Consider the following 288,358-nt stretch of genomic DNA (forward strand, 5'->3'; position numbering starts at 1 on the left):
TTCCAATTTTGTAACCGATAACTACAATAATATATGCCCTTTAGTAGGCACTTTTGTCCAAGGTGACCACAATCATGTGTGCATACATTTACACAGGGGTTGTCCAGGGAATCAAACACACTACCTGTCATTGAAAGCGCCTACCAACTGAGCTACAAAGGATGACAAAAGCATTGGCTTTAGAATGTTACCATTTTCTTTGACCAATGCATAGCCTAGGGGAGAGTGTGGTAAATGTAGCAATTTTTTTACATTCCGCATCACTGAACAGTACTCTAGTATTATTTCTAACAAAGGCATCTATATATGTTTCAGGATGTTGTGTATCCCTAGAAATAATCAGAATTCATGTAAACATAACAGTTTTGAAAACAGCTTGTCCAAAAAACACTTGTCTCTTGGCACAACTTACCCCGGTTATGGGCTAAATTGAGTCACAGGACATGGTATATTAAGTCACATACAAATTTCTGTTATGAATGAAATATTATATTATATTTCATTTGCACACACTGTATATAGACTTTTTCTATTGTATTATTGACTGTATGTTTGTCTATTCCATGTGTAACTCTTTGTTGTTGTTTGTGTCGTACTGCTTTGCTTTATCTTGGCCAGGTCGCAGTTGTAAATGAGAACTTGTTCTCATCTAGCCTACCTGGTTAAATAAAGGTGAAATAAAAAAATGTAATAAAAAATTACCACTACCTTTTTAAAACCATGTCTATCTGTATTTACCCAACACAGTTCACTTACCCTTACCTTATTCCCATTGGCTCAATTTACCTACCAGTGTTTTTTACCTAACTTGCTTACCACTTTTTCCATGTGGTTTCTTCCTTCACAGACTCCATTAAATTATTACCTCTTCCTAAATATTTGGTCAAATGATACCTTTTGTGTAGGCTATGGTTTCCTATAAAAAAGGGTCGCTCAATTTACCCCTTTGGCTCAACTTTCCCCACTCCTCCCAACTCCAGTTTGTAGGTGCACTGTGCAAGAGTGAGCTACAAGTTGGCAGCCCACAGAGCTAAAGCCTACGCATCAGATCATGGAGCTAACGTAAGCTTTCAGGTCTCAGGCAATGTTATTCATCATACAGTATATAGTTCACCAAACTAACTCCTCCAGGTCTAGTTATTTAGAAAAACATTAGACAACTTCAATCTCCAATAAGTCTGTGTAAGCCTGTGTAGGCCTAACCCTATTTGTCAGTAGCTAGGTTTCCATCCATTTGGCGATGGACATCATGTGAATATTCTTGAATCCACATTAAATAAAATAGTCACATTTTCCCACCAGTGGTAGGCCTATGTTTCCATCAAATGGACTTATTGCAGTTAAAAATCAGTGCATGATACGCACTGTCAAACAGAAGCGAAGCATCGATCATCAGAATAAGACCCTCAATATTTATTGGAAAGCAGCATTAAGCTCATCACCGTGCACTTTCACCACCCTGTGAAGTTCTTCAACATAACTTATTCAATCTGTAGCTTAATAACTGCATAGTTCCCCGAGTCATAGTGGGAGGACCACACACCATCTCATCGCATGACTCCAAATTTACTTCGATATGGTTATTATATCAATATTTGAGCATAAAGGCATTTCCAACGCCATTTCCCAGATAACAAATTTTACCTACACAAAATTATCCCACCATGTTGAAGTTGAACAAACAAATTAGAGTAATATGGGGTGAGACGCCCCCCCACCCCCACCCACAAGATGGTGTCATAATTATATAATCCAATGAAGTTACATCCATTATTTTATTTTTAATATACATGCAGGGAAGCCTTAAGACAAATCATCCACTTGTCTAGAGAGAAACATTTAGATTGTTTTTGGGTAAAGTAGTAATATGTTAGGTTAGTATGTTGGGGCAAGATTTTCACGGGGGCATCTCACTCCTTTATGGTTGATCATTTGTTTCTATCTGTAATTCAGGTACTGGCTATCCCAGTTAGCGAACTATAAACCTCACTAGCAGAAAGTCTGAGGTGAAATAAATGTTAGTTAGCATAAGCTAATGTCTGCTAGCATAGCTAGCTAACCCCCAGTTAGCAGGGTTAGAATTAGCGTTAGGGGTCAGAGTTAAAATAGGGGCTAGGGTTAGGATTAGAATAAAAGTTAGGGTCAGAATAGTGGTTAGGATTAGAATATGAGTTAGGTTAGGGTCAGAATAGGAGTTATGGTTAGATTAGGGGGCAGTTCTCCACTGTTCCTAAGACAATTTCTTTAATTTTCAGATGAGAGTCCTATGGCGAGGAGGGGATTTTTGTATTATGCTAATTCAATTTCCATGTGGTGCGGACACCAACCTTAATTGTCTACTTCCTCTCATTTGGCTGAACTAATGCCTTTGAGCGTGGACATAAAATCTATCACGTATCCAGAATCAGATAGCTGTGTGCATTTCCATAGGGGTGGATCACAGGTGAGTGTGCTCTTTGCCATTTGTCTTCCACATAGATAGGATCCAGTGGGCAGGGTTGACTGAACAGTAATGCAAACACACACAGTCATACAGCTAGCTGTACATCTGTATTTAAACTTTGCTGCTGATGGGAGCATTGTTGCAAACTACCTAGTTCTTACACTGCAACATATTGTGTCTGCAAACATAATTCAGGAATCTATGAGGTGTCTCCACAGCTGCACAGAATATCAAACTTCATTAGAGCCGTATAAATTAAAGAAGCATTGGGTTTTTGAAACGTTTACATGTATTTTAGGATCTCTTCTCTTCTCTTCTGATAACTAGGTGCTCTTATCCCACCCAACCTGTTGGTCATTGAGAAAGTTACAGATGCAAAAATATAATTCCCCCCAAAAACACAATACATTATTTACCATTAATTTCTGTTGGGCACAAAATAATCTGAAACAGAACCAAAACAAACAGCAAATGCATCCAACCAGTTGGTAGAGTCACAAGCTTGATGTAATCATTGCATGCAAGGAATATGGGACCAAATACAAAACTTTTGACTACTTTAATACACATATAAGTGAATTTGTTCCAATACTTTTGGTCTCCTAAAATTGGGGGACTATGTACAAACAGTGGTGTAATTTCTAAACGGTTCACCCAATATGGATGAAAATACCCTGAAATTGAAGGTGACAGACTGCACTTTCACCTCATAGTCATTGTATCATGCTGGAGAACAGAGCCAAAACAACAAATGTGTCACTGTCCCAATATTTTTGGGGCTCACTTTTTATGGGCATTGTCAAAACATTGATCTCAGGTTGTCCATCTTTTAGTGCATTTATTCTAACTGAAGCACTGTTTCATAACAACGTGACCTCAATTGGTGATTGCCAGAAAAATGTGATGTACCTGGGGATGATTTAAAAAAACAAACATTTCAAATATATTTTAGAAATTCAAAAGGCTAATTTAAGTATCAAACCCAAGGGTTGTTCTTTAAAATCCAAGAAATTATCATGTAGTAATTATATGTACTATTCTATTCTACACTGAATAAAAATATAAACACAACATGCAACAATTTCTAAGATTTTACTGAGTTACAGTTCATATAAGGAAATCAGTCAATTTAAATAAATTCATTAGGCCCTAATTTACGCATTTCACATGACTGGGAATACAGATATACATCTGTTGGTCACAGATACCTTAATAAAAAGGTAGGGATGTGGATCAGAAAACCAGTCTGTAGCTGGTGTGGCCACCATTTGCATCACGCAACGCAACACATCTCTTTTGCATAGAGTTGATCAGGCTGTTGACTGAGGCCTGTGGAATGTTGTCACACTCCTCTTCAATGGCTATGCAAAGTTGCTGGATATTGGCGGGAACTGGAACACGCTGTCGTACATGTCGACCCAGATCATCCCAAATATGCTCAATGGGTGACATGTCTGGTGAGTATGCAGGCCATGGAAGAAATGGGAAATGTTCAGCTTCCAGGAAATGTTCACAGATCCTTGCGACATGGGGCTGTGTATTATCATGCTGAAACATGAGGTGATGGTGGCGGATGAAAGGCAATGGGCCTGAAGATCTCGTCACGGTATCGCTGTGCATTCAAATTGCCATCGATAAAATGCAATTGTCGTCATTGTCCGTAGCTTATGTCTGCCCATACCATAACCCCACCGCCACCATGGGGCACTCTGTTCACAACATTGACATCAGCAAACCGCTCGCCCACATGACGCCATAAAGGCTGTCTGCCTTCTGCCCGGTACAGTTGAAACCGGGATTCATCCGTGAAAAGCACACTTCTGCAGCATGCCAGTGGCCATTGAAGATGAGCATTTGCCCACTGAAGTCGGTTACTACGCCGAACTGCAGTCAGATCAAGACCCTGGTAAGGACGAGGAGCACACAGATGAGTTTCCCTGGTTGGTTCCTGACAGTTTGTGCATCAGCTGTCCGGGTGGCTGGTCTCAGACGATCCCGCAGGTGAAGAAGCCAGATGTGGAGGTCCTGGATTGGCGTGGTTAAAAGTGGTCTGCGGTTGTGAGGCCGGTAGGACGTACTGCCAAATTCTCTAAAGCGACGTTGGAGGTGGCTTATGGTAGAGAAATTAGCATTAAATTATCTGGCAACAGCTCTGGTGGACATTCCTGCAGTCAGCATGCCAATTGCACATTTCCTCAAAACTTGAAACATCTGTGGCATTGTGTTGTGATAAAACTGCATATTTTAGTGGCCTTTATTGTCCCCAGCACAAGGTGCACCTGTTTAATGATCATGCTGTTTAATCAGCTTCTTGATATCCCACACCTTTCAGGTGGATGTTTTATCTTGGCAACGGCAAAATACTCACTAATAGGTATGTAAACAAATTTGTGCACAACATTTTAGAGAAATAAGCTTTTTGTGCATATGGAACATTTCTGGTATCTTTTATTTCAGCTGATGAAACATGGGACCAACAGTTCACATGTTGTGTTCATATTTTTGTTCAGTTTAGTTTGTTTAGTTTCAAGGGGCTTGTCCCATGACTGGAGATACAACATTAGTGGTGTGCAATTCAGCTATTTGTTCACCCGCCCATTTCTAATAACCCAAACCCATCCGCCGACTACATGTGATAAAGTGAAAATCTGAGGCCCCCACCCAACCCTAACCCGCTAATATAGAAAATTAGCTGTAGTTTTTACACTCAAAGACAGCGGAACAATTTTTTGACAGAGGGTGCACAAATTGTTTTCTTGCCTGATTTTGGTAGGCTATTTGTTAGTCAACCTGTCTACAATTAGATACATGCTACTTCTCTTTTGTTGCCCTAAAATACTAAATCGATAGAATGACTGCTTCAATCTAGTTGACATCGGTAAAGTCATCTCTGCTTGGAGCAAAAACGTTTAAGGACCAGGATAAAGTGCAAGAAAAAAAAACTGTTAAGAATTTCTGTCCAAAATTTCCTAATGACATCAGTTTGACCAGGTTGAAAGAAAATCAAAAGCTGTGAAAACAACCCAACATGTATCTGATAAGATTTCAGTTCGGCTTGGATGCGTAGCCTATTTTATGTGGTTGTGGTTCTATCTAACTCTGCATTCGCATTCTCTCAAGATGCTGAAATAAATAAATCAGATAGGTCTATTTGAAGTCCCCAAATATAGTCCCCATAGCGCCTCACAATCATCACATCAGTGGCGACCCATCATTCAGGGCAGACGGGGCAGAGCCCCACCTGCTTTGAACCCCACATTTTTAGCAAAAAATATATAGATTTTTGGGGGGGGGGCTTGCCTGTTTTGTATGTTATTTTGGCATTAATATGCGTTAATAAATATAAATATAATTGAGTTAATAAAGGCGCATACAAACATTGTCTCTTTTTTGTTTCTTGAGTAAGGCAGCTCCAAAATGTTGGCTGTTTCAGCCTAGCTCAGTGCTTTCTGTGGTGGTGGAGCAAGCCAGCAGAAAATGTTGTGCTGCTACCATGTTGTGCTGATACTATGTTGTTGTTATGTTGTGTTGCTACCATGCTGTGTTGTCATGTGTTGCAGCCATGCTATGTTGTTGTCTAAGGTCTCTCTTCTCTTGTTGTGATGTGTGTTTTGTCCTATATTTTTATTTAATGTGTTTTATTTGAATCCCAGCCCCCGCCCCCACAGGAGGCCTTTTGCCTTTTGGTAGGCCGTCATTGTAAATAAGAATTTGTTCTTAACTGACTTGCCTAGTTAAATAAAGGTTAAGTATTCTGCCACTCATGGGGCTGCCATAGAGTTACATTAGAAGTGTCAGGGAAATATGGATACTGATATGTATAAGTGTATGTTGTGTAGTAAGCTGTTAGTAGCCCATGTGCCTCATGCTAATAATTTGGTCCCTTTTCCCAACTTAATTTCACTTACTGTCCTGACTTGGTGGTGCACATATAGCCTGTTTCAGAGAAATGTAATCATCAAATATTGTAAGAGCTTTCATTGTGTGCTTATATGCCCCCATTATTTATCCTACGGTTCTGACTTGGTGTACAGGGAGAATACTGTAAGAACGGCCCATGTTCTGAATTCTGTCGCTGTACATTTCAAAAGGGCTGAACAAATAGTTATATTGGCAACGTCCGTCATAGCTCGCTCATTAATATTTTAATCGAAATTACGGATTGCCTCTTTTCCGCTCATCGTTCCCTTATGCCATAGTTTGTACATCTTAATTGTCAGTAGAAACCACATTTGTTTAAACAGTCCTGGTCCTGAGGACTCAAATGTGTGAACATTTTGTTTTTGCCTTAACACTAGACAGCTGATTCATTGATCAACTCATCATCAAACTTCAAGTGGTATTATGTATTCATTTGTGATGCTATCCTTGATATGATCCTGCTGTTGTCACATACTACTCATGCACATGTGTGGACATGCATCCATCTATCCAATGTTATCATGATTTGTTTTAAGAGATATTATACTTTAGTAGTCAACAATGACCTGGTGATGTAAAGTCTAATAATTACATTATCGTCCATATTCCTACAGATACCTTGCAACTGGAGATTCCTTCAAAACAATTGTCTACAGTTACTGTGTAGTGCACTGCACGGTCGGGTGACCAGGGCCATCTGGGACTGCCTCATGGGGGAATTCAGGCGTGTGTGAAGGCTACCTCTGTCCTGCATAACTTCACGAGGATGGACATGAGGACCAGGAGGGGATTGGCATCTCGCCATCGTTTGCCAAAGGAGAGGTCTGCTGCTCTGCAGGATGTTGCCAGGATGGGGGCCAACAATGCAGCACTGGAGGAAATCTGTGTGCGGGAGATCTTCACCTCCTTCTTCTTCGAAGAGGGTGCTGTTCCCTTGCAACAATATAGACTACACTATGCAAAACCAAAGGCTCCTTTAAGAGCCATCCACATTGCAGTAATAGTATTCTTCCATTTACTTAGCTATGTCAACTGCAGCTATTCAATTCCCAGTTTCTCTCCCTTTGATTTCTACTTCTATTTCTGTACAGCATGATCAGAGGTGAGAGGTCACTTGGTCGTGTCAACAGGAAGTATTATTAAAGAGATACTTTACATTGAAATACAGATACAGATGTAGTTGTCCCAGAGTTACTTATCCAAGGTCAGTTTTGCATTTCACCTCCTGATGATTATGAGGACTGAGAGTGTTATAAAACAAACACAAGCATGTTATCTCTCTCTCCATCTGTCTCTTGTCTGCAGGTATGTATTTATGTATTCACCGAAATCAACTGTAAATTTCGGTGTTCCTCAAGGTTCCGTTTTAGGACCACTATTGTTTTTACTATATATTTTACCTCTTGGGGCTGTCATTCGAAAAAATAATGTTAACTTTCACTGCTATGCGGATGACACGCAGCTGTACATTTCAATGAAATATGGTGAATCCCCAAAATTGCCCTCGCTAGAAGCCTGTGTTTCAGACATAAGGAAGTGGATGGCTGCAAACGTTCTACTTTTAAACTCGGACAAAACAGAGATGCTTGTTCTAGGTCCCAAGAAACAAAGAGATCGTCTGTTGAATCTGACAATTAATATTAATGGTTGTACAGTCGTCTCAAATAAAACTGTGAAGGACCTCGGCGTTACTCTGGACCCTGATCTCTCTTTTGACGAACATATCAAGACTGTTTCAAGGACAGCTTTTTTCCATCTACGGTACATTGCAAAAATCAGAAACTTTTTGTCCAAAAATGTTACTTCTAGGTTAGACTACTGCAATGCTCTACTTTCCGGCTACCCAGATAAAGCACTAAATACACAGGACTACCTGGCATGATGACTCCTTGCTGTCCCCAGTCCACCTGGCCGTGCTGCTGCTCCAGTTTCAACTGTTCTGCCTGCGGCTATGGAATCCTGACCTGTTCAACAGACGTGCTACCTGTCCCAGACCTATTATTTGACCATGCTGGTCATTTATGAACATTTGAACATCTTGGCCATGTTCTGTTATAATCTCCACCCGGCACAGCCAGAAGAGGACTGGCCACCCCTCATAGCCTGGTTCCTCTCTAGGTTTCTTCCTAGGTTCCGGCCTTTCTAGGGAGTTTTTCCTAGCCAACGTGCTTCAACACCTGTATTGCTTGCTGTTTGGGGTTTTAGGCTGGGTGTCTGTACAGCACTTTGAGATATCAGCTGATGTATGAAGGGCTATATAAATACATTTGATTTGATTCATGTAAGAGAGCATGCCAACCCCCAGTCCCATCATCACCACCTTACCTACAATTAAGATAACATACGGACCAACTGGGGCCCCAATGCTGGTTAGGAGACACTGCTCGAGATATTATGTTATTGTGATGACCTGAGAGAATATGAAGTTTAGTAGCACTGTAATTCATTAATCATATGCTGTTCTTACATATTTCCCTTTCTGTCTTTTACACTCTTTCTCACACCTCTCGCCCCACCTCCTCTTTCTTCCTGTTTTTACAATGCACACCAGATGTGCATTGAAGTACAGATTGAAATTGTACTTATAATATACCCAGACTCACATCAAGGATCTCCAATCCAAAATTAAATCTAGAATCGGCTTCCTATTTCACAACAAAGCCTCCTTCACTCATGCTGCCAAACATACTCTCGTAAAACTGACTATCCTACCGATCCTTGACTTCGGCGATGTCATTTACAAAATAGCCCCCAACACTCTACTCAGCAAACTGGATGTCATCTATCACAGTGCCATCCATTTTGTCACCAAAGCCCCATATACTACCCACCACTGCTACCTGTATGCTCTCGTTGGCTGGCCCTCACTACATATCCGTCGCAAAACCCACTGGCTCCAGGTCATCTATAAGTCTTTGCTAGGTAAAGCCCTGCCTTATCTCAGCTCACTGGTGGTTGTGGTTCTATCTAACGCCGCATTCGCATTCTCTCAAGATGCTGAAATAAATAAATCAGACAGGCCTATTTGAAGTCCCCATCTTGTGACTGTCAAATTTGTATTGCGCCTCACAATCATCACACTAGTGGCGACCCGTCATTCAGGGCAGATGGGGCAGAGCCCCAACTGTTAAGAGCCCCACATTTTTAGCAAAACAAATATATGCGTCTATCACAGTGCCATCCATTTTGTCACCAAAGCCCCATATATGACCCACCACTGTGACCTGTGTGCTCTCGTTGGCTGGCCCTCACTACGTATCCGTCACCAAACCCACTGGTTCCAGGTCATCTATAAGTCTTTGCTAGGTAAAGCACCGCCTTATCTCAGCTCGCTGGTCACCATAGCAACACCCACCCGTAGCACGCGCTCCAGCAAGTATATTGCACTGGTCATCCCCAAAGCCAACACTTCCTTTGCCCACCTTTCCTTCCAGTTATCTGCTGCCAATGACTGGAACGAATTTCAAAAATCACTGAAGCTGGAGGTTTAAATCTCCTTTTCTAACTTTAAGCATCAGCTGTAAGAGCAGCTTACCTATCACTGTACCTGTACACAGCCAATCTGTAAATAGCACACCCAACTACCTCATCCCCATATTATTACTTACCCTCTTGCTCTTTTGCGCCCCAGTATCTCTACTTGCACATCCTCATCTGCACATCTATCACTCCAGTATTAATGCTAAATTGTAATTATTTCACCCCTATGGCTTATTTATTGTCTACCTCCCTACTCTTCTAGATTTGCACACACTGTACATAGATTTTTCTATTTTTCTATTGTGTTATTGACTGTCCATTTGTTCATGTGTAACTCTGTTGTTTTTGTCACACTGCTTTGCTTTATCTTGGCCAGGTCGCTTTATCTTGGCCAGTTGTAAATGAGAACTTGTTCTCAACTGGCCTACCTGGTTAAATAAAGGTAAAATACAAATAATTATACAATTATTATATTTATAATGCATGTTTTTTGTATTCATAACACTTGGATAATTAACTTATTTCGATAAAGCGTTTCACATTCTCTGCTGGAATTGGTTCACATTATCTACTGGTTGAAATTAAGTCTCTCATTTGATGAAATACTACACCTATCCCGTGTCCTCAGATCAGCGCAGATGAAGGAAATTAGATATTGAGATGAACCTGTTTTAGAGTATTTAGTTGATGCATAGGGAGTACAATGTACTGTTTTTAAAATTATGTTTCTGTATATATGAATTACAAATCATCCTTTAACTAGTTAAATAATGTGTTCTAGTCTATTGCATAGTTACAATGTGTAGCCATTGATGTCCCAGGAGCAAGATTGGTAAACACTGTTGAAGTGTATAATTGTAATACATATATGTAGACACAGCATCATTCAAATCCTGGAGTTTGATACTCCTGGTATTGGATATGACTGACATTTATACTTGAATCTATATACGTGATAAGTGAACAAGCTACAATGTGGGGAACTCATGCTTGGTAATAACTACATGTATATACGACGTGCATATTGACATGTTAGAGTCGTGTGTAACAGTCATTTTCTGAAATTTCTTGGGGATTAATGATTAACTGGTGGAAGAAATTGAAACCCCTGTTCTGAACTAATATTTTTACCAAACGTTATAGGGTACATACACAGATCGGCTACATGGCCAGCTACATATCCCAAGGGCATGCAGGTATTTTTATACTCCACTACACAATAAGCAAGAAAATAGTTAGCTACCGCTAGCTACGTTACTTCAGCTGTATTGCATGGCAGTAAAGGCAGTAAACGCTTTAGCTAGCTAGATTCTTTACATCCACAGCCTGTTTCACAAGACGACAGCCTGGTTTGCTGGTTTTCTCTGGAGTCCCTAAAACATTAACTAACACGAATTACAATGTCATAATTTACTCATGTCACAACGCCCATACAGCTAATTAGCTGGCTAATGTTAGGTAGTCAGTTAGCTGCCTAAATAGCGATTTTCGTAAATGAACTGTATGACAAAAAAAACATAATCGTTTATATCTACATTAACTAACACATTCATCTAAAATGTATTCATTTTTATTTAATTTTTTTGCATGATTCGGTGTTTCACCGCGCGGTGTCGCCAATAGAGTACACGAGCCGTTCAACTCCGACATTGTCCTGTTTGCCTCCGTGGACTTTTTCTACCCGTTCCCAAACGCATTTTGCGAGTGGCCTGTAGGCTATTTGCCGCTGTACATTTGGGCCCTAAAGTTTAGGCTTATGCACTACTGCCAGGTAGCCTAAAATAATGAAAGAAAAACCTCAATGTAGCCTATATAAATTGCACAAGAATGATACATTTATGGATTTTTAATGCATTTTTTTCTCTTTATTCACCCGCCCTTCATCCACACAATATTTAATGTACATTTCACACCCACTCTGACTTGCCCAGTATTACCAGGATTGGCAAAGTAGGGAGATTGTTGCTCTACTGCTCCAGTAGATCTGCTTAAAATACCTGACAGCTGTTCCTATGCGTAGCTTATTGCAGTTCATGTTTTCACATATTTCTTTGAAAGGTGTTGTTTTTCAGTCCCAATTCATCCAAATACATCCCATTTTACAGTAGAAAAACAATTAAATGTCAGTTAATTTGAGAACTAATGATGTACTATTAAAAAAACTACTGAGTTGAACAAACAACAATGCAAAGTTCTGTGTATGTCTCAGCTGTTTTGAGTTTAATCATTTTAGAGATAGGGATTATGTTCTTATTTAATCAGTGAAGGGCAGGCACTTGTTAGGCCGCTTTTGGGGGGAAAGATACATATTACACCATGCTATATGGACTAACATTTGGTCTGTCTGTCTCTCTCTTTTTCTCCCTCTTTTAGTCTCATTGTGCTCCTAGTTGTCACTCCTTGTCTCATCTCCATTCTCTTTGGGATTGTAATCATGGCAAAGAATAGTCAATGTAGGTAATCAGTACTCTCCTTTTAACTTTCCTACCTCTCTATCCTATCCAATCAAATATGCAAAAATATGGATGTAGTCGGATTAAAATAAGAAGAAAAAAAAGAAAGAGGAATAGTGGCTGAAGAGCTTTGATACTTGCACAGGTGAATTGATAACATTTTTTCAAAGTTCAGGATTACACCGCATTATTCATTGAGTGTCTGCCATCCCATGGATGCTGAAAAACAGCCGAGATAGAAGCCAGAGATTCTAAGCAACTACTGGGGATGTACAGGAATATAAGGAATATGGGATATCAACACTTCTCGTGATTGACACGGTATGCTGGTGCTACAGTGTTTCTCTCTATTGGACCACCACTGTCATTTACTTGAGACCTGAGAGGAAAACAGTCTGTTATATCTAGATACTATAACTCTTTGTTGTATGTTTTTCCACTTCAAATTGATACCCAACTTGCAGTGAATTTCCAGTATATTTCTGCCCTGAAACCATGATTTACAGACCTATCTCCAAACATTCTTTGTTACAGTAACACTGCAATAATGCTGACAAAGGAATCTACCCAGTTGTGGCATACGCTTTTGAATGATAAAAAAACAACAACTGTGGTGCCTCCTGAGACAAGTTTCCTAATGGAGAGATTGTCAAACTCACCTGTCGATGTCAAACAGGTTAAATACTGTCCCAAGTAAAAATATTCCTTATCCAGGGTTGGCCTCCTGTCATAGAGGATGATGGACTGAGACCGTATGCAAAGTGCAAAACTGAGCTGAGTATTCAAGATGGCTGCATACTCTGGGGATCCAGAGTGGTCATCCTGCCCCCTGGCCGTTCACAAGTCATGGACGAGGTTCACGAGGCTCACCCGGGTGCATCCCAGATAAAAAGTTTAGCCAGATCTTATATCTGAAGGGCTAACATGGATCAAGACTTAGAAAACAAAGTAAAAACTTGTTCTGAATGTCAAATCAACCAGAAGATGGCTCTGCCCGCGCCACTGCATTCGTAGGAGTGGCTTGACCCTTTTATGGTTCCCATGTTCCTTGTCATGGTGGATGTGCACTCCAAGTGGCTGGAGGCTCACATTATTTTTTATTTATTTTACCTTCATTTAACTAGGCAAGTCAGTTAAGAACAAATTCTTATTTACAATGATGGCCTACCCCGGCCAAACCCGGACGATGCTGGGACAATTGTGTGCCGCCCTATGGGACTCCCAATCACGTCCGGATGTGATGCAGCCTGGATTATGAGCAACATCACAGTGACAACAACCATCAAGGAGCTGCGCCAGGTGTTTGCAACCCGCGATCTGCCTGACTCTCTAGTGTCAGACAATGTGACAACCTTCACCTACTAAAGTTTACTGAGGTTTCCTTGAGAACATGATATGTGTACCTCTCGGGCTGCTGCGCTGCGATGTGGACGTGAATAACTAAATATTACCAAGCCGCCACTACAAATAACACGAGGTGTTTTTGAATATGGGGTGTTATTTATATGTATAGCAAGATACATATGGTGTTTAGCAAGTAACGACAAGATAATCGTTGAAAATGCACATGGTGTAATGAGGGAGGGGGGAGGTCAACCGTGCCCGAAATTGATTTAGGCTTATCCAAAATGAGGTATCAGCTTGATTGTGGAGGTCTGCACACTGTAAAATGTATAGTAATTTAGACTAAGAATGTATTGAGACACCAGTCTGTCATTACTACAAGTGATGAGAATAGTTGAGAATAATGCTAGAAATATAAGAAGAATATACTGTATGTCAATGTAAATGTACATTCTGCCAGTATCGGTGTGTGCTAAATTGAGGGTTTTAAATTAAAGTGATAGAACCAACATGAAGCACTAAGGACTGTCAATAAAATGTGGGTTGGATAATTTATCATCAATAGTTCTAATAAAAGATTTGGGAAGGCGAGGCTTCTAGAGACAGAGCTATGCCCCTACATTTTGAGGAGAGCCACTAGATTGTAGCTTGGGCTAACCTTGCCACAATCTCATTCTTATCAAGGTTGGTGTGAAACTGTTATAACACCTGTTCTCTCTCTTCCCTGTGAAAGTCAATATGCATGTGCCATAGACCAAATTCGGGAGATCTCTAGAGACATAGAGAAAATTGGCAATGCTAAAAGAATTGTGTAAATTGGCTCTGCAAAACAGAGAGGCTCTTGACAATCTTTTGGCAGGTCAAGGGGACACTTGTGCAATCATTGGTGATGAGTGTTGTACTTTTGTCCCATGACTGATCTCACCTAATACATTGCCACTGTTGCTAAGAATAATTCCCCGCAACCAGAGTGGACGCCTGGGCTGCAGCGTATTTTTTCTTCTTAGTTTGTCTAAATTGTGTTATTTAATATGATGTGTATGTGTGTGTACTTTGTATAAATTCTTTGGGAAATCTACAAACTTTAGTTCTCAAAAAATAGATTTGTCCCCGGACGTAGGACCTCCCACCCGTGAATACTATGGTAATTTAGAATACAACTATAATAAACTAGCTAGCTAGCTGTTGTTTACAAACGCACTGGAAGTTATTTTGGGTTCCAGAGTTCACGCTCCTCTTCAAAATGCCATTAAAAAGGTATTTATAAACTATGTGGTTCCAGCCCTGAATGCTGATTGGCTGACAGCCGTGGTATACAAGACCGTATACCATGGGTATGACAAAACATTGCTCTAATTACTTTGGTAACCCGTTTATAATAGCAATAAGACACCTCAGGGTTTGGGGTGTATGGCCAATATACCATGGCTAATGGCTGTATCCATGGAGATCCGTCGTGTCTAAGAACAGCCCTTAGCCATATACCACACCCCCTCTTGCCTTATTGTTTAAATAAGCATAGTGCAGAGGAGACTGGTGGGAGGAGCTATAGGAGGACATATTCATTGTAATGGCTGGAATGGAATCAATGGAATGGTACCAAACACATCAAACACATGGAAACAACATGTTTGACTCCGTTCTATTAACTTAATTCCAGCCATTACAATGAGCCTGTCTGCCTGTAGCTCCTCCAACCAGCCTACTCTGGCACAATTATAATTACATGCACATGTCCATGATCAAAACCATTCCGTTTTTTTTCTCCCTCAAGTTGGCTTCTGAGGGAAAACTCTGAAGTTGGGTAGACCTACAGTACAGTCGTGGCCAAAAGTTTTGAGAATGACAGAAATATTAATTTCCACAAAGTTTGCTGCTTCAGTGTCTTTAGATATTTTTGTCAGATGTTACTATGGAATACTGAAGTATAATTACAAGCATTTCATAAGTGTCAAAGGCTTTTGTTGACAATTACATGAAGTTGATGCAAAGAGTCAATATTTGCAGTGTTGACCCTTCTTTTTTAAGACCTCTGCAATCCACCCTGGCATGCTGTCAATCAACTTCTGGGCCACATCCTGACTGATGGCAGCCCATTCTTGCATAATCAATGCTTGGAGTTTGTCAGAATTTGTAGGTTTTGTTTGTCCAACCGCCTCTTGAGGAATGACCACAAGTTCTCAATGGGATTAAGGTCTGGGGAGTTTCCTGGCCATGGACCCAATATATTGATGTTTTGTTCCCCGTGCCACTTAGTTATCACTTTTGCCTTATGGCAAGGTGCTCCATCATGCTGGAAAAGACATTGTTCGTCACCAGACTGTTCCTGGATGGTTGGGAGAAGTTGCTCTCTGAGGATGTGTTGGTACCATTCTTTATTCATGGCTGTGTTCTTAGGCAAAATTGTGAGTGAGCCCACTCCCTTGGCTGAGAAGCAACCCCACACATAAATGGTCTCAGGATGCTTTACTGTTGGCATGACACAGGACTGATGGTAGTGCTCACCTTGTCTTCTCCGGACAAGCTTTTTTTCTGGATGCCCCAAACAATCGGAAAGGGGATTCTTCAGAGAAAATGACATTACACCAGTCCTCAGCAGTCCAATCCCTGTACCTTTTGCAGAATATCACTCTGTCCCTGATGTTTTTCCTGGAGATGAGTGGCTTCTTTGCTGCCCTTCTTGACACCAGGCCACTCTCCAAAAGTCTTCGCCTCACTGTGCGTGCAGATGCACTCACACCTGCCTGCTGCCATTCCTGAGCAAGCTCTGTACTGGTGGTGCCCCGATCCTGCAGCTGAATCAACTTTAGGCGCCCTGAAGCCTTCTTCACAATAACAGAACCGCTCTTCTTGAAGTTCTGGATGATCCGATAAATGGTTGATTTAGGTGCAATCTTACTGGCAGCAATATCATTGCATGTGAAGCCCTTTTTGCGCAAAGCAATGATGACGGCACGTGTTTCCTTGCAGGTTACCATGTTTGACAGAGGAAGAACAATGATTCCAAGCACCACCCTCCTTTTGAAGCTTCCAGTCTGTTATTCGAACTCAATCAGCATGACAGAGTGATCTCCAGCCTTGTCCTCGTCAACACTCACACCTGTTTTAACGAGAGAATCACTGACATAATGTCAGCTAGTCCTTTTGTGGCAGGTTTGAAATGCAGTGGAAATGTTTTGGGGGGATTCAGTTCATTTGCATGGCAAAGAGGGACTTTGCAATTAATTGCAATTCATCTGATCACTATTCATAACATTCTGGAGTATATGCAAATTGCCATCATACAAACTGAGGCAGCAGACTTGGTGAAAATTAATATTTGTGTCATTTTCAAAACTTTTGGCTACAACTGTATATCAAGTCGGCGCTCTGATATAATTTATGTGCCTCAAGTCTGAGCATATCAGACTTTTTTTATTTTATTTTTTATTTATTTTTATTTCACCTTTATTTAACCAGGTAGGCTAGTTGAGAACAAGTTCTCATTTGCAACTGCGACCTGGCCAAGATAAAGCAGAGCAGTGTGAACAGACAACCAAGAGTTGCAAATGGAGTAAACAATTAACTTCTTCTCTTTGATTACAGACAGAGAGAGAGGCATTTGGACATTACAGGTTGTCTGCAATATTGCACCCCGACCACTTAGGTGCAAATAGTGCCGATCGCCTTCAATGACAACGGAATAATGTCTAACTTCAGAAATGTAAGTGCAACCAAAATACACATAATTATTTAATCGAATGTATTATCGTCTACATTCTGCTGCTCAGAACAAACCATAGTCTACGTTCTGCTGCTCAGAACAAACCATAGTCTACATTCTGCTGCACAGAATAAACCAAAATAAAGCCAGTCCTGCTGGTCAATGGTCATAGATAGGTTGAAAAAATATTTTTTTTGCCTTATGAGCTTTATGCAAGTGCCTTATCCTATCATAACCCAAGATCTAGGGCTGCATTTTATGTTTTTGTTGACAAGAGTGTGTAAACAATGTAGGCTATGAAATATGTCAATACTTGAATCTATAGCTCTGTCTATGAAACTAAGTTTGGTTACATTTCCCTAGCCCTATCTTTCATTGTATTTTAAGAACTTTAGTATTCAATTTGTTCATTCCATGTTTTATTACATTCAATTCATTTACCAATCAAAAGCCATGTAATTATAGGTCTGTAAACTATGAATGATTAGAACAGCAGGCTGGATTAGTATTGCCAGTTTAACTCTATACTATAAACCTGATAGTGCACATGCAGTAGGTTATCAGGTGATTGTGAGCCATATGCCTAGGTCCTAGTCCCAAAGATGTTAATTATTGCCTAGAGATGTCGCTCTATATTTTACAATGCTGCATGTTGCTGATAGCAAACAGTAACATACTATAGCGACCTGTAGCCAGGCACACACCTTATCTGCTGCCTGTTTAATGAAGCCACTGTTTTTTTTGTCTTCCCCCTTCTAGATTCTCTTGCTCTCTCTGCTGGCCATGGCATATGCACTTATCTGCAGTGGACAGCACTGTCCACTCTGTCCGCAAGGGACGTTTAATGTAACTTTTCATAGTACAACAAATTTTATGGGGGGTTGAGATATATCGCTGCTAAGCTTTATTGGCCTACTAATGATGGTTTTATGTTTCAATCATCAGCTAACTATGTTCTTCACAGTCCCTCTCAGTGTTTATGGTTACTGATGATATCAAATGTCCTCTCATTTAGGGCGATTTGCTATCAGAAACTGCAGCCAGCTGGATGTGGGGTGGACAGGACGTACCTGTATTCTATGCAGTGACTGTTCAGGTAAAACACATAACAACAACAAAAATCTATTACATATTGTAATAAGATTATTATTTTGCTCATGTTTAACTTGATGGAGAAAATTCACTGGTATTCTGACTGGCATGCCCAGCAGATGTGACTTGAAGAAAATCTCAAATGGATATATCCGACATAGTAATGAAGAGTTGGATAATGCACATTAGTTGACATTTCATTAGTCCATTCATTCTTTGTTTGCTACAACTCAGGAGCTGGTTCATACTAGTACCTCACTTTCTTATGTGCTTGCAGTCTGGTCAATCTGTTGTTGAGTGTTTCTATATGTCTGCTTGACCCATGGCAGGGGATGGCAAGATGACTGTTATTTCCTGCTCAACTTTCTCAGACACAGTGTGTGGCTACAAGGATGGCTACAACATTACCTCAATGGGTGAATGCCAGAAATAAGTGTTTACAGTTGATTCAGTCAATATCGCATTGGGTAATTATGCAATTGTATTTGAAAATAATATATTTTGAAATGTCTTTCCTGTCTAAAGCCACGAGGACATGGAAATGTAATCTACAGTTTAATATTGTACAAGACTTTACAGTTCTATTTTGTTTTCAGTTGTCTGAAGTTGCCATGGTTACTGAGTAAACGAGACCGGATGTCAACGTGTGTCTGAGACTGTACATGCTATGACTAGAAAACAGCATGTAAAGTACACATTCCATTCTTGTCTCGACTCGTTCTGTATTTTGCAGAATTTTGGTTGGGTGCCCACGAATTGCATTCGTTGCCCACATGTACAACTGAGAGACTTCAAGCGATGTCTGAAATCTGACCCATTATAGTGTTGATCAAAACATGACCAATATACGTCTCTTTTTTTCTCAGATTCAACTCATTCTCCAGTGGAGTCTGTGGAGTCCATGATATGAATAGCAATGTAAGACTGAATGCCTCTTGTCAAGTTTAGTTGTTAATTGTTCATGTTAAATTGTGACTTGAAATTTGGCTGTATGGCATATTTGTGGGAAAGTGTGCCCCTTTTTGTCCAATGAGCTAATTTCTGGGATATAGGGAACACATTAGAATAGGAAACACATTTTAAGGTACTATGCCCGTATTAGTCCCATATAGAGCCTGTTTCTTATGCATCTAGCTCTTTATTAACTATTAATATATAATTATTATGGTTAACAATGAGGTTATTAAAGATTGTCCAGTAATGCACACTTTCAACACCTTGTAGAGTCCATGCCATGACGGATTGAGGCTGTTCTGAGGGTGAACGTGGGGGGGGGGGGGGGGGGGGGGGGGGGGGTGCCAATCAATATTAGGAAGGTGTCCTTAATGTTTTGTATACTCAGTGTATGTGTACCTTACAATAAAGTTTTTCCAAAAATATTTAGCTAACTCGCTATCTTTCTGTCTGTATGTCTTTCTATAGTATCATTGTGCCCCTTGTGGTCCTTGTTTTCATTATCTCCATCTTGTCCATGGCCTTGCTTTGCTTGCGCCAAAAGATTTCCAAAAAAGTAAAGAGCTCGTTCAACCAGATTGAAAGTATACTTTATGTAGTTGGACTATTTTATCTTATCAGACAAGTAGTGCGGCACTTATAGGTGCTCAGGTGAGGCACCCCCAGTCCAGACCTCAACAGGCAACAATCTTTACATTGAAGTTGAATCAGTGCACGGAATACCACAATTCTGTTGTTTTATTTGGCACATCTCACTCAAAAGAAATGAATTAAAAGCAATACTGCATGTTTCCTCTCTCAGGAGTACACCAACAGCTGCCACTGAGTGTGTGATGTCACATGAATGAGGCTGGAAGTTGGAGCCAGGGTTCCGAGCAGCTTTGGAAAAAACAGAGGGAATGGTGCCCTCATAGGGAAATTAGTGTTGAGCGTAATACAAAAGCAGGCTCTCTAAGGATCTCTAACCCAACATTACAGTAGTGAGCTGAAGCTGTCAGAAATGTGAATTAAGTTTTAAGTATTAGAATGTAAATACTTAGATTCAACAGTATTGATGGTATTAAATTAAAACTAGGTAGGTGAGCGTCCTAGGTTACATAATTTAAATATATATATATATATATATTGTATACTTGTGTGACAATAGCTTAAGCAGGTATTTGTCTATGACATTTTGTATTGCAACTGTTATATTGTTCCAATTATAGGCCTATTTGAAAAATAGTCTTTGTTATACTATATTGACCTAATAGGGATAGCCTTCTAAGACAGAAGCTTAAGCATCAATTTTTACTGAAACTGTGTATTTGTCTATATGACACTTTGTATAGCAAGAGTTCAAATGATAAACCTATAGGAATTGTAGTCATTGTTTTACTATAGCCTACTGCATCATCAAACATAGAAGACAGATTTTTTAAAACTTAAGTTATTATTTATAATCATATAATATACTATTCATTTGTCTCGTTGGAAGCCTGTTTGTTTATTTCTCTGTTTGTATGAAAACTGTGCAAAACTGTGCAAATAAATAACGTTTTTTTAAAGTTCTTACCACTAGGTGGTGGTAAGAACCTTGACATGATTCCTTTTTACATAATAAATCAAATCGTATTTGTGACATGCGCCCAATACAACAGGTGTAGTAGACCTTACAGTGAAATGCTTACTTACAAGCCCTTAACCAACAATGCAGTTTTAAGAAAAACAAGTGTTAAGTAAAAAATAGAAAATCAAAGTAACAAATAAATAAAGAGCAGCAGTAAAATAACAATAGTGAGGCTATATACTACAGGGGGTTCTTGTACAGAGACAATGTGATGGGGGTACCGGTTAGTCGAGGTAATTGAGGTAATATGTACATGTAGGTAGAGTTAAAGTGACTATGCATAGATAATAAACACAGAGTAGCAGCAGTGTAAAAATGGGGGGTGGGGACAATGTAAATAGTCTGGGTAGCCATTTGATTAGCTGTTCAGGAGTCTTATGGCTTGGGGGTAGAAGCTGTTAAATTAAGAAACCTTTTGGACCTAGAACTTGGAGATAAAAAATAACTCTTGGATAAAGACTTTATGGAAGGGCTAATCAACGATGGGATAACGCTAAGCGTTCTATGGAAAATAATGAACGACGTAGAAGGTGTGTTCCACGACGTGCTAGCAGAGTGGAACTCACCTTCCACGGAGTTGCATTATTTTCAAGAGGACGCATAGAGCCCCGAGTTGATTATCCCTTTTATACCATGGCTATAATTTAACACATTTTCTGCTAGAAATGTGTTTAACAGCTACAGCTACTGAAGTAGCTAGCAAGTTTAATAGATAGCTACATTAGTTGCCTTGGTAACCAAACAAACAGATTTGCAGATTTACTCGTTTAGATAACCCAACCCATCAGCCAGCTTGCTATTGTTGAATTCGATGTTCATAATGACAATAATGTTTTCAATTCGACTTTTGCTTTCAAAATCATCTCAATAGTACATGTAAGAATCAACTATAGACATTGAATTCTACCTTACTGATATACCGTACGTTATTTAAGCAATAATGCACGAGTGGGTGTGGTATATGGTCAATATACCACGGGCTAAAGCTGTTCTTATGCACGACGCAACGTCAAATACAAAAGAAACTGCAAAAGCCTACACTTGTCTTAAATACTACCATAAATACACAGAACCATCGCAGACCCATTGTAAATGAGAGGTCTATCGCTGTATAAAAAATCAAATATGTCCCAGTGCAAGAGCAACATACATAGCTCCGCCCACTGGGGCGTGGCTTACGAAGCCCACTATGCTATGTTAAAGCAATAAGGCCAGAGGAGGTGTGGTATATGGCCAATATACCACGGCTAAGGGCTGTTCTTATGTACACAATGAGGAGTGCCTGGACACAGCCCTTAGCCGTGGTATATTAGCCATATATCACAAACCCCTGAGGAGCCTTATTGCTATTATAAACTGGTTACCAACGTAATTTATAATAGCAATAAGGCATCTCTGGGTTTGTTGTATATGGCCAATATACCACAACTAAGGGCTGTATCCATCTCTGTGTTGCGTTGTGCGAAAGAACAGCTCTTCTTAGCCATGGAATATTGGCCATATACGACACCCCCTCGTGCCTTATTGCTTAAATAACGCACAGTATATCAGCAAGGTAGACAGCATTCCACAGTTGTGTCAAGTTGTCTGGATCCAATTCTTCCCACAGTTGTGTCAAGTTGTCTGGATGTCCTTTGGGTCGTGGACCATTCTTGATACACACGGGAAACTGTTGAGTGTGAAAAAACCACACAGCTGAGTGTGAAAAAACCACACAGCGTTGCAGTTCTTGACACACTCAAACCAGTGCACCTGGCATCTACTATCCTGTCTCCTCCCCTTCATCTACATTGATTGAAGTGGATTAACACGTGACATCAATAAGGGATCATAGCTTTCCCCTCGATTCACCTGGACAGTCTATATCATGGAAAGAGCATGTGTTGCTAATTTTTTGTACACTCAGTGTATACTACTACTACTATTATCAAGGTCAATTCCAATTCCATTCCATTGAAAAGCAATGCAGAATCAGTTGGACCCTGCCTATCATAACTCAATATCTATAAGGCTGTTTTAGTTAATCTTAGACTGTATATTAATCTGTTTATGATCACCGACCACTATTGCACTGGCAGAATATGGCTCACACATAGGTAGCCTAGTGGTTAAGAGCATTGGGCCAATAACTGAATGGTCGTTGGTTTGAATCCCTGAGCTGGCAAGGTTGAAAAATCTGACGTTCTGCCGTAATCAAGGCAGTTAACCCCCAACAACTGCTCGCTGGGTGCAGATTATGTCACTTTGTGTGCTTGTGTGATGCAGGGTGCAATGTCAAATTGTATTTCACACGCTTCGTAAACAACAGGGGTAGACTAACAGTGAAATCCTTAGTTACAGGTCCTTTTCCAGCAATGCAGAGGTAAAGATAAAAATAATGGAAATAATGACATGAGGAATAAATACAATGAATAACAACAATAAATAACATGGCTATATATAGGGAGTACCAGTACCGAGTCGATGTACAGGGGTACAGGGGTACAAGGAGGAAGCTACAGTGCCTTGCGAAAGTATTCGGCCCCCTTGAACTTTGCGACCTTTTGCCACATTTCAGGCTTCAAACATAAAGATATAAAACTGTATTTTTTTGTGAAGAATCAACAACAAGTGGGACACAATCATGAAGTGGAACGACATTTATTGGATATTTCAAACTTTTTTAACAAATTAAAAACTGAAAAATTGGGCGTGCAAAATTATTCAGCCCCCTTAAGTTAATACTTTGTAGCGCCACCTTTTGCTGTGATTACAGCTGTAAGTCGCTTGGGGTATGTCTCTATTAGTTTTGCACATCGAGAGACTGACATTTTTTCCCATTCCTCCTTGCAAAACAGCTCGAGCTCAGTGAGGTTGGATGGAGAGCATTTGTGAACAGCAGTTTTATGTTCTTTCCACAGATTCTCAATTGGATTCAGGTCTGGACTTTGACTTGGCCATTCTAACACCTGGATATGTTTATTTTTGAACCATTCCATTGTAGATTTTGCTTTATGTTTTGGATCATTGTCTTGTTGGAAGACAAATCTCCGTCCCAGTCTCAGGTCTTTTGCAGACTCCATCAGGTTTTCTTCCAGAATGGTCCTGTATTTGGCTCCATCCATCTTCCCATCAATTTGAACCATCTTCCCTGTCCCTGCTGAAGAAAAGCAGGCCCAAACCATAATGCTGCCACCACCATGTTTGACAGTGGGGATGGTGTGTTCAGGGTGATGTGCTGTGTTGCTTTTACGCCAAACATAACGTTTTGCATTGTTGCCAAAAAGTTCAATTTTGGTTTCATCTGACCAGAGCACCTTCTTCCACATGTTTGGTGTGTCTCCCAGGTGGCTTGTGGCAAACTTTAAACAACACTTTTTATGGATATCTTTAAGAAATGGCTTTCTTCTTGCCACTCTTCCATTAAGGCCAGATTTGTGCAATATACGACTGATTGTTGTTCTATGGACAGAGTCTCCCACCTCAGCTGTAGATCTCTGCAGTTCATCCCGAGTGATCATGGGCCTCTTGGCTGCATCTCTGATCAGTCTTCTCCTTGTATGAGCTGAAAGTTTAGAGGGACGGCCAGGTCTTGGTAGATTTGCAGTGGTCTGATACTCCTTCCATTTCAATATTATCGCTTGCACAGTGCTCCTTGGGATGTTTAAAGCTTGGGAAATCTTTTTGTATCCAAATCCGGCTTTAAACTTCTTCACAACAGTATCTCGGACCTGCCTGGTGTGTTCCTTGTTCTTCATGATGCTCTCTGCGCTTTTAACGGACCTCTGAGACTATCACAGTGCAGGTGCATTTATACGGAGACTTGATTACACACAGGTGGATTGTATTTATCATCATTAGTCATTTAGGTCAACATTGGATCATTCAGAGATCCTCACTGAACTTCTGGAGAGAGTTTGCTGCACTGAAAGTGAAGGGGCTGAATAATTTTGCACGCCCAATTTTTCAGTTTTTGATGTGTTAAAAAAGTTTGAAATATCCAATAAATGTCGTTCCACTTCATGATTGTGTCCCACTTGTTGTTGATTCTTCACAAAAAAATACAGTTTTATATCTTTATGTTTGAAGCCTGAAATGTGGCAAAAGGTCGCAAAGTTCAAGGGGGCCGAATACTTTCGCAAGGCACTGTATGTACTGTACATATAGGTAGGGATAAAGTGACCAGGCAACAGGATAGACAGTAGCAGCGGTGTGCAGTGCATCCAGAAAGTTTTCAGACCCCTTGACCTTTTCCACATATTGGTACGTTACAGCCTTTTTTTTTTTATTGATGAAATAAAAAATGTCCTCATCAATAATAATGACAAATCGAAAACAGAAATAGAAATGTTAGCAAATTTGTTAAAAATAAAAAACAGAAATACCGTATTTACATAAATATTCAGACCCTTTCTTATGAGTCTCGAAATTGAGCTCAGGTGCATCCTGTTTCCATTGATCATGCTTGAGATGTTTCTACAACTTGATTCAATTGATTGGACATGATTTGGAAAGGCACACAACTGTCTATATAAGGTCCCACAGTTGACAGTGCATGTCAGAGCAAAAACCAAGTCATGAGGTTGAAGGAATTGTCTGTAGAGCTCCGAGACAGGATTGTGTCGAGGCACAGATCTGGGGAAGGGTACCAAAAAATGTTTGCAGCATTGAAGGTACTCAATAACACAGTGGCCTCCATCATTATTAAATGGAAGAAGTTTGGAAGCACTAAGACTCTTCCTAGAGCTGGCTGCTCGGCCAATCGGGGGAGAAGGGCCTTGGTCAGAGAGGTCACCAAGAATCGATGGTCACTCATATAGATCTCCAGAGATCCTCTGTGGAGATGGGAGAACCTTCCAGAAGGACAACCATCTCTGCAGCACTCCACCAATCAGCCAACTTGGATTTTCCAAAAGGCACCTAAAGCACACAGACCATGAGACGCAAGATTCTCTGGTCTGATGAAATTGAATGAATTGAACCAAGATTGAACTGTTTGGCCCGAATGCCAGGCGTCGCATCTGGAGGAAACCTGGCACTATCCCTACGGTGAAGTATGGTGGTGGCAGCATCATGCTGTGGGGATGTTTTTCAGCGGCAGGGACTGGGAGACTAGTCAGGATCAAGGCAAAGATGAATGGAGCAAAGTACAGAGAGGTCCTTCTTGAAAACCTACTCCAGAGTGCTCAGGACCTCAGACTGAGGCGAAGACTCACAATTCCCACAGGAAAATGACCCTAAGCAAACAGCCAACACAATGCAGGAGTGGCTTCGGGACAAGTCTCTGAATGTCCTTGAATGGCCCAGCCAGAGCCCGGACTTGAATGCGATCTAAGATCTCTGGAGACCTGAAAATAGCTGTGCAGCAACGCTCCCCATCCAACCTGACCGAGCTTGAGAGGATCTGCAGAGAAGAATGGGAGAAGCTCCCCAAATACAAGTGTGCCAAGAAGACTCGAGGTTGTAATCGCTGCCAAATGTGCTTCAACAAAACACTTTTTAAATGTCTTTTTATTTCACCTTTATTTAACCAGGTAGGCTAGTTGAGAACAAGTTCTCATTTACAACTGTGACTTGGCCAAGATAAAGCCAAGCAGTGCTACACAAACAACAACACAGAGTTACACATGGAATAAACAAACATACAGTCAATAATACAATAGAAAAGTCTATATACAGTGTGTGCAAATTAGGTAGGATATGGGAGGTAAGGCAATAAATAGGCCATAGTGGCTAAATAATTACAATATAGCAATTAAACACTGGAGTGATAGATGTGCAGAAGATGAGTGTGCAAGTAGAGATACTGAGTTGCAAAGGAGCAAAATAAATAAAATAAATAACAGTGTGGGGATGAAGTAGTTCGATGGGCTATTTACAGATGGCCTATGTACAGGAGCAGTAAAGCTAGTGAGGGAGATATGAGTCTCCAGCTTCAGTGATTTTTGCAGTTCGTTCCAATCATTGGCAGTAGAGAACTGGAAGGAAAAGTGGCTGAAGGGGGAATTGGCTTTGGGGGTGACCAGTGAAATATACCTGCCGGAGTGCACGCTACGGGTGGGTGCTGTTATGGTGACCAGTGAGCTGTGATAAGGCGGGGCTTCACCTAGCAAAGACTTATAGATGACCTGGAGCCAGTGGGTTTGGCGACAAATATGAAGCGAGGTCCAGCCAACGAGAGCATACAGGCTGCAGTGGTGGGTAGTATATGGGACTTTGGTGACAAAACGGATGGCACTGTGATAGACTGCATCCAAGTTGCTGAGTAGAGTGTTGGAGGCTATTTTGTAAATGACACCGCCGAAGTCAAGGATCGGTAGGATAGTTAGTTTTACGAGGGTATGTTTGGCAGCATGAGTGAAGGATGTTTTGTTGCGAAATAGAAAGCCAATTCTAGATTTAATTTTGGATTGGAGATGCTTAATGTGAGTCTGGAAGGAGAGTTTACAGTCTAACCAGACACCTAGTGTAGGTATTTGTAGTTGTCCACATATTCTAAGTCAGAACCGTCCAGAGTAGTGATGCTGGATGGACAGGCGGGCCGGTGTGGGCAGCGATCGGTTGAAGAGCATGCATTTAGTTTTACTTGCATTTAAGAGCAGTTGGAGGCCACGGAAGGAGAGTTGTATGGCATTGACGCTCGTCTGGAGGTTAGTTAACACAGTATCCAAAGAAGGGCCAGAAGTATACAGAATGGTGTCATCTGCGTAGAGGTGCATCAGAGAATCACCAGCAGCAAGAGCGACATCATTGATCAAATCAAATCAAAGTTTATTTGTCGCATGCGCCAAATACAACAGGTGTAGTAGACCTTACAGTTGAATGCTTATTTACAAGCTCTAACCAATAGTGTGGAGAAAAAAGGGATGTGTGTGTGTGTGTGTGTGTTGGTAAGTAAAGAAATAAAACAACAGTAAAAAGACATTTGAAAATAAAAGTAGCGAGGCTATGTACAGACACCGGTTAGTCAGGCTGATTGAGGTAGTATGTAGGTATGGTTAAAGTGACTATGCATATATGATGAACAGAGAGTAGCAGTAGCGTAAAAAGAGGGGTTGGCGGGTGGAGGGACACAATGCAGATAGCCCGGTTAGCCAATGTGTGGGAGCACTGGTTGGTCGGGCCAATTGAGGTAGTATGTACATGAATGTATAGTTAAAGTGACTATGCATATTAGATAAACAGAGAGTAGCAGCAGCATAAAAGAGGGGTTGGGGGGGTATGTCAACCAGGGTATGGGTAGCCAGGTGGAAAGCTTGGCCAGCCGTAGAAAAATGCTTATTGAAATTCTCAATTATCGCAGATTTATCGGTGGTGACAGTGTTTCCTAGCCTCAGTGCAGTGGGCAGCTGGGAGGATTCTCCATTATTCTCCATGGACTTTACAGTGTCCCAGAACTTTTTGGAGTTTGTGCTACTGAGTAAAGGGTCTGAATACTTAAGTAAATGTTATATTTCAGTTATTTTTTTATTTTATTCATTTGCAAAAATGTCTCAAATTGTGTCTCAAATTTTGTCTCTACACACATTGTACAAGGGTTAATAACAGTAATGTGAATTTAATGTCAAACCAGGTAGCTAGTATACAACGCCCCCCTCAGGCAGAACATTTTATATTGTGAACTGTCTGGAACTCGTTTGCCTGCTTGCTACTCAAATATATTTTTATTATTAAGTCAAATTCAAAATTAACTGCAATAGTCTACGCATGTCTCAAACACATTAGCATTGTAAAATGCAGTGGTGGAAATAGTACCCAATTGTCATACTTGAGTAAAAGTAATATAAAAGGACTCAAGTAGAGGTGAAAGTCACCCAGTAAAATACTACTTGACTAAATGTCTAAAAGTATTTGGTTTTAAATATTCTTAAGTATCCAAAGTAAATGTAATTGCTAAAATATACTTAACTATCAAAAGTAAAAGTATGAATCATTTCACATCCATAAATTAAGCAAACCAGATGGCAGATGATTTTTATTTAGGGATAGTCAGGGGGCACACTCCAACACTCAGTCATAATTGACAAAATAAGCATGTGTTTTTAGTGAGTCTGCCATGGGATGACCAGGGATGTTCTCTTGATAAGTGCATCAATTGAACCAATTTCCTGTCCTAAGCATTCAAAATATTAGGAGTACTTTTGGGTGTCATGGAAAATGTATCGAGTCAAAAGTACATCATCTTTAGGAATGTAGTGAAGTAAAAGTAAAATAGTCAAAAATATAAATAGTAAAGTAAAGTACAGATAGACCCCCCCCCCCAAAAAAAAAAACGCAAAACGATTTAAGTAGTTATTTTAAATGTTTGTACTTTAATAGTTTTCACCACTGTTAAAATGTGAGGCCTATCTCCATATTAAAAATAAAATGTGTCCCAATGAATGAACAACATGCCTGGGGCGTGGTTTACTGAGCGCACTTTGCAATAATACTTTGAGGAGCGCACGAGAAAAAAAGACGAATCATTGTGAGTGTAATTAGCCAAAGTCACTTACATTAGCTATATGAAACGTATTGGTTTAGCAGCAAGACATTTAAACAAATCATGTTAATTATGTTCGTTTAAAAATGTAGTTAAAATCTCAGACTAACGTTAGCAGACGACAACCAACGCCTCTCTTTCTATTGTGCACCTGTGGGACTGTCGGAGGAGCTGTTGTTGGCAACATCAGAAACGTAAGGCCGAAGAAACGTTTCAAGAGGTTTGTTATGAGCTTGTGTTGATATATCCAGTTATTATAATACAATGTACATTTTGACTTTTTAATAAAAGTAGTCTAAATGTGTGTTAAGCTATGCTAGTTTAGGCAGTGGTGTGCACATGGTGAATTTGCTGTAGCCAAGGGTAAAATGCTTGCCAATTTCACAGGTGTTGCCAATTTTGCACCATTATTACTTATGGAGGTTGCAGGGAGGTGATGGGAGTTGGCCAACCCATTTGAGGGTATTCCCTATGTGGAGGACTGGAGACACAATAAGCTTATGGCTTACTTGATGATTGTGGTAACAATGCATATTGGACCACTCCTTCCTGCTGATGCCACTTTTGCAAGTGCATGACCAGATGTTTTATTAGGTTATACTCTATTGAGTCTATACAAAAGTTGAAATGTTTTCAAAACTCAAAGGGGTGCAGTGTCAAAATGAGTCCACTACCCACACCCCATCTGTTGTGTAGAGGGGGGTTGAGGAATATACTTAGATCTGTACAACAGATGGCATGTGAGACATGGACTCATCTAGACCACTTACATTTTCAAAACATTTAAAAAACAGATTTTGGAGTGTTAGTTTAATACTCAGCACAGCCATTTTGTGGACTTGGGCTTCTCAGAGTAGGTTACCTGTTGGCCTGACAGCCAGGCTATATTCTATTCAAACCCCTGCTGAGTATTACAAGCTGGGTATTCATTGGCTGTCCCTGGAGAATTGAGGAGTCTACTTTGGTATTCACCTCAGTGCCAGCAGTCAGCCAGCACACAATGCCGACTGTCCATCTTTGTACCTTGATCGCACCATGTGGCCATTTGAATGCATCTCTATGTTCATTTAATGGCATTATTTATACAGTTCTCTCTGTCTTCTTGGAAATGGCACAGCTGAGTCTTAGAAAACACTGTCAGACCATGTCGCCTTATCACCCTTCTCTCTCTGCAAATAGACAGGGTAGACCACAGAGGAAGCAGCCAGGTAGTAATGTCCCAGTGACGGTGACTCAGTGGAATGCATTGATGATGGTAACCATCATTTCGTGATCCCTTTTCTCATTGTTGACTAGGGGACTTTCCTGTATAAATTGAAGAGAAAATAGGCTACACACAGATCTCACTGGTTCAGGTGCTGGGCAGAATTGTATTTATATATATGTATGTATGTGTGTGTGTGTGTGTGTGTGTGTGTGTGTGTGTGTGTGTGTGTGTGTGTGTGTGTGTATTTATTTCTTTAGCAAAATGAGTAATGTCCTCAACTCTGACATGCTCGTGAAGCCTGTTTATTAATAGAGACACAGAAGTTTACATTATGATTCAGTTGTCCATTTCTGACTCACCAATTTATAGTGTAGTTATAGATTTATAGTGTAGTTATAGATTTATAGTGTAGTTATAGATTTATAGTGTAGTTATAGATTTACAGTGTAGTTATAGATTTACAGTGTAGCCTGTGGTTTTGCATTTAGTGTTATAGTGTAAATTCATTGTTTATACATTCTGTCTGTATATTATGTTTATTGTGGCAGATCCATTTTACCAGGTCAAATTCCTGTTCAATTCAAATGTACTTGGTGGATAAAGGTTATTCTGATTATACATTGCTACAATAAGTCATAGAGAAACTGCCCAAGTGAAACGTTTGTGTATTGTTTTTATTTTTTTGACGTAAAATAAAAAATAAACTTTTCAGACGAAGCGCGTGCTCACCTCCAGGTGTGAGGCAATGGTTAGTAGTGGTTAGAATGTGTGGACTGTATTGAGAGCCAGGGTTTTCTCTCCCTGCTACAGCACCACGAAGGCCCCTGGGGACGTCTCGGTGTCTCCAGGTCCCCTTTCAAACAACGCAGAGAAACCTGAGCTTCTGGTTCTGTTTGTTTCTCCTCTCCCTCTCTCTCTCCTCCTTTCTCTTCAACTCATTCCTCCAGCTTTCTTTCTGTCCTTTGTTGTAACTACCACCTCTCCTTCTTTACCACACTCATGAAGGGGGATCAAGTTATGACATAGAATCACATAATTTAGATCAGTTTTGAGTTTTTCACCAGGTTGTTAAAATGCTTTTAACTGTAGAGCAGGGAGTTGTATAGGCTATTTCCTAGAAATTCTGCTGAAGACACACAGACAATGTACCTGGCAGGAGAAATGCAATCCAAGGTCATTGGTGCAGGGAATCACATGACCTGCTTCCTCCGCTCTCATGATACTTTTCCCTGCTTCCTCCGCCCCTTAAACTCTTACACATTAGAGACATTGCACACACAGTGTCAGGTATCGCAAGGTTTCACCAGTGGAGTATGACACATCGGAAGTTCTGAAATTACATGCTGAACCCAAACTGAAGTGCTTTAAAATAATAGATGAGACAATTTTACATCGAAGATACCAGGAAAAACTAGACTATTAAAAAAGGTGAGTTTCATGTCTGCAGGTGTGTCACAGTTAACTCAAATGTTTTGGGGAGAAATTAAGTTACCACTCCCTTTGTGCCATTGTTTGTAACTGTGTGTCTGTTTTATATCGATCGCATATCTCAAATAATAATGATCTGTTCTCGTACTATTCACCGTAACTCCCACTGTTAGTGTAGTAAGGCTAGTCCAACAGTATCCATGTCATGGATGTGAATGTTTTTCTACCATATGTAGGCTATTGTCTAAACACACAGGGTTGACACCTGATCAGTACCTTAAGCTGAGAGGTGCCAAGTCAGCCATGAAGGAGAGATCTGTGTTTCAGAGTCCAGGTATTTTTCTGCCATTGAAATCCTTTTTTTTTTTTTGGTTTGCCTAAGTCTGAACAATGTTTCTCTCTCTCTATCGATCTACACACAGTGCCTTCGGAACATATTAAGGCCCCTTGACTTTTTCCACATTTTGTTACGTTACAGCCTTATTCTAAAATTGATTAAAAAAAACACCCAATACCCATGATTGACTAAGTGAAAATGGGATGTTAGAAATATTTGCAAATGTGTTATATAAAAAATAAATACCTTATTTACATAGGTATTCAGACACTAAGTTGAGCTCATTCTAAAAACCAGTTTTTGCCTTGTCATTATGGGGTATTGTGTGTTTTGCTGGGTGGCCAGCTCTATGAAGAGTCTTGGTGGTTCCAAACTTCTTCCATTTAAGAATGATGGAGGCCACTGTATTCTTGGGGACCTTCAATGCTGCAGACATTTTTTTGGTACCCTTCCCCAGATCTGTGCCTCGACACAATCCTGTCTCGGACCTCTTATGGACAGTCCCGGCGACCTCATGGCTTGGGTTTTGCTCTGACATGCACTGTCAACTGTAGGACCTTGATATAGACAGTTGTGTGCCTTTCCAAATCATGTCCAATTGATTGAATTCAGCACAGTTGGACTCAAATCAAGTTGTAGAAACATCTCAAGGATGATCAATGGAAACAGGATGCACCTGAAGTCAAATTCGAGTCTCATAGCAAAGGGTCTGAATATTTACGTAAATAAGGTATTTCAGTTTTATTTTTAAGACATTTTCAAACTTTGTCATCATGGGGTATTGTGTGTATATTGAGAAACATTTATTTAATCTATTTTAGAATAAAGCTGTAATGTAACAAAATATGGAAAAAGTCAAGGGATCTGAATACTTTCCAAATGTACAGTATGTATAAAAAATAATAGACCCACATATATTTTAACACACAATCACCTAAATAAAAGCTAGACAGTAGGAGAATAAAACAATACATTCAGCAGTATTGGTTTTGGTACTAAACCAGGAAAAAACAAAGGTTCTCTCACTGTCAAATGCGTTTATTTTCAGCGAACTTTAACATGTGTAAATATTTGTATGAACATAAGATTCAACAACTGAGACAAACTGAACAAGTTCCACAGACGTGACTAAAATAAATTGAATACTGTGTCCCTGAACAAAGGGGGGGGTCAAAATTAAAAGTAACAGTCAGTATCTGGTATGGCTACCAGCTGCATTAAGTACTGCAGTGCATCTCCTCCTCATGGACTGCACCAGATTTGCCCGTTCTTGCTGTGAGATGTTACCCCACTCTTTCACCAAGGTACCTGCAAGTTCCTGGACAATTCTGGGGGGAATGGCCCTAGCCCTCACCCTCCGATCCAACAGGTCCCAGACATGCTCAATGGGATTGAGACATTCCTGTCTTGCAGGAAATCACACACAGAACGAGACGTATGGCTGGTGGCATTGTCATGCTGGAGGGTCATGTGAGGATGAGCCTGCAGGAAGGGTACCACATGAGGGAGGAGGATGTCTTCCCTGTAATGCACAGCGTTGAGATTGCCTGCAATGACAAAAAGCTTAGTCCGATGATGCTGTGACACACCGCCCCAGACCATGACAAACCCTCCACCTCCATATCGATCCCGCTCCAGAGTACAGGCCTCGGTGTAACGCTCATTCCTTCGACGATAAACGCAAATCCGACCATCACCTCTGGTGAGACAAAAGCGCGACTCGTCAGTGAAGAGCACTTTTTGCCAGTCCTTTCTGGTCCAGCGACGGTGGGTTTGTGCCCATAGGCGACGTTGTTGCCGGGTAGGACCTGCCTTACAACAGGCCTACAAGCCTTCAGTCCAGCTTCTCTCAACTTATTGCGGACAGTCTGAGCACTGCTGGAGGGATTGTGCGTTCCTGGTGTAACTCGGGCAGTTGTTGTTGCCATCCTGTACCTGTCCCGTAGGTGTGATGTTCGTATGTACCGATCCTGTGCGGGTGTTGTTACACATGGTCTGCCACGGAGGATGATCAGCTGTCCGTCCTGTCTCCCTGTAGCGCTGTCTTAGGTGTCTCACAGTATGGACATTGCAATTTATTGCCCTGGCCACATCTGCAGTCCTCGTGCCCTCCTTGCAGCATGCCTAAGGCACATTCACGCAGATGAGCAGGGACCCTGGGCATCTTTCTTTTGGTGTTTTTCAGAGTCAGTAGAACGGCCTCTTTAGTGTCCTAAGTTTTCATAACTGTGACCTTAATTGCCTACAGTCTGTAAGCTGTTAGTGTCTTAACAACCATTCCACAGGTGCTTGTTCATTAATTGTGTATGGTTCATTGAACAAGCATGGGAAACTGTGTTTATGAATTATTTTTGAAAGACAGGGTCCTGAAAAAGTGACGTTTCTTTTTTTTTGTTGAGTTTATTTGAGCAAAAGAAAATGCATTGAATTGCAGGAAATGTTCTTTAAAACTGCAACATTTTCTCTCGACTCCTTGCTCCGGCCAAGTGCAACGCCACGCCCATGGGCATTAGTGAATTCCTTTGAAACTGCTAAAACAAATTATCTCCGCTGCATGGCAAAATATGTAGAATTGCAGGAAATTAGTTTTAAAATGTCAAGTTCATCTCTCATTCTGCCACGCCCACCACCTAAGCCCCTTTTTGATCCAGGAAAAAACCCTGGTCTCTGACTCACCTGCTAGTTTATCTACAATGATTTTGTGTTTAATGACTCTTTGTTCAGTTTGTTTTGGAGCCAGACTTTAACTTGTTTTTACACCTCATGGTACTTTGTTTAATTACATATTAGACAAACTGATTTACATTATCTGCAAATCAGTTTGCATAGAGTAACAGACTGGTTTGTCTCAGGTGTTACCTGTGTAGTATGTTTGATATGACGTAAAAGAGCACTTTAAATTAGGCTATATCCTCTGCCCTAGATCTGTCAGTTGGTGCAGTCAATGTTATCCTGACATTTTAACATGGCTGTTATTATTGTCCCTGGAATTTACTTGGCTGCAAAGTAAAAATAAATAAATACATATTTTACATGTAAAGTTTTTTAAATCTTCGTGTTTTTTAAAAACATATTCCCTAAATGTATTCAGGGAAGGTGGAGAATAGCAACTTATAAACCACCGTCTCTGCATTGAGCTGTTCAGGACTGATTGTACCTTCATGTCACTCAAGGCGCTGATGATGAAATGGCTATATTGCGCTATAGACTGATCCTGTGTTGTGTTCCTTATCTGGGTTTGTTGTGGATGCAGCATTTCTAGGGAAAATGCGATGAAAGCGAGGGTTCAAAGGCCTTTGTGCTTTGAATTGACATTTTAGTAATTAAGCAGACGCAGCTTACATGAGTTAGTGCATTCGTCTTATGATAGCTAGGTGAGACAACATATTGCAATCGTAGCAAGTATGTTTTCCCTCAACAAAGTAGTTAACAGTGAGATCAGTGCTAGTTGGAAAGTGCATATTTGTATTTTTTGGGGTGGGGGGTACAGACGCTTGACATAGAGGCCTAGTTGACTGAAATACGATAACGATTGCTCAGGAAAAGGCGCATCCACAAGATCTGTCAATGTCACTTAAGGGTTCAAAAGTTATTTTGGACATCCTGTCCCCAGTTTGCAGTCAAAATCAACTATGGTGAAGTAAAGTGTAGCCTATAGATTTAATTTTACTACCAGATATCAATAGACTAGCTTACCATGCATGCAGACACTTTGTTCAGGTATGGTGAGAGGGTAGATCTGGTGTTGTGGGGACAGATTGACCAAACTGCTGTCGCAGCTTGTTGAAAGAACACAAATGCCATGTGAGAAGGAAGCCTTATCTCTGTTAGGATACCTGTTCCTCTATGTATCACAATCACCATAACACCTACTGCTGCTGCTACAGCTATGCTGCTAGCTACACTGTCACTGCTTCTGTTAGCTTACAAGAAGATGTAGCCTAGATGAATGTCCAACGGCAATTTGTCTTCTGCTTTATCCCAACCCCTCAGGACATACAATATGCACTGGTTTGGGCTGAGGGCAGCAACAATGCAGTGCTCCTAGAGCAATTATAGGGGGGTTAAGCGACTTGCTCAAGGTCACAACGGAGATGGCTTAGCTTGCACATATAATTGATATAAGTACAATGGACATTTAATAGAAAAGCATCCACCTAAAGGCCTCAGTGATGAAATGCATAATACATGTGTTTTTTTTTCAACTTCCATTCTCCTCCAGGAGTGGCTGAATATTTCCTGCTACTCTAGTTCTTCAAGCCTTGCATCTTGGTTTCTACTGTGAGTTAGTTTTTTTACTCCGCTTAGCTTGGAGGAAAGGCTGAGGACGTTTTCGGAGGAATTCCGTTGGAATGTCCCCTGCCTGTCTGGCTTCCTGAGCTGTCCTGATGCACATAAATATGTTGCGTTGCCTCTGAGACACACACTACCTCAGGGTTTCAACCAATATCCACTTAAGCTAAGGTTTAAGCGTTGGCTGATTTTTCTTAGTGTTTTCTCATGAAATATGACATATGCAAGGCCAAGTTTAAAACTATCCCTGTGGCCATGTTAAATACTGTCTTTATGAGAAGTTAATGTGATGTCTCTCTCTTTGTGAACTTGGCTGCCATCTCAGTGGCTTAGATGATTCCTTTCCTGGATCCCATGGTTTGTGGACAGGAAGTGTTGGAGATTCTTTTGGATTTGGTCATTCGTCATGGTCACTGTCTAGTAGTGCTGGTTGTTTGCATGTGTATGGTTGTGTGTGCTGTGTCAATACAAAACCAGCTGCTCTGGTAACGTTCAGTTCAAAGTTCTCTGTGTCTTTGTCGGGTAACAATAATGTAATACCTGCAAAGCACACCTTAATGAAAGGGGCAGAAGAAAGGGCATTGTCCATACACTCTTATGGCTGCGTTAGAGTTAGCCTATTGGCATTTAATTAATCTGAAAAGCACTGTACAAATACACATCATGCAGTGTACCAAAGGTGGTTCCATTTATAACGTGTGTCACGTGCTTTTGATGTTTCTACCTTCCAGGCAAATGACTATTTTACTGGCTTACCAGCTGCGTTACCAGACTGCTTTTTAATGTGTACGTGTCTGTCGGGAGCACAGCAACTATAGTAACTAACTGTTGCCTGTGTGTGTATGTCCTATATGTTATACTATGGCCTTCTATAATTGTTGCTTATAAAGATCAGGCAGAGGTAAGTGGCAGTCGGGGTGCTGATTTATCTTCTCAGAACCTCCTGTCTGTCTCAGCCAGATGATGATGATATGCTCTGATTCACACAATGACAGCATTGTTGCTGATGTCTATTGTGTACCAGTCCCGCAGTCAAGTAGCACATGCAGTGTCTGAACTTGCTCGCTTGATCATGATGGCAGAGTTTGTTTTTTTCTTGTTCCTGTAATCATGCAACAATCCTGTGTGTGGGTTTTTTTCTGGATCAAAAAGGAGCTTAGGTGGTGGGCGCAGTAGGGGGTGGGTGCAGTAGGTGGTGGGCGCAGTAGGGGGTGTGGCAAGGGGTGCGGTTGGCGTGGCTGAATTTTAGCGGCCCCGTCATGGCGGTGTGGAGCAATTTTTGCATTTCTAAGCCAATTTCCTGCAATTCTAGCCTACTACATATAAATTGCATGAAAAACTTTGGGCCCTACTTATAGGCTACCTGGTATGGTCATGTCCTCAGGAAAAACTCCTGGCCCTATACATGACACCCAACACAAAAATACAGAACTTTATGCAAGTTTGTTAACCATACACAAGTTTGTTAACCATACACAAGTTTGTTAACCATACACAAGTTTGTTAACCATACACAAGTTGATATGAAAGTTCTTAACACATGTTTTTCCAATACCCTTCAATTAAAGTGTCTGCCTGTGTTGTCTATGTTAATTAATAAGCAGTGAGGTAATGGTGCACACCATGGACAAACGGCTGGGTGATGTCACAGTAAAATGTTTGCTCACCGCAGAATGGTGTCATCCAACAGCATGTTGTTGAACCCAGGCTCTCCTGGCTGTCTGTATGATACTACACTGTATTAGTGAATTCCTATACGATGGGTATTGGAGGATTTTTTAATTTTTGAAAATGTATTTTATTTTTTTACATATATTAAATGTAGAACTGAAATTGTCTACATTTTTATTCTATCATTAACTACTAGTGTGTGTGTGATTCTAGGCAGAGATGGAAGGCGGAAGTTCGTTCAGCCGAAGGTCGTGGGCGTCGCAGTCTTTACGCGTCACTGCCAGGGAACTCTCATTGGTCAGCACACGAGGCAAGACCAACGCCATCGCAGAGCGCTTCTCCAAGTGAGTGACACGCAACTCCACTAAAGACACTTCTGTCTGAATGAACAGTAGATACTTATCTTCCAAATGCATCTTACCAAACTCACATCTGTCTGTAGGGATTACAGAATCCTCCATCTCAAATTAAATGTTATTTGTCACATGCGGCGAGTACAACAGGTGTAGCCCTTACAGTGAAATGCTTACTTACAAGCCCTTAGCCTTAACCAACAATGCAGTTTTAGGAAAAATACCCCCCAAAGACATTTTTAAAGTCCCCAACTGTGAAATAACACATGGAATCATGTACTGACCAAAAAAGTGTTAAACAAATCAAAATATGTATTTTATATTTTTGATTCCTCAAAGTAGCCACTCTTTGCCTTGATGACAGCTTTGCACACTCTTGGCATTCTCTCAACCAGTTTCATGAGGTAGTCACCTGGAATGCTTTTTCAACAGTCTTGAAGGAGTTCCCACATATGCTGAGCACTTGTTGGCTGCTTTTCCTTCACTCTGCGGTCCAACTCACCCCAAACCATCTCAATTGGGTTGAGGTTGGGAGATTGTGGAGGCCAGGTCATCTGATGCAGCACTCCATCACTCTCCTTCTTGGTCAAATAGCCTTTACACAGCCTGGAGGTGTGTTTTGGGTCATTGTCCTGTTGAAAAACAAATTATAGTCCCACTAAGCGCAAACCAGATGGGATGGTGTATCACTGTTGAATGCTGTGGTAGCCATGCTGGTTAAGTGTGCCTTGAATTCTAAATAAAAAAACGGACAGTGTCACCAGCAAAGCACCCGCACACCAGAACACCACCACCTTCATGCTTCACGGTGGGAACCACACATGCGGAGATCATCCATTCACCTACTCTGCGTCTCACAAAGACACGGCGGTTGGAACCAAAAATCTAATTTGGATTAATCGGACCAAAGGACAGATTTCCACTTCCACCGGTCTAATGTCCATTGCTCGTGTTTCTTGGCCCAAGCAAGTCTCCTCTTATTGGTGTCCTTTTAGTAGTGGTTTCTTTGCAGCAATTCGACCATGAAGGCCTGATTCACACAGTCTCCCCAGAACAGTTGATGTTGAGATGTGTATGTTACTTGAACTCTGAAGCATTTATTTGGGCTGCAATCTGAGGCTGGTAACTCTAATGAACTTATCCTCTGCAGTAGAGGTAACTCTGGTTCTTCCTGACCTGTGGTGGTCCTCATGAGAGCCAGTTTCATCATAGCGCTTGATGGTTTTTGCGACTGCACTTGAAGAAACGTTTCAGATTGACTGACCTTGATGTCTTAAAGTACTGATGGATTGTTGTTTCTCTTTGCTTATTTGAGCTGTTCTTGCCATAATATTGACTTGAGCTGTATTCGAATACCAATACTAACATACTCTATACTACATATTTAATGAGTATATACTATTAGTTTATTTTAGTATACTGTAAATGAATGGGATCCTATCAGTTAAGCGTACTAGCTCTTCACCTGTCTACCTGAAGTTGTTGCTGTGCAACCTCTTGCTAGCTAGTTAGCGTGACAAATGACTAGTTAGACATTTTATGACTTTGGGTGTGTTCTTAAATTCAATCTGGAGTGCCAGAGTGCACTCATAAATTCAGAGCGTTGTCAGATTGTCCGTTTTGTAAATTCAGAGTGTTTCGCTATCGGAGTGCACACTGGTTGAGCATTCTGACCTTACAACAGCAGTCAAGGACCCAAGCTAACGTTGGCTAGCTTGCTAGCTACTTCCAGACACAAATGAGACTACTCTGATCATGTACTTGCCCTAGCAGAGCTGGTTAGGCAGTTTTCATGTTATCCAGAGCATTGGTGACTGTAACTGTGCTGCTGGCAAATTTAATTATGCTTTTTTGCCGACGTTTACTGACACCGGCCATATTCAACGGGTGTTGAGCACTTGAAAATTCATTATTCTGCGCTCTGGTACACTCAGACCAGGGTGCTCTGAAATCGGAGTAGATAGCCAGAGCGAATTTAAGAAAGCACCTGAATGAGAACGCACAACGACTATACGATTTAGCTAAGATTGATGGAAATAATCAAGTCAATAAACGTTGGGTAGTTAGTTATATACTGGCAAGTCTGACGTGTAAGTAGCCAATTAAGTTATGGAGCTAACACCTGTACATACTGCTGTAATAATATGCTATGTGGTTTGTAAGGACAGCGTAGCTAACAAATTGTCAGGCAACATAACGTGTAAGGTAACTTATTTGAAAAGTAATTTCTTTATTACATTGATCAACATTTTCTTAACATTTGTCATAATTAGTTAAAACAATGAATTTGTATCTGCTCTCATTGTGCAATGTGAAGCCACACCCATTTCCTGAAGAATTGTATTATGGGCCCTAAAGTACGGAAAGTGTCCTGTGTGTATACTTCATATTTTGCCAAATTTAGTACGACATCTGGGACATTTTGGCATACTAACTATATCCATACCATGACCAATAAGCATACTATATACTCAATTAACATCACAAATAGTACGGTTAGTGCGGTTAGCATGAGTATTCCAACACAGCTTTGCTCTTTTACCAAATAGGGCTATCTTCTGTATACCAACCCTACCTTGTCTCAAACGCATTAGAAGGAAAGAAATTCCACAAATTACATTTTAACAAGGCACACCTGTTAATTGAAATCAAATCAAAGTTTATTTGTCACATGCCCTGAGTACAACAGGTATTGTAGACCTTACAGTAAAATGCTTACTTACAGGTTCTAACCAATAGTGCAGAAAAGGTATTAGGTGAACAATTGGTAGGTAAAGAAATAAAACAACAGTAAAAAGACAGGCTTTATTCAGTAGCGAGGCCACATACAGACACCGGTTAGTCAGGCTGATTTTGAGGTAGTATGTACATGTAGATATGGTTAAAGTGACTATGCATATATGATGAACAGAGAGTTGCAGTAGCGTAAAAGAGGGATTGGTGGGTGGGACATAATGCAGATAGCCCGGTTAGCCAATGTGCGGGAGCACTGGTTGGTCGGCACAATTGAGGTAGTATGTACATGAATGTATAGTTTAAGTGACTATGCATATATGATAAACAGAGATTAGCAGCAGCATTCCAGGTGAAGCTGATTGAGAGAATACTAAGAGTGCAAAGCTGTCATCAAGGCAAAGGGTGGCTACTTTGAAGAATCTTCTTTGGTTACTACATGATTCCATATGTGTTATTTCATAGTTTTGATGTCTTTACTATTTGTCTACAATGTAGAAAAAAAGAACAAATAAAGAAAAACCCATGAATGAGTAGGTGTGTCCAAATTTTGGACGGTACTGAAAGTTTCCAAGAGCACAGTGGTCTCCATCATTGGGAAATGGAAAAAATGTGGAACTACCCAGACTCTGCCTAGAGCTGGCCATCTGAACAAACTGAACAACTGTGCAAGAAGGACCTTGGTCAGGGAGATGACCAAGAACCCAATGACCACTCTGACAGAACTAAACAACTTCTTTGCTCGCTTTGAGGACAATACAGTGCCACTGACACGGCCCTCTACCAAAACCTGCGGGCCGCTACCAAATCATTTAAACGTGTCAACCCTCGCAAGGCTGCAGGCCCAGACGGCATCCCCAGCCGCGTCCTAAGAGCATGCGCAGACCAGCTGGCTGGTGTGTTTACGGACATATTCAATCAATTCTTATCCCAGTCTGCTGTCCCCACATGCTTCAAGAGGGCCACCATTGTTCCTGTTCTCAAGAAAGCTAAGGTAACTGAGCTACATGACTACCGCCCCGTAGCACTCACTTCCGTCAACAGGAAGTGCTTTGAGAGACTAGTCAAGGACCATATCACCTCCACCCTACCTGACACCCTAGACCCACTCGAATTTGCTTACCGCCCCAATAGGTCCACAGGCAACGCAATCACACTGCACACTGCCCTAACCCATCTGGAAGAGAGGAATACCTATGTGAGAATGTTACCTACCCTCCAAACTCATCATCAAGCTCGAGACCCTGGGTCTCGACCCCGCCCTGTGCAACTGGGGCCTGGACTTCCTGACGGGCCGCCCCCAAGTGGTGAGGGTAGGTAACAACATCTCCACCCCGCTGATCCTCAGTACTAGGGTGCCACAAGGGTGCGTTCTCATCCCTCTCCTGTACTCCCTGTTCACCCACGACTTCGTGGCCATGCACGCCTCTAACTCAATCATCAAGTTTGCAGATGACACTACAGTGGTAGGCTTGATTACCAACAACGACGAGACGGCCTACAGGGAGGAGGGCAGGGCCCTCGGAGTGTGGTGTCAGGACTCAACTCAACTCACACTCAACGTCAACAAAACAGAGGAGATGATCATGGACTTCAGGAAACAGCAGAGGGAGCACCCCCCTATCCACATCAATGGGACAGTAGTAGAGGGTAGAAAGTTTTAAGTTCTTCGGCGTACACATCACGGAAAAACTGAAATGGTCCAACCACACAGACACCGAGCCACTGCCTGTTCACCCCGCTATCATCCAGAAGGCGAGGTCAGTACAGGTGCATCAAAGCAGGGACCGAGAGACTGAAAAACAGCTTATCTCAAGGCCATCATGTGACTGTTAAACAGCCATCACTAACATTGAGTGGCTGCTGCCAACATACTGACTCAACTCCAGCCACTTTAATAATGGAAAAGTTGATGTAATAAATGTATCACTAGCCACTTTAAACAATGCCACTTAATATAATGTTTACATACCCTACATTACTCATCTCATATGTATATACTGTACTCTATATCATCTACTGCATCTTGCCTATGCCGTTCTATATCATCACTCATTCATATATCTTTATGTACATATTCTTTATCCCTCTACACTTGTGTGTATAAGGTAGTAGTTGTGAAATTGTTAGGTTAGATTACTCGTTGAATATTACTGCATTGTCAGAACTAGAAGCACAAGCATTTCGCTACACTCGCATTAACATCTGCTAACCATGTGTATGTGACAAATAACATTTGTCTTGAGATGGGAGAACCTGCCAGAATGACGACAATCTCTGTAGCACTTCACCAATCTTGGCTTTATGGGAGAGTGGCCAGACGAAACTGTTCCTCAGAAAAAGGCACATGACATTACTCCTGGAGTTTGCAAAAAGGCACGTGAAAGACTGAGCATAAGTCAAGAGATTTTTTTTACATTTTATTTTACCTTTGATTTAACCAGGTAGGCTAGTTGAGAACAAGTTCTCATTTACAACTGCTACCTGGCCAAGATAAAGCAAAGCAGTGCAATACAAACAACAACACAGAGTTACACATGGGATAAACAAACATACAGTCAATAACACAATAAAAATCTATATACAGAGTGTGTAAATGAGGTAAGATTAGGGATGTAAGGCAATAAATAGTAATTACAATTTAGCAATTAAACACAGGAGTGATGAATGTGCAAGTAGAGATACTGGGGTGCAAAGGAGCAAAAAAATAACAATATGGGGATGAGGTTTTGTGGTCTGAGACAAACATTTTACTATTTGGCCTGAAAGCAAAGCGCTATGTCTGGAGAAACTAGGCACAGCTCATCACCCATCTCACACCATCCCTGAAAAGCATCCCCAATAGCATGATGCTGCCACCACCATGCTATGAGGGATGCTTTTCAGAGCCAGGTACTGGGAGACTGGTAAGGCTAGAGGAAACAATGAATGGAGCCAAATACAGGCAAATCCTCGATGAGAACCTGCTTCAGAGTGCAAATTAGACTGGGATGAAGATTTACGTTCCAACAGGACATTAACCCAAGCATACAGCCAAAGCAACGCTGGAATGGGTTCAGAACAAGAATGTGAAAGTCCTTGAGTGGCCCAGCCGAAGCTTGAGAAAATCTGCAGGGAAGACTGGGAGAAAATCCAGATGAGCAAAGCTGATACAGACATACCCAAGACAACTCAAAGATATAATTGTCGCCAAAGGTGCTTCTCCAAAGTATTGACTCAGGGTGTGAATACTTATGTAAATACAATTTCTGTATTTCATTTTCAATAAATTGGCAAAGCTGTCTAAAAACCTGTTTTCACTTTTGTCATTATGGGGTGTTGTGATGTCATTATGGGGTGTTGTGATGTCATTACGGGGTGTTGTGATGTCATTACGGGGTGTTGTGATGTCATTATGGGGTGTTGTGATGTCATTACGGGGTGTTGTGATGTCATTATAGGGTATTGTGTGTAGATGGGTGAGAATCTATTTTAATCCTTTTTGAATTTGGGCTGTAACAAGTTGTGGAATGAGTCGAGGGGTATGAATACTTTCTGAAGGTGCTGTATATAAGGGACATAGGCTAATTACAATTGGCCCAGAACAGAGCAGCACGTCTGGCCCTTAAATGTACACGGGGCTAATATCAACAACATGCATATCAATCTCTCCTGGCTCAAAGTAGAGGAGTGATTGACTGCATCAATACTGGTCTTTGTGAGAGGTGTTGATCTGTAAAAAGTACAGAACTGTCTGTTCAATTGGTTAACACACAACTCAAACATTCATACATACCCCTCGACATATCACCAGAGGACTCTTCAGTCCCTAAGTCCAGAACAGAGGCTAGGAAATGCATACTGAACTAAATAGAGCCATGACTACATGGAACTCTCTTCCACTTCAGGTTACTCAAGTTAGTAGTAAAATCTGATAAAAATGTAAAAAAAGATTAAACAACACCTCACGGTACAATGCGGACTGTGAAGAGAAACACACACACACACGCGCACACTCTTACTTACACACACATTCTATAACACACACTCTACACCCACACATTATTGTTTGTAATGTAAATTTGGATAACACACAATGTTTAGAGTAGCTGCTTCCTTGGCAACAGCTAATGGGGATCCTAATAAAATATTTACACGCCCTTTTCTTCTGTTGCTATGCAAAGTAGATGTTACCTCACCACAATCTTGATATTCCAGTTCGTCGCCATTCATCGTATTGGCAGCAGACTGAAAGTACAACTGTATGAGTTAAGAAAAGGAGAAACTTAATGAAGGGTTATGTCATTGGGAGGTGAATATAGCTCAGTCTAGACGGCCACTAGACTGTTAGTCCCTAACCCTTCAGTGTGCAGATCCAGAAAAAAATGGATTTGTGTCAGAAAAATGTTAGAAGCCTCAATAAACCCTTTTTATATTTCTTGCTCACTTACCTTGTCTCTTCAGACCTGCAAAACCTCTGAGGATATTATTGATTCAACACCAATGCAAACTTCCATTCCCAGTATAATGCCAATGTTGGAAAGGCTTTGGTCCACTTTGTGTGCACCTCTTCTCTTGATCAGCAGAGGTCAATGTTGATTCTCTCTCCCACAGGTACCAGAGAGCTGCTGAGGAGTCTAATGCAGAGAAGAAGAAAGCAGTGAGTATCTCCATTCAGATCCCCAACAGGAGGTCCACTCATGGAATTACAGGATGTGACGTCATTACATCAGACACACAGTCACCAGTTCAGTGATACACTTGTGGAGCTGTCCTCTTGGTCAATAACCTGTTTCTTTGACTCTGTCACCAGTGAACTATATGCTCAAGTGTGTATGCCAGAGTGGTTTTGTGCTCTCTTCTCTGCTTAGGCTACTTATGCTTGACAGTGAGTAAATAGGATAAAGCACTTTAGCATTCACATTGTAAAATGTCTGCCTCCTTTTTAGTGGGCCTTTTCAAAAATACCTCCCACACACACACAGTATTATCCTCATCCCGGCTGAGGATAGGAACACACACGGAGTCCAAGCCTAGCTCTGCCTGGTCACTTATTGTGATGGGCTGGCAGTCATGACCCTAATCCTGACTCAGTCTACTAATCGCAAAATAATTCCCTCTTGGGATAGTTGTCTGTATCTGTTGGGCAGTGCTGGAGAAGTGGACAAGGGAACAGGGAATAAGTGATCAGCCAATGTCATGCAGGAGTGCAAGGTAACTACCATTTTCCAATGGCTGATGAGGAATGTATTCTGATCATTGGTTACCTAGATGCCAGTTAATGTGGACCTAGATTGTAACACAGGAGTTGCCCTGCGTGACACAACATTGTGGAGAGGCTCAAGTAGTTGAAGACAAACATTGTTTAAACACAAGGTCCTTTCTTAGTCATTCAGAGCCACGCACACACTGCTCTTACTGTGTGGTGCATGCTGTTCCTTCCTGTCTGTGCTGAGTTAAACAGGTCCAGTCAGCACAATTGTTTGTGTGTGTGTGTGTGCGCACTGAGAGGCATGCAGGCAACACTGGTGTCAAGGGTGGGCTGTAAATTTTGCATGGAAGGAGGAAGAGAGGTCTCTGCTTTCTGAGATACCTGAAAGGCAGTCCTCTGTGTTGCGGTATGGAGCATAGGGGTCAGGAGTTGTAACTTTTCAGACATTGTTCTGTCTTTGCGTTTTTCCAGGTAAAACAGCAGCGATGTCATAATGAAGGATTACCTGTACATTTGGAACTGACAGATTACATGGGGCTAAAACAATTTAACATGAGCCTATGAGATGGCATGGTGGTCCACAAATAAACTGTAAGGAGCCTCCTGTAGTCTTCCTAATATTATGTTGACTATGTGGAATCTCAACCCCCCCCCCATTCAACTTATTATTTATTCTTAATGACATCTATTATGTTTTCTAACTGCAAAATACATGCAGAAGTTAATGATCGTTTTACAGGGGAATGGATGTTCCACTCCCTAAGAGCTATCATGGTCGATTACTGCACTCTCAATATGTGGTCCTCCCTGCTGCTGAGTCAGTCAGATTGAGTCACAGTTTGGGTTCTGACCTGGAGGTAAGTGTGTGTGTTCAGTAGCAGTAATGGCGGAAATTAGCCGCTTATAGCAGGAACCTGACTGTCACTGACCGAGATGGCTACATAGGTTAAACAGAACAACATAATGTGTTGTAGTTTACACTGTCTTCTTGAGGACAAAGGTGAAGAGTTTGGTTTTGTACAACAACACTGTCAGGAATTTGAATGTCATGATGTGATTTGGCATCACAGATCTCAACACTGCCAGCATGAGGTTCTGCAATATGACATCAGTGCATGGGTATGGCTCTGACATCACCCAATGTGGTATAGATTTGCTATTTTTAAAAATACTTTAGAACCGGAACCAGCAAGCTAGCTAGTAGTCAGATAGCCACTGCTAGCGGTCATCACCGTTAACTCGGACATCTGCCAGCCTCAGCCTCAGTAACATCAGAAGCTTCCTCCCTAAGTTTGTTTTATTCACTACTTTAGCACACTCCGCCAACCCGGATGTCCTAGCCGTGTCTGAACCCTGGCTTAGGAAGGCCACCAAAAATCCTGAAATTTCCATCCCTAACTAACATTTTCCGACAAGATAGAACTGCCAAAGGGGGCGGAGTTGCAATCTACTGCAGAGAGATCCTGCAGACTTCTGTCATACTATCCAGGTCTGTGCCCAAACAATTCGAGCTTCTATTTTTAAAAATCCACCTTTCCAGAAACAAATCTCTCACCTTTGCCGCTTGTTATAGACCCCCTTCAGCCCCCAGCTGTGCCCTGGACGCCATATGTGAATTGATCGCCCCCCATATATCTTCAGAGTTCCTATTGTTAGGTGACCTAAACTGAGATATGCTTAACACCCCGGCCGTCCTACAATCTAAGCTAGATGCCCTCAATCTCACACAAATTATCAAGGAACCTACCATGTACAACCCTAAATCCGTAACCATGTGCACCCTCTTAGATATCATCCTGACCAATTTGCCCTCTAAATACACCTCTGCTGTCTTCAACCAGGATCTCAGCGATCACTGCCTCATTGCCTGCGTGCGTAATGGGTCCGCAGTCAAACGACCACCCTTCATCACTGTAAAATGCTCCCTAAAACACTTCAGCGAGCAGGCCTTTCTAATCGACCAGGCCCTGGTATCCTGGAAGGATATTGACCTCATCCTGTCAGTAGAGGATGCCTGGTTGCTCTTTAAAAGTGCTTTCCTCTCCATCTTAAATAAGCATGCCCCATCCAATTAATGTAGAAATAAGAACAGATATAGATAGCCCTTGGTTCCCCCAGACTTGACTGCCCTTGGCCAGCACAAAAACATCCTGTGGCGTTCTGCATTAGCATTGAATAGTCCCCGCGATATGCAACTTTTCAGGCAAGTAAGGAACCAATATACTCAGTCAGTTAGGAAAGCTAAGGCTAGCTTTTTCAAACAGAAATTTTCTTCCTGTATCACTAATTCCAAAAAGTTTTGGGACACTGTTAAGTCCATGGAGAATAAGAGCACCTCCAACCAGCTGCCCACTTCACTGAGGCTAGGAAACACTGTCACCACCGATAAATCTACCCCGGCCAACATCTCAGCACACCCTGCAGCAACAGCTCACAATTTTGCCTAAGAACACAGCCATGAATAAAGAATAGTACCAACACATCCTCCAAGAGCAACTTCTCCCAACCACCCAGGAACAGTTTGGTGACGAACAATGCCTTTTCCAGCATGATGGAACACCTTGCCATAAGGCAAAAGTGATAACTAAGTGGCTCGGGGAACAAAACAACAATATATTGGGTCCATGGCCAGGAAACTCCCCAGACCTTAATCCCATTGAGAACTTGTGGTCAATCCTCAAGAGGCAGGTGGACAAACAAAACCCACATATTCTGACAAACTCCAAGTATTGATTATGCAAGATCAATCAGGATGTGGCCCAGAGGTTAACTGACAGCATGCTAGAGCGGATTGCAGAGGTCTTGAAAAAGAAGGGTCTACATTGCAAATTTGGACTCTTTGCATCTTCATGTAATTGTCAGTACAAGCCTTTGACACTTATGAAATGCTTGTAATTATACTTCAGTATTCCATAGTAACATCTGACAAAAATATTTAAAGACACTGAGTCAGCAGACTTTGTGAAAATTAATATTTGTGTCATTCTCAACTTTTGGCCACGACTGTAAATCTGGCCCTTCTTTCGACACTGTGCTAACAAACCTCCAAATGAGCTTCAATGCCATACATCACTCCATCCATGGCCTCCAACTGCTCTTAAATGCTAGTAAAACTAAATGCATGCTCTTCAACTGATCGCTGCCTGCACCTGCCCGCCCGACTAGCATCACTACTCTGGACGGTTCTGACCTAGAATATGTGGACAACTACAAATACCTTGGTTGTCAACCAGACTGTAAACGCTCCTTCCAGACTCACATCAAGCATCTCCAATCCAAAATTAAATCTAGAATTGGCTTCCTATTTTGCAACAAAGCCTCCTTTAGTCATGCTGCCAAACATGCCCTCGTTAAACTGACTATCCTACCAATCCTTGACTTGGCGAAGTCATTTACAAAATAGACTGTTGGCTGGCCCTCACTACATATCCGTCACCAAACCCACTGGCTCCAGGTCATCGATAAGTCTTTGTTAGATAAAGCCACGCCTTATCTCAGCTCACTGGTCACCATAGCAACACCCACCCTTAGCACGCGCTCCAGCAGGTAAATTGCTGCCAATGACTGAATTACATAAATCTCTGAAGCTGGAGTCTTATTTCTCCCTCTCTAACTTTGAGCTACAGCTGTCAGAGCAGCTTACCTATCATTGTACCTGTATGCAGCCAATCTTTAAATGGCACACCCAACTACCTCATCCCCATATTATTACTTACCCCCTTGGGTTGTGCCGTGGCGGAGATCTTTGTGGGCTATATTCGGCCTTGTCTCAGGATGGTAAGTTGGTGGTTGAAGATATCCCTCTAGTGGTGTGGGGGCTGTGCTTTGGCAAAGTGGGTGGGGTTATATCCTTCCTGTTTGGCCCTGTCCGGGGGTGTCATCGGATGGGGTCACAGTGTCTCCTGACCCCTCCTGTCTCAGCCTCCAGTATTTATGCTGCAGTAGTTTGTGTCGGGGGGCTGCTCCAGTTTCAACTGTTCTGCCTGTGATTATTATTATTTGACCATGCTGGTCATTTATGAACATTTGAACATCTTGGCCATGTTCTGTTATAATCTCTACCCGGCACAGCCAGAAGAGGACTGGCCACCCCACATAGCCTGGATCCTCCCTAGGTTTCTTCCTAGGTTTTGGCCTTTCTAGGGAGTTTTTCCTAGCCACCGTGCTTCTACACCTGCATTGCTTGCTGTTTGGGGTTTTAGGCTGGGTTTCTGTACAGCACTTTGATATATCAGCTGATGTACGAAGGGCTATATAAATACATTTGATTTGCTCTTTTGCACCCCAGTATCTCTACTTGCACATCATCATCTGCACATCTATCACTCCAGTATTAATGCTAAATTGTAATTATTTCGCATCTACGGCTTGTTTATTGCTTACCTCCCTACTCTTCTAGATTTGCACACACTGTACATAGATTTTTCTATTTTTCTTTTCTATTGTGTTATTGACTGTACAATTATGTGTAACTCTGTTTTTTTGTCGCACTGCTTTGCTTTATCTTAACCAGGTCGCAGTTGTAAATGAGAACTTGTTCTCAACTGGCCTACCTGTTTAAATAAAGGTGAAGTAAAGTTTAAAAAATAAATATTTATTTCTCACAAAAATGGAATCCTTCAGCTGTGTTTGAGCTGGATTTACACAAAAAATAACAACATATATTTAACATCTTTATTTGGGGATCAACATCAATAAGGGAAGTGAAAACTAAAGTTTAAAAAAAAGACTCAGTCAGTGAAGAGTTAAACCTTTTCCCAAATGTATCATTTTCTGGTTTCCTGGGGTATTACCCCCGCCGCACCGCAGTCTCTCTCTCCTGGTCTTGATGGGGGGTGGGCTAGTTCTTACATGCAGAGTTTTTCTAACTGCTAACATCTGGGAGAGCTTGATCACTCTCACTTAGCACAGACCAGAGAGAAGGACTGCAGACTGATTCCAGCTACAGGACTCTCTCCCCCTGCCTGCCACCTAGCCTCCCCACTACGCCTCGTTTCGTCTCGCTCTCACAGGTTTCACCACTTCTCTTTTAAAAAAACAGGAACAAACTTTTCATTGTCTGCTGCTCCTTTTCTTTTGTACTTATTGTACTCCAGTTGCTCTCACAAAGATAATTATTGGGATTCTCTGACCTTCTTTCCCTTCGTTCAGTCCTCCCTTAAGCTCTGCTCTTTTTTCATGTGTTTCCATCTAGTTTCTGTCACATCCTTTGTTGGTGGAACATGGCTTGATGTATTTTGCAGGTTAGGTTTGTTGGAATTGCATGGTTGTGGTGTGTGTGTGGTCAATGCGATGACATTGGGAAGTCGTGTAAGCTTTTTATATCTCTCTCAAGTTTGTGTGGACCTCCAATGCTATATGGTTGACCACCTCATTATCACGTTGAAGGGAAAAGTCAGGTTTGTTCTTTGTTAGGGAGTTGTGGATGTTGATGGTTACCTACTGCTTGGGGCTTGTGTTATGGATGTCCTTTTACCACTTAGAATACATATTGTTTCTCTTCTTCGTGGGTGTGAACCGTGCGATATAGATGGTTGTATTGAGTTAAGCTCTATTTACCATAGCCCAGTGCGGTTCCATGACAGGAACATAGAGTTCCCCATGTAAACTTAACTTTATTAGTTCATTAGTTGACTCTATTCTGCTTTCAAAGGGCCATATGTTTTACATACCTTTTCAGAACTTCCCCATATTACACAGACTGTTTCCAAGCGGGTGTTCATTTCCATATTTTCTAGTGAAAATCAAACTCATGGACGTCACACAGTGGAGTATTGTTGTCCTCTAATAGTTCAGCTTGCTACTCGGCGTCAGTTATGGTTTGGGAGCTTCATGGATGGTTGAGCCTATATGCTTAGCAGAGCAGAGAACCCTCTGTACTTTCAGGAAAAGGTGAGGTAGGGTGCCACAGAATGGAATGCGGTTGGGAAAGAGGTCTCCATGTTTAGTGCTGCTCTCTCTCCATCTTGAGCCAAGACTTTGTTTGCCTCTCTAGAGTTGATTGTACAGCAGCTGATGATTGCCAGCTCTGACTTCAGCTACTGTGACAACATTTCTCTTTCCTGGACCAACTCTGGGAACAGCTGCTTATCTAATTTGACTTTTCTTCCACGTCAGTAACTACTGCTGTTCACAAAGTATTTTCCTACTGTGGCCTCAGGAACAAAGTTATGAGCTTCTGATTTTTCCTCTGTTTTTTCCTGTTCATTTGGTTGCAGTCTCGGTGCTTGGAATTGGATTACATAATACAGGATGTAGGAAGTAAATGGTGATGACTATTTGGTTGGTAATGGTTTCATTCTAGCTTGTTTAGTAATTTGATCCCACACAGTTGAAAAATGAGACTGACTATTTGTATTATTAACTGTTATAAATTGGTACCGTGTTTCTCATGCAAGACTACTCCTACACACGAGTACCTCTTTCAGGACATTGCTTTAGTCAGTAACTTCAAGACATTCTTCCTGTTGACCATTCACTAATCTGCTCTCCTCTTCTTCCTGTCAGTCGGTGGAGAGCCTGCCTCCCACCCTGCGTTCAGGGAACCTGAGTGTTCTGAAGAAGCGCTGGGAGCAGCCAGGTCCTCGCCAAGACAGACCCGCCCCGCTACCCAACGGGCCACCCCGTGCCCGCCTCTCCCCCTCTGCCGTACCAAAACCAACCCCCCTGACCGAGCACCTTCCCCCAGCCAAGTCTCCGGAATCCTTGAACACTCAGGGTGGCCAAAGCACAGCCTTCAGCCGCTTCCAGTATCCTGCACCTGCAGCTATAGCCGAGGAGGGACAGAGAGGGATGGAGAAGAAAGCGCAGCGGCCAAGCGAGCGAGAGGAGGAGAAAGAGCTGATGCAGGTGGAAGACGAGGTGGTGCCACCCAGCCCCTGCACACCCATCGAGAAACCCAGCGTGCCTCTCAACAGCCTGAAGATGATGTTTGAGAAGGGAGAGGGCACCAAGGGAAAGGTAAGACTGATAAGGCACACATACACAGTGGGTATGTATCCCTCTACACCGTATCTTTCCCTCTTTCCTCTGATGATACTTCTCTCTCTCACTCTGTCTCTTGGCATCTTCCTCAACATGTAGCTGCTCCGCAGAGTTGTGGGGTCAGGTCAGTCATCTGTGTGTGTGTGTGTGATTGGTTAGCCCCCTGTATCCAGCTGGGATGCAGCTGAACTCTTGATCTGTTGTTGCACAGCCAGAGATTTGAATGCTTCCTTTGAACCAGAGTCATGCTAGCAGTCACATTCCTTGGTACCTGATGCAATCGTGCTTTTCAAAAAGCTCTGTCTCTTGACTTCATAAGGCACCCCAAAGACCACTGTCTGTCTCAGTGCACATCACTAAGCACAGACAGAACACCCATTCACTGAGACTTCAGCACGCACACACACTTAGAGGAAACTTGCTAAAACTAGTTTACCTAATAACACAAGAGGCTCTCAAATGTGCATACACACACTGACTTGACGGAGACACCCCCAGTTGAGAAGTGAAATACTTTGTGCTAGACACACTGAGGGAGGGTCTCCTGTGGCTCCTCAGATATTAGCATAGATAAGTCACTCATTAGTGGCCATGTTAATGAACCGGCCCTCTCAGGCCCATTACTGCCTAACTAACTCAACCCTTCAGTCCCTCTCTTCTGTCCCCACATTAAGTTTCCTTAAGTCAATTATTCACACTGCCCATATGCCCTGTCCCTTATCTCTTCCTAAACAACCCCCTCTTTAGTGCACAAACACACACGTACGTACACCATAATTGCCCAGGGTCAAGAAGGTACCCACATTCCTTGTCTCTCTCTTCAAAGACCCACCATTTTTGGAATTCTCCTTCCTTCCTTTCACTCTCTGTGTCCTGTCATTCTCCTTCAGTTAGGTATTCACCCCCCATGGCCCCCAACCCACCTCTCTCAGCATCACACAAGATTACACTCCACTTCTGTACACTGCTGATCCACCTATTTTTAAGTATCCTGTTTCCTCTCAAATGTTCTTGTCTAATAAAAGTTGAGTAAAACTTTGGGGTGTGACTCTGAGACAATAGTATTTTGTATACATCATATTATTGTGAGACAATAGTGTATTGTATTCCTGGTGGTCTCTGCTTACCCTGGCTTAGCCAACAGTGTTGATGGGAGGTGGGAGAGCAAGGCTGTGGAGTCCAACTCGGACCGGAGTAAGTTGCCACCACGCGTTGGTGTTTATCTCTTTTAAGTGTGTTCATGATGACCAGTGATGACTAGTCTAAGACCTAGGCCTACATGTTGGAATTTCCCCCAGTGTCTCCTTAGGGAGACTGGTCTGAGAACAGTGGTTGTGTTGTAGTCTTTGTTCTCTCAGCCAGTCAGACGAGGCGTGCCACAATGGCCATGGTTCAGGACTTGTACTGAATTTACTGCCAGAGCTTTTAAAGAGGGGAGTGACGGTAGGAGGGCCTCGACTCGTCTTTGTCTGAGAGCTGTGCTCGGTGTGTTTCCTTAATACACATACGCACAAAATGTATTGCTACCCCAGTGCATTTCAGCTGACTACACCCGGCTGACCAGAGCTGAGGTGGGGTTGAGCATGGGGGGAGGCGAAGCTCATCCCCAGGTGTACACACATGGACTCACACTCAAATCAAATCAAATCAAATTTTATTTGTCACATACACATGGTTAGCAGATGTTAATGCGAGTGTAGCGAAATGCTTGTGCTTCTAGTTCCGACAATGCAGTAATAATCAACAAGTAATCTAACTAACAATTCCAAAACTACTGTCTTATACACAGTGTAAGGGGATAAAGAATATGTACATAAGGATATATGAATGAGTGATGGTACAGAGCAGCATAGGCAGGATACAGTAGATGGTATCGAGTACAGTATATACATGAGGTGAGTATGTAAACAAAGTGGCATAGTTAAAGTGGCTAGTGATACATGTATTACATAAGGATGCAGTCGATGATATAGAGTACAGTATATACGTATGCATATGAGATGAATAATGTAGGGTAAGTAACATTATATAAGGTAGCATTGTTTAAAGTGGCTAGTGATATATTTACATCATTTCCCATCAATTCCCATTATTAAAGTGGCTGGAGTTGAGTCAGTGTCAGTGTCAGTGTGTTGGAAGCAGCCACTCAATGTTAGTGGTGGCTGTTTAACAGTCTGATGGCCTTGAGATAGAAGCTGTTTTTCAGTCTCTCGGTCCCAGCTTTGATGCACCTGTACTGACCTCGCCTTCTGGATGATAGCGGGGTGAACAGGCAGTGGCTCGGGTGGTTGATGTCCTTGATGATCTTTATGGCCTTCCTGTAACATTGGGTGGTGTAGGTGTCCTGGAGGGCAGGTAGTTTGCCCCCGGTGATGCGTTGTGCAGACCTCACTACCCTCTGGAGAGCCTTACGGTTGTGGGCGGAGCAGTTGCCGTACCAGGCGGTGATACAGCCCGCCAGGATGCTCTCGATTGTGCATCTGTAGAAGTTTGTGAGTGCTTTTGGTGACAAGCCGAATTTCTTCAGCCTCCTGAGGTTGAAGAGGCGCTGCTGCGCCTTCTTCACGATGCTGTCTGTGTGAGTGGACCAATTCAGTTTGTCTGTGATGTGTATGCCGAGGAACTTAAAACTTGCTACCCTCTCCACTACTGTTCCATCGATGTGGATAGGGGGGTGTTCCCTCTGCTGTTTCCTGAAGTCCACAATCATCTCCTTAGTTTTGTTGACGTTGAGTGTGAGGTTATTTTCCTGACACCACACTCCGAGGGCCCTCACCTCCTCCCTGTAGGCCGTCTCGTCGTTGTTGGTAATCAAGCCTACCACTGTTGTGTCGTCCGCAAACTTGATGATTGAGTTGGAGGCGTGCGTGGCCACGCAGTCGTGGGTGAACAGGGAGTACAGGAGAGGGCTCAGAACGCACCCTTGTGGGGCCCCGGTGTTGAGGATCAGCGGGGTGGAGATATTGTTGCCTACCCTCACCACCTGGGGGCGGCCCGTCAGGAAGTCCAGTACCCAGTTGCACAGGGCGGGGTCGAGACCCAGGGTCTCGAGCTTGATGACGAGCTTGGAGGGTACTATGGTGTTGAATGCCGAGCTGTAGTCGATGAACAGCATTCTCACATAGGTATTCCTCTTGTCCAGATGGGTTAGGGCAGTGTGCAGTGTGGTTGAGATTGCATCGTCTGTGGACCTATTTGGGCGGTAAGCAAATTGGAGTGGGTCTAGGGTGTCGGGTAGGGTGGAGGTGATATGGTCCTTGACTAGTCTCTCAAAGCACTTCATGATGACGGAAGTGAGTGCTTCGGGGCGGTAGTCGTTTAGCTCAGTTACCTTAGCTTTCTTGGGAACAGGAACAATGGTGGCCCTCTTGAAGCATGTGGGAACAGCAGACTGGTATAGGGATTGATTGAATATGTTCGTAAACACACCGGCCAGCTGGTCTGCGCATGCTCTGAGGGCGCGGCTGGGGATGCCGTCTGGGCCTGCAGCCTTGCGAGGGTTAACACGTTTAAATGTCTTACTCACCTCGGCTGCAGTGAAGGAGAGTCCGCATGTTTTCGTTGCAGGCCGTGTCAGTGGCACTGTATTGTCCTCAAAGCGGGCAAAAAAGTTATTTAGTCTCCCTGGGAGCAGGACATCCTGGTCCGTGACTGGGCTGGATTTCTTCTTGTAGTCCGTGATTGACTGTAGACCCTGCCACATGCCTCTTGTGTCTGAGCCGTTGAATTGAGATTCGACTTTGTCTCTGTACTGACGCTTAGCTTGTTTGATAGCCTTGCGGAGGGAATAGCTGCACTGTTTGTATTCGGTCATGTTACCAGTCACCTTGCCCTGATTAAAAGCAGTGGTTCGCGCTTTCAGTTTCACGCGAATGCTGCCATCAATCCACGGTTTCTGGTTAGGGAATGTTTTAATCGTTGCTATGGGAACGACATCTTCAACGCACGTTCTAATGAACTCGCACACCGAATCAGCGTATTCGTCAATATTGTTATCTGACGCAATACGAAACATGTCCCAGTCCACGTGATGGAAGCAGTCTTTGAGTGTGGAGTCAGCTTGGTCGGACCAACGTTGGACAGACCTCAGCGTGGGAGCCTCTTGTTTTAGTTTCTGTCTGTAGGCAGGGATCAACAAAATGGAGTCGTGGTCAGCTTTTCCGAAAGGAGGGCGGGGCACTCCATCTCACACACACACATTAGTGCCCGCCCCAGCTGTAGCTCAGCGCCTGCTCTGGGCTGATGCCATCTACAGCAGTGACGATGTCATGGGAGTGTTATGCACACACTCCTTACCCCCCAATCACTGGAGGCCTACAAACTCACACTCCTCTCTCTCACTCACTCACTCTCTCACTCTCACTCACTCTCTCACTCTCACTCACTCTCTCACTCTCACTCACTCTCACACTCCTTCTCTCTCTCACTCTCTCACTCTCTCACTCTCTCACTCACTCACTCACTCACTCACTCACTCACTCACTCACTCACTCACTCACTCTCTCACTCACACCTTCCCTCTCTCCCCTTGTTTCTAGTTATTTTTTACTCTCTGTATTCACACTTTCTCTTTGTCTCTACTGTTTTTCGATCAGCCCTGGGGTGTAAGGAATCCGCATGCTTCCCATCCGGAACAGTCTGTGCATAATATTATGATGACATTTTGTGACGTTTTGGTCTTCGGTAAGGTTTTTTTTCGAACGGTTCGTGAAAAAAGAAAAGTAGCCGACGTCTACGCCCCTTCTTCAGTGATTGGTCAACAGCAGGGATTTTTCAATTAAGGGTTTATCGTTATTCAACGAGAGACGACTTGTTTTAATGCACATTTTTTCAGAGTTCGGCTTGGTACCAGCCACCTTATGAGCTAGGATGTTGTATATCAGTCCATCTAAATAGCTGTAATGGAGCCTGGACATAAAAGGTTGAGATGGAACAAATCATGCTGGGCTCTGATTCACTGCCTGTCTGGGCCCTAAATAAAACCCTATATTGCTTGCCACCGGCATTCGTCTTATCTCTATTACCATAGTATTCAAAACATAGGTACCGAAGTTATTACTTTTTTTTGCATAGTTTTGTACAGTACCAGTTAGATGTTTGGACATACCTACTCATTCAAGTTTTTTTTATTTTTAAATTTGTACTATTTTCTACCTTGTAGAATAATAATGAAGACATCAAAACTATGAAATAACACACATGGAATCATGTGGTAACCAAAAAAGTTTTAAACTAATCAAAATATATTTTATATGTGAGATTTTTCAAAGTTGCCACCCTTTGCCTTGATGACAGCTTTGCACACTCTTGGCATTCTCTCAACCAGTGTATCGCTGCAGAATGCTGTGGTAGCCATGCTGTTTAAGTGTGCCTTAAATTCTAAATAAATAACAGACCATGTCACCAGTAAAGTACAATCACACCTCCTCTTCCATGCTTCACGGTGGGAACCACACATGCAGAGGTCATCTATTCACCTACTCTGCATCTTACAAAGACACGGCGGTTGGAACCAAAAATCGCATTTGGATTCATCAGACCAAAGGACAGATTTCCACTGGTCTAATGTCCATTGCTTGAGTTGCTTGGCCCAAGCAAGACTCTTCTTATTGGTGTCCTTTAGTAGTGGTTTCTTTGCAGCAATTCCACCATGAAGGCCTAATTCACGCAATCTCCTCTGAACAGTTTGTTGATGTGTCTGTTACTTGAACTCTGTGAAGCATTAATTTGGGCTGCAATCTGAGGTGCACTCAATTGCTGATTTCTTAGGCTGGTAACTCCAATGAACTTATCCTCTGCAGCAGAGGTAACTCTGGAACTTCCTTTCCTGTGGCGGTCCTCATGAGAGCCAGTTTCATTATCAGTGCGAACCACCGCATTTAACCATGGCAAGGTGACTGGGGATCTGGTCAAATATAAACAGTGTAGTTATTCCCTCCGTAAGGCAATCAAACAGGCAAAATGTCAGCCAATTCAACGGCTCAGACACAAGACGTATGTGGCAGGGTCTACAGTCAATCACAGATTACAAAGGGAAAACCAGCCACATCGCGGACACCGTCTTGCTCCCAGACAATCTAAGCACCTTCTTCGGCCCGTTTTGAGGATAACACAGTGTCATCGACGCGGCCCGCTACCAAGGACTGGGAGCTCTCCTTCTCCGTGGTCGACGTAAGACATTTTAAACGTGTTAACCCTCGCAAGGCTGCCGGCCCAGACGGCATCCCTAGCCGCGTCCTCAGAGCATGCGGAGACCAGCTGGCTGGAGTGTTTACAGACATATTCAATCTGTCCCTATCCCAGTCTGCTGTCCCCAAATACTTTAAGATGGCCACCATTGTTCCCGTACCCAAGAAAGCAAAGGTAACTGGACTAAATGACTATCGCCCAATAGCACTCCCTGTCATAATTGTATTTATTTAATCTATATTTAACCAGGTAGGCTAGTTAAGAACAAGTTCTCATTTACAACCGCGACCTGGCCAAGATAAAGCAAAGCAGTGCCACACAAACAACAACAGAGTTACACATGGAATAAACAAACATACAGTCAATAATACAATAAAAAAAGTCTAGATACAGTGTGTGCAAATGAGGTAGGATAAGGGAGGTAAGACAATGAATAGGCCATAGTGGCTAAATAATTACAATATAGCAATTAAACACTGGAGTGATAAATGTGCAGAAGATGAGTGTGCAAGTAGAGATACTGGAGTGCAAAGGAGCAAAATAAAAATAACAGTTTGGGGATGAGGTAGTTGGATGGGCTATTTACAGATGGACTATGTACAGGTGCAGTGATCTGGCAGCAGAGAACTGTAAGGAAAGGTGGCTAAAGGAGGAATTGGCTTTGGGGGTGACCAGTGAAATGTACCTGCTGGAGCGCGTGCACGGGTGGATGCTGCTATGGTGACCAGTGAGCTGAGATAAGGCGGGGCTTTACCTAGCAAAGACCTATAGATCAAATGTTATTTGTCACATACACATGGTTAGCAGATGTTAATGCGAGTGTAGCGAAATGCTTGTGCTTCTAGTTCCGACAATGCAGTAATAACCAACGAGTAATCTAACCTAACAATTCCAAAACTACTACCTTATACACACAAGTGTAAAGGGATAAAGAATATGTACATAAATATATATGAATGAGTGATGGTACAGAACAGCATAGGCAAGATGCAGTAGATGGTATCGAGTGCAGTATATACATATGAGATGACTGTACCCTAATGTAGGATATGTAAACATATGTAAACAACAGCATAATTTAAAGTGGCTAGTGATACATGTATTACATAAAGATGCAGTAGATGATATAGAGTACAGTATATACATATACATATGAGATGAGTAATGTAGGGTATGTAAACATTATCTTAAGTAGCATTGTTTAAAGTGGCTAGTGATATATACTGCTCAAAAAAATAAAGGGAACACTTAAACAGCACAATGTAACTCCAAGTCAATCACACTTCTGTGAAATCAAACTGTCCACTTAGGAAGCAACATTGATTGACAATAAATTGCACATGCTGTTGTGCAAATGGAATAGACAACAGGTGGAAATTATAGGCAATTAGCAAGACACCCCCAATAAAGGAGTGGTTCTGCAGGTGGTGACCACAGACCACTTCTCAGTTCCTATGCTTCCTGGCTGATGTTTTGGTCACTTTTGAATGCTGGCGGTGCTTTCACTCTAGTGGTTTGCTGTGTCTGTCAGCGTAGTGTCCAGAGCATGGAGGTGCTACCAGGAGACAGGCCAGTACATCAGGAGAAGTGGAGGAGGCCGTAGGAGGGCAACAACCCAGAAGCAAGACCGCTACCTCCGCCTTTGTGCAAGGAGGAGCAGGAGGAGCACTGCCAGAGCCCTGCAAAATGACCTCCAGCAGGCCACAAATGTGCATGTGTCTGCTCAAACGGTCAGAAACAGACTCCATGAGGGTGGTATGAGGGCCCGACGTCCACAGGTGGGGGTTGTGCTTACAGCCCAACACCATGCAGGACGTTTGGCATTTGCCAGAGAACACCAAGATTGGCAAATTCGCCACTGGCGCCCTGTGCTCTTCACAGATGAAAGCAGGTTCACACTGTGCACATGTGACAGAGTCTGAAGACGCCGTGGAGAACGTTCTGCTGCCCGCAACATCCTCCAGCATGACCGGTTTGGCGTTGGGTCAGTCATGGTGTGGGGTGGCATTTATTTGGGGGGCCGCACAGCTCCACCTCCATGTGCTCGCCAGAGGTAGCCTGACTGCCATTAGGTACCGAGATGAGATCCTCAGACCCCTTGTGAGACCATATGCTGGTGCGGTTGGCCCTGGGTTCCTCCTAATGCAAGACCATGCTAGACCTCATGTGGCTGGAGTGTCAGCAGTTCCTGCAAGAGGAAGGCATTGATGCTATGGACTGGCCTGCCCGTTCCCCAGACTTGAATCTAATTGAGCACATCTGGGACATCATGGCTCGCTCCATCCACCAACAGATGCCACGTTGCACCACAGACTGTCCAGGAGTTGGCGGATGCTTTAGTCCAGGTCTGGGAGGAGATCCTTCAGGAGACCATCCGCCACCTCATCAGGAGCATGCCCAGGCATTGTAGGGAGGTCATACAGGCACGTGGAAGCCACACACACTACTGAGCCTCATTTTGACTTGTTTTAAGGACAAGTTGGATCAGCCTGTAGTGTGGTTTTCCACTTTAATTTTGAGTGTGACTCCAAATCCAGACCTCCATGAGTTGATAAATTTGATTTCCATTGATCATTTTTGTGTAATTTTGTTGTCAGCACATTCAACTATGTAAAGAAAAAAGTATTTAATAAGAATATTTCATTCATTCAGATCTAGGATGTGTTATTTTAGTGTTCCCTTAATTTTTTTGAGCAGTGTATTTTTTACATCAATTCCCATCTATTTCCATTATTAAAGTGGCTGGAGTTGAGTCAGTATGTTGGCAGCAGCCACTCAATGTTAGTGGTGGCTGTTTAACAGTCTGATGGCCTTGAGATAGAAGCTGTTTATCAGTCTCCCGGTCCCTGCTTTGATGCACCTGTACTGACCTTGCCTTCTTATAGATGACCTGGAGCCAGTGGGTTTGGCGACAAATATGAAGCGAGGTCCAGCCAACGAGAGCATACAGGCTGCAGTGGTGGGTAGTATATGGGACTTTGGTGACAAAACGGATGGCACTGTGATAGACTGCGTCCAATTTGCTGAGTAGAGTGTTGGAGGCTATTTTGTAAATGACATCGCCGAAGTCGAGGATCGGTAGGATAGTCAGTTTTACGAGGGTATGTTTGACAGCATGAGTGAAGGATGCTTTGTTCCGAAATAGAAAGCCAATTCTAGATTTAATTTTGGAGATGCATAATGTGAGTTTGAAGTGCTTTGAGAGAATAGTCGAGGATCATATGACCTCCACCTTACCTGCCACCCTAGACCCACTTCAGTTTGTATACCGCTTCAACAGGTCTACAGTTCTGCACGCAATCGCCATCACACTGCCCTATCCCATCTCTATCCCAAGAGGAATACCTATGTGAGAATGCTATTCATTGACTACAGCTCAGCATTCAACACCATAGTACCCTCCAAGCTCATCATTAAGCTTGAGTCCCTGGGTCTCAACCCCGCCCTGTGCAATTGAGTCCTGGACTTTCTGACGGGCCGCCCCGCAGGTGGTGAAGGTAGGAAAAAACATCTCCACTTTGCTGATCCTCAACACTGGGGCCCCATAGAGGTGCATGCTCAGCCTCCTCCTCTACTCCCTCTTCCCCCATTACTGTGTGGCCATGCACTCTTCCAACTCAATAATCATGTTTGCAGACGACAACAGTAGTGGGCTTGATTACCAACAATGACGAGACAGCCTACCGGGAGGAGGTGAGGGCCCTTGGAGTGTGGTGTCAGGAAAACAACCTCTCACTCAACGTCAACAAAACAAAGGAGATGATTGTGGACTTCAGGAAACAGCAGAGGGGGCACCTCCCCTATCCACATTAACGGGACAGTAGTGGAGAAGGTGAAACGTTTTTAAAGTTCCTTGGCGTACACATCACAGACAAACTGAAATGGTCCACCCACACAGAGAGTGGTGAAGGTGCAACAGCACCCTCACTAACATTTACAGATGCACAATTGAGAGCATCCTGTCGTGCTGTATCACCGCCTGATATGGCAACTGCACCGCCCTCAAACGCAGGGCTCTCCAGAGTGTGGTGCGGTCTGCACAACGCATCACCGGGGGCAAACTACCTGCCTCCAGGACACCTACAGCACCCGACGTTACAGGAATGCCAAAAAGATCATCAAGGACAACAACCACCCGAGCCACTGCCTGTTCACCCCACTACCATCCAGAAGACGAGATCAGTACAGGTGCATCAAAGCTGGGACCGAGAGACTGATAAACAGCCAACACTAACACAGAGGCTGCTGCCTACATCGACTCCAATCATTAGGCACTTTAATAAATGGATTACTTTAAAAAATGGATCACTTTAAAAAATACATAGGGCATAGGCCTACCCACTTGGGAGCCAGACCCAGCCAATCAGAGTTTTCCCCCACATAAAGGGTTTATTACCGACAGAAATATGTCTGTTTCATCAGCTGTCCGGGTGGCTGGTCTCAGATGATCCTTCAGGGGAAGAAGTCTGATGTGGAGGTCCTGTGCTGGCGTGGTAACACGTGGTCTGCAGTTGTGAGGCCGGTTGGACGTACTGCCGATTTCTCTAAAACGACGTTGGAGGTGGCTGATGGTAGAGAAATTAACATTCAATTCTCTGGCAACAGCTCTGGTGGACAGTCCTGCAGTCAGCATGCCAATTGCACAACTTGAGACATCTGTGGCATTGTGTTGTGTGGCAAAACTGTACATTATAGGGTGGCATTTTATTGTCCCATGCACAAGGTGCACCTGTGTAATTTATTTGACCTTTATTTAGCTAGGCAAGTCAGTTAAGAAGAAATTCTTATTTTCAATGACGGCCTGTTCAGGGGCAGAACGACAGATTTGTACCTTGTCAGCTCGGGGATTTGAACTTGCAACCTTTCGGTTACTGTCCAACACTCTAACCACTAGGCTACCTGTCGGTAGCCTGTCAGGTGAATGGATTATCTTGGCAAAGGAGAAATGCCCATTAACAGGGATGTAATCAAATTTGTGCAAAAAATTGGGGAGAAATATGTTTTTGTGCATATTTCAGCTCACGAAACATGGGACCAACACCTTACATGTTGCGTTTATATACAAAAACAAATTATGTACATTTCTCAGATTTGGTGTGGTTTAAGCATTTTTGTGGACTTAGAACATCCAATTTGATTGTTTTTCTAAAAGAAACTAGGAAAAAAGGCAAACTGGAAAAACAAAACCTTTACTTTTGAAGATAATGTTGGCTATTTCATTTTAATGTTTTAATAAAATACATAATTTGAAGAAAAAACATTTGTGGCAATTCATTTCTTGCAGTAAAATTGTAAATAATACTTTAATCTCAAGAGAAGACAGGTTAAATGTTAAAGGTTTCATGCTCTCTTAGAAAAAATGGTCCTAATCATATAGGCCTAGACCTAAACAATATCCAAAACAACTAACAATACACTGAATTCATACATTTTCAGTCATTTTAAATTGTAAAGTCATGTCTTTCTATACAATACCTTTTTGTGTGCAAATCTGTCAAGGCAAAGGGTGAAGAATCTGAAATATATATTGATTTGTTTAACACTTTTGATTCCATATGTGTTATTTCATAGTTTTGATGTCTTCATTATTATTCTAAAATGTAGAAAATATTCCAAATAAAGACCTTTTGAATAAGTAGGTGTGTCCAAACGTTTGACTGGAACTCTGTCATGGTAAAGTAGTGTCTCATAATGTGTTGTGTTAAGTACTGTTTTATTGTGTGTAGCAGCCGCTAATGGGGATCCAGAGTAAATACAAAAGGAAACATTTCAATTAGTCTACACCTGTTGTTTACTAAGCATGTGACACATGCCATTAGATTTGAATACCATAACAAATGTTTCCAATCTAGGAGGTAAACTCACTAAGGTATTCAATCATTTCACTGTGTATTTCAGATGGAGTCAAGGCCACCGAAATAGAGCTCCTTCTGCGAAAAACATCCCTCTGTGTTTTAAAGTGTATAGCCTACTGGTGTAGAGGCTGGGGGTGTGTGCATGCGTGTTAATGGGTAGAGTGGCTGTGTCATGGGGGAGTTGGTGGGGGGGGACAGACAGTCCTATCTGACTCTGGCTCTTGAGCTTATTAGGGGATTAACTCTGTGTACACATGTCCGCACCCATACAGTATGTGTACATACAGTAGTGTGTGTGGTTAGTGGTGGTGTAGGGGTCACGTCTCGCTTGACTTTCTGGTAAGTCATTATGTGGTTCATTGCCGTTTCCATCTGTTGTGTGGTGCTAGAAGTGTTTCACATCTATGAAGTGGTTTGTCTTGTCATATTTGTTTATTTTCCAATTTTAAATACATATTATGCATAATGGTTCTTTGTTAATAACCATAAAGAATTGGGTTTAGCTGTAGAATTCATTACATCTGCTGTCCAAAATTTGCCGAATGCAGTAAATTCACCATCTTGTTCAAATTTGAAATGTTTCAGCAACTTGAGACAATTGAGCTTCTTATGAAATATGATATCAGCATAGATATTTGGTGATTGTTTTGGTGTTTAACAGTAAAGTGTTCCTTACTGTTATCAGTCTCTCTTGGGCAAATTAGATTAATCACTGACGTGAACACTTGGTTTTTGGTTAGGTCTAGAGCTAAAATACTGGCTCCCGTGTGGCCCAGCGGTCTAAGGCACTGCATCGCAGTGCAAGAGGCGTCACTGCAGTCCCTGGTTCGATTCCAGGATGCATCACATCCGGCCATGATTGGGAGTCCCATAGGGCGGTGCACAATTGGTCCAGCATTGGCAGGGACAGGACGTCATTGTAAATAAGAATTTGTTCTTAACTGACTTAAAGGTGAAATAAATAAATAAATAAAATAGAGCAAGGTGTGGGGGGGGAATAGAACATGCTCCAAATGGGTGTGTGTTTTGTTGTGTACCTGTGTTTAATAGTTTGTTTAAGCAACCATCAGTGGCTCATTGTAATGTAAAGGATATGCAGGAACTGGCTTTGATGTCAATGGGCCAAACCATTGTGAGAGAGGTGGGAATTGTGGGGGTGGTCAAGAGTGACTAATGACGGAGCTTAATGTTGTATGATTGTTGATTTGGGTAGCAACGCAGAGGCCAACAAACTAAGGCTTAGAGATAGATGGAAGTAGAGAAAGCAGGAGGAGTCTGTGGTTGCTGAGTTGAAGGTGAGGACAGTGTACAAGTCCTGTCTGAGGTTGTGTAATAAGCTGAACCCTGACCGTTGACCCCTGTGTTATCATCCAGGTGAGGACAGGACTACACAGCAGCTCCTCCGAGGACATGGACCAGAGACTAGGAGGTAATGCATGAGCACACACATATACACACACACTGCACAAGACCCATACAGTATAATCAAATTCACAGCTGGTATCACCAGCACTAGGCATTAACTGACAAAGGATCCCATGCAGAGAGGTGCCAGTGCACTCATTCTATCCATGAATGTTACAGATGAGGATGCAGGGTTTGCATTGACAGATTTTTGTTTTGTTATCCACCGGTGCAACATTTGACATTTGAGTCATTTAGCAGACACTCGTATCCAGAGCGACTGACATTTAGTGCATTCATCTTAAGATAGCTAGGTGGGACAACCACATGTCATAGTAAGTACATTTCCCCTCAATAAAGGCATTATCAGCTAAGTTGGTGCTAGTAGGAATAAGACAATTGCAGGTTTATTTATTTGTACTTTTTTAGAAGGGCTGTGGTTGAACTGTGTGGCAGAACAGTGTGTCAATTCATAGTGAGGGCACTGTGCTCCATCTAAAAAGACCAGCTTTATTTACTTAATTCCTAAACTTTTGGCAGCTTTTATATCCCCTTTGCCCAGGTTTTTGTCATAGTAGCTAACGTAGGATCGTGCTTTCCCATTTTTTGTTTGTTTTTGGTCTCAAATATGGTCTCAAATATACATTCTGATAACATTGTATCAGAACTAGTTGGTGGATCAGGAGAAAGAAACTTCATTATGCTCATCTGTGTGTGTGTGTCTGTGTGTCTGTTTCCCCGTAGTGTTGTCCCCTGACAGAGTGGTTGAGACCACCTCCCTGAAGGAAAGAATGGCCAAGTACCAGTCAGCCGCTACCAAAAAGGGCCCACTAGCACACACTGTGAGTTTGTGTGTGTGTTTGTTTATTATAGATGCTATCCTACATTTTTTACACACTCCCCTCCTCTCACATTTAGTCTTCTCTATTTAAGAGAGACTAGAGACACCGTTGACTCAGTCACCAGACCTAAATGTCCTTTTTAGAAAGTGGTCCTCTGCTCTTGTTAAATGGTCACATTATATTTTAGTTATTTAGCAGACGCTCTTATCCAGAGCATTTTTCTTAAAATAGCTAGGTGGGACAACCACATATCACAGTCATAGTAAGTACAAAGTAGCTATCAGCAAAGTCGGTAAGAAAAAATAAAACATTCAAGGCTAATGTAAGGATAGTGTAAATGGGAAAAGTTGCTAAACTAATGTCAAAGAAAGACAGATCATACTTCACATATTTTGTAAAGATGGCCTTGGTTTGTCATTTCATGTCTCTCTTGTCACTGTGTTCTTCTACTGATCAACCTCCATTCATCTGCAGACCAGTCAGTCAGAGCGAGAGTATGACAGCCTGAAGGAGAATGTGCCCCCTAGTGGTGTGGCTGTGGTAAGTACCTACATGTGTGCATGTGGTGCGTGTGAGAAAGTTGGTTTTGAGGTGGGTACGTGAGAGCGAGCGACTGAGTGAACATAGTGAATCTTTGAGATAAACTGTGTTTGTGAGTGAAGATTAGTTAATTGGATAGGGGAGCAGCGTTTAAGCAGATACACACTGTAAACCAATCAAAGCTGATGTGCTGTGAGTAAATTAACATACAAGACTGAACATAGTCTCCTGAAATACCTGCTCTTAAACATGAATACACAGTGACAGTAAACTATTTTTTTGTACTATTTTAAATGGATGAACAAGCTATACTGTTTTTTGGATTTCTATAACAAGGTTCTCTCTTTTTTTCCACTCAGAGCCAGGCTTTAGAGTCCTACAGCAGAAAAGTTGCTGTAGCAGAGACCAATGGTGAGTAAGCTTTAATTTCCCTCCCTCCCTATCTCGCATGATGTCAACCCCACAGCTCTTGGCTGGGGGCGCCGGGGACAGCGGGGCAACGGCTGCTCTTGCCTCTGATTGGTCCTCTGTATTCTAGGTTAAAGGGCAGAGAGGGGTGGAGTTCCGACTGGGTCGTTACTCTGAGTTACTGCTCTGTGTCTAGTGAAAAGCCTGGCTCCTTTAAATATATATATATATATTGCTCTGCCCAGCTGTGACACTGACCTCTGGAGTCAAGATGTAGTCCCTGTAGTCTGAGCGGTATGTTATGTGTTTGGTCTGTTTCAGGGGATGGCATGGACATATCTAGTTTTAAGGGTAGCACCTCATCTTCATCCTCAGTCCACAGTGACTTGCCCAAGGCAGCCTGGGTGAGTTCTCTCCATAGCCTCCATCACAATGACACGTACAACTGTAGTAACATGTATTAAATCCATATAAAATCTGACAGTAAGAGTTTTTTCATTTTTAAATGTATTTATCCCATTACTGTTACTGACAACCACAATTCAGTGTATGAAAGGCAAATCCTTAATGTGTGTGTAGAAGTTCTGCCTTTCCGCGAGGGAGACGTGCATTACGTGCCTAAAGACAGTGTACCCGCTGGAGAGGCTGGTGGCCAACACCCAGATCTTCCACACCACCTGCTTCCGCTGTCTCCACTGCAACACCAAGCTCAGGTACTAGTAGGGATGCTCACTCACTACGGGTCACTTCAAATAACGTTATATTGTCATTTTGTCCTTTTTCATTCAAATGTCACATTCCAAAACATTTAGAAACCATTGGGGGAAAAGAAAAAAGAACATGTTAAAAATGTTGTCTATCGTGCATGATAATTCTATCTTTTCAATATGCCATTTTAATTGGATTTATCCTAAGCTGAATCTATTGGAAAAACATTAGCTTTGAAATGTACATTTGTTTCAGTGACTGGTGTCTTGTCTGCATCTAGCTAATGTATGTTTTTGTGGGGTTTTTTTTGCTGTTCAGCCTGGGGAGCTATGCCTCTCTACACGGTAAGGTCTACTGCAAGCCCCACTTCAGCCAGCTGTTCAAGGCCAAAGGCAACTACGACGAGGGCTTTGGCCACCGCCCCCACAAGGACCTGTGGACGCCCCGTGCCGAGGAAGAGGAGGAAGAAGGAGTAGACCGGGTAGTGGAGATGAGGTCTACGGAGCGGGCAGAAAGAGCTGTGGTGGTATCCCATCCAGCCGAGACACCACTCTCCCCAGCCAAGCAGTCCAGCCCCACGGTGGAGGAGTCTCCCCTGACCAAGGTGACAGACCTGACTGCCTCTCATGAGACACACAGCCACATTTCTTCCACTGAGAAACTCTCCACTGCCGAGAAAGTCCCAGAGGCCCGCAGGCTTAGGGTTGCCTGGCCCCCTCCTGCTGACAGTGATGCTGGAGCCTCTCCTGCTCTGGAGGGTGGTGGTGTGGGCCGGCCCTGGAGGGCCAAGTGGCCCCCGGAGGGTGAGGTGTCATCGTCCACCCTGAGCCCCGACAGGGCCGAGCTGAAGAGCCTCAGGAGGAGCTCGTCTCTGAAGGAGCGCAGTCGGCCCTTCTCGGTGGCCCCCAGCCTCACCAACACCAATGCCCTGGGGCCACGGGAGCCCCGCCAGCCCCTCAAATCCCTGATGGAGAGGAGGGGGTCGCTGGAGGACAGCTGCTCCACGCTTAAGGAACCAGAACCCCAACTCCAGACGGGGAGAGAGGAGGAGAAAGAGGGGAGCAAGCCCACACCGCCCAGCGGCAGTGCGGTGAACGGAGAAATCAGCTGCGAGGAGGTGGAGAGTCTCCTGGCAACGCAGGACAAGAAAGAAGAGCCGATGAAGAAAGGAAAAGAAGCAGCAATGGAAGATGAAGAGGAAAGGGCTTCTTTAAAATGCAAAAGTGCCTCTCCAGACATCCTAGCATCTCCGCCCCCGCAGCCCAAACACAACCGCAGTTCCCAGGACGTGGGCTTCTGGGAGGGGGAGGAGGGAGGCGAGGGGGAGGAGGGAGGCGAAGGGGAGGGGGAACAGCTCACCATAGAGGAGATGATCAAGAGGAACCGCTATTATGAGGAAGATGAGGAGGAAGAGGAAGATGACGTCTGAATAGACACTCAGCTCTGAATCAGACTGGATTTAGACTGGACACACACCATGGACACACACCAACATATTATGTCCCTAGTACTCCCTGTCCACTTTATTAAACCCAGGAAGTTCTTAAGTGCAGGGACACAACAATTGTGATTTTTCTCTGTTTGGGTGTAATTTGTGATCATTTTGAGTGTTTGTTTCGTTCACAGTAGAAAAGTTACACTTACACTACATTGAACCAAATAGCCTGATTATTTTAGTGATTTCTGAGGGAGCCTGATAGAAGGGACTGGTAGATTGTAGACAGTTGGATTAAAAACATTTAGTACCGTTTTCCATGTTTTGTATTTTTACGCTGGAAAGGCTGGTCTGTGTCTTTTTTAAACTGGGAGTGAATACAGTTATGATCTTTATGATACACAGCCCTGATTGGCGGATAGGATACACAGCCCTGATTGGCGGATAGGATCGTCTAGACCAGGGTTTCCTAAACTCGGTCCTGGTCCTCCCCCTGGGTGCACGTTTTGGTTTTTGTCCTAGCACTACACAGCTGATTCAAATAACCAACTCCTCATCAAGCTTTGATTATTTAAATCAGCTGTGTAGTGTTAGGGCAGAAAACAAAATATGCAACCAGGGTGGGCTCCAGTACTGAGTTTGGGAAAACCTGGCCTAGACCCTAGAGCAGGGGTATTCAACTCTTACCTTACGAGGTCCGGAGCTTGCTGGTTTTCTGGTCTATCTGATCATTAATTGTACCCGGTCTAAATCAGTCCCTGATTAGAGGGGAACAATGAAAAACTCAGTGGAACTAGCTTGGAGGTCCAGAGATGAGTTTGAGGGCTCTAGAGCCTACCCCTTCAGAGTAGGACAATACATATTATGCAAATAAAAGATGACTGGTCATTGGTCAGAATAATCAGATTGTGATGTAATGCTGTGGGCCAAAAACTACATCCCCTTTTTTTCAAAAGCTGTTACACTAAAAGGGCATTATCAACATTTTCACAATTTCAGTGTTATTTCGACCCCGTAGTGTGGAAATATCAATAAAATAGGGAAATCACGTTTGACTGCACAGCCCCTTTAAGTGGGCTAGTACAAAGCACTGCCAGATGGATTCCAGGATCAGAGCTGCTTTAAATAATCACAAGCAGTCGCTTCATGGGTTTGATAGTACTTGATTTTGTAATATACCTTAAGAATCAAAAAAGGCTTGTGACAGAATGTGGTAATTTGATCCGGGATGACTAAACCAACAATGTACTATCTGTGATGTATGTTTGGGCCCTTTCCCTTCCTGGGTGTATATTTTTAGTTGTCCTTTGACACAGTGCCTGTTTTAAATTGTATAAAAAGCATCCTATTTTATAATGAATTTAGAAAACTGGATAAATACAGATTATTATATTTACCCTCAATGTTTTATACTTAATTTTTTTGGGTCCTCCATAAAGTAATCTTGGAATTGTACGTCTTGAGATGTGTTTGAAATAAATAATAAATGGTCTATCATTGATACATCTGTTGTCTTGTTTCAGTACATGAACTAAGGCCGGGATTCAATACGATCGCCCTTGTAGCCAGCTTTGAAAGGCAATGTTTCCGCGTTTGCTGACATCACATTCATGGTGAATGCTGTAAATGTCAGCCCAATTGTAAATTACCTTTAAATGTCAGATCTGCGTTTATAGCGTGCTTAACTCAGTACAGTGTTATGATACTGATACTGTTCAAAGACCATCGACTGGCATTTTCTTCAAGAAATCTGCCTCCAGAAATAAAAGTTTCTCCCAAGTGGGTGTGACACCTACTCCTATTGCCTGCTGCACTGCTGCTTGGGTTCCACCTGGCGATCTGTTCACCATCTGCCCTGGCCCTGGCCAGCACACACACACTGTTGCGGCGAGTGACTCTGAACTTACAATGGCTAGCCCCAAGTCGTTATATACACTGCTCAAAAAAATAAAGGGAACACTTAAACAACACAAACTCCAAGTCAATCACACTTCTGTGAAATCAAACTGTCCACTTAGGAAGCAACACTGATTGACAATAAATTTCACATGCTGTTGTGCAAATGGAATAGACAACAGGTGGAAATTATAGGCATTTAGCAAGACACCCCCAATAAAGGAGTGGTTCTGCAGGTGGGGACCACAGACCACTTCTCAGTTCCTTTGCTTCCTGGCTGATGTTTTGGTCACTTTTGAATGCTGGTGGTGCTTTCACTCTAGTGGTAGCATGAGACGGAGTCTACAACCCACACAAGTGGCTCAGGTAGTGCAGCTCATCCAGGATGGCACATCAATGCGAGATGTGGCAAGAAGGTTTGCTGTGTCTGTCAGCGTAGTGTCCAGAGCATGGAGGCGCTACCAGGAGACAGGTCAGTACATCAGGAGACGTGGAGGAGGCCGTAGGAGGGCAACAACCCAGCAGCAGGACCGCTACCTCTGCCTTTGTGCAAGGAGGAGCAGGAGGAGCACTGCCAGAGCCCTGCAAAATTACCTCCAGCAGGCCACAAATGTGCATGTGTCTGCTCAAACGGTCAGAAACAGACTCCATGAGGGCCCGACGTCCACAGGTGGGGGTTGTGCTTACAGCCCAACACCATGCAGGACGTTTGGCATTTGCCAGAGAACACCAAGATTGTCAAATTCGCCACTGGCGCCATGTGCTCTTCACATATGAAAGCAGGTTCACACTGTGCACATGTGACAAACGTGCCCGTCTGGAGACGCCGTGGAGAACGTTCTGCTGCCTGCAACATCCTCCAGCATGACCGGTTTGTCGGTGGGTCAGTCATGGTGTGGGGTGGCATTTCTTTGGGGGGCCGTACAGCCCTCCATGTGCTCGCCAGAGGTAGCTTGACTGCGAATAGGTACCGAGATGAGATCCTCAGACCCCTTGTGAGACCATATGCTGGTGTGGTTGGCCCTGGGTTCCTCCTAATGCAAGACAATGCTAGACCTCATGTGGCTGGAGTGTGTCAGCAGTTCCTGCAAGAGGAAGGCATTGATGCTAAGGACTGGCCCGCCCGTTCCCCAGACCTGAATCCAATTGAGCACATCTGGGACATCATGTCTCGCTCCATCCACCAACGCCACTTTGCACCACAGACTGTCCAGGAGTTGGCGGATGCTTTAGTCCAGGTCTGGGAGGAGATCCCTCAGGAGACCATCCGCCACCTCATCAGGAGCATGCCCAGGCGTTGTAGGGAGGTCATACAGGCACGTGGAGGCCACACACACTACTGAGCCTCATTTTGACTTGTTTTAAGGACATTACATCAAAGCTGGATCAGCCTGTAGTCTGGTTTTCCACTTTAATTTTGAGTGTGACTCCAAATCCAGACCTCCATGGGTTGATACATTTGATTTCCATTGATCATTTTTGTGTGATTTTGTTGTCAGCACATTCAACTATGTAAAGAAAAAAGTATTTAATAAGAATATTTCATTCATTCAGATCTAGGATGTGTTATTTTAGTGTTCCCTTTATTTTTTTGAGCAGTGTATATTATTTTTTGGTGTTGTGCATTTTGCTATTTGCCTCATGACTCCTGCATGCTTTGTTGACTACGAACTTTCTTTGCCCAACCGTGGGACAGACTATGTTTGTTCCCACATTCGGGACTCTGACTCTCTTGGTTACACAGACTTTTGGCCTCACATCCCATTCTAACCACCTCTTGCCGGCTTTGTATTCATGTTACCTGATGAAATTGCTGTACAATATAATCTTGTTGCCATCTGATGCACATTCAGATGTCATAAGTCAGCACTGCAGAGCTCTCCCTGTCCTCTCCCTTGCCTTGACTGTATTACTGTTGATAATATCTGTAAAGGTGCATGTATACCCTGGCCCATCTACTGTTGCTAGCCCCAATTCTGACTTGTGCTCTGATATCTGCTTCACTGATTTCTGCTCTCGTAAAAGCCTAGGTTTTCTGCACGTCAACACTAGAAGCTTATTACCTAAAATTGATCAATTGAAAGTGTGGGTTCACAGCTCCAATCCACATGTGTTGTTCATTACTGAGATGTGGTTAAGGAAGAGTGTTTTGAATACTGATGTTAACCTTTCTGGTTATAACCTTTTTCGGCAAGACAGATCTTCCAAAGTGGCAATCTTTACCAAGGATCACCTTCAGTGCTCAGTTGTCTCCACCAAGTCTGTCTCCAAACAATTTGATTTGCTGGTTTTAAGTATTCAACTTTCGAATAGCTCTTTGTTGACTGTTGTTGGGTGCTATTGTCCTCTGATCAGCCCCGGCCTGTACCCTAACTGCCCTAAGCTCTCTCCTGTCCACTTACACAAAGTCTGAATTTGTCCTGCTAGGCGACCTAAACTGGGACATCTAACATTTAACCACCTGACCAAGTCCTAAAGCAATGGGACTCCATAAATCTTTCTCAGATTACCAATCCCCCAAGCTATGGCTCCAAACACCCAGAAAAGGCTACTCTTCTTGATGTTATCCTTACAAATAATCCTGATAAGTATCAGTCTGGTATTTTCTGTAATGACCTTAGTGATCACTGTTTGACAGCCTGTGTTCATAATGGCTGCTCAGTGAAACGACCTGTCCTGATTTGTCATAGACGCTTGCTAAAAAACTTTAATGAACAAGCCTTCCTTCATGAACTAGCCTCTGTAAAATGGTATTGAATCAGCTTGATCCCCTCTATCGAAGACGCTTGGACCTTCTTTTTTGAAGGTCCAACCTTAAATGTCCTCAAAGATATCACCATTGCCCTTGATTCTAAGCAATATCGTGCTGTCATTTTTATTGACTTGGCCAATGCTTTTGATACGGTAGACCATTCCATTCTTGTGGGCCGGCTAAGGAGTATTGGTGTCTCTGAGGGGTCTTTGGCCTGGTTTGCTAACTACCTCTCTCAAAGAGTGCAGTGTATAAGGTCAGAAAATCTGCTGTCTCAGCCAATGCCTGTCATCAAGGGAGTACCCCAAGGCTCAATCCTGGGCCCCACGCTCTTTTCAATTTACATCAACAACATTTCAGGGTGACAGGGTAGCCTAGTGGTTAGAGCGTTGGACTAGTAACCGAAAGGTTGCAAGTTCATATCCCCGAGCTGACAAGGTACAAATCTGTCGTTCTGCCCCTGAACAGGCAGTTAACCCACTGGCCCTAGGCCGTCATTGAAAATAAGAATTTGTTCTTAACTGACTTGCCTAGTTAAGTAAAAAATAAAAATAAAAAAATAAATAGCTCAGGCAGTAGGAAGCTCTCTCATCCATTTATATGCAGATACAGTCTTACAGTGCCTTGCGAAAGTATTCGTCCCCCTTGAACTTTGTGACCTTTTGCCACATTTCAGGCATCAAACTTAAAGATATAAAACTGTATTTTTTTGTGAAGAATCAACAACAAGTGGGACACAATCATGAAGTGGAACGACATTTATTGGATATTTCAAACTTTTTTAACAAATCAAAAACTGAAAAATTGGGCGTGCAAAATTATTCAGCCCCTTTACTTTCAGTGCAGCAAACTCTCTCCAGAAGTTCAGTGAGGATCTCTGAATGATCCAATGTTGACCTAAATGACTAATGATGATAAATACAATCCACCTGTGTGTAATCAAGTCTCCGTATAAATGCACCTGCACTGTGATAGTCTCAGAGGTCCGTCAAAAGCGCAGAGAGCATCATGAAGAACAAGGAACACACCAGGCAGGTCCGAGATACTGTTGTGAAGAAGTTTAAAGCCGGATTTGGATACAAAAAGATTTCCCAAGCTTTAAACATCCCAAGGAGCACTGTGCAAGCGATAATATTGAAATGGAAGGAGTATCAGACCACTGCAAATCTACCAAGACCTGGCCGTCCCTCTAAACTTTCAGCTCATACAAGGAGAAGACTGATCAGAGATGCAGCCAAGAGGCCCATGATCACTCTGGATGAACTGCAGAGATCTACAGCTGAGGTGGGAGACTCTGTCCATAGGACAACAATCAGTCGTATATTGCACAAATCTGGCCTTTATGGAAGAGTGGCAAGAAGAAAGCCATTTCTTAAAGATATCCATAAAAAGTGTTGTTTAAAGTTTGCCACAAGCCACCTGGGAGACACACCAAACATGTGGAAAAAGGTGCTCTGGTCAGATGAAACCAAAATTGAACTTTTTGGCAACAATGCAAAACGTTAAGTTTGGCGTAAAAGCAACACAGCTCATCACCTTGAACACACCATCCCCACTGTCAAACATGGTGGTGGCAGCATCATGGTTTGGGCCTGCTTTTCTTCAGCAGGGACAGGGAAGATGGTTAAAATTGATGGGAAGATGGATGGAGCCAAATACAGGACCATTCTGGAAGAAAACCTGATGGAGTCTGCAAAAGACCTGAGACTGGGACGGAGATTTGTCTTCCAACAAGACAATGATCCAAAACATAAAGCAAAATCTACAATGGAATGGTTCAAAAAGAAACATATCCAGGTGTTAGAATGGCCAAGTCAAAGTCCAGACCTGAATCCAATCGAGAATCTGTGGAAAGAACTGAAAACTGCTGTTCACAAATGCTCTCCATCCAACCTCACTGAGCTCGAGCTGTTTTGCAAGGAGGAATGGGAAAAAAATGCAGTCTCTCGATGTGCAAAACTGATAGAGACATACCCCAAGCGACTTACAGCTGTAATCGCAGCAAAAGGTGGCGCTACAAAGTATTAACTTAGGGGGGCTGAATAATTTTGCACACCCAATTTTTCAGTTTTTGTTTGTTAAAAACGTTTGAAATATCCAATAAATGTCGTTCCACTTCATGATTGTGTCCCACTTGTTGTTGATTCTTCACAAAAAAAGACAATTTTATATATTTATGTTTGAAGCCTGAAATGTGGCAAAAGGTCGCAAAGTTCAAGGGGCCGAATACTTTCGCAAGGCACTGTATACTCAGCTCTCCCCTCCCTGGATTTTGTGTTAAATGCTCTACAACAAAGCCCTTAACCTTGTTCTGAACACCTCCAAAACAAAGGTCATGTGGTTTGGTAAAAAGAATGACCACAGGTATGACTACTTATCAAATCAAATCAAATGTATTTATATAGCCCTTCGTACATCAGCTGATATCTCAAAGTGCTGTACAGAAACCCAGCCTAAAACCCCAAACAGCAAGCAATGCAGGTGTAGATGCACGGTGGCTAGGAAAAACTCCCTAGAAAGGCCAAAACCTAGGAAGAAACCTAGAGAGGAACCAGGCTATGTGGGGTGGCCAGTCCTCTTCTGGCTGTGCCGGGTGGAGATTATAACAGAACATGGTCAAGATGTTCAAATGTTCATAAATGACCAGCATGGTCGAATAATAATAAGGCAGAACAGTTGAAACTGGAGCAGCAGCACAGTCAGGTGGACTGGGGACATCAAGGACTACCTCTGAGGGTTTAGAGCTTGAGGTGGTCACCTCATACAAGTACTTGGGAGTATGGCTAGACAGTACACTGTCCTTCTCTCAGCACATATCAAAGCTGCAGGTTAAGGTTCAATCTAGACTTGGTTTCCTCTATCGTAATCGCTCGTCTTTCACCCCAGCTGCCAAACTAACCCTGATTCAGATGATCATCCTACCCATGCTAGATTACGGAGACATAATTTATAGATCAGCAGGTAACGGTGCTCTCGAGCGGCTAGATGTTCTTTACCATTCGGCCATCAGATTTGCCACCAATCCTCCTTATAGGACACATCACTGCATTCTATACTCCTCTGTAAACTGGTCATCTCTGTATACCCGTCGCAAGACCCACTGGTTGATGCTTATTTATAAAACCCTCTTAGGCCTCACTCCCCCCTATCTGAGATATCTACTGCAGACCTCATCCTCCACATACAACACCCGTTCTGCCAGTCACATTCTGTTAAAGGTCCCCAAAGCACACACATCCCTGGGTCGCTCGTCTTTTCATTTCGCTGCAGCTAGCGACTGGAACGAGCTGAAACAAACACTCAAACTGGACAGTTTTATCTCAATCTCTTCATTCAAATATTCAATCATGGACACTCTTACTGACAGTTGTGGCTGCTTTGCCTGATGTATTATTGTCTCTACCTTCTTGCCCTTGCCCAATAATGTTTTTACCATGTTGTCATGTGTTGCTGCCTTGCTGTTGTCTTAGGTCTCTCTTTATGTAGTGTTCTCTCTTGTTATGATGTGTGTTTTGTTATTTATTTTTTGAAACCCAGCCCCCGTCCCCGCAGGAGATCTTTTTCCTTTTGGTAGGCCGTCGTTGTAAATAAGAATTTGTTCTTAATGAACTGACTTGACTAGTTAAATAAAATAATATAGCTCCCTCTGCTGGCTATAAGTCTCATCCAAATGAGAGAAAAAACACAAAGCAGGCCATCCTTTATAAATAGATACTCATCTTTATTTATAAACATTGCATACAAGTGCACAATTTAGAGGTGACACATACATTCATATCAATGATTAAATGAACCTAATATGAAATCAAATGACACTCTGTCAGGAACAGTTTATTGCATGATCTTCAGTTTTTTTAATCATAAAATACAATCAATCAGCACATTGCTTGAGTACAGTTCTGATATTACAGAAGATTAATCAAAACAAATTAAAATGGTCTAGAAAGGCAGATCTTGATTAAGTATTTCATTTAACTTGTCATTCCACAATATAAATGAACCCAAAAGAGAAGGAACATAGACATGCCCAAACAAAAAGCTTCTCAAATGCCTGTAGTATGCATCATAATTCAGTACATCTACAATAAAGTGCTTGTGATAAAATGATATGGTATTATCATAGTCTTAGAAAAAAATGACATATCACAACATCCTAGTTATTGTTATTTGGATTTTGGCATACCTGAGAGTTGTATTTCTTGTCTGTGGGTTACATTTTTTTCAGCATTTTGAATGCATTCCTTTAATAATCTCAAAATATAGTTGAACTAATAAGACTTGAGTGATTGTTGCTAAAGACTGGGATTGGTCCAGCATCTCTTTAAACTGGTTCTAGCATTTTCTATTGACATGATAAAAGTAAGCACTTTGAGGCACCCATACAGTATAGTCTTGACATATCAGCTTTGAATAATATTAATCTTCATGCTATCTAGTAGCATGAGTTTCCTCTACTGATAGGAGTCAACCCAGAGTAAACTAAACTGAGGTGGGACTTCCCAGACAACATGCTGGATCCAGGAGTGATGTGAAGAAAAGGGATACTGCACTGTGACGACAACAAATTCCCATATTGGTCTAGCATCATACCGTCATCCTCCCTTTTGGGGGCCCTAAATGAGATTTTGTTGGCCAATTCTGCCCATTTTGGGCAGATAATTTTTTTTGCAGTTTAAAGCTAATTTCCTGTAATTCTTCACATTTTGCCATGTTAATGATATCTGAGTGAAAGTGACTAACAAAAGCAATGGGCCCCTGGGCATGCATCCTGCGTGACCTGTCAGTATTCTACCATGATTACTAGTTTAGATAGCTGGCAAGAATAATTTACCAATCTAAAATAGTTAGCTGACATGGTTAATTGAGTGACTGTCAGTGACTGACATACCAAGAGAAAAATTGCTAATGCACAACCACATAATTTTTTTTTGGGGGGGGGGGGCTAGTGGCTTGGAGCCATACAGCTGGCCCTGTCCTCCAAGTTTGTGGTGTGTGTGTCTGTCTGTGTTGGAGCCACTTCTCTCTGGTCATGTCCCTACTCTCTTCACTCCACCTTCCATCCTCCCCCTCTCCTCTCACCCGCTTAGAGGGTGCAGGTCCACCCTGACCTTTTCCCCGGTGCTCATCATGCCGATGGTAGGATAGAACCCCCCTGCTGGCACTGCCACCTCCTTGCGGCCCACCACCTTCCCATTCCGTGTGAAGAACACCTAGCACAACACAAGGGGGCGACAGTGAGCTACTATTCACACTAGGGTTGGGGTTGATTCCATTTAAATGAATTTAGGATATGAACAAAAGTGACAAATTAGTTAGGGTTTTATATGTGATGTGTTCTGATTGGATATAGGAGTGGTAAAACAGTAGGCACTGAATTTTAAGAATAATTTAACATAACCCCTCTCCTGCCTCTCACAGAGCTGACGCTCTGGCCCTGTTTGAAGGTTTGCTGATGTAGACAAAAGTCTCTCACCACGACCTTCCTCCCCTCCAGTTCCTCCCCATCCTCCTCCTCGTCTTCATCGTTCATATAGAGGTCATTCTGGACACGCTGCTGCTTAGGCCGCAACTCTGAGTCCCCGTCGTCACGGTCATCTGAGGGAGCCACACTGAAATGCTCAGAAAGACAGACACATGGCGAGACAGACAGATTGATAGACAGGGAGGACGAGGATAAAGTTAACTAAGTTTACCATTCAAAATACCTCCTCACATTTGCTGCTTTATAACATGTTTTATAATCTAATGACATTGTTTGTCTCATGGTTGTCTGTCTCAGATGGCAGCAGCCTAATGGTGCACTCACCTCCACTGTCCAGGATGTAGTCCCGTGGGAACATGATGCCACAGCCCATGACGTCCTCCTCAAAACAGCGAGGGCCAAAGGCGTCCCCCACCCCACTACCCTGGAAGAGCTTCCCATCATCTGAGAGAGAGGGAAGGAGAAAAGAGAGTGCGTGTGTGTATATGAGAGCATGTATGCAAGTTTGAATCATTCTGTATTTCAAATCCATGCAAATTCAATCAGTTCAAGGTAAACAGAAAATTCCTATTTCAATGAATCTCCTAAATTAACTGAATTGAAAATGAGCCCAACCCAGAACTTCCAAATGAGTGAGATGACTGCTGTGTTCCCGAGCTAGAACATTAACTTAAAACTCAATTTGTCCTCATCTCAACCTCCCTCGGCAGTGGAATAGTCAACTAGAGGTCAGGGGGAATGCGAGAGGAAAGAGCTACTTTCTCATCTTTAGGGTGGATTTTAGGAAGAAAGAAACAATGACATGGAACAGATGAAACATGAAGAGATCACTAGGTGGGGCTTCACCTAATCACCACTTTGGCAGATAAGCAGCGATAAACACACAGGCTTATGATAACAGTAACACACTGATAATGGTGTCCCACCATTCATGGGGACTTGGACAACTCTGCTTATCTCGCAATCTCTTGCTGAGCCCTACATGGCACCCTATTCCCTACATAGTGCACTACTTTTGACTAGAGCCCTATGGGCAGGAAGGGTGCCACAGGAGTCAGTCTGACCAATAATTAGAATCATGCATGTCAAGCAGGTACAGAGATATAAACATTCAAGCAACAAAACAAACCATCTTACAGAAACTCTTGCAGACAGACAGACAGGACACTCACCTGCATGATAGGCTATGGAGCCCCTGCTCCAGCCTCTGTTTTTGGGATAATCCTGTGAAATTAAGTGATAATATGTCAATGAGGTCTCATTTGACTCATACGAGGTGTGTGTGTATCTAATGACACCTTCCTGATACTGATTAATAGTGTGTGTGCGCACATACAGTGGGTAGAACAAGTATTTGATACACTGCCGATTTTGAAGGTTTTCCTACTTACAAAGCATGTAGAGGTCTGTCATTTTTATCATAGGTACACTTAAACTGTGAGAGACGGAATCTAAAACAAAAATCCAGAAAATCACATTGTATGATTTTTAAGTAATTAATTTGCATTTTATTGCATGACATAAGTATTTGATCACCTACCAACCAGTAAGAATTCCGGCTCTCACAGACTGTTAGTTTTTCTTTAAGAAGCCCTCCTGTTCTCCACTCATTACCTGTATTAACTGCACCTGTTTGAACTCGTTACCTGTATAAAATAAACCTGTCCACATACTCAATCAAACAGACTCCAACCTCTCCACAATGGCCAAGACCAGAGAGCTGTGTAAGGACATCAGGGTTAAATTGTAGACCTGCACAAGGCTGGGATGGGCTACAGGACAATAGGCAAGCAGCTTGGTGAGAAGGCAACAACTGTTGGCGCAATTATTAGAAAATGGAAGAAGTTCAAGATGACTGTCAATCACCCTCGGTCTGGGGCTCCATGCAAGATCTCACCTCGTGGGGCATCAATGATCATGAGGAAGGTGAGGGATCAGCCCATAACTACACGGCAGGACCTGGTCAATGACCTGAAGAGAGAAAACCATTAGTAACACACTACGGCGTCATGGATTTAAATCCTGCAGCTCACGCAAGGTCCCCCTGCTCAAGCCAGCCCATGTCCAGGCCCGTCTGAAGTTTGCCAATGACCATCTGGATAATCCAGAGGAGGAATGGGAGAAGATCATGTGGTCTGATGAGACAAAAATAGAGGTTTTGGTCTAAACTCCACTCGCTGTGTTTGGAGGAAGAACAAGGATGAGTACAACCCCAAGAACACCATCCCAACCGTGAAGCATGGAGGTGGAAACATCATTCTTTGGGGATGCTTTTCTGCAAAGGGGACAGGACGACTGCACCATATTGTGGGGAGGATGGATGGGGCCATGTATCGCGAGATCTTGGCCAACAACCTCCTTCCCTCAGTAAGAGCATTGAAGATGGGTCGTGGCTGGGTCTTCCAGCATGACAACGACCCAAATCACACAGCCAGGGCAACTAAGGAGTGGCTCCGTAAGAAGCATCTCAAGGTCCTGGAGTGGCCTAACCAGTCTCCAGACCTGAACCCAACAGAAAATATTTGGAGAGAGCTGAAAGTCCGTATTGCCCAGCGACAGCCCCGAAACATGAAGGATCTGGAGAAGGTCTGTGTGGAGGAGTGGGCCAAAATCTCTGCTGCAGTGTGTGCAAACCTGGTCAAGAACTACAGGAAACATATCATCTCTGTAATTGCAAACAAAGGTTTCTGTACCAAATACCAAAATGCTGCTTTTCTGATGTATCAAATACTTATGTCATGCAATAAAATGCAAATAAATTACTTAAAAATCATACAATGTGATTTTCTGGATTTTTGTTTTAGATCCTGTCTCTCACAGTTGAAGTGTACCTATGATTAAAAAAATTTACAGACCTCTACATGCTTTAAGTATGAAAACCTGAAAAATCAATAGTGTATCAAATACTTGTTATCCCCACTGTATAAACTCTAAAAACTATAAAAAATAAAAGTTCCCTTTTCGGGACCCTGTCTTTCAAAGATAATTCGTAAAATTCCAAATAACTTCCCAGATCTTCATTGTAAAGGGTTTAAACACTGTTTCCCATGCTTGTTCAATGAACCATAAACAATTAATGAACATGCACCTGTGGAACGGTCATTAAGACACTAACAGCTTACAAACGGTAGGCAATTAAGGTCACAGTTATGAAAACTTAGGACACAAAAGAGGCCTTTCTACTGACTTTGAAAAACACCAAAAGAAAGATGCCCAGGGTCCCTGCTCATCTGCGTGAACATGCCTTAGGCATGCTGCAAGGAGGCATGAGGACTGCAGATGTGGGCAGGGCAATAAATTGCAATGTCCTTACTGTGAGACGCCTAAGACTGCGCTACAGGGAGACAGGACGGACAGCTGATCGTCCTCGCAGTATCAGACCACATGTAACAACTCCTGCACAGGATCGGTACATCCGAACATCACACCTGCAGGACAGGTACAGGATGGAAACAACAACTGCCCGAGTTACACCAGGAACGCACAATCCCTCCATCAGTGCTCAGACTGTCCGCAATAAGCTGAGAGAAGCTGGACTGAAGGCTTGTAGGCCTGTTGTAAGGCAGGTCCTTACCAGACATCACCGGCAACAACGTCACCTACGGGCACAAACCCACCATCGCTGGACCAGACAGGATTGGCAAAAAGTGCTCTTCACTGACGAGTCGCGCTTTTGTCTCACCAGGGGTGATGGTCGTATTCGTGTTTATCGGCAAAGGAATGAGCGTTACACCAAGGCCTGTACTCTGGAGCGGGATCGATTTGCAGGTGGAAGGTCCGTCATGGTCTGGGGCGGTGTGTCACAGCATCATCGGACTGAGCTAGTTGTCATTGCAGGCAATCTCAACGCTGTGCGTTACAGGGAAGACATCCTCCTCCCTCATGTGGTACCCTTCCGGCAGGCTCATCCTGACATGACCCTACAGCATGACAATGCCACCAGCCATACGGCTCGTTCTGTGTGATTTCCTGCGGGTCAGGAATGTCAGTGTTCTGCCATGTCCAGCGAAGAGCTCGGATCTTAATCCCATTGAGCACGTCTGGGACATGTTGGATCGGAGGGTGAGGGCTAGGGCCATTCCCCCCCAGAAATGTCTGGGAACTTGCAGGTGCCTTGGTGGAAGAGCGGGGTAACATCTCACAGCAAGAACTGGCAAATCTGGTGCAGTCCATGAGGAAGAGATGCACTGCAGTACTTAATGCAGCTGGTGCACCAGATACTGACTGTTACTTTTGATTTTGACTCCCCCCCCCTTAGTCTAGGGACACATGTCTGTGGAACTTGTTCAGTTTATCTCAGCTGTTGAATCTTATTATGTTCATACAAATATTTACACATGTTAAGTTTGCTGAACATAAACGCAGTTGACAGTGAGAGGACGTTTCTATTTTTGCTGAGTTTGTTTCATTGATTTAGTTTCCTGCCAATGTGCCATTGAGCCCCCAGGTGATCCAACAGAAACCCCAACAAAGGCCCAGTGTTGTAGCTGATAAGATCTGAAGATGAGTCACATTTAATGGGGGTGCACCCTGTCCATCAGCCCATACAATGGAAGTCCTCATGAAGGAACAATAAGAGCATTTATTTTCTAGTTTTTCAGCCAGCCTCCTCTACTCCATCTCTGCAATACATTTTGACACATAATGGTGATTAAAAGGATCTGGATTTGCAGCCATAAAACACTATGATGAGTCACTGCTACTCTGAAGACACCATTTGTTATAGGCTTTACCCACAGCAACCGCTATCCATTAATGAAACAGCTTTCCCAAAACACTCAGATGCTAATCTTTAACACACCGTGGGTAACATCAGCTGGGGATGGCATCACCGGAGCTAATAGCCCTAGCTTCTTTGCTGGTATAGAAGCTAGGGTGGCTGTAGCGCCAACAGGTCACGACTAATGCTAACTGGTTTAGAGAATAATGAAAAGAGAGCTGCCTTTGTGCCAATGGAAGCCCCTATGACCACAGTGGCAAGGGCTTTATTGGTACAGATATGAAGAGATAGAGACGCAGGGAGGAGAGGACAGTGGATAAAGAGAGGGTCAGATAGTGGGAGAGGTATGGAGATGGACAGGTGAGGCAATGGAGAGATGGGAAGATGAGATTAAATGTGAGTATGTTTAAGGGATGAAAAAGTGAAGATGAAGATCATGATAGATGAGAAAGAGATGGAGAGGTAGGAGACCGAGAGATAGAGTCAAAGTTGTCACTGATCTGCTTTCACAAGTGGTTTTTCAACGGGGATGACGTCCGCCTTTGATTTTTCCTGTGACAGGTAATGGTTCACATCAACACATTAATGACAGGATGGCTCATTGGGCATGCTAGGAGGTGAAGGGGAGCAGTGGAAGTCTGAAACCTCAGGAATGGCAGACTGCTGGATTTATGATGCCCCACCAGAACCGCCGACTGCTTCAGAAAACAATTCCCGGAAAACAAATCAGTGAAATCACAGAGCTCTATTCTCTCGCCCTCATCCAGCCTTTAGTGCCAAGCAACACACACAGACAAGAGTGCAAAGGTTTAGGAGGTAGGGAGAGTGACTGTGTGTGATATGACATTAGGCAACCCCAGCGATTAAGAAGGGTGTGGACTTGATCAAAGGTAGATGAATTGGGCAAACGTAACTAACTGACATCAGGATGGTTTCGCTTCAACGCCCAATGGAGGACTTTCATTCATTGTCTGGGTACAACACATCCCCACAACAGCCATGGGACCACAGTGGTTAGCTATCAGGAGGTACAGGCCAAAGATAGAAGACACCAACACCTATTAAAACCTCAATAATAGGGCTTACCCAGGAAAAACTTCCAAAAGCACAATTCATGGTAAACAGGAGTTGGAGCACTAAAAAAAAGGTATCCTGACGTTTCTCCTCTGAATAAGTCATTTTGGAGAGTTTTTTCCTGCCATTTGTTGTTGAGCAAACCTACTCCCCTTTGTTTTCTGAAACCGGGAGGCCTACCTGAACTGTGACTTACTTGAAACTCTCCATGATGTCACAAGAGTGGGAGCTCCAGATGCAGTCAAAAAGATCAAGAAGGATCCAGCAGTATCGAGGGGCTCTTATTTCCAGGTTCTCTTATCTGATCAAATAACTGACATATCTGAAGGAGCAGCTCTTTGATTTATATTAAACAGGATGTGCAGATTCCATGTTGATTAAATCTCTGCTGTCATAATGAGTTCAGGTGTCTCTGTATTGAGCAAACAGTCATTAGACAAGCCCTCCCACAATATGGAGATAATCACCATCATGAATTATACAGAGAGAGACACCGTTGGAAGGGGTCCAAATGAATTACTTTAGGATATCAACTTGATCTTTCTAACCCAGAGAATACAAGCACTTGCTGCATACCTTTCTTTTTATGTAGTTTCTTTCTGTGTATGGTGCTACTCAGTGGTAAGCAACTCATCAGACAAAAATGCCCAGCTACCTAGCGGCTAAATAGCCATGCTTGGAAAACTGCCACACTGTGAAAGTTGTCATTCACTTGGAAATAGTGAAATAAACAATGCTTGCCATGAATAACAGAAGAAAAATAGCAGCGATAAGTGGATAATTTGAGATATAGATAGATAGAGCAAACCTCTATCTCTATCTCTCTAAGTGGCTGTAATCTTGTGAGGTGGAGACCGGGTTCGATACAGCACATTTTCCATACTCCACTTCAGTCAGAGTTGCTATCATGTTAGCACGATTGGCTAGCATGTAAATGGAACAGCCTGTGTTTTCTACGGAAAACCAAATGAGGGGTTCGCTTTTCCCCTCTCCATCATTCATCACTCTGAATGGGGTGGAAATAGTGAGAGATGTGGAGGAGAAGTAGTTGAAGGAGGATAGGATAGTCATGGCTGAGCTAGCGAGATAAGTGACAGCAACATTTGACCAAAGACACTGACTGGTTAAACAACTGCCTCAGTTTCTTTTTCATTTTACCTCCTTTGTACCCCAAAATTAAGGTTTGATTGGCATCTAGACTAATTCCACCTTTTTAGATGGTGCCCATCTTTCCCAATCATTTGGAATTGAGGCCTGCATATACAGTTGAAGTTGGAAGTTTACATACACCTCAGCCAAATACATTTAGTCAGCTTTTCACAATTCCTGACATTTAATCCTAGTAACAATTCCCTGTCTTAGGTCAGTTAGGATCACCACTTTATTTGAAGAATGTGAAATGTCAGAATAATAGTACAGAGAATGATTTATTTAAGCTTTTATTACTTTCATCACATTCCCAGTGGGTCAGAAGTTTACATACACTCAATTAGTATTTGGTAGCATTGCTTTTAAATTGTTTAACTTGGGTCAAACGTTTTGGGTAGCCTTCCACAAGCTTCCCACAATAAGTTGAGAGAGCTGGTGTAACTGAGTCAGGTTTGTAGGCCTCCTTGCTTGCACACGCTTTATCTGTTTTTCCCACACGTTTTTTATTGGATTGAGGTCAGGGCTTTGTGATGGCCACCCCAATACCTTGACTTTGTTGTCCTTAAGCCATTTTGCCACAACTTTGGAAGTATGCTTGGGGTCATTGTCCATTTGGAAGACCCATTTGCGACCAAGCTTTAACTTTGTGACTGATGTCTTGAGATGTTGCTTCAATATAGCCACAAAACTTTCCTGCCTCATGAAGCCATCTATTTTGTGAAGTGCACCAGTCCCTCCTGCAGCAAAGCACCCTCACAGCCCTGTGCTTCACGGTTGGGTTTGGTGTTCTTCGGCTTCAAAGCCTCTCCCTTTTTCCTCCAAACATAAACATGGTCATTACGGCCAAACAGTTCTATTTTTGTTTCATCAGATCAGAGGACATTTCCCTAAAAAAGTATGATCTTTGTCCCCATGTGCAGTTGCAAACCGTAGTCTGGCTTTTTTATGGCGGTTTTGGAGCAGTGGCTTCTTCCTTGCTGAGCGGTCTTTCAGGTTATGTTAGTATAGGACTTGTTTTACTATGGTTATAGATACTTTGTACCTGTTTCCTCCAGCATCGTCACAAGGTCCTTTGCTGTTGTTCTGGGATTGATTTGCACTTTTCGCACCAAAGTACGTTCATCTCTAGGAGACAGAACGCATCTCCTTCCTGAGTGGAATGACGGCTGCGTGGTCCCATGGTGTTTATACTTGTGTACTATTGTTTGTACAGATGAACGTGATACCTTCAGGCTTTTGGAAATTGCTCCCAAGCATGAACCAGACTTGTGGAGGTCTACAATTTATTTTCTGAAGTCTTGGCTGATTTCTATTGATTTTCCCATGATGTCAAGCCAAGAGGCACTGAGTTTGAAGGTAGGCCTTGAAATACATCCACAGGTACACCTCCAATTGACTCAAATTATGTCAATTAGCCCATCAGAAGCTTCTAAAGCCATGACATCATTTTGTGGAATTTTCCAAGTTGTTCAAAGGCACAGTCAACTTAGTGTATGTAAACTTCTGAAACACAGGAATTGTGATACAGTGAATTATAAGTGAAATAATCTGTCTGTAAACAATTGTTGGAGAAATTACTTGTCATGCAAAGTATATGTCCTAACCGACTTGCCAAAACTATAGTTAGTTAACAAGAAATTTGTGGAGTGGTTGAAAAACGAGTTTTAATGACTCCAACCTAAGTGTATGTAAACTTCAGACCTCAACTGTATATTGAATGCACATTTAGAATTTGTACAACAGATGGTGTGTCGGTGTTATACGTTGGGGCAAAAAAGTATTTAGTCAGCCACCAATTGTGCAAGTTCTCCCACTTAAAAAGATGAGAGGCCTGTAATTTTCATCATAGGTACACTTCAACTATGACAGACAAAATGAGAAAAAAAATCCAGATATTCACATTGTAGGATTTGTAATGAATTTATTTGCAAATTATGGTGGAAAATAAGTATTTGGTCACCTACAAACAAGCAAGATTTCTGGCTCTCACAGACCTGTAACTTCTTTAAGAGGCTCCACTGTCCTCCACTCGTTACCTGTATTAATGGCACCTGTTTGAACTTGTTATCAGTATAAAAGACACCTGTCCACAACCTCAAACAGTCACACTCCAAACTCCACTATGGCCAAGACCAAAGAGCTGTCAAAGGACACCAGAAACAAAATTGTAGACATGCACCAGGCTGGGAAGACTGAATCTGCAATAGGTAAGCAGCTTGGTTTGAAGAAATCAACTGTGGGAGCAATAATTAGGAAATGGAAGACATACAATACTGATAATCTCCCTCAATCTGGGGCTCCACGCAAGATCTCACCCCGTGGGGTCAAAATGATCACAAGAACGGTGAGCAAAAATCCCAGAACCACACGGGGGGACCTAGTGAATGACCTGCAGAGAGCTGGGACTAAAGTAACAAAGCCTACCATCAGAAACACACTACGCCGCCAGGGACTCAAATCCTGCAATGCCAGACGTGTCCCCCTGCTTAAGCCAGTACATGTCCAGGCCCGTCTGAAGTTTGCTAGAGAGCATTTGGATGATCCAGAAGAAGATTGGGAGAATGGCATATGGTCAGATGAAACCAAAATATAACTTTTTGGTAAAAACTCAACTCGTCGTGTTTGGAGGACAAAGAATGCCGAGTTGCATCCAAGGAACACCATACCTACTGAGAAGCATGGGAAGCAAACATCATGCTTTGGGGCTGTTTTTCTGCAAAGGGACCAGGACGACTGATCCGTGTAAAGGAAAGAATGAATGGGGCCATGTATCGTGAGATTTTGAGTGAAAACCTCCTTCCATCAGCAAGGGCATTGAAGATTAAACGTGGCTGGGTCTTTCAGCATGACAATGATCCCAAACACACCGCCCGGGCAACGAAGGAGTGGCTTCATTTCAAGGTCCTGGAGTGGCCTAGCCAGTCTCCAGATCTCAACCCCAACGAAAATCTTTAGAGGGAGTTGAAAGTCCGTGTTGCCCAGCAACAGCCCCAAAACATCACTGCTCTAAAGGAGATCTGCATGGAGGAATGGGCCAAAATACCAGCAACAGTGTGTGAAAACCTTGTGAAGACTTACAAAAAAATGAATGAAAACATTTGATGTGACAGAGTGAATTAAGAACCGTAGAATGTTATGGAAGTATAGCATGTTTCAGATGGACTCATTCTAGGCTGGATAATGAGAATGTAGAGTGATGATGACAATCATAATAGTGACATTGATGTTCATTGTGCTGGAGACAATGACAATATTGACAATAGCAATGAATGATGATAATGATCAAGTTGATGATGATAATGTAGGAGGACATGGCATGTGATGTAGCGGTTAGTGCCGCTGTCTTTGGAGCACACATGTACTGTATGGGGTCGGAGAAGGTGGCTGACATTTTAAGTGTCCCCAACCGATTGTGTTTTTTGTTTGTATATTTGCGTTGTTTGTAACTTATTTTTTACTTATTTTGTACATAATGTTGCAGCTACCGTCTCTTATGACCGAAAATAACTTCTGGACATCAGGACTGCAATTACTCACCACGGATTGGCAGAATCATTTTTCCCCCTTTTAACAAGTCTTACGAGCCCCATGCGGATGATATACTGCTTTCTCGGGAACAGGCCCACATCCCCGGGATTTGTGTGAAGAGGAGGCGGAGAAAAAGGGGCCAGAGGGCGGTCTGCCTTCTGAGAATTCGTAGGCAATCGAATAAACCTCCACTTCCTTCCATTCTGCTCGCAAACGTGCGATCTTTGGAGAAAGAAATCGATGACCTACGCGGAAGATTAAACTACCAATGGGACATTCAAAACTGTAATATTTTATGCTTCACGGAGTCGTGGCTGAACGACGACACTATCAACATACAGCTGGCTGGTTATACACTGTACTGGCAGGATAGAACAGCAGCGTCTGGTAAGACAAGGGGCGGCGGACTATGTACTTTTGTAAATAACAGCTGGTGCACGATATCCAAGGAAGTCTCATGAAAAGCTGTAGACCACATTATCTACCTAGAGAGTTATCTGTACTTTTCGTAGCTGTTTTACATACCACCACAGTCAGAGGCTGGCACTAAGACAGCATTGAATGAGCTGTATTCTGATCAACCAGAGGAGGCGCTCTTAGTAGCCGGGGACTTTAATGCAGGGAAACTTAAATCTGTTTAACCAAATTTCTATCAGCATGTTAAAATGTGCAGCCTGAGGGGGTGAGAAACTCTGGATCACCATTACTCACACACAGAGACGCATACACAGCTCTCCCTTGCCCTCCATTTGGCAAGTCTGACCATAATTCCATCCTCCTGATTCCGGCTTACAAGCAAAAATTAAAGCAGGAAGCAACATTGACTAGATCAATTAAAAAAAGTGGTCAGATGAAGCAGATGCTAAGCTACAGGACTGTTTTGCTAGCAGACTGGAATATGTTCCAGGATTCCTCCGATGTCATTGAGGAGTACACCACATCAGAAACAACCTTCGTCAATAACTGCATCGAGGACGTCGTCCCCACAGTGACTGTACGTACATACTAGAGGTCGACCGATTAATCGGCATGGCAGATTAATTAGGGACGATTTCAAGTTTTCATAACAACCGGTAATCTGCATTTTTGGATGCCAATTATGGCCGATTACATTGCAATCCACGAGGAGACTGCATGGCAGGCTGACCACCTGTGTTACGCGAGTGCAGCAAGGAGCCAAGGTAAGTTGCTAGCTAGCATAAAACTTATCTTAAAACTTATCTTATCAATCTTAACATAATCACTAGTTAACTACACATGGTTGATGATATTACTAGTTTAACTAGCTTGTCCTGCGTTGCATATAATCAATGGAGTTTCTGTTAATTTATCATCGAATCACAGCCTACTTCGCCAAACAGGTGCTGATTTAACAAAAGCGCATTTGTGAAAAAAGCACAATCGTAGCACCAATGTACCTAACCATAAACACAATGCCTTTCTTAAAATCAATATTCAATATTCAAATCAACATTTTTTTAAACCTGCATATTTAGTTAAAAGAAATTCATTTTAGCAGGCAATATTAACTAGGGAAATTGTGTCACTTCTCTTGCGCTCAGTGTAAGCAGAGTCAGGGTATATGCAGCAGTTTGGGCCGCCTGGCTGGTTGCGAACTGTGTGAAGACCATTTCTTCCTAACAAAGACCGTAATTAATTTGCCAGAATTTAACAAAATGATGACATAACATTGAAGGTTGTGCAATGTAACATATTTAGACTTAGGGTTGGCACCCGTTTGATAAAATACGGCATGGTTCCGTTTTGTTTTCGAAATGATAGTTTCTGGATTTGACCATATTAATGACCTAAGGCGCGTATTTCTGTGTGTTTATTATATTATAATTAAGTCTATGATTTGATATTTGATAGCGCAGTCTGACTTGAGCGGTGGTAGGAAGCAGCAGGCTCGTAAGCATTCATTCAAACAGCACTTTCCCACGTTTGCCAGCAGGACTTCGCAATGCTTGAAGCACAGCGTAGTTTATGACTTCAAGCCTATAGTGCCTATAAGAACATCCAATAGTCAAAGGTATATGAAATACAAATGGTAAAGAGAGAAACAGTCCTATAAATTCCTATAATAACTACAACCTAGCACTTCTTACCTGGGAATATTGAAGACTCATGTTAAAAGGAAACACCAGCTTTCATATGTTCTCATGTTCTGAGCAAGGAACTTAAACATTAGCTTTCTTACATGGCACATATTGCACTTTTACTTTCTTCTCCAACACTTTGTTTTTGCATTATTTAAACCAAATTGGACATGTTTCATTACTTATTTGAGACTAAAATAAAATCTACGTATTAAGTAATTGTAATTGTCATTACTACACAAATATATATATATATATATATATATATATATATACACATACATACATACACACACACACACATATGTAAAAATCGTCCCATTAATCGGTATCTGCTTTTTTGGTCCTCCAATAATTGGTATCGGTGTTGAAAAATCATAATCGGTCAACCTCTAGTACATACCCCAACCAGAAGCCATGGATTACAGGCAACATGCGCACTGAGCTAAAGTCTAGAGCTACCGCTTTCAAGGAGTAGGACTCGAACCCGGAAGCATATAAGAAATGCCGCTATGCCCTCCGACGAACCATCAAACAGGCAAAGCGTCAATACAGGACTAAGATCGAATCATACTACACCAGCTCAGACGCTCATTGGATTTGGCAGGGCCTGAAAACCATTGCAGACTACAAAGTTAAGCACAGCCGAGAGCTGTCCAGTAACACGAGCCTACCATACGAGCTAAACTACTTCTATGCTCGCTTCGAAGCAAATAACACTGAAAGATGCATGAGAGCACCAGCTGTTCTGGACAACTGTGTGATCACAGCCTGGGACTAAACATCTCCCTCTGCAACTGGATCCTGGACTTCCTGACAGGCCGAACCCAGGTGGTAAGGGTAGGTAACAACACATCCGCCACGCTGATCCTCAACACAGGGGTACCTCAGGGGTACGTGCTCAGTCACCTCCTGTACTCCCTGTTCACTCATGACTGCACGGCCAGGCACGACTCCAACACCATCATTAAGTTTGCCGACCACAAGACAGCCTATAGGGAGGAGGTCAGAGACCTGGCCGTGTGGTGCCAGGACAACAACCTCTCCCTCAACGTGATCAAGACAAAGGAGATGATTGAGGACTACAGGAAAAAGAGGACCGAGCACGCCCCCATTCTCATCGACGGGGCTGCAGTGGAGCAGATTGAGAGCTTCAAGTTCCTTGGTGTCCACATCACCAACAAACTAACATCGTCCAAGCACACCAAGACAGTCATGAAGAGGGCACGACAAAACCTATTCCCCCTCAAAGGACTGAAAAGATTTGGCATGGGTCCTCAGATCCTCAAAAGGTTCTACAGCTGCACCATCGAGAGCATCACTGCCTGGTATGGCAACTGCTCAGCTTCCGACCGCAAGGCACTACAGAGGGTAGTGCGAATGGCCCAGTACATCACTTCCTTCCTTCCAGCTTCCTGCCATTCAGGACCTCTATACCAGGCGATGTCAGAGGAAGGCCCTAAAAATTGTCAAAGACTCCAGACACCCTAGTCATAGACTGTTCTCTCTGCTACCGCACGGCCAGCGGTACCGAAGCGCCAAGTCTAGGTCCAAGAGGCTTCAAAACAGCTTCTACCCCCAAGCCATAAGACTCCTGAACATCTAATCAAATGGCTACCCAGACTATTTTAATTTCCCCCCCCCCACACACTTTTACACTGCTGCTACTCTCTGTTATCATCTATGCATAGTCACTTTAATAACTCTACCTACATATTTAATAACTCTACCTCTACATATTACCTCAACTAACCGGTGCCCCCGCCCATTGACTCTGTACCGGTATCCCCCGTATATAGTCTCGCTATTGTTATTTAACTGCTGCTCTTTAATTACTTGTAACTTTAATTCTTATCCGTATTTTTTTAAACTGCATTGTTGGTTAGTAATTAAGCATTTCACTGCAAGGTCTAAACCTGATGTATTCGGCGCATGTGACTAATACAATTTGATGTCAGTGCTAGAGTTGGCTCCAATCTTGCCCCTGCATGCCCTGCTAGCACAGCATTTCTGCTGCTTACTTTCCTATATGATAAGGACACGTACCCTGCGTGCCAGTCCCAGGGCGATGTAGCACTTCTCTCCTGCATCAGTGATCTCCAGCTCATAGTAGTGGCAGCGTGTGTTGAGGGGTAGACGGGCCTGGGCCAAACCCACATCCACGATGCTTTTCCCTTTACCCATGTACTCCAACACCTGAGGGGCAGAAGGGCGGTATCACACAACACAATAAGGCAACTATCTATAAATAAATAAATATAAATTAAACTAATTGAAAACCCAATCTTGCACTTTCAGTACAATTTAACAGCATTAAGGATACAGGGCCAGGGACGTAGAGAAGAAGCACATTCTTCTCAGCACACAACTACCCTCAGGACAAGAACAACAGACCATTTATGATATGATTATGTCATATATTGACGATAACAACACACTGTTGGCTCAGCACAACAAAAGAAAACACGTACATTTTGGCCTGCAGTCTATTCTCATTTAACCTGAGGAAGAAAGAAAAAATAACAAGGCATAGAACTGTGCTAATTACCTTCAACTAATGAAGGCAAACCCTCAAAACTGTTTTCAGTGTGAATGTATTCAGGGGTTGGGCGGTATCCAGATTTTCATACCGTTCCTGTTCTATAATGGGTTATACATATTACCGGCAGTGCACACAAGGGCGCTATTTATTTCCAACGCTTTTTGTTGTTGGCGATATTTTAAAAATGCTTACAAAGGCTAACAAATTACTAGTTAATTCCCATAGTGGATGCTAGCTAACAAGTGCAATCAAACAAACTAATTGCAAGGACAGACAACCCAGCTCCTATCTTAAAAGGCTACTCACAGTTGTGCTGCACACACAAAACTAATTTAGGCAACAGGGATCCTGAAATCAGGATTGATTGTCTCTGCTGTAACCAAGAAGCTTGATCATGCAAGCTAGCAACTTAGCTAGCAAGTTAGGGACAGTAAGACATTTACTGTAAGGGGGTTAGGGGGTGGCCTAAAAAAGGGGAGGGTTGTCTAACTTTGTTTTGTTGCATAGGGGAGGGTAGAGTTCCCCCCCCCCCCCCTGGTTTGCACTCACTCTTTTGTAGGTTTTACTATATAATTTCTTCCATAGTAGCCAAATGTTCTTACCTGTTTGCATGGCCTCTTCTATATTAAGATGCTTTGGTACTTCCCTTATGCACTATGCTTTTCCACATGCTAACTTTGACTATACCACAGGTCAATATAGTCTACCAATCTAACTGTCTATCCTGCCCTCTATCCACCATTCACAGTGACAATATTGGTAGGTGGATGTCAAGATCTGCAATAGGCTAACTACCAATCACACCACACATAAAAGCATTCAAAGCTGCATAAAAGTTCAACATAATATAAAAACGAACAAATAGAAATAGCTGACAGGCAGTGGTGAGGCCAGGTGTATCATTGCGCATGAAAGAACTCAAAAAGCTCCTCTATTGATCTCGTTTAGGGACAATACAATTATCCTTTCTAGACTCGTCTATAACAAACACCACAATGCAATGAATAATTGAATTATTGTTTTCAAGTGAGTACAAAATTCTCCTCTAGGCTGCAGTGAAAATGTCATTTGAATAACGGCACAAAATGTTTTCATTCCATTTGGATCAGTTGTGGTTCTACTCTCCACAGTTTATAAGGTCTAGAAAGTCACAGTAGCAGGTCAGACTGGCTGTATTCTCACTTCTGATAGTGAGATGCCTGTTGCATATTTTCATTCTCCCAAATCGTCCTATAATAATGTGGCCACATGCTCCAGGCAGGCCAGTTATTTAGGAAAGCTTAACAACAACACAGAGTTGCACATGGGATAAACAATCGTCCAGTCAATAACACAATAGAAAATATGTATACAGTGTGTGCAAATGAAGTAAGGAGGTAAGGCAATAAATAAGCCATAGTGGTGAAGTAATTACAATTTAACAATCAACACTGGAGTGATAGATGTGCAGATGAGGATGTGCAAGTAGAAATACCATTGTGCAAAAGAGCAGAAAAAAAACAAAAAACAAATATGGGGATGAGGTAGGTAATTGGGTGGATGGGCTATTTACAGATGGGTTGTGTACAGGTGCAGCGATCGGTAAGCTGCTCTGACAGCCGATGCTTGAAGTTAGTGAGGGAGATATGAGTCTCCAACTTCAGTGATTTTTGCAATTCGTTCCAGTCATTGGCAGCAGAGAAGGAAAGGCAACCAAAGGAGGTGTTGGCTTTGGGGATGACCAGTGAAATATACCTGCTAGAGCACGTGCTACGGGTGGGTGTTGCTATGGTGACCAGTGAGCTGAGATAAGGCGGAGCTTTATCTAGCAAAGACTTATAGATGACCTGGAGCCAGTGGGTTTGGCTATGAATATGTAGCGAGGACCAGGTTGCAATGGTGTATAGTATATGGGGCTTTGGTGACAAAGTGATAACTGTGATAGACTGCATTCCATTTGCTGAGTAGTATGTTGGAGGCTATTTTGTAAATGACATCGCCGAAGTCAATGATCGGTAGGAGAGTCAGTTTTACGAGGGTATGTTTGGCAGCATGAGTAAAGGAGGCTTTGTTGCGAAATAGGAAGCCGATTCTAGATTTAATTTGGGATTGGAGATGCTTAATTTGAGTCTAGAAGGAGAGTTTACAGTCTAGCCAGACACCTAGGTATTTATAGTTGTCCACATATTCTAAGTCAGAAACGTCCAGAGTAGTGATGCTAGTCGGGCAGGCAGGTGTGGGCAGCGATCGGTTTAAGAGCATGCATTTAGTTTTACTACCGTTTAAGAGCAGTCGGAGGCCACGGAAGGAGTATTGTATGGCATTGAAGCTCGTTTGGAGGTTTGTTAACACAGTGTCGAAAGAAGGGCCAGAGGTATACAGAATGGTGCCGTGACTATCCCAGTGCACATAGAACCTAACACTTTAATATAGCCTAAATATTAATAATGAAACTTTATTATGTGTCATAAACACAACCAGTCACAATGTTGTAATCTGATTAGGCTACTTCAAGTCTCCTGTAGGCATGCGCACATTCATCCAAAATATAATTCCAGTATCCTCAAAATGGCATGACATTAACCAGGTTCCATCCAACATTTTTATGGGGGTAAAGTAAGTTGGATAAAAAACGTCACGACAAGCCTAATGGAAACAGCAAATTTGTTGGTAAACTTTCCAAATGTCGACAAATCAAAATACGCTGGACAAGGTGGGATCTTTTTGTGTCTGTAAAATAAATTGTGTGAAAAATGTGGTGGAAATGCTTTTATGCACAAATATTAATATAATAACCATCATATCGAAGTAAACTTGGAGTCACGTGATAATATGTTGTGTGGTCCTCCCACTACAACTGTTAATTAGGCTACAGATGAAATGAATGACGATGAACTGCATAGGGTGGTAAAAGTGCCAGGAGATGAGTTTGATGCTCCTTTCAATAAGTAAATAGTCTTATTCTGGTTATATGATGATAGATGCTTGGCTGCCGTTTGACAAATACAAATAATTTTACCCCTTTGTCCATAATAATCTCATCATGTAGGCTATACATTTTCTGTAGCCTATGTGGCCAATGCAGGCACACATAATAAAGCCATGAATAGTGGTAGAATTAATCTCACCATTTGAAGCTCACCATCTCTGTTATTAACATGAAAAAGCGACCAAAAACATTTCATTTTGTGATGGAAGGATTTGTATGGAAAGCCATGTTGAAGCCAGAATTAGATGATGTTGTCACCCTCATAATTAGCGAAAATAGTTTTACCACAACAGAATAGCACAACACCCTTTAATTGAAGCTGAGGGAAAAAAACAAGTGGCCACGTCTCTCACAAAAACGGATTAAAAAATCTTATCACCGATATTTATTATGGAGCAGGAGAACTTATAAATTGCCTACAATAATTACAAGGACTTTTCAAGCATCAAATTGAGGAAATGTCTAATTTTCAAGGTAGGCCTATTCGAGTACTTTAATTTCTGAGTTCAAGTAGGCTACCTCAAGGCCTTTGTGTTGTTTAAAATTGCAGGTGTAACATGGAAACCCAAATGTATTTGTCGTCATTTCATTAGTAGATCATATGGTGAAGAAGCCCACTAGGCTGTAATTTGTTGTCATAATCTACAGAATAATTCATAGGAATAGCGTTGGGTGTTGCATAATAGTCTATCCTACACGATTGCGCACAGTAGACTCTGTGTCCAATCCGAGGCATAAAAACGGGAACTCATTACCTTGACGCTTTCTCAGTTAGACCTAACGAGACTCTGCTGTAAATCAAGCAGACAACAACAGATGATCAACATCAATTCGCTAGGGACATTATAAAAAACGTGGTTCCAAGCATAACTCGCTTGCGTAACAAATGAAACACAAACATTATGGACATTCCTCGCGAACAACTTTTTCCCAGCACTTTGGCAGTTGTTGCATCGCATGCGGTATAACGGTATAGCTGTTTGTCACATGGCTGTCATTCAGAAAAGTCCTTTCTGTATCAGATGATGTGTGAAAATATCATGGCGTAATTAAACAGCTCAACACCAAATGCACATCCAACAAGTATTATGCATAATTATTGAAGAACCAAGGTAAGGTGCCTCTCAGTTTGAAGCATTCGATTTTGCAAGTTAAGAAGCATTCGATTTTTCAATCACATACATTTCGGGGGATTTGTGTGCGCATGAAAACTGTTTTCACCCCGTAACATAAGGGAGACACGAAATGTTACGTTACACTGCATTTCTGAGTTCTTTATACAGAAAACGGTCCGACAGCTAGATCCAGGACTCTTACAGTGTTCAAGTTAAATGTCTAATTTAACTGATTAATGCTTAATATATCATATAACGAAAACTTACACTGACATAAATGCAGGGACAGAAAAGTAATATTTTATGTCACACGATTTTGGACAAATCCATCAAGATACCAACCATGAGGGTTTAAACATAGATTTAAAATCAATTCGTGTATTTTATTGAATAACTATGTTCCCCCCTGATATCTTAACGTAATTATATATATTTTTAAATGGCAGATTATTATCAACAGCTGTAACAAGTTGTCCAGCGTAGGAAATCCTCACTGGTACCCTAGTTTATAGAAAGACCAATATGCATCTTCCTTTCGACCAAAACCCACCACTGGAGTGCGCAGCAAAATAGCTCTATTTTCATGTCATTAGACCATAGCACCGGTTACAATCCAAGCATTTACATTTGTTCGATGACATAAAAATAAAGCTCTTTGGCCATGCACACCAGTGGTGGGTTTTGCATCGAAACAAGGATGCATATGCAGAAAAGAACCCCATATCAACTGAAAAATATGGTGGTGGATCTTTGATGTTATGGGGCTATTTTGCTTCCACTGGTCCTGGGGCTCTTGTTAAGGTCAACGGCATCATGAATTTTAGCCAGTAACAGGACATTTTAGCCAAAAACCTATTTTGCCTCTGCCAGGAGGCTGAAACTTGGCAGTAACAAGTACATCCTCCAGCAAGAAAATAACCCCAAGCACACATCAAAATCCACAAAGAAGGTTCATTGACCATAAAATCAACATTTTGCAAGGCCATCTCAGTCCCCAGACTTGAACTCCAATTGAAAACCTGTGGTTTGAATTGATGAGGGCAGTCCATAAGTGCAGAGACGGTTATCAAGTAACTGGAAAAATTCTGTATGGATGAATGGTCTAAGATCCCTTGTTCTCCAATCTCAGAAAACATTTTAGAAAAAGGCTCAGTGCCATTATCCTCGCAAGGCGAGCTATTGAAAGGTGTTGAAAACAGGGATGCCAATCATTTTGACCCCCATCTTTTTGAGAAAAAAATATGACTTGTGCAACAAAATCTATTTATCTGAGCAATTGTATTAATATAAAATAACAATTTCCCCAAAACATTGGAGCATACAATAGAGATCAAAACAGTATTTTTAATCTTTATCAAGGTTGTCAATAATTTTGGAAGTTACTTTTTTGGGGAGGATGGTATTGAAAATCATTGTGTGGGTATTTCAAAGTACCCCTGTATACGGTATATACGGTACACCACCCAAGCCAAGAATGTACCATTTGTACCATGGACAAATTTAGGTTACAACAGATCTCTCTGTGGTGCTTGTGAAACTATAGAATCAGGCAGACATGTACAGACACACACACACCCTCAGATAGGAATATTATACCAGTGGAGGTCGATGGGGCCATGGGCTCTTGAAGGCTTTTAGAGGCCAGGTCATGAGAGCGACAGACATGAGAATCGATTTGACTGTCTATTCAATTGAACAATTCCACTTGACTCCTCCTGTAGTGCTTTTTATACCCATTTATCATTGAGCCAATCCAACTGAAACAGGCCTAAGGCTACTGTGGCTCGCCAGGTAAAACTCTCTCAAACATAACAAAATCTCTCTGATTGCAACCAGACTGGTGGGCCAGGAACAATCTGGCATGACTTGATCAGAATCTGTAGAGCTGACAGGAGCACACGTTCCTGTACCATGTTCCTGTACACATGTTCCTGTACACATGTTCCTGTACACATGTTCCTGTATACATGTTCCTGTACACATGTTCCTGTGCACATGTTCCTGTACTCTCCTCTAATTATAGAGTAGAGTACTATAATTGTCAATTGAGGAAAGTGTTCTCAGGTTGGAGCTAATGTGACAAATGAAATGGTCGACAAGCAAATGTGGTGGCCAATTAGGATGTCCATAATGAACAATAACAGCTTACCAGTCCAGATGAGAAAACAGAGAAGCTAAGAGGTCAAAGGGGACTGAGGTACTCCTCTCTGCCATCTCATTGATAGAGTATAAATCAAGCAAAAAAAACATTGATGGCCCGGTCATATCAATACAACTCAATGAGGTAGTCTATCTGATTCATGACCTCATTCCTCTCATAGCTTCGTTTCCCTGGTCGTTTGCTAACTACATTCAGCATTAATAACTGATCATTAATCCAACGTGACCTTGATTTGACTCTAGACATGCTTCATCTGCCAGAGAACCATGGTTCCCATCTTAAACAAATACAAAAACAGCCGTGACATGTTCTGCTTGTCTGTTGTGAAAGGATTAACGTACATGGTGTACGTGTCAGACTGCACTGTGTGTGACCCTTTCCCTCTGCCTTGATTAGCAAAGAGAATAGACAAGTACTGTAAATTATCGTTATTATTACTTTACCACAATCTGTCAATGCCACTATATTCCTTTTCCTTTCTGTAGAGCAATTACCGGCTTACCAACCAACTCTATCAACCTTTCTATTTTGTCTTCCTATTCCTCCCTCCTTGACCTTGTCCTTCTGAACTTTGAAGAAAAAAGAAAAATATAATATTGATGGATGTGAACTTGATCGTGATATTTCTTCCATGTAAATGTATTTCCTATATATCATGTCTGTGTTAGTGTTGCTTTCCGTCCCTCTCCTCACCCCAACCTGAGCTTGAACCAGGGACTCTCTGAACACATCGACACCCTCAAAGCATCGTTACCTATCGCTCCACAAAAGCCGCAGCCATTGTAGCGCAAGGGAAACAACTACTTCAAGGTCTTAGAGCAAGTGATATCACCGATTGAAACGCTACTAGCGCACACCGCTAACTAGCTAGCCATTTCACACAGGCTACTTCTTTGACGAACAAGTAGGGCTCATAGGTCTAATGACACCTTCCTAATGCAGAGTAATGGACTGTTTGTGTCTGTGGTCACGTTTAAAGGTGCTGGCCCTCCCTGTAGCAGTCAGAAGGATCCGGTGGGTGTGATGACAGATCGCTAAATCTCACTCTCTCTGATCCTCAAGGTGTGTGTGTGTGTGTGAGTGTAGAGGAATGTTGGCAAGGTAAAGCACTTATTTTGTTGAACCGCTCGCTGCCTCAGCAACAGGTACAGTGAGAAGGCCGTGTTAATTTATCGATCTGTGTCGTTTTGTCAGCAGAGGCAGCAGGGCTGACCTTGGTGAACTTTATGACATCGGACTCACCGCTAATAGCTGGTCTAACATTTAAGTATAATTTAAATAGTTATTCCAATGCATATTTAAATTGCACCAACCACATATATAATAAAATGAAGAAGACTATGACCCTGATGAACCATCTGTCTTGCAGGGCACGTGCACATGCATCTGACTTTCATCTGGTAGACAATTGATAGATTACATTTCTTGAGGGAAAACAACATTCCTGTTTAAACAACGACCAAAGATAACAGCAGTTTACAATCCTTTAGATGCCCCTGAGGTCATAGGCATCATGTCAGGTAGAATCATCTCTAGCGTTATAGATTGACTAAAAGATGCTGCAAGAGTTAATGGGAAAATTGTGCAAGGCCCAGTTCAAAATTGTGACATACATGTGTTAGACAAAGTTTCAAACAGAGTCTGAGTTTACCTATGGCAATGCAGAGTGGAATCTCATTTTGCTCATCTTCCATGTTCTCATAAATATGTGAGTTCCCATAAATACTGTCTTTTAGCACGTCGTCTTGACAGATCACTCCGGTCCGTATTGAACAACCAGTCATTACCAGAGCAAATAAGGTCATTTTGAGGGCAGATGTGGGGTTGGAGGTAGGGCTGAGTCGGTGACCGTATTACTGCCACACCAGTAGTCATGACCGCAGTTAAATTAAACGTGACTGTTGAGTCACGGTTATCTCCTCTTATGCACTCTGGACATGCGTTGGCAGTATCCAACTCGCTAATGATCATCAGGTTGCTCATGGCTTGCTACTCAGGGCTCTACTGTCCCTCTAACCACACTGACATCAATGCAAATGCAATCTAAAATCACAACAAACATTTATCATCAAAACAGTCTCAAGACTTTCAATCTCACCTCACTGTAATAAATCAATTGAAGAAGGGTTGAAACTGAGTGGAAAACATGGTCGTTCTGGATGTTGTTTCAAAGCCAAACACAAGCAAATGGACAGTGCTTTGAAGGTGACGATTAATTCAAAACCCTTCACTGTCCGGACACAACTCGCCCAAGGTTCCGTTCACCCGGTCTCCAGCTGCTGACCCGGGACCTCAAACATCGCTTCACCACAGCTCCCATCCTGATTCATCCTGACCCATCTTGTCAGTTCGTGGTGGAGGCCGATGCTTCAGATGTCAGAGTGGGGGCTGTCTGGTCCCAGCGTTCTGCCCTTGACCTCAAGCTACATCCCTGCGCCTTCTCCAATCGCCTCAATGCCACGGAAAGGAACTACGACGTGGGGGAATCGTGGCTGGCTGGAGGGGGCAGAACATCCGTTCATCGTGTGGACTGACCACAAGTACCTGGAGTATCTCCCCACCGCCAAGCACCTCAACTCCAGGCAAGCCAAATGGGCCCTGCTGTTCAAACGGTTCAACTTCTCCCTCTCATACCAGCCGGGATCTAAGAGTGTCAAGCCGGATGCACTGTCCCACTGCTATAGCCCCACGATTACTACCCCGGAACCCGAGACCATCCTTCCCACTTCATGGCAACGGCACTCAGCTGTGGAATCGGGAAGCAGGTCCGTGAGGCGCAGCGTTCCCAGCCGATGCAAGCCGAAGAACACCATCCCAACCGCGAAGCACGGGGGTGGCAGCATCATGCTGTGGGGGTGCTTTGCTGCGGGAGGGAAAATTATGTGGCTTTATCGAAGCAACATCTCAAGACATCAGTCAGGAAATTAAAGCTTGGTCGCAAATGGGTCTTCCAAATTGACCATTTTTTATTTAAAAAAATATTTAACCTTTATTTAACCAGGTAAGCTAGTTGAGAACAAGTTCTTATTTGCAACTGCGACCTGGCCAAGATAAAGCATAGCAGTTCGACACATACAACAACACAGAGTTATACATGGAATGAACAAAACATACAATCAGTAATACAGTAGAAAAAAAGTCTATATACAGTTAGTGCAAATTAGGTCAAATAAGGGAGAACCGCTAACCTCATCCTGTGCTAACCTCAACTGGTTACCCAGAGATGGTAAGCCTCAGCCCAATGGGTATCCTTCCTACACCATGGGCAAGTCAAGGCCGTGTCCACAACCATTTCTAGCAACCATCTAGCCTACCTTTTCTGGATGCCACACAGCAGCAATGTTATGTGGGAGACTGTTTCATCATCTGAGCAAAACATAACCATGCAGTTCTGTGTCGACACCTTCTTCATTCCTTGGGTATGTCACCACCTCTTAATACAATAATTGTTTTAAAACGCCCCAGGCAGGTTTTAGCCCTGACCCCAGTACTATGCTACGCTGGAACCAACACGTACACACACATATACGCAATACATATAACACATAGGCTTGATGCAAAATAGGCATCCATCCAGCCACATACCCACAGGCAAGCACTGCGCACACACACACACACACACACACACACACACACACACACACACACACACACTTTCCACATATTCCGTATGAGGAGTTCCCACCCTGGCATGAACATGGCTAGAATATTTTCCGAATAATCTAAATCATGTTCTCCACTATATTTCACGAGGTGTGACACATCAGGACATGACATTCCGCTTTAAGATCAGATGCCAGAATATATTTTTTCCTTTCCTGGCTTTGGAGTTAGCCTACCAAAAATGTAATTGGGTGCTGTCTCCACATTGTGTAAGTGGTGTGGTTGGGATTACCCCTTGTCAGGGTCAATGTGGAGTGGACACAGAGTTTGGACAGCGGTTGGACGGACGGACAGTGGTTTTGTAATTCAAAGTAAAGGAGGTATGCAGGTTCTCCTTGCCTGCCCCAGGGTCATTCAGCTGCACTCTCTAACCCTGCACTTGTCATGTTTTGTGTTTTTCGTGGACCCCAGGAAGAGTTGCTGCTGCTTCTGCAAAAGCTAATGGGGATCCTAATAAACAGTCACTATGAACCTGCTGGCCTCTGTGAATTTTACCTATAAGATAGGTAATTTGACCTATTTTTCCTACAGTGCCTTCAGAAAGTATTCAAACCCCTCGACTTTTTCCACATTTTGTTGTGTTACTGCCGGAATTTTAAATGGATTCAATTTAGATTTTGTCATCACATAACACCTCAATGTCAAAGTGGAGTTGTTTTTCATATTTTCTTACATATTAATTAAAAATTAAAATCTGAAATGTCTTGGGTTAATAAGAATTCAACCCCTTTGTTATGGCGAGCCTAAATAAGTTCCGGAATAAAAATGTGCTTAACAAGTCACATAATAAGTTGCATGGACTCACTCTGTGCAATAATAGTGTTTAACATGATTTTTGAATAACGACATCATCTCTGTACCCCACACATACAGATAATGGTAAGGTCCCTCAGTCGAGCAGTGAATATCAAACACAGATTCAACCACAAAGCCAGGGAGGTTTTCCAATGCCTCGAAAAGAAATGCACCTATTGGCAGACATTGAATATCCCTTTCAGCATGGTGAAGTTATTAATTACACTTTGGATAGTGTATCAATACACTCAGTCACTACAAAGATACAGGCATCCATCCTAACACAGTTGCAGAAGAGGAAGGAAATCGCTCAGGGATATCACCATGAGGCCAATGGTGACTTTAAAACAGAGTTTAATGGCTGTGATAAGAGAAAACTGAGGACAGATCAACAACATTGTAGTTACTCCACAATACTAACCTTATTGATGGATTAAAAAGAAGAAAGCCTGTACAGTATACAAATATTCCAAAATATGCATCCTGTTTGCAATAAGGCACTCAAGTAATACTGCAAAAAATGTGGATAAACTATTTATCCTGAATACAAAGTGTTATGTTTGTGGCAAATCCAATAGAACATTGCTTAAAAATATGGAGAGTGGTACTCAGTATAGTGGTGGCAGCATCATGTTATGGGTATGCTTGTAATTGTTAAGGAATGGGGAGTTTTTCCACAATAAAAAACAAAATTGGAATGGAGCTAAGCACAGGCAAAATCCGAGAGAAAAACCTGGTTCAGTCTGTTTTCCAACAGATATTGCGAGATGAATTCACCTTTCAGCAGGACAATAACCTAAAACACAAGACCAAATCTACATTGGAGTTGCTTACCAAGAAGTCAGTGAACGTTCCTGAGTGGCCAGTTTTGACTTAAATCAACTTGAAAATCTATGGCAAGACTTGAAAATGGTTGTCAGCAGGGTTGGAAATTAACACCCGCCAAATGCGGGTACATTTAGTCATTGGTGGGTAAGAATGTATATTTCTCTAGCCACGTTGGCAGGTGGTCACACAGAGCATTTGGGAACCGTAAAAAAAAAAATCCAAAGCCAATATGTAGCGTTTGGTCAAATTGACAAGGCTACTAAAGTGTGACTTTGTCCTCATGTTTCTTGGCAAGTTACATCGTTTTGTTCACGTGCTATGTTGTTTGGCATGTGGACCAAAAAGTTAATTTCCCACTCTGATAGCTCTAAGACTTAAAGGTGCTGCATGGTCAATTCGACGTCTGCATTGGCCGTGCAGCATTTACGGTGAAGTCAGGTCAGTCATTCTTATTGCGCTTCCGGGAACAGTGCAGAGCTGTTATGAAGGAAGTTGTCAACCAATCATGCCAATGTGGGGCTATACGGAGCCCTCCGCATTGTTACAAAATTTGGGAGGCTTACGGCGATGCAGTACCGAGCTGAAATTTGGCCTCTGCATGCCTCCGGAGGCTCCGCAATTGCAGCACACCCTCCATACGGAGCCTCAGACCACATTTTCGAATCAAGCATAAATGAACACTTAGCCAGTAAGACTCATAGCTGTAAGATGCTTCTACAAAGTATTGACTTAGAAATTAAGTACAGAAATATCTAATTTACATAAATATTAATTCCCCTAATACATTTACAAAAACATCACTTTTTTACTTTGTCATTATGGGGTATTGTGTGTAGAACTAAAACAGAGATGGTAAGCCTCAGCCCAATGGTTATCCTTCCTACACCATGGGCAAGTCAGGGCTGTGCCCACAATCATGTCTAGCCACCATCTAGCCAACCTTTGCAGGATGCCACACAGCAGCAATGTTATGTGGGAGACGGTTTCATCATCTGAGCAAAATACAACTATGCAGTTCTGTCAACATAGCCATGCAGTTCTGTCAAAACATAACCATGCAGTTCTGTCAAAACATAACCATGCAGTTCTGTCAAAACATAACCATGCAGTTCTGTCAACATAGCCATGCAGTTCTGTCAAAACATAACCATGCAGTTCTGTCAAAACATAACCATGCAGTTCTGTCAACATAGCCATGCAGTTCTGTCAAAACATAACCATGCAGTTCTGTCAACATAGCCATGCAGTACTGTCAAAACATAACCATGCAGTTCTGTCAAAACATAACCATGCAGTTCTGTCAAAACATAACCATGCAGTTCTGTCAAAACATAACCATGCAGTTCTGTCAAAACATAACCATGCAGTTCTGTCAAAACATAACCATGCAGTTCTGTCAAAACATAACCATGCACTTCTGTAAAAACATAACCATGCACTTCTGTAAAAACATAACCATGCACTTCTGTCAAAACATAACCATGCAGTTCTGTAAAAACATAACCATGCACTTCTGTCAAAACATAACCATGCAGTTCTGTCAAAACATAACCATGCAGTTCTGTCAAAACATAACCATTCAGTTCTGTCAAAACATAGCCATGCAGTTCTGTCAAAACATAGCCATGCAGTTCTGTCAAAACATAACCATGCAGTTTTGTGTCAACACCTTCATTCCTTGGGTATGTCACCACCTCTTAATACAATAATTGTTTTAAAACGCTCCAGGCAGGTTTTAGTCCTAATGCCAGGACTATGCTACGCTGGAACCAACACGTACACACACAATACACATAGGCTTGATGCACAATAGTCATCCATCCAGCCACAGATCCACATTCACACAGGCAAGCACTGCAGACAGACACACAGACTTTCCACATATCCCGCATGAGGAGTTCCCACCCTGGCATAAATATGGCTAGAATATTTTCAGAATAATCTAATCATGTTCTCCACTATATTTCACGAGGTGTGACATCAGGACACGACATCCTGCTTTAAGATCAGATGCCAGAATCTATTTTTCCTTTCCTGGCTTTGGATTTAGCCTACCAAAAAAAGTAATGGGCTGCTGTCTCCACATTTGGGAAGCGTGTGAGTGGTGTGGCTGGGATTGCCACTTGCCAGGGTCAATGTGGAGTGGACACAAGGTTTCGGACAGCAGTTGAATGGACAGACAGTGTTTTTTGGCAGTTTTTTTATTTATTTATATATATATTTTATCTTTATTTAAGTCAGCAAGTCAGTTAAGAACAAATTCTTATGTTCAATGACGGCCTAGGAACAGTGGGTTAACTGCCTGTTCAGGGGCAGAACGGCAGATTCCGGTTACTAGTCCAATGCTCTAACCACTAGGCTACCCTGTTGTGGTGACGCGGTATGGGGTTGTAATTAAAAAGTGAAGGAGGTATGCAGGTTTACCTTGCCTGCCCCAGGGCCATTCAGCTGCACTCCCTAACCCTGCACAACTCTTCTACCCCCCCATGCTAACGCAGGTATGGTGTGTCTCCCCACTGAGTCAGACACCAGCCCAACAGCCTGCCTCATGACGGATACAGCCAGACAGACAACCCCCCCATCATAAATCTACATCAGAACGACAGAAAGAGAGACAGGGTGAGAGACCAAGACAGGAAAAAGAGAGCGGGACAGAGGGAGAGACAGACAGTCAGACAGGGAGATGGACACAGTGGGAGACAGACAGACAATCAAACAGACAGAAAAGACACACGGCTGCTGAGAGAGGTAGCCTAACAATTGGTGTGTCTGAGTGAGACATGGAAAATTACCCCAAGCAAAGTCAATATCCTGCCCGCATGGCATCCTTCCTTCTTATACCAACAACATCCAACCACAATTGATATTCACGCCATTAATCATTGGCGCTTTTACAGTATTTCTGATACAGTCATACATCTACTTCATTCATACCCTCCTATGCACTCAAGTACTGTACAGAGGCTGGCTACATTCTCCAACTGATACAGGAGTGTCTGCCCTTACTATGTGACTCCTGCCATGTCTGTCTCATAGTCTACATTTCCTGCCCCATTTATTTTACCATCATTCTCACTCAGTGTGAATCGTAGCAATAAAAACAACAGCAAATCCCTATTGTTTGTCAAAAGTTAATCTCCAGATCTTTAGTCTATTAATATCTTGTGTAGAGCGAGGGCAGCTGTTCTAGCCCTGCGTTGTACCAACACACTGAATCTGCAGGGAATGGCCAATTGCCCCCCCTGTACTTACTGTACTGTATCCTTGCATGCCCTGCTCTATTGGCCGCTACACCACTACACTTCTTTAAGTGTGTCTGTGCATTTCAACACCCATCTAAAGACACACAAACAGAGCTGGGCACCACCTGTCCTACAATGGGTCTCAGATGTACTGTTCCAGGAGAAACGTCCGACACAGCAGGAAAAGAGTAAGGGAGCGAGAGTGAACGAGAGAGAGAAAAGGCTAGGGAAAGCTAATATGAAGAAACCAACCAACTGAAATACGTCAAAAAAATCGAATCAAATTTATTGGTCACATACACATGGTTAGCAGATGTTACTGCGAGTGTAACGAAATGATGTGCTTCTAGTTCTGACAGTGCAACAATATCAAACAATTCCACAACAAATACCTAATACACACAAATCTAAGTAAATTAATGGAATAAAAATATTTAAATATATGGATGAGCAATGTCAGAACGCATAGGGTAAGATGCAATAGATAGTATAGAATACAGTATATACATATGAGATGAGCAATGCAAGATACAGTATGTAAACATTATTATAGAGACTAGTGTTCCATTTATACGTTTCACCAAATTAGAGTGGGTTACCTTAAACAAGTGATTTTCTTAACCACATTCTTTTAAAGGACTTTTTTTACATTCTTATTTTGGTCACTGAACTTAATGTTAATTTTCAGACATTTTCAAATATTAAAATGTGGAGTCCACGCTGATTTTGTAGTGACCTATCACTTTACATGAGCTAAGGGAAAATACCTACGGGCAGGCACTCTGCTTTTTCTCAACAAAAAAAAGTAACCATCCCAAAAGAATCATCCCAATTATATGACAAAGTTCTAATGAGGAAATGCTGTGGTTTTACACTGCTTAAAAAAAACTTACATCTCTAACTGTCAACCTAACCAAATATGGTTTCGTATGACGATACACTACATGCTCGTTGAACATCTCATTCCAAAATCCCGTTCTGTGAGCTTGTGTGGCCTACCACTTCGCGTCTGAGCCGTTGTTGCTCCTAGTTGTTTCCACTTCACAATAACAGCACTTACAGTTGACCGGGGCAGCTCTACCATGGCAGAAATATGACAAACTGACTTGTTGGACGGTGCCACGTTGAAAGTCACTGAGCTCTTCAGTACGGGCCATTCTACTGACAATGTTTGTCTATGGAGATTGCATGGCGGTGTGCTCGATTTTATACCAGTCAGCAACGGGGGTGGCTGAAATAGCCTAATTCACTAATTTAAAGGGATGTCCACATAGTGTATGTAGTAATTGCTCCAATAGAAATCCCCGATCACGCTTGTAGGCGATGTGATGGCGACGTTGGCTAGCTAAGCTCATGCACAGAAACGTGTCACCGAGTCTAACGGTCGTCTCGCGCCGAACTGGGCATGTGCAGGTCGTCAAATCAAAGGCTCTCCTTCGATATAACGTTGTTTTTGATGAAAATGAAAACGTGTCAGTTTGTCACGATCAAGATGTTGGCGTAATAACATGTACAGCTACTTAAGACATTGGGGCGAATCTAGGTTGTGGCTGGTCTGCCGAATCTGCATCGCAAGCATTCCAGGAAGTCTCGCGATGTTGGGCCACTGGGTTTAGAAACCTAACTGCAAAACGTCTAGCCCTGCTGTTGCCAGGCAACCAAAATGAAAGGTTTATTTATTTATATTGTTTTATTTAACCTTTATTTAACTAGGGAAGTCAGTTAAGAACAAATTCCTTGTTCAGGGGCAGAACGACAGATTTTTACCTTGTCAGCTCGGGGATTCGATCTAACAACCTTCAGTTACTGGCCCAACACTCTAACCACTAGGCTACCTGCCTTCACAGGTTAACAACACTAAACACCATGAATCACTGATTAGTGATATCAATAAGAAAACTATTATGAAACAATGTGAATGATTAGGTCACACCTTGACAACCCATGACATTTCTCTTGGATCTGAAGTACATGGTAGGGGGTTCAGTCAACAAAGGAAGACTCCATGCTCTCATATCAAAATTCCTTCTGAAGCAGCAAGCATTCCAGGCCTCCCCCTCAGTTTTCCACCTTAAACAGACTTTGGTAATCTATAGGTGTGTAGAGATAATCCCAGGTGTAGCTAAAGTATGAAGGCTGTTTTCACAGAGCAAGAGTAACTGCTGCCTTCAGCAAGCATGCCATTGCCAAACACAGGCAGGTATCCACTCAGCAGTTACCAACAGACACCAACATTCAAAACACACACAGACTGAAACACAGATACAAACATATAAGGACTATTTCCGATATCCACACTGGCATACTACTTGAATGAAGCAATATATTGGGCATGCATTCTAAGTGGTATGCTAGTATGGACATTGGAACTTAACCATACCCTCTCTCTTCATACAAAGGATGTTATTCATATTCATATTCTTCACTTGAAGAAGACTATGTGAATAACATTAATTATGTATGAAGTAGCCTAAAAGACAACAGGCAAAGCCAGGACCTTACTGAGCCGGTGAACCTGACGTCATGGAGACGCCCCCACTCGTCCTCGTGGCTGTCCACTATCATCAGTCCGTCTTCCTTCTCCATCCCCCACTCCACTTGCAGGTCCAGCTGCACCTCCTCCCCCAGGGAGTGCATCCCCACGGCCGGGTAGAGCGCCTCTGGAGACGCTGGGACCACCACCGTGCCCACCTAAACGCAAACACAATGTTACTAATATGTCATACGGGTGACAGAGATTGAGTCTGGACCAGCAAGAGCTGGAGCAAGCAAGAGCTAGATTGTATGTAGTAGGCATATGTGTGTGAAAGAGACTAAAATCTTAGCTTACTTCTTTTCCATTTTTGGTGAAGAAGACCGTCGTTTGTCTGTCCTCGAATGCCTCTAGGTAGATCCCACAGCCAATACGATCGCCACAATTACACTTGGGACCAAACTGCTGTCCAATAGTGTTCCCATTGTACAGCCTGTGGATTGCCAGAGGTGAGAAGTGAGGGTGCTGGCTGAGCCACAGCTCGGGCAGCTATATACAGTCAGGTCCATAATTATTGGCACACTTGATACAAAATTAGCAAAACAGACTGTCTGAAATAAATAATACAAATACTGAGCTATGTTGCATGCGCCAGAAATATTGAAAATGATATTATTTTATACTAACACAATTGCTCAGAGAGAGATTTTGTTTAACAAGTAATAAATAATTATTGGAAACCCTCTTTTCAGTACTCAAGCACCTTACACTGTAACGGTTTTCTTGATGCGAAGGAGAGTCGGACCAAAATGCGGCGTGTAGATTGCGATCCATGTTTATTAAACAAACGTAAAACACGAATCAAAATACAAACACTACAAAATAATAAACGTAATGAAAACCGAAACAGCCTAAACTGGTGCAAACTAACACTAAGGACAATCACCCACAACAAACTCAAAGAATATGGCTGCCTAAATATGGTTCCCAATCAGAGACAACGATAAACACCTGCCTCTGATTGAGAACCACTTCAGACAGCCATAGACTTAACTAGAACACCCCACTAGCTACAATCCCCATACATACACACCACATACAAAAACCCATGCCACACCCTGGCCTGACCAAATAAATAAAGATAAACACAAAATACTTTGACCAGGGTGTGACAGAACCCCCCCCCTAAGGTGCGGACTCCCGAACGCACCTCAAAACAATAGGGAGGGTCCGGGTGGGCGTCTGTCCATGGTGGCGGCTCCGGCGCGGGACGTGGACCCCACTCAATCAATGTCTTAGCCCCTTCTCCTCGCGTCCCTGGATAGTCCACCCTCGCCGCCGACCATGGCCTAGTAGTCCTCACCCAGAAACCCACTGGACTGAGGAGCAGATTGGGACTGAGGGGCAGCTCGGGACTGAGGCAGCTCGGGACTGAGGGGAAGCTCAGGAGTGAGAGGAAGCTCAGGAGTGAGAGGAAGCTCAGGCAGGTTGATGAATCTACCAGATCCTGGCTGGCTGGTGGTTTCGGCAGATCCTGGCTGACTGGCAGATCCTGGTCGACTGGCAGATCTGGAAGATCCTGGTCGACTGGCAGATCTGGAAGATCCTGGTCGACTGGCAGATCTGGAAGAGTCTGGTCGACTGGCAGATCTGGAAGAGTCTGGTCGACTGGCAGATCTGGAAGAGTCTGGTCGACTGGCAGATCTGGAAGAGTCTGGTCGACTGGCAGATCTGGAAGAGTCTGGTCGACTGGCAGATCTGGAAGAGTCTGGTCGACTGGCAGCTCTGGCTGCTCCATGCTGACTGGCTGCTCCATGCTGACTGACAGCTCTGGCTGCTCCATGCTGACTGGCAGCTCTGGCTGCTCCATGCTGACTGGCTGCTCCATGCTGACTGGCAGCTCTGGCTGCTCCATGCTGACTGGCTGCTCTGGCTGCTCCATGCTGACTGGCTGCTCCATGCTGACTGGCTGCTCCATGCTGACTGGCGGCCCTGGCTGCTCCATGCTGACTGGCGGCCCTGGCTGCTCCATGCTGACTGGCGGCCCTGGCTGCTCCATGCTAACTGGCGGCTCTGGCGGCTCCTTGCAGACTGGCAGCTCTGGCGGCTCCTTACAGACTGGCAGCTCTGGCGGCTCCTTACAGACTGGCAGCTCTGGCGGCTCCTTGCAGACTGGCAGCTCTGGCGGCTCCTTGCAGACTGGCAGCTTTGGCGGCATCCTGCAGACTGGCAGCTTTGGCGGCATCCTGCAGACAGGCAGCTCTGGCGGCTCCTTGCAGACTGGCAGCTCCTTGCAGACTGGCAGCTCCTTGCAGACTGGCAGCTCTATGCTAACTGGCAGCTCTATGCTAACTGGCAGTTCTGAACAGGCGGGAGACTCCGGCAGCGCTGTAGAGAAGGAAGGCTCTAACAGCGCTAAACAGGCGGGAGACTCCGACAGCGCTGGAGAGGAGGAGGGCTCCGACAGCGCTGGACAGGCGAGGCGCACTGTAGGCCTGATGCGTGGTGCTGGCACTGGTGGTACTGGGCCAAGGACACGCACAGGAAGCCTGGTGCGGGGAGCTGCTACCGGAGGGCTGGGGTGTGGAGGTGGTACTGGAAAAACCGGACCGTGCAGGCGCACTGGAGCTCTTGAGCACCGAGCCTGCCCAACCTTACCTGGTTGAATGCTCACGGTCGCCCTGCCAGTGCGGAGAGGTGGAATAGCCCGCACTGGGCTATGTAGGCGAACCGGAGACACCGAGCGCAAGGCTGGTGCCATGTAAGCCGGCCCAAGGAGACGCACTGGGGACCAGCTGCGTAGAGCCGGCTTCATGGCATTAGGCTCGACGCTCAATCTAGCCCGGCAGACACGCGGAGCTGGAATATACCGCACCGGGCTATGCACCCGCACTGGAGACACCGTGCGCACCACTGCATAACACGGTGCCTGTCCGGTCTCTCTAGCCCCCCGGTAAGCACAGGGAGTTTGCGCAGGTCTCCTACCTGGCTTAGCCATACTCCCTGTTAGCCCCCCCCCAAGAAATTTTTGGGGCTGCCTCTCGGGCTTCCTTGCCAGCCGTGTTCCCTCATATCGCCGGCTCCTCTCTCCGGCTGCCTCAGCTCTCCTAAGTGCCTCCACCTGTTCCCATGGGAGGCGATCTCTTCCAGCCAGTATCTCCTCCCAAGTGTAACAGCCCTTGCCATCCAAAACGTCCTCCCATGTCCATTCCTCTTTACGCTGCTGTTGCTGCCTGTTGACACGCTGCTTGGTCCGTTGGTGGTGGGTGATTCTGTAACGGTTTTCTTGATGCGAAGGAGAGTCGGACCAAAATGCGGCGTGTAGATTGCGATCCATGTTTATTAAACAAACGTAAAACACGAATCAAAATACAAACACTACAAAATAATAAACGTAATGAAAACCGAAACAGCCTAAACTGGTGCAAACTAACACTAAGGACAATCACCCACAACAAACTCAAAGAATATGGCTGCCTAAATATGGTTCCCAATCAGAGACAACGATAAACACCTGCCTCTGATTGAGAACCACTTCAGACAGCCATAGACTTAACTAGAACACCCCACTAGCTACAATCCCCATACATACACACCACATACAAAAACCCATGCCACACCCTGGCCTGACCAAATAAATAAAGATAAACACAAAATACTTTGACCAGGGTGTGACATACACTTTGTATTTATGAAGGATCCCCATTAGTTGCTGCCTTGGCAGTAGCTACTCTTCCTGCCATCCAGCAACATTAAGAAAGGTATATACAGTTTAAAATATTACATGACATTACATTTCATAACACTTTACCCAATACATTTAGTGTGTTCCCTTAGGCCACTACTCTACTATCACATATTTACAATACAACATCCATCTGTACGTGTTTGTAGAGTGCGCGTCTTATCATGTGTATGTGCGTCTCTTCACAGTCCCCGGTGTTCCATAAGGTGTATTTTTATATCAGTTAGCTGATGGCTCTATGTAGTACTGTGCACCTCCTATAGTCTTATGTTGACTTGGGGATTCTGAAGAGACCTTTGGTGGCATGTCTTGTGTTGTATGCATGGGTATCCACGCTGTATTCTAGTAGTTTAAACAGACATTTCGATGCATTCAGCATGTTAACACTTCTTACAAAAACAAGTACTAATGAAGTCAATCTCCTCCACTTTGAGCCATGAGAGACTTACATGCATATTATTAATGTTAGCTCCCCATTTACATTTAAGGGGCAGTTGTGCTGCTTTGTTCTGAGACAATTGTAATTTTCAGAGGTCCCTCTTTGTGGCACCTGACCACACAACTGGACAGTAGTCAAAAGTGGTTTGTCCTTTAAAATTTGCAACGTACTGCAGCACAGCTTGCATGGTGCCACATAATTCTATGGCACGTTATCCTCTGACACCGCCTGGTATAGAGGTCCTGGATGGCAGGAAGCAAGGCCACAGTGATGTACTGGGCCGATTGCACTACCCTCTGTAGTGCCTGGAAGTCGGAGGCTGAGCAGTTGCCATACCAGGCAGTGATGCAACTCTCGATGGTGCAGCTGTAAAACATTTTGAGGATCTGAGGACCCATGCCAAATCTTTTCAGTCTCCTGAGGGGGAATAGGTTTTGTCGTGCCCTCTTCACGACTGTCTTGGTGTGCTTGGACCATGTTAGTTTGTTGGTGATGTGGACACCAAGGAACTTGAAGCTCTCAACCTGCTCACTGCAGCCCCGTTGATGAGAATGGGGGCGTGCTCGGTCCTCTTTTTCCTGTAGTCCACAATCATCTTCTTTGTCTTCATCACATTGAGGGAGAGTTTGTTGCCCTGGCACCACATGGCCAGGTCTCTGACCTCCTCCCTATAGGCTGTCTCGTCGTTGTCGGTGATCAGGCTTACCACTGTTGTGTCATCGGCAAACTTAATGATGGTGTTGGCGTCGTGCCTGGCCGTGCAGTCATGAGTGAACTGAGCACACACCCATGAGGGGCCCCTGTGTTGAGGATCAGCGAGGCGGATGTGTAGTTACCTACCCTTACTACCTGGGGGTAGCCCGTCAGGAAGTCCAGGATCCAGTTGCAGAGGGAGGTGTTTAGTCCCAGGTTCTAGGGTTTCTGGGATAATAGGTGTTGATGTGAGCCATGACCAGCCTTTCAAAGTACTTCATGGCTACAGACATAAGTGCTACGGGTTGGTAGTCATTTAGGCAGGTTACCTTAGTGTTCTTGGGCACCGGCACTATGGTGGTCTGCTTAATACATGTTGGTATTACAGACTCGGACAGGGAGAGGTTGAAAATGTCAGTTTAGACACTTGCGTAAAGGCACTTGGTCCCAGTGATGTACTGGGCAGTACTCACAACCCTCTGTAGCACCTTACGGTCAGATGCCAAGCAGTTGCCAAACCAGGCGGTGATGCAACCGGCCAGGATGCTCTCGATTGTGCAGCTGTAGAATTTTGAGGATCTGGGGACCCATGGGTCTAGGATTTCTTTTTTTCCCCCCTCTGGTTTCACATGTGACATGCTGGTAGAAATTAGGTACAACGGATTTAAGTTTGCCTGCATTGAAGTCCCCGGCCACTAGGAGCGCAGCTTCTGGATAAGCATTTTCTTGTTTGCTTGTAAAGCTTGTTGAGTGTGGTCTTAGTGCCAGAATTGGTAGTAAATAAACAGCTACAAATAATATAGATGAGAACTCTCTTGGTAGATAGCAGAGTTGGTTAGGTGCACGTAAAACAGCAGCCATCCCCTCCGGCGCCATTAAAGTGGAGTCATATGCATACATAGCCACACTGGCTTTACTCAAGGCCAGTGGCATGTCATTGGTAAAGATTACTTTTTTCAAAGGGCCGAGACAGCTGCCCTGGGGAATTCCTGATTCTACCTGGATTATGTTGGAGAGGCTTCCATTAAATAACACCCTCTGTGTTTTGTTAGACTGTTAACTCCTTATCCACAATATAGCAGGGGGTGTAAAGCCAGAACACATACGTTTTTCCCATCAGCAGACTATGTCAAAAGCTGCACTGAAGTCCAACAAAACAGCTCCCACAATCTTTTTATTGTCAATTTCAATTTCTCTATGCATCAGTCATTTTTTTACCTTTATTTAACTAGGCAAGTCAGTTAAGAACAAATTCTTATTTTCAATGACGGCCTAGGAACAGTGGGTTAACTAGCTGTTCAGGGGCAGAATGACAGATTTGTACCTTGTCAGCTCGGGGATTTGAACGTGCAACCTTCCGGTTACTAGTCCAACGCTCTAACCACTAACTAGGCTACCCTGCCGCCCCAAGTCCTGTGCTTGTTGAATGTCCTTCCCTATAAGCGTGCTGAAAGTCTGTTGTCAATTTGTTTATTGTAAAATAACATTGTATCTGGTCAAATAAAACAAACTATTTTTGTTTGTCAGGCCGATTGGTTGGCTATTTGAGTTTCCTTCCAGGCCTGAGGACACACACTTCCTAGCAGGCTTAGATTGAAGAGATGGCACATAGGAGTGGCAATATCGTCCGCTATTATCCTCAGTCATTTTCCATCAAAGTTGTCAGACACCGGTGGCTTGTCATTGTTGATAGACAAAAAAAAGTAACTTCTTCCACACTCACTTTACGGAATTCAAAATGTACCTTTACCTTTTTCATGTAAATTTACCTTTTTCATAGTGTAGTTTCTTCTTATTTTTATTCAGTTTAGTCTATTTGCAGTACGTTTGCTAATTGGTTATGTAGCCAGACTTATTTACCATTCCTTTTGCTTCATCCCTCTCAACAATACAATGTTTAATGACACGGAGGCCTTTTTCTAAAATGTTTTATGGAGATTGGAGAACACATTGGGAGGGATCTTAGATTCTGTATAAAGGAATGGTCTTTCTAGATCCTTGATATGCTTCGTCTGCGCTTATGGATTGCCCTTTTCAATTTAAACCACAGGTTTTCAATGGGGTTCAAGTCCGGAGATAGATGGCCATTGCAAAATGTTGATTTTGTGGTCAATTAACCATTTCTTTGTGGATTTTCATGTGTGCTTGGTGTTATTGCCTTGCTGGAAGATCCACGGCATTGGCACTTGGATTGGAACCGGTGCTATGGTCAGATGACATGAAAATAGAGCTCTTTGGCCAGACACACCAGTAGTGGGTTTGGTGTTGAAAAACAGAAGCATATGGAGAAAAGTACCTCATACCAACAGTACCTCATACCTCAAGTGGAAAATGGCGCCGACAGAGATGGTTGCCTTGTTTCGAGTCCTTAGGAAACTATGCAGTATTTAGTTTTAATGTATTATTTCTTACATTGTTACCCCAGGAAATCTTAAGTCTTATTACATACAGCCAGGAAGAACCATTGGATATAAGAGCGACGTCAATTTACCAACATTACGACCAGGAATACAACTTTCCTGAAGCGGGTCCTCTGTTTGGCCCACCACCCAGGACAATGGATCTAATCCCAGAAGCTGACCCAAAACAACGACGCAGCAGGAGGGGCAGACGGTGCGGCCTCCTGGTCAGGCTGCATAGATGTGCACATCGCCCACTGCTCCAGAGTATACTACGCGCCACTGTCCAGTCTCTTGACAACAAGGTAGATGAAATTCGAGCAAGGGTTGCCTTCCAGAGAGACATCAGAGATTGTAACATTCTCTGTTTCATAGAAACATGTCTCTCTCGCGGGATATGTTGTTGGAATCCGTTCAGCCACCAGGCTTCTCCATAAACACCTCTGGGAAGAGGAAGGACGGGGGTGTATGCTTCATGATTAACGACTCATGGTGTAATCATAACAACATACAGGAACTCAAATCCTTCTGCTCACCCGTCCTAGAATTCCTTACAATCAAATTCCGGTCATAAGACAATTCTCGTCAGTTATCGTCACAGCCGTGCACATTCCCCCTCAAGCAGACACCATTACGGCCCTCAAAGAATTTCACTGGACTATATGCAAACTGGAAATCATACATCCGGAGGCTGCATTTATTGGAGCTGGGGATTTTAACAAAGCAAATTTAAGAACAAGGCTACCTAAAATCTATCAGCATATTGATTGTAGTACTCGCGGGGGTAATACGCTCAATCACTGCTACTCTAACTTCCGCGATGCATACAAAGCCCTCCCCCGCACTCCCTTCGGCAAATCCCACCACAACGCCATCTTGCTCCTACCGTCTTATTAGGCAGAAACTCAAACAGGATGTACCAGTGACTAGAACCATTCAACGCTGGTGTGGCCAATCGGAATCCACGCTTCAGGATTGTTTTGATCATGCGTACTGGGATATGTTCCGGTCAGCCCCAACAGGTCCACATACGATGCAAACGCCATCACACTGCCCTATCACATCTGGACAAGAGGAATACCTATGTAAGAATGCTGTTCATTGACTACAGCTCAGCATTCAACACCATAGTGCCCTCCAAGCTCATCATCATTTGAAGGGCACCCCCAAGTAGTGAATGTAGGAAACAACATCTCCACTTTGCTGACCCTCAACACTGGGGCCCCACAAGGGTGCGTGCTCAGCCCCCTCCTGTACTCCCTGTTCACCCACGACTGAGTGGCCATGCACGCCTCCAACTCAATCAGTTTGTAGACGACACAACAGTAGTTGGCTTGATTACCAACAATGACGGGGCAGCCTACAGGGAGGAGGTGAAGGCACTCGGAGTGTGGTGTCAAGAAATCAACCTCTCACTCAACGTCAACAAAACAAAGGAGATGATCGTGGACTTCAGGAAACAGCAGAGGGAGAATCCCCCTATCCACATCGAGGGGACAGCAGTAGAGGTGAAAAGTTCCTTGGCGTAAACATCACACAAACTGAAAAGTCCACCCACACAGACAGTGTGGTGAAGGCGCAAAAACCCTGACAAACTTCTACAGATGCACAATCGAGAGCATCCTGTCGGGCTGTATCACCGCCTGGTACAGTAACTGCTCCGCCCATAACCGTAAGGCTCTCCAGAGGGTAGTGAGGTCTGCACAACGCATCATCGGGGGCAAACTACCTGCCCTCCAGGACACCTACACCACCCGATGTCACAGGAAGGCCAAAAAGATCATCAAGGACAACAACCACCCGAGCCACTGCCTGTTCACCCCGCTATCATCCAGAAGCCGAGGTCAGTACAGGTGCATCAAAGCAGGGACCAAGAGACTGAAAAACAGCTTCTATCTCAAGGCCATCAGACTGTTAAACAGCCATCACTAACATTGAGTGGCTGCTGTCAACATACGGACTCAACTCCAGCCACTTTAATAATGGAAAAATTGATGTAATAAATGTATCACTAGCCACTTTAAACAATGCCACTTCATATGTTTACAAATCCTACATTACTCATCTCATATGTATATACTGTACTCTATACCATCTACTGCATCTTTCCTATTCCGTTCAATACCATCACTCATTCATATATATTTTTTTAATGTACATATTCTTATACATTCCTTTACACTTGTGTGTATAAGGTAGTTGTTGTGAAATTGTTAGGTTAGATTACTCGTTGGATATTACTGCATTGTCGGAACTAGAAGCACAAGCATTTCGCAACACTCGCATTAACATCTGCTAACCATGTGTACGCGACAAATCAAATTTGATGATTTGATTTGGGCCATTGAGGGTTCTCTTCCCCCTCGCTTCTATCCTAAAAAATCTCCACTACCAAAGGAATCATAGCTGTAATCCAGATCTGCATCAAGAAAAGATGCACTCGAGTGAGGAGGTGGGGTAGCCTGTCGTTGGTTGTCTCTGACGCCACTGCTCGTTTGTCTACGGCCTTGCCGGGGATTCCCTCCCCAGCTACACCTCGTTCTGTTTATAGTCATTGGAGTGTCAATCGAACTCCTTTATCTTCCTCGCTCTGATGTCCTACTCCAGGTCAGTCTTGAATTTCAGAAGTGTGCTTTCCATACTTGTGAGTTTCTCTGGGTCAGTTATTGAGGCGTGCAGGTGTAATCTCACCGCTTGTATCTTCTCACATATTCCATCCATGAATAATGAGAACCATGAACACAAATGAGCATTTGTTCGTTATTTAGCACACACCGGTCACAAAGTCTCATTGTCTCTGCAGATTGTGGGTGCCTTCTGGATTCTAAGGCATCATGGAATCAGTTTCTTGTGAGTGGAGATGCAGATGAATCCCTCTGTCATATAGGTGTTTCAGTCTCTTTTGTAGTGAATCCGTTGTTTTAACTGGATCAACATGATTGTCAAACAAAGTGTCATAATGTGGGCATAATCTTCCGTTGTGAATTCAAATGTCTTATGGAGGTTAAAATCCTCTTCGTTTCGATTTGTCATCTCAGATTGACACACAAATGGAAGTGCGTAATGGAGTCTTGCAGCTTGGAGTGTGAAAAGGAAATACCATCTACAGAAAAGTTTGTGGTCATACGCACTTCCTAAAAAACTTCAGTGCTGGGCTAATACAGAATACTTGTAAAGAACAGAACCGGCAACTGTAAAAAATAAAAATAAAAAAAAAGATTACATTGGAAACAGTTGGAATACCCGCCGATATGACCATTACGCGCAGTGGCGGTAGATAAAATGACAGTGACGTATTTCAAAAACGACTTGTGTACCTCTAATAATTTGATATCAATGAGATGGGTACATGTAGTAGCTACAGAATAACTAATATATATATATATATATATATATATATATATATCACACACACACAGATTTTCTATTGGGTTCAGGTCTGGAGACTGGCTAGGCCACTCCAGGACCTTGAGATGCTTCTTACGGAGCCACTCCTTAGTTGCCCTGGCTGTGTGTTTCGGGTCGTTGTCATGCTGGAAGACCCAGCCACGACCCATCTTCAATGCTCTTACTAAGGGAAGGAGGTTGTTGGCCAAGATCTCGCGATACATGGCCCCATCCATCCTCCCCTCAATACGGTGCAGTCGTCATGTCCCCTTTGCAGAAAAGCATCCCATAAGAATGATGTTTCCACCTCCATGCTTCACGGTTGGGATGATGTTCTTGGGGTTATACTCATCCTTCTTCTTCTTCCTCCAAACACGGCAAGTGGAGTTTAAACCAAAAAGCTCTATTTTTTGTCTCATCAGACCACATGACCTTCTCCCATTCATCCTCTGGATTATCCAGATGGTCATTGGCAAACTTCAGACGGGCCTGGACATGCGCTGGCTTGAGCAGGGGGACCTTGCGTGCGCTGCAGGATTTTAACCCATGATGGCGTAGTGTGTTACTAATGGTTTCCTTTGAGACTGTGGTCCCAGGGATTTGAACTTGCAACCTTTTGGTTACTAGCCCAACACTCTAACCACTAGGCTACTTATTCCACAACTAAGTCAAATGTCAGATCTGACTTCCCCTTTCCCTCCTGAGTAACCAGTAAACATTTGCCTGCTTCAACTTTCTTTGTCACGTCCTCCGCATTCATTTAGCTGTCGACATTACTGTGTTTGGAATTTGTTATAACCAATTTATTGAGGTGATTATTAGGGATGCACGATATATCGGTGAAGATATCGGAATCTGACGATATTAGCTAAAAATGCCAACATCGCCAATGGCCCAATGTCTAGTTTAACGCCAATGTGCAAAACCGATGTCAAAGCTGACGTGCATACCTATATGACGTGCATACTAACATGACGTAATGACGCCACGTAAAATGTAGTGCTACACATGCAACACAGTATTCCTAACCTAGACCACAATGTCTGCTGCGTGGATCGAGCAGTCATTTGAAAGAATATTTCAGCGAGACAACTCAAAAAGGTGAAATCCAATAATGCCAAGATAATAGAATTCATTGCCCCTTCTCTGTCGTGTGTGATGTTGGCTTTCAATGAATGGTCGAGCACCAGTACACACTAAGTTACCAAGTCCTTACTCACACATGCTTTTTCAGTTCTGCCCACAAATTTTCTATAGGATTGAGGTCAGGGGTTTGTGATGGCCACTCCAATACATTGACTTTGTTGTCCTTAAGCCATTTTGCCACAACTTTGGAAGTATGCTTGGGGTCAGTGTCCATTCGGAAGACCCATTTGCGACCAAGCTTGAACTTGACTGATGTCTTGAGATGTTTCTTCAATATAGCCGCATCATTTTCCTCCCTCATGTTTGCTCTATTTTGTGAAGTGCACCAGTCCCTCCTGCAGCAAAGCACCCCCACAACATGATGCTGCCACCCTCGTGCTTCACGGTTGGGATGCTGTTCTTCGGCCTGCAAGCTCCCCCCTTTGTCCTCCAAACATAACAATGGTCATTATGGCCAAACAGTTCTATTTTTGTTTCATCAGACCAGAGGACATTTCTCAAAAAAGTATGATCTTTGTCCCCATGTGCAGTTGCAAACTGTAGTCTGGCTTTTTTATGGCGGTTTTGGAGCAGTGGCTTCTTCCTTGCTGAGCGGCCTTTCAGGTTATGTCGATGTAGGACTCGTTTTACTGTGGATATAGATACTTTTGTATCTGCTGAGGAAGAGGCCACGGACAGATAGAGGAGAAACTTCACTGCTTGAAATCCTGGTAGAGAATGAAACGACTGAACAAATGAACAATGAAACAGCACAGCAAGTAAGTGAATGAAATAGGTTTTGATTATGTTTTACTGGTAATGGAGTATACGTAAATGGCAACAAAATAACTTTTTGGTGAGTGTTGTGTGGTGTGTGTGTGTGTGTAACCTTAATTTAACTAGGAAAGTCAATTAAGAACCAATTCTTATTTACAATGACTATACACTCTAAACACTAGGCTACCAGAGTGGTTGGGTTCAATTCAGTTGAAGGCATTCAGTTGTACAACTTTCCCCATATGGAAAAATGATTTTAAACATGTAGACCAAGCGATTGGTCGAAAGAACAAAACAACTCTAGGTCGACCAAGATTTTTTTTAGTCAGGGACAGCCATAAAAGCAACATTTTGCAATGGCCATCTTGGTCTCCAAACCCCACTGAAAACCTGTGGATTGAATTGAAGAGGGCAGTCAATAAGAGCAGACGAATGATATCAAGGATCTGAAAAGATCATAAAACATTTTGGAAAAAGGCTCAGTGTCGTTATCCTTGCAAGGGGAGGGTGCTTGAGTATTGAAACCAGGTGTGCTCATAATTTGGACCCCTATCTTTAAAAAAAGGAGAATTGTATTTCTTGTTATACAAAAGCTCTTTCTTTGAGCAATTGTATTATAAAATAATTGACCCATTTTTTTGGAGCATACAATATAGCGCTGTATTTGCATTATTTATTTTATTCAGTATTTCAAGGGTACCAATAATTATAGACCTGATTGTTAAGTCTTGCATGCTTCACAACACAAGGCCAAGTAGTGATCTCAACGTTGGTCAAATGTTCATAAAGTGGTGATGTGGAACGTTCAAAACAGATCTCTTATTCTTTAATGTTGAGGAACATTGGGCCTATTTCTATATTCCCTTTTAGACGATGTCATTGAAATTATCCCAAACTGATGCTGGAATGTTGAGGTATATTCAAAACTTTGTTTGAAAGAGGAAATTTTAGAATGTGGAGAAACATATTTTTAAGCTAAGAAGGGGCCCGACACATACTTGCCATCATCAGCGTGGTAGGCCACTGAGTGCGGGAGCCAGCCAGGCTGATGGTCCAGCTTGTAGTACTGAGGCACCAGGCCAACAGCAATCATCCCCCTCACCCCTGTGTCAATGATGGTCACCTGGAGGAGTATATGGAGAAGAATCCAGATGCAGCAGAGTATTTGTAAAATTATTCTTCTCAATTGTTGACAAACATGCACCTGTTAATAAACTTACCGTGAGCCCCCTGGATCAACGATTATATATACAATTATATTACTAAAACAAGATCATTGACAAACTATGGTAAAAGACTTGAGCATCTTAAATGACTTCATGGGCAGAAAACCCAATTCATCTTCATCATACATTGAAGTTGATGGGTCATTTATAATAAAACCTTTTGACATAGCCAAATCATTTAAAATACTATTTCAGCTTTAAAGTGAACAAACTGAGAAAATTTAACAGTGAACCATTATATTTGTGTTTTGAAGATCTAATAAGGAAAGAGAAGTATTGCCGTTTTGAATTCTGTCAAGTTTTTGTGGAAGAGTTGGAAAAACAGTTGTTATCCATCAATAATGATAAGCCGCCAGGTATTTAAAACTTATATCGGGAACTATTGAGGATGGAAGCAGACTGTATTGCCACACCTATTTGCCATGTCTGTTACGTGTGCTCACTCTCCGGCCTCTAGGTCACCAGGCTGCTCGTTATGGCGCACACCTGTCACCATCGTTACGTGCACCTGCACGTCAGACTCAGACTCACCATTTGGTTCCTTCCCCTGGTGTCATTGTTTCTGTGTCATGTCTGTGCGTTGTTTGTGTTTCTTGTTTTGTTCATTTGTTTAATAAATTATGCACTCCCTGAACTTGCTTCCCGGCCCCCAGCGCACACATTACAATGTCTTTAACCAAAGCCTAAAGGAGTTTGTGTGTCCACAGGCATGGAAGGAAGCTAAAGTAGTTCCAATACCTAAAAATAGTGAAGAACTATTTACTAGCTCTTACAGCCAGCCAATCAGTTTGCCTTTTTTTGTAAACTGATGGGGAGAATTGCGATTTAACAAATTATGGTTGACCCAATTTAGCCGAATGGTCGATTGTTTGGCCGATAGGCTGTTGGTCGACCAAGATCTCTTTAGTCGAGCAATAGTAAAAACATATATACAGTTGAAGTCGGAAGTTTACTTACACCTTAGCCAAATACATTTAAACTCAGTTTTTCACAGCAAAGCACCCCTACAACATGATGCTGCCACCCCCATGCTTCACAGTTGGGATGGTGTTCTTCGGCTTGCAAGCATCCCCCTTTTTCCTCCAGATTTAGAAATTATGCTTTACAGCGAAAGCAATCCAAGCGTTCGTGTGAGTTTATCGATCGCATGACAAAACATTAAGTACACTTAGCATCAGGTAGCTTGGTCACGAATATCAGAAAAGCAATCAAATTAATTGTTTACCTTTGATGATCTTCGGATGTTTTCACTCACGAGACTCCCAGTTACACAACAAATGTTCCTTTTGTTCCATAAAGATTATTTTTATATCCAAAATACCTCCATTTGTTTGGCGCATTATGTTCAGAAATCCACAGGAAAGAGCGGTCAAGATAACGCAGACAAATTCCAAATAATATCCGTAATGTCTACAGAAACATGTTTTTATAATCAATCCTCAGGTTGTTTTTAAAATATATAATCGATAATATCAACCGCAAATGTCTTTCACAGTAGGAGAGGGAAAAGCAATACCTATCCAAACTCTGTTGCGTGAGCAAAACTCATGTGATCACTTGACGCGATGTTATCGTTCTGGCTCATTTTTTTTTTTTTAAAGCCTGAAAATATGTCTGAAGACTGTTGACACCTTGAGGAAGCGATAGGAAGATGAATCTGGTTGATATCCCTTTAAATGGAGCAATGGGAGGCTATGGAACATTGAGTTTTCAAAATAGAAGCCACTTCCTGGTTTGATTTTTCTCAGGGTTTCGCCTGCAATATCAGTTCTGTTATACTCACAGACAATATTTTGACAGTTTTGGAAACTTTAGAGTGTTTTCTATCCTAATCTGTCAAGTATATGCATATTCTAGTATCTGGTCCTGATAAATATGCTGTTTACTTTGGGAATGTTATTTTTCCAAACATAAAAATAGTGCCCCCTAGCTTCAAGAAGTTAAAACATGTTGGTATTACAGACTCGGACAGGGAGAGGTTGAAAATGTCAGTGAAGACACTTGCTAGTTGGTCAGCGCTTGCTCGCAGTACACGTCCTGGTAATCCGTCTGGCCCTGCGGCCTTGTGAATGTTGACCTGTCTAAAGGTCTTACTCACATCAGCTGTAGAGAGCGTGATCACGCAGTCTTCTAGAACAGCTGGTGCTCTCATCCATGTTTCAGTGTTATTTTCCTCGAAGCGAGCATAGAAGTTTAGGTCGTCCGGAAGGCTCGTGTCACTGGGCAGCTCTCGGCTGTGCTTCCCTTTTTGTAGTCTGTAATGGTTTGCAGGCCCTGCCACATCCGATGAGCGTCAGAGCCGGTGTAGTACGATTCAATCTTAGTCCTGTATTGACGCTTTGCCTGTTTGATGGTATGTTGGAGGGCATAGCGGCGTTTCTTATAAGCTTCTGGGTTAGAGTCTCGCTCCTTGAATGCAGCAGCTCTAGCCTTTAGCTCAGTGTGGATGCTGCCTGTAATCCATGGCTTCTGGTTGGGGTATGTACGTATGGTCACTGTGGGGACGACGTCGTCGATGCACTTATTGATGAAGCCAATGACAGATGTGGTGTACTCCTCAATGCCATCGAGGAATCCCGGAACATATTCCAGTCTGTGCTAGCAAAACAGTCATGTATTTTATTTATTTAACCTTTATTTATCTAGGCAAGTCAGTTAATAACAAATTCTTATTTACAATGACGGCCTACCAAAAGCTAAAAGGCCTCCTGTGGGGACGGGGGCCTGTAGCCTAGCATCTGCTTCATCTGACCACTTTTTTATTGATCTAGGTCACTGGTGTTTCCTGCTTACATTTTTGCTTGTAAACATGAATCAGGAGGATGGAATTATGGTCAGATTTGCCAAATGGAGGGCGAGGGAGAGCTTTGTATGCATCTCTGTGTGTGGAGTATAGGTGTTCCAGAGTTTTTTTCCCCCTCTGGTTGCACATTTAACATGCTGATAGAAATTTGGTAAAACCGATTTAAGTTTCCCTGCATTTAAGTCCCTGGCTACTAGGAGCGCCGCCTCTGGGTGAGCGTTTTCTTGTTTGTTTATGGCGTAATACAGCTCATTCAATGCTATCTTAGTGCCAGCCTCTGACTGTGGTGGTATATAAACAACTACAAAGAATATAGATGAAAATTCTCTAGGTAGATAGTGTGGTCTACAGCTTATCTACCTCAGGCGAGCAATAGCTTGAGACTTCCTTAGATATCGTGCACCAGCTGATGTTTACAAAAATACATAGGCCATCCCCCCTTGTCTTACCAGACGCCGTTCTATCCTGCCGGTACGTCATATAACCAGCCAGCTGTATGTTGATATTGTCGTCGTTCAGCCACGACTCCGTGAAGCATAAGATGTTACAGTTGTTAATGTCCTGTTGGTAGTTTAATCTTCCCAATAACTCGTCCATTTTATTGTCCAAAGATTGCATGTTTGCTAGCAGAATTGAGGAGAGTGGGGGTTTATTCGATCGCCTCCAACTCCTCAAAAGGTCTCCGTACTCTCTTTCTCCACCTCCTCTTCACACAGATCACTGGGGTCGGGGCCTGTTCCCGAGGGAGCCGTATATCCTTAGGCTCGTCAGAGTCGTGAAAGAAGAAAAAGGATTCTGCTAGTCCATGGTGAGTAATCGCAGTCTTGATGTCTAGAAGTTATTTTCGGTCATAAGACACGGTAGAGGCAACATTATGTATAAAAAGAGTTTAAAAAATAAGTTACGAACATCACAGAAACAAACAAAAATTTGCTATTCAAAATATTACAAGGTTTTCAGAGTTGTCGAATAAAGGAACCCCCAATCCTATCCATGGTAGGGATTGTATTAACAAAATATATAGGAAAACAATAAAATACAACAATTGATAAAGAAATAAACTACAACTACACTATACCATTCAAGACAGGGAAAGTTGTAAAATAATTATATTTATAGTACTTTACTAATAGATAAGACCGCATTAGAAGAAATGTAATTAGCTAAATAATACATCTTAAAATGTAAGGACACCGAACACAAAAGTACTCCGAATGAACATGGTAGGGGTAAAAACACAGCAAACAGAGGACATAGAAGGCACAGTATGTGGGTATGTGTGGGTGTATTGTGATGGAAGGTGGGGTGTGTGTTTTGTGTTTGGAAAAGTGTGGAGTTAAGTGAAAAAAGAAAATGGTTGCAAATCCCAGAGTGTCTGCGAGCATGGGTTGTGAGAGAGCTTTCAGTGTTGAGCAGTTATGGGATATAGCGTCATCAAGGCAAAGGGTGGCTACTTTGAAGAATCACAAATATAAAATATATTTATATTTGTTTAACACGTTTTCGGTTACCTCATGATTCCATGTGTGTTATTTCATAGTTTTGATGTCTCTCTATTCGACAATGTAAAAAACAGTACCAAACTTTTGACTGGTACTGTATATTATCTAGTATATGTAAAGACAAGATTAAATCAGGAATAGTCTGATGGGTGACAATATTAGCCTAATACTTGTGAATTATAGATTATCACTTGTGAATGATGTCCAGCATAAGAAACAACGCCTTTTTTTGCGACTTTTTCTAATCATAGTCGCACACCTCATTTAGCCTAGCCCATGGGCCTAGATGTTTTAATTTGTATCACAACTAAAGTGGCCAAATAACTTCTTAAAACGAAGCAAATTAATCTGCTTTACAAGGGGTGAAAAGCCTAACTGGCATACATAAACAGCGCGTGAGTTTCAAGTTTGGGGAAGATCATTTTCACCATAAACATGCACCTTTATGATAAAAGCATTACATGCATAATTGCATTTGCAGTCACTTTTGATAATGGTGTTTTCCGCTAATGGAACATTCAAGCCAATCTGCAAATAGCACACCCAACTACCTCATCCCCATATTGTTATTTATCTTCTTGCTCTTTTGCACCCCAGTATCTCTACTTGCACATCATCATCTGCACATATATCACTCCAGTGTTAATGGTAAATTGTAATTATTTCACCTCTATGGCCTATTTATTGCCTTACCTCCCGACTCGTCTACATGTGGACACACTGTATATAGATTTTTTCTATTGTGTTATTGACTGTACATTTGTTTGTGTGTAACTCTGTATTGTTGTTTTTGTCACACTGCTTCGCTTTATCTTGGCCAGGTCGCAGTTGTAAATGAGAACTTCTCAACTGGCCTACCTGGTTAAATAAAAGGTGAAATAAAAATAAAAGTCTACTACGATGCGAGCATTGCTGCGCTTATAATGTGAAGAAATAGCCCAATAGTTTATGAACATTTTAAGCTAAACTTTCTGATCTGTTGCGTTCGCCACATTGCAAAAATAAGTTTTTATGCTAGTGGTTGTGTTAATTGGGATCTATCACATCCCACAAATGTCCTAGACTATGTTTGGAATATTTATTTATTGCACAGAATACGTCTACTTTTATACTATGGGGGATAGTAGATTGACATAGACTAGTGCTTTTGCTGTTCATTATGCCTACTGATCTTGTTGGCTGACGAAAAGTAAATGCGGACATTACTTCCAATATCTTCAATATGCACCTTGGAATTGGATAAGGACACACGCAGTTGCGTCCCCGATGTATCGGTCTTCACTTGTAGCCTGTGAGTAAGACCCGATTGATTACATGATGGAGCACGTAGAACTCCGGGAGAAGGGCACAGGCCACTGGCCGCAAAAGGCATGGATTATTTTAGGGTGCATTACGGCCACACACATCATGCAGCCTTACAATGTATTAAAAATTCAAATATAGCGCAACGTTTGTAGAACAACTATAGTTACATTAATAACTCTAAATTAAGCATATAGGAAGATGTGTTTTTGGTAACCGCTCAACACAGAATAGCCGCATGTGCGCACTCCCTCAAATCGTTTGGAGAATATATCCTTTCCATTTTATTCAGCTTTTGTTCAATTGTACTCTTCATACTATAAAATAATACCACGGAATTCTAAGCAAATCTTGTCTGCTAAATCAACTAGTGTAGCCCACAGCCATTTGGCATATCCAGATCAGGGCCTAACATAAGGACAACTCGGAGTATGCTATTCTGTTCTTCAGAAATAGTCTACATTTTCTTCAAATCATGCTTCTTTAGAAGTGTCTAAAATAAAATGAAGGGTTTATTGTGAATGTGTTCGGCTATATTACATGGATTTATTAGACTTTCTAAAATGGAAATGTTCCAAAGGTCAGCATCAGTGGCTTGTAGACTATGTGTGGAAGCCAGGAGATGCTAAATGTGCTTATGTTAATTAACAGTCGATTACCGTGAGCCTGACAGTTATTTACTTGACAATCACCGGCTGACAAAATGTTATGACTGCCACAGCCCTAGACGTGATGCTTGGCATTCAGGCCAAAGAGTTCAATCTTGGTTTCATCAGACCAGATAATCTTTTTTCTCATGGTCAGTCATTTAGGTGCCTTTTGACAAACTCAAAGAAGGCTGTCATGTGCCTTTTACTGAGGAGTGGCTTCCGTCTGGACACTCTACCATAAAGGCCTGATTGGTGGAGTGCTGCAGAGATGGTTGTCCTTCTGGAAGGCTCTCCCATCTCCACAGAGAAACTCTGGAGCTCTGTCAGAGTTACCATTGGGTTCTTGGTCATCTACCTGACCAAGGCCCTTCTCCACCGATTGCTCAGTTAGCAAAGGGTCTGAATACTTATGTAAATGTGTAACCTTATTTAACTAGGCAAGACAGTTAAGAACAAATTATTATTAAAAATGACGGCCTACACTGGCCAAATTCGGATGACCCTGGGCCAATTGTGCGCCGCCCTATGGGTCTCCCAATCACGGCTGGTTGTGATACAGCCTGGAATTGAACCAGGATGTCTGTAGTGACGCCTCAAGCACTGAGATGCAGCGCCTTAGACCGCTGAGCCACTCTGGAGTGTATTTATGTTTTTTATTTTTAATACATTTGCAAACATTTCTAAAAACCTGTTATTGCTTTGTCATTGTTTGTTTTTTCCATTTTAGAATAAGGCTATAACATAACCTGAAACTAAACCTGAAAACATCAGACCACTTCAACCATAACATGACCATAAAGGCATTAGCAAGTTGTCCTAACATGCTGAGGGGGAAAAAAGTCCTCATTCACGATTCCCTGTGGGGGTGTCAGTCAGACAGATGCTCACGAGCACCTGCGACTACACACTTTCCTACCAAGGGCGATTAATTATGACATCATCCCTGGGGGGGGCGGCTCTAAGCGTGGATGGAGTGCAATCAGAGCACTGACGGATCCAGAGAGAAAAGGGGAAACCATTAAGTCCTTCCCCATGACCTCACTAGCATAGTCCCCAGAGTGTGAGAGAGAATATGCAGCAGTCTGTCTCAATGTTGTGTCATTGTATCATGTTCTGAATCCCATTTGGAGCTCCCTAAATCCTCAGTTAGACTAATGTGGGTTGTGTCCCAAATGGCACCTATGGGGCCGTGGTCAAAAGTAATGCCCCTTTAAAGGGAATAAGGTGCTATTTGGGACGTAAAAGACACTTCAAATGAGATGTACACAGGTGAGCTGGAGATGGGTGCTTTCCAACAGCCCACTGCTAAATGGTCTTAACCTCAAAAACCAAAAGCTTTGATACAAAATACAAGAACCACGAATTAAGTTAAACTTGCAGTTACATGATTTATTATTAAAATCAGTGGTTTGGCAATGATCGTCTTGAAAACATGGGAATATTTCAGTGGATGTGTAAAAAAAAAAAATAATAATTACATGGCTTCAGTCCTCTGTTCCATACACAAGGCTGTGTTTTATTCACTTTTAAAAGGATAGGAAGCAATTTTTTACTTAAATTTAGTGTGGTCAAAGACTTAGTTGTAGTCACGATGTGGTTAACTATAACTACAAACATAGTTATGTTTTAGAGTTTTTATATATTTATTAACTTATTTCCAGATATCTTCAGAACTACCCACAATGCACTATTTCTCAACATCATAGTGCTACCTAGCTAGTTCCAGCTTGCTAACATTAGCTACTAGCCATGCTAGCATGTAATTACATTCCAAACCAAGTGTTGGCGCTTGTGAGCTACTATGTACATCCACAAAGAAGAAACCATATTAATACATGCAGAAAATTGCATCTCCTCTTCTCCTGTGTGTTTGATAGTGGTAGTCTACCAGACAAAACAGAGATGCTTGTTCTAGGTCCCAAGAAACAAAGAGATCATCTGTTGCATTTGACAATTAATCTTAATGGTTGTACAGTCGTCTCAAATAAAACTGTGAAGGACCTCGGCGTTACTCTGGACCCTGATCTCTCTTCTGATCTCTCTGACGAACATATCAAGACTGTTTCAAGGACAGCTTTTTTCCATCTACGTAACATTGCAAAAATAAGAAACTTTTTGTCCAAAAATGATGCAGAAAAATTAATCCATGCTTTTGTTACTTCTAGGTTAGACTACTGCAATGCTCTACTTTCCGGCTTCTCGGATAAAGCACTACATAAACTTCAGTTAGTGCTAAATACGGCTGCTAGAATCCTGACTAGATCCAAAAAATGTATCATATCACTCCAGTGCTAGCCTCCCTACACTGGCTTCCTGTTAAGGCAAGAGCTGATTTCAAGGTTTTACTGCTAACCTACAAAGCATGACACGGGATTGCTCCTACCTATCGCTCTGATTTGGCCCTGCCGTACATACCTACACGTACGCTACGGTCACAAGACGCAGGCCTCCTAATTGTCCCTAGAATTTCTAAGCAAACAGCTGGAGGCAGGGCTTTCTCCTATAGAGCTCAATTTTTATGGAATGGTCTGCCTACCCATGTGAGAGACGCAGACTCGGTCTCAACCTTTAAGTCTTTACTGAAGACTCATCTCTTCAGTTGGTCATATGATTGAGTGTAGTCTGGCCCAGGAGTGTGAAGGTGAACGGAAAGGCTCTGGAGCAACGAACCGCCCTTGCTGTCTCTGCCTGGCCGGTTCCCCTCACTCCACTGGGATTCTCTGCCTCTAACCCTATTACAGGGGCTGAGTCACTGGCTTACTGGTGCTCTTTCATGCCGTCCCTAGGAGGGGTGCGTCACTTGAGTGGGTTGAGTCACTGATGTGATCTTCCTGTCTGGGTTGGCGCCCCCCTTGGGTTGTGCCGTGGCGGAGATCTTTGTGGGCTATACTCTGCCTTGTCTCAGGATGGTAAGTTGGTGGTTGAAGATATCCCTCTAGTGGTGTGGGGGCTGTGCTTTGGCAAAGTGGGTGGGGTTATATCCTTCCTGTTTGGCCCTGTCCGGAGGTATCATCGGATGGGGCCAGTGTCTCCTGACCTTTCCTGTCTCAGCCTCCAGTATTTATGCTGCAGTAGTTTATGTGTCAGGGGGCTAGGGTCAGTTTGTTATATCTGGAGTACTTCTCCTGTCTTATTCGGTGTCCTGTGTGAATTTAAGTATGCTCTCTCTAATTCTCTCTTTCTCTCTCTCGGAGGACCTGAGCCCTAGGACCATGCCCCAGGACTACCTGGCATGATGACTCCTTGCTGTCCCCAGTCCACCTGGCCGCGCTGCTGCTCCAGTTTCAACTGTTCTGCCTGCGGCTATGGAATCCTGACCTGTTCACCAGACGTGCTACCTGTCCCAGACCTGCTGTTTTCAACTCTCTAGAGACAGCAGGAGTGGTAGAGATACTCTTAATGATAGGAGTAAATGTCAGTTGGCTTTTCATAGCCTGAGGTGCTGACTTGCTGCACCCTCGACAACTACTGTGATTATTATTATTTGACCATGCTGGTCCTTTATGAACATTTGAACATCTTGGCCATGTTCTGTTATAATCTCCACCCGGCACAGCCAGAAGAGGACTGGCCACCCCTCCATAGCCTGGTTCCTCTCTAGGTTTCTTCCTAGGTTTTGGCCTTTCTAGGGAGTTTTTCCTAGCCACCGTGCTTCTACACCTGTATTGCTTGCTGTTTGGGGTTTTAGGCTGGGTTTCTGTACAGCACTTTGAGATCTCAGCTGATGTACGAAGGTCTATATAAATAAATTTGATTTGTCGACTGAGCGTTGTAGTAGTTTTCCGTCGTTCATAGCTAGTGTGGTAATACCCACATAGTACAGTAATACCCACAATGACAGGGTTACGACTCATTTGTGGCCCAAAAACGAGACTCTAGCTTCAAAGTGGGACCGGTTTGTCCGATTGAAAATAATGGATTGAAGTATGCGCACATCTACTGTATGCTCATTTCACCCCGGAGGACTTTGATTGCTTAGTATAGCCAGTGGAAGGCAGGATTCGGAATGAGATTATGACTGAAACCAGGTGCAGTGTCAAGCATTAATGTGAAACCTACAACTGATATTTCCTACTGGCCTACCGGTACATCGTAGGTGTCAGCAGTGGAGATAATTTGGGTAAATTCAAATGTGGATTTACCTCACTATATCGCTATTGGATTAGCTGACTCTCCTTCGGCCGGTGAAATGGCCTATCACTCTGAAGGCCTCTCCTTCGCACTTCGGTATCTAACTCAGCCGTCAATCGGAATGTCTCCGCTCTCTCTACTTTATATCTGCTGGCTTTTTTTGTTGTGTTCTGTCATATTACGTCACACCCCATAAATGTTTTTTTTCCAGCATGACTTCAGCATTCTGATAAATTTGATGTAATAACAAAAAAACAAAAAAAGTGAGGTGTAACTTTGCTTTGGGACTTTTTTTTATGCATATTCTAATGCAAAAAATAATATATACATATTACATGTGGTTATGTTTATGCTACCTACCCTTTAAGGTCTTCATTCCTGAAAAGAGGGAAATGTTTTCCTTCCATGAAAGTTAAAGCAAGCGCGTGCGTTCAGTCAGACACTCATTATGTCCTCCAATGTCATACTGTACATCCCAAATAGCATTCCGTTAACATATATAGTGCACTACTATTGACCAGAGTCCTATAGGCCCTGGTCAAAAGTAGTACACTTTAAAGGGAGTAGGGACGGGTGCCATTTTGGACCAACAGACGCAAGCAGGACTCCCTCACAAATCACTCTACCTCCATAACCACTCACTGCCCTGGCATAGCATACAGTAGGCTCAGGAAGCCAACACTACATCCCAGAACCAGACCTTTCCCTATCCCAAAATGTACAGCCAAGTCCTCCTTTCCTGAGCTTTCCCAAAACCCAGGATGATTTTTAACGAGCCTGCTGCCTTCATGATTTAGCCTGGAGGGACTCTTATTAAAAAAAGGTACTGGTGAATAACTGGGGAGTTATATTACACACTGAATTATTTTACACTGGAAAAACTACCATGTTTGATCCATTTGTCAGATCATTTGTTAAAAAAGAAATGATCCAAAAATAACACGCTTTGGATTAGTCTGCAAACTATTTTTAATCAAATGTGTCAGCTAAATTTAGCAACTGTACAGTTCTCTGAGCATAGACAGCAGTTAATCTACAGGGTGTGACTGGCGATGGGCTCAGACTTACAATGCTCGACTTGAACTGTCAAAACACTAGCCTATACAACAGTAGGGAACAGTTTGAGAACAGGGTAAAACCGTGTGGGAACACAAGAGAGGCACATTTTGGACTTGAGTGACATGACTTGAAACTCAACTTAATAGAAAATGAAATAACTTGAGACTTGACTTGGAGCCTCAAGACTCGACTTTGAATTGAGACTGATGACTTGAAATGGTATGGCCATGTTTTATAACGTAATGTCACAGAGTCTGGGGATTACTCTCCACGCAGTTAGAGACAGTAGCCGCAACATCGGTCCTTGTAAAATAAATATGCTAGTGAAAATGCACTCTGCTGTCTGGTTGAATCAGCAAACTGTCAATCAACACAGGTCGGGTGAGCTAGCGTACATCTATAGAAGAATCGGGTGCAGTGCAAAGTTTAAATTGTAGGGAGAGAGGATTGCAATAAATAAATATGCAGCTCCAAAAATGGTTTGGTAATCAAAAGTATTAACTGTTTGCAAGCTTACCGGCAATTGAGCGTCAAGCAACTGTTACTAGCATATGCCTACTGGTCTTTTGGTAAAAATCCACCTTTCCAGAAACAAGTCTCTCACCGTTGCCGCTTGCTATAGACCACCCTCTGCACCCAGCTGTGCCCTGGACACAAAATGTGAATTGATTGCCCCCCATCTATCTTCAGAGCTCGTGCTGCTAGGTGACCTAAACTGGGACATGCTTAACACCCCGGCCATCCTACAATCTAAGCTTGGTGCACTCAATTTCACACAAATTATCAATGAACCCACCAGGTACAACCCCAAATCTGTAAACACGGGCACCCTCATAGATATCATCCTAAACAACTTGCCCTCCAAATACTCATCTGCTGTTTTCAACCAAGATCTCAGCGATCACTGCCTCATTGCCTGCATCCGTAATGGGTCTGCGGTCAAACGACCACCCCTCATCACTGTCAAGCGCTCTCTAAAACACTTCAGCGAGCATGCCTTTCTAATCAACCTGGCCCGGGTATCCTGGAAGGATATTGACCTCATCCCGTCAGTAGAGGATGCCTGGTTATTCTTTAAAAGTGCCTTCCTCACCATCGTAAATAAGCATGCCCCATTAAAAAAAATTAGAACCAGGAACAGATATAGCCCTTGGTTCTCTCCAGACCTGACTGCCCTTGACCAGCACAAAACATCATGTGGCGTTCTGCATTAGCATCGAATAGCCCCCGTGATATGCAACTTTCAGGGAAGTTAGGTAACAAATATACACAGGCAGTTAGGAAAGCTAAGGCTAGCTTTTTTAAACAGAAATCTGCATCCTGTCGCACAAACTCAAAAAAAAGTCTGGGACACTATAAAGTCCATGGAGAATAAGAGCACCTCCTCCCAGCAACCCACTGCACTGAGACTAGGAAACACTGTCACCAATGATAAATCCACTATAATTGAGAATTTCAATAAGCATTTCTCTACGGCTAGCCATGCTTTCCACCTGGCTACCCCTACCCCGATCAACAGCCCTCCACCTTCCACAGCAACTCGCCCAAGCCTCCCCATTTCTCCTTCAACCAAATCCAGATAGCTGATGTTCAGAAAGAGCTGCAAAATCTGGACCCCTACAAATCAGCCGGGCTAGACAATCTGGACCCTCTCTTTCTAAAAATTATCTGCCGAAATTGTTGCAACTAGCCTGTTCAACCTCTCTTTCGTATCGTCTGAGATTCCCATAGATTGGAAAGCTGCCGCGGTCATCCCCCTCTTCAAAGGGGGAGACACTCTAGACCCAAACTGCTACAGACCTATATCTATCCTACCCTGCCTTCCTAAGGTCTTCGAAAGCCAAGTTAACAAACAGATTACTGACCATTTTGAATCCTACCATACCTTCTCCACTATGCAATCTGGTTTCAGAGCTGGTCATGGGTGCACCTCAGCCACGCTCATGGTCCTAAACGATATCATAACCGCCATCGATAAGAGACATTACTGTGCTGCCGTATTCATCGACCATGCTAAGGCTTTCGACTCTGTCAATCACAACATTCTTATTGGCAGACTCAACAGCCTTGGTTTCTCAAATGATTGCCTCACCTGGTTCACCAACTACTTCTCAGACAGAGTTCAGTGTGTCAAATCGGAGGGCCTGTTGTCCGGACCTCTGGCAGTCTATATGGGGGTGCCACAGTGTTCAATTCTCTGGCCGACTCTCTTCTCTGTATACATCAATGATGTCTGCGTAGAGGTGGATCAAAGAATCACCAGCAGCAAGAGCGGCGACACCATTCTGTATACTTCTGACGAGCTTCAATGCCATACAACTCACATTCCGTTTCCTCCAACTGCTCTTAAATCAAGTAAAACTAAATGCATGCTCTTCAACCGATTGCTGCCCACACCCGCCTGCCCGTCCAGCATCACTACTATGGACGGTTCCGAATTAGAATACGTGGACAACTACAAATACCTAGGTGTCTGGCTAGACTGTAAACTCTCCTTCCAGACTCATATTAAATATCTCCAATCCAAAATTAAATCTAGAATCGGCTTCCTATTTCGCAACAAAGTATCCTTCACTCATTATGCCAAACATACCCTCGTAAAACTGACCATCCTACCGATCCTCGACGATGTCACTTACAAAATAGCCTCCAACACTCTACTCAACAAATTGGATGCAGTCTATCACAGTGCTATCCGTTTTGTCACCAAAGCCCCATATACTACCCACCATTGCGACCTGTACGCTCTCGTACAGGAGAGGGGTTTGGCCCTCGCTTCATACTCGTCGCCAAACCCACTGGCTCAAGGTCATCTACAAGTCTCTGCTAGGTAAAGCCCCACCTTATCTCAGCTCACTGGTCACTATAGCAGCACCCACCCATAGCACGCGCTCCAGCAGGTATATCTCACTAGTCACCACCAAAGCAAATTCTTCCTTTGTCCGCCTCTCCTTCCAGTTCTCTGCTGCCAATGACTGGAACGAACTGCAAAAATCACTGGAGCTGGAGACATCTCCCTCACTAGCTTTAAGCACCAGCTGTCAGAGCAGCTCACATATCACTGCACATGTACATAGCCCATCTGCAAATAGCCTATCCAACTACCTCATCCCCATACTGTATTTATTTATTTATCTTGCTCCTTTGCACCGCAGTATCTCTACTTGCACATGCATCCTCTGCACATTCTACCATTCCAGTGTTTAATTGCTATATTGTAATTACTTCGCCACCATGGCCTATTTATTTCCTTACCTCCCTCATTTGCACATGCTGTATATAGACTTTTTCTACTGTATTATTGATTGCATGTTGTTTATTCCATGTGTAACTCTGTTGTTGTATGTGTCAAACTGGCCACTATCTTGGCCAGGTCGCAGTTGTAAATGAGAACTTGTTCTCAACTAGCCTACCTGGTTAAATAAAAGGTGAAAAAAATTATAATCTCAAAATTGCTTGAAATTAATAATTCACTTATGAAGTCTTAACCAAGTCGGTGGCCAAGCCCACGTGAGCACAGACATGACACCGGCATTATGGAATGCCCCCTTTTCCCAGAAGTGTAGAAATCCTACTTCCGTCAAAATGTACATTAGTCCAACGAGACAAGCAGCGTGAGCTGAGAGGTACATAATGGCTAGAAACTCTGAAAGTTTCAACAGAGATGGAGAAAATCTCTGCAAGTCAAGAAAACGCAGGGACTGGAGTCCCTACATTGAAATGGCTACTACGCTATAGACTAGAAAGCATACGGACGGTGTTGAACCGGACGTCACGAATGGTTAAGAAATCTACAAAACTACACAGGAACATCCAGTCTGCAGCTGTTTAAGTACTTTAGTCTGGTAAACGCGACCGAGGACCACCGGGTGGTACTCTGAAAGATCTACTCTGGAGAACATTTCCCTATCAAACGGACCATTGGTATGTCTGACCTATCCATTATAACAGACACTTCCAGAACAAAGGGAACAAGCTATAACTACAAAATACTTTGATCTCTGGTGGACAAACCAGAGACTTTCTGTCGACTGACTCTCCAGCAGATGGACCGGCGATTTCAGAGAGACAAAGGCATACACTCGTAAATATGTACATTGCAATTCCTTTCGAATGAGCGGCTGTTCATGTGTATTACCATTTCCATGAGCCTAGTTATCAGCTGTGTGTATGATAGTGGAGTCCTTTGTCTTTTCTCTTGCTCTTGCTCTTTCTTACCTGCCTCTCCCTTTTCATTTGGTGTAACAAGCCGTCATATAGGTTTAGTCCACCCGGGACTTTTCATTGTATCATGTTAGTAACCAATGTATAACCTGTGTGTGTTTGTGTACTTCTGTGTGATTATTTAGTTAGTTAGTAAATAAATAGTTAAGCCAATTGGTATATTGCTGATTCATCATTTATACTAGGGTTCGTGCAGATATCCAAGAGTTTGCGACATTTGGAATGAGACTGATAGAAGGTAAATAATTAATTAATGACTGAAATGTAAGAGATATTTATATCTTAAAGAGTTAATTCGGAAAACAGTAACTCGTTAAATAAACTTTTTCCATGGTGCCCCAAGATTGCAAATTAGTTCATTGTTACGGGATTAATTTAATCATCGTAATAATTAAACATTGTTAATCAATTTGATAAAACAATCGTCATCACATTAATGATAATCAAGACACAACAGCTGCTACTCGCTGTTTATCTATACATAGTCACTTCTCCCCTACAAACATGTACAAATTACCTTAACTAACCTGTACCCTCGCACACTAACTTGGTACCAGTATCCCCTGTAAATAGCCTCATTATTGTTATTTTATTGTGTTACTTTTTAAAAAGTTTTTTTAACTTTAGTTTATTTGTATCTTTGTAGTGACTGGGTTTATTGACACACCATCCAAGGTGTAATTAATAACATCACCATGCTCAGAGGGATATTCAATGTCTGCTTTTTTTTAAAGCATTAGAACCCCTCCCTGGTCTTTGTGGTTGAAATTCAATCTGTGTTTGAAATTCACTGCTCAACTGAGGGACCTTACAGAGAATTGTATGTGTGGGGGGGGTACTGAGATTAGGTAGTCATTCAAAAATCATGTTAAACACTATTATTGGACAGTCCATGCAACTTATTGTGTCTTGCCATAACAAAGGGGTCGAATACTTATTGACCAGACATTTTAGCGTTTCATTTTTGATTAATTTGTAAAAATGTCAAAAAACATAATTCCACTTTGGCATTATGGGGTGATACATTTTAAATTCAGGCTGAAACACAACAAAATGTGGAAAAAGTCAAGGACTGTGAATACTTCCTGAAGGCACTGTAACTAACTCTGTATTGAATCCTACCTCAAAGTAGCAGTTTCCTTTGGATAACGGCCTTGGAGCCACGTAGCAGCCAACTTCATCAGAGTTCCCTTGGTAACTGTAACAGAATTTCAGAAATGTGTTTACATCAATCGTATCGCATTTGCAAATGTACTCAACAAACATACAAGCATATGCTACACAACATACAGTTGTTATTTAACTTGTGGATGGTACAGGCCAGCCAAGTCAGTGAGAGGAGGACAGTGTGAAAGAAAGTATGAGTCTAAAGCAGGGGTCTCCAACCTTTTCTAGCATGAGAAGAGCTACTTTTTTTTTAAAGAAACATGTTGCGAGCTACTCGTTTTTTTTATAGATTTCAAATTAGGCACATACTTCTCTGCTCCTCTACCCTGCAACTCTTCACCCGGAACAAGAGACATGTTTTCTGTCAATATACCTGGTAAAATAATGGTTAAGGGGGCTAAAACATAAAATTGTTTTTGGCATTTTCCTGAATTCTGTCTGTTCTCGGTTTTATTTTTCCTGGTTTGGTATTGTTTTGGTTTTTATTCTTAATATTACAATTATTCATAGTGAATGTTCTGAGTCCATGACAATGATTAAATCAAATCAGAAGACCATTGTTGATTTTAGTGTAATTCCTCTTTAATTGCACATCTAGCAATAGAGTAATGTGTCAGTCTAGAGATGTTTCTGCTGTTAGGCCTGCTACTGCAACATGTCATGGCACAGTTTGCAAAACAATGGCCACCCAATTGATACAAATAATCATGATATAGTTATGTCAGTTACGCCTACATGGCAGTTAACATTTAACTTAGGTTTTTGGGGAAAGTCTTTCTGTATACCCACAAGACGGTTATAATTAGTATCGCTAACTGGCTACATACATAGTGAAAGACAAACGTGCGCACAGACAGACGGACAATTGCTGGAAATGAGTTGGCAGATGTGTTACGTTTGGCTTTTTAAGCCAATAGTGGCTAACCAAGAGTGGGATAATCCTGGTCCCAATACAAACTAATCTCGCTCACCAGCCGGCTCTCTTTCTTTAGAGATGTCTGGTTTCCGAGCTCCTCAGGACGAGACTTTTTTTTTTTTTGAAGGGGGTGGATCAGCTTTAATATTGCGGATAGATTGTTGCTTCCATCAATGTAATTGTCTGCATCTGGACTTGACTGGAAGTCTATGGCAGTCTATGATTTTAATTGGCTAATCTCTCAGTCCATCACCATCTAGCCCAACCCGTAGAACCTCCCCTCTGAATTGTGGATTTCAAAGCACGAGCAGTGCAAGTAGGTGATTCGTTTTGCATGGCCCGGTGCCCCAGGTGGCGTGGTTTGCTCATTATCAACCATTCCATTGGTCCTAAGGAGAAATCTCCACCCAGCCGGGGAACCATGCCATGCAAGGCTCCCGAGTGGCGCAGAGGTCTTAGGCACTGCATCTCAGTGCAAGAGGCATCACTATAGTCCCTGGTTCGATTCCAGGCTGTATCACATCTGGCTGTGATTGGGAGTCCCATAGGGCAGAGCACAATTGGCCCGGCGTCGTCCAGGTTTGGCCGGGCTAGGCCGTCATTGTAAATAAGAATTTGTTCTTAACGGACTTGCCTAGATAAACAAAGGTGAAAAAAAAAAGTCACAATTTTTTAAAAAACTCACCAAGGGCTTGAATAAATTGTGTTACTACTCAGCTGTTTGACATGACTGCAAAAATCACCTTGCGTAATAACTCATTATTATTATTTGTAGATCAGTCAGTCAGTCACAATTTACCCAGAATGCATCACATATTTGACGTTCTTGACCCGTTGGGTCCCCAGAACCAGGAATTTGAGTAAATTGTCCATTTGGGTCAATTGTAACTACCCAGAACCAGGGTTGAGGAACACTGGGCTGGCTAGAGTGTCATTATCTCTCATGCCTCATACTACACTTCACCAAGCAGCATTCCGGGTATGTGTAAATGTACTTGGTGAATAAAAGTAATTCTGACAGTTTTCATACACACCTGAGCACTTCTCCATCCCTCATCATCCTCTTGAACCGCTCGCGGTACCGCACGGCCCGCACCTCCCGTATCCTCCGCCTCCAGTTCATAAAGCGGTAATGGGTGTTGATTTCGTCCATCGTTTACCTGAGGACAGAGACATGAACCACGAGGTGCTTATCATATCATTTTTTACAGAGACCGCTTCATATGAATAGCAGGCTCCACGCACGGAATATGGACTCGGAGGTGGTCGGTGTGTTGCGCCGGCATTGTTTGGGTCAGTTGGATCAAAATCAAACTGAAAATGAAATGCCCGGCAAAAGTAGCAAGCTTGGGTGAGGGTGTCTAATAATAACATTTAATGTACGGTTTAATACCTACTTAATACACTAGCTAGCTATATACCTACCAATGCATGACACATAGCTAAATGAACGAGCTACAGTTGCCAACTGCATAGCTAACGTTTTAACAGCAGGGCTGTATTCATTCCGCCGATACTGTTGCAAAACGTTTCTTAAACGGAACGCAACGGGGAGGTACTTATCGAAACGTTTTGCAACTGTTTGGACTAATAATAACGCCACTGGGAAATAGCTAGCTGGCTGGCTATGATGCTAGCTATCCACATCAAGCACTTAGCGACTTCACACACAGGAAGAACATAGTTCCGTACGTAGCATATCGTCTCACACGTCCGGGAACTTTTTATTTATTTATAAAACACACACAAAAGTTGCCCACCTTGCCGTTAGACTACTATCTTTCAAGTGGCCGCATTCGTTTTTTGTTTACACATTTCCAGTACGTCGAGCTCCATCAAAACAAATTCCGCAGAGTTCAAATGGCGCCTTTTAATGACATCGTTTACTTTCTAGAAAATGTACGGTTCCGGGTAAATTTCGAGCTCTTGCATCAGCAATCTAAATAAACTACTCTTTATTGTAGCTGTTTAACTAATATTATGGGTAGACTATATGACAGGGGAAAGAATATTTCCGTGGTACTAAGTTCTGATAACATGTAGTGGGCATGTTGGTAGTTTACTTTTCAAAGAGCATGATCATCAAAATTGACTAGGCTCTTGACCATGAACATTTGTATGAGCCAATACTGTGTGTGGTATGGAGGATGAGTGAGTGAGATAGAGAATTTGAGGTGACAGTAAAATAATAAATGACTAATTATGGGACAGAGGCATGTGTAAGGAGAAATTCTGAGTTCTGTGGGGGGTACTTCTAGTTAGGTGTGGAAAGGGAGGGTTTCCATAGGTAAAATCATCCATAGATTCTGGCACATTGCTTGGAACATTTTCGATTGTGAGATGTGTGAACCAAATAGAGTTCATATGGTGAACTGCCAGCAAATTGTTCTTGTCTTTACATATTTGTTGCCAGATTGGCTTTAGCATCAAACAGCATTCTTTTAAAAAACGTATTTTTTTTAAATAAGTTGTTTATTTAGAGGTGGTCTTCCCACTCAAAGTCATTCACTAGTCTATTATCATGACACACACACAGAGGAATGTGTTTCCTGTGATGGAAGAAATAATCATGTGGGCGACTCCATGCCAGCGTAGGCTTTCTGGTACTTTGAAGGATATCACCAATTGTATACCCCAAAATTGACATTATAGGTCATTAACTAATCACAGACCTCCATTAGGATTGCACATTCAGCAAATCACCAGCAGAAGGAGTTCCCTTTGAATCAATTTCCATTCACTGTTGGTGGTGCTCATAAAATTGATCATACTTTTAGAATTAGCAGAGAACACACACTGGAAGTTTAATGTACTTGTAGAGTATATTGTTCTAACAATATGTCATAAAATGAACAAAATCTAAATCTTTAACATGATTACTGTTGGAAAATGTCCAGATTAATTATCAGGCTTCTTCATCCTACAATAGCCATCAAAGCACAGATTACAAGGGTTATTCTCAGTTTCTATAGGCCTACACAGAAGGTGACACTCAATCCCACAAATAGGTTTTCTATAAAGTAATGTTCTCTTGTCCCACCTTGTCATTTGAATAAATGGGTCAGTAATCCTTACTCGTAAAACACATACATCAAATGTATTACTGGTGGGAAATCATGCTGAATATGAAACAGGAAAAGTAGGACATTCATGATGGGGTTAGGTAGGGCTAACCCTATTTCACCAGCTGGCCCTGGTAAAGGAGAGGCGTGTCAGAGACAAGGGGAAGTGGGGGTGTGCTCAGCAATTTGAAAATGAGAGGGGAGACTAATATTTCTCTCTCCCGCTTTCCTTCCCCCACCCTCTCTCTCTACCTTTTGGCTCTTTAAAAGCTGCTGTCTCTGGTGTCTGTCTGCTTCATTATCGCTCTGTCATAGTTGGATGGGATTCCTATCCCCTCTGCCTTGCATCTCCCAACCCATAACTGGAACTGAGCTGAATAAGAACAAACCTCAGACAACAGCCTACCTGGCATTGAAACAAATAGGAACCTCCTGGACTATTACTTACTCGTTGTTGTTTGACAACGTGTATCTTGCGGGAAACATGCTTCTGTACCCTGACCTTCTGGCCCTACTGTTCCTCCAGCTTGCGCTCTCCAGCCCATGGACACTAGCCTCCCGGCTGCCTCCTCTCAGTGGAGGGAATCCCTTCAGTAAGGGCTCCCAGGTGGCCAGGGCCCCCACACAGAGGCAGCAGTCTGGAGAGCTCAGCACCACTGTCCTGGCCCTGGGGGAGCCCTGTGGGGTCTACACTCTGAGCTGTGCCCGTGGACTCCGCTGCACCCCACCACTGGGGTACCCCAGCCCCCTCCAGGCCCTGCTGCAGGGCAGGGGAGTCTGCAGCAATGCCAGTAGGCCCAGCCCTTCTGAGAGGCCCCAGCCCACAGGTAAGCACCTACTACAGCAGAGAGGGAGACACCACTTAGTTACATGTATCTGATGGGGTGGAGGAGGGGTTATGTAAACTAAAAGCAATGGTAAATTTAGCCTTTGCAGACAGTTCACACGACCTAGTTATAGCCTGTAATACTAGAGCCCAGTTTTTCCTGCTCAGGACATGGACATGACACATTACTGTATATTTTAGACAAATAAAGATGTGGATGTTGTGCTGATGACTTCGTTGTGACAAGACAGGTCACGATTGTGAGATTGTATTGGACTGTGGAAGTAGAACATTAGTGAATCAGAAGTAAGCTTCAGAGAAGTACAGCTAGGATGTAATGGAGCACACAATTGACAGTAGTTTACATTGTGGAGGCAGGACCAAGTCTTAGTATGACGACTCCAAACTCAGCCATAAGACTTAAAATGTATTTAAAATAGATCTGTTCAGACTCCACAAGAAATTAATTTGTTTTGGGTATGGGAAATTATCTTCACTTAAATAATAAAAAATTACGTGATGTTAACCTCAAATCAGCAGCAGCTAGTACTTTAACTCTACAACAGGGCTCTCCAACCCTGTTCCTGGAAAGTTACTCTCCTGTACGTTTTCAATCCAACCTCAGTTGTAACTCCGCTAATACAGGATGATAGCTCTCCAAGAACAGGGTTGGAGAGCCTTGCTCTACAACCTGTTGTGCCAATCTGTGAACATGATATGCAACTCTAGCTACTGGTTTGTCTCTGTCATTGCATTCATCTCAGTAATCAATCAGTTACTGTGGTAATGTAATCCATCACTATGCTAAAGCTGCTGTCATGTATTTTCCCAGCCACACACCCAACACCCAGTGAAGACCTGGATAAGGTAAAATCCCTTGTATTTACTTACAGATGGATGTTAGGAGGATTGTGTTGAGCAATATAATTGAACAACAATAGAACAAGCAATGTGGTAGTGTTTAAAAAAAATCTCTCTCTCTTCTCTCTAGGCTCCATGCCGTAGGCTGCTTAACACTGTACTTAAAGGTCTGCAGCCCCTGGTCTTCCAGTCAGACTGTGCTGATATATATATGCCCAACTGTGACAAGCATGGTTTCTTCAGAAAGAAGCAGGTTGGTTTATAAGCAAACAGTATTTGTAGCAGAGGTGGTTCACCGAATCATGCTTGCTTGCATGATGAGTATAATATTGCCTAAACAGGAGCTCAGTGGGCTAACTCAATCTTGAGTTGTAAGCTGGGCTCGATAGACTATGACTTTGCCTGGTCAGTAACGTGTGTGTGTGTGTGTGTGTGTGTGTGTGTGTGTGTGTGTGTGTGTGTGTGTGTGTGTGTGTGTAGTTGTGTAGTTGTGTCCTATACAACAATTGACATCTCAAATATGCTTTATCACTGTGTGTGCCCTCTGGCAGTGTCGGTCGTCTCGGGGCATGCATCGCGGCCACTGCTGGTGTGTCGACAAGAGTGGCATACCAACCCCATCACACACAAGCCCAGAGGGCACCCTGATCTGTGACAACGCATGAAAGGGCACTGTCCAGCCCACCCTATCCTGCAGTCTGGAATATGGGCCATAGGGTGAGGATCGAGAGGAAGAAAAGTAGAGCAAGATGAGAATAAAAGAGAGGGATAGAAAAGGAGGAAAAGTAAGGTATGGAAGAGGAAGCACTTCCCAAAGTGCTTTACACTAAATGGGTGATACAAGCCAAAGGTTGCGTACCACATGGCACCCTATTCCCTAAGTAGTGCACTATGTAGGGAATAAGGTGCCATTTGGGACACATACAAATTCACCAACAACACTACTACCTACTAGGGTTGGGCTAAATTCGAATTGAAAGCAGTCAATTCAGGAAATGATTTAATTTAAAATCCATACATTTACATATTTTTTTACATAAATAACTTCTACTTTTCAGTTTGAGAAGTCATTGAAAATGAATTCACTTTTTTTTTAGATTATTCAATTGTAATTTTTGTTTACTTCCTGGATTGACTGCCTTAAATTCTAATTGAGCCCAACCATGCTACGTACACGCACAATCCTTCCAATTCCATTTCTCATGGTCATTCTCTTTATCCATACTGTTAGTTTGGTTTCACAGCACCCTCTAGTGATGAGTTATGATGCAATACAGACCAGAAACAGATGATTTACCAAGTACATTTGTGAGTGTGGACTAGATGGGTATGGAATTGCTATGCACTTTGTTATCATTTCAAAATCTGTTCTCTGTGCTATGACGCAGAGTTGTGAGTTCATTTTAGAATCTAACTCAAAGTTGGTAGGCCTGTAGTAAACTACATACCCAATTCCATTTACCCGCTTTTTTCCTGGCCTAGTGATGAGGCTTGTCTCTGATTATGTATCCACTGTCTCTCTTATAACTCTGAAACTATGCTCTTAAATCTGACATTATTCTGATGTTTAAACTCCAGGGTCAAGCACTACTAGAGCACCTCCAACCTTTTTACTGACATTGCAGCAGACAAATTTTAATACTATAAGATAGTCTTTTGTAAACATACAGTACCAGTCAAATGTTTGGACACACCTACTCATACCAGGGTTTTTCTTTATTTTTACTATTTTCTACATTGTAGAATAATAGTGAAGACATGAAGACAACACTATGAAATAACACATATGGAATCATGTAGTAAACAAAAAAGTGTTAAACAAATCCAATATATTTTATATTTGAGATTCTTGATGACAGCTTTGCACACTCTTGGCATTATTTCAACCAGCTTCATGAAGTAGTTACCTGGAATGCATTCCAATTAACAGGTGTGCCTTGTTAAAAGTTAAATAGTGGAATTTCTTTCCTTCTTAATGCGTTTGTGCCAATCCGTTGTGTTGTGGTATACAGAAGATAGCCCTATTTGGTAAAAGACTGAGTCCATATTATGGCAAGAACAGCTCAAATAAGCAAAGAGAAACGACAGTCCATTATTACTTTAAAACATGAAAGTCAGTTAATCTGGAAAATGTCAAGAACTTTGAAAGCTTCTTCAAGTGCAGTCGCAAAAACCATCAAGCGCTATGATGAAATTGGTTCTCTCAAGATAAATTCATTAGAGTTAACTGCACCTCAGATTGCAGCCAAAATAAACGCTTCACAAGAATTCAAGTAACAGACACATCCCAACATGAACTGTTCAGAGGAGACTGCACGAACCAGGACTTCATGGTCGAATTGCTGCAAAGAAACCACTATTAAAGGACACCAATAAGTAAAAAAAGACTTGCTTGGGCCAAGAAACACGAGCAGTGGACATTAGACCGGTGAAAATCTGTCCTTTGGTCTGATGAGTCCAAATGTTTTGATTGTTGGTTCCAACCGCCATGTCTTTGTGAGACTCAGAGTAAGTGAACGGATGATCTCCGCATGTGTGGTTCCCACCGTGAAGCATGGAGGAAGAGGTGTGATGGTGCTTTGCTGGTGACACTGTCTGTGATTTAGAATTCATGGCACACTTAACCAGCATGGCTACCAGCATTCTGCAGCAATACGCCATCCCATCTGGTTTACGCTTAGTGGGTCTATCATTTGTTTTCAACAGGACAATGACCCAATACACCCCCAGGCTGTGTAAGGGCTATTTGACCAAGAAGGAGAGTGATGTAGTGCTGCATCAGATGACCTGGCCTCCACCTCAACCCAATTGAGATCGTTTGGGATGAGTTGGACTGCAGAGTGAAGGAAAAAGCAGCCAACAAGTGCTCAGCATATATGGGAACTCCTTCAAGACTGTTGGAAAAGCATTCCAGGTGAAGCTGGTTGAGAGAATGCTAAGAGTGTGCAAAGCTGTCATCAAGGCAAAGGGTGGCTACTTTGAAGAATCTAAAATATGTTTTGATTGGTTTAACACTTTTCTGGTTACTACATGATTCCATATGTGTTATTTCATAGTTTTGATGTCTTCAATATTATTATTTAGAAAATAGTAAAAAATAAAGAAAAACCCTTGAATGAGTAGGTGTGTCCAAACTTTTGACTGGTACTGTATATACATTAAAAGCTGATGTATTATTTAATTTACAGTATGTATTTTTTTTTATAATAATTTTACATTTTATTTAAGGTTTTTGTTTTTGTATTGGGCATGACAAAACATTTTATTTTGTACTGTACCCACTGAACATGATATTTTATTGTATGTAATTATTTATGTTGACCATTTTTTATACATAAGTAAATGTGATATTTTATCATTGAAAGTCTCTGAGTGGAAGCACACTAAAAGCAAACTGATGTTGATGGGTAAATATGCAAGTCTCAGATGTCTGCTGAAGATGACCTGCTTTATAATATAAGTTTGAGAGGTTCCATGTGAGCCTCATAACAGCATTCGGTCTACAGTTCAACAAAAACCTGTCTGTGACTGAAAATAACCCTGCTATGGTTGTAGTGGCTGGGCTGTGTGCCCTTAATCCAGAAATATTTCTCATATGACCAGACTCTCAGAGTTGCTTCTCAGAGTTGGTATGCTCTTCAAAGTTTTTTTTTTTTAAAAGGGAAAAAAAATGTACCATCCAAAAACACAATCTGGGACTCATAATAAAGACACAGAATACACAGGTTCTCCAAACAACAGACAGGAATAATAAATCAATTAGTTGGCATGTACAACTTTATATACAGATGGACACAGTATACACATACACACAAACAAAGACTGTTTTGTTCCATTTCCACAAATTGAATTAGGAAGGACGACCTGAACTCATTTACAATGCATTCAGAAAGTATTCCGAACCTTTGACTTTTTTCACATTTTGTTTGGTTACAGCCTTATTCTAAAATTGATTAAGTCACTTTCCCCTCATCACTCTACACACAATTACCCATAATGACAAAGCAAAAACAGGTTTGTAGACATTTTTGCAAAACAGGATGCACCTGAGCACAATTTTGAGTCTCATAGCAAAGGGTCTGAATACTTATGTAAATGTGATATTTAAGTTTATTTTATTTTATACATTTGCAAAAATTAATTGAAAAACCTGTTTTCGCTTTGACATTATGGGGTATTGTGTGTAGATTGATGAGGAAAACATGATTTAATACATTTTAGAATAAGGCTGTAACGTAACAAAATGTGGAAAAAGTTAAGGGGTCAGAATACTTTCCGAATGCACTGTAACTCTACTCCATTTGTCCAGAATAAGGTTAAAATTGCAATTAAATTGCAATACAAATTTGAATCTTAGAGATGTGGGAACATGTACAGTCTCATTGGTGTAATTTAAGGCCTATTCTAGCCTTTAAGATAATAATATATCCTAGGTCGGCAACAATATGGAACAATTGATAGTAATATACAAATCTAAGGGAATTTAATGAGACGTTAATTGTTTTGCTGCACTTGTTGTGGGCGGAGCGCCAGCGCATAAATTATCGCACACCTGTTGTACTAGGCTGGACACAAGACACTGGGCAAATGATGCCAGATGTTGGCGAGTTTTTTTGATGTCATCTGAGGTTGTTTTTCTATTGGGTCAACAGAGTCAAACACTTAAATAAGGAGGCAAAGGGAGTACAGCAAACCGGTGCACCAAGGTGAATTAATGTAAACAAAATAGTGTTGCAACCCATTCAGATTATTGTTTACTTAAACGGCGCAATGACTTCTCCGGGTGCCAACTCGAGCCCTTTGAGTATCCTGGCTCCCAAAACGAAGACAAAGAAGAAACATTTCGTACAGCAGAAAGTGGAGGTGTTCCAATCCAGGGACCCTGTTCTAAGTGTCCTTATGTGGGGAGTCAATCACTCGGTACGTCTAAGAAATTCATGTTTTTGTTGATATTATTATTGTGTGTGTGTGTGTGTGTGTGGTGTGGTGTGTGTGTTCTAACAGTGTCCACTGTCTGCAGATTAATGACCTGGTCCAGGTGCCTGTCCATGTCATGCTTCTTCCTGATGACTTCAAAGCCAATACCAAAATCAAAGTCAACAACCGTCAAAGAGTAACTCTCAAGTGGAGTGTAAATTAATCATCATGTAATCTGATTATAAATTCCCTTCTTGACTCGTTCTGTTTTATTCAAACCTGTTGTATCTCCCCACAAACCAATTTGCTACTAATTGAATATTAAAAGAAAGGTTTATCCATGTACAGTTGAAGTCGTAAGTTTACATACACCTTAGCTAAATACATTTAAACTCAGTTTTTCACAATTCCTGACATTTAATCCTAGTAACAATTCCCTGTTTTAGGTCATTTAGGATTATCACTTTATTTTAAGAATGTGAAATGTCAGAATAATAGTAGAGAGATGTAACGCTCAATGAGTGAATGGGTGTGGAGTCAGGCGCAGAAGCAAAGGATGCGGGAAAAAAACACGCTTTAATGTCCAAAAAAATCACAGGAACAAAATAGTATACCCAACACCGGTATAACTACAAAACAAAATAGTACCCTATCGTGAAACACAAGGACAGCGAGAAACCCAACAAAACACTAACCAATCTCACACATACAGATGAACAAGCCCGCACAAACAGAAGCGGGCTAAACGAACTTAAATAACCCCACCCTAACAACCAAACAAGGAACAGGTAAAACCAATTAGACAAAACCAAACGAACACAGAACAAAGGATCGGTGGCAGCTAGTAGACCGGCGACGACGACCGCCACCCGAACAAGAAGGGGAGCCACCTTCGGTAATATTCGTGACAAGAGAATGATTTATTTCAGCTTTTATTTCTTTCATCACATTCCCAGTGGGTCAGAAGTTTACATACTCAATTAGTATTTGGTAGCATTGCCTTTAAAAATGTTTAACTTGGGTCAAACGTCTCGGGTAGCCTTCCACAAGCTTCCCACAATAAGTTGGGTGAATTTTGGCCCATTCCTCCTGACAGAACTGGTGTAACTGAGTCAGGTTTGTAAGCCTCCTTGCTCGCACACGCTTTTTCAGTTCTGCCCACAAATGTTCTATAGGATTGAGGTCAGGGCTTTGTGATGGCCACTCCAATACCTTGACTTTGTTGTCCTTAAGCCATTTTGCCACAACTTTGGAAGTATGCTTGGCGTCATTGTCCATTTGGAAGACCCATTTGCCACAAAGCTTTAACTTCCTGACTGTCTTGAGATGTTGCTTTAATATATCCACATCATTTTCCTGCCTCATGATGCTATCTATTTTGTGAAGTGCACCAGTCCCTCTTGCAGCAAAGCACCCGCACAGCATGATGCTGCCATCCTCGTGCTTCACGGTTGGGATGGTGTTCTTCTGCTTGCAAGTCTCCCCCTTTTTCTCCAAACATAACGATGGTCAATATGGCCAAACAGTTCTATTTTTGTTTCATCAGACCAGAGGACATTTTTCCAAAACGTATGATCTTTGTCCCCATGTGCAGTTGCAAACCGTAGTCTGGCTTTTTTATGGTGGTTTTGGAGCAGTGGCTTCTTCCTTGCTGAGCGGCATTTCAAGTTATATCGATATAGGACTCGTTTTACTGTTGATATAGATACTTTTGTACCCGTTTCCTCCAGAATCTTCACAAGGTCCTTTGCTGTGTTTCTGGGATTGATTTGCACTTTGTAAATTTGTAAATTGCTCCCAAGGATGAACCAGACTTGTGGAGGTCAACCATTTTTTTTCTGAGGTCTTGGCTGATTTCTTTTGATTTTCCCATAATATCAAGCAAAGAGGCACTGAGTTTGAAAGTAGGTCTTGAAATACATCCACAGGTGCACCTTCAATTGACTCAAATTATGTCAATTAGCCTGTCAGAAGCTTCTAAAGCCATGACATCATTTTCTGGAATATTCCAAGCTGTTGAAAGGCACAGTCAACTTAGTGTATGTAAACTTCTGACCATCTGGAATTGTGATACAGTGAAATATAAGTGAAATAATCTGTCTGTAAACAATTGTTGGAAAAATGAGTTGTGTCATGTACAAAGTAGATGTCCTAACTGAGTTGCCAAAACTATAGGTTGTTAACAAGAAATTTGTGGAGTGGTTGAAAAACTAGTTTTAATGACTCCAACCTAAGTGTTTGTAAACTTCCGACTTCAACTGTATACATGGGACGGGACAAGACAAATAGACGTCCGACTGCTACACCATCTTGTAAATCAAGATGCCGTTATTGCACAAGATGAATATCACCAGGTCTGAATATCACCAGGTCTGAATATCACCACGTAACAACACTGAGTCTGCTTCTCATCTGGCACCCTTTTCCCTTTAGTGCACAACTGTGCCACCGTGAGATTGCATATCTGGTTCTGGAGACTGGAGAGCTGCAGGATGTTTAAGCTTTTGTTTGAACTAAGCATTAATACAGCGGATTCAATTTGTGATACCTTGATTATTTCAAGCAAGTGTGTTAGTGCTTGAGTGGAACAAAAGCCTGCACATCCTGTACAGTAGTTGACAACAAGAAATCTCATAAAGATGCAGGATCACACTTAAATGAAATAACAGCATGCCCCCCCCCCCCACCCCCCCACCCCCAGCACATAGTGATGTGTCATGGCAGCAGGCTGGTGCCTCAGTTCCTGGCCATGTACCGGGTGACTGGAGAGTGAGGACACCTACCTCATTGTTATGAGAAACATGTTCAGCTGCAGACTTGACGTCCACAGAAAGTACGACCTCAAGGTATCAATCAATCGATCAATTTCATTATTTTATAAAGCCCTTTTTACATCAGTAGTTGTTACAGAGACCTATACACTCGCTCTTTGTTGTCACAAAGTCCTATACACACGATCTGACCAATCATGTTTAGGTTGTTTTGAGTGCAACCACATTTGTTTGTTTTTTCAACTCTAACTTAACGTGTTCTAGGATGTTTAAAGCTGTTGATATGAGGTCTGATAGTGGTTTGGACTCAGGATAAAGTTTGTCTACTTAAAATAATGTGGTTATATTGTGATTATGCTCTCACACAGACGGACCACTAGAGAGAACTCTAGTGTCCTTACCCATTCTGTCCACAGTTGTTTTGCTCAGTTCCATCAAAGATGGAATTACTGGCAGGTTTGTTGAAAATAGAGTCAGATTGTTTGAAGTCGTTTTGAGCCGTTGCTAACAGAATCTGTTCTTTTATCAGGGGTCCCTGGTGTCCCGTGAAGCGAGTTTCAAAGAGAAGGTAAGATCAGAGAAATCTCCAAATTATTTATTTATTTTCAAGAGTTAGTTGTGAGATTTTTCACTTTTAGTACATCAATTTACATTTCAGACAACTTGCCATCCTGCCTGTTACTTGAGCTTGAATGACTAAAGTCTTTGATACAATGAGATAATAAAAAGCTGGCACCATGTACAGTGCCTTCAGAAAGTATTCACACCCCTTGACTTTTTCCACATTTTGTTCTGTTACAGCCTGAATTTAAAATGGATTAATTTTAGATTGTCATTAACCTACACACAATACCATAATGTCAAAGTGGATTTATGTTTAGACATTTTTACACATTCATTAAAAATGAAAAGCTGAAATGTCTTGAGTCAATAAGTATTCAACCCCTATGTTATGACAATCCTAAATAAGTTGAGTAAAAATGTGCTTAACAAGTCACGTAATAAGTTGCATGGTCTGTGTGAAATAGTGTTTAAAATCATTTTTAATGACTACTTCATCATCTGAAAGGTCCCTCAGTCGAGCAGTGAATTTCAAGCACAGATTCAACCACGAAGACCAGGGAAGCTTTCCATTGCCTGCAAAGAAGGGCACCTATTGGTAGATGAGTAAAAAAAAAATAAAGCAGACATTGCATACCCCTTTAGGATGGTGAAGTTATTACATTTTGGATGGTGTATCAATAGAATCAGTCACTACAAAGATACACGCATCCTTCCTAACTCAGTTGCTGGAGAGTAAGGGAACCGCTCAAGGATTTCACCAGGAAACCAATGGTTACTTTAAAACAGTGACAGAGTTCAATGACTTCGATAGGAGAAAACTGAGGATGGATCAATAACATTGTAGTTTCACAATAGTAACCTAAATGACAAAGTAAAAAGAAGGAAGCCTGTACAGAATAAAAACATCCCAAAACATGTGTCCTGTTTGCAATAAGGAACTAAAGTAGAACTGCAAAAAATGTGGCAAAGAAATGAACTTTGTCTTGAATACGAAGTGTTATGTTTTGGGCAACTCCGACACTTCACTGAATACCACTCTTCATATTTTCAAGCACTATAAGTACACAAGGTGAGACCCAAATGCAAACACAGGAGGCAGATGGTAGAGCTCCAATATATATTTGACCTTGTTTTAGGTTATTGTCCTGCTGAAAGGTGATTTTGTCATTTTAAATTGGTTCTCTTGTTCACTTGCTCCCTCTCTCATGTTGTCAGATTAGAGTTGCCAACGAGCAAAGATGTTGACTTCAGGAATAACATGCAGAAGGTTTATATGAGTGAGGAGAAGGAGAGGATCATGGACAAGCTCAACAGAGACGTGGAGGTGAGGGTCAGAGACAGGGTACAGCATCAGTAGCACAGCAGCACATTATGCATAAGTGGTTATGCACATTATGCATAACCACTGATGTAAAAATTACTTTATAAATACATTTGAATTATTAATTGATCTATTGTTTTCAAGATGTCTTCCCTATCTGAACATTTTTAATTTTCATCGTTGTTGGTTTATCAGTATCTGTACATGTTTTGTTTGTGATTCCTAGTCTGGAGCAGAAATCTCCACCGTTCACCCTGAGCAGTACGCCAAGAGGTTCCATGAGTTCATCGCTGAGATCTTTGCGTAGCTCATCAGAACACAGCTACAGAACCATAGCTGGCTCAATATGAAAACACTCCTTATTTACTACCCTGTTACAATTCCTTAACTGACAAGTACTTTCGTATAGAGATAAAATATACTGTTTATAAAAGAGCTATTTATTTAATTTTATCCATCAATAAATTTAAAGACTCTTAGTACTAACTTTGTCACCTGTGGAACACAGAGAAACATGATCATCATCAGGTGCCTCGAGTTCTGGAATTTTGGAGACCAATCAGTCCTATTCTCTGAAGTCTGACAACAGGGTGTGTTTTAATGGCTTCTATGATGATGGCAAGGGAGAGAGCATTGTCTTTATGGCATGCTCTTCCAGCTGATTCTCCGACCAGATGGAGGCACAAAAGGACAGTGGCTATTTTATGGACACACACTGGACTGGTATTTTAGAAAGACTGATTGATTTAAAGTCCTACTTCACTTGTTTACGCCAAACATAACGTTTTGCATTGTTGCAAAAAAGTTCAATTTTGGTTTCATCTGACCAAAGCACCTTCTTCCACATGTTTGGTGTGTCTCCCAGGTGGCTTGTGGCAAACTTTAAACAACACTTTTTATGGATATCTTTAAGAAATGGCTTTCTTGCCACTCTTCCATAAAGGCCAGATTTGTGCAATATACGACTGATTGTTGTCCTATGGACAGAGTCTCCCACCTCAGCTGTAGATCTCTGCAGATCATCCAGAGTGATCATGGGCCTCTTGGCTGCATCTCTGATCAGTCTTCTCCTTGTATGAGCTGAAAGTTTAGAGGGACGGCCAGGTCTTGGTAGATTTGCAGTGGTCTGATACTCCTTCCATTTCAATATTATCTCTTGCACAGTGCTCCTTGGGATGTTTAAGGCTTGGGAAATCTTTTTGTATCCAAATCCGGCTTTAAACTTCTTCACAACAGTATCTCGGACCTGCCTGGTGTGTTCCTTGTTCTTCATGATGCTCTCTGCGCTTTTAACGGACCTCTGAGACTATCACAGTGCAGGTGCATTTATACGGAGACTTGATTACACACAGGTGGATTGTATTTATCATCATTAGTCATTTAGGTCAACATTGGATCATTCAGAGATCCTCACTGAACTTCTGGAGAGAGTTTGCTGCACTGAAAGTAAAGGGGCTGAATAATTTTGCACGCCCAATTTTTCAGTTTTTGATTTGTTAAAAAAGTTTGAAATATCCAATAAATGTCGTTCCACTTCATGATTGTGTCCCACTTGTTGTTGATTCTTCACAAAAAAATACAGTTTTATATCAAAATGTTTGAAGCCTGAAATGTGGCAAAAGGTCGCAAAGTTCAAGGGGGCCGAATACTTTCGCAAGGCACTGTATGATCTGGGTCTGTGTGACCTGAGAGTGATATGGAATGGGAAGAAAATAAACTGTGCTCCTTTGTCACGTTCGGCGTAAAGAGGAGACTAAAGCGCAGCGTGATATGAATACATGTTATATATTTTAATAAAGACGGACACTAAACAAACTACAAAAACAACAAAACGACCGTGACGCTATACTATAAATGTGCATACACAGGCAACTAGACATAGACAATAACCCACAAAATACCCAAAGAAGATGGCTGCCTAAATATGGTTCCCAATCAGAGACAACGATAAACACCTGCCTCTAATTGAGAACCAATCTAGGCAACCATAGACATATATAAACACCTAGATAATAAACAACCCCATAAACCTACAAAACCCCTAGACAGTACAAAAACACATACATCACCCATGTCACACCCTGACCTAACCAAAACAATAAAGAAAACAAAGAATACTCTGGTGTCTATCGTTGTGCAAGCTTTACTGTAACTTTAATGCATTCTGTAAAACTGTGACACAATTTAGTGGATATCACTGTTTAGCTGGCAACAATATTTCAGGGGTTATAGAAGACAACAATAGAAGACAGCAGTATTTGGGTATGGCAAAATCTCAAATAGCCTACCATGTTAGTGCTTTCAGAAAGTATTCATACCCCTTGACTTATTCCATATTTTGTTTTGTTACAGCCTGAATTCAAAATGGATTAAATATATATCAACTATCTACACACAACACCCCATAAAGAAATGCTTGCTAATTTATTGAAAATGAAATACAGAAATATCTCATTTACATAACTATTCACACACCTGAATCAATACATGTTAGAACCACCTTTGGCAGCCATGACAGCTGCGAGTCTTTCTGGGTCTTGAAGAGCTTTAACAATAACTTAATTTTAGCCCCTTTAGTTACATCATAATAATGAACCCAGGGAGGCTCATTTAGGTGAATTCTTGTCTTTTTTCTTTTTGGAGGCTTCTGTCTTCTGTCTTGTGTATATCTCCCCTCTATGTTGGTCTCCTGTCCTGTCCTCTCCTCTCTTGTCTTCTCCTCTCATGCTCCAGCGTGGATACAGTTTCTTGTCCTCTCATCTAACTGGTGGGCGTGGAGTGTACTTTAACTGTGAGACTTGTGTCTGTACCAGCACAGTGGTCATTGAGGAACATACAGAGCAAGTGCACAGAGGCTGAAAGTCTGCTCTATGCTCTGGGACAGTGCTCAGTAAGCCAGGGCTTTGATCTCTCTCAGCCGTATGTATCCTGCTCTGCTCTGCTCTCTCGCTCCTCATCTTGTCCTCTCATCGCTGCTCTCTGCTGCTCAAGGTAAGCCTCCTGATGTGTAGTCTTCTCTTCTCTTCATCAAATTGTAATTATTTTGCCTCTACGGCCTATTTATTGCCTTACCTCCCTAATCTTCTACATTTGCACACACTGTACATAGATTTTTATTTTGTGTTACTGACTGTACGTTTGTTAATGTGTCACTCACTCTCTGTTGTTGTTTTTGTCGCACTGCTTTGCTTTATCTTAGCCAGGTCGCAGTTGTAAATGAGAACTTGTTCTCAACTGTCCTACCTGGTTAAATAAAGGTTAAATAAAACAATTTAAAAATGCATTCATTCTTACTAGAGCCCAAGCTATGGTTAAAAGTAGTGAACTATGTAGTGAATAGAGTCCAATCTTAGCTTTTCAGTCAGTAGAACAAGGACTACTGGTACAGCAACTACACCGTCCGCAACTGTAGGGCTTTCCAGAGGGGGTTACCGGTCTGTACAATGCATCACCAGGGGCACACTGCCTGCCCTCCAGGACACCTACAGCACCCGATGTCACAGGAAGGCCATCATCAAGGACATCAACCATCCGAGCCACTGCCTGTTCACCCCGCTATCATCCCGAAGGCGAGGTCAGTACAGGTGCATCAAAGCCGGGGCCGAGAGACTGAAAAACAGCTTCTATCGCAAGGCCATCAGACTGTTAAATAGCCATCACTAGCCGGCTACCACCTGGTTACTCAATCCTGCACCTTAGAGGCTGCTGCCCTATATACATAGACATGGAATCACTGGTCACTTTAATAATGTAAACATACTGCTTTAATAATTTCATATGTATATACTGTATTCTATTCTAATGTATTTTAGTCAATGCCACTCCAGCATTGCTCGTCCTAATATTTATATATTTCTTAATTCCATTATTTTACTTTTAGATTTGTGTGTAATGTTGTGAATTGTTAGATATTACTGCACTGCTGGAGCTAGGAACACAATCATTTCACTACACCCGCAATAACATCTGCTAAATATGTGTATGTGACCAATAACATTTGATTTGATTACTTATTTCTCATGCAGGCCCTTTCCATATGGTCTGATAATTCTCCAGACAAATGTTTATTTGTAACTATGATATCCACAGAAATAATCTGTAACAGTCCAGAGCTCTGGTGGTACTCTGGTGGGTTGCGTGTCATAGAGATTCTTATGACATTGTATTCATTTCTCTGATTTATTTCAGTATTTTCTCATGGTCCTGTAATGGATAAACTACCGTTTTCCACCTACAGGTCATGAACGAGCACTAGCATAGCAACTCATCCTGGTACAAAGACAACTACACAGACCAGGACAACGCCTCGCAGCGCATGGCGCTCTTCCTGCTCTACCTGCTGCTCTTCGTGGCCGGCCTGACGCTCAACGCCCTGGTGGTGTGGATGAACTGGCGCCTGGTCAGCAGCTGCAACGGCGTGCTCTTCTGTATGCTCAATGTAAGCGTGTCAGACCTGCTGATTATAGTGGTGGTGCCCTTATCCATCCTGTAGGCCATGTTGGAGAACGTGTGGTTGTGGGGACACTTCTTGTGCCGCTTCACCTTCCTCGTTTGTGTCATCAACTTCTACAGCAGCTCATTCTTCCATGGTCTACATGATGGTGGAGCACGACCTGGCCGTGGTGCGCACCGGCCACACGAACTTGGGGCCCCAAGCAGACAGGCTCAGGGGATTCCTCTGGGTCCTGTCCGTGGTTCTAGGCCTGCTTGATAACGCAAAGAATATATATAGGACACCACTCCTTGACATGTTTTTATTGCTGCACAATCGTTTTGGGTATGAGCCCTTCTTCATCGTGCAAGGCAATGACAATCAATGCCAACTGAACAATACCACAGAGGTGGGCATAATTATAAATTCACAGTCAGTATTGGCCCAATCAAGAGATCCCAGCAAAGAGAGCTGTGGTGGTAACATGGCAAACTAATAAAGATACTGTATATAGACACACAATGCAAATACATTATGATCTCATTACCTGCTGGAAACGCCCATGTGACGCTGCTGGAGTGGGACAAGCTGGGCTGCTACATCTATCAGCACAACTTTGTGGACTGGTATGCTGCCCACACCTTCCTCTATCTGATCTTCCAGTTCCTGGGCCCGGCGGCCATCATCATGACCTTTAACATGCAAACTCTGCAGGCGGTGTGGACCAGCCCTGAGGGGCTGGTTCAAGGGAAGGAGCAGGGGGAGCTGTGGCTGGTTCATCTGTACTCCCTATTGTTTGTGCTGTGCTTGCTGCCCTTCCATATTGTCTTGCCGCTGCTACTGGTGAACTAGCTGAACCCGAGGGTGCTGAGCTACCAGACGGTGGGCCAGGCCCTGTCACTGTTCCACTGCCTGGCCAACCCCATCCTCTACAACTTCCTCAGCAGGAGTTTCTATGGCAACCTCATCACCAACTTGGCTCGCCACCTGCCAGGGGAAGAGACGAGAATTACGTCAACGCAGGGGTAAAGGGAGGACGGCGGCCAATGAGAAGGCAAAGGAGTTGAGTGACGCCTGCACCAGCCAATCAGATTTGTAGTCTTAACCCATTGTTGCGCAGTAACAAAACTAATGTGGTGGAATTTACCTTTGCCATGCTTAATGTCTCCCTCAATAAAGTGCATGATGGAATAAGCTAGCGGTTACTTTCTTTTCCTCTGTCACGCACTTCCTGTTTCTCGTTGCTGTAATGAAGGGTCCCCCAGTGGCATAACATTTCCAGGAAGGGAATATCATCCATGTCCTGTGTCCATAAACACTGATGTCGAGGAATGCAGAGACTGGCTTAAGCACAGATCAAGTGAGTGGTGACTAATTCTACATTTTGTAAAGTTTGATTTGATTGTTGTAAGAATTACCTGTAAATTAATATTATAATTAGCTAATTAGTCTTTTATTCAGAATGCTTTTTTTATACCACATAGTTTTTTCTCACAATGTTTCATTGTAAAATCTTAAAACCTACTGCTATAATCTCTTCAATAACACTATATTAACAAGCTACTAAACATTAGCAATAAACCAGATTCAGGATATGGATATATCAAATATCCAATTACTGTTCTCCTTACTCTGAAATGTTTGGTTGGTTACGGATCACAACTTTCATGTCTTCTTCATATATGAACAAACAAGTTACTAACCTCAATGAATGTCATGCTGCCTGTATATTCTTGTCACATTCACAAGAAAAAACAGATGACAACTTAACTGTCAATAGTTTTGGTACAGGCCAGGTTGTCACTACCTGGCTATGCTGACATCTTGCTGCTCTGAGGAATCAGGGGTATGTCCCCTAGTAGTAGTGCACTACATTGGAAATAGGGTGCTATTTGAGATGCAGCCAGGATTCATTAGCAGGTTTCTGTCGCCTGGCCTGAGCTGACACTACAGAATTCTTGAATGATATCGTCTGCCTTCACATGTCTCCTCACAATCTACAGTACATGCTGCCTCCCCATGGCCGACACTGGAAATGAGTGTTTCAGGTTCATTTACCACACACACACACACACGCACACACACACACAACCTTGCATAGCAAAACACTATACATGTAGAGACAGATCCATGCCTGAGTTTTGTTTAACCCTCTGAGTCAATTCATTCTAATGACAAAATACCCAGAAACATATTATGAACATTTTATTCTGTTGCTTTGTTGTATGGTGTTGTTTTCTATTTCCTTCCTTTTTTAAGCAGATAAAAGTTTCACATTAAAATATGAAATACCCCCAAATCTATAAATAAAACACCACAGGTTGGACAGTAATTGTATTGACAGCTAACTTGAATGAGCCATGAATCATGTACATGAGTAGAAAAACACTGCAAATAAAAAAGAGAAGCTTACACTATTTACAGACACAAAGTCATTGGAGATTTTCATTTTCAGTTCAAAAACAACTAGCGGTATGATCACACTACAGTAGATTTGTAAGTCCCAATATTCAAGCAACATGGTCCTTGTGGTGTTATTATAATAGTCTCTAATGTGGCCACTAGCAAAACATTCTCAGCACAAGGTCAATGATTTCTCTTACTAATGATCATTTTGTACAGTTGGGATGATAATCCAGAATGACGTCTGCGACTTCTGGCTTTGAGACCATTTTTCTTTTGGAGGTGTGGCAGTTCACCAAAACATTACCAATAATTGCAATACATTCAATCAAACTGAAGGCATTTCATTTGTTTCACACTAAAACGGCGTCTGGCAGTAACACTGTTCAGCTTAAATAGGACATAGAGCAACTGCACTAGTGGGTCTCTCTCTCTCTATTCTTCGATATGACTACACAGTAAATCCATGTTTCTCATTTCTGAAACACACATTATGCACACACATTACAAGTCTCCATCTTGGAACTCAAAGTGATGTCATGGAGATACAGTCATGTGAAAAAGTAAGTACACTCCCTGGAAAGTGGTCTTTTGTTGTACATATTTGGACAGATGGATGTGTAATCTTCACTTCACCACAATTGACAGATAAAGGAAACCTAATTTAACAAATGACACTGAAAGATCATACTTAGTAATAATTTATTCATAAAAAAATGTACAGAAATGTAACTCCATAGTGCGGAAAAAAATAAGTACACCCCTAGCTTCAATAGCTGTGTTGCCCCCTTTAGATGAAATAACTTAATGTAGCCGTTTCTTGTAACTATCTATTAGTCTCTTACATCGACAGGGAGGAATTTCTGCCCACTCTTCTTTACAGTACTACTTCAACTGTCATGTTCGAGGGCTTTCTTGCAAGCACGGCCAGCTTCAAGTTCCCCCACAGCATTTCGACAGGATGCTGTGGGGAAATTCCATAACCCTTCATTTCTTATTTTTGAGCCATTCTGTTATAGCTTTGCTTGTGTGTTTTGGATCATTGTCCTGTTGCAAGATGCATGTTCGGTTCAGCTTCAGCTTTTTGGCCTCACATTCTCCTCAAGAATCATCTGGTACAATATGGAATTTGTGGTTGAATGATAGCAAGTTGGCCAGGCCCTGAGGCAGCAAAGCAGCCCCAAACCATAATGCCACCGCCTCCATGCTTTACAGTTGGTATGAGGTTCTTCTGTTCAAAGGCAGTGTTCCGTTTTCCGCAAACATGGCGTCTGGCATTGCGGCCAAACAACTCCACCTTTAACTCATCTGTCCAGAGCACATTGTTCCAGTAGTTTTGGTCGTCACCCAGATGTTGTCTGGAAAATGTCAGCCGTGTCTTCATATTCTTTTTTGAGAGCAGAGGCTTCTTCCTTCCTGACCTCCCATGTAGGCCAAGTTTGTGCGGTCTCTTTCTGACAGTTGACTCATGCACTTTGACATTGATTGTGGCAAGAGAGGCTTGTAGATCCCTTGATGTTACCCCGGGGTTCTTAGAGACTTCTATGAGCATCTTTCGGTCAGCTCTTGGGCTAATTTTGGTGGGACGATCTGTCCTAGGTAGATTGCCAATGGTCATTTGTAGATGAGCCGTCAGACAGTGGAATGATGTACTTCAAATTGCTTGGAAATGGATTTGTAACCCCTCCCAGACTCATGGGCATCAATAATCTTTCTTCTGAGGGCCTCAGGTAGGTATTTTGATCTTGGCATGATGTTTTATCAAACACCCATATGGTTAAGACCAAACCAGTTTCTAATCTTTATGGAAAGCTGGACCCTCCCAATGTACTCTCTAATGATTTTCACCTATGTTGGTGCACTTGGTTCTAATTTTAGCCATTTTATGTGATGGTAAAGGTAATTGCATAACATTTTCAAAGTAACATTTTTTTTTGTGTGATTTGTTAAATTGGATCACCTTTATCAATGAATGTGGTTGGAATTTAGCTCAGATATCCATGTGTCCAAATATGTCAAATAACAAAAGACCACAGGGAGCGTACTTACTTTTTCACATGACTGTAGATAGCGGACTGCCAAATAAAATGAATCACCAAATCTGTCACAGTTTTGAATCTCTCAACAGCTAAGAGTAACCCATGTGTATTACAAACAAGAACCTACCATACAAACTTCAGAACATACAATAACATTCTTGAACATGAAGTACTTCTCAATATTGATAACTATGACAAGTAAAGTAATAATATCAATTTCATATATGTCTTTCTATACAATTATTATTTTGACCTAAATTCTTAAAATACAAATCCTTTATCTGTCGGACAGTATTTCTTTTGAATTTGACCTCAGCTGAGCATTGTTCAGTAACTGACCGTTTTGTTTGACTGTGGTACAGTGATGAGGTTTAACAGTGGTTATGTTCGTTCCAGCACTGGCAGTTGTAGTTGGTCTTGGCTCCACTGTTTCGTTTCTGCGTGAGTAAGTACAATGCCGTTCAGAGGATTCAATGAGCCCCCTCATACTCATTTTGTCATAATGTAGCATCTTCATTGATTTAGCTGCATTTTGAGTTAACCTGCTCCACCTAACCATCGAAGCACAGGAGAAACATTTTCTGCCATCGATAACGGAAAGCATCTTCCCGTTTTCATATTGTAGTCTGTTATCATGGGATTCCAAGCACCTAGAGGTACAGTAGGGTGAGAAAAAGCTACAAATCCACTGTCTCACACTGGTAATTCAATTATTGCAGTTCTGTACCTCTGGTTCATTTTCCTCTCCCAGCCCTGTGGTTTGAGAGATGTGATTGGGCATGAACCCAAGTCAGCATACAGGATGGGCCACCATTTTGGCCCCAGCGCTTGTCATTACATTATCCCTTTGTCTTTCTGTCTGTGTGTTACTAAGGTGCAGGGCACGGATGGTGGTGTAGCAGTAACACACAGGTCAAAGTTCCCACAGAGCGGTGGTGAGGGGAGCCTGGAAGAGTGGATCATCAGCGTCATAGTGGGGACAAGGTAGCCACTGAGTAGAGCAGTCCCTCTCTCTCTCACGCACACACACACACACACACACACACACACACACACACACACACACACACACACACACAGAGCCAGGTAAGAGTGAGCTCTGCCTTCTGGCTTTACGGTGGTGACAGTATTAGCTGCTTGTCCATTCAGTCCTTTTGGTCTGTGACTACATCCTGGTGTGACTTCATGGGTTCCTTTTTAGAGGACACTGTGAGGACACAGCCTCCCCCTTCAACTAGAGCCACCCTGGCATACATATGGTTACAAACACACATGCACCACCCACACAACCTCTCACACACACACGGGCATTCTAACACACACTGATGCACACATCCACCCACACACATATCCCCACTCTCTCTTACACACACATATCCCCCCTCTCTCTTACACATACACCCTCTCTCTCTTACACACACACACACACACACACGTTTTCTACCCCCCTCACATTAAGACACTGCTCTTCTGGAGCTGCTGCGGCTGAGGCTGCCTGCGCTGCTCTTGCGGGAAAGGCTGGGTGTCGTGGCGACCGAGAGGCTTGGTGTTGTGGCAACAGAAAGGCTTGGTGTTGTGGCAACCGAAGGTGCAGGCTCGTTGGGGCAGCCATACTGCAGGAGGATGTCGGCACACTCCTGACTGCCAGCATAACGTGCCAACGTGACGGCCGTCTGCCCCTGGGCGTCCCGACACCTCACATCACTGCCATACTGCGACCAGGTAGAGAGAGAGAGAGAGCAAGGAGGATTAGGGAGAATGAGAGAGGGCAATAAGATTCAGTTGAAATTCGAAGTGAATAAAAAAAACACATGTATAGCTGTTTTTGTTCAAGTGTCACTTCTGTGTAATATCCACTACAGTATGTACAGTTGAAGTTGGAAGATTACATACACCTTAGCCAATTACATTTAAACTCAGTTTTTCACAATTCCTGACATTTAATCCTAGTAAAAATTCCCTGTCTTAGGTCAGTTAGGATCACCACTTTATTTTAAGAATGTGAAATGTCAGAATAATACTAGAGAGATTGATTTATTTCAGCTTTTATTTCTTTCACCACATTCCCAGTGGGTCAGAAGTTTACATACACTCAATTAGTATTTGGTACCATTGCATTTAAATTGTTTAACTTGGGTCAGACGTTTTGGGTAGCCTTCCACAAACTTCCCACAATTAAGTTGGGTGAATTTTGGTCCATTCCTCCTGACAGAGCTTGTGTAACCGAGTCAGGTTTGTAAGGCATCCTTGCTCGCACACGCTTTTTCAGTTCTGCCCACAAATGTTCTATAGGATTGAGGTCAGGGCTTTGTGATGGCCACTCCAATACCTTGACTTTTTTGCCCTTTTTTTTTTGTGTCCATTTTGCCACAACTTTGGAAGTATGCTTGGGGTCATTGTCCATTTGCGATCAAGCTTTAACTTCCTGACTGATGTCTTGAGATGTTGCTTCAATATATCCACATAATTTTGCTTTCATCATGATGCCATCTATTTTGGGAAGTGCACCAGTCCCTCCTGCAGCAAAGCACCCCCACAACATGATGCTGCCACCCCCGTGCTTCACGGTTGGGATGCTGTTCTTCGGCTTGCAAGCCTCCCCCTTTTTCCTCCAAACATAATGATGGTCATTATGGCCAAACAGTTCTATTTTTGTTTCATCAGGCCAGAGGACATTTCTCCAAAAAGTACGATCTTTGTCCCCATGTGCAGTTGCAAACCGTAGTCTGGCTTTTTTATAGGACTCGTTTTACTGTGGATATAGATACTTTTGTACCTGTTTCCTCCGGCATCTTCACAAAGTCCTCTGCTGTTGTTCTGGGATTGATTTGCACTTTTCGCACCGAACTACGTTCATCTCTAGGAGACAGAATGCGTCTCATTCCTGAGCGGAATAACGGCTGTGTGGTCCCATGGTGTTTATACTTGCGTACTATTGTTTGTACAGATGAACGTGGTACTTTCAGGTGTTTGGAAATTGCTCCCAAGGATGAACCAGACTTGTGGAGGTCAACAATTTTTTTTCTGAGGTCTTGGCTAATTTCTTTAGATTTTCCCATGATGTCAAGCAAAGAGGCACTGAGTTTGAAGGTAGGCCTTGAAATACATCCACAGGTACACCTCCAATTGACTCAAATTATGTCAATTAGCCTATCAGAAGCTTCTAAAGTCATGACATCATTTTCTGGAATTTTTCAAGCTGTTTAAAGGCACAGTCAACTTAGTGTCTGTAAACTTCTGACCCACTGGAATTGTGATACAGTGAATTATAAGTGAAATAATCTGTCTGTAAACAATTGTTGGAAAAATGTATTGTGTCATGCACAAAGTAGATGTCCTCACCAACTTGCCAAAACTATAGTTTGTTAACAAGACATTTGTGGAGTGGTTGAAAAACAAGTTTCAATGACTCCAACCTAAGTGTATGTAAACTTCTGACTTCAACTGTAAGTTATTTCTGCCATTCTTTGACAGCATGATGTCATGATGCCTCAAACCGAGAATGGATGAAAGACAAAAAAATGGAAAAGCAGGATGAAGAGATTATAGGAGGGACGCTCTCTCACCCAGACCAGCAGCTGGGTCATGACCACGTCGGCGAGCTGGCAGGCGGCGTGCAGCGCAGAGCAAGGCGGCCGGAGGGAGCCCTCCAGGGGAGGGCTGGGGGAGGCAGCAGGGGGGGGTGGAGAGAGGTGACCCCCTGAGGGAAGGGGGGCATTGATGTCATCCTTGGTGCTATGGGCAAGGAGAAGGAGCAGGCGGGGGAGGTCCCTCTCCATCACGGCCGCCAGCAGACTGGCTGACAGCGTGTTGACCTCTAACCCCTGACTGGAGGAGGGCAGGGCCAGCGGAGCCACAAACAACCTCTGCTCGTACTTGGCTCGGATCCATGACTCCCGCTCCTCTCTGGGACCAGAAACAGACACACATGGTGACAGAGACACGGTTACAAAGGGAACGGAGTGTGTGAATACAGGCAGGTGTATGTAGTCAGACACCTTCACATCTCCTATTTCTACTACTAGCTCTAGCACTTCTATCAACGCAACTGCCTCCTCTTCTACAACAACTACAACTAATACTGCATCTGCAGCCCAGCAAGCTTGCCACTTATTTACACATTAAGTGTCCTATACTCTGTCCCCCAGTGTCTGTCTCCCCTGTCCCCCAGTCCTCACCGTGTGGCGTCGGGCGTGGGTTTTCTGCGGCCCAGCGTACGTCCCTCCCAGATGCTGTTGGCCAGGTGGTTGCCGATGGCACCCAACACCAGGGTGAGTTCTCTGGGCAGGTCGTCCAGGTCCAGAGAGCGGACACGGGACAGGTGGGTGCCCAGGTTCCTGTGGATTCCTGAACACTCAATGCAGATCAGAGCCCCCAGGTTCAGACTGGCCCATGTTGGGTCTGAGAGAGAAGACACAGTTAGGTCTGGGATCAGTCTATATAATAGACTAAAACGTGTACAGTTTTTAGTCCGGGTTGAAACTGCATGCATCGGATTAACAGAGAGCAAACATAGAGATGGGATTAGAGTACCGGTCTTACAGTACAGTTTTATTCTGGGTTGAAACTGCATGAGTAGGATGTATATGGGAGAAAGAGTGGAAGGATATGGAGAACGGAGGGGGTTCCACCCACACTGAAAACCAAGCTCAGTGACATCTGGAAGATGGATGAGGGACCAAGAAAGGAGAAAAAGCAGTAGAGCACGAAAGGAAAGAGAATAGAGAGATATTAAGAGCAGCACGGAGAGATACAACCATCCATAATAAATGACTTACTAGGTGCTTCACAGTCCACACAGAGACTGTTGCCCTTGGCGTTACGGATAGCCTGCAGTGCCACAGCTTCACTCTGGCTGTTCTTACGAGCCTGTGGAACACACACACACAATTAGTCTCTCCTCAGTGACAGCTGGTTTCCAACACAAACACTTTGCCAGACACAGATATTTTCTTGTAGAGAGTGTGTGTGTGTGTGTGTGTGTGTGTGTTCGTCTGCATCCTTGCCTTGTTCTTGCTGCTCTCACACAGCTGCAGGCTGGCCAGGATCTGGCTCTCGATGGCCGTCACCCAGGAGTCCCTCTCCTCCACACTCTGGGCCTCGAAGTGCCACGTTTGGCCCGTGCTCGACACGATCAGAAAGTCAAAGTTATCCTCGTCTGATGACAGAACACATACAGTACACAGACTTGTATTAGAGACAGTCAAATCATGACGTTTTCCCTGACCATGTAACCTGACCAGGAATACAACATTGGTTCCAATCAGGTCACACGGTCAGGATGAACTCATAACAAAGTACCACACTGTGGGTTCAGAGGGTTACGTCCTCCATCACAATGATGATTGGTGGTGGATCTCCAAACGGAACGTACCTGCTAAGTAGACATCGGCATGCATTATTGCATTGCTGTCATGGTGGACAAATGCAGAAGTATGGAGTATATGGAGAGAAGTCTTTTACCGAATGGAGATACAGTAAGTGCTTTGTCTTAGAGACAGACTCAAAAGGCTGCTCAATAAAAGCAGACACTGACAGACAAGTTGACAAACTAAAAAGCAGAGTCAGACAGGATGAAAAGCATGGCTGACAGGCAGACAGACAGAAACAGACAGACAAACAGGGCTGACAGACAGACAGACAAGAGTTCCTCATTACCTGTCTTGTTTATGTTTCTTAAGCTACCAAAGCTTTTTAGTTTCCACATTTTGCGCTTTGCTACAGGGTAAGAGATTAGCAGATCAGACATCCCAGGGAAGCAGGGAGAGAGAGAGAGAATAAAGGAACACAGGAGGAAATGAGGAGGAAGACAAAATAGATCAAAGTGATAAAGGCAGATATTTTGGAGAGAATAAGTAGAAATTCCAGCAGAAGGGCATAGACTGAGTTGAGACTAAGCTTTTTCTTTATACATCTGTTCAGTATTGACCCCTTTCTGATTCACTCCCAAAGTCTATATGGTGGCAGAATTCAATGTGCAATGTTCAGAGAGAAATGTAATGTGCAGAAAATATATGATTATCTGTTATGAGTAGGGAATCATCTGATCTCACATACATTTATATCTGCAATGTTCTGAATGTTTCACCTCACTAAACCATGAATACACTGTGTTGGAAGCTTACCATCTGCTTGGCCAATGGCTACGTCTCCTTTCTGGTTCATGCTCTTCTTCCTGCGATGCTTCTTCCTGTCAACCATTGGGGAGGCTGGGCCTGTATCTTTATAGGAGGAGGGTCTGGACACCCCCTCGATGGCAGAGTCTGCCACAGTCACACAAGCACAAGAAATAAGTTTGTGCCATATGGTATAAAAGTTTTTAAAAAACGAATATCTACAATGACTCAAAAAGATTACACTAGTAAGTAAATTCAAAAGTGACAAAATAATTCACAGAGGACCAGGGTGGCGTACGTACCCATGCTTTGGGGCTTGTTAGAGAGAGTAGAGGGGCAGCGCTGCACCCCTCTGTTCCCCCCAGGAGACAAACCTCCTCCCGCCCCCTCTTCTACAGGCAGGAGGTTACTACCACTACCAGGGACTATGGGGGAGACAGCATCATATTTCAAAGAGATATTACATAAAGACACTCATGACAATTCAGTGATCAAACCAAATAATGTATAGATATTGTAATGTAGATCACACACAAAAAATGTAAAGTGCTTAGTTCTGTTCTATGACATAAGTAAGAGAGATGGATGAAAGAAAGGTGTGAAGAAGAGTAAGTTACAGGGAGAATGAAAAACAGTGAGACACCAAGACGGCTAGAGCGAGGAGGCTCTAGATTAGGTTCAGAGACAAGGAAAAATAGAAGGGGAGAGGTGATAAAGAGAGAGATTGGCTGTCCTTTGGAGCCTAGGGTGTGCCGAGTAGTCAGACAAAAACAAGTATGGACAATTTTCTGCATACGATTATGATCCGAGTATTTTTTGTAATTATCGGTGATTGGAAGAAAAAAAAACATTTGAGGGCCAGCACACATCTTTCTCATGCTAGTCAGTCATGTGCTATGTTCTACGTGGTCTGAATAACTCAACTGGCTGGTTGTAAAGAGAAGGGCTGGTTGTAAAGAGAAGGGCTGGTTGTAAAGAGAAGGGCTGGTTGTAAAGAGAAGGGCTGGTTGTAAAGAGAAGGGCTGGTTGTAAAGAGAAGGGCTGGTTGTAAAGAGAAGGGCGGGTTGTAAAGAGAAGGGCGGGTTGTAAAGAGAAGGGTGGGTTGTAAAGAGAAGGGTGGGTTGTAAAGAGAAGGGCTGGTTGTAAAGAGAAGGGTGGGTTGTAAAGAGAAGGGCTGGTTGTAAAGAGAAGGGCTGGTTGTAAAGAGAAGGGCTGGTTGTAAAGAGAAGGGCTGGTTGTAAAGAGAAGGGCGGGTTGTAAAGAGAAGGGTGGGTTGTAAAGAGAAGGGTGGGTTGTAAAGAGAAGGGCTGGTTGTAAAGAGAAGGGTGGGTTGTAAAGAGAAGGGCTGGTTGTAAAGAGAAGGGTGGGTTGTAAAGAGAAGGGCTGGTTGTAAAGAGAAGGGTGGGTTGTAAAGAGAAGGGCTGGTTGTAAAGAGAAGGGTGGGTTGTAAAGAGAAGGGCTGGTTGTAAAGAGAAGGGCTGGTTGTAAAGAGAAGGGCGGGTTGTAAAGAGAAGGGCGGGTTGTAAAGAGAAGGGTGGGTTGTAAAGAGAAGGGCTGGTTGTAAAGAGAAGGGCTGGTTGTAAAGAGAAGGGCTGGTTGTAAAGAGAAGGGCGGGTTGTAAAGAGAAGGGCGGGTTGTAAAGAGAAGGGCGGGTTGTAAAGAGAAGGGCGGGTTGTAAAGAGAAGGGCGGGTTGTAAAGAGAAGGGTGGGTTGTAAAGAGAAGGGTGGGTTGTAAAGAGAAGGGTGGGTTGTAAAGAGAAGGGCGGGTTGTAAAGAGAAGGGCGGGTTGTAAAGAGAAGGGCGGGTTGTAAAGAGAAGGGCTGGTTGTAAAGAGAAGGGCTGGTTGTAAAGAGAAGGGCGGGTTGTAAAGAGAAGGGTGGGTTGTAAAGAGAAGGGTGGGTTGTAAAGAGAAGGGTGGGTTCTAAAGAGAAGGGCGGGTTGTAAAGAGAAGGGCGGGTTGTAAAGAGAAGGGCGGGTTGTAAAGAGAAGGGCTGGTTGTAAAGAGAAGGGCTGGTTGTAAAGAGAAGGGTGGGTTGTAAAGAGAAGGGCTGGTTGTAAAGAGAAGGGTGGGTTGTAAAGAGAAGGGCTGGTTGTAAAGAGAAGGGTGGGTTGTAAAGAGAAGGGTGGGTTGTAAAGAGAAGGGCTGGTTGTAAAGAGAAGGGTGGGTTGTAAAGAGAAGGGTGGGTTGTAAAGAGAAGGGCTGGTTGTAAAGAGAAGGGCGGGTTGTAAAGAGAAGGGTGGGTTGTAAAGAGAAGGGTGGGTTGTAAAGAGAAGGGTGGGTTGTAAAGAGAAGGGTGGGTTGTAAAGAGAAGGGCTGGTTGTAAAGAGAAGGGTGGGTTGTAAAGAGAAGGGTGGGTTGTACGTTGATCCTGCTGTATTTCTCTGTCCGCTCCCTTCATAATTTCACCTAATCAGATTTCCTTCCATGTTTTCGGGCTGATCATTTACAGTGCATTCGGTAAGTATTCAGACCCCTTGACTTTTTCCACATTTTGTTACGTTACAATCTTATTCTAACATGAATTAAATATATGTTTTTTTCTCATCAATCTACACACAATACTCCATAATGACAAAGTGAAAACAGATTTGTAGAAATGTTTGAACATTTATATAAAACATAAAATACCTTATTCACATTCACAGTGGTAAGAAAAAGTACGTGAACCCTTCGGAATTACCTGGATTTCTGCATAAATTGGTCATCAAATGTTATCTGATCTTCATCTAAGTCACAACAATAGACAAACATAGTGTGCTTAAACTAATAACACATAAATTATTGTATTTTTCTTGTCTATATTGAAATCATCATTTAAACATTCACAGTGTAGGTTGGAAAAAGTATGTGAACCCCTAATGACGCTAATGACGTCTCCAAAAGCTAATTGGAGTCAGGAGGCAGCTAACCTGGAGTCCAGTCAATGAGATCAGATTGGAGATGTTGGTTAGAGCTGTCTTGCCCTATAAAAGCTCACAAAATTTGAGTTTGCTATTCACAAGAATATGTGAACCTGATGTGAACCATGCCTCAAACAAAAGAGATCTCAGAAGATTAAAAAATGTTGACTTGCATAAAGCTGGAAAGGGTTACAAAAGTATCTCTAAAAGCCTTGATGTTCATCAGTTCACGGTAAGAAATGGTCTACAAATGGAGAAAATTCAGCACTGTTGCTACTCTCCCTAGGAGTGGCCGTCCTGCAAAGATGACTGCAAGAGCACAGCGCAGATCTCAATGAGGTTAAGAAGAATCCTAGAGTGTCAGCTAAAGACTTACAGACATCTCTGGAACATGCTAACATCTCTGTTGACGAGTCCAAGACACGTAAAACATTAAACAAGAATGGTGTTCATGGGAGGACACCACGGAAGAAGCCACTGCTGTCTAAAAACAAACATTTCTGCACGTCTGAGGTCTGCAAAAGTGCACCTGGATGTTCCACAGCGTTACTGGCTAAATATTCTGTGGACAGATGAAAGTAAAGTTGAGTTTTTGGGAAGGAACACACAACGCTACGTTTGGAGAAAAAAAGGCACAGCACACCAACATCAAAACCTCATCCCAACTGTAAAGTATGGTGAAGGGAGCATCATGGTTTGGGGCTGCTTTTGCTGCCTCAGGGCCTGGACAGCTTGCAATCATCGACGGGAAAATGAATTCCTAAGTTTATCAAGACATTTTGCAGGAGAATGTAAGGCTATCTGTCCGCCAATTGAAGCTCAACAGAAGTTGGGTGATGCAACAGGACAACGACCCAAAACACAAAAGTAAATCAACAACAGAATGGGGCAAACAGAAAAAAATAGTCCTTCTGGAGCGGCCCAGTCAGAGTCCCGAACTCAACCAGACTGAGATGCTATGGCCTCAAGAGAGCAGTTCACACCAGACATCCCAAGAATATTGCTGAACTGAAACAGTTTTGTAAAGAGGAATGGTCCAATATTCCTCCTGACTGTTGTGCAGGTCTGATCCGCAACTACAGAACACTTTTGGTTGAGGTTATTGCTGCCAAACCAGTTATTAAATCCAAGGGTCCACATACTTTTCCCACCCTGCACTGTGAATGTTTACACCGTGTATTCAATAAAGACAAACGTATAATTGTTTGTGTGTTATTAGTTTAAGCAGACTGTTTGTCTAATTGTTTTGAACTAGATGAAAATCAGATAACATTTTATTACCAATTTATGCAGAAATCCAGGTATTTTCAAAGGGTCGACATACTTTTTCTTGCCACTGTAAGTATTCTGATCCTTTGCTTTGAGACTCGAAATTGAGCTCAGGTGCATCCTGTTTCCATTGATCATGACTCCAATCAAGTTTCTACAACTTGATTGGAGTCCACCTGTGGTAAATTCAATTGATTGGACATGATTTGGAAAGGCACACACCTGTCTATATAAGGTCCTACAGTTGACAGTGCATGTCAGAGCAAATACCAAGCCATGAGGTCGATGGAATTGTCCGTAGAGCTCCTAGACAGGATTGTGTCGAGGCACAGATCTGGGGAAGGGTACCAAATAATTTCTACAGCATGAAGGTTCCCAAGAATACAGTGGCCTCCATCATTCTTAAATAGGAAAAGTTTGGAATCACCAAGACTCTTCCTAGAGCTGGCCACCCAGCCAAATTGAGCAATCGTGGGGGAAGGACCTAATGGTCACTCTGACAGGGCTCCAGAGTTCCTCTGTGGAGATGGGAGAACCTTCCAGAAGGGCAACCATCTCTGCAGCACTCCACCAATCAGGCCTTTATGGTAGAGTGGCCAGACGGAAGCCACTCCTCAGTAAAAGGCACATGACAGCCCACTTGGAGTTTGCCAAAAAGGCACCTAAAGACTCAGATCATGAGAAACAAGATTCTCTGGTCTGATGAAACCAGGATTAAACACTTTGGCCTGAATGCCAAGCATCACATCTGGAGGAAACCTGGCACCATCCCTACGGTGAAGCATGGTGGTGGTAGCATCACATCTGGAGGAAACCTGGCACCATCCCTACGGTGAAGCATGGTGGTGGTAGCATCATGCTGTGGGGATGTTTTTCAGCAGCAGGGACTAGGAGACTAGTCAGGATCGAGGGAAAGATGAACAGAGCAAAGTACAGAGAGATCCTTGATGAAAACCTGCTCTTGGGCACTCAGGACCTCAGACTGGGGCAAAGGTTCACCTTCCAACAGGACAATGGCTCTAAGCACACAGCCAAGACAACGCAGGACTGGCTTCGGGACAAGTCTCTGAATGTCCTTGTGTGGATGAGTCAAAGCCCGGACTTGAACCAAATCTAACATCTCTGGAGACCTAAAAATAGCTGTGCAGCGACGCTCCCCATCCGACCTGACAGAGCTTGAGAGTATCTGCAGAAATGAATGGGAGAAACTTCCCAAATACAAGTGTGTCAAGCTTGTAGCATCATCTCCAAGAACACTCAAGGCTGTAATCCCTGCCAAAGGTGCTTCAACAAAGTACTGAGTAAAGGGTCTGAATACTTATGTATATGTAATATTTCAGTTTTTTATTTGTAATAAATTTGCAAACATTTCTAAAAACCTGTTTTGTCTTTGTCATTATGGGTAATGTGTGTAGATTGATGAGAAAAAAAATAACAATTTAATCAATTTTAGAATAAGGCTGTAACATAACAAGATGTGGGAAAAGTCAAGGGGTCTGAATACTTTCTGAATGCACTGTAGATTGCTGTTGCATCCTACTAGAATAAATCACATGGCCAGGACGTTTACTATCAAGCTATTAATGTGCATAATATCTAACAAATGGGGCAAGGGTAGCGAAAAAGATGCCGATGCTCATTCTGACTGAGTGACAGCAAACTTGGCAGCAAGTTGAACACACACAAAGACACACACACACACACACACACCCCTTCCGCGCGCTGCTTCTAATCTGCAGCGCTTTTGCAGTAAGTATTTTGCCAACATCTACTTAAAGCATTAAAACACGTTCTTTCCGATCACGATTATCATCCGAACAGATCCGACTCTCAACTGTCAATTTATGGATATGATTACAAATCTGAGTATGGCCATGTCGGCACACCCCTATTGGAGCCCCTCTCACCCGCGCTGGCCCCCTCAGGCCCCTGGACGTCTTTGACCAGGCCGTTGAGGCCGGGCGGAGGACCACAGGAAGGGACGGCACCAGCACGGGGCGGGCGTTTCCCTGGCACCTTCACAGTCACCCTCAGCAGGTCCATCTCTTTCCCATGGACATTCTGCATGTAGTCCTGTCAGGTCAGGGGGAAAGGCCAACCATTACAGCAGATATTTCAAACATATATAATGTTACTGTAGCATGGTCCAACCCATTCTGAGATTCAAAATGGTGTTCAGCGGGTTATACAAACTATAACAATGTAGCCAACTCAATGGATTCAATGAGATTCAATATCCAACCATATTCCAAAGTCTTTGTAATAGTGCCATGTGGAAGCTCTATCATAAATGCATGTCCCTGATCAGCTCTTTATGTGTGTCAATACAAACAGCTGAAATATAGTGTAGCACTTAGTGTCAGTGCATTGACTCACGTTGACGCTGGAGTGATAAGAGAGCATGCCGTTGTTGGACAGCGTGACGTATTTCTTCTTCCATTCCTTGTTGAGGGAGCTGCCACTGCGCTTCAGCAGGATGCTCTGGTGGAGGGAGACAGGGATGACGGACATAGGAGGGGAGACAAGGATAAGACACACATTCTTTATCTGTTCTTTATTATGCTCCTTATGCCAAAAGAGCATAGCAGGCTTCTACAAAATCTACCTCATCAAAATTCTCAAAGGTAAGTCAAATCCCTCTCCTAGCTCCATGATGTTAGTTCATTGTCTGTGATGAGCTCCTATAGACTACTGTCAGTTCCTCTCTACAGAAGGGAGCATACAGCTCCTACAGGATATACTGTCTGTTTGTCACCTACCTGTTTGATGGGGATGGAGCGTCCACTACCCAGGTCTCCTATCTTACCGTCTGTACTCCTCCTCTCCGAGTCACTGCCCCTACGGCCCTGCAGACATTGCACAAGACAAACAACAAGAATAAGCAGGTAAATAGAAAACAGAGAGAGAATGCTGTTCATCGACAACAGCTCCGCATTTAACTCCATAGTACCCTCCAAACTTGTCATTAAGCTCGAGACCCTGTGTCTCGACCCCGCCCTGTGCAACTGGGTCCTGGACTTCCTGACGAGTCGCCCCCAGGTGGTGAGGGTAGGAAACAACATCTCCAGCCGCTGACCCTCAACACTGGGGCCCCACAAGGGTGCGTTCTCAGTCCAATCCTGTACTTCCTGTTCACCCATGACTGCATGGCCATGCACGCCTCCAACTCAATCATCAAGTTTGCAGACGACACTACAGTGGTGGGCTTGATTTCCAACAATGACGAGACTGCCTACAGGGAAGAGGTGAGGGCCCTCGGAGTGTGGTGTCAGGAAAATAACCTCCCACTCAATGTCAACTAAGCAAAGGAGATGATCGTGGACTTCAGGAAACAGCAGAGGGAGCATCCCCCTATCCACATCGACGGGACAGCAGTGGAGAAGGTTGAAAGTTAAGTTCCTCGGCGTACACATCACGGACAAACTGAAATGGTCCACCCACACAAACAGCGTGGTGAAGAAGGCGCAGCAGCGCCTCTTCAACCTCAGGAGGCTGAAGAAATTCGGCTTGTCACCAATAACACTCCCAAACTTTTACAGATGCACAATCGAGAGCATCCTGTTGGGCTGTATCACCGCCTGGTACGGCAGCTGCTCCACCCACAACCGCAAGGCTCTCCAGAGGGTAGTGAGGTCTGCACAACGCATCACCGGGGGCAAACTACCTGCCCTCCAGGACACCTACACCACCCGATGTCACAGGAGGGCCAAAAAGATCATCAAGGACAACAACCACCCGAGCCACTGCCTGTTCACCCCGCTATCATCCAGAAGGCGAGGTCAGTACAGGTGCATCAAAGCAGGGACGAAGAGACTGAAAAACAGCTTCTATCTCAAGGCCATCAGACTGTTAAACAGCCATCACTAACATTGAGTGGCTGCTGCCAACATACTGACTCATCTCTAGCCACTTAAATAATAAAGAATTGGATGAAATAAATGTATCACTTGCCACTTTAAACAATGACACTTTATATAATGTTTACATGCCCCACATTACTCATATGTACAGTATATCACAAAAGTGAGTACATCCCTCAAATTTTGTAAATATTTGAGTATATCTTAGAAGAGGCTTCCTTCTGGGACGACAGCCATGCAGACCAATTTGATGCAGTGTACGGCGTATGGTCTGAGCACTGACAGGCTGACTCCCCACTCCTTCAACCTCTGCAGCAATGCTGGCAGCACTCATACATCTATTTCCCAAAGACAAGCTCTGGATATGACGCTGAGCACATGCACTCAACTTCTTTGGCCGACCATGGCACTCAACTTCGCCATGGCACTCAACTTCGCCATGGCCGACCATGGCGAGGCCTGCAAGACGACCACTGCTTTGCTAAAGAAGCTGAGGGTAAAGGTGATGGACTGGCCAAACATGTCTCCAGACCTAAACCCTATTGAGCATCTGTGCGGCATTCTCAAACGGAAGGTGGAGGAGTGCAAGGTCTCTTACATCCACCAGCTCCGTGATGTCGTCATGGAGGAGTGGAAGAGGACTCCAGTGGCAACCTGTGAAGCTCTGGTGAACTCCATGCCCAAAAGGGTTAAGGCAGTGCTGGAAAATGATGGTGGCCACACAAAATATTGACACTTTGGGCCCAATTTGGACATTTTCACTTCGGGGTGTACTCACTTTTGTTGCCAGCGGTTTAGACATTAACGGCTGTGTGTTGAGTTATTTTGAGGGGACAGAAAATGTACACGGTTATACAGAGCTTGTTGCTCTACATAACCCAGAATCTCTGGTGGCACATCTAGCACTGTGATGCAGTGCCTTAGACCACTGCGCCATCCGGAAGGTCCTCATCCATATATTTCTATGTATATATTCTTATTCATTCCTTTACACTTGTGTGTATAAGGTAGTTGTCGTGAAATTGTTAGATTACTTGTTAGATATTACTGTATGGTTGGGAACTAGAAGCACAAGCATTTCGCTACACTCAAATTAACATCTGCTAACCATGTGTATGTGACAAATAAAATGTCATTTGATTTGATTTGGGGGGGAGAGAAAGAAAGAAAGAAGGAAAGAAAGAGAGAGAGATAACTATTATACAGACAGAGAGTAAAGGAAAAAGCACAAATTAGGGACTATAATCCATGAAGAGAGCTAACATAGGGACTATAATCCATGAAGAGAGCTAAAATAGGGACTATAATCCATGAAGAGAGCTAACATAGGGACTATAATCCATGAAGAGAGCTAAAATAGGGACTATAATCCATGAAGAGAGCTAACATAGGGACTATAATCCATGAAGAGAGCTAACATAGGGACTATAATCCATGAAGAGAGCTAAAATAGGGACTATAATCCATGAAGAGAGCTAAAATAGGGACTATAATCCATGAAGAGAGCTAAAATAGGGACTATAATCCATGAAGAGAGCTAACATAGGGACTATAATCCATGAAGAGAGCTAACATAGGGACTATAATCCATGAAGAGAGCTAAAATAGGGATTATAATCCATGAAGAGAGCTAAAATAGGGACTATAATCCATGAAGAGAGCTAACATAGGGACTATAATCCATGAAGATAGCTAAAATAGGGATTATAATCCATGAAGAGAGCTACAATTGAGACTATAATCCATGAAGAGAGCTAAAATAGGGACTATAATCCATGAAGAGAGCTAACATAGGGACTATAATCCATGAAGAGAGCTAACATAGGGACTATAATCCATGAAGAGAGCTACAATTGAGACTATAATCCATGAAGAGAGCTAACATTGAGACTATAATCCATGAAGAGAGCTAACATTGAGACTATAATCCATGAAGAGAGCTAACATTGAGACTATAATCCATGAAGAGAGCTAACATTGGGACTATAATCCATGAAGAGAGCTAACATTGGGACTATAATCCATGAAGAGAGCTAACATTGAGACTATAATCCATGAAGAGAGCTAACATTGAGACTATAATCCATGAAGAGAGCTAACATTGAGACTATAATCCATGAAGAGAGCTACAATTGAGACTATAATCCATGAAGAGAGCTAACATTGAGACTATAATCCATGAAGAGAGCTAACATTGAGACTATAATCCATGAAGAGAGCTAACATTGAGACTATAATTCATGAAGAGAGCTAACATTGAGACTATAATCCATGAAGAGAGCTAACATTGAGACTATAATCCATGAAGAGAGCTAACATTGAGACTATAATCCATGAAGAGAGCTAACATTGAGACTATAATCCATGAAGAGAGCTAACATAGGGACTATAATCCATGAAGAGAGCTAACATTGAGACTATAATCCATGAAGAGAGCTAACATTGAGACTATAATCCATGAAGAGAGCTACAATTGAGACTATAATCCATGAAGAGAGCTAACATTGAGACTATAATCCATGAAGAGAGCTAAAAAGATTACATTTCAAAGAAAGCACAGGGGACCTGAGAGAGGGTTATGGATGGGTCAATGAGGAATCTAAAACAGTAAAAGTGTGTGTTTGTGGTTGTGGTTGGTTGGTGTGTTACCGTGAAGCGGGAGCCGGTGCGTCGCCGTGGGGCACTGCGGACAGACCCTGGGGTGGCGCTGCCCAGCCTCTCCCCCCCTGCTGCCCCACCGATTTCCTTATGACTGATCACTGGGGTGGAGGGCAGAGAGGACGAGTAGTCACTGCTCTGACCACCATTACTGGCCTGAGAGAGAGAGACAAAAACAAAGAAACAGAAAGAGTGACAGACAACAAAAAGGACAAAAGAGAGAGAGATTACAGAGGGCAAAGAAAGACAGATGAATATGTGGAAAAATCTGGAAACAAAATCCATAAATCTAAATGAACACTGATCTGTACACTCCTGTCCAACATTACCATCCTATTGATTTGGACCAGTATCTTATCTCCAGTATGAAGGACTGGAGGCCAGAGCTGCTGCTGTACCTGACCAGGGAAGACTCCTGACACTGGGGTAGAGCCTCCAGAGTGACTGGGGGAGTTGGGCAGGGATTTACAGGAGGCCAGTAGAGCTGCCTGCTTCTTCACTGCCATGATCTTCTGGGCAGCTGTGGTAAGTAGAGAGAGGACAAAAACAAACATTACCCTTCTTAGACAGTCATCTTTCTAATCTAGATGCTGATATAGATGAATGTGAAATTAATTCAAATTGGTTTATTGATTCAAATTCCAGCTACATTGTACTGAAACAACAGAAAAAAGGAGCAGTGTGTGTGTGTTTGTGTGGTCCTCACCCTCGGTGAAGACGCGGTTGACATTGAGGCCATAGGTAGCGCAGGTCTCGTAGTAGGTACAGCGCCTGACGTCTGAACACAGCTGTCTAGCCCTGGCATCCTCTATCACCCGAGGGTTGGTGCTGGTGATTTTATCTGGAGGAAGGAGGAACTACATCAACTACATCCTATTAGAAACCCTAATAAACATTTAGAAACCCATGCAGATGCTATCTTTAGTATAATATAGAGCAGGGTTTCTTAAACTATGGGTCGGGACCCAAAGTGGGCCCTGGACATGTTAGAGGTGGGCATCAAGTTATGAGAATGCATCTTTAGGATGATTTGGGTTCCTTACCCTGGGTTCCTACCACTATGAAGGGGATCTCAGCGATGTTGCGGTGGATGCCAAGCTCGCTGTAGTTCCTGTACACTTCCTGGAAACTGGCCTCATTCTCCAGACTGAAGACCAGGATGACCCCGTCCACCCAGCTAGCCATCTGGAGAGGAGGGGAGAGGGTAGCGTAAAGGAGGTAATAGGGAACAAATGGGGAGGGAACAAGTGAAAGAGAGAGTTGTCAGAGGAGAACATATAAATAACAGGTGAGAAGAGTTAAACAGTCCAACGTGTTAGAGTGAACTCCTGTCAACTCCATGTGTTTTAAGGGGCACTACTCATAAGTCTGCAGTCAGTAAAGCCTTCACCTACCTGTGCATCCGGGGGTCCTGTCTCCTCCCTGATCAGCAAAATGTGACTGTTGCCATCAACAAGTACCTCCTTCTTATACCTGCCCCCTGATAGAGAAAGAAAGAAAGAAAGAAAGAAAGAAAGAAAGAAAGAAAGAAAGAAAGAAAGAAAGAAAGAAAGAGAGAGAGAGAGAGAGAAGCCCTATGTGATACAGTAGTATTTTCTTTACAGGAATGCTTTAAGGCTAAAGTACAAGGTATGATGTCAAACCAGTGTTAATTTCGTCAACAAAAATAAGGACCTAAATATTAGTCAAACACCTATTTTTCAGTGGCAGTTGACGAGACTATTACTGACTAAATAGACTCAGAAAGAAATATGAATAAATATTAATAATAAAACGAGACAAAAATATCTCTGTGACTAAAATCTGACTAGTAAATGGACTGGACAAGAGTTTTTGGAGAGATTGAGAGCTTTCAGTGTTATTTGTAGGGTCCAATGAAAAGCATACATGACATAATTGTAAGGCTTTCCCATTGCAAAGTTGCAATGCTTTTAATGGAGGAAAATAAATACCATGTCCAGGTCATTCACAAGTCACCTCTCTGCCCAGCAACCGTTTTCCAATCTGGCGGCAACAAATCATTGATGCAAATAAGGCCCACGCCTTGGCGTCTCTCCCGGTGGTACATTGCTCCCGGTAGAAAAAGGGGCAATGTTTGGAGCCACTTCACTTATCGTGTTAATTCAAACAAGACCGAATGCAACGTCTTAATTTACATTTTAGTAATTTAGCAGATGCTCTTATCCAGAGCGACTTACAGTAAGTGCATTCACCTTAAGATAGCTGGGTGGAAGAGAGAGTTTGGACCCACAAGCTAATGCGGAAAAATACTACCAACCTCAAGAGACATCTGAAAGTGCATCATCTCAATATATACGCTCAGGTAATAACATATTAATAATGCTAGCTAGTTAGTTTGCAGCAACCTATCACACCTCTACTTATGACAGAACTTTGATTACATTATAGCTACAGTATGTCAAGGGGTGTTTGCCAATTTGCCTGTTGGGAAGAGAATTACGGGATAGGATGTTATGCAGAACGATATGTTGGTAGGACAAGGCTAAGTATGTTTGTGCACATGGAAGTCAGTGATTTATGTTTACCAGGTTAATGAGGCAATGGAAATGTGATGTGACTAAAATAAAAAGGCATTTATACTTGACTAAAATGTCCCACTGTTTTTAGCATTTTGACAATAACCAGACTAAATCATTATTCAAATGACCAAAATTTGACTAAGACTTAATTATATTTTAGTCAAAATTATTAAGACAAGACTAAATCTAAAAAAAAAAAGGAGTGCCAAAATGAAAAATGTCAAACTCACCTTCTGGGTTCTCCAGGGGCTGGTAGCTGCCGCTCATGTGTCTGTGGACCAGGGCTGACTTCCCACTGCGGAGACCTCCCAACACCCCCTGGACACATAGTCAGAAGGATATATTACCCCACTCTTTCTAATAGTGACATGTTTATCATAATCTACAACAGCTACTTCTATTTACTACAATCATCATCAAGTATTCCATTATTAGACACTGTCACTGTCGTTGTCTCTGTTGAAGCAGAAACAAGACTACACCTATTTCCTATTCCAGCGGTATGACAACTGCAATCACTCTCACCAGACGGAGCTCTTGGACGGTTCGACTGAAGGTCCATTCTTGACTGTTACCGCAAGCCGCTGTGAACACACAGAGAGAGGGAAAGAGAGAGAGAGAGGGAGACTGATTAAAACATAAGGTCAATGTTGTGATCACGTGTTCCCTCTCCCTTTCTGCCTCCTGTCTACGGCCTGCTTAGAACAGGGGAAACTTTCACAGTCACCGGCCGTCTCGCTCTACAGCACTCTGAAGCTGTGAGGAATGCCGTGTCGCGCCGTTCTTAGTGTGTGTGGCCCCATACGTGCCCTGTCGCAGGTCCAGATGGCATAGACTACAGAGTTAGGTGAGGGGGGGAGACGGAGAAAAGGAGCGAGGGAATGAGGTAGAGCCGCAAAGGACGAGTGCAAATTAATTGCACAGGCTCAGTAGTGAGGCTCAAGTTCATTACCAGCTCTGTGGACGCAGCCGGAGTGAGAGTGCCAGTGTGTGTGTGTACGTATGTGTCTCTGAGCGTGTATGTGACATGATTACCAAACTATCTCTATGTGTTTTATTCATCCAAAATTCTAATACAAGCCTCAGTAGATTTCACCATAATTTAGATGATGCACAGCAAGCTGAAAATGGGATGTAGAGAGAGAGAGAGAGAGAGAGAGAGAGAGAGAGAGAGAGAGAGAGAGAACATTTCTGTGTCTACAGTGGAATGAGAATTTGGATATCCTCCAAGCATCATAATTACTGGGTACCTGTTATTTCACTGCATCGCCCAGAGGTGTTCAATAATATCTGAAAAGCACAGACAGGGGTCCTCACTACAGGTGACTGCCAATGAGTTGAGACTTTTATTGAAGTCACATAATTTTCTATCTATATACTACTGCAATAGCCATCACACAGAAAAGAGTGAGGTGGAGAACACCCTATGCTCACATGGGGGCCAACAGGATTAAGTCAAGTCACACAACTGCATAGCAGAGTGGAAGAGGACTAGTAGGTACTGTAACATCCTGTAAGTGGCTGCCAGTACCATTCCTCATTGTGACAGAGTCCATCAATAACAGTTGCATTTTAGTCATTTAGCAAGACAGTCTTATCCAAAGAGTCTTACAGTAGTGAGTGCATACATTTTCAGATTTTTTTGTACTGGTCCCCCTGTGGGAATCTAACCCACAACCCTGGCATTGCAAGCACCATGCTCTACCAACAGCCACACAAGACCTAAGAGTGCATTTGTTCAGATGTTGACCTGAAGACTAATGGACATAATATACAGTAGAGCACGCATGTAGAATGAATGTGAAATTCCTTTACAAGGTTTTGCGCATCTCAAATGGCACCCTATTCCCTATATAGTGCACTATACAGGAAATAGGCTGCCATTTGGCACTCAGAACCACATGTAACCGATGTGATTAACCAGTGTGAAATGGCTAGCTAGTTAGCGGGGTGCGCGCTAATAGTGTTTCAATCGGTGACGTCACTCGCTCTGAGACCTTGAGGTAGATGTTTTCCTTGCTCTGCAAGGGCCGTGTCATTTGTGGAGTGATAGGTAACGATACTTCGGGGGTGTCAGTTGTTGATGTGTGAAGAGGGTCCCTGGTTCGAGCCCAGGTAGGGGCGAGGAGAGGGATGTTAGGAAAACTGTTACATTGATGCTGTAGACCCGGATCACAGGTTGCTGCGGAAAAGGAGGAGGTCAGGGGGGTGAGTGTAACCGGTGTGAAATGGCTAGATAGTTAGCGGGGTACGCAATAATAGTGTTTCAATCGGTGACGTCACACGCTCTAAGACCTTGAAGTAGTTGTTTCCTTTGCTCTGCTGTCGAGCGATAGGTAACGATGCTTCGAGGGTGTCAGTTGTTGATGTGTGCAGAGGGTCCCTTGTTCAAGCCCAGGTAGGGGCAAGGAGAGGGGTGGAAAGAAAACTGTTACAAACACAACACAGGGTTAGATTGCATGGGGAGAGAGGGGGAGAAGGAAAACTCCACACCTAACTATACTTAACAAAAATCTTACAGCAACATGTAAAGTGTTGGTCACATGTTTCATGGGCTGAAATAGAAGATCCCAGAAATGTTCCATACGCACAAAAAGCTTATTTCTGTCAAATTGTGTGCACAAATGTATTTACATCCCTGGTTAGTGAGCATTATTCCTTTGCCAATATAATCCATCCACCTGACAGGTGTGGTATATCAAGAAGCTGATTAAACAGCATGATCATTACACAGGTGCACCTTGTGCTGGGAACAATTAAAGGCCACTCTAACATGTGCAGTTTGGTCACATAACACAATGCCACAGATGTCTCAAGTTTTGAGGAAATGTGCAAATGGCATGCTGACTACAGGAATGTCCACCAGAGCTGTTGCCAGAGAATTTAATGTTTATTTCTCTACCATAAGCCGCCTCCAACGTTGTTTTAGAGAATTTGGCAGTACGTCCAACCGGCCTCACAACCCCAGACCACTTTTAACCACGCCAGCCCAGGACCTCCACATTTGGCTTCTTCACCAGCGGGATGGTCTGAGACGAGCCACCCGGACAGCTGATTGAACTGTGGGTTTGCACAACCAAAGAATTTCTGCACAAACTGTCAGAAAGCGTCTCAGGGAAGCTCATCTGCGTGCTCGTCGTCCTCACCAGGGTCTTGACCTGACTGAGGTTCGGCGTTGTAACCAAATTCAGTTACCAAATGCTCACCTTCGATGGCCACTGGCACGCTGGAGAAGTGTGCTCTTCGCGGATGAATCCCGGTTTCAACTGTACCAGGCAGATGGCAGAAAGCTTGTATGGCGTCGTGTGGGCGAGCAGTTTGCTGATGTCAAGGTTGTGAATAGAGTTCCTCGCGGTGGGGTTATGGTATGGGCAGTCATAAGCTATGAACAACGAACACAATTCAGTGTAGTTTCAATGTATGGAATCACTTGGGAAATGTTGGATTTTAGGTCAACTTCCCCTTTAAATTAGACTGAAGTTATGGATGGGAAATAAAAGCTTCAAAAGCTTAACAAGCAGATTCATTCTGCAGGGTTGCAGATACACACACATATGCTTGTACATGGACACACACACAAATGTATATAAGCCTCCAATTGTGGACAAATTCTTGATTTGGGCAACAGGCAGCATCTTACACACACACACACACACACGCACATGCACACGCGCGCACACATACACACACACACACACACACACACGCGCAAACAGCCATATAAATGATGACACTGCCTCATTCAAAAGGGCCTTTGGAGGTCTAAGTAAAGCAGTGTTGAAGCCAACTCCAGTCAGACAGTATGATCCTTTCAGACACTGAATCCTCTCTGTGGGGACACACCAGAAGTGAGTGCTTTGCTGTGCGCACCGGCCACACCTCAGTGACAATACGGTAACACAGCCACCACTTCCTTCCACTCTTGCTCTCAGGGGAGATTACATTTAAACAAAACCCTGGTACCCTTCCCAACCCCCACCGGACAATTTCTGTCTGTCTGTATGTCTATTGGTCTCTCCCGCTCTCCACCCCCCCACTCTTTAAACCCCCCCCCCCCCCCCTTCAGCGTCATATCGCCGACCAAATAGCATCTCTTGCCGCCTGTTGTTGCCATGGCAACCCTTCTTCCAGAAACTGCCTGGCTCTCAGCACAATACATTCTCTCATACATACAGTGGTGTGTGTGTTTGAGCACATTTACACAAATGTAAATCACACATACTATATTTATTAAAATTGATGATACGGATATAAAACAGACATGATATTTACTGAGTTAACAAAATACAATTAAAACGTTGAAAATCTCCCCAAATGTTTATTTTCATTAGTTATTACTTTACCCCAACTCTGATTGATATTTTGCAATCAAATATTTTGCAATTAAACTGAAATGCCCCCCAAAATGTAAATGGCTATTGATCTCTTGTTTACCCAATCCCAATGTGGAGTCATTGAGTTAATGGGTTTCATTTGGATGTTGATTAACTCTGCAAGCAGAGCAGGAAGGGTCCCCTTCCGTCCTCCCTTCCTCCCTCCCTTACCCCCTGCCCCCTCACTCCTTCCCTCAGAAGAACACAGCTCTGTGTACTCCCACCCTTAATTATTCATGTCCCACTTACTCCTGACAAATTATTCAGCACTTACACCAATTCTACATACTCCTTCATCACACACGTCTACAACAGCACATTCGCAAATATAGTGAAATCTGAATATTTGATTACCATGGGCTATCTCATGTTATCTTGTGACTGCTTCTAGTTGGAGAGAAATTTAGGCCAAGTAGGTTTTCATTGGCGGAAGCATTACTCTTGGGAGCAGGAGAAGCATATGCAGGTTGTCCTCTCTCGTTATTCAACCTTTTTCATGCCTAACACCCAACAGGACCTATGAGTGAGTGGATGTGCTCATTTTACTGTATCACATGAATGCATCATCATTCAAGTGATATCTTCTACATTATATCCAGTATGTGACTGTGTGAACGGATTATAATGTATAATGCAATTTCCCCATTGGAATTCCAATTCTCTCTGAGGGTCCATCGAGGCATATTGGCCATCCAATAACATATTTTATGACCAAGATGCATCACATGGCACCCTATTCCCTATGTAGTGCATTACTTTTGACCAGGCCCCATAGAGCTCTGGTCAAAGGTAGTGCACTATAAATGGAATAGGGTGGGTGCCATATTGGACACAGCCCAAGGCTTGCCCTCTCACTTCAAGGTCTTCAACCTCCTTTTCTTCACCACATCCTTGCACAGTGCATCCTGACCTACAGTGTGTGGTTTTCCGGCCATACGGACTGATGATGGACAACCATCTAGAACGAGACCACAGTGCACGAGCACCTACTCACTGCACTAGCATTGTGTAAACCATTAGAGTAAAATGGTACGGCAAAATAATAATCCAGCCTCCAGTTGTGAAAAGTCTGAAATGGAATGGGAAGGGCAGCTAGCCCTAGTGGGGGGGAATGTGGTTAAGTGGGTAAGGGTATCTTACCTTCCTCCTCACTAGAACCCCTCTGAATGGGCGTGTAGATAGGGGGCGCTGTGTTGGAGCAGGGAGGCGCAGGCGTACTTTTTGTGAAGATGCCGCTGATGAACTTGAGCATCTTGCGGTCACGGGCGGGGGGACGCTGAGTGGTACCCCCCTGACTCTGGCTGTCCTTCCCCTTCTTCAGGTCCTCAGAGAGGGAGTGCAGGTCACTGTTGTCCAGAGTGCGGCTCTTGCCCTTCCTCGGCGGCTTGGATATTTGAGGGGTGGGTTGGGCTGGCAGGGAGGTTGAGCCTGTCTTCAGCCTGTCCCCTCTGGGGCTTTCCCTGGTCACCACGTCCGTAAACCCCCCCCCTACGGGGGCTCCCTGGCGAAGGAGGGTGGACCTGCCATCACTGTCCGCCCAGGACGCCCGGTATGGTCCCAGAGAGGCCACAGCAGCTGTCATGGGAGACCGGTCCCCTATGCGGTTGTCTTTGCGGTCCAGACTCTTGGCGGATGGAGGCATACTCTGATTGGCTTCCCTCAATTCCCGCCGGCTTACAGCCCCGCCCCCGGCATGTGACCTCATCAAGACCTCGGGTCTCTGGGTGAGCCTGGGCGGTACGGTGATGGGCATGCTGCCCCGGGAGAGGGTGTTGCTTGCGTCGCCCATCCCTTCCTCGCACCTTGGGAACAGCATGGGTGGCTCCCTATAGAGCTCTGTTTTAGGGCGGGTTCCCTCTCTCCTCAGCCCTCCCACTGAGGGGAGATCTGACACCCCTGCAAGTCCTTTCACTTGGTCTTTCACATTCTTCGGTAAGAGGGGAGACTCCTTGCTTTTAGTCTCCAACGTGACATCTTTTGAGGAGCCTGGACCACGACTCTCTCGCTCCTTTATCTCAGGCTTCTCCCGCTCCTGTACAGGTCCCCCAAAGCTAACGTACTCCTGCTCCTCTTCCTCCATCTCTGTGTTCCCCTCTCCCTTCATCTCGACACATGCATGTCCTCCCTCATCCTCAGTGGTCCTGCTCAGCTCCTCATCCTCTGGGCCCTCCACTCCTGCTCTCCCCAGAGCAAGGGTCTGTTGTGGCTGGGGCCCGATGGAAACTCCATCACCCCCCACGGCCTCGACCTTGACCAGGGTAAGGGAGATGAGGTAGGTGGTGCGTCTCTGTAGGGTGCCCGCGTGGCTCATGGGGGCGGCAGGCTGGAAGACAGGCAGACCAACCTCAGCGGAGTGGCAGCACCCTCGCTGTGACCCAGACAGACCCACAGGGAACCGGCATAGCAACCCACAGCCGGAGGCTTCACCACGGAGACAATAGCCAGGCCAGACACCAGTCAGATGGTACTGTCAAACTGCCTGGCGTATGGATACGTCTGATGTGGGTGAATGGTAACTTTGTCAAGAGGTGGTTGGAGTCTTCCTGGATTGCTTCTTCAGGCTTCTGAACCCATGACGTGAAAACTCAAGAGTCAGCACAAGCGAGACAGAGAATCACTCTAAGGTATCTTGAAATAATGGAGCATACTTTTAACAAGGCTAAATTACTGAATTAAGTCTAGACTAGTTTTTATTTGAATCCTTCCTGTAATCCTCTCTTCACCTCCTCTTTGCTGATCTGTAAAGACTGCTGCCACTGGACTGCTCCACGGGTTCATTCACAATCCTCCCTTTCTCGTTCCCTCCCTCTCTCCATACGCAAGATTCATCTACAGCCCAAAGCCAGGGATCTGAGATTGCTTTCCACGATCTTGATGTTTGAGACTGGGTATTCTGGAATTATGATAGAGCCAACAAATGAGCTTGGTCCATTTGCCCACCAAGACTGTACTATGTAGCTCCCCACTCCACAAAAGCACACAAGATGAACTGCCTCAAGCCAGTCTTCAGTCTGTAAGCTTCTCAGATCATTTCTTCATTTCCATTGAAGAATATCCATTGTGCGCTTCAGAATCTTCATATTTTCTTATTCCCATTATATTTGATTGGTTAACAAATATTTGTTTCTATTTTTAATTTGCACCGTCACAGACACCAAAGGGTATGTACCGTGGTAAAGCCAAACCAGACATAGCAGGCAACACAGCAAACAACCGCTTTAGCTGACCCAGCAGAGGAAAAACATTTACGGTAAATACAAGAAAAAACATAAATATGGAAATCATTCACGTGTCACAAAAGCGTGTGGTGGGTGGGTAGTCTCCTTCCGACTGCATACGAGGCAAAGACACACTAATGTCATGCATGAATCACGTATGTACGTATCGTGGATCAATGAAAGGCAGGCTGCAAACATCTGTTTTAGTTCCACCAGCAAAGAGAAGCAGAGATGGTGGCCAGATAGGCAGAACACAGTCACTGTTTCTGTTCCTCTGCCTGTAATACTCTTATGTACAGTAGGTTCCTTCCCTCACTGCATCCTCTCCTCCGAGTGTCTCAGGCAATTAGCAAGTCAATAAAACGTGTCTGTGAGGCAGAGAGCGAGCCCACTGGCTCAGCTCAGCCCCTCCTCCTTTCCTCCTCCAGCTCTTCTCAGGGCCACTAGCCTCTCCGTTAGCCAACAAGTAGTCCAGCTCCAGCCTCAGCTCCAGGCAGGCAGACAGACAGAGGGGAAGGCTGAGGGTGAAGCGTCATGGGAGAGATGCCTTTCCTTGGTCAAGCCCACACGTTCTGTGGCTCGTGTCGGATCAGACAAAACAAAGAGGAGAAAAACCTCTGCCTCCTCCTACCCATCACTTGCTCTCTCTCTCTCCTGCTCTCTTTTTCAGGCAATCTCCGGGCAGTTCCCACTCTCTCTCTCTCCTTCTGTCCCCTCCCATCCTGCCTCTCAGGAAAGAGGGAGAGGGCGATGATGAACTGGATGCATCAGACGTCACAGGGATGAATGAAAGGAGAGAGCGAGGGAGGAAAGAGAAAAAAATAGTAGGAGTAGGAATAGGAATCGGAGAAAAATGAACAGGAGAGTATGTGTGGGGAAGGATATAACCGACAAATAAATAAGGTGGTTTGAAAACAAACTGAATGGGTCATAAATCTTGGGGCACAGAAAAGGGAGGGGATGCGTAGAGAGGAGAGAGAGGAACAGACAGGAGGGTAGCTAGAGGTGGATGAGAGAATAAGAATGCAGGAGATAGAGGAAGGAAAAAGGAGAGATGGAAAACGTGGAAGAGACAGGAGAGGGGAGAAGGCTCTTTCTATCCTCTCCCTCTTCTCTGTCTTTTGCAGTCACACTATCTCCTTCCAGAAAAGTTCTCCTCTTAAGCAGTAAGCGTTGCGGGTAGCAACAGCCTATTCCCCCCATCTCTTTCACCTCTCATAATGGGCTCGCCTGTGACCAAGGTATTTGGAGCTCCAGGACATTACGGTAGTGAGTCACATGTGCACCACCCTGGCTGTCTCCTTCATCCCGCTCTCTCTAAACCAGAGATATTGAAACTGGGGTATGCGGAGGTACTGCTGGGGGTCAATGGAAAGTATTTCAGAGATTTAAAATATATACATTAAGGACGTAGTCACACCCCTTGACTTTTTCCACATTTTGTTACGCTACAGCCTTATTCTAAAATGGATTAAATAGTTGTTTTCCCCCTCATCAATCTACACACATTACCCCATAATGTCAAAGCAAAAACAGGTTTTTATAAATGTTTGCAAATCTATTATTAAATATCTAAAACTGAAACTCAGTTTCAGACCCTTTACTAAGTACTTTGTTGAAGCACCTTTGGCAGCAATTACAGCCTCAAGTCTTCTTGGGTACGATGCTACAAGCTTTGCACACCTGTATTTGGGGAGTTTTCCCCATTCTTCTCTGCATATCCTCTCAATATCTGTCAGATTGAATGGGGAGCATCGCTGCAGAGCTATTTTCAGGTCTCTCCAGAGATATTCAATCGGGTTTAAGTCCAGGCTCTGGCTGGGCCACTCAAGGAGATTCAGAGACTTGTCCCGAAGCCACTCCTGCGTTGTCTTGGCTGTGTGCTTAGGGTCGTTGTCCTGTTGGAAGGTGAACCTTTGCCCCAATCTGAGGTCCTGAGCGCTCTGGAGCAGGTTTTCATCAAGGACCTCTCTGTACATTGCGCCGTTCATCTTTCTCTCGATCCTGACTAGTCTCCCAGGGGCTTCAGTGTGTGTGTGTGTGTGTGTGTGTGTGGCTGTGTGTTACCCACCTGTGTCACTTCTTTAATTGGATGGAATCTGTCAAGGACACCCACAGAGCATGGGGATGAATCATGTCCCCTCTAAACTGAAATTATGTGTCACTCACTGTGACACTTACACAGAATGTTGAATATAGACTCTCAGAGAGAACACACACACACACACACACACACACACACACACACACACACACACACACACACACACACACACACACACAGGTGAGGTACTTGAATTGTAAAGCATGTAAAAACATATTGTGAACTAAATAGATAAAATATCCATTGAACACAACAAGTGCAAACTGCACACCAAAGTTCAAAGATCACACACGAGATAAACATTCCAGTGAGGGGTGGCGAAGCCATTGCATTGAACGTGGTGTCATGTTTGTATGTCATTGTTGTCCTTGTTCTTTTAGCTGCTGTGACATTTATCAAGGCCACCACCACCTTACTGTGTAAAGAAAGATTGTGTTCCCTTTCCTTGGGGGACCACAGCCCTGTGCGTTCCAACACACCATCTGCATAACTAAAACACTGCTCTGGAGAGCCACGCCACCGCTGTCCTTATGCTAATCTGATAGTTGACACGCGCTCTGTTCTGCTTTCTGGTGTAATTGCCGGCATCAGAGTACTAACATGTGTGACCTCTTTCTTAAAGGGACACATCGTAATGACAATTATTATCCTCCTTTAAGGATGCAGGCAGTGTGTGTGTGTGTGGGGGGGGGGGGGGGGGGGTGTAACGGGGGACTTAGGGGACCACCTACGCAGGCAATCAAGAAATTGGGGACACACACACAGAGCTTATGACCCTTGAATTATCTGCAATGCAAATGGTATGATGGAAAACGCACATAAATTAGTGTGTAGGTTGGAATGATGTGCGTACACGCCTTACATACAGACATTGCAGAATGAAACATGCACGTGTAGGGGGACTGGGTTCAGAAATCTAATCAGAGCTCTTGAGAGAAGATCCGGGGGGTTACGAATCGGCCTAATTGCCACATAACTGCAAAATATGAGATCTGCAATAACACAAAGAGAGCAACTGGACGAGTCTGACAAGTCTGCATCTGAGTGATAAGGACTGGAGATTAGGATATCAGAAACAGAATCGTCTAACTGCCACACCAGTGGAGAGATGCCAGAGGGTGTGTTGCAGTGAGCTGTGGTCTCTCCTGTCTCTGTGTCTCTCATAGAGATGGTAGTCAAGGTGAATAGTGTCCGTGACATTTGGACAGATCCCATAACAAGGAGTGTAACCTGCTGTGAAGAAAGGCTAAATGACAACACAAGGTGGAGGGACAGAAGAGAGAGGATATGAGGTAAGACGGGGGCGGTGTGTGATGTGTGTGATGAAAGAAACAAGGAAGGTAAGGAGCATTTTTTTAATTTGTGAATTAGGGTGCAGGAGAGGGAGGAAGCTGTACCAAAACATGGTCTGCCTGTCTCCTTGAGGCAGGAAGTGGCTCTGCAGACAGACAGAGGAAATAGGGCCAACCATAGAAATAGAATCAAAGCAAACACGTGACTAGTAACACAGAGAGGAAGTAGCTTGATGTGCAATGCTGTAAGGATCAGGAAAGGCTACCATTTTTAAAGGTGCAATATGTAGAAATCGCTCCGTCATTTCCTCGTTGCTAAAATTCGAATAGTTAGCCTAATTTCAGTTCATGTGACAAACAAGAAAAACAAGTGCAGAGAATCATTATAACATCTAAACCACTGTGAAATGTCTTTTCCATAACCACTTTTTGTTTTCAGCTGTTTGAAGCTGGTCTGCAAAACTGAAACTTAACAGGAAGCATAGAAATAGAGCATAGAACAGATCTTGAAAAAAAAAAAAATGACGCTGGAGAAGAAGTCTGACGTTTTACCTGTCCTCAACTGATTATGTGTTTTTGTTTGTTGATTTGCGTTGTTTGTAACTTATTGTGTAACTTATTTTTTTTATTTTACCCCCTATTTCGTGGTATCCAATTGTTAGTAATTACTATCTTGTCTCATCGCTACAACTCCCGTACGGGCTCGGGAGAGACAAAGGTCGAAAGCCATGCGTCCTCTGAAACACAACCCAACCAAGCCACACTGCTTCTTAACACAGCGCGCATCCAACCCCGAAGCCAGCCGCACCACTGTGTCGGAGGAAACACTGTGCACCTGGCAACCTTGGTTAGCGTGCACTGCGCCCGGCCCGCCACAGGAATCGCTGGTGCGCGATGAGACAAGGATATCCCTACCGGCCTAACCCGGACGACGCTAGGCCAATTGTGCGTCACCCCACGGACCTCCCGGTTGCGGCCAGCTGTGACAGAGCCTGGGCGGAAACCCAGAGTCTCTGGTGGCACAGCTAGCGCTGCGATGCAGTGCCCTAGACCACTGCGCCACCCGGGAGGCCCTTGTAACTTATTTTGTACATAATGTTGCCGCTACCATCTCTTATGACCGAAAATAACTCCTGGACATCAGGACTGCGATTACTCACCACGGACTGGCAGAATCCTTTTTTTCCTTTAATGAGTCTGACGAGCCTGACGTGAATGATATACTGCTTTTTCGGGAACAAGCCCAGATCCCCATGATTTGCGTGAAGAGAAGGTGGAGAAAAAGGGGCCAGAGAGCGTGCTGCCTTCTGAGAATTCATAGGCGATCTGAAAAAAAACTCCACTTCCTTCCGTTCTGCTAGCAAACGTGCAATCTTTGGAGAATAAAATCGATGACCTACGTGGAAGATTAAACTACCAACGGGACATTCAAATCTGTAATATCTTATGCTTCAAGTCGTGGCTGAACGAAAACACTATCAACATACAGCTGGCTGTACCGGCAGGATAGAACAGCAGCGTCTGGTAAGACAAGGGGCGGCAGACTATGTATTTTTGTAAACAGCTAGTGCAGGATATCTAAGGAAGTCTAGAGCTATTGCTCGCCTGAAGTAGAGTATCTCATGATAAGCTGTAGACCACGCTATCTACCTAGAGAGTTTTAATCTGTTTTCATCTGTATTTATCATAGTCAGAGGCTGGCACTAAGACAGCATGGAATGAGCTGTACTGCGAGAGCAAGAAAAACGCTCACCCAGAGTCGGCGCTCCTAGTAGCCGGGGACTTCAATGCAAGGAAACTTAAATCCATTTGACCAAATTTCTATCAGCATGTTAAATGTGCAAACAGAGGGGGAAAAAAAACTCTGGACCACCTTTACTCCACACACAGAGAAGCATACAAAGCTCTCCCTCGCCCTCCATTTGGCAAATCTGACCATAATTCTATCCTCCTGATTTCTGCTTACAAGCAAAAATTAAAACAGGAAGCACCAGTGACTAGATCAATAAAAAAGTGGTCAGATGAAGCAGATGCTAAACTACAGGACTGTTTTGCTATCACAGAGTGGAACATGTTCCGGGATTCCTCCGATGGCATTGAGGAGTACACCACATCAATCGTTGGCTTCATCAATAAGTGCATCGATGACGTCGTCCCCACAGTGACCATATGTACATCCCCTCTGTTTGCACATTTAACATGCTGATAGAAATTTTGTAAAATGGATTTAAGTTTCCCTGCATTGAAGTCCCCGGCTACTAGGAGCGCCGTCTCTGGGTGAGCGGTTTTCTTGCTCTCGCAACACAGCTCATTCCATGCTGTCTTAGTGCCAGCCATGGATTATAGGCAACATCCGCACTGAGCTAAAGGCTAGAAATGCTGATTTCAAGGAGCGGAGCTCTAACCCGGAAGCTTTTAAGAAATCCTGCTATGCCCTCCGACGAACCATCAAACAGGCAAAGTGTCAATACAGGACTAAGATCGAATCGTACTACACCGGCTCTGACGCTCGTCGGATGTGGCAGGGCTTGCAAACCATTACAGACTACAAAGGGAAGCACAGCCGAGAGCTGCCCAGTGACACAAGCCTACCAGACGGGCTAAACTTCTTCTATGCTCGCTTCGAGGCAAATAACACTGAAACATGCATGAGAGCACCAGCTGTTCCGGATGACTGTGTGATCACGCTCTCCCCAGCCGATCTGAGTAAGACCTTTAAACAGGTCAACATTCACAAGGCTGCAGGGCCAGACGGATTACCAGGATGTGTACTCCGAGCGTGCACTGACCAACTGGCAAGTGCTTTCACTGACATTTTTAACCTCTCCCTGTCCGAGTCTGTAATACCATCATGTTTTATGCAGACCACCATAATGCCTGTGCCCAAGAACACTAAGGTAACTTACCTAAATGACTACCGACCCATAGCACTCACGTCTGCAGCCATGACGTACTTTGAAAGGCTGGTCATGGCTCACATCAACACCATCATCCCTAGACCCACTCCAATTTGCATACCACCCCAACAGATCCACAGATGATGCAATCTCTGTTATTATATGCTATTCATTGACTACAGCTCAGAGTTCAACACCATAGTGCCCTCAAAGCTCGTCAATAAGCTAAGGACCCTGGGACTAAACACCTCCTCTGCAACCAGATCCTGGTATTCCTGACGGGTCGCCCCAAGGTGGTAAGGCTAGGTAACAACACATCCGCCATGCTGATCCTCAACACAGGGGCCCCTCAGGACCTCTATACCAGGCGGTGTCAGAGGAAGGCCCTAAAAATTGTCAAAGACTCCAGCCACCCTAGTCACAGACTGTTCTCTCTGCTACTGCACGGCAAGCTGTACTGGAGTGCCAAGTCTAGATCCAAGAGGCTTCTAAACAGCTTCTACCCTCAAGCCTTAAGACTCCTGAACATCTAATCAAATGGCTACCCAGACAATTTGCATTGCCCCCCTCCCCCTCTTTTACACTGCTGCTACTCTCTGTTATCATCTATGCATAATCACTTTAATAATTCTACCTACATGTACATATTACCTCAACTAAACGGTGCCCCCGCACATTGACTCTGTACCGGAACCCCCCTGTATATAGTCTCGCTATTGTTATTTTACAGCTGCTCTTTAATTACTTGTTACTTTTATTTCTTATTCTTATCCATATTTTTTTAAACTCCATTGTTGGTTAGGGGCACATAAGTAAGCATTTCACTGTAAGGTATGCATCTGTTGTATTCGGCCATGTGACTAATAACATTTGATTCGATTTGATTTGATCTATCGCTTCTTAGACTTGTTATAGACAAATCTATAACTCACATTTCTATGTGAAATTGGTCAGGTCGCCCAAAAAGTTACATATTGCAGCTTTAGCCAAAACAGCAGCAAAAATATCAGGCTGTATGGACAGCAATAGATGTAACAAAGACATTCTGTAAAGGAAGAGAGATACAAGGTGTTGTCTGCATTACTTAAAGGAACATGAATTTCTGTCAACACAGCATGTTCACACTGAAACATCAGTGTCTCTCTATACCTACTGTCTGTTAGCAGTCCTGTCTCAGTTTCTACTGTAGCTGTCACGTAGTGGGCTGACTGACCAATGTTATTATAGTTTTGTGGTTTTATATTCATTTTTATTTCTGTTAGATTTTTATTTCAAATTCAGTTTAGTCTCAATTAGTTTTCATACATGATTTACTAGTTTTTCTTTAGTTTGAGTTCTATAAAAATTTATATATTTAGTTTCTATATTATTTTGTTTCAGTTTTAGTGTTAGGGACACAAAGTAGTGGATGTCTTCCCTGTTAGCTGGTGATAACTAGTGATTGTGATACACAAGCTAGGCCTTTTTGAAACATCGACATCTCCTGTCAGAATTTACCTGTCAGATTCAGAAGCTTGAAAACACCATTTGATTTTTGCCCAAAGTTTAGAAGAAAAAACATAATTCATGATGGTTTTTATTTTACTTTTGTTCATTTTGGAGTCAAATATAACAGTTTCAAACGGGTCTGTTAATTATTTTATTTCAGTTTACTTTTTTTTTTCATCTTTAGTTCAGTTTAAGTTTACTATAATAACCTTGGACCTGACACACACCTGGTTAGAAACTGAATCTGCATCCTATGGGCACTCTATATTTTACATAGTGCACTACTTTGGACCTAGACCCTGGTCAAAATTGGTGCACTATAAAGGGAATAGGGTGCCATTTGGGACATAGGCCTACAAAAATACTAAAATGTGGGCTTTGGGGTGAATACTGTGGGTTCATTGATCACTCGACCTCTGCAATTAGCATTCCATCTCTAACTCTCAATCCGTTTGGTCTCAAGTTGAACACACATCATACAGATACTTTATTAGAGTCAGATAGAAGGTGAGTATGTATTTCTCTATGGATACTGGGTGTGAACAGGAGCTGAGGCAGTTACAAAACCATTTTGGGTGGAGGTCAACTAAGTAGAGTGAGCTCTAATATAGGACTTCCACTTTCTCAGCTGAAGTGAGGAGACAATGGGATAAAAAGAGAATCAGAGTGTTCAGACAAGCCTTGGGTCGTTCGGTCTCGGAGTCAAAATAGATAACTATAAATAGAGAGTCTGAAGCTGCACTTCGGTGAAAACAGTCTAGACATTACTTCAATTTCAACAGATACTGATCAAGTATAACACAACAGCAAATCATGACCCAGTGCCTCATATTTATAATATACATTATGTGCATCCATATAAGGGTATGAATATTGGATGTGCATTTTCACATATGCGCACACACACACACACACATTTTCTCATGTCATAGAAGCTATTAAAAATGAAAATGCTATTACCAGTAAAAAGTGATTCCCTTTCTGTAATTTAGGCTCAGGCCTACATATTATGGGAAGAGTGATGCTGAAACCTCGCTCTGCCATTTGTAAATAGGTTCTCAAACACTTACTTCATGCTCAGTTATCATAAGTTCTCTGAAATTACACCACTTTCAATAGAAACTATGGAGGTTGTCGGTCATGTAAGGGACATGGGACATGACAACCCTAGCTTTCGAGAACCCATGGGGCCTGTCATGCCAAATAGTGTCCCCTCTACGTCACATTGTTATTCGATAAACTATTAGTGTCCGGTGTGACAACCTAATGATTCGAATTTTGGAGATCATTACAAACTAAATGACGTTCTTTTCATCATCGCTATGCAAACAAGGCTGATTTCCGGGACAATTTCGCTGTTTAAACAAGTTTGTTTAGCTAATAAAATGGAAACATTAATTTGAACTACTTGTGGGCATCTTGTTATCATTACAGCATGAAATCCCTGTCTTAAACGTTGCAGAAATGGCAAAAAAAACATAATCTGCTTGACACATTAAAGTTACATACATTACAGATCATGAAGTCAGCTAATTTCCGCTCTATTCATATGCAAATCCATTTGATTCATACACTGGCTTGTCTGGCTGTCATGTTTTTATCTTAAACTACACTGAAATAATATCATTTCAGTAGTCCTCTATTTTTTCTATTATTAGTAGGTTCTAGGATACGACAATGAATAATGTGGAACAAATAAATACCATCAAAAGATACCTTACAACTTACAATAATGATGAAACTTTGATCGTTTTTGGTAGTTATGTCATTAATTTATTTTCACATATTTTTTGTACACTCACATGGCATTCATAGACTAAAATACTGAATTCTAGTGTGTGGAATTCTGCCTATCACTTGTTCTCAACAGGCAGCCAGTCTCAGAAGGGGGACTTGAAGAGGGAGACAGCAAAGTCCAGGAACTGCTGCTCTCTTTGTTCTGAGTGTTTGCAGTGCTAGTGTTTTTAGTTCATCTGTGGATCTCACATATTATGTGCCCAGAATGATAAGAGCAAGAAAACTCTTAGCAGATAATGACAACAACAGTAGCTGTAGATGATGTAATGAAAAGTTGGAGGGTGGTTGGTAATGGAGGACATAAGGTGGATCCACGTCTGGGTGTTGGGCAGAACCCCTAGGTACTGGAGAACAGGAGCAGAGTTAAAATGAAAAAGGTAGGAGACAGAGAAGTAAACAAGCAAACACACAGGTTACACTTTACTGTGAGAAAATTTGATGGATTACTGCAGCGTTACAACATAAATTAACAGCGGGCAATCATTTTTTCTGGTCAAAAACCTCCACATCCGTCACGAATCCCGCCGAAGATGGTGCCTCTTCCTGTTCGGGCGGCGCTCGTTGTCGCCAGGCCTACTAGCTGCCACAGATCCCCTTTTCTGTTTCATTTAGTTGTGTCTGATTAGTTGCACCTGTTATGGGTTTAGGTTGTGATTGTGGGATATTTAAACCCAGTAAGCCCGCCGGCTTTAGTGCGGGCTTGTTTCTCTGTTCGTTTTGTGGATGTGATATTGTCTGTATTTCTCCGGACGGTTTGTGTCCTGTTTTTGGGCCGGTCATTGTATGCGCCTGGTGTTTTGGCGTGACCTACTTTTCTCCGGAATAAATACAGTTGTCCTTTACCCTCTGCTCTCTGCGCCTGACTCCGCACCCACTACTCCTAGAAGTCGTAACAACATCCTTCTCAGTCTGTGCCTTGAAGGTGGTACTCGAAGGCGTTCTAATCTGGATCGACAACTTCCACCACATCAGGTGGGGTTTCAGAGATCTGAAAGTAAGTTATACAAAAATAGCAATAGACAAACAACACTAAAAGTCACTCACAAATTTGAAAGACTACAGTATTTGCAATAATTCTATATACAATTGCATTGTTTACCTTAGACAACAGCTGCGGCTCCCATCCATACTTGGCCTGGATGCTGCTGTTGTGTGCAAAGAGAATTACCTTCAGGTTGTTCTCCCAGCCTTCCTGGTATCAAGGGACTTGCCCATGGCAGTGTTGAGGGTCTGGTTTGTCCATCCACCAAACCTGGTGGAGGGGGTAGAAAAGCGATATCTATTGACAACGTAAGATATTAAAATATGTCTGATTATGTACCATGGAATAACAAATTGTAAAAAACAAATAAAACAAACCATTGTTGACAGAATATAACATATTACATCCATCCGTACCTTGTTCATGACCTCGGTCACTCAAGATGACCTCAGGAGAACCGTGGGTGCTGAAGATAGTCCACTATCGCCTTGGAGGTGGCCTCGCTAGTCTCGTCCTTGATGGGTATCATACAAAACAAAAATTTATTTTTGGTTCCAAGCACCCTTTTTAATGGGTTACAGGCGGGAATTTACAGTTAAGCACATACTCTTCCTTTACTGACCTTAATGGGCATTGCCTCCACCCACTTGGAAAGTGATCGGTCGCTGGAAGACACCAGCTGTTGCCATTCCTGGATTTCGTGAAGGGTCCAATGAGTTCCACCCCTAACATTTAAAAAGTGTTAGAGAGAAGATGACTTTAGTCTTACCTGTATCTGTGTCATACAGTCTGCAGATTTTTGTATTTGTAAGGATACTGACACACACACACACACACACACACACACACACACACACACACACACACACACACACACACACACACACACACACACACACACACACACACACACACACTATAATATTGAACTATGCTGTGGTCAAAAAAAGAAACCATTCCAAAACAACTTACCAGGGCAAAATTTGAATTGGGAGACTTACCGATCATGTGCCATGGTGAACCGATCATGTGCCATGGTGAAACAACTTTGATGAGCTTTATCTCCAGTGCCACAGTCTTCGCCCTCTCAAACTTCTGGCAGGCTAGACAGGGTACTGACCTTTAAGCAAAAAGTGACAAATGTAAACATTGTGTGCTCTCTGATATGACATTAATTGAAATCATAATCATTTCAGATATAATAGATAATAGATATATAATATGTGATTGATAAACAAAAGGTTATTTTACTTGCCCAGCTATCCTCCTCCTTGACAATTTTACGTCAGAAGAAGAGTAGGTTGATTTTGGCATTCATGCGCTTCACTCCAAAAAATGTCCACATGCATCTCTGTCAGCATGGCCTCCTTCTCCTCCTTAGTAAAAATCAACCTTCTGTGTGGCTGGCCATCCTTCCCCGTAGGTAGATATGATTGCCTAACAAGTTGGAAGAGAAGAGTTGTTGAAATACTCAAGTCGAAGTATATTTGCACTATTGTCTTTCTCTCTCTGTTTCTCTCTCTCTCCATCTCTGTCTCCATCTGTCTTCCACTCTCTTCCTACCTCTCACTCCCTCCTTTCTCTCATTTTCTTCCTCCCCCTCTCTGTCTGTCTAGTGAAGACACCAAGTTTAAACCTATCCATTTGATTGATCAGGTTTAACTTATAGCTAGACACCTCAATATGACATACATATAACTATATCAGTGGAGGCTGCTGAGGGGAGGATGGCTCATAATAATGTCTGGAATGGAGTCAATTGAATGGCATCAACCACATGGAAACCACGTGTTTGGTACCATTCCATTTACTCCATTCCAGACATTATTATGAGCCATCCTCCCCTCAGCAGCCTCCGCTGAACTATATGTATAGCTAACAACTACTATAGCTAACGTTAGCTGGAAAATGGTTGTTGAAAAATTGTTATACATAGCTAAATATGTCCAGTTATCTAATTGAAGTTAACTGCTTAACGTTACCCTGAATTTCTCTGAATGTTGCGCCTCTTGTCGACATCAGTGGTCTTCATAGTACTTCCTCAGGTTGGAAAGATAAAAGAAAATCTCCTCGAGGGATGCCATTGAAGTGCAAGCTACATACAAACAGAAAGCTGCAATAACAGTTGTAGTAGCTTGCTTGCTATCTAGCTAGCTAACGTTAGCTTAGCTAAATAAAACTGTCTGGCTAGGCATGCTGAGGTATGCCTAACAGTAGCTAGCAACGTTGATCTATAAAAACAACAAATTATGTATTCCTATTTGACAATATGTACAAATGCATGGTAAAGAAATTGTTCTCTTTCCAGTCCTCTGAGGCAGCAGGTAGTCACCGTCAAATACACCATCCTTAGAGAGCAATTTTGAGGTAATAATTTTGCGCGGACTAAGCGAGCGTTTTAAACGGTGAACTATAACTCGAACTGCCCGCATCCCCTACGAGGTCAAATAGAGCCAAGCAACCAGCATAGCAACGGGCGCTATGGTTCATTACGTATTCCGGTCAGAATTTTGCAAGTTCAAGCAACAGCCCTAGCAACAGAAGCTAGAATGTATCGAATCCTACTGTGACGTAGAGGTTGGACGCTATTTGGCATGACAGGCCCTCTTTTGGGTTCTCAGCTGAAAGTATGGACCACAGATGGTTCCAGGTGAATTACAATCCCCAGACTCTATTTGGAACTTAACTTTCATACCAGCGAGAACGAATCTTTCAAATACAGAAGATACACGTACTGTATGCAGTTTAGCAAAGTTGCATCTGGCTATAACAGTTTCCTGCCGAGATATGAGACATCTTCTCACCTTGTTGCTGGCATTTCCATTGGGCCATTCCATATTTCCCTCACAAGGCTAAAGGGGACGTCCAATGACCCAATGTAATACAATGGAATTGGAGTCATGATATGACCTAGCTAGACACCACCCTGCACACAGTCTAAAAAGTCTGACAACCAATTATTGTGTAACTGAATCATTTGAGCAAGGCTAAAGGAACAGATGCAATGCCATATCAAGCTGCCAGCACTTTTAAATTAAGTTTTAAATGGGTTCATTTTCGTTACAGGTAGGCTATAATTTAATGTCAATGTAAATGCACCCACGATTTTTGCGTGATAAAGTAGGTTGATGGGAGCCAATAGCATGCCCTGGGGCTAGGCCTATTGCATTGCTTACCTTGGATGCTGTGAAGGTAAACTTTTAAACCAGAGCGAAGCTGTTGGTCGTCGACCCTCTCCAACTGATTGAACACTTTGGCAAAGTTGTTCTGTACAGTTTCATGCCGCCGTACCTCGGCCCGAATCGCATTGCAAAGCGATAACTTGTTACTGCTGTTCATCTTGACACCTGTCTCCGGAGATTACAGGCGCGAGATTGTCATTCGTTATCCAATTGAGCGCGCTTCTCCAAACACTTCAAGCAAGGCTAATCGAACCTTTGCATTTAGCTTGAGAACGTCTGTCTGTAGCCTACATCATTAATAAAAAAAAATACGTTATTAATTTCAGCAAATTTCCTGTTGCATGTTGAAATATCTCCGTTTGTGCCTAACAATGTCTACTTCCTTGTTTTAAAGCACCGCATTAATGGTGATGAGTTTTGTTTTGTCCTCGGAAAATATGTGACACCATATGAAGAGAATATGTGTGTGCAGTGTGTGGCTTTGTTGCTATACATATGAAGTATATGGCATATCATATGATATGTTTCAAGTTTTAATGTCACGTGCACAAGTACAATGAAATGCCTTTCTTGCAAGCTCTAATACTAAAAATAACATAAGGTTGAACAAAAACACACGATAAATAAGATATGAGAAGAACACGAGAAAGTAAGTAAGCATACTATATCCATGGTCAGTCAGTTCCAGTACCATATTTACAATGTCAAAATCAAAGAAAATTGTAACATGCTCCGAATACAACAGGTGTAGTAGACCTTACGTGAAATGCTTACTTATACAAGCCCTTAACCAACAATGCAATTCAAAAAATTGAGTTAGGAAAATATTTACAAAATAAGATGAAGTAAAAAATCCAATTAAAAGTAACCCCACTCACCATCAATTCTCGTTGCTGCGACTTGCTTGCTAGTTGAGATTTCACTAGTAATGTCAAGTCGGTTTGGCTATTTGTTTAAAGTGTATTAGTCTATAAATAAATCATTTTGCCAAAATTCGTCATCCCTCCCATGTCCTATTCGACTGTAGATGTTCTGAAATGTTACTCCCTCCTCTATGTTTAATATAACACACATACATTAATTATTAATTATTAATTTAGGTTAGGTTTGTTCTATAGAATGTATTTGACTCTGATATGTGCCACAGAAAGTATTTGACTCTAGTTACAAAATTAAGGAAATTAGAAGGGCGGGTGTTCGGCAACGCCATTGCGAACCCAAGCCAAATATTTTCAGACTCCTGAGGGGGAAAATGTGTTGTCTTGGTGTGTTTGGACCATGATAGTTTGTTGGTGATGTGGACACCAAGGAACTTGAAACTCTCGACCCGCTCCACTACAGCCCTGTCGATGTTAATGGGGGCCTGTTCAGCACTCTTTTTTCTATAGTTCACGATCAGCTCCTCTTGTCTTACTCACATTGAGGGAGAGGTTGTTGTCCTGGCACCACACTGCCAGGTCTCTGACCTCATCTCTATAGACTGTCTCATCATTGTCGGTGATCAGGCTAACTTACCACTGTTGTGTCGTCAGCAAACTTAATGAGGGTGTTGGATTCGTGCTTGGTCACCCAGGTGTGGGTGAACAGGGAGTACAGGAGGGAACCAAGCACGCACCCCTGATGTGTTGTTGCATACCCTTACCACCTGGGGTGCCCCGTCATGAATTCCATGATCCAGTTGCAGAGGGAGGTGTTTAGTCCCAGGGTCCTTAGCTTATTGATCAGCTTTTTGGGCACTATGTTGTTGAACGCTGAGCTGTAGTCAATGAACAGCATTCTCACATAGGTGTTCGTTTTGTCCAGGTGGGAAAGGGCAGTGTGGAGTGCGATTGAGATTGCGTCATCTGTGGATCTGTTGGGGCAGTATGCGAATTGGAGTGGGTCTAGGGTTTCCAGCATGATGGTGTTGATGTGAGCCATGACCAGCCTTTCAAAGCACTTCATGGCTACCGACGTGAGTGCTACGGGGCGGTAATGATTTAGGCAGGTTACCTTTGCTTTCTTGGTCACGCGGACTATGCTTGAAACATGCAGGTATTACAGACTCGGTCAGGGAGAGGTTGAAAACGTCAGTGAAGACACTTGCCAGTTGGTCCGTGCATGCTTTGAGCACACGTCCTGGTAATCCAAATGGCCCGCGGCTTTGACCTATTTTAAGGTCTTGCTCACATCAGCTACGGAGAGCGTGATCACACAGTCGTCCAGGAACAGCTGGTGCTCTCGTGCATGCTTCACTGTTGCTTGCCTCGAAGCGAGCATAAAAGGCTTGTCTGGTAGGCTCTCGTCACTGGGCAGCTCACGGCTGGGTTTCCCATTGTAGTCCATAATAGTTTGCAAGCCCTGCCACATCCGACGAGCGTCAGAGCCGGTGTAATAGGATTCAATCTTAGTCCTGTCTTGACACTTTGCCTGTTTGATGGTTCGTCTGAGGGCAATGTGCAGGGATACTGGAGTCAGTTATCACATGGTTGACCTGTGTAAATCGACTCGAGCTTCGCAACAATATTAGCTGTCATAAGTGTACAGCCGGATAATAATTTACAATAATTCCAAATATGGTTAGGAAAAAAAGACGTTGCGCAGTGGTCTAAGGTAGCTAGCTGTAGCTGTGTTCGAGTCCAGACTCTGTCGCAGCTGGCCGCGACCGGAAGACACATGGGGCACGCACAATTGGCCCAGCTAATCCGGTTAAGGGAGGGTTTGGCCGGCAGGGATGTCCTTGTCCCATTGCGCACTAGCGACTCCTGTTGCGGGCCGGGCGCAGTGCACGCTGACATGGTTGCCAGGTGCACAGTGTTTCCTCCAACACATTGGTGCGACTGGCTTCCGGGTTAAGTGGGCATCGTGTCAAGAAGCAGTGCGGCTTGGTTGGGATGTGTTTCGGAGGATGCATGGCTCTCGACCTTCGCCTCTCCCGAGTCAGTACGGGAGTTGCAGCAATGAGACAAGACGGTAACAACAAATTGGATACCACAAAATTGGGGTGAAAAAGGGGTAAAAGTAAAAAGAAATGTAAAATACAAACAATTATAATTATAAATCCCAAAGCATATGTGTTGACATATGCATGGATATTTTTGCAATATTTGATCATTTATTTGTAGTACATGGTCTCGACCATGATGATTGGTTGAAATATATAATTGTTGATATATCTAAACCAATGACAGACAAGTGAGAGCATCTCTCTCACCACGCCCACTGATATTGACAGAGACAGGATATAGGGTTGTATTGTTGAAAGAGTGAGCGGTGCTTCCTCAAGCTTCGGTTTCGTGAAAGTAGACAACATAGTGAACAACGACCAGAGGGAAATATTCCTTGTAGTTGGCAAAGTTAGAATATCTTCAAGATGGTTTGTGGGGGATTTACGTGTTCTAAAAATGCTCTTTGTTCTCTCAACGTGGTGTACATGGTAAGTGTCGCTAACTGGCTGTTGCTAATGTTTCCAGCTAACGTTAGCAGAAGAATGATGATGCTAACAGTGGTAGCAGCAGTACTAGCACAGAGCTAACTAGGATCAATGTCCACTATTGTTTCACTGAGATTTAGCTAGAAGCAAACAATGGACACCAATTTACTGTCATCTGCAAATGTTGTCACTATCAACAAGTTAGCTACTAACATTTATCTATGATTTCTGAAGGAGTAACGTTAACCAGCTAACGCTAGCTAGCTAACATATGATTTCACAAGATATTGAAAATGATTACACAAGGATGTGTGGCGCTCATAACAGGCAGTAACGTGACAAATCATTTCTGATGATTGACTTGATTACCCGTTAGAGGTTGAATTGTATTTGTGTCGGGTATAAACATGATGGAAGGGTAGCTAGCTACTGTACGCTAATTAACATTTGATTGTATTTGTACCCATTCAGAGGGCATCAGATATGCTCTAGCTAACTCTATACTTTACGTTTGTCAGATGACATAGCTGATTCTGTTGACAAGTGACGGGTAGCTAGCTATGTCACAGACCTCGTGATAGTAAACATAGACAACAGCATTATCTCTGTAATGTCAACCACAGCCATAACTAGAAATTATCTGTATGTACGAGTCATTTGAGGGTTGAAACTCCAGTCATCATACATAGCTAACTGTTATTGTGCCCTTTAATGACCATAGCCATAATAATAAGTTTCATTGCATTGCTACTGCACAGGGAACACATTGATATAAGATTAATTATATTGCTGCACATCTTGACAAGTGTTCAATCAGATATCCTGTGTTGGAAAATCTAAATGGTTTACATAGTCAATTTACACATAGCACTGACACACTTACCTCCCCAGACATGCCACCAGGGATATTTTCAAAGGCCACAGGTCCAGAACAAATTCAAATAAACATACAATATTATACAGAGCCAAGATTGCATGGAACTTCCTTCCATCTCATATACCGCAAGTGAACAGCAAACCTGGTTTCAAAAACCAAATAAAGCAACACCTCACAATGCTTCTCCCCCATGTGACATACCTTTTGTGTGTTTGTACTGACATGTATGTGTAACTGATAGATGCACATGGACACTATATGTTAATGTTTTTAAATGTATGTAAATTGTAAAGTATTTTGTCTGTAATGTCTTTTTCATCATGCGTCAATCCCTAGTAAGGCTAGCTTTCGCCATTGGTATCAGCTAATTGGGATCCTAATAACATTAACAACAAAATCTCATGTATCAAATCTGTTGCATACGACTTGACACAATTAGATCATAGACATGTGAAGGTCTTGTGGAAAAAATAAATGTTAGCCAAGCACACATTCACAATAAGGTCTTGTCTCGTACCTAAAAGGTATATACCCCCTGACTGTTTTGGGGACAACCATTTTAAAATAGCAACCAACAGTCTCTGTGTTCAAGGTACATATTAGATTAGCTAGGCCAATTTTCTTTTTTTTCTGGTATAGCCTGGTTGTCACTAATAAAGGTTTACTTGTAGTTCATAGACACCAAGATGGACAAAAGTGTGCGTGCGTACGGGCAATAGTCAGTGTCCGTTTCTTTGCCCATGTCTGTGTGTATTAGGGATTCATATTTTCCCGAAAATCAACCAAATTACAATACCGGGAATAATTCATATTTATCCTATGGGTCCTGGGAAATACTGAAAAGATTATAAGTGCCCATTTTAAAGCGTTTGAAAGCTAGATATGGTCACTATGCCAGGGTTCTCCTCAAATAATGGGTGCTGCACTGCCTTGTCAGCTTGGCTGCACCACTATGTAAAGATTGTAAGTGTTCCCGGGACTGTCCCAGGAGTTACTCATGTTATTCTCTAGTGTGTAATGTGTCAGTGTTTGTCTCATTCTCCCCTCACTTAGTTTCTCTCTCTTTAACCCCAGTTGGTTGGTCTGTTGCTGATTGGCGTGGCAGCGTGGGGGAAAGGCTTCGGCATCGTGTCCAGCATCCACATCATCGGCGGGGTCATTGCTGTGGGCGTCTTCCTACTGCTTATCTCCATCGTGGGTCTCATTGGAGCCCTCAACCACCACCAAGTCATGCTCTTCTTTGTATCCTTTATATAAAGGGCGTTTACAATCGCAACACACTTTACAATAAAACAATACAATTAAGGAGATCTTTACTGTTGGCCCTATTCATACCAGTATGGGCAGGCAGAGTTGGTCTATAATGTTCCAACAGTCTTTGGTATGGGTCACTGTGCGAGTTTTGTTTTACTTGACTGAATATGGGTCAGTAGTAAAAATGTATTCTCTCAGTCTGTGTGTGCAGCCTTTGAATGTTGGTCTGGTTCCTTGACTGCTTCTCTCTCAGTACATGGTCATTCTGTTCCTGGTGTTTCTTTTCCAGTTTGGTGTGTCCTGCTCCTGCCTGGCTATTAACAAGGGACAGCAGGTAGGTGTGTGTGTGCGTGCGTGTGACCTCTTCCAGCTCCTGTTTTCTATTTTATGTCCCATCGCTCTCTGTCTTTCTTATTGCACACTGCTCTCTATATATGGACGTGTGGTTGTCCCTTGCCTACTTCCGGCGCGTTCCTAGGAAACTATGTATTTTTTTATGTGTTATTTCTTACATTGTTACCCCAGGTAATCTTAGGTTTTATTACATACAGTCGGGTGGAACAATTGGATATAAGAGCAACGTCCACTCACCAACATTACGACCAGGAATACGACTTTCCCGAAGCGGATCCTCTGTTTGGCCTACCACCCAGGACAATGGATCGGATCCCAGCCAGCGACCCAAAACAACGGCGCCGTAGAAGGGGCAGACGGAGCGGTCTTCTGGTCAGGCTCCGTATACAGGCACATCGCGCTCCTGAGCATACTACTCGCCAATGTCCAGTCTCTTGACAACAAGGTAGACGAAATCTGAGCCAGGGTAGCATTCCAGAGAGACATCCGAGACTAACATTCTTTGTTTCACGGAAACATGGCTCACTCGAGACACGCTATCTGAGTCGATACAGCCATCTGGTTTCTTCACGCATCGCGCATCTCTCTGGTAAGAAGAAGGGCGGGGGTGTATGCCTAATGATTAACGAGACGTGGTGTGATCATAACAACATACAGGAACTAAAGTCCTTTTGTTCACCTGACTTAGAATTCCTCACAATCAAATGCCGACCGCATTATCTACCAAGATAATTCTCTTCGATCATAATCACAGTTGTGTATATTCCCCCCCAAGCAGACACATCGACGGCCCTGAAATAACTTCATTGGACTCTATGTAAACTGGAAACCACATATCCTGAGGCTGCATTTATTGTAGCCGGGGATTTTAACAAGGCTAATCTGAAAACAAGACTCCCCAAATTCTATCATTGTGCTACCAGGGCTGGCAAAACCCTATACCACAGTTATTCTAACTTCCGCGACGCATATAAGGCCCTCCCCCGCCCTCCCATTGGAAAAGCTGACCACGACTCCATTTTGTTGCTCCCAGCCTACAGACAGAAACTAAAACAGGAAGCACCCGCGCTCAGGTCTGTTCAACGCTGGTCCGACCAATCGGATTCCATGCTTCAAGGTTGCTTCGATCACGTGGACTGGGATATGTTCCGCATTGCGGCGAACAACAACATTGACGAATACGCTGATTCGGTGTGCGAGTTTATTAACAAGTGCATCAGTGATGTTGTACCCACAGTGTCTATTAAAATATTCCCAAACTAGAAACCGTGGATTAAACTGAACGCGCAAACCACTGCTTTTAATCGGGGCAAGGTGACCGGAATCATGACCGAATACAAACAGTGTAGCTATTCCCTCCGCAAGGCAATCAAACAAGCTAAGCGTCAGTACAGAGACAGTGGAGTCGCAATTCAACGGCTCAGACACGAGAGGTATGTGGCAGGGTCGACAATCAATCACGGACTACAAAAGAAAAACCAGCCCCGTCGCGGATCACGATGCCTTGCTCCCAGACAGACTAAACAACCTTTTTTCTCACTTTGAGGACAACACCGTGCCCCTGACACGGCCCGCTACCAAAACCTGCGGGCTCTCCTTCACTGTAGCCAACGTGAGTAAAACATTTAAACGTGATAACCCTCGCAGGCCCAGACGGCATCCCCGGCCGCGTCCTCAGAGCATGCGCAGAACAGCTGGCTGGTGTGTTTACAGACATATTCAATCAATCCTTATCTCAGTCTGCTGTCCCCACATGCTTCAAGAGGGCCACCATTGTTCCTGTTCCCAAGAAAGCTAAGGTAACTGAGCTAAAGGACTTACCGCCCTGTAGCACTCACTTCCGTCATCATGAAGTGCTTTGAGAGACTAGTCAAGGACCATATCACCCACACCCTACCTGACACCCTAGACCCACTCCAATTTGCTTACTGCCCCAATAGGTCCACAGATGACGCAATCGCCATCACACTGCACAATGCCCTAACCCATCTGGACAAGAGGAATACCTATGTAAGAATGCTGTTCATCGATTACAGCTCAGCATTTAACACCATAGTACACTCCAAAGTCGTCATTTAGCTTGAGACCCTGTGTCTCGACCCCGCCCTGTGCAACTGGGTCCTGGACTTCCTGACGGGCCGCCCCCAGATGGTGAGGATAGGTAACATCTCCACCCCGCTGATCCTCAACACTGGGTCCCCACAATGGTGCGTTCTCAGCCCTCTCCTGTACTCCCTGTTCACCCACAACTGCGTGGCCATGCACGCCTCTAACTCAATCATCAAGGTTGCAGACGACACTACAGTGGTAGGCTTGATTACCAACAACGACGAGACGGCTTACAGGGAGGAGGTGAGGGCAATCGGAGTGTGGTGTCAGGAAAACAACCTCTCACTCAACGTCAACAAAACAAAGGAGATGATCGTGGACTTTAGGAAACAGCAGAGGGAGCAGCCCCCTATCTACATTGATGGGACAGTAGTGGAGAGGCTGGAGAGTTTTAAGTTCCTCGGCGTACACATTACGGACAAACTGAAATGGTCCACCCACACAGACAGCGTGGTGAAGAAGGCGCAGCAGCGCCTCTTCAACCTCAGGAGGCTGAAGAAATTTGGCTTGTCACCAAAAACACTCACAAACGTTTACAGATGCACAATCGATAGCATCCTGTCGGGCTATATCACCGCCTGGTACAGCAGCTGCTCCGCCCACAACCGTAAGGCTCTCCAGAGGGTAGTGAGGTCTGCACAATGCATCACCGGGAGTAAACTACCTGTCCTCCAGGACACCTACACCACCCGATGTCACAGGAAGGCCAAAAAGATAATCGAGGACAACAACCACCCGAGCCACTGCCTCTTTACCCTGCTATCATCCAGAAGGCGAGGTCTGTACAGGTGCATCAAAGTGGGGACCGAGAGACTGAAAAACAGCTTCTATCTCAAGGCCATCAGACTGTTAAACAGCCATCACTAACATTGAGTGGCTGCTGCCAACATACTGACTCAACTCCAGCCACTTTAATAATGGAAAAATGTATGTAATCAATTTATCACTAGCCACTTTATATAATGTTTACATACCCCACATTACTAATCTCATATGTATATACTGTACGCTATACCATCTACTGCATCTTGCCATCTTGATGTAATGTATCACTAGCCACTTTAAACAATGCCACTTCATATAATGTTTTCATACTCTACATTACTCATCTCATATGTATATACTGTACTCTATACCATCTACTGCATCTTGCCTATGCTGTTCGGCCATCACTCATTTATATATTTTTATGTACATATTCATATTCATTCCTTTACACGTGTGTGTGTGTGTGTGTGTGTGTGTGTGTGTATAAGGTAGTTGTTGTGAAATTGTTAGGTTATATTACTTGTTAAATATTACTGCATGGTCAGAACTAGAAGCACAAGCGTTTCACTACACTTGCATTAACATCTGCTAACCATGTGTATATGACAAATACATTTGATTTGCCTTGTGTGTTGCAGTCTTTGCCATTCCGCAGCACTCCTGTCACTGTCCTCACCTGTGTGTGTTTGGTCTCCAACCCAGGTGAAGCTGTTGAGTGCTACGTGGGCATTGATGAGCAACGACACACGGCTGGGCGTGGAGAACAAGTTGAACTGCTGTGGGCTGCTGGACAACAACCAGAGCAAAGAGCAGTTCAACGAGGACGTGAAACTCTGCAATGCGGTGAGGGAGACACACCAGTTTGCTCTCTGCGCTCAGCCTTTAAGGCCTTTCTCTCCGGATGTGGTTCTCTGCATGTGGTTTAAGCCACTCTGGTTACTCTCTGCCCTCAACAGCTTTCCCAACCTGTCTTAACCATTACAGATCAAAAACAAAACCAGCACTGGACTGCCTATTATAGGTAGAAAGAAAAAAAAAAAAAAACAGGATCGCAGTAGACCGTAATCTTATGGTTGGCCTTTTACTCTTTATGCAGATGCAGTCGTATGTTTGGACTTCCTCTCTTTATGTGATTGTTGTCTCATTGAAGGCTTTCTCGCTCCCTCTCTGTGTAGCCCTGTAAACATGGCGGGTCATGTTTCTCCTGTGGGGACTTGATGCTGCAGCACGCTGCAGAGGCTCTGAAAATCCTGGGTGCAGTAGGACTCTTCTTCAGCTTCACAGAGGTCAGGAAACCGCTCCTGACTATACCTATAAGAGCTAAAATACACACATCACAACACTCACACTCATCCCTAAATGCACAAAGGGGGGAATTCCGACCTGAGTTAAACACTTGTAAATGGTTTGTAATTCTCTTTTTTATGCACTTTTCTCTCCATGCGTATTCTGACCTTGAACTTAAGCACGAGAATAGCATACTATTCACCGGCTATTCGTTTGGGTGGAGATTTAAGAAATGACGATGTCACACCGAATTCTGACCTTGACTTAATTCCCCTCATAATTCCACCACATTTACGCGCAATTACTAAGGTTGAGCAACAACATCTTTATTTTTTTCCCGGAAGGACTAACACCATACTCCATGCACTGTAATTTACAAATTGACAAGAGATTGATAAAAGCTAGGTAAATGAGTAAGCCATTTGGATAAGGGGATTGTAAATAGAAATTACAATTGTTTGAGATCTATTTTATCTTATGATCACTGGAGACAAATGTGAAACCAGATATATATCAGCAAACTGAATCATATCAACATATTTCCTTTTCCACAGTGAAGTTATGAAATGTTGGTTTTATACAGTAACTTGGGATGAAAGGAGGCTCAAGCAAAAGGCCTCTGTAGCCATGCGCAAATGACAGTATAGCGCCAAACCTATAGAGTTGATTTATGATTTCTACAATGTTTTACTTATAAGGCCAGACTTTTCAGAATTATTTTTTATGTTATTATTATTATATATTTTTTTGTATCGTGTTAGCCGCTTTCGGTAGCCACCATCAGTTATACCCACATTTTATAATTGTCACTGACTTTAGTGTTGGATTTCTTACATAATTCCATGACATTGTTAGTTTGTTCATGAGGATCACTAGCGGATCATATTAGGCTACCGTATTACAAGTTGTGCAATAATTTGGGACATGTAGTCTATTTGAGTCATTATGGAACTCAGACCACACGTAGCAGGTTAAACCTGGAGCCTGGCGCACTGTTCACAATGACTGGATTTTGTCACCACAGTTGCATGATTATTAGGGTAGATTTATAGGACTACTGTTCAACCCCTATTGTACACTTTTTTCACCTTCCAATATTTCATGGATCGAACGATTGAATATGTAAACTTTCAGGATGAATCAAACCACTATTTGATTCACAAATGTATTTTGTGCGTAAAGGCTCTCTAAACCAGCTTTTTATTATTCATAAATACTATCCTAACGCTAAATTGTATACAAGATCAGAGCTTCTTTTTTTTTTGCCCAATTGGTGCTGAAAAGGAGACGTGTGTATATTTACATGGCTTTCTTTCATTGAGCCCTAATATTCTGAATTGTTCTCTCCATTTATTTTAGTGAATCTGTCAAATTCTAATTAAAGGTAATCCATATTTAAAGGGATGGCTTTAGATAAATGTACTGAAAACTCCACGGGGAAATCTGTTGGCCAGCAAGTGGGAGTGTTTTCAGCGGTTTAATTAAATATATTCAGCAGGCGCAAGGGCCCACGCCTGTAAAGCCCATTACACAGCTGCATAAGGTAAATCTGAATACAAACTACGGAGAAGTGTGTGAGACAGGCGTACATTTCCTTGGTCTGAATCGGGGCCCATACAGTACAGGTGAACACTATCACCATATACAGACACACATACACACTTCTCATGAATGTTGTTCTGTTTCAGATCTTGGGTGTGTGGCTGGCTGCACGTTACAGGAACCAGAAGGATCCAAGAGCCAACCCCAGTGCGTTCCTATAAGAGCAGAGCGTGAAGAGGTCCACAAGTTACGCACCATGATATAGACATACACCAGGGTACCAAACATACACACACACACACACACACACAAAATACAACATTGGAGATACACAGATGTGCCAATATGAAAAGAACAACACACACTCGCAGCCTGATGCCAATTGACAAGCCACTAAGTACCTTCTGGTTCTCACATGTGCATACACACGCACTGGGGAAGAAAAGGCCATGTTGGTCTGTACAGTTTCTTCTCATGTATGATAGGATTGTTCAACAGCTTTTTTTTTGTATGTCAGTGTATGTCAGTGTTTCTCAACCTCTGGTCTGTGGACCTGCACTGCTCTTTGGGATAATGGGGACCACTCCCTCAGATGCTAATACTTATTTACTTTGTTCTTAATTAGAAGTTTTAAACAACACAGTTCTCCAGAGGTATATCTGGTTCATGTTCATTAGGCACCAAACAGAAGAACATGTACAGAAACAAGGAGGGACCTGCACTTTTCCAATAAGAAAGTTTTTATTTTCCTTTCTACGTTTTGCTACGGTGTGCTCTAATGAATATGAGCCTGTGCTCACTAGTCCCTGGGACCAAACCAGTTGAACGACCCCATTCAGAGACCCCTCTCCCTATCTGTCCATGATGTGGTTAGACTACACAGACGCAGCACCCTGTGCACCAACTACCAGCATAGCACTGTGTGTGATGGCATACACAGAATTGATCTTATTTTAACCAAGAGAAATCTTTTATAATTTAAGGGTTTTGTCTATACCAAAATTTTTTTGCAATTGTGACAATTTTACATAGTAGGCTTCTGTTCATTTTTAACAAGATGTCATTGTGTGCGGTGTGGCCATCAATATTTCTTGGCAAAGAGAGCGGTGCCATATAGATCATGTCATGTTAGTGCCTCGAGTGGGAATTAGATTTTGTGCCAAACTATTGATTTAAGAGGGGATACTAAATTGGATAGTCTATAGTGACATTTCTCTTCCTTTGGAGCTAAAACATAACACTTTAATGGAGTTAATGATGAGACAGTTCAGACAAAAGTGGGTGTAATTCAGTTAACCCCCCCATCCATTCACATAGCACTTTATTCAACACATGCATTTGCTCCTGTATAATATTACATTTGTTTTGTTTGTGGTACTATGGACACCAGAGGGCGTTTGACACTGAGTAAAAGTTGTCATTAAACAATTCATCTGGACCACCAGAGTTAATTGTGGAGATGCTATGGGAAATGCAACATGTTTTTCTCACATCTCTCCTTGGCCTGTCCTGATATGCACCACCATCACCTCAATTGTCTCTAGACAGAGCTAGGACATTTTAACATATTTAATGAATGAACAAAACATGTTTGCCAGTGTTGATCGTTGTCACACACTCCTTCATAAAATAAGTGCAGCCAGTTTCAAAAGTTGAGAACAGACTGCAAACTGTAGTCTGGAGATTGTAACACTTTGATTAGGAATATACAATGAAGGGAAATGTAGAACTACAGCACAAAGCAATGGGCAGCACAGTTTTTGGATGATCTAGCTTAAGTGGTGTTCCACTACCAGTCTTCATATGACACTGAACCATTTCAACCATCTGATCCTTTTCTGTGCATATTTGTTTCCACTTGATCTATTTTGTAATTAACCTGAAAGTGTTTTCCTAGTGGCACTTTGCCTGATTTTATTTATTTGCCTGTCATTGGAGGAAATCATTTTCTATGGCCAACAATTATGTTGCGATCTTGGAGGAAGTTTAAAACTAGGGATGTGCCTGTAGCTTTTAACCACCTGCCTAAATACTTTGCATACCAGTGACTGTTCACAACACTTGTCAATTTGCAGTGTCTTAAAACTGAGAAGAGTTGAGGAATGAGTTAAGTATTGCCCTTAATGGTAACCCTGCTAAAAGCCTTTGGTTGCACAATGCCTCTGCACAGCAATGGGTTGTCAGAGTTAGTATGTTAGTCCCCTGTCACTTAAATGAGTGATGTGGCACTTCCAAAGGCTGTGAGACTGCCACTATACGTCCTGACTCAAGGTTTTGACCCTAAACATTTGAAAGGTTTTAGTTCCCCTAAAGTTTGTCCATGATTGACAGAATGACTCATGCTCACCATCAGTGTTGACTTCCTGTTCTAGATTATGACAATGACTCAGCTTCCTGTTGCTTTTCAACCAAATGGCACCCTATTCCCTATATAGTGGACTGCTTTCAAGTAGGGCACTATATACGGAACAGGATGCCATTTGGGACTCAAACGTTCCTACTGTGGACTTGATTGCCTGCTTAACCTTAAGGTTTCTTTTTTGTGCAACTCGTTTTTCCTATTAAATGTCATGATTCAGGAGCCTGGCTTGTTCAGTCATTTCATCCACTTCTCTGAATTTATGAATCTGAAGTCATTTCAGATTAAAGAAGCAAACAAGACATTAATTAACACACTTTGAATTAACCTAGAAATTGAAAAGGGATATAAAAATGTACAGTTAAATGCCTGTTAGTTGATTGGAGCAGCTTTATTAGTCTTTGCAACACTGATACATTGGGATGCTTGGTACAGAAAAATACATTTGGCCTGTAAACCTGTTCAACAAATGCCACTTAGCTACTGTGTTCATGTGTGAATTTACAAAAATACATTAAGCTATAATATTAATGACTCAGGACAGTTATTCCGTGTTGTATGTATGGGTGCACATTTCACTTGGGGAATGAACGAGTCAATCCCTCTTCAGGTTCATATCCATATGGTCCTAAAACCCCACTTCTCGCCTTACATTCTCCAGGTGGTCCACTGGGTGTGACTAGCTTGTGTAGTAAGATTTTTTTTTTTTTTTTAAAGGACCCACAACAGGAACCTGGCCTGAAATGCACTGAATGACAATTACACAAATGGAGTCAGGGTTACCATTCCTCATGGTACCGTCCTTCCATGTCATTAACTGCATTTCAATCATTTGTCACTTCCTCCTCATTCTCCTGGAAGTAAGGATGTTCTAGAGCATTCAGGGCAGAGATTCTTCTTAGAGGGTCAAAAGTTAGCATTTTCTGTGGGAAAAACAGAACACTTGAGTTTACAAATGTGAATCAAGTAAGACAATTACAAGTAGGGTTTGTCCTATCTTGTATACCGCCATAACTTTATTTCGTTAATCATAGCTTTTACAAGCATTGGTCTGGATAATAAAATAATACACTTTTGGCCAGGATTCACACTAACCCAAGTGGATGCTGGACCGGTTTATACAATTCTACCATTTTGCATTTCAACGCTACCAAAAAGTTTATTTTCAAACCGAATACCCTCCACAGCTGGTTAGAAAACCAAGAAGTCTCACCAGCAGCAACTCTGTCCCCTGTTTATTGATCTCTGGAGCGTAGTCGGTGATTGGGCGGGGGCTGATAGGACTGAAGTTGTGTCGTGAGAGGGTGACATCAGCAGGCCACTCCTCCTCAGGTGGCAGGCCAATCACACTGTGGAATGGCAGACAGGAAGGTTCAAGCCAGCCAGTCAGACAAGCGTTTCAGAAAGAATTGACAGAAGACTGATCCAAAGTGACAAGATGGTTACGTCCCAAATGGCACTTGTCAAAAGAAGTGCACTATATAGGGTGCCATTTGGGATACAAACAAAGAGATTCCAGCCCATACTCACTTGAATATCTTTCCCAGTTGGTCCACTTCAGAGTCTCCACAGAACAATGGTCTACATGAGAGAGTTTGGATTTGGGTTAAAGTGCTGTTGGCCAATTTCCCCAGCTGTGAAACTAGCAGTACCGTCTGTCTATTATATGCCCCCAAATGTCCCCATTTTATTGTACAGACCTATGGCCATGTCTGTGGGAGATTACAGGGGCCTGGCTGACCATTCTGTGTAGACTGGTGTGGCCTGGTCGTTAGTGTGGGACCATAATGATAAGAGAAAAATCCCTGAGTGCCACAGCAGTAGTCTGCTATACTGCCATTTGACTACATGGTGGCAGCATAATCACAGAAATGAGTGCTCGGTCACACTACAGCCAGAAACAAATTGGGTTTGTCTTGCTCCATATGTGACTCGTTCCAGGAAACTAGGCATATGTCGCGGGTCACTACTTCACAGGAGAGCCATTTGAACAAACATTTTATTTTTTTTAATCAAAATGTGTTTTTTGGCAGAAATGCCTTCTGAAACACGTGAACTTTCATGTGCCTTAATAACAAATGTGTATGCCATCTGTAAATACGAATACAATTGTTAAATTACGAGCCTATTTGGTAAAGCCACAAAAAAAGCGAACAACCTTCTCACTAACCATGATTGGCTGGGATAATGAATGGGCTGGACATGCCGAGAGGAGTTCAGATTGGTCTGCCATACAGAAGGCTTCTGTCTAATTGAGCTGATAAGTCTGTTGGTAATCCTGTCGATTACTTTTTTTTTCTTCTTTTTTTTTTTAAATGTATCATGTAGTGGAGCTACATAAGTGTTGATCTCCACTTTCTGGTGGATAGAGTTTTGAAATCAGTGGAATTAGAGTATGATAGCTAAAGAGATGGAGAAAACCCCTGTTTCTGGATTACATCTTCAAACTAAGGGCAACCATGGCATAGCATCCAGGGCCCCCGAACTCCAGGGGGCCCCCAGATAGCATATGATAGCAAAAATGTGTAGAATTGGTCCAATTTCCTGCAATTCTACACATTTCTGCCATCATATGCTATCTGGGGGCCCCGGGGCATGTACCCTGGGTGCCTGTTCGGTAATCTGGCCATGAGTGTTAACTTTGCCGTGTGGAATATTATCGATAAATCCAATGGGAATCATGTTAGAATGTCAGATTAAGGGCCTCCCGTGTAGCGAGGTGGTCAAAGGCACTGCATCGCAGCACTAGACCACCTTTATTCCACACACAGAGACGTGTACAAAGTTCTCCCCCCATTTGGCAAATCTGACCATAATTCTATCCTCCTGATTTCTGCTGTCAAGCAAAAACTAAAGCAGGAAGCACCAGTGACTCGGTCAATAAGAAAGTGGTCAGATGAAGCAGATTCTAAACTACAGGACTGTTTTGCTAGCACAGACTGGAATATGTTCCGGAATTCTTCTGATGGATTTGAGGAGTACACCACAACAGTCACTGGCTTCATCAATAAGTGCATCTGACGTCGTCCTCACAGTGACCCTAAGTTCATACCCCAACCAGAAGCCATGGATTACAGGCAACATCCGCTCTGAGCTAAAGGCTAGAGCTGCCGCTTTCAGTGAGCGGGACTCTAACCCGGAAGCCTATAAGAAATCCCGCTATGACCTCCGACGAACAACAAAAAACAGGCAAAGCGCCAATACAGGACTAAAATCGAATTGTACTACACCGGCTCTAGTTCTCGTGCCCAAGAAAGCGAAGGTAACCTGCCTAAATGACCACCGACCCGTAGCACTCACGTCTGTAGCCATGAAGTGCTTTGAAAGACTGGTCATGCTCACATCAACACCATTATCTCAGAAACTCTAGACCCACTCCAATTTGTATACCGCCCCAACGGATCCACAGATGATGTAATCCCTATTGAACTCAACACTGCCCTTTCCCACCTGGACAAAAGGGCGGCAGGTTGGGCCAGTAACCGTACATTGACTCTGTATCGGTACCCTCTTTATATAGCCTCGCTTGTTATAATTAAACAGCAGCAGTAAAATGTTACTTGTATTTTCTATTTTTTACTTAACCAAGCATTGTTGGACATCCAGCCAATTTGATATAATTGGGACGCATTGGAGTCAACATGGGCCAGCATCCCTGTGGAACGCTTTCGACACGCTCCATGCTCTGACCAATTGAGGCTGTTCTGAGGTCAGGGGGGTGGGGGGGATGCAACTCAATATTAGGAAGGTGTTCTTAATGCTTTGAAGACTCATTGTACATTACGAGTCTCAAAAGAAAAATACAGGTATTTCCCAGTACATCAAATAAGCCTTCTCTGGCCCTGACCACTCACTTGCGTCGGAACATCTCAGCAAAGATGCAGCCCGTGCTCCAGATGTCCACAGGTGTTGCGTAGGTGGACTGGAGCAGGACCTCAGGAGGCCTGTACCACAGAGTCACCACCTGAGAGTCATGGAGGAGAGAGTTGGTAGTATTATGAATGCATATTAATTTCAATGCATGAAAACTGAAATCTGCCATACCGAATTTATACCAGCATGTCACCTGTGCAATTAGACGCAAAAAAAACAAACACTCTAGATCACCTTTACTCCACACAGAGACACATACAAAGCCCTCCCACATCATCCATTTGGCAAATCTGACCAGAAGTCCTCCTGATTCCTGCTTAAAAGCAAAAACTCAAACAGGAAGTACCTTTGACGAGCTCAATACAGAAGTGGTGCTATGAAACGGATGCTAAGCTACAGGACTGTTTCTCTAGCAAAGACTGGAATTTGTTCAGGGATTCATCCTGTTTGTCTATCCTGATTGCCTAGTCACTTTTACCCCTACCTACATGTACAGATTACCACAACTACCTCCCCTGCACATTGAATCAGTACTTATACTCTTTGTATATAGCCTCGTAATTCTTTTGTGCTACTATATCCTTTTATTTTTTTGCACACACAAAAATACTGTCTAACTCTGCATTGTTGGGAAAGGGCTCATAAGTAAGCATTTCACCATAAAGTCTACCCTGTTGTATTCGGCACATGACAATTTTTTTTTTTAAATTGAATATTTAAAACATACAATATACTTGCAGTGAAGCCGCTCAACAACTACATCACATTAGTGATGCAACCAGGGTCAACGTCCTGCTCAAGAGCACGTCGACAGATCTCCCACAAGGTCAAAAACGGAGACCCGAACCAGCGATCCCTCAACCCAAGCTCCCAAACGCCAAGACCCCCCCCCCCAAGTGTAAAGCATAAGTAAGCATTATGGTGAATGCACAGAGACCCCTTCAATGCTCAACCATAGTGTGTGTCTTCCTACCACAGGAGTGAGGGCCATGTGGTAGCTGTAGATCCTTGCCAGTCCAAAGTCGGCCAGCTTCACCTGACCACGGCTGGTGACCAGGATGTTCTCTGGCTTCAGGTCCCGGTGCACCACGCGGTTCGAGTGGAGGAATGCCAGGCCACACAGCAACTGACGCATCAGGTCCTAACACACACAGGGGGACACATTTAACCTGCGTACCATGCTCGACCCAGTCAACAGTCATCCATCACAACCAGCCAGGTAGAATGAGAGGGAAACCTATACTGACTGTACAGCTGGTCCTGTGTGCAAACAGGCCTGGATAGGGCTGTGGCGGTCATGAAATTATGTCAGCCGGTGATTGTCAACTGCCGGTCTCACGGTAACTGACAGTTAAATAACAAACACATTTAGCAACTCCTAGCTTCCACGCATAGCGTACCAGCCATTGATGCAGACCTTTGGAACATCTACATTTTAAAAAGTCTAATAAATCCATGTAATATAACCTACACTATCACAATAAATCCATTACATATTTTAGACGGGTCTAAAGAAACATGATATGAAGAAAATGTCATCTACTTCAGAAGAACAGAATAGCATACTCTGAGTTGTCCTTATGTTAGGCCCTGATCTGGCTATGCCATTTTTATTTTTTATTTTTTTAACTAGGCAAGTCAGTTAAGAACAAATTCTTATTTACAATGACGGCCTAAACCGGCCAAACCCAGAAGACGCTGGGCCAATTGTGCGCCACCCTATACTCCCAATCATGGCCGGTTGTGATGCAGCCTGGGTTTGAACCAGGGTGTCTATAGTGATGCCTCTAGCACTGAGTGCTTTAGACCTCTGCGCCACTCGGGAGCCCTATGGCTGTGGGCTACACTAGTTCATTTAGCAGACAAGATTTGATTAGAATTTCGTGGCATTATTTTATAGTATGAATAAGACATTTGAATATTGCTGAATAAGATAGAAAGGATGTTTTCTCCAAAAGATTTCTGAGGGAGTGCCACATGAAGCTATTCTGTGTTGAGCAGTTAAGAAACAGGTCCCCCTATATGCTTAATTTAAGTTATTTATGCAACTTTTGTTGGCTGCATGATGCGACTAATGATGATTTGAAAAAAGTTTCATGAAAGGCATGAGCTCTGCTTTGTTTCCTGCACAGGCTGTGCACACTTCATCAGTCTCTCATTCACAATTTGAAAAGCACTTGACAATGCCTCGAATTTCCTGGCGGCATCCCCCTAGTGTGGCCGTAATGACCCCTAAAAAAATCCATGCTTTTTGCGACCAGTGGCTGTTGTGCCCTTGGGCTGAATATAATCATTTTTATTCCCTTCTTCCGGCTGAGTTTTTCGACGCACCTCTCACTCTAAAAAATGGCTCTCTCAGATATCGCAATTCTAATTAGCCAATGCCCGTCACGTGATCGGGTTCTTCTCACAGGCATCTATCTCAGCTCCGAAGTAGGCAAGTGAAGACATACATCTGGGTTGCAAGTGCACGCTTCCTTCTTATCAAATTCTGAGATGTTAGAAGAACTGTCCACATTTCCCTTGTCGTCAGCCAACAAGATGAGTCGGCCTAACGAACAACAAAACCACTAGCCTATGTCAATCTACTAACCCCCATAGTACAAAAGTTGACCTATTCTATTCATCAGTGGATTAATGTGCTTAATTTTAAGTAGTTATTTGGCCACTTTAGTTGTCAAATCAAAATCAAATCGTGATACAGTTGTGATACAAGCCTTATTAAAACATACAGGCCGATGGGCTAGGCTACATGAAGTGTGGGACTACGATTTGAAAAGGTCGCAAAAAAAGGCATGCCCCATTTTCTGCCTTACTGCACACAAGCTGGGCATCATTCACAAGTGATAGGCTAATATTGTCACTCAACAGACTATTGTTGATTAAATATTGTCTTTACAAATACTAAATAATATATGTGTGAAATTTGTTTTGATTTAGAATGGACCATTATCATGCACCTGTCTCGGAACAGGGGCCAAAAAAAACAAACATGTAATCTATACACTTAAATAGTGAATGGAGGACGCTTTTCCTGTGGTTAATTTTCATGCCAGTCAGGTAGGCTATACTCCTGTTGTAAAGCGAAGCAATGTGCTTAATATTAGGAAAGTTGAGAAATAAATATAGTAGGCCGAGCTGATGGGATCCTCCTAATTTTAATTAAGGCCATCAAAACTCGTTTCACAAGCATTTCCATAGCCTATAGAAACGTTGCGCAATATGAGCTCATGGGCTCTCAAAGAGTTTGATTAGATTTTTGATTACATTGATGTCAGAGTGATTAGAGGGACAATAGAGTGCGGAGTACCAGGCAGTTAGAAAGTTTGGTAGGCTACTAATGACCATCAGCAGCATTAGAGCTTGGAGAAGCCTAGTTAACGTGACTAAACGGTCACGTGGAATTTGACTGCGGTCATGACTCGTGACTGTCGGTAAAATGGTCACTGTAACAGCCCTAGGCCTGGTTCCATTTCAGTCCCTGGCCCCTAGACCTTACCGCTTCATTAGCAATGTGGCAGAAGTTCTACTTCAACTATTGGAGGTATAGTACTGCTATCCAAACGCTTCTGATTACCAAACAATGCAGGTGTGTGGAGCCAAAGAGCAGGGACAGTCTTGGTCAACTGACAACAGCCAAAGTAGGTGGAAGATCATGCAAGTGTATAGTGTTGGGTGGACTACCTCTTTAACATGGTTTACATGCAGACGACACCATTCTGTATACTACTGGCCCTTCCTTGGACACTGTGCTATCTAACCTCCAAACGAGCTTCAATGCCATACAACACTCCTTCCGTGGCCTCCAACTGCTCTTAAACGATAGTAAAACCAAATGCATGCTTTTCAACCGTTCACTGCCTGCACCCGCACGCCCGACTAGCATCACCACCCTGGATGGTTCCAACCTAGAATATGTGGACATCTATAAGTACCTAGATGTCTGGCTAATCAAATCTAGAGTCTGCTTTCTATTCCGCAACAAAGCCTCCTTCACTCACGCCGCCAAACTTACCCTAGTAAAACTGACTATCCTACCGATCCTCGACTTCGGCGATGTCATCTACAAAATAGCTTCCAATACTCTACTCAGCAAACTGGATGCAGTTTTTCACAGTGCCATCCGTTTTGTTACTAAACCACCTTATACCACCCACCACTGCGACCTGTATGCTCTAGTCGGCTGATCCTCGGTACATATTCGTCGCCAGACCCATCTACAAGTCCATGCTAGGTAAAGCTCCGCCTTATCTCGGTTCACTGGTCACGATTGCAACACCCACCCGTAGCACGCGCTCCAGCAGGTGTATCTCACTGATCATCCCTAAAGCCAACACCTCATTTGGCCGCATTTCCTTCCAGTTCTCTGCGGCCTGTGACTGGAACGAATTGCAAAAATCGCTGAAGTTGGAGACTTTTATCTCCCTCACCAACTTTAAACATCTGCTATCTGAGCAGCTAACCGATCGCTGCAGCTGTACATAGTCCATCTGTAAATAGCCCATCCAATCTACCTACCTCATCCCCATACTTTTTTTATTGATTTACTTTTCTGCTCTTTTGCACACCAGTATCTCTACCTGCACATGACCATCTGATAATTTATCACTCCGGTGTTAATCTGCTAAATTGTAATTATTCGCCTACCTCCTCATGCCTTTTGCACACAATGTATATAGACTCTTTTTTTTCTTTTTTGCTACTGTGTTATTGACTTGTTTATTGTTTACTCCATGTGTAACTCTGTTGTTGTCAGTTCACACTGCTATGCTTTATCTTGGCCAGGTCGCAGTTGTAAATGAGAACTTGTTCTTAACTTGCCTACCTGGTTAAATAAAGGTGAAATAAAAAATAAAAACATGACCTAATATGTTAAACACTATATATACAAAAGTATGTGGACACCCCTTCAAAATAGTGGATTCCACTATTTCAGCCACACCCGTTGCAGACAGGTGTATAAAATCGAGCACACAGCCCTGCAATATCCATATATAAACATTGGCAGTACAATGGCCTTACTGAAAAGCTCACTGACTTTCAACTTGGCATTATCATAGAATGCCACCTTTCCAACAAGTCAGTTCGTCAAATTTCTGCCCAGGTCAACTGTAAGTGCTGTTATTGTAAAGTGGAAACGTTTAGGAGCAACAACGGCTCAGCCGCAAAGTGGAAGGCCACACAAGCTCACCGAACGGGACCGGTGAGTGATTAAGTGCGTAGCGCGTAAAAAAAAAACATATCCTTGGTTGCAACACTTCCTACTGAGTTCCAATCCAAACTGCCTCTGGAAGCAACGTCAGTACAATAAATGTTAGTCTAGAGCTGCATGAAATGGGTTTCCATGGCCAAGCAGCCGCACACAAGTCTAAGATCACCATGCGCAATGCCAAGCGTTGGCTGGACTGGTGTAAAGCTCGCCGCCATTGGACTCTGGAGCAGTTGAAACGCGTTCTCTGGAGTGATGAATCACGCTTAACCATCTGGCAGTCCGACGGACGAATCTGGGTTTGGCGGATGCCAGGAGAACGCTACCTGCCCGAATGCATAGTGCCAAATGTAAAGTTTGTTGGAGGAGGAATAATGGTCTGGGGCTGTTTTTCATGGGTCGGGCCCCTTAGTTCCAGTAAAGGTAAATCTTAACGCTACAGCATACAACGACATTCTAGACGATTCTGTGCTTCCAACTTTCTAGTTTGGGGAAGGCCCTTAACTTTTGGTCATGTAGTGTATTTAACATGGTTTTACGGGGACCTAATAGGTTGTATTTAACATGGTTTTACGGGGACCTAATAGGTTGTATTTAACATGGTTTTACGGGGACCTAATAGGTTATATTTAACATGGTTTACGGGGACCTAATAGGTTATATTTTACATGGTTTACGGGGACCTAATAGGTTATATTTAACATGGTTTACGGGGACCTAATAGGTTATATTTAACATGGTTTTACGGGGACCTAATAGGTTATATTTAACATGGTTTACGGGGACCTAATAGGTTATATTTAACATGGTTTACGGGGACCTAATAGGTTATATTTTACATGGTTTACTGGGACCTAATAGGTTATATTTTACATGGTTTACGGGGACCTAATAGGTTATATTTAACATGGTTTACGTGGACCTAATAGGTTATATTTAACATGATTTACGGGGACCTAATATGTTATATTTTTACATGGTTTACGGGGACCTAATATGTTATATTTTACATGGTTTACGGGGACCTAATATGTTATATTTTACATGGCTAACGGGGAACTGGGGGGCTTCTTACTTGGATGCGGCTGGGAGGCAGTCCTGGGACGGGGGCCTTCTCTAGGTAGGTCTTAAGGTCCTGGTCCACGTGCTCAAACACCAGGGTGACTTTAGTCTCCTGATCCGTCCTCAGGGTAGCACACACGTCCATGAGCCTGACGTACACACAAACACAGAACACACACGCCCATGAGCCTGATGTACACACAGAACACACACGCCCATGAGCCTGATGTACACACAAACACAGAACACACACGCCCATGAGCCTGATGTACACACAAACACAGAACACACACGCCCATGAGCCTGATGTACACACAAACACAGAACACACACGCCCATGAGCCTGATGTACACACAAACACAGAACACACACGCCCATGAGCCTGATGTACACACAAACACAGAACACACACGCCCATGAGCCTGACGTACACACAAACACAGAACACACACGCCCATGAGCCTGATGTACACACAAACACAGAACACACACGCCCATGAGCCTGTCGTACACACAAACACAGAACACACACGCCCATGAGCCTGACGTACACACAAACACAGAACACACACGTCCATGAGCCTGATGTACACATACAGAGTGTGTGAGTGATATGCACACATCCCTAACTTTCACACTAGTGCTGGGCCATCCACAACACTAGATAGAGAGCAAGCCCATTGTGTGTGTTGCTCTCAAGGTATTTAATTTAACCTGCACTACAGTTCAGGCAACATTTCAGCTGCCATGCCTTCTCAGAGATTAGTCATTATTGTGGTGCAGGTTAAAATCCAATCACCTGACAGCAGCACACATACCATGTGTGGGATCGCTCTTAATACACAGTCAAACAGACAAGTTTATGGTCATTCATCATAATCTGAATGAGAGGCATGCCATGGTGAGTCCGTCGCTAGCTAATAACCTTTATAGAACCTACTTATCAAAACATACCAGTCAGTCAGGGTTGTAGAGATACAGGTGATCAGGTCAAAACTGAAGTCTCAGGCTACAAGTCACAACAAAACCAACACCGACTGTGTGATTGAGAGCGTTTGTGACTGTGTTAATGTGTTTGTGCATGTTTATGCAGTTCAAAGGCGCTATTGGTAGAGAGGAACAATTTACGTGTATGGGTGTGTTGATTACTTTATGGCATTCATTCCCTTTTTAAAGTACTTTTTTTTTTATTTCCCTTTTTCATGATATCCAATTTGTAGTTACAGTATTGTCCCATGGCTGCAACTCCCGTACAGACTCTGGAGAGGCAAAGGTTGAGAGCCATGCGTCCTCCGGAAAATGACCCTGCCAAGCAACACTGCTTCTTGACACACTGCTCGCTTAACCCAGAAGCCAGTTGCACCAATGTTTCGGAGGAAACACCGTAACGCTTGCAACCGTGTCAGCGTGCATGCGCCCGGCCCCCCACGAGTCGCTGGAGCGTGATGGGACAAGGACATCCTGGCCGGTCATACAAGCAAACCACACAGTCCAAATGTGCACTTCACATTTCCATATCTGAAAACTCATGTCATTTACAGCATCAACATTTATGATCGCTTTACAGTATCAACATTTCCAAGAATGACTTGTCATACCCTGGGTCGTTCTGACATGAATTAACCTGTTTGTCGTATTGTGAAGAAAATTTGCCTCGGGAACCCACACTTGAATGCACTCATGACTCCATTCCATACGCACCAAATTACAATTTGTTTGTCTGGAGTGCCTTGTGAAACACTATGATCGTATTTTATTACTTAGCTAGTCATTTTGGCAAGAAGTTTTCAAATGATGCCCAGCTGACCCAGATTGCAAATTATAATAAAACGATTTTGGATTGCGTAAACAGTAATTGTGTGATGGTGGGGATGCAGGACTGTGTTCCAAACAAATATTGTGCTTGCCTCAGTTCCTCCATGGCAGAGCTAGGAGAGCTAAAAAAAAACACCTTATAGTTAAAGGCTCTTTCCTTGAGTCATAAAAGTGCATTGAAATTACTTAGGAACTGTGCACAGTTTGGAGAGGTGTGGCAACTTGGAGACACCAGTTAGACCTTTTTCCCTCAAACCCTTGAATTGTTCTTTCTTATGTTGCACCTACCCCAAAATGTACATAATCTACTGGCATTTGAAAGCAAGAGTATGTAACCAGTATGTGTGTTTATCGGTCATCAAAGGCCTATTAGTGTGTAGGTGTGTTGGTTTTCAGACCTCGAAAGAAGTCTCTTTACATTCCAAATGGGGTTGAGGCTTATACCTAGATCTACATACAAGTTGCATGGAACGTGAACTCATCTGAAAACTAGACCTCTTTCCTGGCCTGAAAACATTTGACAATCTTTGATTTTGGTGTGAACTATCACTTTAAATAAAGGTTCAATGAATGAATGTGTTCTAACTTGACCACGTTGGGATGGTCAAACTGCTCCAGTCTCTTCAGCAGGGCCACCTCTCTGACTGTGGAGATAGGGAGGCCATCTTGGTCCGTCTGGACGCGAACGCTCTTCAGAGCTACAAACTGGCCGCTCTCCAGGTCCCGAGCTTTGTACACCGTCCCGTATGCACCACCTCCGATCTCTGCCACCGGCTCGTACTGGACCTCACTGCCCTGGGCCATGACCTGGCTGGCAGACAGAAAGAGAAAAATAGGTACGGTGTGACTACAATGTCCTTCTACAGTAAGACACTGTCCCCTCCCTGCCACGTGCTTTCCAAAATAGAGGTCCACCTGTCTTAGGTCCAGCTCATTACCCCTCCAACAACCTTTCACCTTCTAGAGCACTGGGCCTCATTAGCTGGGGTAAACTCTGCCTTCCAGAGTGGAGAGGAGGCTGTCAGAAAGATTGTGTATGTGTTAGTAATGCGCGGGTTGACTCATAACTCATGGACGGTTTAGGGTCACTACTGTGTGGCTGAAGGGCGGGTGGGTGGTGAGTTGTATAAAGAGAAACAATACCTTAAACCCACAAATGTATAATTCTTGTGCAATTCATATAGGCTACATTGAGGTTTTTCTGTCATTATTTTAGGCTATCTGGTATTAGTGCATAAGCCTAAACGTTATGGCTTAATTGTAAACACACCAAATTGCCTACACCAAATAATGCTTTTGGGAACGGGTAGAAAAAGTTAATATAATTCCAGAGGCAAAAAGGTAATTTTCGAAGTTTAACTCAATGAGACAAAAGCTGCAAAAGGAGAGTTGAAAATAAAGAAAAGGGAGTGCCAGAAAAGTCATGTTTAGAAAATATTTGGTGAAGTTTTAAAAGAGGATGATAGCAGTGCTGGCTGGCTATGTTATGTTTGATGATTGTGAGGCGCTATACAAATTCGACAGTCACAAGACGGGACTTGAAATAGGCCTATGGCATGTCAAAGGAACTGTAGGCTACTGTTTAGATGGGTTAAATGGAAACTGAAATCTAAAACACTATTTCAATTGAGATTCACCATATATAATGTCTAGGCTTAATCTGGGTCTGGGAAACCAGTCCTTAATGTTTTTACCAAGTTGCCATCCTTAGCTACTCCTAGAGCCAGCAAGTATACAATGGGTTGGTTGACAACCAGGCCAGGAAGGGACATATAACAAATTGGTATTTTTTCTATATTTAAAATGGTCCAAACAATGGTACATCAAATGCATCTGAAATATTTCCTAATGTGGCTCTATATTCTACCCAAGAAAACAAAAGGTTGGACAACTTTCATTGTTAATTGACCTATGTCCATATACAATGGTAATAACCATCATGTAATATAAAGTTGTCCTAGTATTTTATCACCAGAATAAACTTCTAAGCAAGCAAAATTAGGTAACGCTAGCAAAATATTGGACAGAACTTGTGGCATAAGGCAGGAAAACGAAAGCCCCCCCCCGCCCCGAAACGTGTGATTCCTCCATAACTATTTTTTTGTTAATTAAATCAGTAAACACAGAATCGATATGCCACAATAACTCTTAAAAATATTTAATCATGGTTCCACACTTCTCTTTGGCATGGCAAACATTTGTAGAGGCAATAGGAAATCCATGCACCAAGTTGTGCAGAACTTGTGTGGTCAGGCCTATGATCTGACACTAGTGCCCCCAAACTAGCAGAAATACATTGCAACTAGCGACATCTGGTTTTTAAACATATTTACAAGATGATGTGAACAGTGTTTTAACTAAATTGGATCTAATAAGCTACTTACCACGTTTCTTGATGTTTTCGTTAACGTTAACTGGCTATACTGCTACATTTAGTGCATGAACGAAAACATGTTTTTCACTTGGTTCTTTAGTATCAAACCACATTCGAGGTAGGTCGCACATAGATTTCACACTAAACTTGCGGATGTCTTCGATCAAATCCTTCGATTTAACTTCGGCCTTACTTCACTTTTCTTAAAACAGGCAAATCACTTGGTGGTGGAGGCGCTTCCTGTCGCCTTACAAGGCGGAGCCAAACATCTATTTACCCCCCAAAATAATCATGACAGCTTTGCAACATATAATTTAGCCACCCACTAAGTAGTTCTGTTGTATGATACATCTGCCAATTAGCCTACATGTTCAAATGTTTATAAACGTTATGAGTGAGTGAATCTTTAATAAATAATTAATTCTATGACATGCTAATTATTGAACTTTTTTTTCTCATGTAAAACATTACCTGGTTTATTTCCTTCATAGACAATTTACACTAGAAACATTGAAGAAGAGTTTGTGACTCAGGTCTGTCCCGGCGCGCGCAGAGCTCCGTGAGTGATGAATGAGGACCGCGCACCAAACCCCTCCCAGCTCTTCATCGCGCTGCTATTGGCGGATAACTGCTGTTGCTAGGCTCATCTACTACTCTGATTTGCTGTGAGAGACCAAACCCCCATGCATTCCAAAGGAAGTATTCAGAATGAGTTATTCAACTGAAATGATTCTGTATATTCATTTGGTTAGTGCTCTCCGTGATCTTGGGATGTCCATACCCTAACCCTATCTGTTTATTTTATTTTATTTGGATAACCATTAGCTTTTGCAGAAGCATCCGCTACTCTTCCTAGGGTCCACAAAAAAACACAAAACATGACAAGTAACAGAACACGGATAGACAAGGACAGTCATTTAAATGTAAAATACGATATACAAACAATACAACAACAAAAAAGAATACAAACAATACAACAACAAAAAATACAAACAATACAACAACAAAAATGATGTGTGTGTTAGAGTGTGTGTGCCTGTGTTTGTGTTCCATGAGGTGTTATTTAATCCGTTTTTAAAGGTAATTTTGCTGTTTGCTTGAGTAATTGGAGATGGAAGGGAGTTCCATGCAATTATGGCTCTGTATAATACTGTGCGTTGCAGTGAATTTGTTTGGACTTGGGGACTGTGAAGAGAGACCCCTGGTGGCATGTCTTGTGGGGTATGTATGGGTGTCTTAGTTGAATGTTATTTGATTATGCAGACAATCTGGAATTGTCATCACAATAATATTTCTCATAAAAACTGCTGCTCTTTGAGCCAGCTGCAGCTTTGGTAGGTCTTTATTTGCTGCACTTGACCATATTACAGGGCAGTAATCAAGATGGGAGAAGACCAGAGCCGGAACAACTAGTACAGGTGATTTCTGTCGAAATCACAGAACATATTTTTATAACAGACATACCCCTCTCCATCTTCACAACAACTGTGTCAATATAACTTGCCCATGATAATTGATCATCCAATGTTATACCTAGGAGTTTATCTTCCTCAACTTGCTCAATGGTCACACACTTTATACACAACTCCAGTTGAGGTTTAGGTCTTAGAGAATGTTTTGAACCAAATACAATGCTTTTAGTTTTAGATCTGTACATAAGACCAGTTTATTACCATTCTGATACTGATTGTAACCAGTGGTGGAAAAAGTACTCAATTTTTTTTAAATACTTTTCATACCTAAGTACATTTTAGCAACTATACCTAGACAAGATCCCACAAAGCACAAAGGGGAAATGGCTGCCTAAATATGATCCCCAATCAGAGACAACGATAAACAGCTGCCTCTGATTGGGAACCATACCAGGCCAACATAGAAATATAATCACCTAGATGACCCACCCTAATCACACCCCGACCTAACCAACATAGAGAATAAAAAAATCTCTATGGTCAGGGCGTGACATTCCAACTGGTTTGAAATTGGGAATGTCCTCAAATTGTTCAGAGAAGATTAAGAAACAACGTTCTTCTTTGAGAATTTCAGTACTTCAGCATAACGTTTCCTTCAGGTTTCCTTATGGTTCTATTTAAAGTCATGTTCTCACATTGTTCCAAGAACATTAAGAAAATATCCCATAAAAACCACAAGAAAACTTTAGTAACGGTCAGAAAACGTTATACGAATTTTATTTAAAAACATATACAGTGCTTTCAGAAAGTATTCATACCCCTTGACTTATTTCAGATTTGTTGTGTTACAGCCTGAATTAAAAATGGATTAAATATACTGAACAAAAGTACAAGCACTACATGTAAAGTGTTCAGTCATATGTTTCATGAGCTGAAATAAAAGATCACAGAAATGTTCCATACGCACCAAAAGCTAATTTCTCTCTAATTTTGTACACAAATTTGTTTACATCCCTGTTACTGAGCATTTCTCCTTTGCCATGATAATCCCTCCATCTGACAGGTGTGGCATATCAAGAAGCTGATTAAACAGCATGATCATTACACAGGTGCACCTTGTGCTGGGGACAATAAAATGGCACTCTAAAATGTGCAGTTTTGTCACACAACACAATGCCACAGATGTCTCAAGTTTTGAGGAAGTGTACAATTGGCATGCTGATTGCAGGAATGTCCACCAGACATGTTGCGTGATAATGCAATGTTAATTTTTCTACCAACGTCGTTTTAGAGAATTTGGCAGTACGTCCAACCAGCCTCACAACCGCAGATCATGTGTAACCACGCCAGCCCAGAACCGCCAGTCTAGTATGGCATCGTGTGGGCGAGCGGTTTGCTGTTGTCAATGTTGTGAACAGAGTACAGTGGTGGTGGGGTTATGGTATGACCAGACATAAGCTACAGACAATGAACACAATTGCATTTTATCGATGGCAATTTGAATGCACAGAGATACCGTGACGAGATCCTGAGGCCCATTGTCGTGCCATTCATCCACCGCCATCACCTAATGTTTCAGCATGGTAATGCACGGTCGCATGTCGCAAGTATCAGTACACAATTCCTGAAAGCAGAACATGTCCCAGTTCTTCCATGGCCTGCATACTCACCAGACATGTCACCCATTGAGCATGTTTGGGATGCTCTGAATCAACAGCGTGTTTCAGTTCTCACCAATATCCAGCAGCTTCGCACAGCCATTGAAGAGGAGTGGGACAACATTCCACAGGCCAGAAACAACAGCCTGATCAACTCTATGCGAAGGAAATGTGTCGCACTGCATGAGGCAAATGGTGGTCACACCAGATACTGACTGATTGTCTGATCCAGACGCCCCTAATTTTTTTAAAGGTTTCTGTGACCAACAGATGCCTATCTGTAATATATTTCAATTGACTGATTTCCTTATATGAACTATAACTCAGTAAAATCTTTGAAATTGTTGCACATTGCATTTTATATTTTTGTTCACTGTATATTTTTTCTCTCACCCATCTACACACAATACCCCATAATGACAAAGTGAAAACATGCTTTTACGAAAATTAAATACAGAAATATGTCATTAACATCCGGATCCACACCCTTGAGCCAATACATGTTAGAATCACCTTTGGCACCGATTACAGCTGGAAGTATTTCTAGGTGAGTCTCGAAGAGCTTTGCACACCTGGATTATACAATATTTCAACATTATTATTTTTTTAATTCTTCAAGCTCTGTCAAGTTGGTTGTTGATCATTGATAAACAGCCATTTTCAAGTCTTGACATAGATTTTCAAGACGATTTAAGTCAAAACTGTAACTAGGCCACTCAGGAACATTCACTGTCATATTGGTAAACAACTCTAGTGTATATTTGGCCTTGTGTTTTAGGTTATTGTCCTGCTGAAAGGTGAATTTGTCTCAGAGTGTAACGGTTTTCGTCTGGTGAAGGAGAAGAGGACCAAGGTGCAGCGTGGTAAGTGTTCATTTTAATAAACTGAACACTGAAATGAAAAAAATAATAAAGAGTGAGAATGAAAACGAAACAGTTCTGTAAGGAATACGCACAAAACAGAAAACAATCACCCACAACCAAAATAGGGAAAACAGGCTACCTAAGTATGATTCTCAGAGAGACGGAGAGACAGCCTGGTGCGTGGGACTGCCACCGGAGGCCTGGTGCGTGGAGGAGGCACGGGATGGACCGGACCGTGGAGGCGCACTGGAGGTCTCGAGCACCGAGCCTGCTCAACCTGTCCTGGCTGGATACTCCCCGTAGCCCGGCAAGTTCGGCGGGGTGGAACAGACCGCACTGGGCTGTGCTGGCAAACCGGGGACACCATGCGTAGGGCTGGTGCCATATACCCCGGGCCGAGGAGACGCACTGGAGACCAGATGCGCTGAGCCGGCCTCATTTCTCCTGGCTCGATGCCCACTCTAGCCCGGCCGATACGAGGCGCTGCGATGTAGCGCACTGGGCTATGCCTGTGCACTGGGGACACCGTGCGCCTCGCAGCATAACACGGTGCCTGCCCGGTCCACCTCTCTCCATGGTAAGCACGGGGAGTTGGCTCAGGTCTCCTGCCTGACTTAGCCACACTCCCCGTGTGACCCCGTGTGAACCCCCCCCCCCCCAAGGTCAGGACGTGACACAGAGTGTCTGTTCAAAAGCAGACTGAACCAGGTTTTCCTCTAGGATTTGACCTGTGCTTAGCTCTATTCCATTTATTTTTATCCTAAAAAACTCCCTAGTCCTTGCCGATGACAAGCATACCGATAACATGATGCAGCCACCACCATACTTGAAACTATTAAGAGTGGTACTCAGTGATGTGTTGTGTTGGATTTGCCCCAAACACAACACTTTGTAGTCAGGACAGTTAATTTCTTAGCCACATTTTTTGCAGTTCTACTTTAGTGCCTTATTGCAAACAGGATGCATGTTTGAATGTTGTTGATCCATCCTCAAAGTTCTCCTATCACAGTCATTATACTCTGTAACTGTTTTAAAGTCACCATTTGCCTCATGGTGAAATCCCTGAGCGGTTTCCTTCCTCTTCAGCAACTGAGTTAGGAAGGACGCATCTATCTTTGTAGTGACTGGGTGTATTGATACACCATACAAATTGTAATTAATAACTTCACCATGCTCAAGGGGATACTCTATGTCTCTTTGTTTGTTTTTGCCCGTCTACCAATAGGTGCCCTTCTTTGCGAGGCATTGGAAAACATCCCTAATCTTTGTGGTTGAATCTGTGTTGAAATGACCTTACAGGTAATTGTATGTGTGGGGTATAGAGATGAGGAAGTCATTCAAAAATAATGTTAAACACCTATTATTGCACACGAAGTGAGTCCATGCAACTTACTATGTGACTTGTTAAGCAAATGTATACTTTGAATTTATTTAGACTGCTATTACAAAGGGGTTGAATACTTCTTAACTCAAGACATTTCAGCTTTTCATTTTTTATTAATTTGTAAAAATGTCCAAAACCATAATTCAACTTTCACATTATGTGGTATTGTGTGTAGGCCAGTGACACAAAATCTCAATTTAATCCATTTTAAATTCAGGCTGTAACACAACAACATTTGGAAAAAGTCAAGGGGTGTGATTCACCGTGTGAATACTTTGTGAAGACACTGTACGTTCCGTTCTCTGCATCAACAAAACTCTCTCTATCCTCTATCTTGTTAAGAGTGTTCAGGTGTGTTGGCCATGGCCACTAATTAACTACACCTGATCTTAATGAGTGCTCGTTTACTTTTAAATGGGGTATGTTTGAGTAGACTGAAATGAACAGCTTTGTTTGAGTTTAAAAAAACATGGCATACTAGATCCTTCCTGGTGGCTCAGTGGACTAATTCCATGGATTGAGAACAGAAGATCATAGGTTTACCTCTCACTGATGCCGTGCCACAATAAAAAATAAATGTGTTTGCATGATTAATGCTTAGGGAAATAAATGTCTTTCTGTGCTTGGAGTCCAAAAGAGTTAAGCTAGCAGTGTTGTTAAAAGTCTTATTGAAACATGTTCTCAGAACGTTATTTAATTATCTTCAAATAAACTAGAATTTCCACTCTCAAAACATTATTAAAACCCCAGGAAAACTTTCAGGGAACCATAGTAAAACATTCTGAGAACCTCATTAGCAACTTAAAAATGTATGTTCCCAGAACAGGAAAAATATTCACTTCCATTCTCAGAACGTTTAAAAAATGTTCCGTTTTAACATTTAGGAAAAATATGGCTTTGTTCCCAGAACCAATGGGAAACCAAAAGCCTACGTTCCCACAACTCCCAAGGAACTAAATGTGCAAGCTTGGCACAAAAACATTTCTCTAATACCTTCAATGCTGTTCTATTTGTACTTAAGTTAACCGGGCTTCTTAATGATCCTATTATATACTTCATCATGACCCAGTTGGGTCTGAACACCTATAACGATAACATTCTGAAGGAGGGAAGCTCTTGTCTTAGTAAGTTGCCAACACCATGGTGAAGTTGGATGCTCTCAGGCAAACGAGCACAGGACCCTATCCTGTCTGCTGGGCCTCCAGTGGGCCCTCTGCCAGGACCCTCCCCGCCATGCTGTCCCATATGCCAGGGTATATTTCACTCAGAGTGGCTGGCTGCAATAACAGTTGCGGCAGCACCACTGAGTTGGGATGACCATCTGTCCACCAGAGAGCTAACAGGGCCTGGGCAGCCTGCAGCCTGTAAACTACTAGACCAGAGAGTAGAATGATGTCCAGTCAGTTTGTTTAAGGGACCAAGATTATCCAGTAATGCCTACTTTTAAGTACCAGGGCCAGGGAAGATAAGTCTTGGTGAATGTAGTATATCTGGTAAACAAGCTAGACAGCTGAACTGAGAGAGTTTTCTTTGTACTTTGAACACGCTGCCTTGCCAGTACAATCTGTGTGCATTTCGTGTGGGTGACGTGGCTGAGTGTAGACAGACTGTACTCAGCCAGGGCGGTGTGTGTGTGTGTGTGTGTGTGTGTGTGTGTGTGTGTGTGTGTGTGTGTGTGTGTGTGTGTGTGTGTGTGTGTGTGTGTGTGTGTGTGTGTGTGTGTGTGTGTGTGTGTGTGTGTGTGTGTGTGTCTGTGTCTGTGTGTGTCTGTGTGTGTTGGTTTGAGTGTCTAAGTGTCTGTTTTGTGTACCTGTGTCTGTATCTTGTCAGTGTTTTTTTGTGAGTGTCTGTAGTCTTCTAGTGTGCTGGTGTGTGTTATTATTCAGACTGATGGTCACAAAGCTGCTCAGCCTTTTGCAGATAACCTATGAGACATAATGGTGTTGCTTTGTTCTTGACCAATAGCCAATATTACTAATGTCTCTATGACATAACCACCACCCTCTTTCACCCTCTCTCTTTGTCCATCTGTTCCTTTACATTTTACACTATCTTTATTAATCTCTTTCTTTGAATTTTACACTATCATCTTTCTTCCTTTTGTTGTTTCTGCTTTCTCCCACGGTAGTTATCTCCCAATTACTTAGCTAACATTGTGTGCTGTAGTGGTGTCTCTCCCACTGACAGAATCTCAGAGTTAACCTGCCTGGACAATCCACTGGCCTTTTCAAAGGACATTACATTTGACATTTATATTTAGCAGACGCTCTTATCCAGAGTCAGTGCATTGATGTTGTAGTCAACAGTTAGCCTGTTGATGTCAACTGACTGAGCTTATTTAAACTTCATGTTCTTAAATAGATAGTATGAAATGTGATGTAGGCCTACCTACCGGTTGTTGATTTTTTTAACACTCATACAGACAGTGGTTGTCAATTTTCCATTGTAGACTCTAAACCTAAATCTATTTTTCTCTCTACTTCTGGGTCTCCCTGTCCTCTCTTGGCTCTTGTCCTCCACACAAATGATCTAATTTCAGCACTAATATGTCAGCATATAATGAACTGTACTGGTTACAATTATCTTTAACACTCTTGTTTCATCTGTTTAATTGATGAATACATTTAGTGGATGGGAGACTGTGAAAATACTTGAAGTCACTGAAAAGTTTGTGTTATATTGTAACGCTGAGTATAAAGCTGAGTTATTGAAGTTTAAAAAGTAGGCACATTAGTGATCATGACACACAATGTTTTGAAGCTGGGTGCATCCATATACTGGAGAGATCCATTTTAATGTTGGCCTCCACACAGTTTGCCCTTTATCATGAGTTTGATTAAGAACCCATTCTGTTTTACAACAATGACGACCTGTCGACTGTTGCAGTGGGAAGATGAGGATTAAAAATTACGTAGTTTAAAACTGCCAGCAGGTTGATTTGATAGCAATCAAAACCAGTATCAGAGGCCAGGTAAGACATTGGGTCAGGACACAGGGGTAGCCTACTCCTCTATCCAATTGGTTTTAGTATTACATGTTTTGTTTATTTTGGTTGCGTTTTCTTATTGGTAAAGGGGAATGTTTTTTATACAGTTTTGTCAACTTTGGTCCCTCAGGCCCAGGAGGGACCTTGCTACCGAATGTAGCATGTTAGAATTTAATGGTCTTCATTTCAGAACCAAGGACAGCGTCCGTTAACCGGATGCCCCCAGGTGGACTAGGAGCTTCTAAAAGCACTGGGTGAATAAATGGAAGAGGAAATACACAAAATGGCCTAACAAAAATCTCTGATGGATAATTGTTTGATTCCCTAAACATATCTTTTGCTAAGCAAAATATTTTTTCTTGTCACGTGACCATGGAAATGCTTGCATATTTTCTATGAATTATTATTTTAATTTTCTTAAAATAAAATAATGTGCTTAAATACTTGTTTGTTTTTTTCCTGTTTCCGTAGGCGAGTTTGGTAGTTTTGTGCCTTAAAGAGGAATCACTAAACTGCTTTATTTTTCTGCTAATTTATTATTGAGTTTAAATCTGTGTACACGTGGGTTCGGCTCCATATAGGCTGCTGCATGTGGAGCCGACAGAGAGCATCCGCCCCCTTGAGAGTTCGATCCGGGGTGCCTCTCGGCGGGGGTCCGGCCCCGACAGACAGCGCTCACAATACACAGAGGCTTTACCCTCCTCACATCCTTGCTTTCATATCTCTGTGACTAATGTCTTCATATCCCTGTGATTCAACTCTAATCTAGTTATGGCATGGTTAATCTATTCAGTCGTTGGATGCTGCTTGGCCAAGTTCTTTGAAATTCGTTCATCATTTTCTTTGTGGCATTAAATAACACATGGCTGAACTTCATGAAAGAACACAACAGTGGTTGGGTAGCCAGTGAAGCAATGTGTATTATTACAACATTCATGTAAGCCAAGAGCCTAGTATCTGTTTAGATGATAGGCCTAGACTTGTTTGAGAGAACGTTGAATAAACTATGCATAGGCATATGTAACAAGAGAGAGACATTTGAGAGAAGGTTCACCCCATGGAAGTGGCAGACTACTAATATCAGTCCCTGTCCTTTGACATTACATACACCGTTTAGATTTCCCGGGATACACTGACTAGCACGTGGCCGCAACGTCACATGAAAATCAGAACCTCGGATAGCGGCTTCTGCCAATGCGCAGCCATACGGCAGATATTTTTTTCCTTCGCGGATAGACTGAGGAAGGAATAATCATAGGAAAACGAGGTGACAACAACGATACAAAAAAACACATATGTGTTTCAATTAGGCTAGCATGCATTTTTATGGCAGGATCCTCTGTTTGTCCGCCCACCAAATCAATTTCGATGGAGGCACTGCTGACAGAAGCGAGTATTTATACAATGCCACGTAAAATAGCGTTTTATTGTTGTTGAATGGACGTAATTAGTTATTGGTAGTAAACGAACCCGTTATTTGGTGGCAAAGTTGATCTGGCATGGCGATGTAATCGGTTTGCTTCGTTCCCATGCTCTGGGGGGTTATTCCCTGGCATCTCTGTTCTTCCTGGTGTGTGTTCTGCAGGAGTCGCTGCAGGAAGAACAAAAAACAGCATGGAATTTCAATGGCAAAGGGATGTGTGTTCTTCTACAGGTTTTTGGTGTCTCGTCCTATCCTGTTTAAAATGCGAACACGTTGGATAGTGAAGTGGCTCTCGGACTTATGTGGAGAGGGAACCGTATGGGACATATTCTCTATCTATCAGCCAGAAAAAAAACAGTGAGGAAACAGGGGAAGAGAAAAATACGGTGTTCTGAAGTCTAGCATGCCATTGAGGGACAAACAAAAGAGATGGTTGTCAACTGGCCTTTTTTTGTACGGACTAAACAGATGAAAGCAACACCCAAAAATGACTCAGTGGAATTACTGATGACATAGCGACATCTGTTTTTTAATAACATTGTATATTATCCCTGAGCCTTCAACGCTACCCGCTCCACTCTATCTTGCTCCCTCTCAGCTTGCGATAGAATTTTCTTTCAGAACCTTGGACAGCTCCCGTTAAACGCAAGCTTTGCCATTGTGCCATAAGTGACTGGATCGAAAATGTACATGAGGGGATTCAGTTTGATCCGATTGCTGTTTGGTTATGCTCATCGCTCACACTGAAAGCTATCGGGAATTGTTGTATCGGCATCCGTTGAATCCCAAAAGAAACTGCCCATCCATGAAAAACTTCCGCATTGTCTATCGGCTACACATGGTAACAGAGAAAATGTAACAAGGAGTGATACAATCTATTTACATTGTAATATTTTAAATTCCGTTGACCAATATATTTTGGTCGGCAGTCATGCTTTTTATAGAAACCTCTGATATTTTTGTTTTGATAGTATAGCCCATAGCTAGAGAAGGCTATTTGAACCAAATAGGTTTGCACTTTGTAATAATAATAGGCTACTTACAAAGCCCATTTTGGCTCTCAAATCGTGCATAAGAAATGCCTGATTTATACAACTCAATTTATTGATACCTTCTATTTCACCCTACAGCCGCATTTTGCCTATGTGGGCTAGTTCATGATGTTAAAGTACCGGATCCGTATGTTTTTCAATGAACTGAAAGTGCTGGTTTTGATGCGGTCTGGCTTAAGACGGGGGACCGATTCTGACACAAACCCAGACAGGCGAACAAGCAGCATGCGAGGGCTCGGGGTAGGAGGCTGCGGGTGGCCACCCTTCGACTGCTCTACCCGGGACGACGAAGAAGAATACTATGGCACCAATCCCCGGCCGCGGAGCCTGGCATTCGAGGAGAAGAATGCGAAGCTCCAAGCGAGCCTGGACACTGTATCGCTCACAAGCAGCTTGGACAGTGGCATGCGCTCGCCGCAGTGCCGAATCTGCTTCCAGGGCCCCGAACAGGTAGGCTTTCCTGTCCTTCACCTATCTGTCCAAGTCTAGGCTACAGTTCCCTAGGCCCCTGTTGGTTACCTATCGTCTCCCCATTGTTTCCAGGGATATGCCTGTAAGTCCCTTCAAGGCTTCAAAGTTGGTTCTTCACATGTATTTCAGGTCTATACATAAGCCCATACTGCAGGGAAGCTCAGGTATCACCGTATGGGCTAAGGAAAACAAGCATGTCTTTGATCAGGGCAAATACCAAACTTTTCTACAATAGATAAAGTCAACCTTTGTCTCCAAAGACCCCATAAGAGATACATTGGCTCCATGCAGACTGTTACGTTCTCCTGGAATCCAGAATAACTAATGCTGATACAAAGCTTTTAACTAAAACTTTGTTGACATGTTTCTGCATCCTCATGTTCCCGCTGCAGCCCAAACAGACAGTGATACAGCTTCCTCCCATTGAGGAGCATAAGCAGGGTTTCCTTCAGTAACAGCTCCAGTTAAATTTAAGCTCTGCAATTGTGACCCCATTAGGGTGCCACAAGTTTGGTTTCATGAAGCAACTCATGAAACATCAAATCTGGAAATGTCTCCAATGGGTCAAACTTTCACAAAGTGTTATAGAGAATTTACATCATGGACGGCTATCAGTGCTGTGCCAATATTAAACATTATTGTATTGTTATCCTGTTTGAGGGACAGTTTTCAATAGACAGCACATTTTTTTTCAAAATAGTTGTTCGTATTTGGTTCCATACATTGTTCCATACACATATTGTTCCATACATACAGTACATGCAGTACCTGTCAAAGGTTTGTACACACTTACTCTTTCCAGGGTTTTTATTTATTTTTATTATTTTCTACATTGTAGAATAATATTGAAGACATCAAAACTATGAAATAACACATAATAATCATGTAGTAACCAAAAAAGTGTTAAACAAATCTAAATATATTTTATGTTTTCAATTCTTCAAAGTAGCCAACCTTTACCTTGATGGCAGATTTGCACACTCTTGGCATTCTCTCAACTAGCTTAATGAGGTAGTCACCTGGAATGCATTTAAATTAACAGCTGTGCCTTGTTAAAAGGTCATTTGTGGAATTTATTTGCTTCTTAATACGTTTCAGACAATAATTTGTGTTGAGACAAGGTAAGGGTGGTATACAGAAGATAGCCCTATTTGGTAAACAACAAAGTCCATATTATGGCAAGAACAGATCAAATAAGCAAAGAGAAATGACAGTCCATCATTACCTTAAGATTTGAAGCTCACTCAATCCGGAAAATGTCAAGACCTTTTTAAAGTTTCTTCAAGTGCAGTCTCAAAAACCATCAAGCTCTTGAATGAAACTTTCTCTCATGAGGACCGCCACAGGTCAGGAAGACCCAGAGTTACCTCTGCTGTAGAGGATAGGTTCATTAGAGTTACCTCTGCTGTAGAGGATAGGTTCATTAGAGTTACCTCTGCTGCAGAGGATAGGTTCATTAGAGTTACCTCTGCTGCAGAGGATAGGTTCATTAGAGTTACCTCTGTTGTAGAGGATAGGTTCATTAGAGTTACCTCTGCTGTAGAGGATAGGTTCATTAGAGTTACCTCTGCTGTAGAGGATAGGTTCATTAGAGTTACCTCTGCTGCAGAGGATAGGTTCATTAGAGTTACCTCTGCTGTAGAGGATAGGTTCATTAGAGTTACCTCTGCTGCAGAGGATAAGTCCATCAGAGTTACCAGCCTCAGAAATTGCAGCCCAAATAAATGCTTCACAGTGTTCAACTAACAGACACATCTCAATATTAACTGTTCAGAGGAGACAATGTGAATCAGGCCATGGTCGAAATGCTGCAAAGAAACCACTACTAAAGGACACCAATATGAAGAAAAGACTTGCTTGGGCCAAGAAACACGAGCAATGGACATTAGATTAGTGGAAATCTGTCCTTTGGTCTAATGAGTCCAAATTTGAGATTTTTGGTTCCAACCGTTGTGTCTTTGTGAGACGCAGAGTAAGTGAACGGATGATCTCCGCATGAGTGATTCCCACCATGAAGCATGGAGGAGGAGGTGTGATGGTGTGGGGGTGCTTTGCTGGTGACACTGTCAGTGATTTATTTATAATTCAAGGCCCACTTTACCAGCATGGCTACCACAGCATTCTACAGCGATATGCCATCCCATCTGGTTTGGGCTTAGTGGGACTATCATTTGTTTTTCAACAGGACAATGACCCAACACACCTCCAGGCTGTGTAAGGGCTATTTAACCAAGAAAGAGAGTGATGGAGTGCTGCGTCAGATGACCTGGCCTCCACAATCACCTGACCTCAACCCAATTGAGATGGTTTGGGATGAGTTGGAACGCATGAAGTGAAGGAAAATCAGCCACCAAGTGCTCAGCATATGTGGGAACTCCTTCAGGACTGTTGGGAAAGCATTCCAGGTGAAGCTGGTTGAGAGAATACCAAGAGTGTGCAAAGCTGTCATCAAGACAAAGAGTGGCTACTTTGAAGAATCTCAAAAATAAAATATATTTAGATTTGTTTAACACTTTTTTGGTTAGTACATGATTCCATATGCGTTATTTCATAATGTTGATGTCTTCACTATTATTCTACAACTTAGAAAATAGTTTTACATTTTTTTTAAAAACCCTTGAATGAGTCCAAACTTTTGACTGGTACTGTGAATACATACATACTGTACATAAATACATACATGTTGTTTTATATATTGTGCCAATGCAGATCTTTTCAGGTTAAAACAGGCAGTGGTTCCACCACCAAGAAGCAGATAAAGATTAATACTGTAGCTATATAACAAGTAGTGTAAGACACTATGAAGAAAACAATTGCTTTAATATTTATTGCTCAGAATTTTAAACAAGGAACCTGTAGGCCTAAGTGTACAAACATAGATTTTATTTTACATAGTTTGCATATATAGCACAGGAGGTTGTTGGCACCTTAATTGGTGAGGACGGGCTCGTTGTAATGGCTGGAGCGGAATTAGTGGAATGGTATCAAATACATCAAACACATGGTCCTCCTCTCAGCAGCCTCCACTGATAAATAGAGATGGATAATGCTAGCTAACTCCTGTGAATACCTCCTGTGCATACCTCCTGTGCATACCTCCTGTGCATACCTCCTGTGCATACCTCCTGTGCATACCTCCTGTGCATACCCGGATATCTCAGAGGCCTTTTCGTGTGTCATGTTGCAGATAACATGGGTAGAGCAGAAGTGCTTTCAATAATAATCGGATTGTTATGATTTGATTCCCTGTCAGTCTGAACCTGACACTACTGTGTGTCAGCTAACCCACTGGGCACAGACATCATTTCATTGTCTAGTTTTGTGTTACATTTGGTTTAGTTATCAACAAACATGAATTTACATGAAATCAACAAAAAATGTCACCATGTCATTGGATTTAGGTTAAAAGTTAGTTGAATTTTTTAAAAATTCTCTTACCCAGTGGGAAGGTCCTGTGACTTCATCACAGGCAGAAAGGAAAACACAAATAACGTCAAAAGAAGTGTAACAACATGTGAGGGACCAACGATGACAATAGGACATCCATCAGATTGAATACAGTAGGACATACAGTAGATACATTGAAATACAGTAGTAAAGTGCATCATGGGGTAATGCATTTAATGACATTTGCCCATTTATCATGACATCGAATCACAACTAATCAACAAAGATTCTTGTCTGTGCAAAATATTTGAAACATTGGCAAGAAACACATACAAAAACAACCCTTAAAAGTCTATTAGTGATTGTAAAAAATGTATTTTTCTCAACCAAATACTTTTCCTGTATACTTGAGTGAATGAAATTAAAATACGTTTTGTCAGAATGATTTGACTATTTGTTTGTTAGAAGCAACAACAAAAAGGCCTGAGCTAATTCTCCCTGTAAGCGAGCCTTGGGCTGTAATATTATAGATAGAAACAGTCTCTGTTGCAGCACCATGTCCCATGATATAAGCATCCACTGAGGGAATCAAATGAGACAGAACCCCTGAATACTTTTAATTAGCCTTGGTGGTGTCCTTTGAAAGGAGGCACGTGGATCCATTGATAGAACGGAAATGACAACATTGTGTGGAGTTGATTTATAGGAGTGTCGTGATGGGGACTTAGTGTGCAGGAGAATAAGAGAGATGAAGAGAGGACTGTGGAGTCTGCAGAAACCCTGTAGCTAGGGGTATAGTGCCCTAACCTTATCACAAATCTACATACAGTGTATTATTCCACCGCTGCACTGGGGAATGATAATCCTTTCAAACCTCTAACTGTACATGTATATTAAATGGGTAAAATGTTCTCATTAGTTGAAAGACCGCAGATAAAGAAAAGCTTAGTGAGGGGGTTTCAAATGGGAGGTCTTTCAAAACATGTTCTCATCTAGGATAAGAGACTCCTCGTCTCTTATCCTAGATGAGAACATGTTTTGAAAGTGTAGCAAGTATAGTTCTAAGAACATCCTTGAAACAGCTGGCTATAGCTCTATGTTATTTGCAGTGAAGTGGTGGTGGTGGTGGTGCACGTGTATGGACCCAGGCTCTGCTGGTTGGAAAGGGCTGATGTGTAAGGCATTGGACTGCAGGCAGAGTCTGACATTCATCCAACATCACTGGAGAGACATGCTCATGGAACCTATAGTGCCCACAGTGGATTGTCAAGATGGACAACTCCCACATGCAATCCCATGGTTTTAGCTGAAACTCATACCATGAAGATTGTACTCACTCCACCATTTGTCTTCCTACACATTATTCTATATACCTGTGTATTAGTTCTCTAAATAGAAACGATACAGAAAGTGGTCATTACCATATGGGTGGAAGAATCTGATCACCTTGTGCATGAATAAATATATGCTGTTTTTTTTCACACTGGTCTAGTCAGAGAGGAATATTGTAAATCATGTCCCCGTCTGGTGTTTCTGGAGCAGTAGTAACTCTGGAATTATGCACATGTCAAAATATGTGTGTGTGCGTGTGTACGTGTGTGTTTGTGTGCGAGTGTGTGCCAGTGTGTGAATGCATGTGTGAGAGTGTGTGTGTGTGCGTCTCATTTATATGGTACATCCCAAATTATATGGACCAGGGCGAGAGCAAGATCATAAAGTAGAGATGATAAGAGATGGAGAAAGAGAATGGGGGAGGGGAAATATACAAAAGGGCTTCAGAGAAAAGGGGGGAGAGAGATGGAGACAGTAAGGTAGAATAGTACCGTGGGGAAAGAACAATAGAATGGGGGAAAAGGTGATGAAAATAAAATAAAATTTTAGGCATTCTCTTATCTCTTTAAACCACATGGTTAATTGAGAACCTACATTTTTTACATTTGCCTTTGCAGCTTTTGTCATGATGATTCTGTGTAAGCTATTCACAAAGACTACTCTTTGGCTTTGATATTGTTACAATATGACATTTCCATGCATCAGCCCATTCTATAGCTAGGTTATATTCAACTTGATAAACACTTGAATGCCAGTTATTTTTTCAATTCAGGAAGTAAACTAGAATTCCAATTCCATTTCCAAATGTTTCTCATTGAAAGCCATTGAGGGAACAAGCAGAGTATTTGGAAGCGCACAACATTAATCACATACAATACCACTACAACAACTATATCACTCCTCTATAAGAGTTTCTCTAGTACAGTCCCAGAAAAAAGAGTGATATGTAGCACCATTTGTCCCTGCAGGAGAACCCTGTGAAAATAGGCTCCAGATAGAACCCTTTTCAGGTCAGATAGAAGCCCTTTGAGTTCCAAATTGAACCTGGGTTCCAAATACAGATGTAGGATCTTATTTTGAGGCAGTTTGCCACAGCAGGAAAATTACCCTGCAGCAACAGGAAATGTGAATAGTATATGGATTATAATTAATGGATATTTTTGTAGGGTTTGATAAAAAAAATTGTTAGGGCAAATCAAGTTTGACATTTCAAAAGTGGAAATTGCAAACTTTAGAAGCCTAAACCAAAAGTTTGCATTTCTCAGCAACAGAAGAGTGACATCTGTAGAGCCATTTAAAGGGTGCTATTTAGAACCAGAAATAGTTCTATCTGATCTAAATTATTCTGTAGGGGAATCTTTTTGTAAAGGGTTCCTCTATAGCAGGGGTGGGCAGCTCCAGTCCTCGAGGGCCTGATTGATGTCACACTTTTTCTCCATCCCTAGCAAACACAGCTGATTAATCAAATTACATTCTGAACTGAAGATCATGATTAGGTGATTATTGGAGTCAGGTGTGTTAGCTGGGGCAAAACTGTGACACCAATCAGGCCCTCGAGGACTGGAATTGCCCACCCGTGCCTTATAGGGACAAATGGTGCCATTCAGAACTATTTTTTTTCTGAGAATGTAGTCTATTCTCTCCTCTGTCTCTTTATCGATTTCTCAGGTTAAGTGTCTCAACAGATGATGGCCCAGCCTCCCTGGCGTTTGCCATTTACCTTCGACAAACACAACTAGCCACCTCATCAGGTGGTATCAAATATTCATGCTCATTAGCAGGCCACCCCCCAGTGATGGGGGTGACTCCCTGTTGACACTGTCAACCTGAGACGGAGAGATGGACATGCTGTGTCACTGTGCATCAACCTGGCCTGGGCCTGTATTCACAAAGTGTCTCAGAGTAGGAGTGCTGATCTAGGATCAGGTCTACCCTGTCCACATAATCTTATTCATTATGATCATAAAGGAAAACTCCCTCCTGCTCTGAAACTCTTTCTGAATACAGGCCCTGATGTGTGTCATGTCATGTAAACTGTCTGTCTCAGCCTCTCACATTCTGTACCTTTATTGCTTTCTCTGTGTATTGTTTTTCTTGTATCTGTCATTTCTATCTTTCCCCATAGTTCTACAATTGTTGCTTCTGTTCTTCCATGTTCCATACTCCAAGCTTCCAAGGCTGTTGTGTGCTATTATACCTGGCCTATAAGTACATTTCCTTGGTTACTAAAAATATGTTGTTGGCATGAAGGTTATGTCATGCCTTGTTCCATCAATAACCATTGATTAATGATAATATTATCACCTAGGGCCATATGTATCAAGCGTCTCAGAGTAGGAGTGGATTCAGGTAAATGTTTTCCTTTTTTATCACAATGAATAGGATTACATGGACAGCGAGAACCTGATCCTAGATGAGCACTCCTACTCTGAGACACTATATAGACATGGCCCCTTATCTGCCTATCTATAGCTTCCAAATTATAAAGACATCCTCCGCATTTCATAGTCATGAGATTATCACTCCAGCTCACAACATTGCGTCAGGCTTATATCAATATCAACAGGCGACACCATTGAATTCATGAAGACATCACTGTTACACCGATCTCCTGGTATCTTTCAATCATAATGTCATCATTGGTCCACCTGTCTCTCCATAACATCACATTAACAAAGACCATTGGTTCACCTAGCTGTCCACTTTATTTGATTCATTAAGGCATTATGCCCAAGGAGCAGATTCACGTACCCTTGACTTACCCCGTTTAATGTTGCTGGTGCTTTTTTGCCCCAGTCCCTTCCGTCCTTGCCAGCTGAACCATCAACTCGCGTGGATATTTACATGCCCCGAAACAAATCATATTTATATAACGTTGTTGTGATGGGCACTCTGTGCGTGTTTTGGGATGGGAATCAAGTTTGGTCCCACCCATGCCCCACACCCACCCATCCCCTACACGCACCCAAGCCCCACACGGCCACTCCCTTCCCTAACCCCATATTCTTTATCCGCCAAAACATCATAGGGACAGAAAGGCAAAGATACATACTGTCACGTTCTGACCTTAGTTCTTTTGTTATATCTTTGTTTTAGTATGGTCTGGGCGTGAGTTGGGTGGGTTGTCTATGTTCTTTTTTCTATGATTTGGGATTTCTGTGTTTGGCCTGGTATGGTTCTCAATTAGAGGCAACTGTCAATCGTTGTCCCTGATTGAGAACCATGCCTGGTTTCACTTTTGAGTTGTGGGTGCTTATTTCCTGTTTAGTGTGTTTGTCTTTCACGTAACGGGACTGTTAATTTGTTATTATTGTTTTGTTCAGTGTTCTAGTACGTCATTAAAAGCTGTGAACACTTACCACGCTGCGCATTGGTCCTCCTCTCTTTCTCCCAATGATGAACGTTACACATACAGTACAATCCAGCTAACAATAGTTGGTTCTCAGAATGTTCATAGGTATTTCTATAATAGATTTGTATCTGCGTATTCAAAGAATGATCATGCCATGAATAGGTCAGAAACGTTTTCATAACTCTGTGGAGACATTCTTTGAAAATGTCATTAGCATATGAAGATAATGTTTTCTATTGACCATGTCTGTGAGCATTAGATGCTTGCTGAGAATATTACTTGATTGACGATGAATTCACTGTTGCTCAATTACTACACCCAGACATCTTACTTTATTCTTACTGAACCCCAAGACTGCGATACACTTGCTTTCAGGTTTGAAATACAATAACATTTTCACAGAATGAACAACAAGGAGACCAATAACTCTATTCAATGCAGAGAACAAAATATGTGCAATAGGGGTGAGAGAAATTAGTCATACTATTTTGGATTACTTAGAGGATTGATCACAGTGGAAAAAACTCCCTCTGTGATGTCACTACTATTGAATGAAGGCGCTGACCAGCACTGACAGACTGATTACTCCACATTAAATACGGCCATGAAAAATTGACCACATTAAAGATCAAGTGTGTTTTGCAAGTGTGCGTAATGGTAGGGTTTTCATGGCACAAGCCATTGGCTTTCAGGATGGCCATGCCACGCTGACAAACAGGCAGTGAGCTGACTCACCGTCCACCCCTTCCTCCATCCTCCTCCCTCCCTTCATCCGTCCTCCCCTCCGCCTCTCTCTCCTCTCTTCTCCTCTCCCTCTCTACAGCAGCCCTGTGGCTATCTGGAACACACAGAGAGAGAGTGAGAGAGAGAGAGAGAGAAAGAGACTGCAAAGACAGAGCTTTAACTAAACTCACAATAACATGGGCTTGCCAGAGAGAGGAGAGGAGACATAAGAAGTGAGAGACGGAGAGAGAGGGGGAGAACAAGAGAGAGAGAGAGAAAGGTAGCGGGAGAAAGGGAAACAATGAGAGAGGGAAACAGGAAAGCGAAAGGAGAGAAAGAGAGTGAGGGGGGAGAAGGAAAGGGGGATGGGAAGATAAAGCTGTTTGCACTTTAGGCATTTAGAAAAGAGCAGGAAAACGAATGGGAATCATTATCGCTGTGGTAATGAGAGCATTTACAAAAACATACAGGCTTATTCCAACACACTCCTCTGGTAGCCACTGTCTTTTCATTCATTATCCCTGTTACATTTAGCTGTAATCCTCACAGCCAGCCCTTACCATTACACTCCATCTCCGTTTTTCTTTATCCCTCTCCTGCCCCATGTCTGCTTTCTCAAACCCAGACAAATGACAACAGCAACAACAACAACAACGATTGTACACAGTATGATGATCAGAATTGTGCTCCAAACCTATCTAGACTTTCACTGCTACGAATACTGATTTTATTTTTGAAGATATATCCTGTGAGTCTGTTTTTAGAAATGGTGTCAATGATTTTCATTTAATATACCGTTAGGGTAGTTCGGCGGGAATCTGGATTAGCAGCAATGCCATTCTCTCTCAAATCATGTTCCACTAGTACACATTCTTTAAATCAATACATTCTTGGCATTCTTATTTACATTTTTGAAAAGATTTTCTGGAATGGTGCCAATCATTTCCAATTAATGTGGGGGCTATATCTGGATGAGCAATGTCATCCTCTCCCAAATCATGTAAAACTATACATTCTCTCCCATGAACATCCGTGATTATCAATCATGAGCTAAGATCATTCTCAGCATTTAACAATTTCCTTTCATGTTCTGTGCTTGTGTACAGTAACCATAATGCAAACTTTAATGCCCCCGTCACTTATCCATTGACATTTATATGCCTCTTACTGTATACACCTGCTTCCATCACACAACATGGCACTTAACCTTTATGTACAATCCCTGTACTCAATTTTGTAATGTGTTGTAGTGGGCTATCCTGGCGAATGTATACCATCTTATTACCATGGAAATGCTTGTCCTTTTCCATCCTCCATCCTTCCTCTACCACAGTGAATAATGTCCGGCACTTGATGGCAGGACATAATGGAATGGAATCAATTATCTGACCCTGACCTCTCACCTCAGCCAGTTGCTATATGACATCACAATTTTAGAAAGCGATCCAGGGATATCAAGTTGTAGGTGTACTCATGCGTGTCTCAGATGACAGATGGATTGGCAGAGGCTGTACAAACAACACCCTTATTCAGTGGGACAAATAAAGAGAAAACCCTGTGTACAACAGTGCGTCTAGAAGTCCAGGTGCTGGTTTTGGCAGGAACAACTAGTATTCCAAAACAAGTGTAAAAATCCCACATGTTTTAGAACATCCGTGTCAGCTTCACCAACCATTCAGTGCTTACCCAGCTAAAAACGAACATTCCCACAACTTTAGAGAACGTTCCCTTTAGGTTTCATTAGGTCATTAACTAACGTTTTCAGAGGAATGTTCCTGTGATGTGCAAGGAATGTTTCCAAGAGACCATTCCCTTAATGTCAAATAGAACTTACCCAAAACGTGGTTACAATTTCTCAGAACTTAAGATATTAATGTTATAAACACGTTTCATAGGAAGATTGTAAGAACATTCATGTGTCCAGTTTTCTGTGGGCTAGGAGAATATTCCCCTAACGTCCCACCTGTCACGTTCTGACCTGTATTTCCTTTGTTTTGTATTTATTTAGTATGGTCAGGGCGTGAGTTGGGTGGGCAGTCTATGTTTGTTTTTCTATGTTTGGGGTTATTTCTATGTTTCGGCCTAGTATGGTTCTCAATCAGAGGCAGGTGTCATTAGTTGTCTCTGATTGAGAATCATACTTAGGTAGCCTGGGTTTCACTGTGTGTTTGTGGGTGATTGTTCCTGTCTCTGTGTTTTGCACCAGACAGGGCTGTTTTGGGGTTTCCACATTTGTTGTTTTGTAGTGTTCGTGTTTATCCTTTTTGTTATTAAACATGAATCAATATAATCACGCTGCTTTTTGGTCTGCCTCTACTTCACCACAAGAAAACCCTTACACCACCAAATATACACAGAACATGGTTGGCATGTTATCAGAATACAGTGCCTTGCGAAAGTATTCGGCCCCCTTGAACTTTGCGACCTTTTGCCACATTTCAGGCTTCAAACATAAAGATATAAAACTGTATTTTTTTGTGAAGAATCAACAACAAGTGGGACACAATCATGAAGTGGAACGACATTTATTGGATATTTCAAACTTTTTTAACAAATCAAAAACTGAAAAATTGGGCGTGCAAAGTTATTCAGCCTCTTTACTTTCAGTGCAGCAAACTCTCTCCAGAAGTTCAGTGAGGATCTCTGAATGATCCAATGTTGACCTAAATGACTAATGATGATAAATACAATCCACCTGTGTGTAATCAAGTCTCCGTATAAATGCACCTGCACTGTGATAGTCTCAGAGGTCCGTTAAAAGCGCAGAGAGCATCATGAAGAACAAGGAACACACCAGGCAGGTCCGAGATACTGTTGTGAAGAAGTTTAAAGCCGGATTTGGATACAAAAAGATTTCCCAAGCTTTAAACATCCCAAGGAGCACTGTGCAAGCGATAATATTGAAATGGAAGGAGTATCAGACCACTGCAAATCTACCAAGACCTGGCCGTCCCTCTAAACTTTCAGCTCATACAAGGAGAAGACTGATCAGAGATGCAGCCAAGAGGCCCATGATCACTCTGGATGAACTGCAGAGATCTACAGCTGAGGTGGGAGACTCTGTCCATAGGACAACAATCAGTCGTATATTGCACAAATCTGGCCTTTATGGAAGAGTGGCAAGAAGAAAGCCATTTCTTAAAGATATCCATAAAAAGTGTTGTTTAAAGTTTGCCACAAGCCACCTGGGAGACACACCAAACATGTGGAAGAAGGTGCTCTGGTCAGATGAAACCAAAATTGAACTTTTTGGCAACAATGCAAAACGTTATGTTTGGCGTAAAAGCAACACAGCTGAACACACCATCCCCACTGTCAAACATGGTGGTGGCAGCATCATGGTTTGGGCCTGCTTTTCTTCAGCAGGGACAGGGAAGATGGTTAAAATTGATGGGAAGATGGATGGAGCCAAATACAGAACCATTCTGGAAGAAAACCTGATGGAGTCTGCAAAAGACCTGAGACTGGGACGGAGATTTGTCTTCCAACAAGACAATGATCCAAAACATAAAGCAAAATCTACAATGGAATGGTTCAAAAATAAACATATCCAGGTGTTAGAATGGCCAAGTCAAAGTCCAGACCTGAATCCAATCGAGAATCTGTGGAAAGAACTGAAAACTGCTGTTCACAAATGCTCTCCATCCAACCTCACTGAGCTCGAGCTGTTTTGCAAGGAGGAATGGGAAAAAATGTCAGTCTCTCGATGTGCAAAACTGATAGAGACATACCCCAAGCGACTTACAGCTGTAATCGCAGCAAAAGGTGGCGCTACAAAGTATTAACTTAAGGGGGCTGAATAATTTTGCACGCCCAATTTTTCAGTTTTTGATTTGTTAAAAAAGTTTGAAATATCCAATAAATGTCGTTCCACTTCATGATTGTGTCCCACTTGTTGTTGATTCTTCACAAAAAAATACAGTTTTATATCTTTATGTTTGAAGCCTGAAATGTGGCAAAAGGTCGCAAAGTTCAAGGGGGCCGAATACTTTCGCAAGGCACTGTATAAAATAAGGTTTTAGAAACATTTCAAATCAAATGTTATTGATCACATACACATGGTTAGCAGATGTTAATGCGAGTGTAGCGAAATGCTTGTGCTTCTAGTTCCGACCATGCAGTAATATCTAAAGTAATTTAACAATTCCCCAACAACTACCTAATACACACAAATCTAAAGGGATGGACAAAGAATATGCACATATAAATATATGGATGAGCGATGCCCGAGTGGCATAGGCAAAGTGCAATAGATGGTATATGGTACAGTATATACATACAGTGGGGCAAAAAAGTATTTAGTCAGCCACCAATTGTGCAAGTTCTCCCACTTAAGATGAGAGAGGCCTGTAATTTTCATCATAGGTATACTTCAACTTGCTATGCACATAAATAACATGCTGTACTCAACTACCTAGTGTTATCTTTTATGGCAGCAGACCACAGACATTTCTTGTAAATGCCTACAGACAGCTGTCAGCGGGGCTTTCCATGGTACCGTTACGCGCTCGCTCTAGTCTTCTCATTAAACTAGTGAATAGTCTTCTCTCTATAAGACTGTGGGTACCTTTTTATGCATTCCTCACCTTGATTTTCTTTTTACACAGATTCATTTAAATTGATTTACTGAAATCAGTTGCCGTCCCTCAATTGTTCGTGGATGATGTGACTCCTCCTGGGCAGATCACAGTAAGAGTCTGGTCTGGGCGGGTCCTCGTCCTCTTTTGGTCAGACAGGAATTTCCTCCATGCGTCATAAAATGTGACACCAGTTTTCCTCGCAGACCCCCACTGGAAAGCTCCGCAGGCAGAATCAATCATGCTGTTCGTTGACGCCAAATTGACTCAATGTCAATTTTTCTCTTTATATTTATTTCTTAGCTTGAAAAAGTGGTAGAATTTGCTAAATAATTTACCCTAAAATGACTCTTGATGGCTATTTCTCAAAAGTTTCCGACAGCATGCCAAGCAGAACTACTAAGAACTAGACCAAAACCATTGCTGATCCAGGCACAATGGATCTAGTGATCCAAAAGATGACTGATAACATTACTAAAGTGATCGATGTCAAGATATGAATGGGCTTAGAAGCAATAACAGGCCATTCAGCCAAACTACAGAAGGTTGACAAGCATGTTGATGAGGCAGAAGGAAGAATTGCTACTGTGGAAACTTCAACTACACCAATGGACACTAAGATAAAGACACTTGAGAAACAGGTGCATGAAATGGCGGAGCACATTGATGACCTGGATAATTGAGGACGGAGATGCAATATCTGTGTGGTGGGTTTCCTGGAAATTAACGAAGGGACACGCTCAGTTAAATTCTTTGAGGAAAGGATTCCTTGGTGCTGAATCTGATGGTATTCAGCACACAGGACCAAGGGTCTCATTCTTCAAAGACTACTCCACGGTGGTTGTACGAAGGCGTTTGATGAGGTGAAGAACCAACTCGAGAGAATGAAGATAGACTACTCACTTCTGTACCGCGCCACATTGTAGATTATGGTCAACAGAACGCCTAAGAAGCTTTACACACCGGAAAAGGCTGCTGCGTTTATTGACTCTCTCGGGTAAATAACTTTATGCTGCGGCTTTGCAGCATTGGATAACTTCACTCAAGTCTGGTCATGAAGCAGTGATGTGAGTTCTCAAGTGCTCTTGTTCAGTAACATTATTTGTATTATTTTTATTGCTACAGTAACTGCCATCATAGCTCAGACTGAGATCTGTGTGAATCTACAGGGCCTTCAGAAAGTATTCAGACCCCTTGACTTTTTCCACATTTTGTTACGTTACAGCCTTATTCTAAAATGGATTAAATAAATCCTCAGCAATCTACACAGAATAACCCATAATGACAAAGGGAAAACACGTTTTTTAAAATGTTTACAAATTCATAAAAATAAAAAAACTTAAATACCTTATTTACATAAGTATTCAGACCCTTTGCTAGGAGACTTGAAATTGACCTCCTTGAGATTGTCTGCAGCATTGAAGATCCCCAAGAACACAGTGGTCTCCATCATTCTTAAATTAAAGAAGTTTGGAACCACCAAGACTCTTCCTAGAGCTGGCCACCCAGGCAAACTGAGCAATCGGGGGAGAAAGGCCTTGGTCAGGGAGGTGACTAAGAACCTGATCGTCACTCTGACAGAGCTCCAGAGTTCCTCTGTGGAGATGGGAGAACCTTCATAAAGGACAACCATCTCTGAAGCACTCCACCAATCAGGTCTTTATGGTAGAGTGGCCAGACGGAAACCACTCCTCCGTAAATTAAAACCTGCTCCAGAGTGCTAAGGACCTCAGACTGGGGCTTAGATTCACCTTCCAATAGGACAACGACCCTAAGCACACGGCCAAGACAACACAGGAGTGCTTTGGGAATAAGTCTCTGAATGTCCTTGAGTGGGCCAGCCAGAGCCTGGACTTGAACCCAGTCGAACATCTTTGAAGAGACCTGAAATAACTGTGCAGCAACGCTCCCCATCCAACCTGACAGAGCTTGATGATGGAACAAAAAAAAAGAAACAAAAACACGTTTTTTTATTTGAATTATCTTTTGCCAGATCTAATGTGTTATATTCTCCAACATTAATTTCACATTTCCACAAACTTCAAAGTGTTTCTTTCAAATGGTATCAATAATATGCATATCCTTACTTAAGGTCCTGAGCTACAGGCAGTTAGATTTGGGTATGTCATTTTAGGCGAAAATTGAATAAAAGGGTCAGATCCTTAAGTTAAGAAATCATTTTTTGAAACATGAGTTTGGCAAGTTTGTGGCCCCAGACTCATGCGATGGTGCCTGGAGAGCAGGCCAGCAGCAGAGAATATCCTCTCCACACTTGCAGAGCCACTGGGGATGCTTAACACCCGTTTGGCCACTCTTGCTAGGCTGGGCAGAGATGCATAGTTCTTTTTTTTTAAAATTCTATAGGTAGGCCTAAATGTTTTTAGGCAAAATAACCCAATCAAAATGGAAAGCTCCTTGAACGTAGGAATATGTCTAGCCTACTGGGCTATAATCAATTATGGCCTATTGAGCAGCGCTCAACGTTGGACTCTCTCCTAACACAGGATGCTGACAAGAAAATAAGATTTGTCAAAAGCTTTATGAACATGGCGATAAACCAGGAAGATATTTGGCATGCCTAGCTAAAAAGAAAGTAGACTCCCATTCAATTGTTACTATTACTGATTCTGATGGCAACCATTTATATTAAAATAAATGGATAAATTAGTAATTTAAGAAATGTTTTGCAAATCTTTATGCCTCAGAACTGACAAATGATGCACCCAAACTAATGCAGGACTTATTTTCTAAGATTGAGCTCCCTACTATTTCTGAAGAACAGAGCTCTCTCCTCAATGCCCTTATTTCCAAGGTAGAATTCATGTTTGCAATTGAGAATCTGCAAAAAATATATTTTTTAAAAATGTATCCTTCTTTAACTAAGTCAGTTAGTTAGTTGAGAACAAATTCTTATTTTCAGTAAGATTGTTTTCAATAACAGCCTAGGAACAGTGGTTTAACTGCCTCTTTCAGGGGCAGAACAACAGATTTTTACCTTGGGGATTTGATCATGCAACCTTTCAGTTACTAGTCCAATGCTCTAACCACCTGCTGCCCCAAAATGGCAGGGCACCAGGACCAGACAGGTTTTGTAGTGAGTTCTATAAGGAGTTCCATGGCCTGATCCTTGATCCAACTCTGAGGGAAACTAACATATCACTTATTCTCAAAAGTTGTTCCTCGTACAGACCTATTGCCCTTCTGAACGTGGATAGAAAATTGCTATCTAAAATCCTTGCTGCACGACGAGAGGACTTATTGCCACTAATTGTGAAAGGGGACCAAAGTGGCTTCGTTAAGGGAAATAACATCAGGCGGCTTCTTAATGTTATTCAAGTTCTTAATGTTATTCAAACCTATCAACGAAGTGTTGTGGATGGTCTTGTGCTCTCCGTAGATGCTGAAAAAGCATTTGACCGTGTGGAGTGGTCTTACCTATTCTTTGCACTGACTAAATTTAGTCTAGGTGACAACTTTATAGAATGTGTTTAGGTTTTATATGATGACCCTCCGGCTGATGTCCTTACTAATGGGCTACGGTCAAATAGCTTCTCCACACACAGAGGTACTAGACAGGGCTGTCTTTTGTCCCCTCTCCTATTTGCGCTCGCTGGCCGAGGCCATCAGAGTAACGCACGCTATATAGGGTCTGCTCATTGGTGACGTTCATCATAAAATAAGCTTGTATGCTGATGATGTTTTGATATTCATCTCTAGCCCTGAGACTTCAATTACATCTCTTGTTAATATTATTGAATTATTCAGTGTATTCCCAGGCTACAAGATTAACTAAATCAGAGGCTATGCCACTTGGTAGTTTTAGCTTTGTACCTACTACCGCTCCCCCCTTTCCTTTTAAAATGGTCTCCCTCAGGTTTAATGTATCTGGGTATTTTCGTAACTCCCAAATTCTAGCAAATGTACAAAGCCAATTTTGTTCCATTATTTGACAAAATAAGACAGAATCTGGAGTGCTGGAACTCTCTTCCGATTTCATTAGTGGGTAGAATATCCCTCTTGAAAATGAATATTTTACCTAGACTACTTTACCCAATCCAAATGATCCCAGTCTTACTTTCCAATAAGGTAATAAGATATTTAAAAGGCTGGTTAAGTTCTAGGGGACTTGGATCTGCCCAATATGAGGTTTTATCAATGGTATGCCCACTTAAGTTATGTTTCTGACTGGATTACAAGTGATGACTCCTCTATTTGGTTAGATATTAAGACTTATTTTTCAACAAAAAAAAACTTGCATAATCTTTTATTTTTCACAAGCTTCAAATCTGTAAAAGATTTCTGCAATAATCCCATCACACTTAATACACTCAAAGCATGGAGGTCAGTTCAACATTTTTTGGGAAGGTCCAAACTAACCTCTGCTCTTACCCTGATTCTTAACAACCCAGATTTTGGACCAGGATTGCTGGATGCTGGCTTTAACATTTGGTTTAATAAGGGTTTAGGCAGACAAAATAATTTATTCACTGATAAGATGTTATTGTAATTTGAGCAGATGAGAAACAGTGACTCCCAAAGCAGGACTTTTTCTGCTTTCTACAAGTCGGACATTATATTTTGAAGAGCACCACCTTGATTGGCAACCCTGATGTATCTGTCATTGAAATAATGTTTTTTTTCTTAAAAAGGAAAATGTCTGTGAGTGTATTTTATGATGTTTTAAGGTCCTTTTCTACTGTTAACACACAGGGGGTCAAGCAAGTGTGGGAGAAAGAATTGTCTGCTACTATTGACGAGGTGACGTGGGAGGACATTTGGCGATATGCAAAAACAAGATCTGTAATCGTACTAGAGCAATCCAATTAAGAATAATACACAGATTGCATAGATCCCTGAATCACAGACATGCTTTTAGCATGCTCTTCCTCTTCTCCTCAGTGTCTCAAATGTAAAACTGATACAGGCACCCTAACACATTGTTTATGGTCATGTTCCAAAGTACAAAGGTACTGGTCTAATGTTCTTCAAGAAATCCTAGGGCCGACCTAGAATTGGACCCAGTTTCTTTGCTATTAGGTCTCCCTAGTAGGCATGTTACTTCTGTGGGTAAGAGGAGGCTTTATAACATCCTTACCTTCGCAGCGAGCAAAAACATCCTCTTACAGTTGATTAGTGACAAGGTCTCTTCTATTAAAATTGGAGTAAGATAATATTTGAATGGGTTCCATTTGAATATTTGACTTGTACATTACATTCTAAAATAGACAAGTTCTACAAAGTTTGGGGACATTCTTTTATTTACCTAGAACCTGATTTATCAGCTATTATGCTGCAAGGATTTTCTAAGAATGTCTCAGGATTACACTGTATGTTCCATGTATTTCACATAATTCCTTTATTTAAAAATGTGTGTTTAATTTCTGTCTGTCTGTTAATTTAATTTTTGTTCTTTGTTATTCTTATTTTATCTTTATCTGTATCTCTTAATGTGGGAGAAAATTGTGAAATTCCAATAAAAATACTATTCCAATAATTACTGTAAAAAATGAACATGCACAATGTAATCATGTATGTCAAAATGTGTCAAATATATACGTTGAAAACACTGTATGTTAAAAACACTGTGTGTGTGTGTGTGTGTGTGTGTGTGTGTGTGTGTGTGTGTGTGTGTGTGTGTGTGTGTGTGTGTGTGTGTGTGTGTGTGTGTGTGTGTGTGTGTGTGAGTATCCCCAGTGCTTAATTTGTAAATCGGGAGGTGCCGGAACAAAAAGTGAACGTGAGAGGGCGGTGACCTCGGGAGTGCTGAGGTACCGGAACGCATGAGAAAACAAAATCACCTTTATAATAAAGCATTGCATGCATATCATCACATTTGAGTAGTTGCATAGAACATAGAGTAGAGGCACTTACAGAAGTTGCAAACATGGGGAACATTTTTATTAGCCTACGGTCCGGGAAAATGTTGGCCTTTTATAAACGCATTTCATGCAATTATACGTCATTTTACATGTCTGGAGACAATGGCAGAATCTTTTTTAATACCGCAAAAATGATTGAATTGCCAGGCTACATTGACTGACAAACTGAGAATTTGAGATCAATAAAAACAACCTTGTCTTGAATCCATCAATAGCCTAGGCCTAGCTGTGTGAAGACACACATTGTAGGACAAAATCTGTCGCCAAGAACACAGTGGCCTCCATCATTCTTAAATGGAAGAAATTTGGAACCACTAAGACTCTTCATAGAGCTGGCTGCCCGGCCAAACTGAGCAATTGGGGGTGAAGGGCCTTGGTCAGGGAGGTGACCAAGAACCCGATGGTCACTCTGACAGAGCTCCAGAGTTCCTCTGTGGAGATGGGAGAATCTTCGAGATGGACAACCATCTCTGCAGTGCTCCACCAAACAGGTTGAGCACTGGTCTGATGAAACTAAGATTGAACTCTTTGGCCTGAATGTCAAGCTTCACGTCTGGAGGAAACCTGTCACCATCCCTACGGTGGAGCGTGGGGGTGGCAGCATCATGCTGTGGGGATGTTTTTCAGTGGCAGGGACTAGGAGACTAGTCAGGATCAAGGGAAAGATGAATGGAGCAAAGTACAGAGAGATCCTTGATGAAAACCTGTTCCAGAGAGCTCAGGACCTCAGACTGGGGTGAAGGTTCACCATCCAATAGTACAACGACCCTAAGCACACAGCCAAGACAATGCAGGAGTGGCTTCGGGACAAGTCTCTGAATGTTCTTGAGTGGGCCAGCCAGAGCCCAGACTTGAACCCGATCTAACATCTCTGGAGAGACCTGAAAATGGCTGTGCAGCGACGCTCCCCATCCAACCTGACAGAGCTTGAGAGGATCTGCAGAGAAGAATGGGAGAAACTCCCCCAATACAAGAAGACTTGAGGCTGTAATCGCTGCCAAAGGTGCTTCAACAAAGTACTCAGTGAAGGGTCTGAATACTTATGTAAATGGGATATTTCAGTTTTGTGTTTTTTTTATTAGTCATTAAGGGGTATTGTGTGTAGATTAATGAAGGAAAATAACGATTTAATACATTTTAGAATAAGGCTGTAATGTAACAAAATATGGAAAAATCTTGGTGGGGCAAACTCCCATAATTTTTTTTTATACATGCCAGCAAAGTCACTGCACAACACAACACAACACTAAACAATACATTAATTAGACTATAACAGTGAAAAACGGTGCCCGCAAGCTGTTAGGGCCTACATAAAGCTGTCCCAACAGCAGAGTCCCAACAGCCGTTCCAATGCCTTACCACTATTATAGCTGCCTTGTCTTGCAACGAAACAGTTAATTCAGCCTTATTAATTGCCTTTAAAAAAAGGCTGACTTGCTTAAACAAATGTGGTTTCTACTGAGAATTCAGATGTACAAACTATGGCATAAGGGGACGACGAGTGGATAAAAGGCAATCCGTAATTTCGATTAAGAAATTAATTAGCGAGCTAGGACGGATGTAGTCAATATAACTATTTGTTCAGCACTTTTGAAATGTACAGTGACAGACTTCAGAGTATGAGCGGTTCTTACAGTGTTCTCTGTACACCAAGTCAGAACCGTAGGATAAATAAAGGGGGCATATAAGCAAACAATGAAAGCCATTACAGAATTCGATGATGATATTTCTCTAAAACAGGCTATAGGCTACATGTGCTCCACCAAGTCAGAAGAACAGTAGGCTAAATTATGAGGGGAAACGGGACCAAATTATTAGGAACAGGCACATAGGCTACGAACAGTTTACTACACAACATACACTTAGTATTACTTTCTTTGCTACAGTACATCATTTACATTATTTATGCCACATCATACAATACATTTATGGACTCACCTTGTTGTGCTCACTTGAACAGGAAGGTGGTGCTGCAGTCCTTCGTGTGGGGCAAATTTTGTCATTAAACTTTGTCATCAAAGTCTGGCATTCTCTGGATTTATGGTGTTTTCAAGACAACTGGGATCTTGGGAAAACAAGATTGAATCATGATGTTAGTGATCCTGTACACCTGCACATTAACTCGGTACCGGTACCCCCTGTGTATAGCCTTGTAATTGTTATTTCATTGTTGCTCTTTTATTTTTTACTTTAGTTTATTTAGTAACGACTTTTTTCTTAACTCTTATTTTTCGAAAAAATGCATTGTTGGTTATGGGCTTGTAAGTAAGCATTTCCCGGTAAGGTATTTGGCGCATGTGACAAATACAATTTGATTTGATTTGAAGTCAGAGCTCTAGAAAGAGGCCCATGGATGAGTTGGATGACCATTCAAAATGTATTTTCCCAGTCGGAGCTCGTTTTTTTCCAATTTCATAGCTGTCATGAACTCAACTGAAGTCAGATTCCCCAGAGTTTCCAGTTGTTTTGAAAGCGGCTGGAATGACAGCACGGCCAATGTTGAATGTTTATCCTTTTAAGCTTGGAAAAGAGACCCTTGAGGGCTCCCGAGTGGCGCAGTGGTCTCAGTGCAAGATGCGTCACTACAGTTCCTGGTTGAAATCCAGGCTGTATCACACCTGGCCGTGATTGGGAGTCCCATAGTGCAGCGCCCAATTGGCCCAGCATCGTCCGGGTTTGGCCGGGTTAGGCCGTCGGGACCCTTGAGGGCTCCCGAGTGGCGCAGTGGTCTCAGTGCAAGATGCGTCACTACAGTTCCTGGTTGAAATCCAGGCTGTATCACACCTGGCCGTGATTGGGAGTCCCATAGTGCAGCGCCCAATTGGCCCAGCATCGTCCGGGTTTGGCCGGGTTAGGCCGTCATTATAAATAAGAATTTGTTCTTAATTGACTTGCCTAGTTAAATAAAGGTTCAATAAAAATGAAATAATAACAATAATTCAACCCGGACCTGGACCAAACATCCAATCCACTGAATAGCAGGCTAGTGGTTGCTTTGCAATGCTTGCAGTTAGCCATAGATTCCTTCCAAACCACTCATTGTTGAATTTGCGATTTCTAACTTGTTGTGTAATGTTTATGTCCAATGGCCAATGAGCACCGATGCATTTTATCTATAACTTCTCTTCATAATTTCTCTTCATATGACAAGGGTTGAAAAGGATTTGCCAGTAGATTGTCGACATGATTCTTGATGATGCCTTCAAGCTTGCAAGCTAAAATTTTGGAAGTATGATGTTGACATGATGAGTCCAATCAAAGCTACTGTACATATTAGAAGATTGGACATAACTTTATCTGTGGTCAATGACATTGAGCCTTCTTCGATGGCCACTTCTAATGTAACTCTATGGCAGCACCCAAGAGGCTTACATTTTCGAGCTCTCCCTGTTGATTTTGCGGTGACATAGTGTCCCCATGAGTGACAGAACACTGAGCCAATCATGGTGCAACTAGAGAACATAGCCAACCCCTATGCTCCGTATTTCCCTTCCAACCCCACCATCACAGACAGCACTGAGCGAGGCTGAAACGCCTGCATTTTCGAGCTGCCTTACTCAAGAAAGCAAACATTAGACCATGTTTGTATGTGGCTTTATTAACTCAATTATGTTTATTTTTATTTTGTACATTGTTTGCAAACTGGTATGTGACACGCATTAATGGGAAATTAATATGCTTTTAATTTTTTTTTTTATGAATGATTGGTCGCCACTGATTGTATTAAAAATATTGCAAAAAAACTTTTTTGTTGTTGTTTTTTTACTGACAGATATGCAGCGCGTTCCCGACTGTAGGCTATTCCTTGTTATTGGGCTACAGTCAACAGCTAGGCAATATTTTTTTTTTTAAAAGCTATTGATCCCATGTGACTAAATTATAGGCCTTCTCATGGTGTAGTAGGCTATTTTGAATGATTTCATTTATTTCTGAACAAAGCAGTACTTCTATCATTTTGGAAAATGTATATAAATTCATCGGGGGTGCTGAATATTAGGCCTTGGCTGAAAATCTGAAAATCTACTTTATCACATTATGTTTTTTGTGGGGGCAGGAGAATTAACGAAGAGGCAACTCAAATTCACTTTGATCACTTTTATTAGAATTTTTACATTGCAAAACGTGAAAATAAATGTTCATGCCACAAGAGGTACGGGATATAGCCAAATACACTACTGGTCAACACCTACTCATTCAAGGGTTTATATTTATTTTTTTACTATTTTCTACATTGTAGAATAATATTGAAGACATCAAAACTATGAAATAACACATCATGTAGTAACCAAAAAAGTGTTAAACAAATGTAAAAAAATATTTTACCCACCCTTTGCCTTGATGGCAACTTTGCACCCGCTTGGCATTCTCTCAACCAGCTTCATGAGGTAGTCACCTGGAATGCATTTCAATTAACAGCTGTGCCTTGTTAAAAGTTAAATAGTGGAATTTCTTTCCATTGTAATGCGTTTGAGCCAATCAGTTGTGTTGTGACAAGGTAGGGGGGTATACAGAAGATAGCCCTATTTGGTAAAAGACCAAGTCCATATTATGGCAAGAACAGCTCAAATAAATAGAGAGAAACGACAGACCATCATTGCTTTAAGACTTGAAGGTCAGTCAATCTGGAAAATTTCAAGAACTTTGAAAGTTTCTTCAAGTGCTGTCGCAAAAACCATCAAGAGCTATGATGAAACTGGCTCTCATGAGCACCGCCACAGGAAAGGAAGACCCAGAGTTTCCTCTGCTGCAGAGGATAAGTTCAGTAGAGTTACCAGCCTCAGAAATTGCAGCCCAAATAAATGCTTCACAGAGTTCAAGTAACAGACACATCTCAATATCAACTGTTCAGAGGAGACAATGTGAATCAGGCCTTCATGGTCGAAATGCTGCAAAGAAACCACTACTGAAGGACACCTATAATAAGAAGAGACTTGCTTGGGCCAAGAAACACGAGCAATGGACATTAGATCAATGGAAATTTGTCCTTTGGTCTCGAGTCCAAATGGGAGATTTTTGGTTCCAACCACTGTGTCTTTGTGAGATGCTGTGTGGGTGAATGGATGATCTCGGCATGTGTGGTTCCCACCGTGAAGCATGGAGGAGGGGGTGTTATGGTGTGGGTGTGCTTTGCTGCTGGAACTGTCTCATTTGTATAGAATTCAAGGCACACTTAATCAGCATGGCTACCTCATTCTGCAGCGATATGACATCCCATCTGGTTTGGGCTTAGTGGGACTATCATTTGTTTTTCGACAGGACAATGACCCAGCACACCTCCAGGCTGTGTAAAGGCTATTTGACCAAGAAGGAGAGTGATGGAGTGCTGTATCAGATGACCTGGCCTCCACAATTTCTGACCTCAACCCAATTGAGATGTTTTGGGATGAGTTAGGGTGCAGAGTGAAGAAAAAGCAGCCAACAAGTGCAAAGCATATGTGGGAACTCCTTCAAGACTGTTGGGAAAACATTCCAAGTGAAGCTGGTTGAGAGAATGCAAAGAGTGTGCAAAGCTGTCATCAAGGCAAAGGGTGGCTATTTGAAGAATCTCAAATATAACACTTTTTTGGTTACTACATGATTCCATATGTGTTATTTCATAGTTTTGATGTCTCCACTATTATTCTACAATGTAGAAAATCAGGGGATGTCCTGACAACTGACAACTGATGCACAAATGTACAAACGTTCCCATGAAACGTGTCTAGAACTTTAATATTTTGCGTTCTGAGAACATGGCAACCATGTTCTTTGTACACTGTCTATACAAAAGTATGTGGACATCCCTTCAAATTAGTGGATTTGGCTATTTCAGCCACACCCATTTCTGACAGATATATAAAATTGGGCACACTGCTATGCAATCTCCAAGCTCCGTGACTTTCAAAGTGGCACCTTCATAGGATGACACCTTTCCAACAAGTCTGTTCGTCCAATTGCTGCCCTGTTAAAGCTGCCCCGGTCAACTGTAAGTGCTGTTATTGTGAAGTGGAAAAAACTAGGAGCAACAACGGCTCAGCAACAAAGTGGTAGGCCACACAAGCTCACAGAACGGGACCGGCGAGTGCTGAAGTGCGTAGTGCGTCTCTCCTTAGATGCAACACTCACTACCAAGTTCCAAACTGCTTCTGGAAGCAACGTCAGCACAAGAACTGTTCGTTGGGAGCTTCATGAATTGGGTTTCCATGACCGAGCAGCCGCACACAAGTCTAAGATCACCATGCGCAATGCCAAGTGTCGGCCGGAGTGGTGTAAAGCTCGTGGAAATGCGTTCTCTGGAGTGATGAATCACGCTTCACTAACTGGCAGTTGGGTGAATCTGGGTTTGGCGGAATCTGGGTTTGGCGGATGCCAGGAGAACACTACCTGCCCCAATTTGCCACCTGTAAAGTTTGGTGGAGTAGGAATAATGGTTTGGGGCTGATTTTCATGGTTCGGGCTAGGCCCCTTAGTCCCAGTGAATGAAAATCTTAACTCTACAACATACAATTACATTCTAGACGATTCTGTGCTTCCAACTTTGTGGCAACAGTTTGGGGAAGGCTCTTTCCTGTTCCAGGATGACAATGCCCCCGTGCACAAAGCGAGGTCCATATAGAAATAGTTTGTCGAGATCGACGTGGAAGAACTTGACTGGCCTGCACAGATCCCTGACTTCAACCCCATCAAACACCTTTGGGATGAATTGGAACGCTGACTGTGAGCCAGGCCTAATCGCCCAACATCAGTGTCCGACCTCACTAATGCTCTTTTGGCTTAATGGAAGCAAGTCCCCGCAGCAATGTTCCAACATCTAGTGGAAAGCCTTCCCAAAAAAGAGGAGGCTGTTTATAGCAGCAAAGGGTGGACCAACTGCATATTAATGCCCATGATTTTGTAATGAGATGTTCGACGAGAAGGTGTCCACATACTTTAGTAGTATACGTTTGTGACATTGATGGAATATTCTCCTAACACTTAGAAAACTACACACAGGAATGTTCTTGCAACGTCCCATAAAATGTCTACGACATTAATGCTGTTTATTCTGAGATTGACATTGTAACCACATTCTAGATAAGTTATATAGAAATGTTCTCAGAAGGGTTTTGCTAACATAGATAGAATGTTCCCTTAACAATTGCTAAACTGGACACTCAAACATTAGGGGAGCATTATGGGTAACATTACAAAAATGTTCTCTCTCCCTAGAATTCACAGGAAGTTGGTGGCACCTTGGGGAGGACGGGGTCATAGTAATGGCTGGAATGTAATTAATGGAATGGTATCGAGCTCATAAAACACATAGTTTCCATGTGTTTGATACCATTCCATTCACTCCATTCCAGCCATTATTATGAGGCGTCCTCCCTTCAGCAGTCTCCTGTGCTAGAATTGTTAGCTGGGTAGTGCCTGGTCCCATGGTTTGCAGGCTTATAGCAACCATTTACTAACAGACTGGATTCAACAAATCTAGTAATCATCTACACCATGCTTAGCTGAATCAGGTATTCTAGCGCTGGTATGGATCAAAAGTCTAGGATCAAAATATTGGAGTTGTTGTCCATGCCTTCAGGAGATACAGTGCCTTGCGAAAGTATTCGGCCCCCTTGAACTTTGCGACCTTTTGCCACATTTCAGGCTTCAAACATAAAGTTATAAAACTGTATTTTTTTGTGAAGAATCAACAACAAGTGGGACACAATCATGAAGTGGAATGACATTTATTGGATATTTCAAACTTTTTTAACAAAACAAAAACTGAAAAATTGGGCGTGCAAAATTATTCAGCCCCCTTAAGTTAATACTTTGTAGCGCCACCTTTTGCTGCGATTACAGCTGTAAGTCGCTTGGGGTATGTCTCTATCAGTTTTGCACATCGAGAGACTGACATTTTTTCCCATTCCTCCTTGCAAAACAGCTCGAGCTCAGTGAGGTTGGATGGAGAGCATTTGTGAACAGCAGTTTTCAGTTCTTTCCACAGATTCTCGATTGGATTCAGGTCTGGACTTTGACTTGGCCATTCTAACACCTGGATATGTTTATTTTTGAACCATTCCATTGTATATTTTGCTTTATGTTTTGGATCATTGTCTTGTTGGAAGACAAATCTCCGTCCCAGTCTCAGGTCTTTTGCAGACGCCATCAGGTTTTCTTCCAGAATGGTCCTGTATTTGGCTCCATCCATCTTCCCATCAATTTTAACCATCTTCCCTGTCCCTGCTGAAGAAAAGCAGGCCCAAACCATGATGCTGCCACCACCATGTTTGACAGTGGGGATGGTGTGTTCAGGGTGATAAGCTGTGTTGCTTTTACGCCAAACATAACGTTTTGCATTGTTGCCAAAAAGTTCAATTTTGGTTTCATCTGACCAGAGCACCTTCTTCCACATGTTTGGTGTGTCTCCCAGGTGTCTTGTGGCAAACTTTAAACAACACTTTTTATGGATATCTTTAAGAAATGGCTTTCTTCTTGCCACTCTTCCATAAAGGCCAGATTTGTGCAATATACGACTGATTGTTGTCCTATGGACAGAGTCTCCCACCTCAGCTGTAGATCTCTGCAGTTCATCCAGAGTGATCATGGGCCTCTTGGCTGCATCTCTGATCAGTCTTCTCCTTGTATGAGCTGAAAGTTTAGAGGGACGGCCAGGTCTTGGTAGATTTGCAGTGGTCTGATACTCCTTCCATTTCAATATTATCGCTTGCACAGTGCTCCTTGGGATGTTTAAAGCTTGGGAAATCTTTTTGTATCCAAATCCGGCTTTAAACTTCTTCACAACAGTATCTCGGACCTGCCTGGTGTGTTCCTTGTTTTTCATGATGCTCTCTGCGCTTTTGACGGACCTCTGAGACTATCACAGTGCAGGTGCATTTATACGGAGACTTGATTACACACAGGTGGATTGTATTTATCATCATTAGTCATTTAGGTCAACATTGGATCATTCAGAGATCCTCACTGAACTTCTGAAAAGAGTTGGCTGCACTGAAAGTAAAGGGGCTGAATAATTTTGCACGCCCAATTTTTCAAAAAGTTTGAAATATCCAATAAATGTTGTTCCACTTCATGATTGTGTCCCACTTGTTGTTGATTCTTCACAAAAAAATACAGTTTTATATCTTTATGTTTGAAGCCTGAAATGTGGCAAAAGGTCGCAAAGTTCAAGGGGGCCGAATACTTTCGCAAGGCACTGTATATAGAGAGATTTAACAGAATACTGTCTCTGTTTTCCTTCTCTGTCTCCTGCAGGGGGAGTTGCTGAGCCCGTGTCGCTGTGACGGATCTGTGCGCTGTACCCACCAGCCATGCCTCATCCGTTGGATCAGCGAGAGAGGCTCCTGGAGCTGTGAGCTCTGCTACTTCAAGTACCAGGTCCTTGCCATCAGCACCAAGAACCCACTGCAGGTACAGTGCTTGTCTGTGTGTGTATGCGTGTGTGCTTGCGTGTTTTTGTGTGTCTACATGTACTGTCCCCTCCTCAGGAGTTCCATATCAAATCTAATGTTTTGTGTGGATGCTAAGCATATCGTCCCACTCGAATGCTCCCAAAATACTTACAGATATAACAAAACAAATCTTCTTGCCTGTGGCTGCATGACATCAGTGCACAGATAATTATCTCCATCAAAAAGACACACATTGATCCGCCGACTCCCCTCTCTCTTTGTCTCTATACTTCTCTCTCTCTCTCTCTCTCTCTCTCTCTCTCTCTCCCCCTCCACCCCATCCCCTCTCCCTCAACCTCCCCCTCACACTCTCCAGTGGCAAGCCATCTCTCTGACTGTGATAGAGAAGGTGCAGATAGCAGCCATTATGCTGGGTTCTCTGTTCCTCATCGCCAGCATCTCCTGGCTGGTGTGGTCGTCCTTCAGCCCCTCGGCCAAGTGGCAGCGCCAGGACCTCCTCTTCCAGATCTGCTATGGCATGTACGGCTTCATGGATATCGTTTGCATAGGTGAGCTAGACGGTTCTATGACGTAGACCTCACTGACATACTGTCAAAGATAAACATACGGTTTTGTGATTGCAATTGCAGGTATGATGTGTAGAGTTGCGTATGAAAAGAAAGGAGAATACTTCCATGCTCCCAGAGTTTGAATGTAGGAATGGTGGTTGAAACGTTCCAGTGTTCCAGTAAGACTTGAGGTGTGTGTGTTAGAGAATGTAAGTGAGTGAGAGCAATTTGTTTGTTTTGGTCTTTGTTTCTCAGAGAGGTCGTAGCCTGTGTGATATGTCTCAGCTGAAAATGTACAACCACTTCTGAAGTGCCTTGAACATCCAGACTGTTTAAATATTTACAGCACACTTGTGCAAAGGTAGCCTATGATACTTTCTGCTTGAAAGAGTTTTTTTCTTACTTTCTCTCCCGTCTCTGCGTCCTTTCATCTGTTTCCCTCTTTGTCTGGCCATTCACATTCTGCAATCTTTCACCTCTCTCTGTCTGCTTGCCTCCCTCCATTTCTCTTCTATTTACCGTCTCTCTTTCTCCTACCACTTGTATCACTCATGCTTGTCTCACTTTCATACCTGTGCTCTCTCTCTTCTCCCTCTTTCTCTTCCTCTCTCTCTTACTCCTCCCTAATTTTCATGTCTGTCTGGATTCTCTCTCCAGGCCTTATAATCCACGAGGGATCGTCAGTATACCGGATCTTCAAGCGCTGGCAGGCAGTGAACCAGCAGTGGAAAGTACTGAACTATGAGAAAGCCAAGGACCTGGGCGACCCCATCAGCTCCAGCGGCAAGTGTGGGGGGCGTGGGGGTCGAAACCCTCCCCACGAAACCCTCCCCACGGCTGACAGGATGGGCCGGACAGGCCAGCGTGTTAGGACTATTCTCAACCACCACTGTGGCTACACCATCCTGCACATCCTCAGCCAGCTGAGGCCCAGCAACCCTCGCATCAGACCCACATCCAACCGCGAGGTGGTCATGAGGGTCACCACCGTATGAGACCGGACCCAGCGGGGGTGGCGACGACAAACATAAGGGCGTGGATGCAGACATCCTGCTCCTGATAAACCCACCCTACGGACACGAGGGGAGAGGGAGCAGCACAGTTAAAGTTACAGTCACAGACAGTAGGACAAAATCATTAAGAAAAAATTAAGAAAGAAAAAAGAAATAGCTCCGATTAAAAAAAAGCTGGAGGACTTTCTTTCACCAGCTGAATTACATAAAGCATTGTCATTATTCCTGTTCGTCTGTTTTCTAAGAAAAAATTGCAAGTATTATTATTGATTTAGATTTTATAATCGAGAGCAGGTTAAGGAGGAAAAATGGAAAGGGACAATTTTTTACATCTGCCCCCACCAAACGCATACCACCAATGATGACTTACATCTCCTCCCCCTCCTCAACCCCCTCTCTCACTCTTCAAGGTGTCTGTGACAGACATTCTCTGTCCACCTGTAACACCTGAACTGTCCCTGTGGCGCAAAGCATACCGGAAACCACCTAAAGAATGAGCAAAAACGTGCAATAAAACAGTTTAAAGAGATATGATTGACATAGCAAAATAAATGAGATTCCAACATTACAATGCATCTTCTGCAATAAAGAAACATGTACATGTCATGGTGAACCCCTATGTGATGTCACAGCTTTATTGTACACAATGTTTGATATCAATATTGTATGTTCTGTTTTCTTCATTTACTGTGTGAAGTTGTGTGATTGGTACCTGGGAATATTTGAGTATTTGTTGAGGTTAACAATACAAGCTAGGTAAATATTAATAATTAGAGTTGATCAACTGGAACAGATTCGTTTTGTTTTTCATGGTTTGAAATATAGGCCTGGCAATGCTGAGAAAATGTTCTTGACAGCGCTACAAACGGCTATATCAAACCACTAATACAGGACTTTTAAAGGCCTAGTGCACTCATCATTCTTTTTATTATTATTTTTTTATTTCCGATTTTTCAGGGGGTTCTGCAGCACCTATAGCACCCTTACTTCCCGGGGCTATGTGCTTACCTCCATCAACTGGAATTGACATGGAATCAGAGCCCCATCTGCAAATGGGTATGGTAAGTATTCAAGTGAAGAATGGTGTGTATGATATTATGGCCTTTCACAACAGAAATGTTGATGCTTTGTTAACCCTCTATTACCACATTGTCTGTAGTCTGACTGTTGTTTACAGAATGCTGGACAATGCTATGCCAGGCCTACGCGTTGGAGTGGACCACTTATACCCTCTGTGTTTTTGAAAAACAATTATTTTGAAAGGGTTTCAAATGATGACCATGAACCAATACAGTAAATGTGGAGTAGGCCAACAGATGGCGACAAAATGACCAATATAAAACATTGATGGTCTGTTGAAGTTCTCTGTAGGCAGCAATTCGTATTTTGATTCCGTTAATATAATTAATGGTGAAAAATGCAGAAATCGCAGACCTGGTTGCTAAAATGTTTATGGTTCGCCTAATTTCAGCTTAAATGACAAACAAGTCATGTGTAGAGAATCATTGTACCATCTAAACTGCTGTGGATGATCTTTTCAATAATATTGCATTTTCAGCTGTTTGAAGCTGGGGCGGCAGGGAGCCTAGCTGTTAAGTGCGTTGGTCCAGTAAGTGACAAGTCACTGGGTTGATTCTCTGAGCCAACTAGGTGAAAAATCTGTTGATGTGCCTTTGAGCAAGACACTTAACTCTAATTGCTCCTGTATTTCGCTCTGGATAAGAGTGTCTGCTAAATGAATCAAATGTTTATATTTGTATTTATTATGGATCCCCATTAGCTGCTGCCAAAGCAGAAGATAATATTCCTGGAGTCCAGCAACATTAAGGCAGTTATAAACAATTAAAAACATTTTGCAACAAATTAAGTGTGTTCCCTCAGGCCACTACTCTACTACCACATATCTAGAAAACAAAATCTATGTATACGTGTGTGTATAGTGTGTATGTTATCATGTGTGTGTCTGTGCCTGTGTGTGTGTGTCTCTTCACAGCTGTTTCATAAGGTATATTTTTATCAGTTGTTTTATCTGATTGTAATGTTTGCATGAGTTACTTGATGTGGAGTTTCATGTAGTCATTGCTCTATATAGTACTGTGTGCCTCCTATAGTCTGTTCTGGACTTGGGGACTGCGAAGAGACCTCTGCTGGCATGTCTTGTGGGGTATGCATGAGTGTCTGAGCTTTGTGCTAGTAGTTTAAACAGACAGCCCGGTGCATTCAACATGTCAATTCTTATCACAAACACAAGTAGTGATGAAGTCAATCTCTCCTCTACTTTGAGCGAGGAGAGATTGACATGCTAATTATTAATGTTAGCTCTCCGTGTACATTTAAGCAGTAGCATGTAAATCTTGGTGGGTACAAGCCAGTACACAACACAACACTAAACAATACATTAATTCCACTATAACAGTGACAAACGGTGGCCATAAACGGCCTACATAAACTGTCCCAAGAGCAGTCCCAACATCTTACCACTGCTACACTTGGCTTTCAGTGGAGCCAGTTCATTCAGCCTCATTTACTGCCTTTAACAGAAAGCTGATATGGCTGACTTGCTTTAACAAATGTGGTTTCTAATAACAATTGAGATGTACAAACTATGGCATAAGGGGACAACAAGCGGATAAGAGGCAATCCGTAATTTCGATTAAGACATTAATGAGCGAGCTAGGACGGACGTAGTCAATATAACTATTTGTTTAGCACCTTTGAAATGTACAGCGACAGAATTCAGAACATGGGTCGTTCTTACAGTGCTTTCCTTGTACACCAAGTCAGAACCATAGGATAAATAAAGGGGGCATATAAGCAGACAATGAAAGCTCTTACAATATTCGATATTTCTCTAAAATAGGTTATAGGCTACATGTGCATCACCAAGTCAGAACAGTAGGTGAAATTAAGAGGGGTAAAGAGACCAAATTATTAGGGTGAGGCACATGGGCTACTAACATCTTACTACACAACATACACTTAGTATTACTTTCTTAGCTACAGTATGCATATCTGCCTGGCATATTACATCATTTATGCAGCAGCATACAATACATCTTTGGACTCACATTGTTGTGCTGTGCTCACTTGAACAGGAAGGTGGTGCAGTGGTCCTTTGTGGGCAAATTTTTTCATCAAAGTCTGGCATTCTCTGGATTTATGCTGCTTTCAAAACAACTGGGAACTCAGAAAAAAACAAGATTGAATCATGATGACGTCATTGATCTTCAGGTCATAGCTCTAGAAAGAGGCCGGATTTACAATTCCGAGTTGGATGACCGTTCAAAACGTATTTTCCCAGTCAGAGCTCCTTTATTCCAGACGTTCCAGTTGTCTTGAACTCACTGAAGGCAAGTTTTCGCTGTTCCAAGTTAACAGTTGTATTGAGCACGGCACAAATCATGCTTCATTGACAGCATGGTCAAAGTTGAATGTTTATCATTTTAAAATTGGAAAAGAGCCCCTTAATCCCAGATTTGGGACCACACACCCACTTCACTGAAAAACAGGCTAGTGATTGCTTTGTAATGCTTGCAGTTAAAGTTAGCCACAGTCACTGATTCCTTCCAAACCACTCATTGTTGAATTTGCGATTTCCAACTTGTTGTGTAATGTTTATGTCCAATGGCTGATGAGCACCGATACATTTTATCTATAATTTCTCTTCATATGACAAGGATTTTAAAGGATTTTCCACTGGATTGTCGACTTGATTCATGATGATGACTGCCAGCTAAGATTTTCAAAGTATAATATTGACATGATCAGTCCAATCAAAGCTACTGTACATATTACGTGATTTGATGTCATTTTATCTGTGGCCAATGACCTTGAGCCTTCTTGGATGGGAACTTCTAATGTAACTCTATGGCAGCACCCAAGGGACTAGAATTTTCTAGCTCTCCCCTTTGACTTGGCGGTGATGCAGTGTCCCCATGAGTGACAGAACACTGAGCCAATCACGGCGCAACGCTCCGTATTCTCTGCTGGCTGCCCCACTACCACAGAAAGCACTGAGCGAGGCTGAAACACCTGCATTTTGGAGCTGCCTTACTCAAGAAAACAAAAAAGAGACCGTGTTTGTATGCGGCTTTATTAACTTAGTGATATATATATTTTTACACTGTTTGCAAACTGATATGTGACACGAATTAATGCCAAAATAACATGCAAAACAGGCAAGCCTGTGCAAAAGAATTCCCTGAATGACGGGTTGCCACCGCATTTGAGGTCCAATTGTATCCCTCTTTGTCCCTCTTTGTCGCACCTGACCACACGACTGAACAGTAGTCAAGGTGCGACAAAACTATGGCCTGTAGGACCTGCCTTGTTGATAGCAATGTTAAGAAAGCAGAGCTGCTCTTTATTATGGACAGAGCTCTCCCCATCTTAGCTACTGTTGTATCAATATGTTTTAATCATGACAGTTTACAATCCAGGGTGATTCAATTTCCACATCATTCATTACAAGATTTACACTGAACAAAAATATAAACGCAACATACAACAAATTCAAAGATTGTCTGATGATTAGCTGAGAGAAATCGATACTAAAAAGATTGTGGATTAGGGCCTAATTAATTTATTTCAATTTGAATGATTTCCTTATATGAACTGTAACTGTAATTTGTGTAAGTGCCCCCTACATGTTGAACGCACTTGCTGAAAGTCTGTTGTTAATTTGTTAATTTGTTTACTGTGAAATAGCATTGTATCTGGTCGAACACTATTTTTTCCAAAAGTTTTCTAAGGGTTGGTAGCAGGCTGATTGGTCAGCTGTTTGAGCCAGTAAAGGGTGCTTTGCTATTCTTGGGTAGCGGAATGACTTTTTCTTCCCTCCGGGCCTGAGGGCACACACTTTCCTATAGGTTTAGATTAACACACACACTTTCCTATAGGTTTAGATTAACACACACACTTTCCTATAGGTTTAGATTAACACACACACTTTCCTATAGGTTTAGATTAACACACACACTTTCCTATAGGTTTAGATTAACACACACACTTTCCTATAGGTTTAGATCAACACACACACTTTCCTATAGGTTTAGATTAACACACATACTTTCCTATAGGTTTAGATTAGCACACACACTTTCCTATAGGTTTAGATTAACACACATACTTTCCTATAGGTTTAGATTAGCACACACACTTTCCTATAGGTTTAGATTAACACACACACTTTCCTATAGGTTTAGATTAAAGAAATGGCAAATAGGAGTGGCGATGTCATCCTCTATCATCCACAGTAATTTTCCATCCAAGTTGTCAGACCCAGGTGGCTTGTCATTGCTGATAGACAACAACATTTTCACCTCTTCCACACTCACTTTACGGAATTCAAAATTACAATGCTTGTCTTTCATTATTTGGTCAGTTATGCATGGAAGTGTCAGTTCAGTATGTTGTTGGTATGTCATGTCTAAATTTGCTAATCTTGCCAAAGAAAAAAATCATTAAAGTAGTTGGCAATATCAGTGGGTTTTGTGATGAATGAGCCATCTGATTTAATGAATGGAGCTGAGTTCGCCTTTCTGCCGAAAATTTCATTTGCTGTTTACTATTGTTCTTTATCTTTGTTTCATAGTAAAGTTTCTTCTTCATTTTGTTAAGTTTAGTCACATTATTTCTCAATTTACAGTACGTTTCCCAATCGGTTGTGCAGCCAGACTTATTTGCCATTTATTTTCCCTCATCACTCTCAACCATACAATTGTTAAATTCTTCATCAATCCACAGGGATTTAACAATTTTTACAGTCATTTTCTTAAATGGGTGCATGCTTATTATGCTGAAATAAAAATATAAATGCAACTTGCAACAATTTCAAATATTTTACTGCGTTACAGTTCATATAAGGAAGTCAGTCAATTTAAGTACATTCTTTAGGCCCTAATCTATTGATTTCACATGACTAGGAATTCACATATGCATTTGTTGGTCACAGATACCTTTAAAAAAGGTAGGGATGTAGATCAGAAAACCAGTCAGTATCTGATGTGACCACCACTTGCCTCATGCAGCGTGACACATCTCCTTCGCAAAGAGTTGATCAGGCTGTTGATTGTGGCCTTTGAATGTTGTCCCACTCCTCTTCAATGGCTGTGAGAACTTGCTGGATATTGCCTGGCATTGGAACATTGTCGTACACGTTGATCCAGAGCATCCCAAACATGCTCAATGGGTAACATGTCTGGTGAGTGTGCAGGCCATGGAAGAATTGGGACATATTCAGCTTCCAGGAATTGTGTACAGATCCTTGCGATATGGGGCTGTGCATTATCATGCTGAAACATGAGGTAATGGCGGCGTATGAATGATGAACAGATGAATGGCACGACAATGGGCCTCAGGATCTCGTCACGGTATCTCTGTGCATTCAAATTGCCATTGATAAAATGCAGTTTTGTTCATTGTCCGTAGCTTATACCTTCCCATACCATAACCCCACCGCCCCAATGGGGCACTCTGTTCACAATGTTGACATCAGCAAACCGCTCACCCACATGACTCCATACACGTGGTCTGCGGTTGTGAGGCCGGTTGGACATACTGCCAAATTCTCTAAAATGACGTTGGAGGCAGCTTATTGAACAATTAACATTATTGATTCAATTAACATTGAATTCTCTGGTGGGAAAAGCTCTGGTGGACATTCCTGTATTCAGCATGCCAATTGCACACTCCCTCAAAACTTGAGACATCTGTGGCCTTGGGTTGTGTGACAAAACTGCACAATTTAAAGTGGCTTTTTATTGTCCCCAGCGCAAGGTGCACCTGTGTAATGATCATGCTGTTTAATCAGCTTCTTGATATGCCACAGCTGTCAGGTGGATGGATTATGTTGGCAAAGGAGAAATGCTCACTAACAGCGATATAAACAAGTTTGAGCACAAAATTAGAGAGAAATTAGCTTTTTGTGCAAATGGACAATTTCTGTGTTATTTTATTTCAGCTCATGAAACATGGGACCAACACTTTACATGTTGCGTTTATGTTTTTCTTCAGTGTAGTAACTGGAATAAGCAATTTCCTAAATGTGTCAAGTGCAGCGTCTGGTTGGTCCTCCTTACACATCACAGACCAGCAAATATGCTTTACATCTTCAACATAGGAATCACTACAAAACGTATTGTATGACTTCTTATTCACTATATTAAGCCCATCCTTTGGAACTTAGTTTTTTTCTAGATATGGCTGATATATTATCACTACATCCGGTGGATTTGGATACTGCTTTAGAGTAGATATCTGTAGCATTAGTAATGATGTGATCAATACATTTGGATGATTTCATACCTGTGCTGTTTGTAAATACCCTGGTAGATTGACTGATAACCTGAACCAGGTTACAGGCACTGGTTACAGTTAAATGTGTTTTCTTGAGTGGGCGTCTTGATGAAAGCCAGTCAATATTTAGGTCACCCAGAAAATATACCTCTCTTTTGATATCACATATATTATTAAGCATTTCACACATATTATCCAGATACTGACTGTTAGCACTTGGTGGTCTATAGCAGCTTCCCACAATAATAGGCTTTAAGTGAGGCAGGTGAACTTGTAGCCATGTTACTTCAACAGCATTTAACATCAGATCCTCTCTAAGCTTTACAGGAATATGACTCTGAACATAAATGGAGACACCTCCACCATTGGCATCCATTTATCTTCTGAAGATGTTGAAACTATGTATTGCTACTACTGTATCATGAAAGGTATTATCTAAGTGAGTTTCAGAGATAGTCAGTACATGTACAAAAGTAAAATATGCCAAAATGAAACTTAAGAACGGAAAGCATAGAAATAGCACACAAAACAAATTAGAATTTGGTTGGGTCACCCAAAAGTTAGATATTGCAGCTTATAAGGAAGTGCATTGGAGATGTTGTACCCACTGTGACTATTAAGACAGATCGAAAACAGAAACAGCATATCCTTAAGGAATCCTTAATATTGAACAGGTAAAATAGAATAATGTCCAAATAGATGTGTCCCGGTGCAAATAAACTGGTATGCAACAGTTCTCTTTCATTGAAGTGAGAAACATAATGTAAACATTTGAATTGATACAATTCAGCAGTGGATCCATATTTATTAGCTATAGACGCGTTGGATGGTTTGTAGCACCACAACCAATTAGAATCCAGAACTTGTGATCGTCATCTGGTGACGTAAAAAGGAAGCGACCGAAAACGAACACCGTTAGAGCGAAGTACATGCGTCGTTGGTACATTTCAATCTTATCACTAAATACTTCAATTAAAAACAAAATGAACGTGTCGATGCCCCAGAAGCGATATTACAGGCAGCGAGCCCACTCGAATCCAATGGCAGACCACACGTTTGAATAGTGAGTCACTCGTCATTCCGTTTGGTAAAAGGTTTAGCAAGCTAACTGTTAGCTAACGCATGTTGCCCAAGCTTCTAGTCGATGTACTACTTACTGTATGCTTTAATTCATTTCACCCCACAGCTTTATATAGCAATAAATTGTCAAACGCAAAACGTTCTCTAAACTAGATTGCTTTTACGCCTCTATGCTTCCGTGTGGAGTTTGCGTCTCTTGTTTAGATGCCAGACGACGGAACAGTCATTTTACAAGTCACAATGTTGAATAAACTCATTTGAACCTTTTCAAAATATCCATAGGAAAGTAAGTATCATTAAAACGACTACAAAACGCGTGGCTTTTGGTTTGTTTATCACTTAACACAAGCTCACACATTACTAAGCGAAAAGTCTGTTTAATAAAACCTTTCTGTGGTTATTTTTTCCAAAGTTTCCAACGGCATAAAGACCAACCAAGTGGACAACCAGCAGATTAAGTTCAAATGACAGTTTATACAACATTCTGGCTACACAAGTCCAATTGTGTATATATATAATCATTGCAAAAGACACATTACGAACATGTAAATGGAATAAAGGCTTTTCCTAATCTGCAAGCTAGCTTGCTTTTATCTCAGGAAGCTGGTATTAAAGGCTACTTTTTGTAAACATAAAGAAAGTACTGCATTGGATTAGAAGTCAATGTTGCTGATGTCATTTACATCCGTTTCACCTCGTGCTGGTCAACATTTGCTGAGGTATGTTGATTTCATACACACGTACCTATTTCACCATGACCTCTCAGCCCTGTCTGTCCAGAGGACATGGACTGGTCCCAGCTGTACCCGGAGTTCTTCAGCGACCACCAGTTGACCCAAAAGGCTGCACAAGTGGAGTTTGCAGACATCGGCTGTGGATATGGGGGACTTCTAGGTATGGGATGATCTTCTAATCCATGATATTTCCTCACCCTTGTTACCCTAACTCTAGTCTTTATCATTCTCATGCTTACTAACAAAAATACTCAACCATCAATTGTTGACGGGGGACTGTCTGCCCTACACTGAAATGATGTGAGTGAGATGGTCCTTTTTAGGTGTTGTTTTTGGTTGTTCCATCTGAGGGTGCTGTTGACTTAGAACATGGTCAAGAGATTTGGCTTGGAAGGTTCTTTCATTGTACACTCAGTAACCAGTTCATGAAAATGGCTTGATCCTATAGACAGTGAGTCACATGGCCTTGGCTTGTTATATAAAACAGGCATTGGGGCATTCAGTTACTGTTCACTTGAACATTAGAAAGGCAAAAGGACTGACCTAAGCGACTTTGAGGGTGG

General features: G+C 42.6%; 8 protein-coding genes, 1 long non-coding RNA gene and 2 pseudogenes across 16 annotated transcripts in view; 7 read left to right on the plus strand and 4 right to left on the minus strand.

Annotated features, from left to right (window-relative positions):
- The first annotated feature begins 31,956 nt into the window (after window positions 1-31,956).
- LOC139413594 (LIM domain and actin-binding protein 1-like) lies at window positions 31,957-72,541 on the plus strand. 3 transcript variants are annotated; one of them, XM_071161172.1, is made up of 11 exons: window positions 31,957-32,095; window positions 38,610-38,740; window positions 46,076-46,121; window positions 53,181-53,633; window positions 67,076-67,130; window positions 67,850-67,947; window positions 68,422-68,487; window positions 68,847-68,898; window positions 69,217-69,299; window positions 69,475-69,608; window positions 69,922-72,541. In XM_071161172.1, the coding sequence occupies exons 2-11, from the start codon at window positions 38,616-38,618 to the stop codon at window positions 71,030-71,032; spliced, it is 2,223 nt and encodes a 740-aa protein (XP_071017273.1). In that variant the 5' UTR covers window positions 31,957-32,095; window positions 38,610-38,615; the 3' UTR covers window positions 71,033-72,541. The 3 variants fall into 3 exon arrangements, with proteins under 3 accessions (XP_071017273.1, XP_071017274.1, XP_071017275.1); XM_071161173.1 differs by having other exon boundaries at window positions 31,960-32,095; window positions 69,478-69,608; XM_071161174.1 differs by lacking the exons at window positions 31,957-32,095; window positions 38,610-38,740; window positions 46,076-46,121 and adding an exon at window positions 46,160-46,290.
- Window positions 72,542-79,386: 6,845 nt separating this feature from the next.
- Window positions 79,387-146,948, minus strand: LOC139414374 (SPRY domain-containing protein 3-like). The gene is made up of 11 exons (XM_071162289.1): window positions 146,831-146,948; window positions 146,105-146,230; window positions 144,110-144,185; window positions 127,089-127,213; window positions 113,883-114,018; window positions 113,555-113,743; window positions 95,785-95,934; window positions 82,341-82,392; window positions 81,493-81,612; window positions 81,160-81,281; window positions 79,387-80,896 (listed from the first exon to the last, which is right to left on the minus strand). Exons 2-11 carry the CDS (start codon window positions 146,221-146,223, stop codon window positions 80,762-80,764), a joined length of 1,224 nt encoding a protein of 407 aa, XP_071018390.1. The 5' UTR covers window positions 146,224-146,230; window positions 146,831-146,948; the 3' UTR covers window positions 79,387-80,761.
- A 1,668-nt stretch (window positions 146,949-148,616) lies between these two features.
- Window positions 148,617-150,484, plus strand: LOC139414375 (insulin-like growth factor-binding protein 6). Its single transcript, XM_071162290.1, has 4 exons — window positions 148,617-148,959; window positions 149,791-149,825; window positions 149,950-150,072; window positions 150,371-150,484. Exons 1-4 carry the CDS (start codon window positions 148,617-148,619, stop codon window positions 150,482-150,484), a joined length of 615 nt encoding a protein of 204 aa, XP_071018391.1.
- A 4,105-nt stretch (window positions 150,485-154,589) lies between these two features.
- LOC139412647 (phosphatidylinositol 5-phosphate 4-kinase type-2 gamma-like) lies at window positions 154,590-159,699 on the plus strand (annotated as a pseudogene).
- A 3,769-nt stretch (window positions 159,700-163,468) lies between these two features.
- LOC139412648 (G-protein coupled receptor 182-like) lies at window positions 163,469-164,853 on the plus strand (annotated as a pseudogene).
- Window positions 164,854-169,438: 4,585 nt separating this feature from the next.
- LOC139413596 (arf-GAP with GTPase, ANK repeat and PH domain-containing protein 1-like) lies at window positions 169,439-209,306 on the minus strand. Of its 2 annotated transcripts, XM_071161175.1 has the most exons (19): window positions 193,124-194,294; window positions 188,136-188,194; window positions 187,841-187,928; window positions 186,465-186,550; window positions 186,114-186,255; window positions 185,777-185,911; window positions 185,469-185,590; window positions 185,062-185,226; window positions 181,312-181,398; window positions 180,929-181,033; window positions 180,460-180,625; window positions 174,685-174,807; window positions 174,392-174,529; window positions 173,925-173,984; window positions 173,273-173,424; window positions 173,045-173,135; window positions 172,445-172,667; window positions 171,833-172,172; window positions 169,439-169,978 (listed from the first exon to the last, which is right to left on the minus strand). In XM_071161175.1, the coding sequence occupies exons 1-19, from the start codon at window positions 194,292-194,294 to the stop codon at window positions 169,721-169,723; spliced, it is 3,711 nt and encodes a 1,236-aa protein (XP_071017276.1). In that variant the 3' UTR covers window positions 169,439-169,720. The 2 variants fall into 2 exon arrangements, with proteins under 2 accessions (XP_071017276.1, XP_071017277.1); XM_071161176.1 differs by lacking the exons at window positions 173,925-173,984; window positions 193,124-194,294 and adding an exon at window positions 208,938-209,306.
- Window positions 204,809-206,873, minus strand: LOC139413597 (uncharacterized). Of its 2 annotated transcripts, XR_011634817.1 has the most exons (5): window positions 206,763-206,873; window positions 206,384-206,486; window positions 206,178-206,275; window positions 205,948-206,031; window positions 204,809-205,767 (listed from the first exon to the last, which is right to left on the minus strand). It is a non-coding gene; the product is annotated as an uncharacterized lncRNA (long non-coding RNA). The 2 variants fall into 2 exon arrangements; XR_011634816.1 differs by having other exon boundaries at window positions 204,809-206,031.
- Window positions 209,307-212,143: 2,837 nt separating the features above from the next.
- LOC139413599 (tetraspanin-31-like) lies at window positions 212,144-223,127 on the plus strand. The gene is made up of 6 exons (XM_071161181.1): window positions 212,144-212,358; window positions 214,307-214,474; window positions 214,740-214,820; window positions 218,420-218,560; window positions 218,893-219,003; window positions 220,693-223,127. Exons 1-6 carry the CDS (start codon window positions 212,296-212,298, stop codon window positions 220,765-220,767), a joined length of 639 nt encoding a protein of 212 aa, XP_071017282.1. The 5' UTR covers window positions 212,144-212,295; the 3' UTR covers window positions 220,768-223,127.
- Window positions 223,128-223,271: 144 nt separating this feature from the next.
- On the minus strand, window positions 223,272-237,799 carry LOC139413598 (cyclin-dependent kinase 4-like). Of its 3 annotated transcripts, none has more exons than XM_071161179.1 (8): window positions 237,711-237,799; window positions 235,452-235,676; window positions 233,063-233,198; window positions 227,752-227,919; window positions 226,760-226,869; window positions 224,436-224,486; window positions 224,119-224,254; window positions 223,272-223,828 (listed from the first exon to the last, which is right to left on the minus strand). In XM_071161179.1, exons 2-8 carry the CDS (start codon window positions 235,667-235,669, stop codon window positions 223,730-223,732), a joined length of 918 nt encoding a protein of 305 aa, XP_071017280.1. In that variant the 5' UTR covers window positions 235,670-235,676; window positions 237,711-237,799; the 3' UTR covers window positions 223,272-223,729. The 3 variants fall into 3 exon arrangements, with proteins under 3 accessions (XP_071017280.1, XP_071017279.1, XP_071017281.1); XM_071161178.1 differs by lacking the exon at window positions 237,711-237,799 and adding an exon at window positions 237,250-237,506; XM_071161180.1 differs by lacking the exon at window positions 237,711-237,799 and adding an exon at window positions 235,781-235,844.
- A 10,323-nt stretch (window positions 237,800-248,122) lies between these two features.
- Window positions 248,123-278,779, plus strand: LOC139414376 (E3 ubiquitin-protein ligase MARCHF9-like). The gene is made up of 4 exons (XM_071162291.1): window positions 248,123-248,467; window positions 276,967-277,122; window positions 277,480-277,672; window positions 278,330-278,779. The coding sequence occupies exons 1-4, from the start codon at window positions 248,123-248,125 to the stop codon at window positions 278,665-278,667; spliced, it is 1,032 nt and encodes a 343-aa protein (XP_071018392.1). The 3' UTR covers window positions 278,668-278,779.
- Window positions 278,780-286,861: 8,082 nt separating this feature from the next.
- The window catches only part of LOC139413600 (methyltransferase 1, tRNA methylguanosine), a 16,838-nt gene continuing 15,341 nt past the window's right edge, over window positions 286,862-288,358 (plus strand). Inside the window, exons 1-2 of one of the 2 annotated variants that reach the window (XM_071161182.1) lie at window positions 286,862-287,044; window positions 287,828-287,955. In XM_071161182.1, coding sequence (XP_071017283.1) covers window positions 286,911-287,044; window positions 287,828-287,955 — 262 coding nt within the window. In that variant the 5' untranslated portion in view covers window positions 286,862-286,910. The remainder of the gene's footprint in view (window positions 287,045-287,827; window positions 287,956-288,358) is intronic. The other variant, XM_071161183.1, reaches the window with a different exon arrangement.

The sequence above is a fragment of the Oncorhynchus clarkii genome, chromosome 7 (assembly GCF_045791955.1).
Source record: "Oncorhynchus clarkii lewisi isolate Uvic-CL-2024 chromosome 7, UVic_Ocla_1.0, whole genome shotgun sequence".
Lineage (NCBI taxonomy): Eukaryota > Metazoa > Chordata > Actinopteri > Salmoniformes > Salmonidae > Oncorhynchus > Oncorhynchus clarkii.

Bases quoted from the DNA above. Each gene is read 5' to 3' on its own strand.
- LOC139413594 (XM_071161172.1), top strand. From the start codon at position 38,616: ATGGAAGGCGGAAGTTCGTTCAGCCGAAGGTCGTGGGCGTCGCAGTCT. The intron at 38,741-46,075 runs GTGAGTGACACG...TCTCTCCCACAG, and splicing joins ATCGCAGAGCGCTTCTCCAA to GTACCAGAGAGCTGCTGAGG. The intron at 67,131-67,849 runs GTAATGCATGAG...GTTTCCCCGTAG, and splicing joins CATGGACCAGAGACTAGGAG to TGTTGTCCCCTGACAGAGTG.
- LOC139414374 (XM_071162289.1), bottom strand. From the start codon at position 146,223: ATGGACGAAATCAACACCCATTACCGCTTTATGAACTGGAGGCGGAGG. The intron at 95,935-113,554 runs GTAAGGTCCTGG...TCTGCCCCTCAG, and splicing joins ACGTCAGGTTCACCGGCTCA to GTGTTGGAGTACATGGGTAA. The intron at 81,613-82,340 runs GTGAGTGTCCTG...CCTCTCTCTCAG, and splicing joins CTCCATAGCCTATCATGCAG to ATGATGGGAAGCTCTTCCAG.
- LOC139414375 (XM_071162290.1), top strand. From the start codon at position 148,617: ATGCTTCTGTACCCTGACCTTCTGGCCCTACTGTTCCTCCAGCTTGCG. The intron at 148,960-149,790 runs GTAAGCACCTAC...GTATTTTCCCAG, and splicing joins TGAGAGGCCCCAGCCCACAG to CCACACACCCAACACCCAGT. The intron at 150,073-150,370 runs GTTGGTTTATAA...GCCCTCTGGCAG, and splicing joins GTTTCTTCAGAAAGAAGCAG to TGTCGGTCGTCTCGGGGCAT.
- LOC139413596 (XM_071161175.1), bottom strand. From the start codon at position 194,294: ATGAGCCACGCGGGCACCCTACAGAGACGCACCACCTACCTCATCTCC. The intron at 186,551-187,840 runs GTGAGTTTGACA...TTTCTCTATCAG, and splicing joins GCCCCTGGAGAACCCAGAAG to GGGGCAGGTATAAGAAGGAG. The intron at 172,173-172,444 runs GTGAGGACTGGG...TTCTGGTCCCAG, and splicing joins CCCACGCCCGACGCCACACG to AGAGGAGCGGGAGTCATGGA.
- LOC139413599 (XM_071161181.1), top strand. From the start codon at position 212,296: ATGGTTTGTGGGGGATTTACGTGTTCTAAAAATGCTCTTTGTTCTCTC. The intron at 214,475-214,739 runs GTATCCTTTATA...CTTCTCTCTCAG, and splicing joins ACCAAGTCATGCTCTTCTTT to TACATGGTCATTCTGTTCCT. The intron at 218,561-218,892 runs GTGAGGGAGACA...CTCTCTGTGTAG, and splicing joins ACGTGAAACTCTGCAATGCG to CCCTGTAAACATGGCGGGTC.
- LOC139413598 (XM_071161179.1), bottom strand. From the start codon at position 235,669: ATGGCCCAGGGCAGTGAGGTCCAGTACGAGCCGGTGGCAGAGATCGGA. The intron at 227,920-233,062 runs GTAAGAAGCCCC...TGTGTGTGTTAG, and splicing joins TGCCTCCCAGCCGCATCCAA to GACCTGATGCGTCAGTTGCT. The intron at 223,829-224,118 runs GTGAGACTTCTT...TTTTTCCCACAG, and splicing joins AGGGGACAGAGTTGCTGCTG to AAAATGCTAACTTTTGACCC.
- LOC139414376 (XM_071162291.1), top strand. From the start codon at position 248,123: ATGATGTTAAAGTACCGGATCCGTATGTTTTTCAATGAACTGAAAGTG. The intron at 277,123-277,479 runs GTACAGTGCTTG...CACACTCTCCAG, and splicing joins GCACCAAGAACCCACTGCAG to TGGCAAGCCATCTCTCTGAC. The intron at 277,673-278,329 runs GTGAGCTAGACG...TTCTCTCTCCAG, and splicing joins CATGGATATCGTTTGCATAG to GCCTTATAATCCACGAGGGA.